We start from the raw sequence: 288,358 nt of genomic DNA on the forward strand, positions 1-288,358 counted from the left end.
GTGTTGCAGAGTAAAGACAAACACGTACGTATTGGAAACACTTTATGAGAAGAATTAAAGCACAGTACAAAATTAGCTTGTATTTCCTAAACAACACGTTGTAACTCGAAAAGATTTGGTGTGGCGTGTACGTCTAAACGTGTACCCTCAAAAGAGAACCCACAGGAGAATTTTCTTTCGTTAAAATTTTTCAGAAAACCACGTTTTAAGGAAATCCCGCATGGTGCCAAATCATCTTCTTTTTCCTATACAACATGTTGTAACTCGAAAAGCTTTGGTGTTGCCTGTATGTCTAAGCGTGGAGCCTCAAAAGAGAACGCTCAGGAGAGTTTTCTCTCGAAAGAATATGTAAGAATACCACGCTATAAAGAAATACAATTTTGCAGAGTAAAGGCAATTAAGTACATATTGGAATCACTTTACGAGAAGAAATAACGCATCATACAAAATTAGCTTGTATCTCCTAAACAACATGTTGTAACTCGAAAAGATTTGGTGTGACGTGTACGTCTAAACGTGTAGCCTCAAAAGAGAACCCACAGGAGAATTTTCTTTCATCAAAATTTGTCAGAAACCACGTTTTATGGAAATCTCGCATCGAGTGAAATTATCTATTTTTTCCTAAACAACACGTTTTAACTCGAAAAGCTCTGGTGTTGAGTGTTTGTCTAAGCATGTAGCCTCAAAAGAGAACGCACAGGAGAGTTTTCTCTCGAAAGAATATGTAAGAATACCACGTTATAAGGAAATACAGTGTTGCAGAGTAAAGACAAACACGTACGTATTGGAAACACTTTACGAGAAGAATTAATGCATAGTACAAAATTAGGTTGTATCTCCTAAACAACAAGTTGTAACTCGAAACTTTTGGTGTGGTGTGTACGTCTAAACGTGTAGCCTCAAAAGAGAACCCACAGGAGAATTTTCTTTCTTCAAAATTTTTCAGAAAACCACGTTTTAAGGAAATTCCGCATCGTGCGAAATCACCTTCTTTTTCCTAAACAACATGTTGTAACTAGAAAAGCATTGGTGTTGCGTGTATGTGTAAGCGTGGAGCCTCAAAAGAGAAGGCACAGGAGAGTTTTCTCTCGAGAGAATATGTAAGAATACCACGTTATAAGGAAATACAATTTTGCAGAGTAAAGACAAATAAGTACATATTGGAAACACTTTAGGAGAAGAATTAACGCATCGTACAAAATTAGCTTGTATCTCCAAAACAACACATTGTAACTCGAAAAGATTTGGTGTGGCGTGTTCATTTAAACATGTAGCCTCAAAAGAGAACCCACAGGAGAATTTTCTTTCTTCAAAATTTGTCAGAAAACCACGTTTTAAGGAAATCCCATATCGTGCGAAATCATCTTCTTTTTGCTAAACAAAACGTTATAACTCGAAAAGCTTTGGTGTTGCGTGTATGTGTAAGCATGGAGCCTCTAAAGAGAACGCACAGGAGAGTTTTCTCTCGAAAGAAATTGTAAGAATACAACATTATAAGGAAATACAGTGTTGCAGAGTAAAGACAAATACGTACGTAATGGAAAAACTTTACGAGAAGAAATATTGCATCGTACAAAATTTGCTTGTACCTCCTAAACAACACGTGGTAATTCGAAAGGATTTGGTGTGGTGTGTACATCTAAACGTGTAGCCTCAAAAGAGAACCCACAGGAGAATTTTCTTTCTTCAAAATTTGTCAGAAAACCACGTTTTAAGGAAATCCCGCATCGTGCGAAATTATCTTGTTTTTCATAAACAACACGTTGTACCTCGAAAAGCTTTGGTGTTGCCTGTATATCTAAGTGTGTAGCCTCAAAAGGGAGCGCACAGGATAGTTTTCTCTTGAAAGAATATGTAAGAATACCACGTTATAAGGAAATACAGTGTTGCAGAGTAAAGACAAATACTTACATATTGGAAAAACTTTACGAGAAGAATTAACGCATAGTACAAAATTAGCTTGAATCTCCTAAACAACACATTGTTACTCGAAAAGATTTGCTGTAGCGTGTACGTCTAAACGTGTAGCCTCAAAAGAGAACCCACAGGAGAATTTTCTTTCGTAAAAATTTTTCAGAAAACCACGTTTTAAGGAAATCCCGCATTGTGCGAAATCATCTTTTTCCTAAACAACATGTTGTAACTCGAAAAGCTTTGGTGTTGCGTGTATGTCTAAGTGTGGAGCCTGAAAAGAGAAGGCACAGAAGAGTTTTCTCTCGAAAGAATATGTAAGAATACCACATTATACGGAAATACAATTTTGCAGAGTAAAGACAAATAAGTACAAATTGGAAATATTTTACGGGAAGAAATAACGCATCGTACAAAATTAGCTTGTATCTCCTAAACAACACGTTGTAACTCGAAAAGATTTGGTGTGAGGTGTACGTCTAAACGTGTAGCCTCAAAAGAGAACCCACTGGAGAATTTTCTTTCATCAAAATTTGTCAGAAACCACATTTTAAGGAAATCTCGCATCGTGCGAAATTATCTTATTTTTCCTAAACAACACATTGTAACTCGAAAACCTTTGCTGTTGCGTGTATGTCTAAGCATGTAGCCTCAAAAGAGAACACCCAGGAGAGTTTTCTCTCGAAAGAATATGTAAGAATACTACGTTATAAGGAAATACAGTGTTGCAGAGTAAAGACAAATACTTACGTATTGGAAACACTTTAAGAGAAGAAATAACGTGTCGTACAAAATTAGTTTGTATCTCCTAAACAACACGTTGGAACTCGAAAAGATTTGGTGAGGCTCGTACGTCTACACGTGCAACCTCAAAAGAGAAACCACAGGAGAATTTTCTTTCTTCAAAATTTGTCAGAAAACCACGTTTTAAGGAAATCCCGCATTGTGCGAAATTATCTTGTTTTTCATAAGCAACACGTTGTACCTCGAAAAGCTTTGGTGTTGCCTGTATATCTAAGTGTGTAGCCTCAAAAGGGAACGCACAGGATAGTTTTCTCTCGAAAGAATATGTAAGAATACCACGTTATAAGGAAATACAGTGTTGCAGAGTAAAGACAAATACTTACACATTGGAAAAACTTTACGAGAAGAATTAACGCATAGTACAAAATTAGCTTGAATCTCCTAAACAACACATTGTTACTCGAAAAGATTTGCTGTAGCGTGTACGTCTAAACGTGTAGCCTCAAAAGAGAACCCACAGGAAAATTTTCTTTCGTCAAAATTTTTCAGAAAACCACGTTTTAAGGAAATCCCGCATCGTGCGAAATCATCTTTTTCCTAAACAACATGTTGTAACTCGAAAAGCTTTGGTGTTGCGTGTATGTCTAAGTGTGGAGACTGAAAAGAGAAGGCACAGAAGAGTTTTCTCTCGAATGAATATGTAAGAATACCACATTATAAGGAAATACAATTTTGCAGAGTAAAGACAAATAAGTACAAATTGGAAATATTTTACGGGAAGAAATAACGCATCATACAAAATTAGCTTGTATCTCCTAAACAACACGTTGTAACTCGAAAAGATTTGGTGTGAGGTGTACGTCTAAACGTGTAGCCTCAAAAGAGAACCGACAGGAGAATTTTCTTTCATCAAAATTTGTCAGAAACCACGTTTTAAGGAAATCTCGCATCGTGCGAAATTATCTTATTTTTCCTAAACAACACATTGTAACTCGAAAACCTTTGCTGTTGCGTGTATGTCTAAGCATGTAGCCTCAAAAGAGAACACCCAGGAGAGTTTTCTCTTGAAAGAATATGTAAGAATACTACGTTATAAGGAAATACAGTGTTGCAGAGTAAAGACAAATACGCACGTATTGGAAACACTTTAAGAGAAGAAATAACGTGTCGTACAAAATTAGCTTGTATCTCCTAAACAACACGTTGGAACTCGAAAAGATTTGGTGAGGCTCGTACGTTTACACGTGTAGCCTCAAAAGAGAACCCACAGGAGAACTTTCTTTCGCCAAAATTTGTCAGAAAACCACGTTTTAAGGAAATCCCGCATCGTGCAAAATTATCTTGTTTTTCCTAAACAACACGTTGTAACTCGAAAAGCTTTGGTGTTGCGTGTATGTCTAAGCGTGTAGCCTCTAAAGAGAACGCACAGGAGAGTTTTCTCTCGAAAAAACATGTAAGAATACAACGTTATAAGAAAATACAGTTTTGCAGTGTAAAGACAAATACGTATGTATTGGAAACACTTTACGAGAAGAAATAATGCATCTTACAAAATTATCTTGTATCTCCTAAACAACACGTGGTAACTCGAAAGGATTTGGTGTGGTGTGTACGTCTAAACGTGTAGCCTCAAAAGAGAACCCACAGGAGAATTTTCTTTCGTTAAAATTTTTCAGAAAACCACGTATTAAGGAAATCCCGCATTGTGCGAAATCATCTTCTTTTTCCTAAACAACATGTTGTAACTCGAAAAGCTTTAGTGTTGCGTGTATGTCTAAGCGTGGAGCCTCAAAAGAGAAGGCACAGGAGAGTTTTCTTTCAAAAGAATAGGTAAGAATACCACGTTATAAGGAAATACAGTGTTGTAGAGTCAACAAAAATACATATGTATTGGAAACACTTTAGGAGAAGAAATAACGCATCATACAAAATTAGCTTGTATCTCCTAAACAACACGTTATAACTCGAAAAGATTTGGTGTGATGTGTACGTCTAAACGTGTAGCCTCAAAAGAGAACCCACAGGAGAATTTTCTTTCATCAAAATTTGTCAGAAACCACGTTTTAAGAAAATCTCGCATCGTGCGAAATTATCTTGTTTTTCCAAACAACACGTTGTAAATCGAAAAGCTTTGGGGTTGCGTGTATTTCTAAGCGTGTAGCCTCAAAAGAGAACGCACAGAAAAGTTTTCTCTCGAAAGAATATGTTGAAATACCACCTTATAAGGAAATACGGTGTTGCAGAGTAAAGACAACTAAGTACGTATTGGAAACACTTTAAGAGAAGAAGTAACGCATCGTACAAAATTAGCTTGTATCTCCTAAACAACACGTTGTAACTCGAAAAGATTTGGTGTGGCTCGTACCTCTACACTGTACAGAGCCATATTGGGGCAGTCTTGCACTTGGTCAGAGTTTGACTTTGGTCAAGGTTAACTTCTCCCAGTTAGCCAGGATCCTGCTCCACCTAGGGTGGAGTGCACGTAGTAAAGGTCAAGTTCATTGTTCCTCCAGGTATAGGGATTCCTGAATTAAACAGGTGACCCACCCAGCTGCCGGAGCAGTCAAGACGAAGACCTCCAAGAGAAGCTAGACAACTTCCACCGGAACTCAGCCTGGAGTCTGGGGGGAGGGTTTGCCCAAACTGTTAAAAGGTCCGGCGCCATTAAAGTTTACGGCTTTGATCAGTGAACATTGACTTGGCCGTACTTTCTTTTCGCCGCTCTTCCCTATGACCCCAAAATTCTCTCAACAGGTAACCCGGTTTACATGTAGCTGCTGGCGGCTACATAGTGGCGCCTGAACGTGGGAAGACCTGGCACGAGAGAATTTCCTGAGGTAGCCCTATCCAGCGAAGCTTCGCGGAAAAGGTGAAAATTAATGGTGTCCGCACGGTAAGCAACATAGAGGGCAAAACTAGCGCTAGTGAATTCGTGTCTATGGTTGTGAGTGCAAGGAATGGATACAGTTTTTCAAGCATACTGCGTGGACCCAGCGCAGGACTGCTTGGGTTGATAAGATAGGGAAATATGGGGAAGGAATTTGGTAGGCATTTGCCCAAAGCTCGTAAGAGCTGATTTCGGCGAAAAGAAAGGGGTTTTTAAAAATAGGCATATGTCCACAGCTTCTAAGAGCTGTTTAAAGAGGAAAATGGATGCAATTGCTTAACAAGCACGCTTAACTTTCTGTGTATCTTTCCGTGTTTGTCCCGGTGCACCGTCTGTCTATGTGTATGTTTATGTCCTCTCTGTGTCGTTGTGTGAATGACTGTTTCATGTTAAAAAGGAAAAATTGGTAAAGATTACATCTGCTGGTAACCTCTTGAGCTAGCCACAGTTTGTGTGGGGATTGATTCAAAGCCACGCTGCAGCAGCGTAGCTCACTCACCCAAGAGGCAAGCATGGCTGGGGAAAAAGCCGCTCTTAAAGCCCAGAAACCTCGAGATTTGGGAAGACTTTGGTTTGGCTTGTGAAATTCATGTAGTCGCTTTATACTTGTTTCTAATTGGTTTTAATGATATAAGGCTTTACATTTCTTGACTAAAGAGTTATAAATTAATTGGTTATTATGTAAAAGGTATAGTGTTATTAAGAAAAGGTTAGTTTAAAACTGGTGATTCAGTGTTAGAGCTATCTTAACTAACTACACGTGGCCTAACGCCACTCATGCCTTGTTCTTGTTTATAATTGGATTTAAAGGTATATTTTGCATGTCTTGACTATAGAGTATTGGCTTAAGTCACTGCACATGATTTAAAAGGTATAATGTTATTAACAAAAGTTAGGTTAAGGCTGGTAGTTTAGGGTAGTCGCCATTTTGAACACGTGGCATGACGGTTAAGGCTGGTAGTTTAGGGTAGTCGCCATTTTGAACACGTGGCATGATGATTAAGGCTGGTAGTTTAGGGTAGTCGCCATTTTGAACACCACGTGGCATGACGCAATCCAGGAAATACAGGCCTTTGGGACGCTCCTAAATTGGCATGGTGTTTCATGTGAATCTTGGCCTGGAGATTAGACTTAATGAAGATTAAGATTTAAAATATTGTCTCTTTAATAAGTTACACTGTTATACACTTGAACATAAGAACTGGCATACAAACCTTGTGCTGTAAATATGTGTTTGCCATTAATTTTAAAGAAAATAGATTGTTTAAAATTGAGATTTGCTTCCAAAATTACAATTGTGCTCTAATATTGCAAGAAAACATTGAGTTACAATAAAAATCAGTGTGTCATTGGCTACAGTTTTCAGTTTGCAGGCTCGTAATTTTGTAATTAAGATAATTTTGAGAGTGATACAGCTATGGGTTTTAGGGGCCCATTGCCACTTTTCCACAAGTTTATAGGCTACAATGGTAGGAGCAAAATTTAACCCTCCAAGATTAAAAAGGATATCTCTGTAGAAATGTATTTGATATCAAGTAGGTTCCTTTGACCATGAAATTACAGGTTTCTTTTGTTTAATCCTTAAATTGTCCTTGTAGGTTTGGGTCTGGTCTTAGATAAAAGGCTCAGATTAGAAGATATTTACATTTGAGGAATCTCATACAGTGTCCTTGCCAAGGACTCAAGGTGGATCCTAGGGCAGATAAAAAAATTTACATTTGAGTTAATGCAAAGCTTAGAGCTGCCTCAGGGGAAGCTAGTGAGGAAGTTTTGAGAAATTGTTTCTGCCTTACAGGCCCCACCTAGGGAGTGTTTGGCTTTAAAAAAAAAAAAAAAAAAAAGGTTTTTGACTTATCCAGGTGTGGGTTAAAATGCAGTTCAAATCTATGAAAGGTCAAGGAGGCTATAAAAGCATTAACATTTGGCCTGTCTACTCCCTATAAAATTATTGTAAATTTAAAGGGTTGGTTTTTTGCTTTACATTCTGATAATTATAAAAGCATTTGCTTCTAATTTTAAAGAGACAACAAAACAATTTCATTAGAAAGTTTTGCCTCAAGGAATGGCTAACAGCCTTATGTCTTGTGAGAAAAAGTGTTTTGTCTCTGTTTCAATACTAGAAGTTAAGATCTTAAAATTTTCAGTGTATAATGTTCATAGAATGTTTGTTACAGGCCCTTGCTCCTGTAGACTTTTAGAATTTTTAGGTAAATGGCTTTCAAAAGTTGTTAGGATATATTAATTGGCTTTATCTTATATTTACCTCATTTTAAGCTTGCCACAGAAGGTCTTAAACCTCTGTTTTCAAGGTAGGAAACGTTTGTTCCTTGCTTCAAGCAACAATCAAATTTATTATTAATGGTTGGTCTATTACATGGCAAGCATTTTTAGGCAAAATTAATAATTGTTATCCAAAAGATAATTTGTACTATCAGATCACATGTTTATTCCTTTAAGTTTCTCCCTGCTTCAACACAGATACCTGAATTGGGTGCTATAGCAGCTATTTTTAAGATGTTAAAGGTCAAGCTTTTAATAATAGTAGATATACATAGCTCATGGTTTATAATTGCTTAAAATTGGTCCATTTTTAATACTGCTAATTCTTAATTTCTACAGTTTATACAAATGTGATTCAAATTTCTAAGAACAAAGGATATGTTCTCTAAATGACTGTCCTTTAGGTATTTGAAATAATTTTATATTTTGTGCACATCAAATTATAAAGATTTGTTCTTGATGTCCTCAATTTCTACCTCTACCACGTAATGGTGTTAATCCTAGAGGACTTAGTTATTACAGATAAATGATATTCATATTTCTAATTTAAAAGATTAAAAAAAAATATATGTACATGTGACTAATGATTCATTTTTAGGCTGTCTAGTTGCAACTGCTCTAACAGAAAAAGCAACTATATTTTATATAATTACATAGTTATTGCCTATTTTATGGTTTATACTTTGTGTTCCAACTTAAATTAATAAAACAATATCTTCTTGGAAGAAAGAAGAGAGGGGAAATTGTGTCCCTGTGCATATAATTTAAATTATGCTTGCATGTTTTTAAGAAAATTTTAAAATTTAGATGCCAAGAAACTCCTTGCTAAATGTATATGACATCTTGTAATTAGACATATTGATGTCTAGGTGAAATGAAGGAATTCACTTACTAACATATGCCATGATCCTGATTTAATATTGGGGGAGAAGGCATGTCCTCTGTTTTTTCCACAGAATGCGGCAGAAGATATGCTGACTGTGCTTGCTGAATGCCCAGACCATGGTAACATAAGAGCTATATTGGATATATGTTCTTGACTTACCTCAATTGTTAAATGTCCCAGGTTAGATAAATTGCCTAGCTTCAAGCTTTTAGACTTTGTGGGACAGAACATGGAGACTGTTATGCTAGCTTAGGAAAAATTAATTAGAAGAGTTAAAATGACTCTTCTCCTTATTGTGCTCAGCTGACTCAACCATAGACTGGTCTAGAAATAATTCCAATATTGAAGATTCCAATTTTGAAGATGGCTAACAATCTTCAGCCAGCTGTGTTAATTTAACATATAGTCTCCACTTTTCCTGAGAAGTAACAGCTTAATTCTTGATTCACAAGGCTACCTCTCCCACCTCAGAGGCCAAGCTTTGGATCCTTAAAGTTGTTAATTTACAACTGAATTGGATACTTCTGGGACAAGTTAATCCTATTCCACCTTTAACTCTTGACCTTGTCTGTTAAGCAGACTGGCTGTCTCCACCCAGGCTCACCTGGATGGAGAGATTACATGTCTGTTAAAGACACTTGCAGACCCCCCTGGCTTCAAAACTTACACAAGTGGATCTCCAAAGAGGGAGCCACATAGAACTCAGATCTATGTGTGTTTGTTTATGAACAAACATGGGTACCAGCGAGACGTGCGAGGCAAAGCACTGCATGGGGAGGTGAATTTCTGCTTCTGAGTCCCCAGGAAGTACACCTAATTGCATAGGGGTTAACGTCGAGAGGCTGTCCTTAAAATAATAAGGGAGCCTATTACCCCTCCTCTGAAAAAGACGTTATACAATATTTAAGAGGAATTACGGTCAATGCTTCCCCTCCTGGTTAAGGCCCGCCTTCTTATGAAGGATATTTATCCACTTGTTTTCTACCTCCTCGTGTTCAAATTAATAAAAAAAGGGAGGACATGTACAGAGCCATATTGGGGCAGTCTTGCACTTGGTCAGAGTTTGACTTTGGTCAAGGTTAACTTCTCCCAGTTAGCCAGGATCCTGCTCCACCTAGGGTGGAGTGCACGTAGTAAAGGTCAAGTTCATTGTTCCTCCAGGTATAGGGATTCCTGAATTAAACAGGTGACCCACCCAGCTGCCGGAGCAGTCAAGACGAAGACCTCCAAGAGAAGCTAGACAACTTCCACCGGAACTCAGCCTGGAGTCTGGGGGGAGGGTTTGCCCAAACTGTTAAAAGGTCCGGCGCCATTAAAGTTTACGACTTTGATCAGTGAACATTGACTTGGCCGTACTTTCTTTTCGCCGCTCTTCCCTATGACCCCAAAATTCTCTCAACAGGTAACCCGGTTTACATGTAGCTGCTGGCGGCTACACTACACGTGTAGTCTCAAAAGAGAACCCACAGGAAAACTTTTTTCGTCAAAATTTTTCAGAAAACCACGTTTTATGGAAATCTCGCATCGTGCAAAATAATCTTGTTTTTCCTAAACAACACGTTGTAACTCGAAAAGCCTTGGTGTTGCGTGTATGTCTAAGCGTGTAGCCTCAAAAGAGAATGCACAGGAGAGTTTTTCCTCGAAAGAATATGTAAGAATACCACGTTATAAGGAAATACAGTGTTGCAGAGAAAGACAAATACGTACGTTTTGGAAACACTTTACGAGAAGAAATAACACATCATGCAAAATTAGATTGTATCTCCTAAACAAAACGTGGTAACTCGAAAGGATTTGGTGTGGCGTGCACGTCTATACGTTTAGCGTCAAAAGAGAACCCACAGGAGAATATTCTTTTGTCAAAATTTGTCAGAAAACCATGTTTTAAGGAAATCCCACATCGTGCGAAATTATCTTTTTATTCATAAACAACACGTTGTAACTCGAAAAGCTTTGGTGTTGCCTGTATGTCTAAGTGTGTAACCTCAAAAGGGAACGCACAGGATAGTTTTCTCTCGAAAGAATGTGTAAGAATACCACGTTATAAGGAAATACAGTGTTGCAGAGTAAAGACAAATACTTACGTATTGGAAACACCTTACGAGAAGAATTAACGCATCTTACAAAATTAGCTTGTATCTTCTAAACAACAGGTTGTAACTCGAAAAGATTTGGTGTGGCGTGTACGTCTAAACGTATAGCCTCAAAAGAGAACCCACAGGAGAATTTTCTTTCGTCAAAATTTTTCAGAAAACTACGTTTTAATGAAATCCCGCATCGTGCGATATCATCTTCTTTTTCCTAAACAACATGTTGTAACTCGAAAAGCTTTCGTGTTGCGTGTATGTGTAAGCATGGAGCCTCAAAAGAGAAGGCACAGGAGGGTTTTCTCTCGAAAGAATATGTAAGAATACCACGTTATTAGGAAATACAATTTTGCAGAGTAAAGACAAATAAGTATATATTGGGAACACTTTATGAGAAGAAACAAAGCATCGAACAAAATTAGCTTGTATCTCCTAAACTACACGTGGTAACTCGAAAAGTTTTGGTTTGGCGTGTACGTCTAAACGTGTAGCCTCAAAAGAGAACACAAAGGGGAATTTTCTTTCGTCAAAATTTGTCAGAAAACCACGTTTTAAGGAAATCCCGCATCCTCCGAAATTATCTTGTTTTTCCTAAACAACACGTTGTAACTCGAAAAGCTTTGGTGTTGCGTGTATGTCTAAGCGTGTAGCTTCAAAAGAGAATGAACAGGAGAGTTTTCTCTCGAAAGAACATGTAGGAATACAACGTTATAAGGAAATACAGTGTTGCAAAGTAAAGACAAAAAGTACATATTGGAAACACTTTACGAGAAGAAATTACGCATCATACAATATTAGCTTGTATCTCCTAAACAACAAGTGGAAACTCGAAAACATTTGGTTTGGCGTGTACGTCTAAAAGTGAAGCCTCAAAAGAGAAACCACTGTAGAATTTTCTTTCTTCAAAATTTGTCAGAAAACCACGTTTTAACGAAATCCCACATCCTACAAAATTATCTTGTTTTCCTAAACAACAAGTTGTAACTCGAAAATCTTTGGTGTTGCGTGTATGTCTAAGTGTGTAGCCTCAAAAGGGAATGCACAGGAGAGTTTTTTCTCTCGAAAGAATATGTAAGAATACCACGTTATAAGGAAATACAGTGTTGCAGAGAGAAGACAAATACGTACATATTGGAAACACTTTAAGAGCAGAAATAAAGCATTGTACAAAATTGGCTTGTATCTCCTAAACAACACGTTGTAACTCGAAAAGATTTCATGTGACATGTACGTCTAAACATGTAGCCTCAAAAGAGAACCGACAGTAGAATTTTCGTACATCAAAATTTGTCAGAAACCACGTTTTAACGAAATCTCGCATCGTGCGAAATTATCTAGTTTTTCCTAAACAACACGTTGTAACTCGAAAATCTTCTGTGTTGCGTGTATGGCTAAGCGTGTAGACTCAAATGAGAACGCACAGGAGAGTTTTCTCTCGAAAGAATATGTAAGAATACCACGTTATAAGGAAATACAGTGTTGCAGAGTAAAGACAAAAGCGTATGTATTGGAAACACTTTACAAGAAGAAATAACGCATCATACTAAATTAGCTTGTATCTCCTAAACAACAGGTTGTAACTCGAAAGGATTTGGTGTGGCATGTACGTCTAAACGTGTAGCCTCAAAAGAGAACCGACAGGAGAATTTTCTATCGTCAAAATATGTGAGAAAACCACGTTTTAAGGAAATCCCTCATCGTGCAAAATTATCTTCTTTTTCCTAAACAACAAGTTGTAACTCGAAAAGTTTTGGTGTTGCGTGTATGTCTAAGCACGTAGCCTCAAAAGAGAACGCAAAGGAGAGTATTTTCTCGATAGAATTTGTAAGAATACCACGTTATAAGGAAATACAGTGTTGCAGAGTAAAGACAAATACGTACGTATTGGAAACACTTTACGAGAAGAAATAACGCATTGTACAAAATTAGCTTGTATCTCCTAAACAACACGTTGTAACTCGAAAAGATTTGATGTGGCATGTACGACTAAACGTGTAGCCTCAAAAGAGAACCCACAGGAGAATTTTCTTTGGTCAAATTTGTCAGAAAAACACGTATTAAGGAAATCCTGCATCGTGCGAATTTATCTTGTTTTTCCTAAACAACACGTTGTAACTCAAAAAGCTGTTGTGTTGCGTGTATGTCTCAGTGTATAGCCTCAAAAGAGAACACACAGGAGAGTTTTCTCTCGAAAGAATATGTAAGAATACCACGTTATAAGGAAATACAGTGTTGCAGAGTAAAGACAAATACGTACGTATTGGAAACCCTTAAACTTTAAGAGATGAAATAAAGCATCGTACAAAATTAGCTCGTATCTCCTAAACAACACGTTGTAACTTGAAATGACTTGGTGTGGAGTGTACGCCTAAACGTGTAGCCTCAAAAGAGAACCCATAGGAGAATTTTCTTTCGTCAAAATTTTCAGAAAACCACGTTTTAAGGAAATCCTGCATCGTGCAAAATTATCGTGAAAGAGTATCTTGTTTTTCCTAAACAACACGTTGTAATTCGAAAAGCTTTGGTGTTGCGTGTATGTCTAAGCATGTAGCCTCAAAAGAGAACGCACAGGAGAGTTTTCTCTCGAAAGAATATGTAAGAATGCCACGTAATAAGGAAATACAGTGTTGCAGAGTAAAGACAAATACGTACTTATTGGAAACACTTTATGAGAAGAAATAACGCATTGTAAAAAATTAGTTTGTATCTCCTAAACAACACGTTGTAACTCGAAAACATTTGGTGTGGCGTGTACGTCTAAATGTGTAGCCTCAAAAGAAAACCCACAGGAGAATTTTCTTTGGTAAAAATTTGTCAGAAAACCACGTATTAAGGAAATCCAGCATCGTGCGAAATTATCTTGTTTTTCCTAAACAACGCGTTGTAACTCGAAAAGCTTTGGTGTTGTGTGTATGTCTAAGCATGTAGCCTCAAAAGAGAACACACAGAAGAGTTTTCTCTCGAAAGAATATGTAAGAATACCACGTTATAAGGAAGTACAATGTTGCAGAATAAAGACAAATACTTACATATTGGAAACCCTTAAAATTAGAGAGATGAAATAAAGCATCATACAAAATTAGCTTGTATCTCCTAAACAACACGTTGTAACTCGAAAAGATTTGGTGTGGCGTGTACGTCTAAACGTGTAGCCTCAAAAGAGAACCACAGGACAATTTTCTTTCGTCAAAATTTGTCAGAAAAACCACATTTTAAGGAAATCCCGCATCGTGAGAAATTATTTTGTTCTTCCTAAACAACACGTTGTAATTCGAAAAGCTTTGGTGTTGCGTGTATGTCTAAGCGTGTAGCCTCAAAAGAGAACGCACAGGAGAGTTTTCTCTCGAAAGAATATGTAAGAATACCACGTTATAAGGAAATAAGTGTTGCAGAGTAAATACAAACACATAAGTATTGGAAACACTTTACAAGAAGTAATAATGCATCGTACAAAATTAGCTTGTTTCTCCTAAACAACACGTTGTTACTCGAAAAGATTTGGTGTGGCGTTTACAACTAAACATGTAGCTTCAAAAGAGAACCCACAGGAGAATTTTCTTTCGTCAAAATTTTCAGAAAACCACGTTTTAAGGAAATCCGCATCGTGCGAAATTATCTTGTTTTTCCTAAACAACAGGTTGTAATTCGAAAAGCTTTGGTGTTGCGTGTATGTCTAAGCATGTAGCCTCGAAAGAGAACGCACAGGAGAATTTTCTCTCGAAAGAATATGCAAAAATACCACGTTATAAGGAAATACAGTGTTGCAGAGTAAAGGCAAATACGTATGTATTGGAAAAATTTAAACTTTATGAGAAGAAATAACGCATCGTACAAAATTAGCTTGTATCTCCTAAACAACACGTTGTAACTCGAAAAGATTTGGTGTGGTGTGTACATCTAAACGTGTAGCCTCAAAAGAGAACCCACAGGAGTATTTTCATTCGTCAAAATTTGTCAGAAAACCACATTTTAAGGAAATCCCGCATCGTGCTAAATTATCTTGTTTTTCCTAAACAACAAATTGTAATTCGAAAAGCTTTGGTGTTGCGTGTATGTTTAATCGTGTAGCCTCAAAAGAGAACGCACAGGAGAGTTTTCTCTCGAAAGAATATGTAAGAATACCACGTTATAAGTAAATACAGTGTTGCAGAGTAAAGACAAATACATACTTATTGGAAACACTTAAACTTTACGAGAAGAAATAAGGCATCATACAAAATTAGTTTGTATCTCCTAAACAACACGTTATAACTCGAAAAGATTTGGTGTGGTGTGTACGTCTAACGTGTAGCCTCAAAGGAGAACCACAGGACAATTTTCTTTCATCAATATTTGTCAGAAAACCACGTTTTAAGGAAATCCTGCATCGTGCGAAATTATCTTGTTTTTCCTAAACAACACGTTGTAACTCGAAAAGCTTTGGTGTTGCTTGTATGTCTAAGCGTGTAGCCTCAAAAGAGAATGCACAGGAGAGTTTTCTCTCGAAAGAATATGTAAGAATACCACGTTATATGGAAATACATTGTTGCAGAATAAAGACAAATAAGTACGTATTGGAAACACTTTACAAGAGGTAATAACGCATCGTACAAAATTAGCTTGTATCTCCTAAACAAAACGTTGTAACTCGAAAAGATTTGGTGTGGCCTTTACAACTAAACATGTAGCCTCAAAAGAGAACCCACAGGAGAATTTTCTTTCGTCAAAATTTTTCAGAAAACCACGTTTTAAGGAAATCCCGCATCGTGTGAAATTATCTTGTTTTTCCTAAACAACAGGTTGTAATTCGAAATGCTTTGGTGTTGCGTGTATGTCTAAGCATGTAGCCTCTAAAGAGAACACACAGGAGAGTTTTTCTCTCTAAAGAATATGCAAGATTACCACGTTATAAGGAAATACAGTGTTGCAGAGTAAAGGCAATTACATACATATTGGACACATTTAAACTTTACGAGAAGAAATAACGCATCTTAAAAAATTAGCTTGAATCTCCTAACCAACACGTTTTAACTCGAAAGGATTTGGTGTGGCGTGTACGTCTAAACGTGTAGCCTCAAAAGAGAACCCACAGGAGTATTTTATTTCGTCAAAATTTGTCAGAAAACCACGTTTTAAGGAAATCCCGCATCGTGCGAAATTATCTTGTTTTTCCTAAACAACACATTGTAACTCGAAAAGCTTTGGTGTTGCGTGTATGTCTACGCGTGTAGCCTCAAAAGAGAATGCACAGGAGAGTTTTCTCTCGAAAGAATATGTAAGAATACCACGTTACAAGGAAATACAGTGTTGCAGAGTAAAGACAAATACGTACTTTTTGGAAACACTTAAACTTTACGAGAAGAAATAAGGCATCGTACAAAATTAGTTTGTATCTCCTAAACAACACGCTGTAACTCGAAAGGATTTGGTGTGGCGTGTACGTCTAAACGTGTAGCCTCAAAAGAGAACCCACAGGAGAGTTTTCTTTCGTCAAAATTTGTCAAAACCCACGTTTTAAAGAAATCCCGCATCGTGCGAAATTATCTTGTTTTTCCTAAACAACATGTTGTAACCCGAAAAGGTTTGGTGTTGCGGGTATATCTAAGCGTGTAGCCTCAAAAGAGAACGCACAGGAGAGTTTTCTCCCAAAAGATTATATAGGAATGCCACATTATAAGGAAATACAGTGTTGCAGAGTAAAGACAAATACATTCTTATTGGAAACACTTAAACTTTATGAGTAGAAATAACACATAGTACAAAATAAGCTTGTATCTCCTAAACAACACGATATAACTTGAAAGGATTTGGTGTGGCTTGTACGTCTAAACGTGTACCCTCAAAAGAGAACCCACAGGAGAATTTTCTTTCGTCAAAATTTGTCAGAAAACCACGTTTTAAGGAAATCCCGCATCGTGCGAAATTATCTTGTTTTTCCTAAACAACACGTTGTAACTCGAAAAGCTTTGGTGTTGCGTGTATGTCTAAGCGTGTAGCCTCAAAAGAGAATGCACAGGAGAGTTTTCTCTCGAAAGAATATGTAAGAATACCATGTTATATGGAAATACATTGTTGCAGAGTAAAGACAAATACGTATGTATTGGAAACACTTTACGAGAGGTAATAACGCATCGTACAAAATTAGCTTGTATCTCCTAAACAAAACGTTGTAACTCGAAAAGATTTGGTGTGGCCTTTACAACTAAACATGTAGCCTCAAAAGAGAACCCACAGGAGAATTTTCTTTCGTCAAAATTTTTCAGAAAACCACGTTTTAAGGAAATCCCGCATCGTGTGAAATTATCTTGTTTTTCCTAAACAACAGGTTGTAATTCGAAATGCTTTGGTGTTGCGTGTATGTCTAAGCATGTAGCCTCTAAAGAGAACGCACAGGAGAGTTTTTCTCTCTAAAGAATATGCAAGATTACCACGTTATAAGGAAATACAGTGTTGCAGAGTAAAGGCAATTACGTACGTATTGGACACATTTAAACTTTACTAGAAGAAATAACGCATCTTAAAAAATTAGCTTGTATGTCCTAACCAACACGTTTTAACTCGAAAGTATTTGGTGTGGCGTGTACGTCTAAACGTGTAGCCTCAAAAGAGAACCCACAGGAGAATTTTCTTTCGTCAAAATTTGTCAGAAAACCACGTTTTAAGGAAATCCCGCATCGTGCGAAATTATCTTGTTTTTCCTAAACAACACGTTGTAACTCGAAAAGCTTTGGTGTTGCGTGTATGTCTAAGCGTGTAGCCTCAAAAGAGAATGCACAGGAGAGTTTTCTCTCGAAAGAATATGTAAGAATACCACGTTATATGGAAATACATTGTTGCAGAGTAAAGACAAATACGTACGTATTGGAAACACTTTACGAGAGGTAATAACGCATCGTACAAAATTAGCTTGTATCTCCTAAACAAAACGTTGTAACTCGAAAAGATTTGGTGTGGCCTTTACAACTAAACATGTAGCCTCAAAAGAGAACCCACAGGAGAATTTTCTTTCGTCAAAATTTTTCAGAAAACCACGTTTTAAAGAAATCCCGCATCGTGTGAAATTATCTTGTTTTTCCTAAACAACAGGTTGTAATTCGAAATGCTTTGGTGTTGCGTGTATGTCTAAGCATGTAGCCTCTAAAGAGAACGCACAGGAGAGTTTTTCTCTCTAAAGAATATGCAAGATTACCACGTTATAAGGAAATACAGTGTTGCAGAGTAAAGGCAATTACGTACGTATTGGACACATTTAAACTTTACGAGAAGAAATAAGGCATCTTAAAAAATTAGCTTGTATGTCCTAACCAACACGTTTTAACTCGAAAGTATTTGGTGTGGCGTGTACGTCTAAACGTGTAGCCTCAAAAGAGAACCCACAGGAGAATTTTCTTTCGTCAAAATTTGTCAGAAAACCACGTTTTAAGGAAATCTCGCATCGTGCGAAATTATCTTGTTTTTCCTAAACAACACGTTGTAACTCGAAAAGCTTTGGTGTTGCGTGTATGTCTAAGCGTGTAGCCTCAAAAGAGAATGCACAGGAGAGATTTCTCTCGAAAGAATATGTAAGAATACCACGTTATATGGAAATACATTGTTGCAGAGTAAAGACAAATACGTACGTATTGGAAACACTTTACGAGAGGTAATAACACATCGTACAAAATTAGCTTGTATCTCCTAAACAAAACGTTGTAACTCGAAAAGATTTGGTGTGGCCTTTACAACTAAACATGTAGCCTCAAAAGAGAACCCACAGGAGAATTTTCTTTCGTCAAAATTTTTCAGAAAACCACGTTTTAAGGAAATCCCGCATCGTGTGAAATTATCTTGTTTTTCCTAAACAACAGGTTGTAATTCGAAATGCTTTGGTGTTGCGTGTATGTCTAAGCATGTAGCCTCTAAAGAGAACGCACAGGAGAGTTTTTCTCTCTAAAGAATATGCAAGATTACCACGTTATAAGGAAATACAGTGTTGCAGAGTAAAGGCAATTACGTACGTATTGGACACATTTAAACTTTACTAGAAGAAATAACGCATCTTAAAAAATTAGCTTGTATGTCCTAACCAACACGTTTTAACTCGAAAGTATTTGGTGTGGCGTGTACGTCTAAACGTGTAGCCTCAAAAGAGAACCCACAGGAGAATTTTCTTTCGTCAAAATTTGTCAGAAAACCACGTTTTAAGGAAATCCCGCATCGTGCGAAATTATCTTGTTTTTCCTAAACAACACGTTGTAACTCGAAAAGCTTTGGTGTTGCGTGTATGTCTAAGCGTGTAGCCTCAAAAGAGAATGCACAGGAGAGTTTTCTCTCGAAAGAATATGTAAGAATACCACGTTATATGGAAATACATTGTTGCAGAGTAAAGACAAATACGTACGTATTGGAAACACTTTACGAGAGGTAATAACGCATCGTACAAAATTAGCTTGTATCTCCTAAACAAAACGTTGTAACTCGAAAAGATTTGGTGTGGCCTTTACAACTAAACATGTAGCCTCAAAAGAGAACCCACAGGAGAATTTTCTTTCGTCAAAATTTTTCAGAAAACCACGTTTTAAAGAAATCCCGCATCGTGTGAAATTATCTTGTTTTTCCTAAACAACAGGTTGTAATTCGAAATGCTTTGGTGTTGCGTGTATGTCTAAGCATGTAGCCTCTAAAGAGAACGCACAGGAGAGTTTTTCTCTCTAAAGAATATGCAAGATTACCACGTTATAAGGAAATACAGTGTTGCAGAGTAAAGGCAATTACATACGTATTGGACACATTTAAACTTTACGAGAAGAAATAAGGCATCTTAAAAAATTAGCTTGTATGTCCTAACCAACACGTTTTAACTCGAAAGTATTTGGTGTGGCGTGTACGTCTAAACGTGTAGCCTCAAAAGAGAACCCACAGGAGAATTTTCTTTCGTCAAAATTTGTCAGAAAACCACGTTTTAAGGAAATCTCGCATCGTGCGAAATTATCTTGTTTTTCCTAAACAACACGTTGTAACTCGAAAAGCTTTGGTGTTGCGTGTATGTCTAAGCGTGTAGCCTCAAAAGAGAATGCACAGGAGAGATTTCTCTCGAAAGAATATGTAAGAATACCACGTTATATGGAAATACATTGTTGCAGAGTAAAGACAAATACGTACGTATTGGAAACACTTTACGAGAGGTAATAACGCATCGTACAAAATTAGCTTGTATCTCCTAAACAAAACGTTGTAACTCGAAAAGATTTGGTGTGGCCTTTACAACTAAACATGTAGCCTCAAAAGAGAACCCACAGGAGAATTTTCTTTCGTCAAAATTTTTCAGAAAACCACGTTTTAAGGAAATCCCGCATCGTGTGAAATTATCTTGTTTTTCCTAAACAACAGGTTGTAATTCGAAATGCTTTGGTGTTGCGTGTATGTCTAAGCATGTAGCCTCTAAAGAGAACGCACAGGAGAGTTTTTCTCTCTAAAGAATATGCAAGATTACCACGTTATAAGGAAATACAGTGTTGCAGAGTAAAGGCAATTACGTACGTATTGGACACATTTAAACTTTACGAGAAGAAATAACGCATCTTAAAAAATTAGCTTGTATGTCCTAACCAACACGTTTTTACTCGAAAGTATTTGGTGTGGCGTGTACGTCTAAACGTGTAGCCTCAAAAGAGAACCCACAGGAGAATTTTCTTTCGTCAAAATTTGTCAGAAAACCACGTTTTAAGGAAATCCCGCATCGTGCGAAATTATCTTGTTTTTCCTAAACAACACGTTGTAACTCGAAAAGCTTTGGTGTTGCGTGTATGTCTAAGCGTGTAGCCTCAAAAGAGAATGCACAGGAGAGTTTTCTCTCGAAAGAATATGTAAGAATACCACGTTATATGGAAATACATTGTTGCAGAGTAAAGACAAATACGTACGTATTGGAAACACTTTACGAGAGGTAATAACGCATCGTACAAAATTAGCTTGTATCTCCTAAACAAAACGTTGTAACTCGAAAAGATTTGGTGTGGCCTTTACAACTAAACATGTAGCCTCAAAAGAGAACCCACAGGAGAATTTTCTTTCGTCAAAATTTTTCAGAAAACCACGTTTTAAAGAAATCCCGCATCGTGTGAAATTATCTTGTTTTTCCTAAACAACAGGTTGTAATTCGAAATGCTTTGGTGTTGTGTGTATGTCTAAGCATGTAGCCTCTAAAGAGAACGCACAGGAGAGTTTTTCTCTCTAAAGAATATGCAAGATTACCACGTTATAAGGAAATACAGTGTTGCAGAGTAAAGGCAATTACGTACGTATTGGACACATTTAAACTTTACGAGAAGAAATAACGCATCTTAAAAAATTAGCTTGTATGTCCTAACCAACACGTTTTAACTCGAAAGTATTTGGTGTGGCGTGTACGTCTAAACGTGTAGCCTCAAAAGAGAACCCACAGGAGAATTTTCTTTCGTCAAAATTTGTCAGAAAACCACGTTTTAAGGAAATCCCGCATCGTGCGAAATTATCTTGTTTTTCCTAAACAACACGTTGTAACTCGAAAAGCTTTGGTGTAGCGTGTATGTCTAAGCGTGTAGCCTCAAAAGAGAATGCACAGGAGAGTTTTCTCCCGAAAGAATATGTAAGAATACCACGTTATATGGAAATACATTGTTGCAGAGTAAAGACAAATACGTACGTATTGGAAACACTTTACGAGAGGTAATAACACATCGTACAAAATTAGCTTGTATCTCCTAAACAAAATGTTGTAACTCGAAAAGATTTGGTGTGGCCTTTACAACTAAACATGTAGCCTCAAAAGAGAACCCACAGGAGAATTTTCTTTCGTCAAAATTTTTCAGAAAACCACGTTTTAAGGAAATCCCGCATCGTGTGAAATTATCTTGTTTTTCCTAAACAACAGGTTGTAATTCGAAATGCTTTGGTGTTGCGTGTATGTCTAAGCATGTAGCCTCTAAAGAGAACGCACAGGAGAGTTTTTCTCTCTAAAGAATATGCAAGATTACCACGTTATAAGGAAATACAGTGTTGCAGAGTAAAGGCAATTACGTACGTATTGGACACATTTAAACTTTATGAGAAGAAATAACGCATCTTAAAAAATTAGCTTGTATCTCCTAAACAACACGTTTTAACTCGAAAGGATTAGGTGTGGCGTGTACGTCTAAACGTGTAGCCTCAAAAGAGAACCCACAGGAGTATTTTCTTTCGTCAAAATTTGTCAGAAAATCACGTTTTAAGGAAATCCCGCATCGTGCGTAATTATCTTGTTTTTCCTAAACAACACATTGTAACTCGAAAAGCTTTGGTGTTGCGTGTATGTCTAAGCGTGTAGCCTCAAAAGAGAATGCACAGGAGAGTTTTCTCTCGAAAGAATATGTAAGAATACCACGTTATAAGGAAATACAGTGTTGCAGAGTAAAGACAAATACGTACTTATTGGAAACACTTAAACTTTACGAGAAGAACTAAGGCATCGTACAAAATTAGTTTGTATCTCCTAAATAACACGCTGTAACTCGAAAAGATTTGGTGTGGCGTGTACGTCTAAACGTGTAGCCTCAAAAGAGAACCCACAGGAGAGTTTTCTTTCGTCAAAATTTGTCAAAATCCACGTTTTAAAGAAATCCCGCATCGTGCGAAATTATCTTGTTTTTCCTAAACAACATGTTGTAACCCGAAAAGGTTTGGTGTTGCGGGTATATCTAAGCGTATAGCCTCAAAAGAGAACGCACAGGAGAGTTTTCTCCCAAAAGATTATGTAGGAATACCACATTATAAGGAAATACAGTGTTGCAGAGTAAAGACAAATACATACTTATTGGAAACACTTAAACTTTACGAGTAGAAATAACACATAGTACAAAATAAGCTTGTATCTCCTAAACAACACGATATAACTCGAAAGGATTTGGTGTGGCTTGTACATCTAAATGTGTACCCTCAAAAGAGAACCCACAGGAGAATTTTCTTTCGTCAAAATTTGTCAGAAAACCACGTTTTAAGGAAATCCCGCATCGTGCGAAATTATCTTGTTTTTCCTAAACAACACGTTGTAACTCGAAAAGCTTTGGTGTTGCGTGTATGTCTAAGCGTGTAGCCTCAAAAGAGAATGCACAGGAGAGTTTTCCCTCGAAAGAATATGTAAGAATACCACGTTATATGGAAATACATTGTTGCAGAGTAAAGACAAATACGTAAGTATTGGAAACACTTTACGAGAGGTAATAACGCATCGTACAAAATTAGCTTGTATCTCCTAAACAAAACGTTGTAACTCGAAAAGATTTGGTGTGGCGTTTACAACTAAACATGTAGCCTCAAAGGAGAACCCACAGGAGAATTTTCTTTCGTCAAAATTTTTCAGAAAACCACGTTTTAAGGAAATCCCGCATCGTGTGAAATTATCTTGTTTTTCCTAAACAACAGGTTGTAATTCGAAATGCTTTGGTGTTGCGTGTATGTCTAAGCATGTAGCCTCTAAAGAGAACGCACAGGAGAGTTTTTCTCTCTAAAGAATATGCAAGATTACCACATTATAAGGAAATACAGTGTTGCAGAGTAAAGGCAATTACGTACGTATTGGACACATTTAAACTTTATGAGAAGAAATAACGCATCTTAAAAAATTAGCTTGTATGTCCTAACCAACACGTTTTAACTCGAAAGGATTTGGTGTGGCGTGTACGTCTAAACGTGTAGCCTCAAAAGAGAACCCACAGGAGTATTTTCTTTCGTCAAAATTTGTCAGAAAACCACGTTTTAAGGAAATCCCGCATCGTGCGAAATTATCTTGTTTTTCCTAAACAACACATTGTAACTCGAAAAGCTTTGGTGTTGCGTGTATGTCTAAGCGTGTATCCTCAAAAGAGAATGCACAGGAGAGTTTTCTCTCGAAAGAATATGTAAGAATACCACGTTATAAGGAAATACAGTGTTGCAGAGTAAAGACAAATACTTACTTATTGGAAACACTTAAACTTTACGAGAAGAAATAAGGCATCGTACAAAATTAGTTTGTATGTCCTAAACAACACGCTGTAACTCGAAAAGATTTGGTGTGGCGTGTACGTCTAAACGTGTAGCCTCAAAAGAGAACCCACAGGAGAGTTTTCCTTCGTCAAAATTTGTCAAAACCCACGTTTTAAAGAAATCCCGCATCGTGCGAAATTATCTTGTTTTTCCTAAACAACATGTAACTTGAAAAGGTTTGGTGTTGCGGGTATATCTAAGCGTGTAGCCTCAAAAGAGAACGCACAGGAGAGTTTTCTCCCAAAAGATTATGTAGGAATACCACATTATGAGGAAATACCGTGTTGCAGAGTAAAGACAAATACATACTTATTGGAAACACTTAAACTTTACGAGTAGAAATAACACATAGTACAAAATAAGCTTGTATCTCCTAAACAACACGATATAACTCGAAAGGATTTGGTGTGGCTTGTACGTCTAAACATGTACCCTCAAAAGAGAACCCACAGGAGAATTTTCTTTCGTCAAAATTTGTCAGAAAACCAAGTTTTAAGGAAATCGCGCATCATGCGAAATTATCTTGTTTTTCCTAAACAACACGTTGTAACTCGAAAAGCTTTGGTGTTGCGTGTATGTCTAAGCGTGTAGCCTCCAAAGAGAACGCACAGGAGAGTTTTCTCTCGAAAGAATATGTAAGAATAACAAGTTATAAGGAAATACAGTGTTGCAGAGTAAAGGCAAATACAAACATATTGGAAACACTTAAACATTACGAGAAGAAATAACGCACCGTAAAAAAATTAGCTTATACCTCCTAAACAACACGTTGTAACTCAAAAATATTTGGTGTGGCGTGTACATCTAAACGTGTAGCCTCAAAAGAGAACCCACAGGAGAATTTTCTTTAGTCAAAATTTGTCAGAAAACCACGTTTTATAGAAATCCCGCATCGTGCGAAATTATCTTGTTTTTCCGAAACAACACGTTGTAATTCGAAAAGCTTTGTTGTTGCATGTATGTCTAAGCGTGTAGCCTCAAAAGAGAATGCAAAGGAGAGATTTTTCTCGAAATAATATGTAAGAATACCACGTTATTAGGAAACACAGTGTTGTAAAGACAAATACTTACGTATTGGAAAAACTTTACGAGAAGAAATAACGCATCGTACAAAATTAGCTTGTATCTCCTAAACAACACGCTGTAACTTAAAAAGATTTGGTGTGGCCTGTACGTCTAAACATGTAGCCTCAAAAGAGAACCCACAGGAGAATTTTCTTTCGTCAAAATTTTTCAGAAAACCACATTTTAAGGAAATCCTGCATCGTGCGAAATTATCTTGTTTTTCCTAAACAACACGTTGTAACTCCAAAAGCTTTGGTGTTGCGTGTATGTCTAAGCATGTAGCCTCAAAAGAGAATGGACAGGAGAGTTTTCTCTCGAAAGAATATGTAAGAATACCACTTTATAAGGAAATACAGTGTTGCAGAGTAAAGGCAAATACGTACCTATTGGAAACACTTTATGAGAACAAATAACGCAACGTAAAAAATTAGCTTGTATCTCCTAAACAACACGTTGTAACTCGAAAAGATTTGGTGTGGCGTGTACGTCTAAACGTGTAGCCTCAAAAGAGAACCCACAGGAGAATTTTCTTTCGTCAAAATTTTTCAGAAAACCACGTTTTATGGAAATCCCGCATCGTGCGAAATTATCTTGTTTTTCCTAAACAACATGTTGTAACTCGAAAAGCTTTGGTGTTCCGTGTATATCTAAGCTTGTAGCCTCAAAAGAGAACACACAGGAGAGTTGTATCTCGATAGAATTTGTAAGAATAACACGTTAAAAGGAAATACAGTGTTGCAAAGTAAAGACAAATACATATGTATTGGAAACCCATAAACTTCACGAGATGAAATAAAGCATCGTACAAAATTAGCTTGTATCTCCTAAACAACACGTTGTAACTCGAAAAGATGGGTGTGGCATGTACGTCTAAACGTGTAGCCTCAAAAGAGAACCCACAGGAGAATTTTTTTCGTCAAAATTTTTCAGAAAACCACGTTTTACGGAAATCCCGCATAATGCGAAATTATCTTGTTTTTCCTAAACAACACGTTGTAACTCGAAAGGCTTTGGTGTTGCGTGTATGTCTAAGCATGTAGCCTCAAAAGAGAACGCACAGGAGAGTTTTTTCTCGATAGAATTTGTAAGAATACCACGTTATAAGGAAATACAGTGTTGCAGAGTAAAGACAAATATGTATGTATTGGAAACCCATAAACTTTACGAGATGAAATAAAGCATCGTACAAAATTAGCTTGTATCTCCTAAACAACACGTTGTAACTCGAAAAGATTTGGTGTGGCGTGTACGTCTAAACGTGTAGCCTCAAAAGAGAACCAACAGGACAATTTTCTTTTGTCAAAATTCGTCAGAAAACCACGTTTTAAGAAAATCCAGCATCGTGAGAAATTATCTTGTTCTTCCTAAACAACACGTTTTAACTCGAAAAGCTTTGGTGTTGGGTGTATGTCTAAGTGTGTAGCCCCAAAAGAGACCACACAGGAGAGTTTTCTCTCGAAAGAATATGTAAGAATACCACGTTATAAGGAAATACAGTGTGGCAGAGTAAAGACAAATACGTACGTATTGGAAGCACTTTATGAGAGAAATAACGCATCTTGCAAAATTAGCTTGTTTTTCCTAAACAACACGTTGTAACTCAAAAAGATTTAGTGTGGTGTGTACCTCTAAACGTGTAGCCTCAAAAGAGAACCCACAGGAGAGTTTTCTTTCGTCAAAATTTGTCAGAAAACCACGTTTTAAGGAAATCCCGCATCGTGAGAAATTATCTTGTTCTTCCTAAACAACACGTTTTAACTCGAAAAGCTTTGGTGTTGCGTGTATGTCTAAGCATGTAGACCCAAAAGAGAATGCACAGGAGAGTTTTCTCTCAAAAGAATATTTAGAATACCACGTTATAAGGAAATACAGTGTGGCAGAGTAAAGACAAATACGTATGTATTGGAAGCACTTTATGAGAGAAATAAAGCATCTTGCAAAATTAGCGTGTATGTCTTAAACAACACATTGTAACTCAAAAAGACTTGGTGTGGCGTGTACGTATAAACATGTAGCCTCAAAAGAGAACCCACAGGAGAGTTTTCTTTCGTCAAAATTTGTCAAAACCACGTTTTAAAGAAATTCTGCATCGTGCGAAATTATCTTGTTTTTCCTAAACAACATGTTGTAACTCGAAAAGGTTTGGTGTTGCGGGTATATCTAAGCGTGTAGCCTAAAAGAGAACGCACTGGAGAGTTTTCTCCCAAAAGATTATGTAGGAATACCACATTATAAGGAAATACAGTGTTGCAGAGTAAAGACAAATACATACTTATTGGAAACACTTAAACTTTACGAGTAGAAATAACACATAGTACAAAATAAGCTTCTATTTCCTAAACAACACGATATAACTCGAAAGGATTTGGTGTGGCTTGTACGTCTAAACGTGTACCTTCAAAAGAGAACCCACAGGAGAATTTTCTTTCGTCAAAATTTGTCAGAAAACCACGTTTTAAGGAAATCCCGCATCGTGCGAAATTATCTTGTTTTTCCTAAACAACACGTTGTAACTCGGAAAGCTTTGGTGTTGCGTGTATGTCTAAGCGTGTAGCCTCAAAAGAGAATGCACAGGAGAGTTTTCTCTCAAAAGAATATGTAAGAATACCACGTTATATGGAAATACACTGTTGCAGAGTAAAGACAAATACATATGTATTGGAAACCCTTTACGAGAGGTAATAATGTATCTTACAAAATTAGCTTGTATCTCCTAAACAAAACGTTGTAACTCAAAAAGATTGGGTGTGGCGTTTACAACTAAACATGTAGCCTCAAAAGAGAACCCACAGGAGAATTTTCTTTCGTCAAAATTTTTCAGAAAACCACGTTTTAAGGAAATCCCGCATCGTGTGAAATTATCTTGTTTTTCCTAAACAACAGGTTGTAATTCAAAATGCTTTGGTGTTGCGTGTATGTCTAAGCGTGCAGCCTCAAAAGAGAATGCACAGGAGAGTTTTCTCTCGAAAGAATAGGTAAGAATACCACGTTATAAGGAAATATATTGCTGCAGAGTAAAGACATATACGTACTTATTGGAAACACATTATGAGAAGAAATAACGCATGGTACAAAATTAGCTTGTATCTCCGAAAAAACACGTGGTAACTCCAAAAGATTTGGTGTGGCGTGTATGTCTGAACGTGTAGCCTCAAAAGAGAACCCACAGGAGAATTTTCTTACGTCAAAATTTGTCAGAAAACCACGTTTTAAGGAAATCCCGCATCATGGGAAATTATCTTGTTCTTCCTAAACAACAGGTTGTAACTCGAAAAGTTTTGGTGTTGCGTATATGTCTAAGCGTGTAGCCTCAAATGAGAACGCACTGGAGAGTTTTCTCTTGAAAGAATATGTAAGAATACCACGTTATAAGTAAATACAGTGTTGCAGAGTAAAGACATATACTTACTTATTGGAAAAACTTTACGAGAAGAAATAACGCATCGTACAAAATTAGCTTGTATCTCCTAAACAACACGTTGTAACTTAAAATGATTTGGTGTGGCCTGTACGTCTAAACGTGTAGCCTCAAAAGAGAACCCATAGAGGAATTTTCCTTGGTCAAAATTTGTCAGAAAACCACTTATTAAGGAAATCCCGCATCGTGCGTAATTATCTAGTTTTTCCTAAACAACACGTTGTAACTCGAAAAGCTTTGGTGTTGCGTGTATGTCTAAGCGCGTAGCCTCAAAGGGGCATGCACAGGAGAGTTTTCTCTCGAAAGAATATGTAAGAATACCTCGTTATAAGGAAATACAGTGTTGCAGAGTATAGACAAATACATACTTATTGGAAACACTTTACGAGAAGAAATAAAGCATCATGCAAAATTAGCTTGTATCTCCTAAACAACACGTTGTAACTGGAAAAGATTTGGTGTGGCGTGTACATCTAAACGTGTAGCCTCAAAAGAGAACCCACAGGGGAGTTTTCCTTCGCTAAAATTTGTCAGAATATCACGTTTTAAGGAAATACCGCATAGTGCGAAATTATCTTGTTTTTCCTAAACAATATGTTGTAACTCGAAAAGCTTTAGTGTTGCGTGTATTTCTAAGCGTGTAGCCTCAAAAGAGAATGGACAGGAGAGTTTTCTCCCAAAAGAATATGTAGGAATACCACGTTATAAGGAAATACAGTGTTGCAGAGTAAAGACAAATACATACTTATTGGAAACACTTAAACTTTACGAGAAGAAATAACACATAGTACAAAATTAGCTTGTATCTCCTAAACAACACGTTATAACTCGAAATGATTTGGTGTGGCGTGTATGTCTAAACGTGTACCCTCAAAAGAGAACCCACGGGAGAATTTTCTTTCATCAAAATTTGTCAGAAAACCACGTTTTAAGGAAATCCCGCATCATGCGAAATTATCTTGTTTTTCCTAAACAACACGTTGTAACTCGAAAAGCTTTGGTGTTGCGTGTATGTCGAAGCGTGTAGCCTCCAAAGAGAACGCACAGGAGAGTTTACTGTCGAAAGAATATGTAAGAATACCACGTTATAAGGAAATACAGTGTTGCAGAGTAAAGGCAAATACATACGTATTGGAAACACTTAAACTTTACGAGAAGAAATAACGCATCATAAAAAAATTAGCTTGTATCTCCTAAACAACACGTTGTAACTCGAAAGGATTTGGTGTGGCGTGTACGTTTAAACATGTAGCCTCAAAAGAGAACCCACAGGAGAATTTTCTTTCGTCAAAATTTGTCCAAAAACCACGTTATAAGGAAATCCCTCATCGTGCGAAATTATCTTGTTTTTCCTAAACAAAATGTCGTAACTCGAAAAGCTTTGGTGTTGTGTGTATGTCTAAGCGTGTAGCCTCAAAAGAGGAGGCACAGGAGAGTTTTCTCTCGAAAGAATATGTAAGAATACCACGTTATAAGGAAATACAATGTTGCAGAGTAAAGACATATTCTTACTTATTGGAAAATCTTTACGAGAAGAAATAACCTATCGTACAAAATTAGCTTGTATCTCCTAAACAACACGTTGTAACTTAAAAAGATTACGTGTGGTCTGTACATCTAAACGTGTAGCCTCAAAAGAGAACCCATAGGAGAATTTTCCTTGGTCAAAATTTGTCAGAAAACCACTTATTAAGGAAATCCCACATCGCACGAAATTATCTGGTTTTTCCTAAACAACACGTTGTAACGCGAAATGCTTTGGTGTTGCCTGTATGTCTAAGCGTGTAGCCTCAAAGGGGAACACACAGGAGAGTTTTCTCTCGAAAGAATATGTAAGAATACCACGTTATAAGGAAATACAGTGTTGCAGACTAAAGGCAAATACGTACCTATTGGAAACACTTTACGAGAAGAAATAACGCATCGTACAAAATTAGCTTGTATCTCCTAAACAACACGTTGTAACTCGAAAAGATTTGGTGTGGCCTGTACTTCTAAACGTGTAGCCTCAAAAGAGAACCCACAGGACAATTTTCTTTTGTCAAAATTTGTCAGAAAACCACGTTTTAAGGAAATCCCGCATCGTGAGAAATTATCTTGTTCTTCCTAAACAACACGTTTTAACTTGAAAAGCTTTGGTGTTGGGTGTATGTCTAAGCATGTAGCCCCAAAAGAGTATGCAGAGGAGAGTTTTCTCTCGAAAGAATATGTAAGAATACGACCTTATAAGGAAATACAGTGTTGCAGAGTAAAGACAATTACATACTTATTGGAAAAACTTTACGAGAAGAAATAACGCATCGTACAAAATTAGCTTGTGTCTCCTAAACAACACGTTGTAACTTAAAAAGATTTGGTGTGGCAAGTACGTCTAAACGTGTAGTCTCAAAAGAGAACCCATAGGATAATTTTCTTTGGTCAATATTTGTCAGAAAACCACGTATTAAGGAAATCCCTCATCGTGTGAAATTATCTTGTTTTTCCTAAACAACACGTTGTAACTTGAAAAGCTTTGGTGTTGCGTGTATGTCTAAGCGTGTAGCCTCAAAAGAGGATGCACAGGAGAGTTTTCTCTCAAAAGAATATGTAAGAATACCACGTTATAAGGAAATACAGTGTTGCAGACTAAAGGCAAATACATACATATTGGAAACACTTTACGAGAAGAAATAACGCATTGTACAAAATTAGCTTGTATCTCCTAAACAACACGTTGTAACTAGAAAAGATTTGGTGTGGCGTGTACATCTAAACGTGTAGCCTCAAAAGAGAACCCACAGGAGAATTTTCTTTCGTCAAAATTTGTCAGAAAACTACTTATTAAGGAAATCCTGCATCGTGCGAAACTATCTAGTTTTCCTAAACAACACATTGTTACTCGAAAATATTTGCTGTTGCGTGTATGTCTAAGCATGTAGCCTCAAAAGAGAACGCACAGGAGAGATTTCTCTCGAACGAGTATGTAAGAATACCACGTTATAAGGAAATACATTGTGGCAAATTAAAGATAAATACGTACCTTTTGGAAACTCTTAAACTTTACAAGAAGATATAAAGCATCGTAAAAAATTAGCTTTTATCTCCTAAACAACACGTTGTAACTCGAAAAGATTTGGTGTGGCATGTACGTCTAAACGTGTAGCCTCAAATGAAAACCCACAGGAGAATTTTTTTTCGTCAAAATTTTTCAGAAAACCACGTTTTAAGGAAATCCAGCATCGTGCGAAATTATCTTGTTTTTCCTAAACAACACATTGTAAGTCGAAAAGCTTTGGTGTTGTGTGTATGTCTAAGCATGTAGCCTCCAAAGGGAATGCACAGGAGAGTTTTCTCTAGAAAGAATATGTAAGAATACCACGTTGTAAGGAAATACAGTGTTGCAGAGTAAAGAAAGATACGTATGTATTGCAAACCCACAAACTTTACAAGATGAAATAAAGCATCGTACAAAATTAGCTTGTATCTCCTAAACAACACTTTGTAACTCGAAATGATTTGGTGTGGCCTGTACTTCTAAACGTGTAGCCTCAAAAGAGAACCCACAGGACAATTTTCTTTCGTCAAAATTTGTCAGAAAACCACGTTTTAAGGAAATCCTGCATCGTGAGAAATTATCTTGTTCTTCCTAAACAACACGTTTTAACTTGAAAAGCTTTGGTGTTGGGCGTATGTCTAAGCATGTAGCCCCAAAAGAGTATGCAGAGGAGAGTTTTCTCTCGAAAGAATACATAAGAATACCACCTTATAAGGAAATAGAGTGTTGCAGAGTAAAGACAAATACATACTTATTGGAAAAACTTTACGAGAAGAAATAACGCATCGTACAAAATTAGCTTGTGTCTCCTAAACAACACGTTGTAACTTAAAAAGATTTGGTGTGGCCTGCACGTCTAAACGTGTAGTCTCAAAAGAGAACCCATAGGATAATTTTCTTTGGTCAATATTTGTCAGAAAACTAAGTATTAAGGAAATCCCTCATCGTGCGTAATTATCTTGTTTTTCCCAAACAACATGTTGTAACTCGAAAAGCTTTGGTGTTGCGTGTATGTCTAAGCGTGTAGCCTCAAAAGAGGACGCACAGGAGAGTTTTCTCTCGAAAGAATATGTAAGAATACCACGTTATAAGGAAATACAGTGTCGCAGACTAAAGGCAAATACATACGTATTGGAAACACTTTACGAGAAGAAATAACGCATCATACAAAATTAGCTTGTATCTCCTAAACAACACGTGGTAACTCGAAAAGATTTGGTGTGGCGTGTACGTCTAAACGTGTAGCCTCAAAAGAGAACCCACAGGAGATTTTTCTTTCGTCAAAATTTGTCAGAAAACCACTTATTAAGGAAATCCTGCATCGTGCGAAACTATCTAGTTTTCCTAAACAACACATTGTTACTCGAAAATATTTGCTGTTGCGTGTATGTCTAAGCATGTAGCCTCAAAAGAGAACGCACAGGAGAGATTTCTCTCGAACAACTTTGACGAAAGAAAGTTCTTCTGTGGGTTCTCTTTTGAGGCTACACGTGTAGACGTACGAGCCACACCAAATCTTTTCGAGTTAGAACGTGTTGTTTAGGAGATACAAGCAAATTTTGTAAGATGCGTTATTTCTTCTCGTAAAGTGTTTCCAATAAGTACTTATTTGTCTTTACTCTGCAACACTGTATTTCCTTATAACATGGTATTCTTACATATTCTTTCGAGGGAAAACTGTCCTGTGTGTTCTCCTTTGAGGCTACACGCTTAGACAAACACACGACGCCAAAGCTTTTCGAGTTACAACGTGTTGTTTAGGAAAAACAAGATAATTTCGCACAATGCGAGATTTCCTTAAAACGTGGTTTTCTGAAATATCTTGAGAAAGAAAGTTTTCCTGTGGGTTCTCTTTTGAGGCTCACATGTAGAAGTACGAGCCACACAAAATCTTTTCGAGTTACAACATGTTGTTTAGGAGATACAAGCTATTTTTGTACAATGGGTAATTTCTTCTCATAAAGAGTTTCCAATACGTACGTAGTTGTCTTTACTCTGCAACACCGTATTTCCTTATAATGTGGTATTCTTACATATTCTTTCGAGAGAAAACTCTCCTGTGCATTCTCTTTTGCGCTTACACGCTTAGACATACACGCAACACCAAAGCTTTTCAAGTTACAACGTGTTGTTTAGGAAAAAGAAGGTAATTTCGCACGATGCGGGATTTCCTTAAAACGTGGTTTCTAACAAATTTTGATGAAAGAAAAATCTCCTGTGGGTTCTCTTTTAAGGCTACACGTTTAGACGTACACGCCACACCAAATCCTTTTGAGTTACCACATGTTGTTTAGGAGATACAATCTAATTTATATGATGCGTTATTTCTTCTGGTAAAGTGTTTCCAATACGTATTTATTTGCCTTTACTCTGCAACACTGTATTTCCTTATAACGTTGTATTCTTACATGTTCTTTCGAGAGAAAACTCTCCTGTGTGTTCTCTTTAGAGGCTACACGCTTAGACATACACGCGACACCAAAGCTTTTTGAGTTACAACTTGTTGTTTAGGAAAAACAAGATAATTTTGCACGATGCGGGATTTCCTTAAAACGTGGTTTTCTGACAAATTTTGACGAAAGAAAGTTCTCCTGTGGGTTCTCTTTTGAGGTTACACGTGCATACGTACGAGCCACACCAAATCTTTTCAAGTTACAACGTGTTGTTTAGGAGATAGAAGCAAATTTTGTACTATGCGTTATTTCTTCTCAGTAAGTGTTTCCAATACGTACTTATTTGTCTTTACTCTACAACACTGTATTTCCTTATAACGTGGTATTCTTACATATTCTTTCGAGGGAAAACTCTCCTGTGCATTCTCTTTTGAGGCTACACGCTTAGACAAACACGCAACGCCAAAGCTTTTCGAGTTACAAAGTGTTGTTTAGGAAAAACAAGATAATTTCGCACGATGCGAGATTTCCATAAAACGTGGTTTTCTGAAAAATTTTGAAGAAAGAAAGTTCTCCTGTGGGTTCTCTTTTGAGGCTACACGTGTAGAAGAACGAGCCACACCAAATCTTTTCGAGTTACAACATGTTGTTTAGGAGATACAAGCTAATTTTGTTCGATGCGTTATTTCTTCTCATAAAGTGTTTCAAATAGGTACGTATTTGTCTTTACTCTGCAACACTGTATTTCCTTATAACGTGGTATTCTTCCATATTCGTTCGAGAAAAAAGTCTCCTGTGCATTCTCTTGTGAGGCTACAAGCTTAGATATACATGCAACACCAAAGCTTTTCGAGTTACAACGTGTTTTTAAGGAAAAACAAGATAATTTCGCACGATGCGAGATTTCCTCAAAACGTGGTTTCTGACAAATTTTGATGAAAGAAAATTCTCCTGTCGGTTCCCTTTTGAGGGTACACGTTTAGACATACACGTCACACCAAATCTTTTCGATTTACAACGTGTTGTTTAGGAGATACAAGCTAATTTTGTACGATGCGTTATTTCTTCACCTAAAGTGTTTCCAATATGTACTTATTTGTCTTTACTCTGCAAAATTGTATTTCCTAAAAACGTGGTATTCTTACATATTCTTTCGGGAGAAAACTCTCCTGTGCCTTCTCTTTTGAGGCTCCACGCTTACACATACACGCAACACCAAAGCTTTTCGAGTTACAACATGTTGTTTAGGAAAAAGAAGATGATTTCCCACGATGCGGGATTTCCTTAAAACGTGGTTTTCTGATAAATGTTGACGAAAGAAAATTCTGCTGTGGGTTCTCTTTTGAGGCTACATGTTTAGACGTACACGCCACACCAAATCTTTCCGAGATACAACGTATTGTTTAGGAGATACAAGCTAATTTTTTATGATGCGTTAATACTTCTCGTAAAGTGTTTCCAATATGTACGTATTTGTCTTTACTCTGCAACACTGTATTTCCTTATAACGTGGTATTCTTACACATTCTTTCGAGAGAAAACTATCCTGTGCGTTCCCTTTTGAGGCTACACACTTAGACATAAAGGCAACACCAAATCTTTTCGAGGTATAACGTGTTGTTTATGAAAAACAAGATGATTTCGCACGATGCGGTATTTCCTTAAAACGTGGTTTTCTGACAAATTTTGATGAAAGAAAATAGTCCTGTGGGTTCTCTTTTGAGGCTACATGTTTAGAGGTACATGCCACACCAAATCCTTTTGAGTTACCACGTGTTGTTTAGGAGATACAAGCTAATTTTGTATGATGTGTTATTTCATCTCTTAAAGTGTTTCCAATAAGTAAGTATTTGTCTTTACTCTGCAACACTGTATTTCCTTATACCGTTGTATTCTTACATGTTCTTTCGAGAGAAAACTCTCCTGTGTGTTCTCTTTAGAGGATACAGGCTTAGACATACACGCAACACCAAAGCTTTTCGAGTTACAACGTGTTGTTTTGGAAAAACAAGATAATTTTGCACGATGCGAGATTTCCATAAAACGTGGTTTTCTGAAAAAATTTGACAAAAGAAAGTTCTCCTGTGGGTTCTCTTTTGAGGCTACACATGTAGAGGTACGAGCCACACCAAATCTTTTCGAGTTACAACGTGTTGCTTAGGAGATACAAGCTAATTTTGTACGATGTGTTATTTCTTCTCTTAAAGTGTTTCCAATATGTACGAATTTGTCTTTACTCTGCAACACTGTATTTCCTTATAACGTGGTATTCTTACATATTCTTTCGAGAGAAAACTCTCCTGTGCATTCTCTTTTGAGGCTACATGCTTAGACATACACGCAACACCAAAGGTTTTGATTTACAACGTGTTGTTTAGGAAAAACAAGATAATTTTGCAGAATGCGAGAATTCCTCAAAACGTAGTTTCTGACAAATTTTGATGAAAGAAAATTCTCCTGTGGGTTCTCTTTTGAGGCTACACGTTTAGACATACACGTCACACCAAATCCTTTCGAGTTACATCGTGTTGTTTAGGAGATACAAGCTAATTTTGAATGATGCGTTATTTCTTCTCATAAAGTGTTACCAATATGTACTTATATGTCTTTACTCTGGAAAATTGTATTTCCTTATAACGTGGTATTCTTATATTTTCTTTCGAGAGAAAACTCTCCTGTGCTTTCCCTTTGGAGGCTCCATGCTTACAAGTACACGCAACACCAAAGCTTTTCGAGTTACAACATGTTGTTTAGGAAAAAGAAGATAATATCCCACAATGCGGGATTTCCTTAAAACGTGGTTTTCTGAAAATTTTAACGAAAGAAAATTCTCCTGTGGGTTCTCTTTTGAGGCTACACGTTTAGACGTACACGTCACACCAAATCCTTTCGAGTTACCACGTGTTGTTTAGGAGATACAAGCTAATTTTGTACGATGCCTTATTTCTTCTCGTAAAGTGTTTCCAATACGTACGTATTTGTCTTTACTCTGCAACATTGTATTTCCTTATAACGTGGTATTCCTACATATTCTTTCGAGAGAAAACTATCCTTTGCGTTCCCTTTTGAGGCTACACACTTAGACATACAGGCAACACCAAAGCTTTTCGAGTTACAACGTGTTGTTTATGAAAAACAAGATAATTTCGCATGATGTGGGATTTCCTTAAAATGTTGTGTTCTGACAAATTTTGACGAAAGAAAATTCTCCTGTGGGTTCTCTTTTGAGGCTATACGTTTAGACGTGCACGCGACACCAAATCCTTTCGAGTTATCACATGTTGTTTAGAAGATACAAGCTAATTTTGTACGATGTGTTATTTCTTCTCATAAAGTGTTTCCAATACGTATGTATTTGTCTTTACTCTGCAACACTGTATTTCCTTATAACGTTGTATTCTTACATGTTCTTTCGAGAGAAAACTCTCCTGTGCGTTCTCTTTAGAGGCTACATGCTTTGACATACACGCAACACCAAAGCTTTTCGAGTTACAACGTGTTGTTTTGGAAAAACAAGATAATTTTGCACGATGCGGGATTTCCTTAAAACGTGATTTTCTGACAAATTTTGACGAAAGAAAGTTCTCCTGTGGGTTCTCTTTGGAGGCTACACTTTTAGACGTATGAGCCACACCAAATCTTTTCAAGTTACAACATGTTTAGGAGATACAAGCAAATTTTTTACGATGCTTTATTTCTTCTCGTAAAGTGTTTCCAATACGTACGCATTTGTCTTTATTCTGCTACACTGTATTTCCTTATAACGTGGTATTCTTACATATTCTTTCGAGGGAAAACTCTCCTGTGCGTTCTCTTTTGAGGCTACACACTTAGACATACATGCAACACCAAAGATTTTCGAGTTACATAGTGTTGTTTAGGAAAAACAAGATAATTTTGCACGATGCGGGATTTCCTTAAAACGTGGTTTCCTGAGAAATTTTGACGAAAGAAAGTTCTCCTGTGCATTCTCTTTTGAGGCTACACGTGTAGACATATGAGCCACACCAAATCTTTTCGAGTTACAACGTGTTGTTTAGGAGATACAAGCAAATTTTGAACAATGCATTATTTCCTCTGGTAAAGTGTTTCCAATACGTACTTATTTGTCTTTACTCTGCAACACTGTATTTCCTTATAACGTGGTATTCTTACATATTATTTCGAGGGAAAACTCTCCTGTGCATTCTCTTTGAGGCTACACGCTTAGACAAACACGCAACGCCAAAGCTTTTCGAGTTACAATGTGTTTTTTAGGAAAAACAAGATAATTACGCTTGAAGCGAGATTTCCATAAAACGTGGTTTTCTGAAAAATTTTGACGAAAGAAAGTTCTCCTGTGGGTTCTCTTTTGAGGCTACACGTGTAGAGGTACGAGCCACACCAAATCTTTTCGAGTTACAACGTGTTGTTTAGGAGATACAAGCTAATTTTGTATGATGCATTATTTCTTCTCTTCAAGTGTTTCCAATACGTACGTATTTGTCTTTACTCTGCAACACTGTATTTTCTTACAACGTGGTATTCTTACATATTCGTTCGAGAGAAAACTCTCCTGTGCGTTCTCTTTTGAGGCTAAATGCTTAGACATACACGCAACACCAAAGCTTTTCGAGTTACAACGTGTTGTTTAGGAAAAACAAGATAATTTCGCACGATGCGAGATTTCCTTAAAACGTGGTTTTTGACAAATTTTGATGAAAGAAAATTCTCCTGTGGGTTCTCTTTTGAGGCTACACGTTTAGACATACACGTCACACCAAATCCTTTCGAGTTACCACGTGTTGTTTAGGAGATACAAGCTAATTTTGTAAGATGCGTTATTTCTTCTCGTAAAGTCTTTCCAATACGTACATATTTGTCTTTACTCTGCAACACTGTATTTCTTTATAATGTTTTATTCTTACATGTTCTTTCGAGAGAAAACTCTCCTGTGCGTTCTCTGTAGAGGCTACATGCTTAGACATACACGCAACACCAAAGCTTTTTGAGTTACAACGTGTTGTTTAGGAAAAACAAGATAATTTTGCACGATGTGGGATTTCCTTAAAACGTTGTTTTCTGACAACTTTGACGAAAGAAAGTTCTTCTGTGGGTTCTCTTTTGAGGCTACACGTGTAGACGTACGAGCCACACCAAATCTTTTCGAGTTAGAACGTGTTGTTTAGGAGATACAAGCAAATTTTGTAAGATGCGTTATTTCTTCTCGTAAAGTGTTTCCAATAAGTACTTATTTGTCTTTACTCTGCAACACTGTATTTCCTTATAACATGGTATTCTTACATATTCTTTCGAGGGAAAACTGTCCTGTGTGTTCTCCTTTGAGGCTACACGCTTAGACAAACACACGACGCCAAAGCTTTTCGAGTTACAACGTGTTGTTTAGGAAAAACAAGATAATTTCGCACAATGCGAGATTTCCTTAAAACGTGGTTTTCTGAAATATCTTGAGAAAGAAAGTTTTCCTGTGGGTTCTCTTTTGAGGCTCACATGTAGAAGTACGAGCCACACAAAATCTTTTCGAGTTACAACATGTTGTTTAGGAGATACAAGCTATTTTTGTACAATGGGTAATTTCTTCTCATAAAGAGTTTCCAATACGTACGTAGTTGTCTTTACTCTGCAACACCGTATTTCCTTATAATGTGGTATTCTTACATATTCTTTCGAGAGAAAACTCTCCTGTGCATTCTCTTTTGCGCTTACACGCTTAGACATACACGCAACACCAAAGCTTTTCAAGTTACAACGTGTTGTTTAGGAAAAAGAAGGTAATTTCGCACGATGCGGGATTTCCTTAAAACGTGGTTTCTAACAAATTTTGATGAAAGAAAAATCTCCTGTGGGTTCTCTTTTAAGGCTACACGTTTAGACGTACACGCCACACCAAATCCTTTTGAGTTACCACATGTTGTTTAGGAGATACAATCTAATTTATATGATGCGTTATTTCTTCTGGTAAAGTGTTTCCAATACGTATTTATTTGCCTTTACTCTGCAACACTGTATTTCCTTATAACGTTGTATTCTTACATGTTCTTTCGAGAGAAAACTCTCCTGTGTGTTCTCTTTAGAGGCTACACGCTTAGACATACACGCGACACCAAAGCTTTTTGAGTTACAACTTGTTGTTTAGGAAAAACAAGATAATTTTGCACGATGCGGGATTTCCTTAAAACGTGGTTTTCTGACAAATTTTGACGAAAGAAAGTTCTCCTGTGGGTTCTCTTTTGAGGTTACACGTGCATACGTACGAGCCACACCAAATCTTTTCAAGTTACAACGTGTTGTTTAGGAGATAGAAGCAAATTTTGTACTATGCGTTATTTCTTCTCAGTAAGTGTTTCCAATACGTACTTATTTGTCTTTACTCTACAACACTGTATTTCCTTATAACGTGGTATTCTTACATATTCTTTCGAGGGAAAACTCTCCTGTGCATTCTCTTTTGAGGCTACACGCTTAGACAAACACGCAACGCCAAAGCTTTTCGAGTTACAAAGTGTTGTTTAGGAAAAACAAGATAATTTCGCACGATGCGAGATTTCCATAAAACGTGGTTTTCTGAAAAATTTTGAAGAAAGAAAGTTCTCCTGTGGGTTCTCTTTTGAGGCTACACGTGTAGAAGAACGAGCCACACCAAATCTTTTCGAGTTACAACATGTTGTTTAGGAGATACAAGCTAATTTTGTTCGATGCGTTATTTCTTCTCATAAAGTGTTTCAAATAGGTACGTATTTGTCTTTACTCTGCAACACTGTATTTCCTTATAACGTGGTATTCTTCCATATTCGTTCGAGAAAAAAGTCTCCTGTGCATTCTCTTGTGAGGCTACAAGCTTAGATATACATGCAACACCAAAGCTTTTCGAGTTACAACGTGTTTTTAAGGAAAAACAAGATAATTTCGCACGATGCGAGATTTCCTCAAAACGTGGTTTCTGACAAATTTTGATGAAAGAAAATTCTCCTGTCGGTTCCCTTTTGAGGGTACACGTTTAGACATACACGTCACACCAAATCTTTTCGATTTACAACGTGTTGTTTAGGAGATACAAGCTAATTTTGTACGATGCGTTATTTCTTCACCTAAAGTGTTTCCAATATGTACTTATTTGTCTTTACTCTGCAAAATTGTATTTCCTAAAAACGTGGTATTCTTACATATTCTTTCGGGAGAAAACTCTCCTGTGCCTTCTCTTTTGAGGCTCCACGCTTACACATACACGCAACACCAAAGCTTTTCGAGTTACAACATGTTGTTTAGGAAAAAGAAGATGATTTCCCACGATGCGGGATTTCCTTAAAACGTGGTTTTCTGATAAATGTTGACGAAAGAAAATTCTGCTGTGGGTTCTCTTTTGAGGCTACATGTTTAGACGTACACGCCACACCAAATCTTTCCGAGATACAACGTATTGTTTAGGAGATACAAGCTAATTTTGTATGATGCGTTAATACTTCTCGTAAAGTGTTTCCAATATGTACGTATTTGTCTTTACTCTGCAACACTGTATTTCCTTATAACGTGGTATTCTTACACATTCTTTCGAGAGAAAACTATCCTGTGCGTTCCCTTTTGAGGCTACACACTTAGACATAAAGGCAACACCAAATCTTTTCGAGGTATAACGTGTTGTTTATGAAAAACAAGATGATTTCGCACGATGCGGTATTTCCTTAAAACGTGGTTTTCTGACAAATTTTGATGAAAGAAAATAGTCCTGTGGGTTCTCTTTTGAGGCTACATGTTTAGAGGTACATGCCACACCAAATCCTTTTGAGTTACCACGTGTTGTTTAGGAGATACAAGCTAATTTTGTATGATGTGTTATTTCATCTCTTAAAGTGTTTCCAATAAGTAAGTATTTGTCTTTACTCTGCAACACTGTATTTCCTTATACCGTTGTATTCTTACATGTTCTTTCGAGAGAAAACTCTCCTGTGTGTTCTCTTTAGAGGATACAGGCTTAGACATACACGCAACACCAAAGCTTTTCGAGTTACAACGTGTTGTTTTGGAAAAACAAGATAATTTTGCACGATGCGAGATTTCCATAAAACGTGGTTTTCTGAAAAAATTTGACAAAAGAAAGTTCTCCTGTGGGTTCTCTTTTGAGGCTACACATGTAGAGGTACGAGCCACACCAAATCTTTTCGAGTTACAACGTGTTGCTTAGGAGATACAAGCTAATTTTGTACGATGTGTTATTTCTTCTCTTAAAGTGTTTCCAATATGTACGAATTTGTCTTTACTCTGCAACACTGTATTTCCTTATAACGTGGTATTCTTACATATTCTTTCGAGAGAAAACTCTCCTGTGCATTCTCTTTTGAGGCTACATGCTTAGACATACACGCAACACCAAAGGTTTTGATTTACAACGTGTTGTTTAGGAAAAACAAGATAATTTTGCAGAATGCGAGAATTCCTCAAAACGTAGTTTCTGACAAATTTTGATGAAAGAAAATTCTCCTGTGGGTTCTCTTTTGAGGCTACACGTTTAGACATACACGTCACACCAAATCCTTTCGAGTTACATCGTGTTGTTTAGGAGATACAAGCTAATTTTGAATGATGCGTTATTTCTTCTCATAAAGTGTTACCAATATGTACTTATATGTCTTTACTCTGGAAAATTGTATTTCCTTATAACGTGGTATTCTTATATTTTCTTTCGAGAGAAAACTCTCCTGTGCTTTCCCTTTGGAGGCTCCATGCTTACAAGTACACGCAACACCAAAGCTTTTCGAGTTACAACATGTTGTTTAGGAAAAAGAAGATAATATCCCACAATGCGGGATTTCCTTAAAACGTGGTTTTCTGAAAATTTTAACGAAAGAAAATTCTCCTGTGGGTTCTCTTTTGAGGCTACACGTTTAGACGTACACGTCACACCAAATCCTTTCGAGTTACCACGTGTTGTTTAGGAGATACAAGCTAATTTTGTACGATGCCTTATTTCTTCTCGTAAAGTGTTTCCAATACGTACGTATTTGTCTTTACTCTGCAACATTGTATTTCCTTATAACGTGGTATTCCTACATATTCTTTCGAGAGAAAACTATCCTTTGCGTTCCCTTTTGAGGCTACACACTTAGACATACAGGCAACACCAAAGCTTTTCGAGTTACAACGTGTTGTTTATGAAAAACAAGATAATTTCGCATGATGTGGGATTTCCTTAAAATGTTGTGTTCTGACAAATTTTGACGAAAGAAAATTCTCCTGTGGGTTCTCTTTTGAGGCTATACGTTTAGACGTGCACGCGACACCAAATCCTTTCGAGTTATCACATGTTGTTTAGAAGATACAAGCTAATTTTGTACGATGTGTTATTTCTTCTCATAAAGTGTTTCCAATACGTATGTATTTGTCTTTACTCTGCAACACTGTATTTCCTTATAACGTTGTATTCTTACATGTTCTTTCGAGAGAAAACTCTCCTGTGCGTTCTCTTTAGAGGCTACATGCTTTGACATACACGCAACACCAAAGCTTTTCGAGTTACAACGTGTTGTTTTGGAAAAACAAGATAATTTTGCACGATGCGGGATTTCCTTAAAACGTGATTTTCTGACAAATTTTGACGAAAGAAAGTTCTCCTGTGGGTTCTCTTTGGAGGCTACACTTTTAGACGTACGAGCCACACCAAATCTTTTCAAGTTACAACATGTTTAGGAGATACAAGCAAATTTTTTACGATGCTTTATTTCTTCTCGTAAAGTGTTTCCAATACGTACGTATTTGTCTTTATTCTGCTACACTGTATTTCCTTATAACGTGGTATTCTTACATATTCTTTCGAGGGAAAACTCTCCTGTGCGTTCTCTTTTGAGGCTACACACTTAGACATACATGCAACACCAAAGATTTTCGAGTTACATAGTGTTGTTTAGGAAAAACAAGATAATTTTGCACGATGCGGGATTTCCTTAAAACGTGGTTTCCTGAGAAATTTTGACGAAAGAAAGTTCTCCTGTGCATTCTCTTTTGAGGCTACACGTGTAGACATATGAGCCACACCAAATCTTTTCGAGTTACAACGTGTTGTTTAGGAGATACAAGCAAATTTTGAACAATGCATTATTTCCTCTGGTAAAGTGTTTCCAATACGTACTTATTTGTCTTTACTCTGCAACACTGTATTTCCTTATAACGTGGTATTCTTACATATTATTTCGAGGGAAAACTCTCCTGTGCGTTCTCTTTGAGGCTACACGCTTAGACAAACACGCAACGCCAAAGCTTTTCGAGTTACAATGTGTTTTTTAGGAAAAACAAGATAATTACGCTTGAAGCGAGATTTCCATAAAACGTGGTTTTCTGAAAAATTTTGACGAAAGAAAGTTCTCCTGTGGGTTCTCTTTTGAGGCTACACGTGTAGAGGTACGAGCCACACCAAATCTTTTCGAGTTACAACGTGTTGTTTAGGAGATACAAGCTAATTTTGTATGATGCATTATTTCTTCTCTTCAAGTGTTTCCAATACGTACGTATTTGTCTTTACTCTGCAACACTGTATTTTCTTACAACGTGGTATTCTTACATATTCGTTCGAGAGAAAACTCTCCTGTGCGTTCTCTTTTGAGGCTAAATGCTTAGACATACACGCAACACCAAAGCTTTTCGAGTTACAACGTGTTGTTTAGGAAAAACAAGATAATTTCGCACGATGCGAGATTTCCTTAAAACGTGGTTTTTGACAAATTTTGATGAAAGAAAATTCTCCTGTGGGTTCTCTTTTGAGGCTACACGTTTAGACATACACGTCACACCAAATCCTTTCGAGTTACCACGTGTTGTTTAGGAGATACAAGCTAATTTTGTAAGATGCGTTATTTCTTCTCGTAAAGTCTTTCCAATACGTACATATTTGTCTTTACTCTGCAACACTGTATTTCTTTATAATGTTTTATTCTTACATGTTCTTTCGAGAGAAAACTCTCCTGTGCGTTCTCTGTAGAGGCTACATGCTTAGACATACACGCAACACCAAAGCTTTTTGAGTTACAACGTGTTGTTTAGGAAAAACAAGATAATTTTGCACGATGTGGGATTTCCTTAAAACGTTGTTTTCTGACAACTTTGACGAAAGAAAGTTCTTCTGTGGGTTCTCTTTTGAGGCTACACGTGTAGACGTACGAGCCACACCAAATCTTTTCGAGTTAGAACGTGTTGTTTAGGAGATACAAGCAAATTTTGTAAGATGCGTTATTTCTTCTCGTAAAGTGTTTCCAATAAGTACTTATTTGTCTTTACACTGTATTTCCTTATAACATGGTATTCTTACATATTCTTTCGAGGGAAAACTCTCCTGTGTGTTCTCCTTTGAGGCTACACGCTTAGACAAACACACGACGCCAAAGCTTTTCGAGATACAACGTGTTGTTTAGGAAAAACAAGATAATTTCGCACAATGCGAGATTTCCTTAAAACGTGGTTTTCTGAAATATCTTGAGAAAGAAAGTTTTCCTGTGGGTTCTCTTTTGAGGCTCACATGTAGAAGTACGAGCCACACAAAATCTTTTCGAGTTACAACATGTTGTTTAGGAGATACAAGCTATTTTTGTACAATGGGTAATTTCTTCTCATAAAGAGTTTCCAATACGTACGTAGTTGTCTTTACTCTGCAACACCGTATTTCCTTATAATGTGGTATTCTTACATATTCTTTCGAGAGAAAACTCTCCTGTGCATTCCCTTTTGCGCTTACACGCTTAGACATACACGCAATACCAAAGCTTTTCAAGTTACAACGTGTTGTTTAGGAAAAAGAAGGTAATTTCGCACGATGCGGGATTTCCTTAAAACGTGGTTTCTAACAAATTTTGATGAAAGAAAAATCTCCTGTGGGTTCTCTTTTAAGGCTACACGTTTAGACGTACACGCCACACCAAATCCTTTTGAGTTACCACATGTTGTTTAGGAGATACAATCTAATTTATATGATGCGTTATTTCTTCTGGTAAAGTGTTTCCAATACGTATTTATTTGCCTTTACTCTGCAACACTGTATTTCCTTATAACGTTGTATTCTTACATGTTCTTTCGAGAGAAAACTCTCCTGTGTGTTCTCTTTAGAGGCTACACGCTTAGACATACACGCGACACCAAAGCTTTTTGAGTTACAACTTGTTGTTTAGGAAAAACAAGATAATTTTGCACGATGCGGGATTTCCTTAAAACGTGGTTTTCTGACAAATTTTGACGAAAAAAGTTCTCCTGTGGGTTCTCTTTTGAGGTTACCCGTGCATGCGTACGAGCCACACCAAATCTTTTCAAGTTACAACGTGTTGTTTAGGAGATAGAAGCAAATTTTGTACTATGCGTTATTTTTCTCAGTAAGTGTTTCCAATACGTACTTATTTGTCTTTACTCTACAACACTGTATTTCCTTATAACGTGGTATTCTTACATATTCTTTCGAGGGAAAACTCTTCTGTGCATTCTCTTTTGAGGCTACACGCTTAGACAAACATGCAACGCCAAAGCTTTTCGAGTTACAAAGTGTTGTTTAGGAAAAACAAGATAATTTCGCACGATGCGAGATTTCCATAAAACGTGGTTTTCTGAAAAATTTTGAAGAAAGAAAGTTCTCCTGTGGGTTCTCTTTTGAGGCTACACGTGTAGAAGAACGAGCCACACCAAATCTTTTCGAGTTACAACGTGTTGTTTAGGAGATACAAGCTAATTTTGTTCGATGCGTTATTTCTTCTCATAAAGTGTTTCAAATAGGTACGTATTTGTCTTTACTCTGCAACACTGTATTTCCTTATAACGTGGTATTCTTCCATATTCTTTCGAGAAAAAAGTCTCCTGTGCGTTCTCTTGTGAGGCTACAAGCTTAGATATACACGCAACACCAAAGCTTTTCGAGTTACAACGTGTTTTTAAGGAAAAACAAGATAATTTCGCACAATGCGAGATTTCCTTAAAACGTGGTTTCTGACAAATTTTGATGAAAGAAAATTCTCCTGTCGGTTCTCTTTTGAGGGTACACGTTTAGACATACACGTCACACCAAATCTTTTCGATTTACAACGTGTTGTTTAGGAGATACAAACTAATTTTGTACGATGCGTTATTTCTTCACCTAAAGTGTTTCCAATATGTACTTATTTGTCTTTACTCTGCAAAATTGTATTTCCTAAAAACATGGTATTCTTACATATTCTTTCGGGAGAAAACTCTCCTGTGCCTTTTCTTTTGAGGCTCCACGCTTACACATACACGCAACACCAAAGCTTTTCGAGTTACAACATGTTGTTTAGGAAAAAGAAGATGATTTCCCACGATGCGGGATTTCCTTAAAACGTGGTTTTCTGACGAATTTTGACGAAAGAAAATTCTGCTGTGGGTTCTCTTTTGAGGCTACATGTTTAGACGTACACGCCACACCAAATCTTTCCGAGATACAACGTATTGTTTAGGAGATACAAGCTAATTTTGTATGATGCGTTAATTCTTCTCGTAAAGTGTTTCCAATATGTACGTATTTGTCTTTACTCTGCAACACTGTATTTCCTTATAACGTGGTATTCTTACACATTCTTTCGAGAGAAAACTATCCTGTGCGTTCCCTTTTGAGGCTACACACTTAGACATAAAGGCAAATCCAAAGCTTTTCGAGGTATAACGTGTTGTTTATGAAAAACAAGATGATTTCGCACGATGCGGTATTTCCTTAAAACGTGGTTTTCTGACAAATTTTGATGAAAGAAAATAGTCCTGTGGGTTCTCTTTTGAGGCTACATGTTTAGAGGTACATGCCACACCAAATCCTTTTGAGTTACCACGTGTTGTTTAGGAGATACAAGCTAATTTTGTATGATGTGTTATTTCATCTCTTAAAGTGTTTCCAATAAGTAAGTATTTGTCTTTACTCTGCAACACTGTATTTCCTTATACCGTTGTATTCTTACATGTTCTTTCGAGAGAAAACTCTCCTGTGTGTTCTCTTTAGAGGATACACGCTTAGACATACACGCAACACCAAAGCTTTTCGAGTTACAACGTGTTGTTTTGGAAAAACAAGATAATTTTGCACGATGCGAGATTTCCATAAAACGTGGTTTTCTGAAAAAATTTGACAAAAGAAAGTTCTCCTGTGGGTTCTCTTTTGAGGCTACACGTGTAGAGGTACGAGCCACACCAAATCTTTTCGAGTTACAACGTGTTGCTTAGGAGATACAAGCTAATTTTGTACGATGTGTTATTTCTTCTCTTAAAGTGTTTCCAATATGTACGAATTTGTCTTTACTCTGCAACACTGTATTTCCTTATAACGTGGTATTCTTACATATTCTTTCGAGAGAAAACTCTCCTGTGCATTCTCTTTTGAGGCTACATGCTTAGACATACACGCAACACCAAAGGTTTTGATTTACAACGAGTTGTTTAGGAAAAACAAGATAATTTTGCAGAATGCGAGAATTCCTCAAAACGTAGTTTCTGACAAATTTTGATGAAAGAAAATTCTCCTGTGGGTTCTCTTTTGAGGCTACACGTTTAGACATACACGTCACACCAAATCCTTTCGAGTTACATCGTGTTGTTTAGGAGATACAAGCTAATTTTGAATGATGCGTTATTTCTTCTCATAAAGTGTTACCAATATGTACTTATATGTCTTTACTCTGGAAAATTGTATTTCCTTATAACGTGGTATTCTTATATTTTCTTTCGAGAGAAAACTCTCCTGTGCTTTCCCTTTGGAGGCTCCATGCTTACAAGTACACGCAACACCAAAGCTTTTCGAGTTACAGCATGTTGTTTAGGAAAAAGAAGATGATATCCCACAATGCGGGATTTCCTTAAAACGTGGTTTTCTGAAAATTTTAACGAAAGAAAATTCTCCTGTGGGTTCTCTTTTGAGGCTACACGTTTAGACGTACACGTCACACCAAATCCTTTCGAGTTACCACGTGTTGTTTAGGAGATACAAGCTAATTTTGCACGATGCCTTATTTCTTCTCGTAAAGTGTTTCCAATACGTACGTATTTGTCTTTACTCTGCAACATTGTATTTCCTTATAACGTGGTATTCCTACATATTCTTTCGAGAGAAAACTATCCTTTGCATTCCCTTTTGAGGCTACACACTTAGACATACAGGCAACACCAAAGCTTTTCGAGTTACAACGTGTTGTTTATGAAAAACAAGATAATTTCGCATGATGCGGGATTTCCTTAAAACGTTGTGTTCTGACAAATTTTGACGAAAGAAAATTCTCCTTTGGGTTCTCTTTTGAGGCTATACGTTTAGACGTGCACGCGACACCAAATCCTTTCGAGTTATCACGTGTTGTTTAGAAGATACAAGCTAATTTTGTACGATGTGTTATTTCTTCTCATAAAGTGTTTCCAATACGTATGTATTTGTCTTTACTCTGCAACACTGTATTTCCTTATAACGTTGTATTCTTACATGTTCTTTCGAGAGAAAACTCTCCTGTGCGTTCTCTTTAGAGGCTACATGCTTTGACATACACGCAACACCAAAGCTTTTCGAGTTACAACGTGTTGTTTTGGAAAAACAAGATAATTTTGCACGATGCGGGATTTCCTTAAAACGTGGTTTTCTGACAAATTTTGACGAAAGAAAGTTCTCCTGTGGGTTCTCTTTGGAGGCTACACTTTTAGACGTACGAGCCACACCAAATCTTTTCAAGTTACAACATGTTTAGGAGATAGAAGCAAATTTTTTACGATGCTTTATTTCTTCTCGTAAAATGTTTCCAATACGTACGTATTTGTCTTTATTCTGCTACACTGTATTTCCTTATAACGTGGTATTCTTACATATTCTTTCGAGGGAAAACTCTCCTGTGCGTTCTCTTTTGAGGCTACACACTTAGACATACAGGCAACAGCAAAGATTTTCGAGTTACAACGTGTTGTTTAGGAAAAACAAGATAATTTTGCACGATGCGGGATTTCCTTAAAACGTGGTTTCCTGAGAAATTTTGACGAAAGAAAGTTCTCCTGTGCATTCTCTTTTGAGGCTACACGTGTTGACATATGAGCCACACCAAATCTTTTCGAGTTACAACGTGTTGTTTAGGAGATACACGCAAATTTTGAACAATGCATTATTTCCTCTGGTAAAGTGTTTCCAATAAGTACTTATTTGTCTTTACTCTGCAACACTGTATTTCCTTATAACGTGGTATTCTTACATATTATTTCGAGGGAAAACTCTCCTGTGCGTTCTCTTTGAGGCTACACGCTTAGACAAACACGCAACGCCAAAGCTTTTCGAGTTACAATGTGTTTTTTAGGAAAAACAAGATAATTTCGCTTGAAGCGATATTTCCATAAAACGTGGTTTTCTGAAAAATTTTGACGAAAGAAAGTTCTCCTGTGGGTTCTCTTTTGAGGCTACACGTGTAGAGGTACGAGCCACACCAAATCTTTTCGAGTTACAACGTGTTGTTTAGGAGATACAAGCTAATTTTGTATGATGCGTTATTTCTTCTCTTCAAGTGTTTCCAATACGTACGTATTTGTCTTTACTCTGCAACACTGTATTTTCTTATAACGTGGTATTCTTACATATTCGTTCGAGAGAAAACTCTCCTGTGCGTTCTCTTTTGAGGCTAAAAGCTTAGACATACACGCAACACCAAAGCTGTTCGAGTTACAACGTGTTGTTTAGGAAAAACAAGATAATTTCGCACGATGCGAGATTTCCTTAAAACGTGGTTTTTGACAAATTTTGATGAAAGAAAATTCTCCTGTGGGTTCTCTTTTGAGGCTACACGTTTAGACATACACGTCACACCAAATCTTTTCGAGTTACAACGTGTTGTTTAGGAGATACAAGCTAATTTTGAATGATGCGTTATTTCTTCTCGTAAGTGTTACCAATAAGTACTTATTTGTCTTTACTCTGCAAAATTGTATTTCCTTATAATGTGGTATTCTTACATATTCTTTCGAGTGAAAACTCTCCTGTGCTGTCCCTTTTGTCGCTCCATGCTTACACATACACGCAACACCAAAGCTTTTCGAGGTACAACATGTTGTTTAGGAAAAAGAAGATCATTTCGCACGATGCGGGATTTCCTTAAAACGTGGTTTTCTGAAAAATGTTGATGAAAGTAAATTCTCCTGTGGGTTCTCTTTTGAGGCTACATGTTTAGACGTACACACCACACCAAATCCTTTCGAGTTACCACGTGTTGTTTAGGAGATACAAGCTAATTTTGTACGATGCGTTAATTCTTCTTGTAAAGTTTTTCCAATAGGTACGTATGTGTTTTTACTCTGCAACATTGTATTTCCTAATAACGTAGTATTCTTACATATTCTTTCGAGAGAAAACTATCCTGTGCGTTCTCTTTAGAGGTTACACGCTTAGACATACATGCAACACCAAAGCTTTTCGAGTTACATCATGCTGTTTAGGAAAAACAAGATAATTTTGCATGATGCGGTATTTCCTTAAAACGTGGTTTCCTGAGAAATTTTAACGAAAGAAAGTTCTCCTGTTCGTTCTTTTTTGAGGCTACACGTGTAGACGTATGAGCCACACCAAATCTTTTCGAGGTACAACGTGTTGTTTAGGAGATACAAGTCAATTTTTTACGATGCCTTATTTCTTCTCGTAAAGTGTTTCCAATTCGTACTTATTTGTCTTTATTCTGCAACACTGTATTTCCTTATAACGTGGTATTCGTACATATTATTTCGAGGGAAAACTCTCCTGTGCGTTCTCTTTTGAGGCTACATGCTTAGATATACACGCAACACCAAAGGTTTTCGAGTTACAACGTGTTGTTTAGGAAAAACAAGATAATTTCGCACGATGCGAGATTTCCTTAAAACGTGGTTTCTGACAAATTTTGATGAAAGAAAAATCTCCTGTGGGTTTTCTTTTGAGGCTACACGTTTAGATGTACATGCAACACCAAATCTTTTCGAGTTACAACGTGTTGTTTAGGAGATACAAGCTAATTTTTTACGATGCGTTAATTCTTCTCATAAAGTGTTTCCAAGAAGTACGCGTTTGTCTTTACTCTGCAACATTGTATTTCCTTATAACGTGGTATTCTTACATATTCTTTAGAGGGAAAACTATCCTGTGCGTTCCCCTTTGAGGCTACACACTTAGACATACAGTCAACACCAACTCTTTTCGAGTTACAACGTGTTGTTTATGAAAAACAAGATAATTTTGCACGATGCGGGATTTCCTTAAAACGTGGTTTTCTGACAAATTTGGAGGAAAAAAATTCTCCCGTGGGTTCTCTTTAGAGGCTACACGTTTAGACATACACGCCACACCAAATCCTTTCGAGTTACCACGTGTTGTTTAGGAGATACAAGCAAATATTGTACGATGCATTATTTCTTCTCGTATAGAGTTTCCAATACGTACTTTTTTTGTCTTTACTCTGCAACACTGTATTTCCTTATAACGTGGTATTCTTACATATTCTTTCGAGGGAAAACTCTCCTGTGCATTCTCTTTTGAGGCTACACGCTTAGACAAACACGCAACGCCAAAGCTTTTCGAGTTACAACGTGTTGTTTACGAAAAACAAGATAATTTCGCACAATGCGAGATTTCCATAAAACGTGGTTTTCTGAAAAATTTTGATGAAAGAAAGTTCTCCTGTGGGTTCTCTTTTGAGGCTACACGTGTAGAGGTATGAGCCACACCAAATCTTTTCGAGTTACAACGTGTTGTTTAGGAGATACAAGCTAATTTTGTATGATGTGTTATTTTTTCTCTTAAAGTGTTTCCAATACGTATGTAGTTGTCTTTACTCTGCAACACTGTATTTCCTTATAACGTGGTATTCTTACATATTCTTTCGAGAGAAAACTCTCCTGTGCGTTCTCTTTTGAGGCTACAAGCTTAGACATACACGCAACACCAAAGCTTTTTGAGTTACAACATGTTGTTTAGGAAAAACAAGATAATTTCGCACGATGCGAGATTTCCTTAAAACGTGGTTTCTGACAAATTTTGATGAAACAAAATTCTGCTGTGGGTTCTCGTTTGAGGTTACACTTTTAGATGTACACGTCACACCAAATATTTTCGAGTTACAACGTGTTGTTTGGGAGATACAAGCTAATTTTATACGATGCGTTATTTCTTCTCGTAAAGTGTTTCCAATATGCACTTATTTGTCTTTACTCTGCAAAATTGTATTTCCTTATAACGTGGTATTCTTACATATTCTTTCGAGAGAAAACTCTCCTGTGCCTTCACTTTTGAGGCTCCACACTTACACATACATGCAACACCAAAGCTTTTCGAGTTACAACATGCTGTTTTGGAAAATAGATGATTTCGCACGATGCGGGATTTCCTTAAAACGTGGTTTTCTGAAAATTTTTGAATAAAGAAAATTCTCCTGTGGGTTCTCTTTTGAGGCTACACGTGTAGAGGTATGAGCCACACCAAATCTTTTCGAGTTACAACGTGTTGTTTAGGAGATACAAGCTAATTTTTTACGATGCGTTAATTCTTCTCGTAAAGTGTTTCCAATACGTACGTATTTGTCTTGATTCTGCAACATTGTATTTCCTTATAACATGGTATTCTTACATATCCTTTCGAGAGAAAACTATCCTGTGCGTTCTCTTTTGAGGTTACACTCTTAGACATACACACAACACCAAATCTTTTCCTGATACAACGTGTTGTTTAGAAAAAAACAAGATAATTTCGCACGATGAGAGATTTCCTTAAAACGTGGTTTCTGACAAATTTTGAGGGAAGAAAATTCTCTTGTGGGTTCTCTTTTGAGGTTACACTTTTAGACGTACACGTCACACCAAATCTTTTCGAGTTACAACGTGTTGTTTAGGAGATACAATCTAATTTTGTACGATGCGTTATTTCTTCTCGTAAAGTGTTTCCAGTATGTACTTATTTGTCTTTACTCTGCAAAATTGTATTTCCTTATAACGTGGTATTCGTACATAATCTTTCAAGAGAAAACTCTCTTGTGCGTTCTCTTTTGAGGCTACAAGCTTAGACATACACGCAACACCAAAGCTTTTCGAGTTACAGCGTGGTGTTTAGGAAAAACAAGATAATTTCGCACGATGTGAGATTTCCTTAAAACGTGGTTTCTGACAAATTTTGATGAAAGAAAATTATCCTGTGGGTTCTCTCTTTAGGCTACACGTTTAGACATACACGTCACACCAAATCATTTCGATTTACAACGTGCTGTTTGGTGATACAAGTTAATTTTGTACGATGCGTTATTTCTTCTCATAAAGTGTTTCCAATATGTACTTATTTGTTTTAATCTGCAAAATTGTATTTCCTTATAACGTGGTATTCTTACATATTCTTTCGACAGAAAACTCTCCTGTGCCTTCTCTTTTGAGGCTCCACGCTTACACATACACGCAACACCAAAGCTTTTCGAGTCACAACATGTTGTTTAGGAAAAAGGAGATGATTTCGCACGATGCGGGATTTCCTTAAAACGTGGTTTTCTGAAAAATTTTGACGAAAGAAAATTCTCCTGTTGGTTCTCTTTTGAGGCTACATATTTAGCCGTACACGCCACACCAAATCTTTTCGAGTTACAACGTGTTGGTTAGGAGATACAAGCTAATTTTTTGCAATGCGTTAATTCTTCTCGTAAAGTGTTTCCAGTAAGTATGTATTTGTCTTTACTCTGCAACATTGTATTTCCTTATAACGTGGTATTCTTACATATTATTTCGAGAGAAAACTATCCTGTGCGTTCCCTTTTGAGGCTACACACTTAGACATACAGGCAATACCAAAGCTTTTCGAGTTACAACGTGTTGTTTAGGAAAAACAAGATAATTTCGCACAATGCAGGATTACCTTAAAACGTGGTTTTCTGACAAATTTTGACGAAAGAAAATTCTCCTGTGGGTTCTCTTTTGAGGCTACACGTTTAGAAGTACACGCCACACCAAATCCTTTCGAGTTACCACGTGTTGTTTAGGAGATACAAGCTAATTTTTTACGATGCGTTATTTCTTCTCGTAAAGTGTTTCCAATACGTACTTATTTGTCTTTACTCTGCAACACTGTATTTCCTTATAACGTTGTATTCTTACATGTTCTTTCGAGAGAAAACTCTCCTGTGCGTTCTCTTTAGAGGCTACAAGCTCAGACATACACGCAACACCAAAGCTTTTTGAGTTACAACGTGTGGTTTAGGAAAAACAAGATAATTTTGCACGATGAGAGATTTCCCTAAAACGTGGTTTTTGGACAAATTTTGACGAAAGAAAGTTCTCCTGTGGGTTCTTTTTTGAGGTTACACATGTATACGTACGAGCCACACCAAATCCTTTCGAGTTACAAGGAGTTGTTTAGGAGATACAAGCTAATTTTGTACCATGCATTAATTCTTCTCATAAAGTATTTACAATACGTACCTATTTATCTTTACTCTGCAACACTGTATGTACTTATAACGTGGTATTCTTACATATTCTTTCGAGAGAAAACTCTCCTCTGCGTTCTCTTTTGAGGCTACACGCTTAGACCTACACACAACACCAAAGCTTTTCGAGATACAACGTTTTGTTTAGGAAAAACAAGGTAATTTCACACGATGCGGTATTTCCTTAAAACGTGGTTTTCTGACAAATTTTGACGAAACAAAATTCTCCTGTGGGTTCTCTTTGGAGGCTACACGTTTAGATGTAAAGAGCACACCAAATCAGTTCGAGTTACAACGTGTTGATTAGGAGATACAAGCTAATTTTGTACGATGCGTTATTTCTTCTCGTAAAGTGTTTCCAATATGTACGTATTTGTCTTTACTCTTCAACACTGTATTTCCTTATAACGTGGTATTCTTACATATTCTTTCGAGAGAAAACTCTCCTGTGCCTTCTCTTTTGAGGCTACACCCTTAGACATACACGCAAACAAAAGATTTTCGAGTTACTATATGTTGTTTAGGAAAAACAAGATAATTTCGAACGATGCAGGATTTCCATAAAATGTGGTTTTCTGAAAAATTTTAACGAAAGAAAATTATCCTGTGGGTTTTCTTTTGAGGCTACACATTTAGACGTACAGGCCACACCAAATCCTTTCGAGTTACAACGTGTTGTTTAGGAGATACAAGCTAATTTTGTACAATGCGTTATTTCTTCTCGTAAAGTGTTTCCAATACATACCTATTTGTCTTTACTCTGCAACTCTGTATTTCCTTATAACGTGGTATTTTAACATATTCTTTCGAGAGAAAACTCTCCTGTGCATTCTCTTTTGAGGCTATAGGCTTAGACATACACGCAACACCAAAGCTTTTCAAGTTATAACGTGTTGTTTATGAAAAACTAGATAATTTCGCACGATGAGGGATTTTCATAAAACGTGGTTTTCTGACAAATTTTGACAAGAGAAAATTATCCCGTGGGTTCTCTTTTGAGGCCACACGTTTAGATGTACACGCCACACCAAATCATTTCGAGTTACAACGTGTTGTTTAGGAGATACAAGCTAATTTTGCACAAAGAGTTATTTCTTCTCGTAAAGTATTTCCAATACCTACGTATTTGTCTTTACTCTGCAACACTGTATTTCCTTATAACGTGGTATTCTTACATATTCTTTCGAGAGAAAACTCTCCTGTGCATTCCCTTTTGAGGCTACACGCTTAGATGTACACGCAACACCAAAGCTTTTCTAGTTATAACGTGTTGTTTAGGAAAAACAAGATAATTTCGCAAGATGCGGGATTTCCTTAAAACGAGGTTTTCTGACAAATTTTGACCTAAGAAAATTCTCCTGTGGGTTCTCTTTTGAGGCTACACGTTTAGACGTACACGCCACACCAAATCTTTTCGAGTTACAACGTTTTGTTTCGGAGATACAGACTAATTTTGTACGATGCGTCATTTCTTCTCGTAAAGTGTTGCCAATACATATGTATTTGTCTTTACTCTGCAACACGATATTTCCTTAAAACGTGGTATTCTTACATATTCTTTCGAGAAAAAACTCTCCTGTGCCTTCTCTTTTGAGGCTACACGCTTAGACATACACGCAACACCAAAGCTTTTCGAGTTACAACGTGTTGTTTAGGAAAAACAAGATAATTTCGCAAGATGCGGGATTTCCTCAAAACGTGGTTTTCTGAAAAATTTTGACGAAAGAAAATTTGCCTGTGGGTTCTCTTTTGAGGCTACACGTTTAGTCGTACACGCCACACCAAATCTTTTTCAGTTACAACATGTTGTTTAGGAGATACAGACTAATTTTGTACGATGCCTTATTTTTTCTCGTAAGGTGTTGCCAATACGTACATATTTATCTTTACTCTGCAACTCTGTATTTCCTTAAAACGTGGTATTCTTACATATTCTTTCGAGAGAAAACTCTCCTGTGCCTTCTCTTTTGAGGCTACACGTTTAGATGTACACGCCACACAAAATATTTCGAGTTACAACGTGTTGTTTAGGAGATAAAAGCTAATTTTGTACGATGCGTTATTTCTTCTCGTAAAGTGTTTCCTATACATAAGTATTTGTCTTTACTCTGCAACACTGTCTTTCCTTATAACGTGGTATTTTTACATATTCTTTCGAGAGAAAACTCTCCTGTGCCTTCTCTTTTGAGGCTACACGCTTACACATACACGCAACACCAAAGCTTTTCGAGTTACGACATGTTGTTTAGGAAAAACAAGATAATTTCGCACGATGTGGGATTTCTTTAAAATGTGGTTTTCTGGCAAAATTTGATGAAAGAAAGTTCTCCTGTGGGTTCTCTTTTGAGACTACACGTTTAGACACACAGGTGACACCAAATCTTTTCGAGTTAAACGTGTTGTTTAGGAGATACAAGCTAATTTTGCACGAAGCATTATTTCTTCTCCTAAAGTGTTTCCAATACATACGTATTTGTCTTTACTCTGCAACACTGTATTTCCTTATAACGTGGTATTCTTACATATTCTTTCGAGAGAAAACTCTCCTGTGCCTTCTCTTTTGAGGCTACACACTTAGACATACAAGCAACACCAAAGCTTTTCGAGTTACAACGTGTTGTTTAGGAAAAACAAGATAATTTCGCAAGATGCGGGATTTCCATAAAACGTGGTTTTCTGACAAATTTTGATGTAAGAAAATTCTGCTGTGGGTTCTCTTTTGAGGCTACACATTTAGACGTACACGCCACACCAAATCTTTTCGAGTTACAACGTGTTGTTTAGTAGATACAGACTAATTTTGTACGATGCGTTATTTCTTCTCGTAAAGTGTTGCCAATACGAATGTATTTGTCTTTACTCTGCAACACTGTATTTCCTTAAAACGTGGTATTCTTACATATTCTTTCGAGAAAAAACTCTCCTGTGCCTTCTCTCTTGAGGCTACACGCTTAGACATACAGGCAACACCAAAGCTTTTCGAGTTACAACGTGTTGTTTAGGAAAAACAAGATAATTTCGCAAGATGCGGGATTTCCTTAAAACGTGGTTTTCTGAAAAATTTTGACCAAAGAAAATTCTCTTGTTGGTTCTCTTTTGAGGCTACACGTTTAGACGTACACGCCACACCAAATCCTTTTCAGTTACAACGTGTTGTTTAGGAGATACAGACTAATTTTGTACGATGCCTTATTTTTTCTCGTAAGGTGTTGCCAATACGTACATATTTGTCTTTACTCTGCAACTCTGTATTTCCTTAAAACGTGGTATTCTTACATATTCTTTCGAGAGAAAACTCTCCTGTGCCTTCTCTTTTGAGGCTACACGTTTAGACGTACACGACACACAAAATATTTCGAGTTACAACGTGTTGTTTAGGAGATAAAAGCTAATTTTGTACGATGCTTTATTTCTTCTCGTAAAGTGTTCCCTATACATAAGTATTTGTATTTACACTGCAACATTGTATTTCCTTATAACGTGGTATTCTTACATATTCTTTCGAGAGAAAACTCTCCTGTGCCTTCTCTTTTGAGGCTACACGCTTAGACATACACGCAACACCAAAGCTTTTCGAGTTACGACATGTTGTTTAGGAAAAACAAGATAATTTCGCACGATGTGGGACTTCCTTAAAACGTGGTTTTCTGACAAATATTGACGAACGAAAATTATGCTGTGGGTTCTCTTTTGAGGCTACATGTTTACACGTACACGCCACACCAAATATTTTCGAGTTACAACGTGTTGTTTAGGAGATACAAGCTAATTTTGTACGATGCGTTATTTCTTCTCGTAAAGTGTTTCCAATACGTATGTATTTGTCTTTACTCTGCAACACTGTATTTCCTTATAACGTGGTATTCTTACATATTCTTTCGAGAGAAACTCTCCTGTGCCTTCTCTTTTGAGGCCACACGTTTAGACATACACGCAACACCAAAGCTTTTCGAGTTACAACGTGTTGTTTAGGGTTCTCTTTTGAGGCTACACGAAGAAATAATGCATCGTTCAAAATTAGCTTGGAAACACTTTATGAAAAAAATTAACGCATTATAAAAAATTAGCTTGTCTCTCCTAAACAACACGTTGTAACTCGTGTAGCCTCAAAAGAGAACCCACAGGAGAATTTTCTCTCAAAAGAAGATGTAAGAATACCACGTTGTAAGGAAATACAGTGTTGTAGACTAAAGACAAATACGTACGTACTGGAAACACTTTTAGAGATGAAATAACGCATCATTCAAAATTAGCTTGTATCTCCTTAACATCACGTTGTCACTCGAAACGATTTGGTGTGGGGTGTACGACTAAACTTGTAGCCTCAAAAGAGAACCCAGAGGAGATTTTTCTTCTTTCAAAATTTTTCAGAAATCACGTTTTTAGGAAATCCCGCATTGTGCGAAATTATCTTGTTTTTCCTAAACAACATGTTGTAACTCGAAAAGCTTTGGTGTTACTTGTATATCTAAGCATGTAGCCTCAAAAGAGAATGCACAGGAGAGTTTTCTCTCAAAAGAATATGTAAGAATACCACGTTATAAGGAAATACAGTGTTGCAGAATAAAGACAAATACGTACGTATTGGAAACACTTTATGAGAAGAAATAACGCATCATACAAAATTAGCTTGTATCTCCTAAACAACACGTTGTAACTCGAAAAGAATTGGTGTGGCATGTATGTCTAAATGTGTAGCCTCAAAAGAGAACCCACAGGAGAATTTTCTTTCGTCAAAATATGTCAGAAAATCACGTTTTATGGTAATCCCGCATCGTGCGAAATTATCTTGTTTTTCCTAAACAACACGTTGTAACATGAAAAGCTTTGCTGTTGCGTGTATGTCTAAGCCTGTATCCTCAAAAGCCAATGCACAGGAGTGTTTTCTCTTGAAATAAGATGTAAGAATACCACGTTCGAAGGAAATACAGTGTTGCAGACTAAAGACAAATAGGTACTTATTGGAAACACTTTTAGAGATGAAATAACGCATCGTTCAAAGTTAGGTTGTATCTCCTAAACAACACGTTGTAACTTGAAACTGTTTGGTGTGGTGTTTACATCTAAATGCGTAGCCTCAAAAGAGAACCCACAGGAGAATTTTCTTTCGTCAAAATTTTTCAGAAATCACGTTTTTAGGAAATCCCGCATTGTGCGAAATTATCTGGTTTTTCCTAAACAACACATTGTAACTCGAAAAGCTTTGGTGTTACGTGTATGTCTAAGCATGTAGCCTCAAAAGAGAACGCACAGGAGAGTTTTCTCTCGAAAGAATATGTAAGAATACCACGTTATAAGGAAATACGGTGTTGCAGAGTAAAGACAAATTCTTACATATTGGAAACACTTAACGAGAAGAAATAACACATGGTACAAAATTAGCTTGTATCTCCGAAACAACACGTTGTAACTCGAAAAGATATGCTGTGGTGTTTACATCTAAATGTGTAGCCTCAAAAGAGAACCCACTGGAGAATTTTCTCTCGTCAAAATTTTTTTCAGAAAACCACGTTTTAAGGACGTCCTGCATCATGCGAAATCATCTTGTTTTCCTAAACAACACATTGTAACTCGAAAAGCTTTGGTGTTGCGTGTATGTCTAAGTGTGTAGCCTCAAAAGAGAATGCACAGTAGAGTATTCTCTCGAAAGAATATGTAAGAATACCACGTTATAAGGAAATACAGTATTGCAGAGTAAAGACAGATACTTACTTATTGGAAACACTTTACGAGAAGGAATAATACATCGTACAAAATTAGCTTGTATTTCCTAAACAACACGTTGTAACTCGAAGGATTTGGTGTGGCGTGTAAGTTGAAACGTGTAGCCTCAACGAGAACCCACAGGAAAATTTTCTTTCGTCAAATTTGTCAGAAAACCACGTTTTAAGGAAATCCCGCATTGTGCGAAATTATCTTGTTTTTCCTAAACAACACGTTGTAACTCCAAAAGCTTTGGTGTTGCGTGTATGTCTAAACGTGTGGCCTCAAAAGAGAACGCACAGGAGAGTTTTCTCTCGAAAGAATATATAAGAATACCACGTTATAAGGAAATACAGTGTTGCAGAGTAAAGACAGATACGTATGTATTGGAAACACTTTACGAGAAGAAATAATGCATCTAACAAAATTAGCTTGTATCTCCTAAACAACATGTTGTAACTCGAAAAGATTTGGTGTGGCATGTAAGTCTAAACGTGTAGCCTCAAAAGAGAACCCACAGGAGAATTTTCTTTCGTCAAAATTTGTCAGAAAAAAACGTTTTAAGGAAATCCCGCATCGTGCGAAATTATCTTGTTTTTCCTAAACAACACGTTGTAACTCGAAAAGCATTGGTGCTGCGTGTATGTCTAAGCGTGTAGCCTTAAAAGAGAACGCACAGGAGAGTTTTCTCTCGAACGAATATGTAAGAATACCACGTTATAAGGAAGTACAGTGTTGCAGAGTAAAGATAGATACATACGTATTTGAAACACTTTACGAGAAGAAATAATGCATCGTACAAAATTAGCTTGTATTTCCTAAAAAGCCCATTGTAACTCGAAAGGTTTTGGTGTGGCGTGTATGTCTAAATGTGTAGCCACAAAAGAGAACCCACAGGAGAATTTTCTTTCGTCAAAATTTTTCAGAAAACCACGTTTTAAGGAAATCCCGCGTCCTGCGAAATCATCTTCTTTTTCCTAAACTACATGTTGTAACTTGAATAGCTTTGGTGTTGCCTGTATGTCTAAGTGTGTAGCCACAAAAGGGAACGCACAGGACAGTTTTCTATCGAAAGAATATGTAAGAATACCACGTTATAAGGAAATACAATGTTGCAGAGTAAAGACAAATACGTACGTATTGGAAACACTTTATGAGAAGAATTAACACATTGTAAAATATTAGCTTGTATCTCCTAAACAACACGTTGTAACTCTAACAGATTTGGTGTGGCGTGTACGTCTAAACATGTAGCCTCAAAAGAGAACCCACAGGAGAACTTTCTATTGTCAAATTTTTCAGAAAACCACGTTTATGGAAATCTCGCATCGTGCGAAATTATCTAGTTTTTCCTAAACAACACGTTGTAACTCAAAAAGCTTTGGTGTTGCTTGTATGTCTAAACATGTAGCCTCAGAAGAGAACGCTCAGGAGAGTTTTCCCTCGAAAGAATATGTAAGAATACCACGTTATAAGGAAATACAGTGTTGCAGAGAAAGACAAATACGTATGTATTGGAAACAATTTACGAGAAGAAATAACACATCGTACAAAATTAGCCTGTATCTCCTAAACAACACGTGGTAACTCGAAAGGATTTGGTGTGGCGTGCATGTCTAAACGTGTAGCATCATAAGAGAACCCACAGGAGAATTTTCTTTCTTCAAAATTTGTCAGAACACAACGGTTTAAGGAAATCCGAGAACGCACAGGAGAGTTTTCTCTCGAAATAATATGTAAGAATACCACGTTATAAGGAAATACAGTGTTGCAGAGTAGAGGCAAATACATACTTATTGGAAAAACTTAAACTTTACGAGAAGAAATAATGCATCGTAAAAAAATTAGCTTGTATCTCCTAAACAACATGTTGTAACTTAAAAAGATTTGGTGTGGCCTGTACGTCTAAACGTGTAGTCTCAAATGAGAACCCATAGGAGAATTTTCTTTGGTCAAAATTTGTCAGAAAATCACGTATTAAGGAAATCCCTCTTCGTGCGAAATTATCTTGTTTTTCCTAAACAACACGTTGTAACGCGAAAATCTTTGGTATTGCGTGTATGTCTAAGCGTGTAGCCTCAAAAGAGGACGCACAGGAAAGTTTTCTCTCGAAAGAATATGTAAGAATACCACGTTATAAGGAAATACAGTGTTGCAGACTAAAGGCAAATACGTACCTATTGGAAACACCTTACAAGAAGAAATAAAGCATCATAAAAAATTAGCTTGTATCTCCTAAACAACAGTTTGTATCTCGAAAAGATTTGGTGTGGCGTGCACGTCTAAACGTGTAGCCTCAAAAGATAACCCACAGGAGAATTTTTTTTTCGTTAATATTTCTCAGAAAACCATGTTTTAAGGAAATCACTCATCGTGCAAAATTATCTTGCTTTTCCTAAACAACACGTTGTAACTCGAAAAGCTTTGATGGTGCGTTTCCAATACATATGTATTTTCCTTTACTCTGCAACACTGTATTTCCTTACAACGTGGTATTCTTACATATTCTTTCGAGAGAAAACTCTCCTGTGCGTTCTCTTTTGGGGCTACACGCTTAGACATACACGCAACATCAAAGCTTTTCGAGTTAAAACGTTTTGTTTAGGAAAAACAAGATAATTTCGCATGATGCGGTATTTCCTTCATACGTGGTTTTCTGACAAATTTTGACCAAAGAAAATTCTCCTATGGTTTCTCTTTTGAGGCTACACGATTAGACGTACACGCCACACCAAATCTTTTTAAGTTACAACGTGTTGTTTAGGAGATACAAGCTAATTTTGTAAGATGTGTTATTTCTTCTCGTAAAGTTTTTCCAATACGTAAATATTTGTCTTTACTCTGCAACACTGTATTTCCTAATAACGTGGTATTCTTATATATTCTTTCGAGAAAAAACTCTCCTTTGCATGCTCTTTTGAGGCTACACGCTTAGACATACACGCAACACCAAAGGTTTTCGCGTTACAACGTGTTGCTTAGGAAAAACAAGATAATTTCGCACGATGCAGGATTTCCTTAAAACGTGGTTTTCTGACAAATTTTGATGAACGAAAATTCTCCTGTGGGTTCTTGTTTGAGGCTACATGTTTAGACGTACACACCACACCAAATCTTTTCGAGTTATAACGTGATGTTTAGGAGATACATACTAATTTTTTACGATGCCTTATTTCTTCTCGTAAAGTTTAAGTGTTTCCAATAAGTACGTATTTGTCTTTACTCTGCAACACTGTATTTCCTTATAACGCGGTATTCTTACATATTCTTTCGAGAGAAAACTCTCCTGTGCGTTCTCTTTTGAGGCTACACGCTTAGACATACACGCAGCACCAAAGCTTTTCGAGTTACAACTTGTTGTTTAGGAAAAACAAGATAATTTCCACGATGCGGGATTTCCATAAAACGTGGTTTTCTGACAAATTTTGACGAAAGAAAATACTCCTTTAAGTTCACTTTTGAGGCTACACGTTTAGACGTACACGCCACACCAAATCTTTTCGAGTTACATCGTGTTGTTTAGGAGATACAAGCTAATTTTGTACGATGCGTTATTTCCTCCCGTAAAGTGTTGCCAATACGAATGTATTTGTCTTTACTCTGCAACACTGTATTTCCTTAAAACGTGGTATTCTTACATATTCTTTCGAGAAAAAACTCTCCTGTGCCTTCTCTCTTGAGGCTACACGCTTAGACATACAGGCAACACCAAAGCTTTTCGAGTTACAACGTGTTGTTTAGGAAAAACAAGATAATTTCGCAAGATGCGGGATTTCCTTAAAACGTGGTTTTCTGAAAAATTTTGACCAAAGAAAATTCTCCTGTTGGTTCTCTTTTGAGGCTACACGTTTAGACGTACACGCCACACCAAATCCTTTTCAGTTACAACGTGTTGTTTAGGAGATACAGACTAATTTTGTACGATGCCTTATTTTTTCTCGTAAGGTGTTGCCAATACGTACATATTTGTCTTTACTCTGCAACTCTGTATTTCCTTAAAACGTGGTATTCTTACATATTCTTTCGAGAGAAAACTCTCCTTTGCCTTCTCTTTTGAGGCTACACGTTTAGACGTACACGACACACAAAATATTTCGAGTTACAACGTGTTGTTTAGGAGATAAAAGCTAATTTTGTACGATGCTTTATTTCTTCTCGTAAAGTGTTTCCTATACATAAGTATTTGTATTTACACTGCAACATTGTATTTCCTTATAACGTGGTATTCTTACATATTCTTTCGAGAGAAAACTCTCCTGTGCCTTCTCTTTTGAGGCTACACGCTTAGACATACACGCAACACCAAAGCTTTTCGAGTTACGACATGTTGTTTAGGAAAAACAAGATAATTTCGCACGATGTGGGACTTCCTTAAAACGTGGTTTTCTGACAAATATTGACGAACGAAAATTATCCTGTGGTTTCTCTTTTGAGGCTACATGTTTACACGTACACGCCACACCAAATATTTTCGAGTTACAACGTGTTGTTTAGGAGATACAAGCTAATTTTGTACGATGCGTTATTTCTTCTCGTAAAGTGTTTCCAATACGTATGTATTTGTCTTTACTCTGCAACACTGTATTTCCTTATAACGTGGTATTCTTACATATTCTTTTGAGAGAAACTCTCCTGTGCCTTCTCTTTTGAGGCCACATGTTTAGACATACACGCAACACCAAAGCTTTTCGAGTTACAACGTGTTGTTTAGGGTTCTCTTTTGAGGCTACACGAAGAAATAATGCATCGTTCAAAATTAGCTTGGAAACACTTTATGAGAAAAATTAACGCATTATAAAAAATTAGCTTGTCTCTCCTAAGCAACACGTTGTAACTCGTGTAGCCTCAAAAGAGAACCCACAGGAGAATTTTCTCTCAAAAGAAGATGTAAGAATACCACGTTGTAAGGAAATACAGTGTTGTAGACTAAAGACAAATACGTACGTACTGGAAACACTTTTAGAGATGAAATAACGCATCGTTCAAAATTAGCTTGTATCTCCTTAACAACACGTTGTCACTCGAAACGATTTGGTGTGGGGTGTACGACTAAACTTGTAGCCTCAAAAGAGAACCCAGAGGAGATTTTTCTTCTTTCAAAATTTTTCAGAAATCACGTTTTTAGGAAATCCCGCATTGTGCGAAATTATCTTGTTTTTCCTAAACAACATGTTGTAACTCGAAAAGCTTTGGTGTTACTTGTATATCTAAGCGTGTAGCCTCAAAAGAGAATGCACAGGAGAGTTTTCTCTCAAAAGAATATGTAAGAATACCACGTTATAAGGAAATACAGTGTTGCAGAATAAAGACAAATACGTACGTATTGGAAACACTTTATGAGAAGAAATAACGCATCATACAAAATTAGCTTGTATCTCCTAAACAACACGTTGGAACTCGAAAAGAGTTGGTGTGGCATGTACGTCTAAATGTGTAGCCTCAAAAGAGAACCCACAGGAGAATTTTCTTTCGTCAAAATATGTCAGAAAATCACGTTTTATGGTAATCCCGCATCGTGCGAAATTATCTTGTCTAAGAATGTAGCCTCAAAAGAGAACGCACAGGAGAGTTTTCTCTCGAAAGAATATGTAAGAATACCACGTTATAATGAAATACGGTGTTGCAGAGTAAAGACAAATTCTTACATATTGGAAACACTTAACGAGAAGAAATAACACATGGTACAAAATTAGCTTGTATCTCCGAAACAACACGTTGTAACTCGAAAAGATTTGCTGTGGTGTTTACATCTAAACGTGTAGCCTCAAAAGAGAACCCACTGGAGAATTTTCTCTCGTCAAAATTTTTTCAGAAAACCACGTTTTAAGGACATCCTGCATCATGCGAAATCATCTTGTTTTCCTAAACAACACATTGTAACTCGAAAAGCTTTGGTGTTGCGTGTATGTCTAAGTGTGTAGCCTCAAAAGAGAATGCACAGTAGAGTATTCTCTCGAAAGAATATGTAAGAATACCACGTTATAAGGAAATACAGTATTGCAGAGTAAAGACAGATACTTACTTATTGGAAACACTTTACGAGAAGGAATAATACATCGTACAAAATTAGCTTGTATTTCCTAAACAACACGTTGTAACTCGAAGGATTTGGTGTGGCGTGTAAGTTGAAACGTGTAGCCTCAACGAGAACCCACAGGAAAATTTTCTTTCGTCAAATTTGTCAGAAAACCACGTTTTAAGGAAATCCCGCATTGTGCGAAATTATCTTGTTTTTCCTAAACAACACGTTGTAACTCCAAAAGCTTTGGTGTTGCGTGTATGTCTAAACGTGTGGCCTCAAAAGAGAACGCACAGGAGAGTTTTCTCTCGAAAGAATATATAAGAATACCACGTTATAAGGAAATACAGTGTTGCAGAGTAAAGACAGATACGTATGTATTGGAAACACTTTACGAGAAGAAATAATGCATCTAACAAAATTAGCTTGTATCTCCTAAACAACATGTTGTAACTCGAAAAGATTTGGTGTGGCATGTAAGTCTAAACGTGTAGCCTCAAAAGAGAACCCACAGGAGAATTTTCTTTCGTCAAAATTTGTCAGAAAAAAACGTTTTAAGGAAATCCCGCATCGTGCGAAATTATCTTGTTTTTCCTAAACAACACGTTGTAACTCGAAAAGCATTGGTGCTGCGTGTATGTCTAAGCGTGTAGCCTTAAAAGAGAACGCACAGGAGAGTTTTCTCTCGAACGAATATGTAAGAATACCACGTTATAAGGAAGTACAGTGTTGCAGAGTAAAGATAGATACATACGTATTTGAAACACTTTACGAGAAGAAATAATGCATCGTACAAAATTAGCTTGTATTTCCTAAAAAGCCCATTGTAACTCGAAAGGTTTTGGTGTGGCGTGTATGTCTAAATGTGTAGCCACAAAAGAGAACCCACAGGAGAATTTTCTTTCGTCAAAATTTTTCAGAAAACCACGTTTTAAGGAAATCCCGCGTCCTGCGAAATCATCTTCTTTTTCCTAAACTACATGTTGTAACTTGAATAGCTTTGGTGTTGCCTGTATGTCTAAGTGTGTAGCCACAAAAGGGAACGCACAGGACAGTTTTCTATCGAAAGAATATGTAAGAATACCACGTTATAAGGAAATACAATGTTGCAGAGTAAAGACAAATACGTACGTATTGGAAACACTTTATGAGAAGAATTAACACATTGTAAAATATTAGCTTGTATCTCCTAAACAACACGTTGTAACTCTAACAGATTTGGTGTGGCGTGTACGTCTAAACATGTAGCCTCAAAAGAGAACCCACAGGAGAACTTTCTATTGTCAAATTTTTCAGAAAACCACGTTTATGGAAATCTCGCATCGTGCGAAATTATCTAGTTTTTCCTAAACAACACGTTGTAACTCAAAAAGCTTTGGTGTTGCTTGTATGTCTAAACATGTAGCCTCAGAAGAGAACGCTCAGGAGAGTTTTCCCTCGAAAGAATATGTAAGAATACCACGTTATAAGGAAATACAGTGTTGCAGAGAAAGACAAATACGTATGTATTGGAAACAATTTACGAGAAGAAATAACACATCGTACAAAATTAGCCTGTATCTCCTAAACAACACGTGGTAACTCGAAAGGATTTGGTGTGGCGTGCATGTCTAAACGTGTAGCATCATAAGAGAACCCACAGGAGAATTTTCTTTCTTCAAAATTTGTCAGAACACAACGGTTTAAGGAAATCCGAGAACGCACAGGAGAGTTTTCTCTCGAAATAATATGTAAGAATACCACGTTATAAGGAAATACAGTGTTGCAGAGTAGAGGCAAATACATACTTATTGGAAAAAGTTAAACTTTACGAGATGAAATAATGCATCGTAAAAAAATTAGCTTGTATCTCCTAAACAACATGTTGTAACTTAAAAAGATTTGGTGTGGCCTGTATGTCTAAACGTGTAGTCTCAAATGAGAACCCATAGGAGAATTTTCTTTGGTCAAAATTTGTCAGAAAATCACGTATTAAGGAAATCCCTCTTCGTGCGAAATTATCTTGTTTTTCCTAAACAACACGTTGTAACGCGAAAATCTTTGGTATTGCGTGTATGTCTAAGCGTGTAGCCTCAAAAGAGGACGCACAGGAAAGTTTTCTCTCGAAAGAATATGTAAGAATACCACGTTATAAGGAAATACAGTGTTGCAGACTAAAGGCAAATACGTACCTATTGGAAACACCTTACAAGAAGAAATAAAGCATCATAAAAAATTAGCTTGTATCTCCTAAACAACAGTTTGTAACTCGAAAAGATTTGGTGTGGCGTGCACGTCTAAACGTGTAGCCTCAAAAGATAACCCACAGGAGAATTTTTTTTCGTTAATATTTCTCAGAAAACCATGTTTTAAGGAAATCACTCATCGTGCAAAATTATCTTGCTTTTCCTAAACAACACGTTGTAACTCGAAAAGATTTGATGTTGCGTTTCCAATACATATGTATTTTCCTTTACTCTGCAACACTGTATTTCCTTACAACGTGGTATTCTTACATATTCTTTCGAGAGAAAACTCTCCTGTGCGTTCTCTTTTGGGGCTACACGCTTAGACATACACGCAACACCAAAGCTTTTCGAGTTAAAACGTTTTGTTTAGGAAAAACAAGATAATTTCGCATGATGCGGTATTTCCTTCATACGTGGTTTTCTGACAAATTTTGACCAAAGAAAATTCTCCTATGGTTTCTCTTTTGAGGCTACACGATTAGACGTACACGGCACACCAAATCTTTTTAAGTTACAACGTGTTGTTTAGGAGGTACAAGCTAATTTTGTAAGCTGCGTTATTTCTTCTCGTAAAGTTTTTCCAATACGTAAATATTTGTCTTTACTCTGCAACACTGTATTTCCTAATAACGTGGTATTCTTATATATTCTTTCGAGAAAAAACTCTCCTTTGCATGCTCTTTTGAGGCTACACGCTTAGACATAAACGCAACACCAAAGGTTTTCGCGTTACAACGTGTTGCTTAGGAAAAACAAGATAATTTCGCACGATGCAGGATTTCCTTAAAACGTGGTTTTCTGACAAATTTTGATGAACGAAAATTCTCCTGTGGGTTCTTGTTTGAGGCTACATGTTTAGACGTACACACCACACCAAATCTTTTCGAGTTATAACGTGATGTTTAGGAGATACATACTAATTTTTTACGATGCCTTATTTCTTCTTGTAAAGTTTAAGTGTTTCCAATAAGTACGTATTTGTCTTTACTCTGCAACACTGTATTTCCTTATAACGCGGTATTCTTACATATTCTTTCGAGAGAAAACTCTCCTGTGCGTTCTCTTTTGAGGCTACACGCTTAGACATACACGCAGCACCAAAGCTTTTCGAGTTACAACTTGTTGTTTAGGAAAAACAAGATAATTTCCACGATGCGGGATTTCCATAAAACGTGGTTTTCTGACAAATTTTGACGAAAGAAAATACTCCTTTAAGTTCACTTTTGAGGCTACACGTTTAGACGTACACGCCACACCAAATCTTTTCGAGTTACATCGTGTTGTTTAGGAGATACAAGCTAATTTTGTACGATGCGTTATTTCCTCCCGTAAAGTGTTGCCAATACGAATGTATTTGTCTTTACTCTGCAACACTGTATTTCCTTAAAACGTGGTATTCTTACATATTCTTTCGAGAAAAAACTCTCCTGTGCCTTCTCTCTTGAGGCTACACGCTTAGACATACAGGCAACACCAAAGCTTTTCGAGTTACAACGTGTTGTTTAGGAAAAACAAGATAATTTCGCAAGATGCGGGATTTCCTTAAAACGTGGTTTTCTGAAAAATTTTGACCAAAGAAAATTCTCCTGTTGGTTCTCTTTTGAGGCTACACGTTTAGACGTACACGCCACACCAAATCCTTTTCAGTTACAACGTGTTGTTTAGGAGATACAGACTAATTTTGTACGATGCCTTATTTTTTCTCGTAAGGTGTTGCCAATACGTACATATTTGTCTTTACTCTGCAACTCTGTATTTCCTTAAAACGTGGTATTCTTACATATTCTTTCGAGAGAAAACTCTCCTTTGCCTTCTCTTTTGAGGCTACACGTTTAGACGTACACGACACACAAAATATTTCGAGTTACAACGTGTTGTTTAGGAGATAAAAGCTAATTTTGTACGATGCTTTATTTCTTCTCGTAAAGTGTTTCCTATACATAAGTATTTGTATTTACACTGCAACATTGTATTTCCTTATAACGTGGTATTCTTACATATTCTTTCGAGAGAAAACTCTCCTGTGCCTTCTCTTTTGAGGCTACACGCTTAGACATACACGCAACACCAAAGCTTTTCGAGTTACGACATGTTGTTTAGGAAAAACAAGATAATTTCGCAGGATGTGGGACTTCCTTAAAACGTGGTTTTCTGACAAATATTGACGAACGAAAATTATCCTGTGGTTTCTCTTTTGAGGCTACATGTTTACACGTACACGCCACACCAAATATTTTCGAGTTACAACGTGTTGTTTAGGAGATACAAGCTAATTTTGTACGATGCGTTATTTCTTCTCGTAAAGTGTTTCCAATACGTATGTATTTGTCTTTACTCTGCAACACTGTATTTCCTTATAACGTGGTATTCTTACATATTCTTTTGAGAGAAACTCTCCTGTGCCTTCTCTTTTGAGGCCACATGTTTAGACATACACGCAACACCAAAGCTTTTCGAGTTACAACGTGTTGTTTAGGGTTCTCTTTTGAGGCTACACGAAGAAATAATGCATCGTTCAAAATTAGCTTGGAAACACTTTATGAGAAAAATTAACGCATTATAAAAAATTAGCTTGTCTCTCCTAAGCAACACGTTGTAACTCGTGTAGCCTCAAAAGAGAACCCACAGGAGAATTTTCTCTCAAAAGAAGATGTAAGAATACCACGTTGTAAGGAAATACAGTGTTGTAGACTAAAGACAAATACGTACGTACTGGAAACACTTTTAGAGATGAAATAACGCATCGTTCAAAATTAGCTTGTATCTCCTTAACAACACGTTGTCACTCGAAACGATTTGGTGTGGGGTGTACGACTAAACTTGTAGCCTCAAAAGAGAACCCAGAGGAGATTTTTCTTCTTTCAAAATTTTTCAGAAATCACGTTTTTAGGAAATCCCGCATTGTGCGAAATTATCTTGTTTTTCCTAAACAACATGTTGTAACTCGAAAAGCTTTGGTGTTACTTGTATATCTAAGCGTGTAGCCTCAAAAGAGAATGCACAGGAGAGTTTTCTCTCAAAAGAATATGTAAGAATACCACGTTATAAGGAAATACAGTGTTGCAGAATAAAGACAAATACGTACGTATTGGAAACACTTTATGAGAATAAATAACGCATCATACAAAATTAGCTTGTATCTCCTAAACAACACGTTGGAACTCGAAAAGAGTTGGTGTGGCATGTACGTCTAAATGTGTAGCCTCAAAAGAGAACCCACAGGAGAATTTTCTTTCGTCAAAATATGTCAGAAAATCACGTTTTATGGTAATCCCGCATCGTGCGAAATTATCTTGTCTAAGAATGTAGCCTCAAAAGAGAACGCACAGGAGAGTTTTCTCTCGAAAGAATATGTAAGAATACCACGTTATAATGAAATACGGTGTTGCAGAGTAAAGACAAATTCTTACATATTGGAAACACTTAACGAGAAGAAATAACACATGGTACAAAATTAGCTTGTATCTCCGAAACAACACGTTGTAACTCGAAAAGATTTGCTGTGGTGTTTACATCTAAACGTGTAGCCTCAAAAGAGAACCCACTGGAGAATTTTCTCTCGTCAAAATTTTTTCAGAAAACCACGTTTTAAGGACATCCTGCATCATGCGAAATCATCTTGTTTTCCTAAACAACACATTGTAACTCGAAAAGCTTTGGTGTTGCGTGTATGTCTAAGTGTGTAGCCTCAAAAGAGAATGCACAGTAGAGTATTCTCTCGAAAGAATATGTAAGAATACCACGTTATAAGGAAATACAGTATTGCAGAGTAAAGACAGATACTTACTTATTGGAAACACTTTACGAGAAGGAATAATACATCGTACAAAATTAGCTTGTATTTCCTAAACAACACGTTGTAACTCGAAGGATTTGGTGTGGCGTGTAAGTTGAAACGTGTAGCCTCAACGAGAACCCACAGGAAAATTTTCTTTCGTCAAATTTGTCAGAAAACCACGTTTTAAGGAAATCCCGCATTGTGCGAAATTATCTTGTTTTTCCTAAACAACACGTTGTAACTCCAAAAGCTTTGGTGTTGCGTGTATGTCTAAACGTGTGGCCTCAAAAGAGAACGCACAGGAGAGTTTTCTCTCGAAAGAATATATAAGAATACCACGTTATAAGGAAATACAGTGTTGCAGAGTAAAGACAGATACGTATGTATTGGAAACACTTTACGAGAAGAAATAATGCATCTAACAAAATTAGCTTGTATCTCCTAAACAACATGTTGTAACTCGAAAAGATTTGGTGTGGCATGTAAGTCTAAACGTGTAGCCTCAAAAGAGAACCCACAGGAGAATTTTCTTTCGTCAAAATTTGTCAGAAAAAAACGTTTTAAGGAAATCCCGCATCGTGCGAAATTATCTTGTTTTTCCTAAACAACACGTTGTAACTCGAAAAGCATTGGTGCTGCGTGTATGTCTAAGCGTGTAGCCTTAAAAGAGAACGCACAGGAGAGTTTTCTCTCGAACGAATATGTAAGAATACCACGTTATAAGGAAGTACAGTGTTGCAGAGTAAAGATAGATACATACGTATTTGAAACACTTTACGAGAAGAAATAATGCATCGTACAAAATTAGCTTGTATTTCCTAAAAAGCCCATTGTAACTCGAAAGGTTTTGGTGTGGCGTGTATGTCTAAATGTGTAGCCACAAAAGAGAACCCACAGGAGAATTTTCTTTCGTCAAAATTTTTCAGAAAACCACGTTTTAAGGAAATCCCGCGTCCTGCGAAATCATCTTCTTTTTCCTAAACTACATGTTGTAACTTGAATAGCTTTGGTGTTGCCTGTATGTCTAAGTGTGTAGCCACAAAAGGGAACGCACAGGACAGTTTTCTATCGAAAGAATATGTAAGAATACCACGTTATAAGGAAATACAATGTTGCAGAGTAAAGACAAATACGTACGTATTGGAAACACTTTATGAGAAGAATTAACACATTGTAAAATATTAGCTTGTATCTCCTAAACAACACGTTGTAACTCTAACAGATTTGGTGTGGCGTGTACGTCTAAACATGTAGCCTCAAAAGAGAACCCACAGGAGAACTTTCTATTGTCAAATTTTTCAGAAAACCACGTTTATGGAAATCTCGCATCGTGCGAAATTATCTAGTTTTTCCTAAACAACACGTTGTAACTCAAAAAGCTTTGGTGTTGCTTGTATGTCTAAACATGTAGCCTCAGAAGAGAACGCTCAGGAGAGTTTTCCCTCGAAAGAATATGTAAGAATACCACGTTATAAGGAAATACAGTGTTGCAGAGAAAGACAAATACGTATGTATTGGAAACAATTTACGAGAAGAAATAACACATCGTACAAAATTAGCCTGTATCTCCTAAACAACACGTGGTAACTCGAAAGGATTTGGTGTGGCGTGCATGTCTAAACGTGTAGCATCATAAGAGAACCCACAGGAGAATTTTCTTTCTTCAAAATTTGTCAGAACACAACGGTTTAAGGAAATCCGAGAACGCACAGGAGAGTTTTCTCTCGAAATAATATGTAAGAATACCACGTTATAAGGAAATACAGTGTTGCAGAGTAGAGGCAAATACATACTTATTGGAAAAAGTTAAACTTTACGAGATGAAATAATGCATCGTAAAAAAATTAGCTTGTATCTCCTAAACAACATGTTGTAACTTAAAAAGATTTGGTGTGGCCTGTATGTCTAAACGTGTAGTCTCAAATGAGAACCCATAGGAGAATTTTCTTTGGTCAAAATTTGTCAGAAAATCACGTATTAAGGAAATCCCTCTTCGTGCGAAATTATCTTGTTTTTCCTAAACAACACGTTGTAACGCGAATATCTTTGGTATTGCGTGTATGTCTAAGCGTGTAGCCTCAAAAGAGGACGCACAGGAAAGTTTTCTCTCGAAAGAATATGTAAGAATACCACGTTATAAGGAAATACAGTGTTGCAGACTAAAGGCAAATACGTACCTATTGGAAACACCTTACAAGAAGAAATAAAGCATCATAAAAAATTAGCTTGTATCTCCTAAACAACAGTTTGTAACTCGAAAAGATTTGGTGTGGCGTGCACGTCTAAACGTGTAGCCTCAAAAGATAACCCACAGGAGAATTTTTTTTCGTTAATATTTCTCAGAAAACCATGTTTTAAGGAAATCACTCATCGTGCAAAATTATCTTGCTTTTCCTAAACAACACGTTGTAACTCGAAAAGATTTGATGTTGCGTTTCCAATACATATGTATTTTCCTTTACTCTGCAACACTGTATTTCCTTACAACGTGGTATTCTTACATATTCTTTCGAGAGAAAACTCTCCTGTGCGTTCTCTTTTGGGGCTACACGCTTAGACATACACGCAACACCAAAGCTTTTCGAGTTAAAACGTTTTGTTTAGGAAAAACAAGATAATTTCGCATGATGCGGTATTTCCTTCATACGTGGTTTTCTGACAAATTTTGACCAAAGAAAATTCTCCTATGGTTTCTCTTTTGAGGCTACACGATTAGACGTACACGGCACACCAAATCTTTTTAAGTTACAACGTGTTGTTTAGGAGGTACAAGCTAATTTTGTAAGCTGCGTTATTTCTTCTCGTAAAGTTTTTCCAATACGTAAATATTTGTCTTTACTCTGCAACACTGTATTTCCTAATAACGTGGTATTCTTATATATTCTTTCGAGAAAAAACTCTCCTTTGCATGCTCTTTTGAGGCTACACGCTTAGACATACACGCAACACCAAAGGTTTTCGCGTTACAACGTGTTGCTTAGGAAAAACAAGATAATTTCGCACGATGCAGGATTTCCTTAAAACGTGGTTTTCTGACAAATTTTGATGAACGAAAATTCTCCTGTGGGTTCTTGTTTGAGGCTACATGTTTAGACGTACACACCACACCAAATCTTTTCGAGTTATAACGTGATGTTTAGGAGATACATACTAATTTTTTACGATGCCTTATTTCTTCTTGTAAAGTTTAAGTGTTTCCAATAAGTACGTATTTGTCTTTACTCTGCAACACTGTATTTCCTTATAACGCGGTATTCTTACATATTCTTTCGAGAGAAAACTCTCCTGTGCGTTCTCTTTTGAGGCTACACGCTTAGACATACACGCAGCACCAAAGCTTTTCGAGTTACAACTTGTTGTTTAGGAAAAACAAGATAATTTCCACGATGCGGGATTTCCATAAAACGTGGTTTTCTGACAAATTTTGACGAAAGAAAATACTCCTTTAAGTTCACTTTTGAGGCTACACGTTTAGACGTACACGCCACACCAAATCTTTTCGAGTTACATCGTGTTGTTTAGGAGATACAAGCTAATTTTGTACGATGCGTTATTTCCTCCCGTAAAGTGTTGCCAATACGAATGTATTTGTCTTTACTCTGCAACACTGTATTTCCTTAAAACGTGGTATTCTTACATATTCTTTCGAGAAAAAACTCTCCTGTGCCTTCTCTCTTGAGGCTACACGCTTAGACATACAGGCAACACCAAAGCTTTTCGAGTTACAACGTGTTGTTTAGGAAAAACAAGATAATTTCGCAAGATGCGGGATTTCCTTAAAACGTGGTTTTCTGAAAAATTTTGACCAAAGAAAATTCTCCTGTTGGTTCTCTTTTGAGGCTACACGTTTAGACGTACACGCCACACCAAATCCTTTTCAGTTACAACGTGTTGTTTAGGAGATACAGACTAATTTTGTACGATGCCTTATTTTTTCTCGTAAGGTGTTGCCAATACGTACATATTTGTCTTTACTCTGCAACTCTGTATTTCCTTAAAACGTGGTATTCTTACATATTCTTTCGAGAGAAAACTCTCCTTTGCCTTCTCTTTTGAGGCTACACGTTTAGACGTACACGACACACAAAATATTTCGAGTTACAACGTGTTGTTTAGGAGATAAAAGCTAATTTTGTACGATGCTTTATTTCTTCTCGTAAAGTGTTTCCTATACATAAGTATTTGTATTTACACTGCAACATTGTATTTCCTTATAACGTGGTATTCTTACATATTCTTTCGAGAGAAAACTCTCCTGTGCCTTCTCTTTTGAGGCTACACGCTTAGACATACACGCAACACCAAAGCTTTTCGAGTTACGACATGTTGTTTAGGAAAAACAAGATAATTTCGCACGATGTGGGACTTCCTTAAAACGTGGTTTTCTGACAAATATTGACGAACGAAAATTATCCTGTGGTTTCTCTTTTGAGGCTACATGTTTACACGTACACGCCACACCAAATATTTTCGAGTTACAACGTGTTGTTTAGGAGATACAAGCTAATTTTGTACGATGCGTTATTTCTTCTCGTAAAGTGTTTCCAATACGTATGTATTTGTCTTTACTCTGCAACACTGTATTTCCTTATAACGTGGTATTCTTACATATTCTTTTGAGAGAAACTCTCCTGTGCCTTCTCTTTTGAGGCCACATGTTTAGACATACACGCAACACCAAAGCTTTTCGAGTTACAACGTGTTGTTTAGGGTTCTCTTTTGAGGCTACACGAAGAAATAATGCATCGTTCAAAATTAGCTTGGAAACACTTTATGAGAAAAATTAACGCATTATAAAAAATTAGCTTGTCTCTCCTAAGCAACACGTTGTAACTCGTGTAGCCTCAAAAGAGAACCCACAGGAGAATTTTCTCTCAAAAGAAGATGTAAGAATACCACGTTGTAAGGAAATACAGTGTTGTAGACTAAAGACAAATACGTACGTACTGGAAACACTTTTAGAGATGAAATAACGCATCGTTCAAAATTAGCTTGTATCTCCTTAACAACACGTTGTCACTCGAAACGATTTGGTGTGGGGTGTACGACTAAACTTGTAGCCTCAAAAGAGAACCCAGAGGAGATTTTTCTTCTTTCAAAATTTTTCAGAAATCACGTTTTTAGGAAATCCCGCATTGTGCGAAATTATCTTGTTTTTCCTAAACAACATGTTGTAACTCGAAAAGCTTTGGTGTTACTTGTATATCTAAGCGTGTAGCCTCAAAAGAGAATGCACAGGAGAGTTTTCTCTCAAAAGAATATGTAAGAATACCACGTTATAAGGAAATACAGTGTTGCAGAATAAAGACAAATACGTACGTATTGGAAACACTTTATGAGAAGAAATAACGCATCATACAAAATTAGCTTGTATCTCCTAAACAACACGTTGGAACTCGAAAAGAGTTGGTGTGGCATGTACGTCTAAATGTGTAGCCTCAAAAGAGAACCCACAGGAGAATTTTCTTTCGTCAAAATATGTCAGAAAATCACGTTTTATGGTAATCCCGCATCGTGCGAAATTATCTTGTCTAAGAATGTAGCCTCAAAAGAGAACGCACAGGAGAGTTTTCTCTCGAAAGAATATGTAAGAATACCACGTTATAATGAAATACGGTGTTGCAGAGTAAAGACAAATTCTTACATATTGGAAACACTTAACGAGAAGAAATAACACATGGTACAAAATTAGCTTGTATCTCCGAAACAACACGTTGTAACTCGAAAAGATTTGCTGTGGTGTTTACATCTAAACGTGTAGCCTCAAAAGAGAACCCACTGGAGAATTTTCTCTCGTCAAAATTTTTTCAGAAAACCACGTTTTAAGGACATCCTGCATCATGCGAAATCATCTTGTTTTCCTAAACAACACATTGTAACTCGAAAAGCTTTGGTGTTGCGTGTATGTCTAAGTGTGTAGCCTCAAAAGAGAATGCACAGTAGAGTATTCTCTCGAAAGAATATGTAAGAATACCACGTTATAAGGAAATACAGTATTGCAGAGTAAAGACAGATACTTACTTATTGGAAACACTTTACGAGAAGGAATAATACATCGTACAAAATTAGCTTGTATTTCCTAAACAACACGTTGTAACTCGAAGGATTTGGTGTGGCGTGTAAGTTGAAACGTGTAGCCTCAACGAGAACCCACAGGAAAATTTTCTTTCGTCAAATTTGTCAGAAAACCACGTTTTAAGGAAATCCCGCATTGTGCGAAATTATCTTGTTTTTCCTAAACAACACGTTGTAACTCCAAAAGCTTTGGTGTTGCGTGTATGTCTAAACGTGTGGCCTCAAAAGAGAACGCACAGGAGAGTTTTCTCTCGAAAGAATATATAAGAATACCACGTTATAAGGAAATACAGTGTTGCAGAGTAAAGACAGATACGTATGTATTGGAAACACTTTACGAGAAGAAATAATGCATCTAACAAAATTAGCTTGTATCTCCTAAACAACATGTTGTAACTCGAAAAGATTTGGTGTGGCATGTAAGTCTAAACGTGTAGCCTCAAAAGAGAACCCACAGGAGAATTTTCTTTCGTCAAAATTTGTCAGAAAAAAACGTTTTAAGGAAATCCCGCATCGTGCGAAATTATCTTGTTTTTCCTAAACAACACGTTGTAACTCGAAAAGCATTGGTGCTGCGTGTATGTCTAAGCGTGTAGCCTTAAAAGAGAACGCACAGGAGAGTTTTCTCTCGAACGAATATGTAAGAATACCACGTTATAAGGAAGTACAGTGTTGCAGAGTAAAGATAGATACATACGTATTTGAAACACTTTACGAGAAGAAATAATGCATCGTACAAAATTAGCTTGTATTTCCTAAAAAGCCCATTGTAACTCGAAAGGTTTTGGTGTGGCGTGTATGTCTAAATGTGTAGCCACAAAAGAGAACCCACAGGAGAATTTTCTTTCGTCAAAATTTTTCAGAAAACCACGTTTTAAGGAAATCCCGCGTCCTGCGAAATCATCTTCTTTTTCCTAAACTACATGTTGTAACTTGAATAGCTTTGGTGTTGCCTGTATGTCTAAGTGTGTAGCCACAAAAGGGAACGCACAGGACAGTTTTCTATCGAAAGAATATGTAAGAATACCACGTTATAAGGAAATACAATGTTGCAGAGTAAAGACAAATACGTACGTATTGGAAACACTTTATGAGAAGAATTAACACATTGTAAAATATTAGCTTGTATCTCCTAAACAACACGTTGTAACTCTAACAGATTTGGTGTGGCGTGTACGTCTAAACATGTAGCCTCAAAAGAGAACCCACAGGAGAACTTTCTATTGTCAAATTTTTCAGAAAACCACGTTTATGGAAATCTCGCATCGTGCGAAATTATCTAGTTTTTCCTAAACAACACGTTGTAACTCAAAAAGCTTTGGTGTTGCTTGTATGTCTAAACATGTAGCCTCAGAAGAGAACGCTCAGGAGAGTTTTCCCTCGAAAGAATATGTAAGAATACCACGTTATAAGGAAATACAGTGTTGCAGAGAAAGACAAATACGTATGTATTGGAAACAATTTACGAGAAGAAATAACACATCGTACAAAATTAGCCTGTATCTCCTAAACAACACGTGGTAACTCGAAAGGATTTGGTGTGGCGTGCATGTCTAAACGTGTAGCATCATAAGAGAACCCACAGGAGAATTTTCTTTCTTCAAAATTTGTCAGAACACAACGGTTTAAGGAAATCCGAGAACGCACAGGAGAGTTTTCTCTCGAAATAATATGTAAGAATACCACGTTATAAGGAAATACAGTGTTGCAGAGTAGAGGCAAATACATACTTATTGGAAAAAGTTAAACTTTACGAGATGAAATAATGCATCGTAAAAAAATTAGCTTGTATCTCCTAAACAACATGTTGTAACTTAAAAAGATTTGGTGTGGCCTGTACGTCTAAACGTGTAGTCTCAAATGAGAACCCATAGGAGAATTTTCTTTGGTCAAAATTTGTCAGAAAATCACGTATTAAGGAAATCCCTCTTCGTGCGAAATTATCTTGTTTTTCCTAAACAACACGTTGTAACGCGAAAATCTTTGGTATTGCGTGTATGTCTAAGCGTGTAGCCTCAAAAGAGGACGCACAGGAAAGTTTTCTCTCGAAAGAATATGTAAGAATACCACGTTATAAGGAAATACAGTGTTGCAGACTAAAGGCAAATACGTACCTATTGGAAACACCTTACAAGAAGAAATAAAGCATCATAAAAAATTAGCTTGTATCTCCTAAACAACAGTTTGTAACTCGAAAAGATTTGGTGTGGCGTGCACGTCTAAACGTGTAGCCTCAAAAGATAACCCACAGGAGAATTTTTTTTCGTTAATATTTCTCAGAAAACCATGTTTTAAGGAAATCACTCATCGTGCAAAATTATCTTGCTTTTCCTAAACAACACGTTGTAACTCGAAAAGATTTGATGTTGCGTTTCCAATACATATGTATTTTCCTTTACTCTGCAACACTGTATTTCCTTACAACGTGGTATTCTTACATATTCTTTCGAGAGAAAACTCTCCTGTGCGTTCTCTTTTGGGGCTACACGCTTAGACATACACGCAACACCAAAGCTTTTCGAGTTAAAACGTTTTGTTTAGGAAAAACAAGATAATTTCGCATGATGCGGTATTTCCTTCATACGTGGTTTTCTGACAAATTTTGACCAAAGAAAATTCTCCTATGGTTTCTCTTTTGAGGCTACACGATTAGACGTACACGGCACACCAAATCTTTTTAAGTTACAACGTGTTGTTTAGGAGGTACAAGCTAATTTTGTAAGCTGCGTTATTTCTTCTCGTAAAGTTTTTCCAATACGTAAATATTTGTCTTTACTCTGCAACACTGTATTTCCTTATAACGTGGTATTCTTACATATTCTTTCGAGAGAAAACTCTCCTGTGCGTTCTCTTTTGAGGCTACATGCTTTGACATACACGCAACACCAAAGCTTTTCGAGTTACAATGTGTTGTTTAGGAAAAACAAGATAATTTAGCACGATGCGGGATTTCCTTAAAACGTGGTTTTCTGACAAATTTTGACGAAAGAAAATACTCCTGTGGGTTCTCTTTTGAGGCTACACATTTAGACGTACATACCACATCAAATCTTTTCGAGTTACATCGTGTTGTTTAGGAGATACAAGCTAATTTTTTTACGAAGCGTTATTTCTTCTCATAAAGTTTAAGTGTTTCCATTACGTAAATATTTGCCTTTACTCTGCAACACTGTATTTCCTTATAACGTGGTATTCTTGCATATTCTTTCGAGAGAAAACTCTCCTGTGCATTCTCCTTTGAGGCTACGTGCTTAGATATACACACAACACCAAAGCTTTTCGAGTTACAACGTGTTATTTAGGAAAAACAACATAATTTCGCACGATGCGGGATTTCCTTAAAACGTGGTTTTCTGACAAATTTTGAAGAAATAAAACTCTCCTGTGGGTACTCTTTTGAGGCTACACGTTTAGACGTACATGCCACACCAAATCTTTTCGAGTTCCAACGTGTTGTTTAGGACATACAAGCTAATTTTGCAAGATGCGTTATTTCTCTCATAAAGTGTTTCCAATACATATGTATTAGTCTTTACTCTGCAACACTGTATTTCCTTGTAATGTGGTATCCTTACATATTCTTTCGAGAGAAAACTCTACTGTGCGTTCTCTTTTGAGGCTACACGCAGGGAAAACTCTCCTGTGCCTTCTCTTTTGAGGCTCCATCCTTACACATACACGCAACACCAAAGCTTTTCGAGTTACAACATGTTGTTTAGGAAAAAGGAGATGATATTGCACGATGCGGGATTAGCTTAAAACGTGGTTTTCTGAAAAGTTTTGACGAAAGAAAATTCTCCTGTGTGTTCTCTTTTGAGGCTACATATTTAGACGTACATGCCACACCAAATCTTTTCGAATTACAACGTGTTGTTTAGGAGATACAAGCTAATTTTGTACAATGCGTTAATTCTTCTTGTAAAGTGTTTCAGATATGTATGTATTTGTCTTTACTCTGCAACACTGTATTTCCTTAAAACGTGGTTTTCTTACATATTCTTTCGAGAGAAAACTATCCTGTGCGTTCCTTTTGAGGCTACACACTTAGACATACAGGTAACACCAAAGCTTTTCGAGTTACAATGTGTTGTTTATGAAAAACAAGATAATTTCGCACGATGCGGGATTTCCTTAAAACGTGGTTTTCTGACAAATTTTGACGAAAGAAAATTCTCCTGTGGGTTCTCTTTTGAGGCTTCACGTTTAGACGTGCACACCACACCAAATCCTTTCGAGTTACCACGTGTTGTTTAGGAGATACAAGCTAATTTTATACGATGCGTTATTTCTTCTCATAAAGTGTTTCCAATACGTACATATTTGTCTTTACTCTGCAACACTGTATTTCCTTATAACGTGGTATTCTTACATATTCTGTCGCGAGAAAACTATCCTGTGCGTTCCCTTTAGAGGCTACACACTTAGACATACAGGCAACACCAAAACTTTTCGAGTTACAACGTGTTGTTTATGAAAAACAAGATAATTTCGCACGATGCGGGATTTCCGTAAAAAGTGGTGTTCTGACAAATTTTGACGAAAGAAAATTCTCCTGTTGGTTCTCTTTTGAGGCTACACGTTTAGACGTGCACGCCACACCAAATCTTTTCGAGTTACCACGTGTTGTTTAGGAGATACAAGCTAATTTTTTACGAAGCGTTATTTCTTCTCGTAAAGTGTTTCCAAAAAGTATGTATTTGTCTTTACTCTGCAACACTGTATTTCCTTATAACATTGTATTCTTACATGTTCTTTCGAGAGAAAAATCTCCTGTGCGTTCTCTTAAGTGGCTACACGCATAGACATACACGCAATACCAAAGCTTTGTGAGTTACAACGTGTTGTTTAGGAAAAACAAGATAATTTTCACGATGCGGGATATCCTTAAAACGTGGTTTTCTGACAAATTTTAACGAAAGAAAGTTCTCCTGTGCGTTGTCTTTTGAGGCTACAGGTTTAGACATACACGCCACACCAAATCTTTTCGAGTTATAACGTGTTGTTTAGGAGATACAAGCAAATTTTTTACGATGCGTTATTTCTTCTCCTAAAGTGTTTCCAATATGTACTTATTTGTCTTAACTCTGCAACACTGTATTTCCTTATAACGTGGTATTCTTACATATTCTTTCGAGAGAAAACTCTCCTGTGCATTCTCTTTTGAGGCTACACGCTTAGACAAACACTCAACACCAAAGCTTTTCGAGTTACACCGTGTTTTTTAGGAAAAACAAGATAATTTTGCACGATGCGAGATTTCCTTAAAACGTGTTTTCTGACAAATTTTGATGAAAGAAAATTCTCCTGTGAGTTCCCTTTTGAGGCTACACGTTTAGACGTACACGTCACACCAAATCTTTTCGAGTTACAACGTGTTGTTTAGGAGATACAAGCTAATTTTTTACGATGCGTTATTTCTTCTCGTAAAATGTGTCCAATACGTACTTATTAGTCTTTACTCTGCAACACTGTATTTCCTTATAACGTGGTATTCTTACATATTCTTTCGAGAGAAAACTCTCCTGTGCATTCTCTTTTGAGGCTACACGCTTAGACATACACGCAGCACCAAAGCTTTCCGAGTTACAACGTGTTGTTTAGGAAAAACTAGATAATTTCCACGATGCGGGATTTCCATAAAACGTGGTTTTCTGACAAATTTTGACGAAAGAAAATTATCCTGTGAGTTCTCTTTTGAGGCTACACGTTTAGACGTACACGCCACACCAAATCTTTTCGAGTTACATCGTGTTGTTTAGGAGATACAAGCTAATTTTGTACGATGCGTTATTACTTCTCGTAACGTGTTTCCAATACCTATGTATTTGTCTTTACTCTGCAACACTGTATTTCCTTATAACGTGGTATTCTTATATATTCTTTCGAGAGAAATCTCTCCTATGCATTCTCTTTTGAGGCCACTCGTTTAGACATACATGCAACACCAAAGCTTTTCGGGTTACGAAGTGTTGTGCAGGAAAAACAAGATAATTTCGCACAATGCGGGATTTCCTTAATACGTGGATTCTGACAAATTTTGACGAAAGAAAATTCTCCTGTGTGTTCTCTTTTGAGGCTACATATTTAGATGTACACGCCACACCAAATCTTTTCGAATTACAACGTATTGTTTAGGAGATACAAGCTAATTTTGTACAATGCGTTAATTCTTCTCGTAAAGTGTTTCCAATACGTACATATTTGTCTTTACTCTGCAACACTGTATTTCTTAAAACGTGGTTTTCTTACATATTCTTTCAAGAGAAAACTATCCTGTGCATTCCCTTTTGAGACTACACACATAGACATACAGGCAACAACAAAGCTTTTCGAGTTACAACGTGTTGTTTATGAAAAACAAGATAATTTCGCACGATGCGGGATTTCCTTAAAACGTGGTTTTCTGACAAATTTTGACGAAAGAAAATTCTCCTGTGGGTTCCCTTTTGAGGCTTCACGTTTAGACGTGCACGCCACACCAAATCCTTTCGAGTTACCACATGTTGTTTAGGAGATACAAGCTAATTTTGTACGATGCGTTATTTCTTCTCATAAAGTGTTTCCAATACGTACGTATTTGTCTTTACTCTGCAACACTGTATTTCCTTATAACGTGGTATTCTTACATATTCTGTCGAAAGAAAACTATCCTGTGCGTTCCCTTTTGAGGCTACACACTTAGACATACAGGCAACACCAAAACTTTTCGAGTTACAACGTGTTGTTTATGAAAAACAAGATAATTTCGCACGATGCGGGATTTCCGTAAAAAGTGGTGTTCTGACAAATTTTGACGAAAGAAAATTCTCCTGTTGGTTCTCTTTTGAAGCTACACGTTTAGACGTGCACGCCACACCAAATCTTTTCGAGTTACCACGTGTTGTTTAGGAGATACAAGCTAATTTTTTACGATGCGTTATTTCTTCTCGTAAAGTGTTTCCAATAAGTACGTATTTGTCTTGACTCTGCAACACTGTATTTCCTTATAACGTTGTATTCTTACATGTTCTTTCGAGAGAAAAATCTCCTGTGCCTTCTCTTAAGTGGCTACACGCATAGACATACATGCAGCACCACAGCTTTTCGAGTTACAACGTGTTGTTTAGGAAAAACAAGATAATTTTGCACGATGCGGGATTTCCTTAAAACGTGGTTTTCTGACAAATTTTGACGAAAGAAAGTTCTCCTGTGGGTTCTCTTTTGAGGCTACACGTTTAGACGTATGAGCCACACCAAATCTTTTCGAGTTACAACGTGTTGTTTACGAGATACAAGCAAATTTTTTACGATGCGTTATTTCTTCTCCTAAAGTGTTTCCACTATGTACTTATTTGTCTTTACTCTGCAACACTGTATTTCCTTATAACGTGGTATTTTTACATATTCTTTTGAGAGAAAACTCTCCTGTGCGTTCTCTTTTGAGGCTACACGCTTAGACAAACACTCAACACCAAAGCTTTTCGAGTTACACCGTGTTGTTTAGTAAAAACAAGATAATTTTGCACGATGCGAGATTTCCTTAAAACGTGTTTTCTGACAAATTTTGATGAAAGAAAATTCTCCTGTGAGTTCTCTTTTGAGGGTACATGTTTAGACGTACATGTCACACCAAATCTTTTCGAATTAAAACGTGTTGTTTAGGAGATACAAGCTAATTTTTTACGATGCGTTATTTCTTCTCATAAATTGTGTCCAATACTTACTTATTTGTCTTTACTCTGCAACACTGTATTTCCTTATAACGCGGTATTCTTACATATTCTTTCGAGAGAAAACTCTCCTGTGCGTTCTCTTTTGAGGCTACACGCTTAGACATACACGCAGCAACAAAGCTTTTAGAGTTACAACCTGTTGTTTAGGAAAAACAAGATAATTTCTACGATGCGGGATTTCCATAAAACGTGGTTTTCTGACAAATTTTGACGAAAGAAAATACTCCTGTAAGTTCACTTTTGAGGCTACACGTTTAGACGTACACGCCACACCAAATCTTTTCGAGTTACATCGTTTTGTTTAGGAGATACAAGCTAATTTTGTACGATGCGTTATTTCTTCTCGTAAAGTGTTTCCAATACATACGTATTTGTCTTTACTCTGCAACACTGTATTTCCTTATAACGTGGTATTCTTATATATTCTTTCGAGAGAAAACTCTCCTGTGCGTTATCTTTTGAGGCCACAAGTTTAGACATACATGCAACACCAAAGCTTTCGAGTTACAATGTGTTGTTTAGGAAAAACAAGATAATTTCGCACAATGCGGGATTTCCTTAAAACGTGGTTTTCTGACAAATTTTGACGAAAGAAAATTCTCCTGTGGGTTCTCTTTTGAGGCTACACGTTTCAACTTACACGTCACACCAAATCCTTCAAGTTACAACGTGTTGTTTAGGAAATACAAGCTAATTTTGTACGATGTATTATTCCTTCTCGTAAAGTGTTTCCAATAAGTAAGTATCTGTCTTTACTCTGCAACACTGTATTTCCTTATAACGTGGTATTCTTACATATTCTTTCGAGAGAATACTCTACTGTGCATTCTCTTTTGAGGCTACATGGTTAGACATACACGCAACACCAAAGCTTTTCGAGTTACAACGTGTTGTTTAGGAAAAACAAGATAATTTCGCATGATGCAGGACTTCCTTAAAACGTGGTTTTCTGAAAAAATTTTGACCAAAGAAAATTCTCCTGTGGGTTCTCTTTTGAGGCTACGCATTTAGATGTAAACACAACACCAAATATTTTCGAGTTACAACGTGTTGTTTACACCAAAGCTTTTCGAGTTACAACGTGTTGTTTAGGAAAAACAAGATAATTTCGCCCGATGCGGGATTTCCTTAAAACGTGGTTTTCCGACATATTTTGACGAAAGAAAATTCTCCTGTGGGTTCTCTTTTGAGGCTACACGTTTCAACGTACACGCCACACAAAATCTTTTCGCGTTACACCGTGTTGTTTAGGAAATACAAGCTAATTTTGTATGATGTATTATTCCTTCTCATAAAGTGTTTCCAATATGTATGTATCTGTCTTTACTGTGCAACACTGTATGTCCTTATAACGTGGTATTCTTACATATTCTTTCAAGAGAATACTCTCCTGTGCGTTCTCTTTTGAGGCTACACGCTTAGACATACATGCAAAACCAAAGCTTTTCGAGTTACAACGTGTTGTTTAGGAAAAACAAGATAATTTCGCACGATGCGGGATTTCCAGAAAACGTGGTTTTCTGAAAAAATTTTGACCATCGAAAATTCTCCTGTGGGTTCTCTTTTGAGGCTACACCTTTAGATAAACATCACACCAAATCCTTTTGAGTTACAACGTGTTGTTTAGGAGATACATGCTAATTTTTTACCATGTGTTATTTCTTCTCGTAAAGTGTTTCCAATACGTACATATTTGTCTTTACTCTGCAACACTGTTTTTCCATATAACGTGGAATAACAAATAGTAAAAAATTAGCTTGTATCTCCTAAACAACACGTTATAACTCGAAAGGATTTGGTGTGGCTTGTACGTCTAAACGTGTACCCTCAAAAGAGAACCCACGTTTTAAGGAAATCCCGCATCGTGCACAATTATCTTCTTTTTCCTAAACAACACGTTGTACCTCGAAAAGCTTTGGTGTTGCGTGTATGTCTAAGCGTGTAGCCTCAAAAGAGAATGCACAGGAGAGTTTTCTCTCGAAAGAGTATGTAAGAATACCACTTTATAAGGAAATACAGTTTTGCAGAGTAAAGACAAATACGTATGTATTTGAAACACTTTATGAGAAGAAATAACGCATCGTAAAAAATTAGTTTGTATCTCCTAAACAACACGTTGTAACTCGAAAAGATTTGGTGTGGCATGTACGTCTAAATGTGTAGCCTCAAAAGAGAACCCACAGGAGAATTTTCTTTCGTCAAAATTTGTCAGAAAACCACTTATTAAGGAAATCCCGCATCGTGCGAAACTAGCTTGTTTTTCCTAAACAACACATTGTAACTCGAAAATCTTTGGTGTTGCGTGTATGTCTAAGCATGTAGCCTCAAAAGAGAAAGCACCGGAGAGCTTTCTCTCGAACGAGTATGTAAAAATACCACGTTATAAGGAAATACATTGTGACAAATTAAAAATAAATTAGTTCCTTTTGGAAACACTTAAACTTTACAAAAAGATAGAAAGCATCGTAAAAAATTAGCTTGTATCTCCTAACCAACACGTTGTAACTCGAAAACATTTGGTGTGGCGTGTACGTCTAAACGTTTAGCCTCAAATGAAAACCCACAGGAGAATTTTCTTTCCTCAAAATTTGTCACAAAACCACGTTTTAAGGAATTCCCGCATCGTGCGAAATTATCTTGTTTCTCCTAAACAACACGTTCTAACTCGAAATGCTTTGGTGTTGCGTGTATGTCTAAGCGTGTAGCCTCAAAAGAGAATGCACAGGAGAGTTTTCTCTCGAAAGAATATGTACGAATACCATGTTATAAGGAAATACAGTGTTGTAGAGTAAAGACAAATATGTAAGTATTGGAAACACTTTAGGAGAAGAAATAATGCATCGTACAAAATTAGCTTGTATCTCCTAAACAACACGTTGTAACTCGAAAAGATTTGGTGTGGCGTGTACGTCTAAACATGTAGCCTCAAAGGAGAACCCACAGGAGAATTTTCTTTCGTCAAAATTTGTCAGAAAACCACGTTTTAAGGAAATCCCGCATTGTGCGCAATTATCTTGTTTTTCATAAACAAAACATTGTAACTCGAAAAGCTTTGGTGTTGGGTGTATGTGTAAGCGTGTAGCCTCAAAAGAGAATGCACAGGAGAGCTTTCTCTCGAAAGAATATGTAAGAATACCACGTTATAAGGTAATATATTGCTGCAGAGTAAAGACAAATACATACGTATTGGAAACATATTATGAGAAAAAATAACGCATGGTACAACATTAGCTTGTATCTCCTAAACAACACGTGGTAACTCAAAAAGATTTGGTGTGGCGTGTACGTCTAAATGTGTAGCCTCAAATGAGAACCCACAGGAGAATTTTCTTACGTCAAAATTTGTCAGAAAACCACATTTTAAGGAAATCCCGCATCGTGAGAAATTATCCTGTTTTTCCTAATCTACACGTTGTAACTCGAAAAGCTTTGTTGTTGCATGTATGTCTAAGCGTGTAGCCTCCAAAGAGAACGCACAGGGTAGTTTTCTCTCGAAAGAATATGTAGGAATACCACGATATAAGGAAATACAGTGTTGCAGAGTATAGACAAATATGTACTTATTGGAAACACTTTACGAGAAGAAATAACGCATCATGCAAAATTAGCTTGTATCTCCTAAACAACACGTTGTATCTCGAAAAGATTTGGTGTGGCGTGTACGTCTAAACGTGTAGCCTCAAAAGAGAACCCACAGGAGAATTTTCTTTCGTCAAAATTTGTCAGAAAACCACGTTTTAAGGAAATCCTGCATCGTGAGAAATTATCTTGTTCTTCCTAAACAACACGTTGTAACTCGAAATGCTTTGCTGTTGCGTGTATGTCTAAGCGTGTAGCCTCAAATGAGAATGCACAGGAGAGTTTTCTCTCAAAAATATGTAAGAATACTACGTTATAAGGAAATACACTTTTGCAGAGTAAAGACAAATACTTATTTATTGGAAAAACTTTACGAGAAGAAAAAACGCATCGTACAAAATTAGCTTGTATTTCCTAAACAACACGTTGTAACTTAAAAAGATTTGGTGTGGCCTGTACATCTAAACGTGTAGTCTCAAAAGAGAACCCATAGGAGAATTTTCTTTGGTCAAAATTTGTCAGAAAACCACGTATTAAGGAAATCCTTCATCGTGCGAAATTATCTTGTTTTTTCCTAAACAACATGTTGTAACGCGAAAAGCTTTGGTGTTGCGTGTATATCAAAGCGTGTAGCCTCAAAAAAGAACGCACAAGAGAGTTTTCTCTTGAAAGGATATGTAAGAATACCACGTTATAAGGAAATACAGTGTTGCTGAGTAAAGACAAATATGTATGTATTGGAAACCCATAAACTTTAAGAGATGAAAAAAAGCATCGTAAAAAATTAGCTTGTATCTCCTAAACAACACGTTGTAACTCGAAAGGATTTGGTGTGGCGTGTACGTCTAAACGTGTAGCCTCAAAAGAGAACCCACAGGAGAATTTTCTTTCGTCAAAATTTTTCAGAAAACCACATTTTAAGGAAATCCCGCTTCGTGAGAAATTATCTAGTTGTTCCTAAACAACACGTTTTAACTTGAAAAGCTTTGGTGTTGGGTGTATCTGTAAGCATGTAGCCCCAAAAGAGAACGCACAGGAGAGTTTTCTCTCGAAAGAATATGTAAGAATACCACGTTATAAGGAAATACAGTGTGGCAGAGTAAAGACAAATACATATGTAATGGAAGCACTTTATGAGAGAAATAACGCATCTTGCAAAATTAGCTTGTATGTCCTAAACAACACGTTGTAACTCGAAAAGATTTGGTGTGGCGTGTACGTCTAAAAGTGTAGCCTCAAAAGAGAACCCACAGGAGAGTTTTCTTTCCTCAAAATTTGTCAGAAAACCACGTTTTAGGGAAATCCCGCATCATGCGAAATTATCTTGTTGTTCCTAAACAACACGTTGAAACTAGAAAATCTTTGGTGTTGCTTGTATGCCTAAGCGTGTAGCCTCAAAAGAGAATGCACAGGAGAGTTTTCTCTTGAAAGAATATGTAAGAATACCACGTTATAAGGAAATATATTGCTGCAGAGTAAAGACAAATACGTACGTATTGGAAACACATTATGAGAAGAAATAACTCATGGTACAAAATTAGCTTGTATCTCCGAAACAACACGTGTAAACTCAAAAAGATTTGGTGTGGCGTGTACATCTAAACGTGTAGCCTCAAAAGAGAACCCACAGGAGAATTTTCTTTCATCAAAATTTGTCAGAAAACCACGTTTTAAGGAAATCCCGCATCGTGCGAAATTATCTTGTTTTTCCTAATCAACACACATTGTAGCTCGAAAAGCTTTGGTGTTGCGTGAATGTCTAAGCGTGTAGCCTCCAAAGAGAACGCACAGGAGAGTTTTCTCTCGAAAGAATATGTAAGAATACCACGTTATAAGGAAATACAGTGTTGCAGAGTAGAGGCAAATATATACATATTGGAAACACTTAAACTTTACGAGAAGAAATAATTCATCGTTAAAAAATTAGCTCGTATCTTCTAAACAACAAGCTGTAACTCAAAAAGTTTTGGTGTGGCGTGTACGTCTAAACGTGTAGCCTCAAAAGAGAACGCACAGGAGAGTTTTCTCCCGAAAGAATATGTAGGAATACTACGTTATAAGGAAATACAGTGTTGTAGAGTAAAGACAAATACATTCTTATTGGAAACACTTAAACTTTACGAGAAGAAATAACACATAGTACAAAATTAGCTTGTATATCCTAAACAACACGTTATAACTCGAAAGGATTTGGTGTGGCGTGTACGACTAAACGTGTAGCCTCAAAAGAGAACCCACAGGAGAATTTTCTTTAGTCAAAATTTGTCAGAAAACCACGTTTTAAGGAAATCCCGCATCATGCGAAATTATCTTGTTTTTCCTAAACAACACGTTGTAACTCGAAAAGCTTTGGTGTTGGGTGAATGTCTAAGCGTGTAGCCTCCAAAGAGAACGCACAGGAGAGTTTTCTCTCGAAAGAATATGTAAGAATATCACGTTATAAGGAAATACAGTGTGGCAGAGTAGAGGCAAGTACATACGTATTGGAAACACTTAAACTTACGAGAAGAAATAATTCATCGTAAAAAAATTAGCTTGTATCTCCTAAACAACAAGTTGTAACTCAAAAAGATTTGGTGTGGCGTGTACGTCTAAAAGTGTAGCCTCAAAAGAGAACGCACAGGGGAGTTTTCTCCCGAAAGAATTTGTAGGAATACCACGTTATAAGGAAATACAGTGTTGCAGAGTAAAGACAAATACATACTTATTGGAAACAGTTAAGCTTTACGAGAAGAAATAACACATAGTACAAAATTAGCTTGTATATCCTATACAACAGGTTATAACTCGATAGGATTTGGTGTGGCGTGCACATCTAAACGTTTAGCCTCAAAAGAGAACCCACAGGAGAATTTTCTTTCGTCAACACTTTTCTGAAAACCACGTTTTAAGGGAATCCCGCATCATGCGAAATTATCTTGTTTTTCCTAAACAACACATTGTAACTCGAAAAGCTTTGGTGTTGCGTGAATGTCTAAGCGTGTAGCCTCCAAAGAGAATGCACAGGAGAGTTTTCTCTCGAAAGAATATGTAAGAATACCACGTTATAAGGAAATACAGTGTGGCAGAGTAAAGAAAATACGTAAGTAATGGGAGCACTTTGTGAGAGAAATAACGCATCTTGCAAAACTAGCTTGTATGTCCTAAACAACACGTTGTAACTCGAAAAGATTTGGTGTGGCGTGTACGTCTAAAAGTGTAGCCTCAAAAGAGAACCCACAGGAGAGTTTTCTTTCGTCAAAATTTGTTAGAAAACCACGTTTTTAGGAAATCCCTCATCGTGGGAAATTATCTTGTTTTTCCTAATCAACACGTTGTAACTCGAAAATCTTTGGTGGTCCTTGTATGTCTAAGCGTGTAGCCTCCAAAGAGAATGCACAGGATAGTTTTCTCTCGAAAGAATATGTAAGAATACCACGTTATAAGGAAATACAGTGTTGCAGAATTTAGACAAATATGTACTTATTGGAAACACTTTAAGAGAAGAAATAACGCATCATGCAAAATTAGCTTGTATCTCCTAAACAACACGTTGTAACTCGACAAGGTTTGGTGTGGCGTGTATGTCTAAATGTGTAGCCTCAAAAGAGAACACACAGGAGAGTTTTCTTTCGTCAAAATTTGTCAGAAAACCAAGTTTTAAGGAAATACCGCATCGTGCGAAATTATCTTGTTTTTCCTAAACAACATGTAACTCGAAAAGCTTTGGTGGTGCGTGTATGTCTAAGCGTGTAGCCTCAAAAGAGAACGCACAGGAGAGTTTTCTTCCGAAAGAATATGTAGGAATACCACGTTATAAGGAAATACAGTGTTGCAGAGTAAAGACAAATGCATACTTATTGGAAACACTTAAGCTTTACGAGAGGAAATAACACATAGTAAAAATTAGTTTGTATATCCTAAACAACACGTTATAACTTGAAAAGATTAGGTGGGGCGTGTACGTCTAAACGAGTAGCCTCAAAAGAGAACCCACAGGAGAATTTTCTTTCATCAATATTTGTCAGAAAACCACGTTTTAAGGAAATCCCGCATCATGCGAAATTATCTTGTTTTTCCTAAACAACACGTTGTAACTCGAAAAGCTTTGGTGTTGCGTGTATGTCTAAGCGTGTAGCCTCAAAAGAGAACGCACAGGAGAGTTTTCTTCCAAAAGAATATGTAGGAATACCACGTTATATGGAAATACAGTGTTGCAGAGTAAAGACAAATGCATTCTTATTGCAAACACTTAAGTTTTACGAGAAGAAATAACACATAGTAAATATTAGTTTGTATATCCTAAACAACACGTTATAACTCGAAAGGATTTGGTGTGGCGTGTACGTCTAAACGTGTAGCCTCAAAAGAGAACCCACAGAAGAATTTTCTTTCATCAAAATTTGTCAGAAAACCACGTTTTAAAGAAATCCCGCATCATGCGAAATTATCTTGTTTTTCCTAAACAACACGTTGTAATTTGAAAAGCTTTGGTGTTGCGTGAATGTCTAAGCGTGTAGCCTCCAAAGAGAACGCACAGGAGAGTTTTCTCTCGAAAGAATATGTAAGAATACCACGTTATAAGGAAATACAGTGTTGCAGAGTAGAGGCAAATATATACATATTGGAAACACTTAAACTTTAAGAGAAGAAATAATTCATCGTTAAAAAATAAGCTTGTACCTCCTAAACAACAAGTTGTAACTCAAAAAGATTTGGTGTGGCGTGTACGTCTAAACGTGTAGCCTCAAAAGAGAACGCACAGGAGAGTTTTCTCCCGAAAGAATATGTAGGAATACTACGTTATAAGGAAATACAGTGTTGCAGAGTAAAGACAAATGCATACTTATTGGAAACACTTAAGCTTTACGAGAGGAAATAACACATAGTAAAAATTAGTTTGTATATCCTAAACAACACGTTATAACTTGAAAGGATTAAGTGTGGCGTGTACGTCTAAACGTGTAGCCTCAAAAGAGAACCCACAGGAGAATTTTCTTTCATCAATATTTGTCAGAAAACCACGTTTTAAGGAAATCACGCATCATGCGAAATTATCTTGTTTTTCCTAAACAACATGTTGTAACTCGAAAAGCTTTGGTGTTGCGTGTATGTCTAAGCGTGTAGCCTCAAAAGAGAACGCACAGGAGAGTTTTCTTCTGAAAGAATATGTAGGAATACCACGTTATAAGGAAATACAGTGCTGCAGAGTAAAGACAAATACATACTTATTGGAAACACTTAAGCTTTACGAGAAGAAATAACACATAGTAAAAAATTAGCTTGTATATCCTAAACAACACGTTATAACTCGAAAGGATTTGGTGTGGCGTGTAAGTCTAAACGTGTAGCCTCAAAAGAGAACCCACAGGAGAATTTTCTTTCGTCAAAATTTGTCAGAAAACCACTTATTAAGGAAATCCCGCATCATGCGAAACTATCTTGTTTTTCCTAAACAACACATTGTAACTCGAAAATCTTTGGTGTTGCGTGTATGTCTAAGCATGTAGCCTCAAAAGAGAACGCACAGTAGAGATTTCTCTCGAACGAGTATGTAAGAATACCACGTTATAAGGAAATACATTGTGGCAAATTAAAGATAAATACGTTCCTTTTGGAAACACTTAAACTTTACAAGAAGATATAAAGCATCGTAAAAAATTAGCTTGTATCTCCTAAAGAACACGATGTAACTCGAAAACATTTGGTGTGGCGTGTACGTCTAAACATTTAGCCTCAAATGAAAACCCACAGGAGAATTTTCTTTCCTCAAAATTTGTCAGAAAACCACGTTTTAAGGAATTCCCGCATCATGAGAAATTATCTTGTTTTTCCTAAACAACACGTTCTAACTCGAAATGCTTTGGTGTTGCGTGTATGTCTAAGCGTGTAGCCTCAAAAGAGAATGCACAGGAGAGTTTTCTCTCGAAAGAATATGTACGAATACCATGTTATAAGGAAATACAGTGTTGTAGAGTAAAGACAAATACGTACATATTGGAAACACTTTAGGAGAAGAAATAACGCATCGTACAAAATTAGCTTGTATCTCCTAAACAACACGTTGTAACTCGAAAAGATTTAGTGTGGCGTGTACGTCTAAACATGTAGCCTCAAAAGAGAACCCACAGGAGAATTTTCTTTCGTCAAAATTTGTCAGAAAACCACGTTTTAAGGAAATTCCGCATTGTGCGCAATTATCTTGTTTTTCATAAACAAAACATTGTAACTCGAAAAGCTTTGTTGTTGGGTGTATGTGTAAGCGTGTAGCCTCAAAAGAGAATGCACAGGAGAGTTTTCTCTCGAAAGAATATGTAAGAATACCACGTTATAAGGAAATATATTGCTGCAGAGTAAAGACAAATACATACCTATTGGAAACATATTATGAGAAGAAATAATGCATGGTACAAAATTTGCTTGTATCTCCTAAACAACACGTGGTAACTCAAAAAGATTTGGTGTGGCGTGCACGTCTAAATGTGTAGCCTCAAAAGAGAACCCACAGGAGAATTTTCTTACGTCAAAATTTGTCAGAAAACCACGTTTTAAGGAAATCCCGCATCGTGAGAAATTATCTTGTTTTTCCTAATCAACACGTTGTAACTCGAAAAGCTTTGGTGGTGTGTGTATGTCTAAGCGTGTAGCCTCCAAAGAGAACGCAAGGGATAGTTTTCTCTCAAAAGAATATGTAAGAATACCACGTTATAAGGAAATACAGTGTTGCAGAGTATAGACAAATATGTACTTCTTGGAAACACTTTACGAAAAGAAATAACACATCATGCAAACTTAGCTTGTATCTCCTAAACAACACGTTGTAACTCGAAAAGATTTGGTGTGGCGTGAACGACTAAACGTGTAGCCTCAAAGGAGAACCCACAGGAGAGTTTTCTTTCGTCAAAATTTGTCAGAAAACCACGTTTTAAGGAAATCCTGCATCCTGCGAAATTATCTTGTTTTTCCTAAACAACATGTTGTAACTCGAAAAGCTTTGGTGTTGCGTATATGTCTAAGCGTGTAGCCTCAAAAGAGAACGCACAGGAGAGTTTTCTCCCGAAAGAATATGTAGGAATACCACTTTATAAGGAAATACAGTGTTGCAGAGTAAAGACAAATAAATACTTATTGGAAACACTTAAACTTTACGAGAAGAAATAAAACATAGTACAAAATTAGCTTGTATATCCTAAACAACACGTTATAACTCGAAAGGATTTGGTGTTGCGTGTATGTCTAAGCATGTAGCCTCAAAAGACAATGCACAGGAGAGTTTTCTCTCGAAAGAATATGTAAGATTACCATGTTATAAGGAAACATATTGCTGCAGAGTAAAGACAAATACATACGTTTTGGAAACACATTAAACGAAGAAATAACGCATGGTACAAAATTAGCTTGTATCTCCGAAACAACACGTGGTAAGTCAAAAATATTTGGTGTGGCGTGTACATCTAAACGTGTAGCCTCAAAAGAGAACCCACAGGAGAATTTTCTTACGTCAAAATTTGTCAGAAAACCACGTTTTAAGGAAATCCCGCATCGTGCGAAATTATCTTGTTTTTCCTAATCAACATGTTGTAACTAGAAAAGCTTTGGTGGTGCGTGTATGTCTAAGCGTGTAGCCTCCAAAGAGAACGCACAGGATAGTTTTCTCTCGAAAGAATATGTAAGAATACCACGTTATAAGGAAATACAGTGTTGCAGAGTATAGACAAATATGTACTTATTGGAAACACTTTAGGAGAAGAAATAACGCATCATGTAAAATTAGCTTGTATCTCCTAAACAACACGTTGTAACTCGACAAGATTTGGTGTGGCATGTATGTCTAAACGTGTAGCCTCAAAAGAGAACCCACAGGAGAATTTTCTTTCGTCAATATTTGTCAGAAAACCACGTTTTAAGGAAATCACGCATCATGCGAAATTATCTTGTTTTTCCTAAACAACACGTTGTAACTCGAAAAGCTTTGGTGTTGCGTGTATGTCTAAGCGTGTAGCCTCAAAAGAGAACGCACAGGAGAGTTTTCTTCCGAAAGAATATGTAGGAATACCACGTTATAAGGAAATACAGTGTTGCAGAGTAAAGACAAATACATACTTATTGGAAAACTTAAGCTTTACGAGAAGAAATAACACACAGTAAAAAATTAGCTTGTATATCCTAAACAACACGTTATAACTCGAAAGGATTTGGTGTGGCGTATACGTCTAAACGTGTAGCCTCAAAAGAGAACGCACAGGAGAATTTTCTTTCTTCAAAATTTGTCAGAAAACCACTTATTAAGGAAATCCCGCATCATGCGAAACTATCTTGTTTTTCCTAAACAACACATTGGAACTCGAAAATCTTTGGTGTTGCGTGTATGTCTAAGCATGTAGCCTCAAAAGAGAACGCACAGTAGAGATTTCTCTCGAACGAGTATGTAAGAATGCCACGTTATAAGGAAATACATTGTGGCAAATTAAAGATAAATACGTTCCTTTTGGAAACACTTAAATTTTACAAGAAGATATAAAGCATCGTAAAAAATTAGCTTGTATCTCCTAAAGAACACGTTGTAACTCGAAAACATTTGGTGTGGCGTGTACGTCTAAACATTTAGCCTCAAATGAAAACCCACAGGAGAATTTTCTTTCCTCAAAATTTGTCAGAAAACCACGTTTTAAGGAATTCCCGCATCATGAGAAATTATCTTGTTTTTCCTAAACAACACGTTCTAACTCGAAATGCTTTGGTGTTGCGTGTATGTCTAAGCGTGTAGCCTCAAAAGAGAATGCACAGGAGAGTTTTCTCTCGAAAGAATATGTACGAATACCATGTTATAAGGAAATACAGTGTTGTAGAGTAAAGACAAATACGTACATATTGGAAACACTTTAGGAGAAGAAATAACGCATCGTACAAAATTAGCTTGTATCTCCTAAACAACACGTTGTAACTCGAAAAGATTTGGTGTGGCGTGTACGTCTAAACATGTAGCCTCAAAAGAGAACCCACAGGAGAATTTTCTTTCGTCAAAACTTGTCAGAAAACCACGTTTTAAGGAAATTCCGCATTGTGCGCAATTATCTTGTTTTTCATAAACAAAACATTGTAACTCGAAAAGCTTTGTTGTTGGGTGTATGTGTAAGCGTGTAGCCTCAAAAGAGAATGCACAGGAGAGTTTTCTCTCGAAAGAATATGTAAGAATACCACGTTATAAGGAAATATATTGCTGCAGAGTAAAGACAAATACATACGTATTGGAAACATATTATGAGAAGAAATAATGCATGGTACAAAATTTGCTTGTATCTCCTAAACAACACGTGGTAACTCAAAAAGATTTGGTGTGGCGTGCACGTCTAAATGTGTAGCCTCAAAAGAGAACCCACAGGAGAATTTTCTTACGTCAAAATTTGTCAGAAAACCACTTTTTAAGGAAATCCCGCATCGTGGGAAATTATCTTGTTTTTCCTAATCAACACGTTGTAACTCGAAAAGCTTTGGTGGTGCGTGTATGTCTAAGCGTGTAGCCTCCAAAGAGAACCTGTGGGATCCCTTTTGAGGCTACACATTTAGACGTACACGCCACACCAAATCTTTTCGAATTACAACGTGTTGTTTAGGAGATACATGCTAATTTTTTAAGATGCTTTATTTCTTCTCTTAAAGTTTAATTGTTTCCAATATGTACGTATTTGCCTTTACTCTGCAACACTGTATTTCCTTATAACGTGGTATTCTTACATATTCTTTCAAGAGAAAACTCTCCTCTGCGTTCTCCTTTGAGGCTACACGCTTAGACATACACGCAACACCAAAGCTTTTCTAGTTACAACGTGTTGTTTAGGAAAAACAAGATAATTTCGCACGATGCGGGATTTCCTTAAAATGTGGTTTGCTGACAAATTTTGACGAAAGAAAACTCTCCTGTGGGTTTTCCTTTGAGGCTACACGTTTAGACATCCACGCCACACCAAATCTTTTCGAGTTACAACCTGTTGTTTAGGAGAAACAAGCTAATTTTTTTACGATGTGTTAATTCTTCTCATAAAGTTTAAGTGTTTCCATTACGTACATATTTGCCTTTACTCTGCCACACTGTATTTCCTTATAACGTGGTATTCTTGCATATTCTTTCGAGAGAAAACTCTCCTGTGCTTTCTCCTTTGAGGCTACATGCTTAGACATTCACGCAACACCAAAGCTTTTTGAGTTATAACGTGTTGTTTAGGAAAAACAAGATAATTTCGCACGATGCGGGATTTCCTTAATACGGGCTTTTCTGACAAATTTTGACGAAAGAAACTTCTCCTATGGGTTCTCTTTTGAGGCTACACGTTTAGTCGTACAGGCCTCACCAAATCTTTTTAAGTTACAACGTGTTGTTTAGGAGATACAAGCTAATTTTTTTACGATGCGTTATTTCTTCTTGTAAAGTTTAAGTGTTTCCAATAATTATGTAGTTGTCTTTACTCTGCAACACTGTATTTCCTTATAATGTGGTATTCCTACATATTCTTTCGGGAAAAAACTCTCCTGTGCGTTCACTTTTGAGGATACACGCTTAGACATACACGCAACACCAAAGCTTTTCGAGTTACAACATGTTGTTTAGGAAAAACAAGATAATTTCGCACGATGCGGGATTTCCTTAAAACGTGCTTTCCTGACAAATTTTGACCAAAGAAAACTCTCCTGTGGGATCTCTTTTGAGGCTACACGTTTAGACGTACACGCCACACCAAATCTTTTCGAATTACAACGTGTTGTTTAGGAGATACAAGCTAATATTTTAAGATGCGTTATTTCTTCTCATAAAGTTTAAGTTTTTCCATTAAGTACATATTTGCCTTTACTCTGCAACACTGTATTTCCTTATAACGTGGTATTCTTGCATATTCTTTCGAGAGAAAACTCTCCTGTGCGTTCCCCTTTGAGGCTACACGCTTAGACATACACGCAACACCAAAGCTTTTCGAGTTACAACGTGTTTTTTAGGAAAAACAAGATAATTTCGCAGGATGCGGGATTTCCTTAAAACGTGGTTTTCTGACAAATTTTGACGAAAGAAAATTATCCTGTTAGTTCTCTTTTGAGGCTACACGTTTAGTCGTACAGGCCTCACCAAATCTTTTTAAGTTACAACGTGTTGTTTAGGAGATACAAGCTAATATTTTAAGATGCGTTATTTCTTCTCATAAAGTTTAAGTTTTTCCATTAAGAACATATTTGCCTTTACTCTGCAACACTGTATTTCCTTATAATGTGGTATTCCTACATATTCTTTCGGGAGAAAACTCTCCTGTGCGTTCACTTTTGAGGCTACACGCTTAGACATACACGCAACACCAAAGCTTTTCGAGTTACAACATGTTGTTTAGGAAAAACAAGATAATTTCGCACGATGCGGGATTTCCTTAAAACGTGCTTTCCTGACAAATTTTGACCAAAGAAAACTCTCCTGTGGGATCTCTTTTGAGGCTACACGTTTAGACGTACACGCCACACCAAATCTTTTCGAATTACAACGTGTTGTTTAGGAGATACAAGCTAATATTTAAAGATGCGTTATTTCTTCTCATAAAGTTTAAGTTTTTCCATTACGTACATATTTGCCTTTACTCTGCAACACTGTATTTCCTTATAACGTGGTATTCTTGCATATTCTTTCGAGAGAAAACTCTCCTGTGCGTTCCCCTTTGAGGCTACACGCTTAGACATACACGCAACACCAAAGCTTTTCGAGTTACAACGTGTTGTTTAGGAAAAACAAGATAATTTCGCACGATGCGGGATTTCCTTAAAACGTGGTTTTCTGACAAATTTTGACAAAAGAAAATTATCCTGTGGGTTCTCTTTTGAGGCTACACGTTTAGACGTACACACCACACCAAATCTTTTCGAGTTATAACGTGTTGTTTAGGAGAAACAAACTAATTTTGTAAGATACCTTATTTCTTCTCATAAAGTTTAAGTTTTTCCAATAAGTACGTATTTGTCTTTACTCTGCAACACTGTATTTCTTTATAACGTGGTATTCTTACATATTCTTTCGAGAGAAAACTCTCCTGTGCGTTCTCTTTTGAGGCTACACGCTTAGACATACACACAACACCTAAGCTTTTCGAGTTAAAACATTTGGTTTAGGAAAAACAAGATAATTTCGCACTATGCGGGATTTCCTTAATACGTGGTTTTCTGACAAATTTTGACCAAAGAAAATTCTCCTATGGGTTCTCTTTTCAGGCTACACGTTTAGACGTACAGGCCACACCAAATCTTTTTAAGTTACAACGTGTTTTTTAGGAGATACAAGCTAATTTCTTACGATGCGTTATTTCTTCTCGTAAAGTTTTTTCCAATACGTAAGTATTTGTCTTTACTCTGCAACACTGTATTTCCTAATAACGTGGTATTCTTACACATTCTTTCGAGAAAAAACTCTCCTTTGCGTTCTCTTTTGAGGCTACACGCTTAGACATACACGCAACACCAAAGCTTTTCGACTTACAACGTGTTGTTTAGGAAAAACAAGATAATTTCGCACGATGCGGGATTTCCTTAAAACGTGGTTTTCTGACAAATTTTGACGAAAGAAAATACTCCTGTGGGTTCTCTTTGAGGCTACACATTTAGAAGTACATGCCACACCAAATCATTTCGAGTTACAACGTGTTGTTTAGGAGAAACAAGCTAATTTTTTACGATGCGTTATTTCTTCTCATAAAGTTTTAGTGTTTCCATTACGTACATATTTGCCTTTACTCTGCAACACTGTATTTCCTTATAACGTGGTATTCTTGCATATTCGTTCGAGAGAAAACTCTCCTGTGCGTTCTCCTTTGAGGCTACATGCTTAGACCTTCACGCAACACCAAAGCTTTTCGATTTACAACGTGTTGTTTAGGAAAAACAAGATAATTTCGCAAGATGCGGGATTTCCTTAAAACGTGGTTTTCTGACAAATTTTGACGAAATAAAACTCTCCTGTGGGTACTCTTTTGAGGCTACACGTTTAGACGTGCACCCCACACCAAATCTTTTAGAGTTACAACGAGTTGTTTAGGACATACAAGCCAATTTTGCCAGATGCGTTATTTCTCTCATAAAGTGTTTCCAATACGTACGTATTTGACTTTACTCTGCAACACTGTATTTCCTTATAACGTGGTATCCTTACATATTCTTTCGAGAGAAAACTCTCCTGTGCGTTCTCTTTTGAGGCTACACGCTTAGACATACACGCAACACCAAAGCTTTCGAGTTACAACGTGTTGTTTAGGAAAAACAAGATAATTTCGCAAGATCCGGGATTTCCTTAAAACGTGGTTTTCTGGCAAATTTTGACGAAAGAAAATTATCCTGTGGGTTCTCTTTTGAGGCTACAAGTTTAGACGTACACACCACACCAAATCTTTTCAAGTTATAACGTGTTGTTTAGGAGATACAAACTAATTTTGGAACATGCCTTATTTCTTCTCGTAAAGTTTAAGTTTTTCCAATAAGTACGTATTTGTCTTTACTCTGCAACACTGTATTTCCTTTAACGTGGTATTCTTACATATTCTTTCGAGAGAAAATTCTCCTGGGCATTCTCCTTTGAGGTTACAGGCTTAGACATACACGCAACACCAAAGCTTTTCGAGTTAAAACGTTTTGTTTAGGAAAAACAAGATAATTTCGCACGATGCGGAATTTCCTTAATACGTGGTTTTCTGACAAATTTTGACCAAAGAAAATTCTCCTATGGGTTCTCTTTTGAGGCTACACGTTTAGACGTACAGGCCACACCAAATCTTTTTAAGTTACAACGTGTTGTTTAGGAGATACAAGCTAATTTTGTACGATGCGTTATTTCTTCTCTTGAGTTTAAGTTTTTCCAATAAGTACGTATTTGTCTTTACTCTGCAACACTGTATTTCCTTATAACGTGGTATTCTTACATATTCTTTCGAGAGAAAACTCTCCTGTGCGTTCTCTTTTGAGGCTACACGCTTAGACATACACGCAACACCAAAGCTTTTCGAGTTAAAACGTTTTGTTTAAGAAAAACAAGATAATTTCGCAGAATGCGGGATTTCCTTAAAACGTGGTTTTCTGACAAATTTTGACGAAAGAAAATTTTCCTGTGGGTTCTCTTTTGAGGCTACACGTTTAGACATACACACCACACCAAATCTTTTCGAGTTATAATGTGTTGTTTAGGAGATACAAACTAATTTTGTAAGATGCCTTATTTCTTCTCGTAAGGTTTAAGTTTTTCCAATAAGTACATATTTGTCTTTGCTCTGCAACACTGTATTTCCTTATAACGTGGTATTCTTACATATTCTTTCGAGAGAAAACTCTCCTGTGTGTTCTCTTTTTCGGCTACACGCTTAGACATACACGCAACACGAAAGCTTTTCGAGTTAAAACGTTTGGTTTAAGAAAAACAAGATAATGTCGCACTATGCGGGATTTCCTTAATACATGGTTTTCTGACAAATTTTGACCAAAGAAAATTCTCCTATGGGTTCTCTTTTCAGGCTACACGTTTAGACGTACAGGCCACACCAAATCTTTTTATGTTACAACGTGTTGTTTAGGAGATACAAGCTAATTTCTTACGATGCGTTATTTCTTCTCCTAAAGTTTTTCCAAGACGTAAGTATTTGTCTTTACTCTTCAACACTGTATTTCCTAATAACGTGGTATTCTTACATATTCTTTCGAGAAAAAACTCTCCTTTGCGTTCTCTTTTGAGGCTACATGCTTAAACATACACGCAACACCAAAGCTTTTCGAGTTACAACGTGTTGTTTAGGAAAAACAAGATATTTTTGCACGATGCGGGATTTCCTTAAAACGTGGTTTTCTGACAAATTTTGACGAAAGAAAATACTCCTGTGGGTTCTCTTTTGAGGCTACACATTTAGACGTACACGCCACACCAAATCTTTTCGAGTTACAACGTGTTGTTTAGGAGCAACAAGGTAATTTTTCTACGATGAGTTATTTCTTCTCGTAAAGTTTAAGTGTTTCCATTACGTACATATTTGCCTTTACTCTGCAACACTGTATTTCCTTATAACGTGGTATTCTTGCATATTCTTTCGAGAGAAAACTCTCCTGTGCGTTCTCCTTTGAGGCTACATGCTTAGACATTCACGCAACACCAAAGCTTTTCGATTTACAACGTGTTGTTTAGGAAAAACAAGATAATTTCGCATGATGCGGGATTTCCTTAAAACGTGGTTTTCTGACAAATTTTGACGAAATAAAACTCTCCTGTGGGTACTCTTTTGAGGCTACACATTTAGCCGTACAAGCCACACCAAATCTTTTTAAGTTACAACGTGTTGTTTAGGAGATACAAGCTAATTTTGTACGATGCGTTATTTCTTCTCGTAAAGTTTAAGTTTTTCCAATAAGTACGTATTTGTCTTTACTCTGCAACACTGTATTTCCTTATAACGTGGTATTCTTACATATTCTTTCGAGAGAAAACTCTCCTGAGCGTTCTCTTTTGAGGCTACACGCTTAGACATACACGCAACACCAAAGCATTTCTAGTTAAAACGTTTTGTTTAGGAAAAACAAGATAATTTCGCACGATGCGTGATTTCCTTAATACGTGATTTTCTGACAAATTTTGACCAAAGAAAATTCTCCTATAGCTTCTTTTTTCAGGCTACACGTTTAGACGTACAGGCCACACCAAATCTTTTTAAGTTGCAACGTGTTGTTTAGTAGATACAAGCTAATTTTGTACGATGCGTTATTTCTTCTCGTAAAGTTTTTCCAATACATAAGTATTTGTCTTTACTCTGCAACACTGTATTTCCTAATAACGTGGTATTCTTACATATTCTTTCGAGAAAAAACTCTCCTTTGCGTTCTCCTTTGAGGCTACACGCTTACACATACACGCAACACCAAAGCTTTTCGAGTTACAACGTGTTGTTTAGGAGATACAAGCTAATTTCTTACGATGCGTTATTTCTTCTCGTAAAGTTTTTCCAAGACGTAAGTATTTGTCTTTACTCTGCAACACTGTATTTCCTAATAACGTGGTATTCTTACATATTCTTTCGAGAAAAAACCCTCCTTTGCGTTCTCTTTTGAGGCTACACGCTTAGACATACACGCAACACCAAAGCTTTTCGACTTACAACGTGTTGTTTAGGAAAAACAAGATAATTTCGCATGATGCGGGATTTCCTTAAAACGTGGTTTTCTGACAAATTTTGACGAAAGAAAATACTCCTGTGGGTTCTCTTTTGAGGCTACACATTTAGACGTACACGCCACACCAAATCTTTTCGAGTTACAACGTGTTGTTTAGGAGAAACAAGCTAATTTTTTTACGATGCATTATTTCTTCTCATAAAGTTTAAGTGTTTCCATTACGTACATATTTGCCTTTACTCTGCAACACTGTATTTCCTTATAACGTGGTATTCTTGCATATTCTTTCGAGAGAAAACTCTCCTGTGCGTTCTCCTTTGAGGCTACATGCTTAGACATTCACGCAACACCAGATCTTTTCGAGTTGCAACGTGTTGTTTAGGAGATACAAGCTAATTTTTTTACGATGCGTTATTTCTTCTTATAAAGTTTAAGTGTTTCCATTACGTACATATTTGCCTTTACTCTGCAACACTGTATTTCCTTATAACGTGGTATTCTTGCATATTCTTTCGAGAGAAAACTCTCCTGTGCGTTCCCCTTTGAGGCTACATGCTTAGACATACACGCAACACCAAAGCTTTTCGAGTTACAACGTGTTTTTTAGGAAAAACAAGATAATTTCACACGATGCGGGATTTCCTTAAAACGTGGTTTCTGACAAATTTTGACGAAAGAAAATTATCCTGTGGGTTCTCTTTTTAGGCTACACGTTTAGACGTACATACCACACCAAATCTTTTCGAGTTATAACGTGTTGTTTAGGAGATAGAAACTAATTTTGTAAGATGCCTAATTTCTTCTCGTAAAGTTTAAGTTTTTCCAATAAGTACGTATTTGTCTTTACTCTGCAACACTGTATTTCCTTATAACGTGGTATTCTTACATATTCTTTCGAGAGAAAACTCTCCTGTGCGTTCTCTTTTGAGGCTATACCCTTTGACATACACGCAACACCAAAGTTTTTCGAGTTACAATGTGTTGTTTAGGAAAAACAAGATAATTTAGCATGATGCGGGATTTCCTTAAAACGTGGTTTTCTGACAAATTTTGACGAAAGAAAATACTCCTGTGGGTTCTCTTTTGAGGCTACACAATTAGACGTGCCCAAGACACTAAATCTTGTCGAGTTACAACGTGTTGTTTAGGAGATACAAGCTAATTTTTTTACGATGCATTATTTCTTCTCATAAAGTTTAAGTGTTTCCATTATGTAAAAATTTGGCTTTACTCTGCAACACTGTATTTCCTTATAACGAGGTATTCTTGCATATTCTTTTGAGAGAAAACTCTCCTGTGCGGTCTCCTTTGAGGCTACATGCTTAGACATACACTCAACTCCAAAGCTTTTCGAATTACCACATGTTGTTTAGGAAAAACAACATAATTTCGCACGATGCGGGATTTCCTTAAAACGTGGTTTTCTGACAAATTTTGACCAAATAAAACTCTCCTGTGTGTACTCTTTTGAGGCTACACGTTTAGACGTACACGCCACACCAAATCTTTTCGAGTTACAACCTGTTGTTTAGGAGATACAAGCTAATTTTTTACGAAGCGTTATTTCTTCTCGTAAAGTGTTTCCAATAAGTACATATTTGTCTTTACTCTGCAACACGATATTTCCTTAATACGTGGTATTCTTACATATTCTTTCGAGAGAAAACTCTCCTGTGCGTTCTCTTTTGAGGGTACACGCTGAAACATACACGCAACACCAAAGCTTTTCGAGTTACAATGTGTTGTTTATGAAGAACAAGATAATTTCTCACAATGCGGGATTTCCTTAAAACGTGGTTTTCTGACAAATTTTGACGAACGAAAATTGTCCTGTGGTTCTCTTTTGAGGCTACACCTTTAGACGTACACGCCACACCAAATCTTTTCGAGTTACAACGTGTTGTTTAGGAGATACAAGCTAATTTTGTACGATGCTTTATTTCATCTCGTAAAGTTTAAGGGTTTCCAATAGGTAATTATTTGTCTTTATTCTGCAACACTGTTCTTCCTTATAACGTGGTATTCTCACATATTCTTTCGAGAGAAAACTCTCCTGTGTGTTCTCTTTTGAGGCTACACGCTTAGACATACACGCATCACCAAAGATTTTCGAGTTACTACGTGTTGTTTAGGAAAACAAGATAATTTCGCAAGATGCGGGATTTCCTTAAAACGTGGTTTTCTGACAAATTTTGACGAAATAAAACTCTCCTGTGGGTACTCTTTTGAGGCTACACGTTTAGACGTGCACCCCACACCAAATCTTTTCGAGTTACAACGAGTTGTTTAGGACATAGAAGCTAATTTTGCCAGATGCGTTATTTCTCTCATAAAGTGTTTCCAATACGTACGTATTTGTCTTTACTCTGCAACACTGTATTTCCTTATAACGTGGTATCCTTACATATTCTTTCGAGAGAAAATTCTCCTGTGCGTTCTCTTTTGAGGCTACACGCTTAGACATACACGCAACACCAAAGCTTTCGAGTTACAACGTGTTGTTTAGGAAAAACAAGATAATTTCGCAAGATGCGGGATTTCCTTAAAACGTGGTTTTCTGACGAATTTTGACGAAAGAAAATTATCCTGTGGGTTCTCTTTTGAGGCTACAAGTTTAGACGTACACACCACACCAAATCTTTTCAAGTTATAACGTGTTGTTTAGGAGATACAAACTAATTTTGTAAAATGCCTTATTTCTTCTCGTAAAGTTTAAGTTTTTCCAATAAGTACGTATTTGTCTTTACTCTGCAACACTGTATTTCCTTATAACGTGGTATTCTTACATATTCTTTCGAGAGAAAACTCTCCTGGGCATTCTCCTTTGAGGTTACAGGCTTAGACATACACGCAACACCAAAGCTTTTCGAGTTAAAACGTTTTGTTTAGGAAAAACAAGATCATTTCGCACGATGCGGAATTTCCATAATACGTGGTTTTCTGACAAATTTTGACCAAAGAAAATTCGCCTATGGGTTCTCTTTTGAGGCTACACGTTTAGACGTACAGGCCACACCAAATCTTTTTAAGTTACAACGTGTTGTTTAGGAGATACAAGCTAATTTTGTACGATGCGTTATTTCTTCTCTTAAGTTTAAGTTTTTCCAATAAGTACGTATTTGTCTTTACTCTGCACCACTGTATTTCCTTATAACGTTGTATTCTTACATATTCTTTCGAGAGAAAACTCTCCTGTGCGTTCTCTTTTGAGGCTACACGCTTAGACATACACGCAACACCAAAGCTTTTCGAGTTAAAACGTTTTGTTTAAGAAAAACAAGATAATTTCGCAGAATGCGGGATTTACTTAAAACGTGGTTTTCTGACAAATTTTGACGAAAGAAAATTTTCCTGTGGGTTCTCTTTTGAGGCTACACGTTTATACATACACACCACACCAAATCTTTTCGAGTTATAATGTGTTGTTTAGGAGATACAAACTAATTTTTTAAGATGCCTTATTTCTTCTCGTAAGGTTTAAGTTTTTCCAATAAGTACGTATTTGTCTTTACTGTGCAACACTGTATTTCCTTATAACGTGGTATTCTTACATATTCTTTCGAGAGAAATCTCTCCTGTGCATTCTCTTTTGAGGCTACACGCTTAGACATACACGCAACACCAAAGCTTTTCGAGTTAAAACGTTTGGTTTAGAAAAAACAAGATCATTTCGCACTATGCGAGATTTCCTTAATGCGTGGTTTTCTTACATATTTTGAGCAAAGAAAATTCATCTATGGGTTCTCTTTTCAGGCTACACGTTTAGACGTACAGGCCACACCAAATCTTTTTAAGCTACAACGTGTTGTTTAGGAGATACAAGCTAATATCTTACGATGCGTTATTTCTTCTCGTAAAGTTTTTTCCAATATGTATGTATTTGTCTTTACTCTGCAACACTGTATTTCCTAAAAACGTGGTATTCTTACACATTCTTTCGAGAAAAAACTCTCCTTTGCGTTCTCCTTTGAGGCTACACGCGTAGACATACACGCAACACCAAAGCTTTTCGAGTTACAACGTGTTGTTTAGGAAAAACAAGATAATTTCGCACGATGCGGGATTTCCTTAAAACGTGGTTTTCTGACAAATTTGACGAAAGAAAATACTCCTGTGGGTTCTCTTTTGAGGCTACACATTTAGACGTACATGCCACACCGAATCATTTCAAGTTACAACGTGTTGTTTAGGAGAAACAAGCTAATTTTTTACGATGCGTTATTTCTTCTCATAAAGTTTTAGTGTTTCCATTACGTACATATTTGCCTTTACTCTGCAACACTGTATTTCCTTATAACGTGGTATTCTTGCATATTCTTTCGAGAGAAAACTCTCCTGTGCGTTCTCCTTTGAGGCTACATGCTTAAACATTCACGCAACACCAAAGCTTTTCGATTTACAACGTGTTGTTTAGGAAAAACAAGATAATTTCGCAAGATGCGGGATTTCCTTAAAACGTGGTTTTCTGACAAATTTTGACAAAATAAAACTCTCCTGTGGGTACTCTTTTGAGGCTACACGTTTAGACGTGCATCCCACACCAAATCTTTTCGAGTTACAACGAGTTGTTTAGGACATACAAGCCAATTTTGCCAGATGCGTTATTTCTCTCATAAAGTGTTTCCAATAGGTACGTATTTGTCTTTAATCTGCAACACTGTATTTCCTTATAACGTGGTATCCTTACATATTCTTTCGAGAGAAAACTCTCCTGTGCGTTCTCTTTTGAGGCTACACGCTTAGACATACACGCAACACCAAAGCTTTCGAGTTACAACATGTTGTTTAGGAAAAACAAGATAATTTCGCAAGATGCGGGATTTCCTTAAAACGTGGTTTTCTGGCAAATTTTGACGAAAGAAAATTATCCTGTGGGTTCTCTTTTGAGGCTACAAGTTTAGACGTACACACCACACCAAATCTTTTCAAGTTATAACGTTTTGTTTAGGAGATACAAACTAATTTTGGAACATGCCTTATTTCTTCTCGTAAAGTTTAAGTTTTTCCAATAAGTACGTATTTGTCTTTACTCTGCAACACTGTATTTCCTTTAACGTGGTATTCTTACATATTCTTTCGAGAGAAAACTCTCCTGGGCATTCTCCTTTGAGGTTACAGGCTTAGACATACACGCAACACCAAAGCTTTTCGAGTTAAAACGTTTTGTTTAGGAAAAACAAGATAATTTCGCACGATGCGGAATTTCCTTAATACGTGGTTTTCTGACAAATTTTGACCAAAGAAAATTCTCCTATGGGTTCTCTTTTGAGGCTACACGTTTAGACGTACAGGCCACACCAAATCTTTTTAAGTTACAACGTGTTGTTTAGGAGATACAAGCTAATTTTGTACGATGCGTTATTTCTTCTCGTAAAGTTTAAGTTTTTCCAATAAGTACATATTTGTCTTTACTCTGCAACACTGTATTTCCTTATAACGTGGTATTCTTACATATTCTTTCGAGAGAAAACTCTCCTGAGCGTTCTCTTTTGAGGCTACACGCTTAGACATACACGCAACACCAAACATTTCGAGTTAAAACGTTTTGTTTAGGAAAAACAAGATAATTTCTCACGATGCGGGATTTCCTTAATATGTGGTTTTCTGACAAATTTTGACCAAAGAAAATTCTCCTATAGCTTCTTTTTTCAGGCTACACGTTTAGACGTACAGGCCACACCAAATCTTTTTAAGTTGCAACGTGTTGTTTAGTAGATACAAGCTAATTTTGTACGATGCGTTATTTCTTCTCGTAAAGTTTTTCCAATACATAAGTATTTGTCTTTACTCTGCAACACTGTATTTCCTAATAACGTGGTATTCTTACATATTCTTTCGAGAAAAAACTCTCCTTTGCGTTCTCCTTTGAGGCTACACGCTTACACATACACGCAACACCAAAGCTTTTCGAGTTACAACGTGTTGTTTAGGAGATACAAGCTAATTTCTTACGATGCGTTATTTCTTCTCGTAAAGTTTTTCCAAGACGTAAGTATTTGTCTTTACTCTGCAACACTGTATTTCCTAATAACGTGGTATTCTTACATATTCTTTCGAGAAAAAACTCTCCTTTGCGTTCTCTTTTGAGGCTACACGCTTAGACATACACGAAACACCAAAGCTTTTCGACTTACAACGTGTTGTTTAGGAAAAACAAGATAATTTCGCATGATGCGGGATTTCCTTAAAACGTGGTTTTCTGACAAATTTTGACGAAAGAAAATACTCCTGTGGGTTCTCTTTTGAGGCTACACATTTAGACGTACACGCCACACCAAATCTTTTAGAATTACAACGTGTTGTTTAGGAGAAACAAGCTAATTTTTTTACGATGCGTTATTTCTTCTCATAAAGTTTAAGTGTTTCCATTACGTACATATTTGTCTTTACTCTGCAACACTGTATTTCCTTATAACGTGGTATTCTTGCATATTCTTTCGAGAGAAAACTCTCCTGTGCGTTCTCCTTTGAGGCTACATGCTTAGACATTCACGCAACACCAGATCTTTTCGAGTTGCAACGTGTTGTTTAGGAGATACAAGCTAATTTTTTTTACGATGCGTTATTTCTTCTCATAAAGTTTAAGTGTTTCCATTACGTACATATTTGCCTTTACTCTGCAACACTGTATTTCCTTATAACGTGGTATTCTTGCATATTCTTTCGAGAGAAAACTCTCCTGTGCGTTCCCTTTTGAGGCTACATGTTTAGACATACACGCAACACCAAAGCTTTTCGAGTTACAACGTGTTTTTTAGGAAAAACAAGATAATTTCACACGATGCGGGATTTCCTTAAAACGTGGTTTTCTGACAAACTTGACGAAAGAAAATTATCCTGTGGGTTCTCTTTTTAGGCTACACGTTTAGGCGTACATACCACACCAAATCTTTTCAAGTTATAACGTGTTGTTTAGGAGATACAAACTAATTTTGTAAGATGCCTTATTTCTTCTCGTAAAGTTTAAGTTTTTCCAATAAGTACATATTTGTCTTTACTCTGCAACACTGTATTTCCTTATAACGTGGTATTCTTACATATTCTTTCGAGAGAAAACTCTCCTGTGCGTTCTCTTTTGAGGCTATACGCTTTGACATACACGCAACACCAAAGTTTTCGAGTTACAATGTGTTGTTTAGGAAAAACAAGATAATTTAGCATGATGCGGGATTTCCTTAAAACGTGGTTTTCTGACAAATTTTGACGAAAGAAAATACTCCTGTGGGTTCTCTTTTGAGGCTCCACAATTAGACGTGCCCAAGACACTAAATCTTGTCGAGTTACATCGTGTTGTTTAGGAGATACAAGCTAATTTTTTTACGATGCATTATTTCTTCTCATAAAGTTTAAGTGTTTCCATTATGAAAAAATTTGGCTTTACTCCTCAACACTGTATTTCCTTATAACGAGGTATTCTTGCATATTCTTTTGAGAGAAAACTCTCCTGTGCGGTCTCCTTTGAGGCTACATGCTTAGACATACACTCAACTCCAAAGCTTTTCGAATTACAACATGTTGTTTAGGAAAAACAACATAATTTCGCACGATGCGGGATTTCCTTAAAACGTGGTTTTCTGACAAATTTTGACCAAATAAAACTCTCCTGTGTGTACTCTTTTGAGGCTACACGTTTAGACGTACACGCCACACCAAATCTTTTCGAGTTACAACCTGTTGTTTAGGAGATACAAGCTAATTTTTTACGATGCGTTTTTTCTTCTCGTAAAGTGTTTCCAATAAGTACGTATTTGTCTTTACTCTGCAACACGGTATTTCCTTAATACGTGGTATTCTTACATATTCTTTCGAGAGAAAACTCTCCTGTGCGTTCTCTTTTGTGGGTACACGCTTAAACATACACGCAACACCAAAGCTTTTCGAGTTACAATGTGTTGTTTATGAAGAACAAGATAATTTCTCACAATGCAGGATTTCCTTAAAACGTGGTTTTCTGACAAATTTTGACGAACGAAAATTGTCCTGTGGTTCTCTTTTGAGGCTACACCTTTAGACGTACACGCCACACCAAATCTTTTCGAGTTACAACGTGTTGTTTAGGAGATACAAGCTAATTTTGTACGATGCTTTATTTCATCTCGTAAAGTTTAAGGGTTTCCAATACGTAATTATTTGTCTTTATTCTGCAACACTGTACTTCCTTATAACGTGGTATTCTCACATATTCTTTCGAGAGAAAACTCTCCTGTGTGTTCTCTTTTGAGGCTACACGCTTAGACATACACACATCACCAAAGATTTTCGAGTTACTACGTGTTGTTTAGGAAAACAAGATAATTTCGCAAGATGCGGGATTTCCTTAAAACGTGGTTTTCTGACAAATTTTGACGAAATAAAACTCTCCTGTGGGTACTCTTTTGAGGCTACACGTTTAGACGTGCACCCCACACCAAATCTTTTCGAGTTACAACGAGTTGTTTAGGACATAGAAGCTAATTTTGCCAGATGCGTTATTTCTCTCATAAAGTGTTTCCAATACGTACGTATTTGTCTTTACTCTGCAACACTGTATTTCCTTATAATGTGGTATCCTTACATATTCTTTCGAGAGAAAACTCTCCTGTGCGTTCTCTTTTGAGGCTACACGCTTAGACATACACGCAACACCAAAGCTTTCGAGTTACAATGTGTTGTTTAGGAAAAACAAGATAATTTCGCAAGATGCGGGATTTCCTTAAAACGTGGTTTTCTGACAAATTTTGACGAAAGAAAATTATCCTGTGGGTTCTCTTTTGAGGCTACAAGTTTAGACGTACACACCACACCAAATCTATTCAAGTTATAACGTGTTGTTTAGGAGATGGAAACTAATTTTGTAAGATGCCTTATTTCTACTCGTAAGTTTAAGTTTTTCCAATAAGTACGTATTTGTCTTTACTCTGCAACACTGTATTTCCTTATAAAGTGGTATTCTTACATATTCTTTCGAGAGAAAACTCTCCTGGGCATTCTCCTTTGAGGTTACAGGCTTAGACATACACGCAACACCAAAGCTTTTCGAGTTAAAACGTTTTGTTTAGGAAAAACAAGATAATTTCGCACGATGCGGAATTTCCTTAATACGTGGTTTTCTGACAAATTTTGACCAAAGAAAATTCTCCTATGGGTTCTCTTTTGAGGCTACACGTTTAGACGTACAGGCCACACCAAATCTTTTTAAGTTACAACGTTTTGTTTAGGAGATACAAGCTAATTTTGTACGATGCGTTATTTCTTCTCTTAAGCTTAAGTTTTTCCAATAAGTAAGTATTTCTCTTTACTCTGCAACACTGTATTTCCTTATAACGTGGTATTCTTACATATTCTTTCGAGAGAAAACTCTCCTGTGCATTCTCTTTTGAGGCTACACGCTTAGACATACATGCAACACCAAAGCTTTTCGAGTTTAAACGTTTTGTTCAAGAAAAACAAGATAATTTCGCAGAATGCGGGATTTACTTAAAACGTGGTTTTCTGACAAATTTTGACGAAAGAAAATTTTCCTGTGGGTTCTCTTTTGAGGCTACTCGTTTAGACATACATACCACACCAAATCTTTTCGAGTTATAATGTGTTGTTTAGGAGATACAAACTAATTTTGTAAGATGCCTTATTTCTTCTCGTAAGGTTTAAGTTTTTCCAATAAGTACGTATTTGTCTTTACTCTGCAACACTGTATTTCCTTATAACGTGGTATTCTTACATATTCTTTCGAGAGAAAACTCTCCTGTACGTTCTCTTTTGAGGCTACACGCTTAGACATACACGCAACACGAAAGCTTTTCGAGTTAAAACGTTTGGTTTAGGAAAAACAAGATAATGTTGCACTATGCGTGTTTTCCTTAATACGTGGTTTTCTCACATATTTTGACCAAAGAAAATTCATCTATGGGTTCTCTTTTCAGGCTACACGTTTAGACGTACAGGCCACACCAAATCTTTTTAAGCTACAACGTGTTGTTTAGGAGATACAAGCTAATTTCTTACGATGCGTTATTTCTTCTCGTAAAGTTTTTTCCAATACGTAAGTATTTGTCTTTACTCTGCAACACTGTATTTCCTAAAAACGTGGTATTCTTACACATTCTTTCGAGAAAAAACTCTCCTTTGCGTTCTCTTTTGAGGCTACACGCTTAGACATACACGCAACACCAAAGCTTTTCGAGTTACAACGTGTTGTTTAGGAAAAACAAGATAATTTCGCACGATGCGGGATTTCCTTAAAACGTGGTTTTCTGACAAATTTTGACAAAAGAAAATACTCCTGTGGGTTCTCTTTTGAGGCTACACATTTAGACGTACATGCCACAACAAATCATTTCGAGTTACAACGTGTTGTTTAGGAGAAACAAGCTAATTTTTTACGATGCGTTATTTCTTCTCATAAAGTTTTAGTGTTTCCATTACGTACATATTTGCCTTTACTCTGCAACACTGTATTTCCTTATAACGTGGTATTCTTGCATATTCTTTCGAGAGAAAACTCTCCTGTGCGTTCTCCTTTGAGGCTACATGCTTAAACATTCACGCAACACCAAAGGTTTTCGATTTACAACGTGTTGTTTAGGAAAAACAAGATAATTTCGCAAGATGCGGGATTTCCTTAAAACGTGGTTTTCTGACAAATTTTGACGAAATAAAACTCTCCTGTGGGTACTCTTTTGAGGCTACACGTTTAGACGTGCACCCCACACCAAATCTTTTCGAGTTACAACGAGTTGTTTAGGACATAAAATCTAATTTTCCAGATGCGTTTTTTTCTCTCATAAAGTGTTTCCAATACGTGCGTATTTGTCTTTACTCTGCAACACTGTATTTCCTTATAACGTGGTATCCTTACGTATTCTTTCGAGAGAAAACTCTCCTGTGCGTTCTCTTTTGAGGCTACACGCTTAGACATACACGCAACACCAAAGCTTTCGAGTTACAACGTGTTGTTTAGGAAAAACAAGATAATTTCGCAGGATTCGGGACTTCCTTAAAACGTGGTTTTCTGACAAATTTTGACGAAAGAAAATTATCCTGTGGGTTCTCTTTTGAGGCTACAAGTTTAGACGTACACACCACACCAAATCTGTTCAAGTTATAACGTGTTGTTTAGGAGATAGAAACTAATTTTGTAAGATGCCTTATTTCTTCTCGTAAAGTTTAAGTTTTTCCAATAAGTACGTATTTGTATTTACTCTGCAACACTGTATTTCCTTATAACGTGGTATTCTTACATATTCTTTCGAGAGAAAACTCTCCTGGGCATTCTCCTTTGAGGTTACAGGCTTAGACATACACGCAACACCAAAGCTTTTCCAGTTAAAACGTTTTGTTTAGGAAAAACAAGATAATTTCGCACGATGCGGAATTTCCTTAATACATGGTTTTCTGACAAATTTTGACCAAAGAAAATTCTCCTATGGGTTCTCTTTTGAGGCTACACGTTTAGACGTACAGGCCACACCAAATCTTTTTAAGTTCCAACGTGTTGTTTAGGAGATACAAGCTAATTTTGTATGATGCGTTATTTCTTCTCGTAAAGTTTTTCCAAGACGTAAGTATTTGTCTTTACTCTACAACACTGTATTTCCTAATAACGTGGTATTCTTACATATTCTTTCGAGAAAAAACTCTCCTTTGCGTTCTCTTTTGAGGCTACACGCTTAGACATACACGCAACACCAAAGCTTTTCGAGTTACAACGTGTTGTTTAGGAAAAACAAGATATTTTTGCACGATGCGGGATTTCCTTAAAACGTGGTTTTCTGACAAATTTTGATGAAAGAAAATACTCCTGTGGGTTCTCTTTTGAGGCTACACATTTAGACGTACACGCCACAGCAAATCTTTTCGAGTTACAACGTGTTGTTTAGGAGAAACAAGCTAATTTTTCTACGATGCGTTATTTCTTCTCATAAAGTTTAAGTGTTTCCATTACGTACATATTTGCCTTTACTCTGCAACACTGTATTTCCTTATAACGTGGTATTCTTGCATATTCTTTCGAGAGAAAACTCTCCTCTGCGTTCTCCTTTGAGGCTACATGCTTAGACATTCACGCAACACCAAAGCTTTTCGAGTTACAACGTGTTGTTTAGGAAAAACAAGATAATTTCGCAAGATGCGGGATTTCCTTAAAACGTGGTTTTCTGACAAATTTTGACGAAATAAAACTCTCCTGTGGGTACTCTTTTGAGGCTACACATTTAGACGTACAAGCCACACAAAATCTTTTCAAGTTACAACGTGTTGTTTAGGAGATACAAGCTAATTTTGTACGATGCGTTATTTCTTCTCGTAAAGTTTAAGTTTTTCCAATAAGTACGTATTTGTCTTTACTCTGCAACACTGTATTTCCTTATAACGTGGTATTCTTACATATTCTTTCGAGAGAAAACTCTCCTGTACGTTCTCTTTTGAGGCTACACGCTTAGACATACACGCAACACCAAAGCATTTCGATTTAAAACGTTTTGTTTAGGAAAAACAAGATAATTTCGCACGATGCGGGATTTCCTTAATACGTGGTTTTCTGACAAATTTTGACCTAAGAAAATTCTCCTATAGCTTCTTTCTTCAGGCTACACGTTTAGACGTACAGGTCACACCAAATCTTTTTAAGTTGCAACGTGTTGTTTAGTAGATACAAGCTAATTTTATACGATGCGTTATTTCTTCTCGTAAAGTTTTTCCAATACATAAGTATTTGTCTTTACTCTGCAACACTGTATTTCCTAATAACGTGGTATTCTTACATATTCTTTCGAGAAAAAACTCTCCTTTGCGTTCTCCTTTGAGGCTACACGCTTACACATACACGCAACACCAAAGCTTTTCGAGTTACAACGTGTTGTTTAGGAGATACAAGCTAATTTCTTACGATGCGTTATTTCTTCTCGTAAAGTTTTTCCAAGACGTAAGTATTTGTCTTTACTCTGCAACATTGTATTTCCTAATAACGTGGTATTCTTACATATTCTTTCGAGAAAAAACTGTCCTTTGCGTTCTCTTTTGAGGCTACACGCTTAGACATACAAGCAAAACCAAAGCTTTTCGAGTTACAACGTGTTGTTTAGGAAAAACAAGATAATTTCGCACGATGCGGGATTTCCTTAAAACGTGGTTGTCTGACAAATTTTGACGAAAGAAAATACTCCTGTGGGTTCTCTTTTGAGGCTACACATTTAGACGTACATGCCACAGCAAATCTTTTCGAGTTACAACGTGTTGTTTAGGAGAAACAAGCTAATTTTTTTAAGATGCGTTATTTCTTCTCATAAAGTTTAAGCGTTTCCATTACGTACATATTTGCCTTTACTCTGCAACACTGTATTTCCTTATAACGTGGTATTCTTGCATATTCTTTCGAGAGAAAACTCTCCTGTGCGTTCTCCTTTGAGGCTACATGCTTAGACATTCACGCAACACCAAATCTTTTCGAATTACAACGTGTTGTTCAGGAGATACAAGCTAATTTTTTTACGATGCGTTATTTCTTCTCATAAAGTTTAAGTGTTTCCATTACGTACATATTTGCCTTTACTCTGCAACACTGTATTTCCTTATAACGTGGTATTCTTGCATATTCTTTCGAGAGAAAACTCTCCTGTGCATTCCCCTTTGAGGCTACATGCTTAGACATACACGCAACACCAAAGCTTTTCGAGTTACAACGTGTTTTTTAGGAAAAACAAGATAATTTCACACGATGCGGGATTTCCTTAAAACGTGGTTTTCTGACAAATTTTGACGAAAGAAAATTATCCTGTGGGTTCTCTTTTTAGGCTACACGTTTAGACGTACACACCACACCAAATCTTTTCGAGTTATAACGTGTTGTTTAGGAGATACAAACTAATTTTGTAAGATGCCTTATTTCTTCTCGTAAAGTTTAAGATTTTCCAATATGTACGTATTTGTCTTTACTCTGCAACACTGTATTTCCTTATAACGTGGTATTCATACACATTCTTTCGAGAGAAAACTCTCCTGTGCGTTCTCTTTTGAGGCTATACGCTTTGACATACACGCAACACCAAAGTTTTTCGAGTTACAACGTGTTGTTTAGGAAAAACAAGATAATTTAGCATGATGCGGGATTTCCTTAAAATGTGGTTTTCTGACAAATTTTGACGAAAGAAAATACTCCTGTGGGTTCTCTTTTGAGGCTACACATTTAGACGTGCCCGAGACACTAAATCTTGTCGAGTTACAACGTGTTGTTTAGGAGATACAAGCTAATTTTTTTACGATGCATTATTTCTTCTCATAAAGTTTAAGTGTTTCCATTATGTAAATATTTGGCTTTACTCTGCAACACTGTATTTCCTTATAACGAGGTATTCTTGCATATTCTTTCGAGAGAAAACTCTCCTGTGCGGTCTCCTTTGAGGCTACATGCTTAGACATACACTCAACTCCAAAGCTTTTCGAGTTACAACATGTTGTTTAGGAAAAACAACCTAATTTCGCACGATGCGGGATTTCCTTAAAACGTGGTTTTCTGACAAATTTTGACCAAATAAAACTCTCCTGTGTGTACTATTTTGAGGCTACACTTTTAGACGTACACGCCACACCAAATCTTTTCGAGTTACAACCTGTAGTTTAGGAGATACAAGCTAATTTTTTACGATGCGTTATTTCTTCTCGTAAAGTGTTTCCAATAAGTACGTATTTGTCTTTACTCGGCAACACGGTATTTCCTTAATACGTGGATTTATTACATATTCTTTCGAGAGAAAACTCTCCTGTGCGTTCTCTTTTGAGGGTACATGCTTAAACATACACGCAACACCAAAGCTTTTCGAGTTACAATGTGTTGTTTATGAAGAACAAGATAATTTCTCACGATGCGGGATTTCCTTAAAACGTGGTTTTCTGACAAATTTTGACGAACGAAAATTGTCCTGTGGTTCTCTTTTGAGGCTACACCTTTAGACGTACACGCCACACCAAATCTTTTCGAATTACAACGTGTTGTTTAGGAGATACAAGCTAATTTTGTACGATGCTTTATTTCATCTCGTAAAGTTTAAGGGTTTCCAATACGTAAGTATTTGTCTTTATTCTGCAACACTGTACTTCCTTATAACGTGGTATTCTCACATATTCTTTCGAGAGAAAACTCTCCTGTGTGTTCTCTTTTGAGGTTACACGCTTAGACATACACGCATCACCAAAGATTTTTGAGTTACTACGTGTTGTTTAGGAAAAACAAGATAATTTCGCACGATGCTGGATTTCCTTAAAACGTGCTTTTCTGAAACTTTGACGAAAGAAAATTCTCCTATGGGTTCTCTTTTGAGGCTACAAGTTTAGACGTACACGCCACACCAAATCTTTTCGAGTTACAAAGTGTTGTTTAGGAGATACGAGCTAATTTTGTACGATGCTGTATTTCATCTCGTAAAGTTTAAGGGTTTCCAATACGTACGTATTTTTCTTTACTCTGCAACACTGTATTTCCTTATAACGTGGTATTCTTACATATTCTTTTGAGAGAAAACTCCCCTGTGTGTTCTCTTTTAAGGCTACACGCTGAGACATACACGCAACACCAAAGGTTTTCGAGTTACAACGTGTTGTTTAGGAAAAACAAGATAATTTCGCACGATGTAGGATTTCCTTAATACGTGGTTTTGTGACAAATTTGACCAAAGAAAATTCTCCTGTGTGTTCTCTTTTTGAGGCTACACGTTTAGACGTACCTGCCACACCAAACATTTTCGAGTTACCACGTGTTGTTTAGGAGATACAAGCTAATTTTTTATGATGCGTTATTTCTTCACGTAAAGTGTTTCCAATACGTACGTATTTGTCTTTACTATGCAACACTGTATTTCCTTATAACCTGGTATTCTTACTTATTCTTTTGAGTGAAAACTCTCCTGTGTGTTCTCTTTTGAGGCTACACACTGAGACATACACGCAACACCCAAGCTTTTTGAGTTACAACGTGTTGTTTAGGAAAAACAAGATAATTTCGCAGGATGCGGGATTTCGTTAAAACCTTGTTTTCTGACCAATTTTGACGAAAGAAAATTCTCCAGTGGGTTCTCTTTTGAGGCTAAACTTTTAGACAAACACGCCAAACTAAATGTTTTCGAGTTTCCACTTGTTGTTTAGGAGATACAAGCTAATATTGTGTGATGCTTAATTTCTTCTCGCAATGTGTTTCCAATATGTACGTATCTGTCTTTACTCTGCAACACTGTATTTCCTTATAACGTTGAATTCTTACATGTTCTAAAGAGAGAAAACTCTCCTGTGCATTCTCTTTTGAGGCTACACGCTTAGACATACACGCAACACCAAAGCTTTTCGAGTTACCACTTGTTGTTTAGGAAAAACAAGATAATTTCCCACGATGCGGTATTTCCTTAAAACGTGGTTTTCTGACAAATTTTGACGAAAGAAAATTCTCCTTTGTGTTCTCCTTTGAGCCTACACGTTTAGACATACACGCCAAACCAAATCTTTTCGACTTACCATGTGTTGTTTAGGAGATACAAGCTAATTTTGTTCGATGCGTTATTTCTTCTCGTAAAATGTTCCCAATATGTAAGTATTTGTCTTTACTCTGAAACACTGTATTTCCTTATAACGTGGTATTCTTACATATTCTTTCGAGAGAAAACTATCTTGTGCGTTCCGTTTTGAGGCTACACACTTAGACATACAGGCAACACCAAAGCTTTTCGAGTTACAACGTGTTGTTAATGAATAAAAAGATAATTTCGCACGATGCGGGATTTATTTAAAACGTGGTTTTCTGAAAAATTTGACAAAGGAAAATTCTTCTGTGGGCTTTCCTTTGAGGCTACACGTATAGACGTACACGTCACACCAAATCTTTTCGAGTTACAACGTGTTGTTTAGGAGATACAAGCTAATTTTGTACGATGCATTATTTCTTCTCGTAAAGTGTTTCCAATATGTACTTATTTGCCTTTAGTCTACAAAATTGTATTTCTTTATAACGTGGTATTCTTACATATTCCTTCGAGAGAAAACTCTCCTGTGCCTTCTCTTTTGAGGCTCCACGCTTAGACATACACGCAACACCAAAGCTTTTCGAGTTACAACATGTTATTTAGGAAAAAGAAGATGATTTCGCACGATGTGGGATTTCCTTAAAACGTGGTGTTCTGAAAAATTTTAACGAAAGAAAATTCTTCTCTGGGTTCTTTTTGAGGCTACACGTTTAGACGTACACGCCACACCAAATCTTTTCGAGTTACAACGTGTTGTTTAGGAGATACAAGCTAATTTTGTACGATGCTTTATTTCATCTCGTAAAGTTTAAGGGTTTCCAATACGTAAGTATTTGTCATTATTCTGCAACAGTGGACTTCCTTATAACGTGGTATTCTCACATATTCTTTCGAGAGAAAAGTCTCCTGTGTGTTCTCTTATGAAGCTACACGCTTAGACATACACGCAACACCAAAGCTTTTCGAGTTACAATGCGTTGTTTAGGAAAAACAAGATAATTTCGCACGATGCGGGATTTCCTTAATATGTGGTTTTCTGACAAATTTTGACCAAATAAAACTCTCCTGTGTGTACTCTTTTGAGGCTACACGTTTAGACGTACATGCCACACCAAATCCTTTCGAGTTACCACGTGTTGTTTAGGAGATACACGCTAATTTTGTACGATGCGTTATTTCTTCTCGTAAAGTGTTTCCAATATGTACGTATTTGTCTTTTCTCTGCAACACTGTATTTCCTTATAACGTTGTATTCTTACATGTCTTTCGAGAGAAAACTCTCTTGTGCATTGTCTTTAGAGGAAACATGCTCAGTCATACACGCAACAACAAAGCTTTCGAGTTACAACGTGTTGTTTAAGAAAAACAAGATAATTTTGCACGATGCGGGATTTCCTTAAAACGTGATTTTTGACAAATTTTGACAAAAGAAAATTCTCCTGTGGTTTCTGTTTTGAGGCTACACGTGTAGACGTACAAGCCACACCAAATATTTTCGAGTTACAACGTGTTGTTTAGGAGATACAAGCAAATATTGTACGATGCGTTATTTCTTCCCTAAAGTGTTTCCAATATGTACTTATTTGTCTTTACTCTGCAACACTGTATTTTCTTATAATGTGGTATTCTTACATATTCTTTCTAGGGAAAACTCTCCTGTGCATTCTCTTTTGAGGCTACACGCTTAGACAAACAAGGAACGCCAAAGCTTTTCGAGTTACAACGTGTTGTTTAGGAAAAACAAGATAATTTCGCACGATGCGAGATTTCCATAAAACGTGGATTTCTGACAAATTTTGACGAAAGAAAGTTCTCCTGTGGGTTCTCTTTTGAGGCTACACGTGTAGAGGTACGAGCCACACCAAATCTTTTCGAGTTAAAACCTGTTGTTTAGGAGATACAAGTTAATTTTGTATTATGCTTTATTTCTTCTCTTAAAGTGTTTCCAATACGTACGTATTTGTCTTTACTCTGCAACACTGTATTTCCTTATAACGTGGTATTCTTACATATTCTTTCGAGAGAAAACTCTCCTGTGCATTCTCTTTTAAGGCTACACACTTAGATATACACGCAACACCAAAGCTTTTCGAGTTACAACTTGTTGTTTAGGAAAAACAAGATAATTTCGCACGATGCGAGATTTCCTTAAAACGTGGTTTCTGACAAATTTTGATGAAAGAATATTCTCCTGTCGGTTCTCGTTTGAGGCTACACTTTTAGACGTACATGTCACACCAAATCTTTTCGAGTTACAACGTGTTGTTTAGGAGATACAAGCTACTTTTTTAAGATGCGTTATTTCTTCTCGTAAAGTGTTTCCAATATGTACTTATTTGTCTTTACTCTGCAAAATTGTATTTCCTTTTAACGTGGTATTCTTACATATTCTTTCGAGAGAAAACTCTCCTGTGCCTTCTCTTTGGAGGCTCCACGCTTACACATACACGCAACACCAAAGCTTTTCGAGTTACAACATGTTGTTTAGGAAAAAGATGATTTCGTACGATGAGGGATTTCCTTAAAACGTGGTTCTCTGAAAAATTTTGAAGGAAGAAAATTCTCCTGTGGGTTCTCTTTTGATGCTACACATTTAGACGTACATGCCACACCAAATCTTTTCTAGGTACAACCTTTTGTTTAGGAGATACAAGCTAATTTTCTACGATGTGTTCTTTTCATAAAGTGTTTCCAATACGTACATATTTGTCTTTACTCTGCAACATTGTATTTCCTTATAACGTGGTATTTTTACATATTCTTTCGAGAGAAAACTATCCTGTGCGTTCCCTTTTGAGGCTACACACTGAGACATACAGGCAACACCAAAGCTTTTCGAGTTACAACCTGTTGTTTATGAAAAACAAGATAATTTCGCACGATGCAGGATTTCCTTAAAACGTGGTTTTCTGACAAATTTTGAAGAAAGAAAATTCTCCTGTCGGTTCTCTTTTGAGGCTACACGTTTAGACATACACAACACACCAAATCCTTTCGAGTTACCACGTGTTGTTTAGGAGATACACGCTAATTTTGTACAATGCGTTATTTCTTCTCGTAAAGTGTTTCCAATACGTACTTATTTGTCTTTACTCTGCAACACTGTATTTCCTTATAACGTGGTATTCTTACATATTCTTTTGAGAGAAAACTCTCCTGTGCATTCTCTTTTGAGGCTACACGCTTAGACAAACACGCAACACCAAAGCTTTTCGAGTTACAACGTGTTGTTTAGGAAAAACAAGATAATTTCACACGATGTGAGATTTCCTTAAAACGTGGTTTCTGACAAATTTTGATGAAAGAAAATTCTCCTGTGGGTTCACTTTGGAGGCTACACGTTTAGACGTACGAGCCACACCAAATCTTTTCGAGTTACAACGTGCTGTTTAGGAAAAACAAGATAATTTCTCAGGATGCGAGATTTCCATAAAACGTGGTTTTCTGAAAAAATTTTGCCGTAAGAAAGTTCTCCTGTGGGTTCTCTTATGAGGCTACACGTTTACACGTACACGCCACACCAAATTCTTTCGAGTTACAAGGTGTTGTTTAGGAGATACAAGCTAATTTTGTACCTTGCGTTATTTCTTCTCATAAAGTATTTACAATACGTACCTATTTATCTTTAATCTGCAACACTTTATTTCCTTATAACGTGGTATTCTTACATATTCTTTCTTTTTTTTTTCTTTTTTTTTCTTTTTCTTTTTTTTTTTAGGCTTGATACAATTTATTTGCTTTTCTTTAGAATTTTTTTTTATTGTTATTTTTTTTATTCGTACGATGCGGGATTTCCTTAAGACGTGGTTTTCTGACAAGTTTTAAGGAAAGAAAATTCTCCTGTGGGTTCTCTTATGAGGCTAAGCATTTAGACCTACACGCCACACCAAATCCTTTCGAGTTACAAGGTGTTGTTTAGGAGATACAAGCTAATTTTGTAACATGCATTAATTCTTCTCATAAAGTATTTACAATCTGTACCTATTTATCTTTACTCTGAAACACTGTATTTACTTATAACGTGGTATTCTTACATATTCTTTCGAGAGAAAACTCTCCTCTGCATTCTCTTTTGAGGCTACACGCGTAGATATACACGCCACACCAAAGCTTTTCGTGTTACAACATTTTGTTTGTGAAAAACAAGATAATTTCGCAGGATGCGAGATTTCCTTAAAACGTGGTTTCTGACAAATTTTGATGAAAGAAAATTCTCCTGTGGGTTCTCTTTTGAGGCTACACGAAGAAATAATGCATCGTTCAAAATTAGCTTGTATCTCCTAAACAACACGTTGTAACTCAAAAAGATTTGGTGTGGCGTGTACATCTAAACGTGTAGCCTCAAAAGAGAACCCACAGGAGAGTTTTCTCTCGAGAGAACATGTAAGAATACCACGTTATAAGGAAATACAGTGTTGCAGAATAAAGACAAATATGTACACATTGTAAACACTTTACGAGAAGAAATAACGCATCATACAAAATTAGCTTGTATCTCCTAAACAACACGTTGTAACTCGAAAAGATTTGGTGTGACGTGTACGTCTAAACGTGTAGCCTCAAAAGGGAACTCACAGGAGAATTTTCTTTCATCAAAATTTGTCAGAAAACACGTTTTAAGGAAATCTCGCATCGTGCAAAATTATCTTGTTTTTCCTAAACAACACGGTGTAACTCGAAAAGCTTTGGTGTTGAATGTTTGTCTAAGCGTGTAGCCTCAAAAGAGAATGCACAGGAGAGTTTTCTCTCGAAAGAATATGTAAGAATACCACGTTATAAGGAAATACAGTGTTGCAGAGTAAAGACAAATAAGTACATATTGGAAACACTTTAGGAGAAGAAATAACGCATCGTAAAAAATTTGCTTGTATCTCCTAAACAACACGTTATAACTCGAAAGATTTGGTGTGGCGTGTACGTCTAAACCTGTAGCCTCAAAAGACAACGCACAGGAGAACTTTCTTTCGTTAAAATTTGTCAGAAAACCACGTTTTAAGGATATCCCGCATCGTGAAAATTATCTTGTTTTTCCTAAACAACACGTTGTAACTCACAAAGCTTTGGTATTGCATGTATGTCTATGCGTGTAGCCACTTAAGAGAAGGCACAGGAGATTTTTCTCTCGAAAGAACATGTAAGAATACAACGTTATAAGGAAATACAGTGTTGCAGAGTAAAGACAAATACATACTTTTTGGAAACACTTTACGAGAAGAAATAACGCTTCGTAAAAAATTAGCTTGTATCTCCTAAACAACACGTGGTAACTCGAAAAGATTTGGTGTGGCGTGCACGTCTAAACGTGTAGCCTCAAAAGAGAACCAACAGGAGAATTTTCTTTCGTCAAAATTTGTCAAAACACCACTTTTTACGGAAATCCCGCATCGTGCGAAATTATCTTGTTTTTCATAAACAACACGTTGCAACTCGAAAAGTTTTGGTGTTGCCTGTATGTCTAAGTGTGTAGCCTCAAAAGGGAACGCACAGGATAGTTTTCTCGCGACAGAATATGTAAGAATACCACGTTATAAGGAAATACAGTGTTGCAGAGTAAAGAAAAATATGTACGTATTGGAAACACTTTATGAGAAGAAATAACGCATCGTATAAAATTAGCTTGTATCTCCTAAACAACACGTGGTAACTCGAAAGGATTTGGTGTGGTGTGCACGTCTAAACGTGAAGCCTCAAAAGATAACCCACAGGAGAATTTTCTTTCGACAAAATTTGTCAGAAAACCACGTTTTAAGGAAATCCCGCATCGTGCGAAATTATCTTGTTTTTCATAAACAACACATTGTAACTCGAAAAGCTTTGGTGTTACCTGTATGTCTAAGTGTGTAGCCTCAAAAGGGAACGCACTGGATAGTTTTCTCTCGAAAGAATATGTAAGAAAACCACGTTTTAAGGAAATACAGTGTTGCAGAGTAAAGACAAATACGTACATATCGGAAACACTTTACAAGAAGAATTAACGCATTGTACAAAATTAGCTTGTATCTCCTAAACAACACGTTGTAATTCGAAAAGATTTGGTGTGGCATGTACGTCTAAATATGTAGCCTCAAAAGAGAACACACAGGAGAATTTTCTTTCGTCAAAATTTTTCAGAAAACCACGTTTTAAGCTAATCCCGCATCGTGCAAAATCATCTCCTTTTTCCTAAACAACATGTTGTAACTCGAAAAGCTTTGGTGTTGCGTGTATGTGTAAGGATGGAGCCTCAAAAGAGAAGGAACAGGAGAGTTTTCCCTGCGTGTAGCCTCAAAAGAGAACGCACAGTAGAGTTTTCTCTCGAAAGAATATGTAAGGATACCACATTACAAGGAAATACAGTGTTGCAGAGTAAAGACTAATACATATGTATTGGAAACACTTTATGAGAGAAATAACGCATCTTGCAAAATTAGCTTGTATGTCCTAAACAACACGTTGGAACTCGAAAAGATTTGGTGTGGCATGTACGTCTAAACGTGTAGCCTCAAAAGAGTACCCACAGGAGAGTTTTATTTCTTCAAAATTTGTCAGAAAACCACGTTTTAAGGAAATCCCGCATCGTGCGAAATTATGTTGTTTTTCCTAAATAACACGTTGTAACTCGAAAAGCTTTGGTGTTGTGTGTATATCTAAGCACGTAGCCTCAAAGGAGAATGCACAGGTGAGTTTTCTCTCGAAAGAATATGCAAGAATACCACGTTATAAGGAAATACAGTGTTGCAGAGTAAAGGCAAATATTTACGTAATGGAAACACTTAAACTTTATGAGAAGAAATAACGCTTCGTAAAAAAATTAGCTTGTATCTCCTAAACAACACGATGTAACTCGAAAAGATTTGATGTGGTGTGTACGTCTAAATGTGTAGCCTCCAAAGAGAACCCACAGGAGTATTTTCTTTCGTCAAAATTTGTCAGAAAACCACGTTTTAAGGAAATCCCGCATCTTGCTAAATTATCTTGTTTTTCCTAAACAACACATTGTAACTCGAAAAGCTTTGGTGTTGCGTGTATGTCAAAGCATGTAGCCTCAAAAGAGAACGCACAGGAGAGTTTTCTCTCGAAAGAATATGTAAGAATACCACGTTATAAGGAAATACAGTGTTGCAGAGTAAAGACAAATACGTACTTATTGGAAACACTTAAACTTTACGAGAAGAAATAAGGCATCGTAAAAAATTAGTATGTATCTCCTAAACATCACGTTATAACTCGAAAAGATTTGGTGTGGTGTGTACGTCTAAACGTGTAGCCTCAAACGAGAACCCACAGGAGAATTTTCGTTCATCAAAATTTGTCAGAAAACCACGTTTTAAGGAAATCCTGCATCGTGAGAAATTATCTTGTTTTTCCTAAGCAACACGTTGTAACGCGAAAACCTTTGGTGTTGCGTGTATGTCTAAGCGTGTAGCCTCAAAAGAGAATGCAAAGGAGAGTTTTTTTCTCGAAAGAATATATAAGAATACCACGTTATTAGGAAATACAGTGTTGCAGAGTAAAGACAAATATTTACGTATTGGAAAAACTTTACGAGAAGAAATAACGCATCTTACAAAATTAGCTTGTATCTCCTAAACAACACGTTGTAACTTAAAAAGATTTGGTGTGGCCTGTACGTCTAATCGTGTAGCCTCAAAAGAGAAACCATAGGAGAATTTTCTTTGGTCAAAATTTGTCAGAAAACCACGTATGAAGGAAATACCGCATCATGCGAAATTATCTTGTTTTTCCTAAACAAAACGTTTTAACTCGAAAAGCTTTGGTGTTGCGTGTATGTCTAAGCGTGTAGCCCCAAAAGAGAACGCACAGGAGAGTTTTCTCTCGAAAGAATATGTAAGAATACCACGTTGTAAGGAAATACAGTGTTGCAGAGTAAAGGAAAATACATATGTATTGGAAACGCAACATCAAAGCTTTTCGAGTTACAACGTGTTGTTTAGGAAAAGCAAGATAATTTCGCACGATGAGTGATTTCCTTAAAACATGGTTTTCTGAGAAATATTAACGAAAAAAAATTCTCCTGTGGGTTATCTTTTGAGGCTACACGTTTAGACGTGCATGCCACACCAAATCTTTTCGAGTTACAAACTGTTGTTTAGGAGATACAAGCTAATTTTTTACGATGCTTTATTTCTTCTTGTAAGGTGTTTCCAATAGGTACGTATTTGCCTTTAGTCTGCAACACTGTATTTCCTTATAACGTAGTATTCTTACATATTCTTTTGAGAGAAAACTTTCCTGTGCGTCCTCTTTTGAGGCTACACGCTTAGACATACACGCAATACCAAAGATTTTCGCGTTACAACGTGTTGTTTAGGAAAAACAAGATAATTTCGCACGAAGAGGGATTTCCTTAATACGTGATTTTCTGACAAATTTTGACCAAAGAAAATTCTCCTATGGGTTCTCATTTGAGACTACACGTTTAGACGTACAGGCCACACCAAATCTTTTTAAGTTACAACATGTTGTTTAGGAGATACAAGCTAATTTTTTTACGATGCATTATTTCTTCTCGTAAAGTTTAAGTTTTTCCAATAAGTATGTATTTGCCTCTACTCTGCAACACTGTATTTCCTTATAACTTGGTATTCTTACATATTATTTCGAGAGAAAATTCTCCTGTGCGTTCTCGGATTTCCTTAAACCGTTGTGTTCTGACAAATTTTGAAGAAAGAAAATTCTCCTGTGGGTTCTCTTATGATGCTACACGTTTAGACATGCACGCCCCACCAAATCCTTTCGAGTTACCACGTGTTGTTTAGGAGATACAGGCTAATTTTGTACGATGTGTTATTTCTTCTCGTAAATTGTTTCCAATATGTACGTATTTGTCTTTCTCTGCAACACTGTATTTCCTTATAACGTGGTATTCTTACATATTCTTTCGAGGGAAAACTCTCCTGAGCGTTCTCTTTTGAGGCTACATGTTTAGACATACAAGCAACACCAAAGCTTTTCGAGTTACAACGTGTTGTTTAGGAAAAACTAGATAATTTCGCACGATGCGAGATTTCCCTAAACGTGGTTTTCTGAAAAATTTGACAATAGAAAGTTCTCCTGTGGGTTCTCTTTTGAGGCTACATGTTTAGACGTACACGCCACACCAAATCTGTTCGAGTTACATCGTGTTGTTTAGGAGATACAAGCTAATATTTTACAATGTGTTAATTCTTCTCATAAAGTGTTTCCAATACGTACGTATTTGTCTTTACTCTGCAACATTGTATTTCCTTATAACGTGGTATTCTTACATATTCTTTCGATAGGAAACTGTCCTGTGCGTTCCCTTTTGTGGCTACACACTTAGACATACAGGCAACACCAAAGCTATTCAAGTTACAACATGTAGTTTAGGAAAAATTTTGTACGATGCATTATTTCTTCTTGTAAAGTGTTTCCAATACGTACTTATTTGTCTTTACTCTGCAACACTGTATTTCCTTATAACGTGGTATTCTTACATATTCTTTTGAGAGAAAACTCTCCTGTGCATTCTCTTTTGAGGCTACACGCTTAGACAAACACGCAACACCAAAGCTTTTCGAGTTACAACGTGTTGTTTAGGAAAAACAAGATAATTTCACACGATGTGAGATTTCCTTAAAACGTGGTTTCTGACAAATTTTGATGAAAGAAAATTCTCCTGTGGGTTCACTTTGGAGGCTACACGTTTAGACGTACGAGCCACACCAAATCTTTTCGAGTTACAACGTGCTGTTTAGGATAAACAAGATAATTTCTCAGGATGCGAGATTTCCATAAAACGTGGTTTTCTGAAAAAATTTTGCCGTAAGAAAGTTCTCCTGTGGGTTCCTTTATGAGGCTACACGTTTACACGTACACGCCACACCAAATTCTTTCGAGTTACAAAGTGTTGTTTAGGAGATACAAGCTAATTTTGTACCTTGCGTTATTTCTTCTCATAAAGTATTTACAATACGTACCTATTTATCTTTAATCTGCAACACTTTATTTCCTTATAACGTGGTATTCTTACATATTCTTTCTTTTTTTTTTCTTTTTTTTTTCTTTTTCTTTTTTTTTTAGGCTTGATACAATTTATTTGCTTTTCTTTATAATTTTTTTTATTGTTATTTTTTTTATTCGTACGATGCGGGATTTCCTTAAGACGTGGTTTTCTGACAAGTTTTAAGGAAAGAAAATTCTCCTGTGGGTTCTCTTATGAGGCTAAGCATTTAGACCTACACGCCACACCAAATCCTTTCGAGTTACAAGGTGTTGTTTAGGAGATACAAGCTAATTTTGTAACATGCATTAATTCTTCTCATAAAGTATTTACAATCTGTACCTATTTATCTTTACTCTGAAACACTGTATTTACTTATAACGTGGTATTCTTACATATTCTTTCGAGAGAAAACTCTCCTCTGCATTCTCTTTTGAGGCTACACACGTAGATATACACGCCACACCAAAGCTTTTCGTGTTACAACATTTTGTTTGTGAAAAACAAGATAATTTCGCAGGATGCGAGATTTCCTTAAAACGTGGTTTCTGACAAATTTTGATGAAAGAAAATTCTCCTGTGGGTTCTCTTTTGAGGCTACACGAAGAAATAATGCATCGTTCAAAATTAGCTTGTATCTCCTAAACAACACGTTGTAACTCAAAAAGATTTGGTGTGGCGTGTACATCTAAACGTGTAGCCTCAAAAGAGAACCCACAGGAGAGTTTTCTCTCGAGAGAACATGTAAGAATACCACGTTATAAGGAAATACAGTGTTGCAGAATAAAGACAAATATGTACACATTGTAAACACTTTACGAGAAGAAATAACGCATCATACAAAATTAGCTTGTATCTCCTAAACAACACATTGTAACTCGAAAAGATTTGGTGTGACGTGTACGTCTAAACGTGTAGCCTCAAAAGGGACTCACAGGAGAATTTTCTTTCATCAAAATTTGTCAGAAAACACGTTTTAAGGAAATCTCGCATCGTGCAAAATTATCTTGTTTTTCCTAAACAACACGGTGTAACTCGAAAAGCTTTGGTGTTGAATGTTTGTCTAAGCGTGTAGCCTCAAAAGAGAATGCACAGGAGAGTTTTCTCTCGAAAGAATATGTAAGAATACCACGTTATAAGGAAATACAGTGTTGCAGAGTAAAGAAAAATAAGTACATATTGGAAACACTATAGGAGAAGAAATAACGCATCGTAAAAAATTTGCTTGTATCTCCTAAACAACACGTTATAACTCGAAAGATTTGGTGTGGCGTGTACGTCTAAACCTGTAGCCTCAAAAGACAACGCACAGGAGAACTTTCTTTCGTTAAAATTTGTCAGAAAACCACGTTTTAAGGATATCCCGCATCGTGAAAATTATCTTGTTTTCCTAAACAACACGTTGTAACTCGCAAAGCTTTGGTATTGCATGTATGTCTATGCGTGTAGCCACTTAAGAGAAGGCACAGGAGATTTTTCTCTCGAAAGAACATGTAAGAATACAACGTTATAAGGAAATACAGTGTTGCAGAGTAAAGACAAATACATACTTTTTGGAAACACTTTACGAGAAGAAATAACGCTTCGTAAAAAATTAGCTTGTATCTCCTAAACAACACGTGGTAACTCGAAAAGATTTGGTGTGGCGTGCACGTCTAAACTTGTAGCCTCAAAAGAGAACCAACAGGAGAATTTTCTTTCGTCAAAATTTGTCAAAACACCACTTTTTACGGAAATCCCGCATCGTGCGAAATTATCTTGTTTTTCATAAACAACACGTTGTAACTCGAAAGTTTTGGTGTTGCCTGTATGTCTAAGTGTGTAGCCTCAAAAGGGAACGCACAGGATAGTTTTCTCGCGACAGAATATGTAAGAATACCACGTTATAAGGAAATACAGTGTTGCAGAGTAAAGAAAAATATGTACGTATTGGAAACACTTTATGAGAAGAAATAACGCATCCTATAAAATTAGCTTGTATCTCCTAAACAACACGTGGTAACTCGAAAGGATTTGGTGTGGTGTGCACGTCTAAACGTGAAGCCTCAAAAGATAACCCACAGGAGAATTTTCTTTCGACAAAATTTGTCAGAAAACCACGTTTTAAGGAAATCCCGCATCGTGCGAAATTATCTTGTTTTTCATAAACAACACATTGTAACTCGAAAAGCTTTGGTGTTACCTGTATGTCTAAGTGTGTAGCCTCAAAAGGGAACGCACTGGATAGTTTTCTCTCGAAAGAATATGTAAGAAAACCACGTTTTAAGGAAATACAGTGTTGCAGAGTAAAGACAAATACGTACATATCGGAAACACTTTACAAGAAGAATTAACGCATTGTACAAAATTAGCTTGTATCTCCTAAACAACACGTTGTAATTCGAAAAGATTTGGTGTGGCATGTACGTCTAAATATGTAGCCTCAAAAGAGAACACACAGGAGAATTTTCTTTCGTCAAAATTTTTCAGAAAACCACGTTTTAAGCTAATCCCGCATCGTGCAAAATCATCTCCTTTTTCCTAAACAACATGTTGTAACTCGAAAAGCTTTGGTGTTGCGTGTATGTGTAAGGATGGAGCCTCAAAAGAGAAGGAACAGGAGAGTTTTCCCTGCGTGTAGCCTCAAAAGAGAACGCACAGTAGAGTTTTCTCTCGAAAGAATATGTAAGGATACCACATTACAAGGAAATACAGTGTTGCAGAGTAAAGACTAATACATATGTATTGGAAACACTTTATGAGAGAAATAACGCATCTTGCAAAATTAGCTTGTATGTCCTAAACAACACGTTGGAACTCGAAAAGATTTGGTGTGGCATGTACGTCTAAACGTGTAGCCTCAAAAGAGTACCCACAGGAGAGTTTTATTTCTTCAAAATTTGTCAGAAAACCACGTTTTAAGGAAATCCCGCATCGTGCGAAATTATGTTGTTTTTCCTAAATAACACGTTGTAACTCGAAAAGCTTTGGTGTTGTGTGTATATCTAAGCACGTAGCCTCAAAGGAGAATGCACAGGTGAGTTTTCTCTCGAAAGAATATGCAAGAATACCACGTTATAAGGAAATACAGTGTTGCAGAGTAAAGGCAAATATTTACGTAATGGAAACACTTAAACTTTATGAGAAGAAATAACGCTTCGTAAAAAAATTAGCTTGTATCTCCTAAACAACACGATGTAACTCGAAAAGATTTGATGTGGTGTGTACGTCTAAATGTGTAGCCTCCAAAGAGAACCCACAGGAGTATTTTCTTTCGTCAAAATTTGTCAGAAAACCACGTTTTAAGGAAATCCCGCATCTTGCTAAATTATCTTGTTTTTCCTAAACAACACATTGTAACTCGAAAAGCTTTGGTGTTGCGTGTATGTCAAAGCATGTAGCCTCAAAAGAGAACGCACAGGAGAGTTTTCTCTCGAAAGAATATGTAAGAATACCACGTTATAAGGAAATACAGTGTTGCAGAGTAAAGACAAATACGTACTTATTGGAAACACTTAAACTTTACGAGAAGAAATAAGGCATCGTAAAAAATTAGTATGTATCTCCTAAACATCACGTTATAACTCGAAAAGATTTGGTGTGGTGTGTACGTCTAAACGTGTAGCCTCAAACGAGAACCCACAGGAGAATTTTCGTTCATCAAAATTTGTCAGAAAACCACGTTTTAAGGAAATCCTGCATCGTGCGAAATTATCTTGTTTTTCCTAAGCAACACGTTGTAACGCGAAAACCTTTGGTGTTGCGTGTATGTCTAAGCGTGTAGCCTCAAAAGAGAATGCAAAGGAGAGTTTTTTTCTCGAAAGAATATATAAGAATACCACGTTATTAGGAAATACAGTGTTGCAGAGTAAAGACAAATATTTACGTATTGGAAAAACTTTACGAGAAGAAATAACGCATCTTACAAAATTAGCTTGTATCTCCTAAACAACACGTTGTAACTTAAAAAGATTTGGTGTGGCCTGTACGTCTAATCGTGTAGCCTCAAAAGAGAAACCATAGGAGAATTTTCTTTGGTCAAAATTTGTCAGAAAACCACGTATGAAGGAAATACCGCATCATGCGAAATTATCTTGTTTTTCCTAAACAAAACGTTTTAACTCGAAAAGCTTTGGTGTTGCGTGTATGTCTAAGCGTGTAGCCCCAAAAGAGAACGCACAGGAGAGTTTTCTCTCGAAAGAATATGTAAGAATACCACGTTGTAAGGAAATACAGTGTTGCAGAGTAAAGGAAAATACATATGTATTGGAAACGCAACATCAAAGCTTTTCGAGTTACAACGTGTTGTTTAGGAAAAGCAAGATAATTTCGCACGATGAGTGATTTCCTTAAAACATGGTTTTCTGAGAAATATTAACGAAAAAAAATTCTCCTGTGGGTTATCTTTTGAGGCTACACGTTTAGACGTGCATGCCACACCAAATCTTTTCGAGTTACAAACTGTTGTTTAGGAGATACAAGCTAATTTTTTACGATGCTTTATTTCTTCTTGTAAGGTGTTTCCAATAGGTACGTATTTGCCTTTAGTCTGCAACACTGTATTTCCTTATAACGTGGTATTCTTACATATTCTTTTGAGAGAAAACTTTCCTGTGCGTCCTCTTTTGAGGCTACACGCTTAGACATGCACGCAATACCAAAGATTTTCGCATTACAACGTGTTGTTTAGGAAAAACAAGATAATTTCGCACGAAGAGGGATTTCCTTAATACGTGATTTTCTGACAAATTTTGACCAAAGAAAATTCTCCTATGGGTTCTCATTTGAGACTACACGTTTAGACGTACAGGCCACACCAAATCTTTTTAAGTTACAACATGTTGTTTAGGAGATACAAGCTAATTTTTTTACGATGCATTATTTCTTCTTGTAAAGTTTAAGTTTTTCCAATAAGTATGTATTTGCCTCTACTCTGCAACACTGTATTTCCTTATAACGTGGTATTCTTACATATTATTTCGAGAGAAAACTCTCCTGTGCGTTCTCAGATTTCCTTAAACCGTTGTGTTCTGACAAATTTTGAAGAAAGAAAATTCTCCTGTGGGTTCTCTTATGATGCTACACGTTTAGACATGCACGCCACAACAAATCCTTTCGAGTTACCACGTGTTGTTTAGGAGATACAGGCTAATTTTGTACGATGTATTATTTCTTCTCGTAAATTGTTTCCAGTACGTACGTATTTGTCTTTCTCTGCAACACTGTATTTCCTTATAACGTGGTATTCTTACATATTCTTTCGAGGGAAAACTCTCCTGAGCGTTCTCTTTTGAGGCTACATGTTTAGACATACAATCAACACCAAAGCTTTTCGAGTTACAACGTGTTGTTTAGGAAAAACTAGATGATTTCGCACAATGCGAGATTTCCATAAACGTGGTTTTCTGAAAAATTTGACAATAGAAAGTTCTCCTGTGGGTTCTCTTTTGAGGCTACATGTTTAGACGTACACGCCACACCAAATCTGTTCGAGTTACAACGTGTTGTTTAGGAGATACAAGCTAATATTTTACAATGTGTTAATTCTTCTCATAAAGTGTTTCCAATACGTACGTATTTGTCTTTACTCTGCAACATTGTATTTCCTTATAACGTGGTATTCTTACATATTCTTTCGATAGAAAACTGTCCTGTGCGTTCCCTTTTGTGGCTACACACTTAGACATACAGGCAACACCAAAGCTATTCAAGTTACAACATGTAGTTTAGGAAAAATTTTGTACGATGCATTATTTCTTCTTGTAAAGTGTTTCCAATACGTACTTATTTGTCTTTACTCTGCAACACTGTATTTCCTTATAACGTGGTATTCTTACATATTCTTTTGAGAGAAAACTCTCCTGTGCATTCTCTTTTGAGGCTACACGCTTAGACAAACACGCAACACCAAAGCTTTTCGAGTTACAACGTGTTGTTTAGGAAAAACAAGATAATTTCACACGATGTGAGATTTCCTTAAAACGTGGTTTCTGACAAATTTTGATGAAAGAAAATTCTCCTGTGGGTTCACTTTGGAGGCTACACGTTTAGACGTACGAGCCACACCAAATCTTTTCGAGTTACAACGTGCTGTTTAGGAAAAACAAGATAATTTCTCAGGATGCGAGATTTCCATAAAACGTGGTTTTCTGAAAAAATTTTGCCGTAAGAAAGTTCTCCTGTGGGTTCTCTTATGAGGCTACACGTTTACACGTACACGCCACACCAAATTCTTTCGAGTTACAAGGTGTTGTTTAGGAGATACAAGCTAATTTTGTACCATGCGTTATTTCTTCTCATAAAGTATTTACAATACGTACCTATTTATCTTTAATCTGCAACACTTTATTTCCTTATAACGTGGTATTCTTACATATTCTTTCTTTTTTTTCTTTTTTTTTTCTTTTTCTTTTTTTTTTTAGGCTTGATACAATTTATTTGCTTTTCTTTAGAATTTTTTTTATTGTTATTTTTTTTATTCGTACGATGCGGGATTTCCTTAAGACGTGGTTTTCTGACAAGTTTTAAGGAAAGAAAATTCTCCTGTGGGTTCTCTTATGAGGCTAAGCATTTAGACCTACACGCCACACCAAATCCTTTCGAGTTACAAGGTGTTGTTTAGGAGATACAAGCTAATTTTGTAACATGCATTAATTCTTCTCATAAAGTATTTACAATCTGTACCTATTTATCTTTACTCTGCAACACTGTATTTACTTATAACGTGGTATTCTTACATATTCTTTCGAGAGAAAACTCTCCTCTGCATTCTCTTTTGAGGCTACACGCGTAGATATACACGCCACACCAAAGCTTTTCGTGTTACAACATTTTGTTTGTGAAAAACAAGATAATTTCGCAGGATGCGAGATTTCCTTAAAACGTGGTTTCTGACAAATTTTGATGAAAGAAAATTCTCCTGTGGGTTCTCTTTTGAGGCTACACGAAGAAATAATGCATCGTTCAAAATTAGCTTGTATCTCCTAAACAACACGTTGTAACTCAAAAAGATTTGGTGTGGCGTGTACATCTAAACGTGTAGCCTCAAAAGAGGACCCACAGGAGAGTTTTCTCTCGAGAGAACATGTAAGAATACCACGTTATAAAGAAATACAGTGTTGCAGAATAAAGACAAATATGTACACATTGTAAACACTTTACGAGAAGAAATAACGCATCATACAAAATTAGCTTGTATCTCCTAAACAACACGTTGTAACTCGAAAAGATTTGGTGTGGCATGTACGTCTAAATGTGTAGCCTCAAAAGAGAACCCACAGGAGAATTTTTGTTCCTCAAAATATGTCAGAAAACCACGTTTTAAGGAAATCCCGCATCGTGTGAAATTATCTTGTTTTTCTTAAACAACACGTTGTAACTTGAAAAGATTTGGTGTTGCGTGTATGTCTAAGCATGTAGCCTCAAAATCGAATGCACAGGAGAGTTTTCTCTCGAAAGAAGATGTAAGAATACCACGTTCTAGGAAATACAGTGTTGTAGACTAAAGACAAATACGTACGTATTGGAAACACTTTTAGAGATGAAATAATGCATCGTTCAAAATTAGCTTGTATCTCCTTAACAACACGTTGTAACTCGAAATGATTTGGTGTGGCGTGTACGACTAAACGTGTAGTCTCAAAAGAGAACCCAGAGGAGAATTTTCTTTCTTCAAAATGTTTCAGAAATCACGTTTTTAGGAAATCCCGCATTGTGCGAAATTATCTTGATTTTCCTAAACAACACGTTGTAACTCGAAAAGCTTTGGTGTTACGTGTATGTCTAAGCGTGTAGTCTCAAAAGAGAACGCAGAGGAGAGTTATCTCTCGAAAGAATATGTAAGAACACCACGTTATAAGGAAATACAGTATTGCGGAATAAAGACAAATACGTATGTATTGGAAACACTTTACGAGAAGAAATAAAACATCGTTCAAAATTAGTTTGTATCTCCTAAACAACACGTTGTAACTCGAAAAGATTTGGTGTGGCGTGTATGTCTAAGGGTGTAGCCTCAAAAGAGAACGCACAGGAGAGTTTTCTCTCGAAAGAATATTTAAGAATACCACGTTATAAGGAAATACAGTGTTGTAGAATAAAGACAAATACGTACATATTGGAAACACTTTATGAGAAGAAATAACGCATCGTACAAAATTAGCTTGTATCTCCTAAACAACACATTGTAACTCGAAAAGAGTTGGTGTGGCATGTACGTCTAAATGTGTAGCCTCAAAAGAGAACCCACAGGAGAATTTTCTTTCGTCAAAATATGTCAGAAAACCACGTTTTACGGTAATCCCACATCGTGTGAAATTATCTTGTTTTTCCTAAACAACACGTTGTAACTTGAAAAGCTTTGGTGTTGCGTGTATGTCTAAGCGTGTATCCTCAAAAGCGAACGTACAGGAGTGTTTTCTCTCGAAATAAGATGTAAGAATACCACGTTCTAAGGAAATACAGCGTTGCAGACTAAAGACAAATAGGTACTTATTGGAAACACTTTTAGAGATGAAATAACGCATCGTTCAAAATTAGCTTGTATCTACTAAACAACACGTTGTAACTCGAAAAGATTTGGTGTGGCATGTACGTCTAAATGTGTAGCCTCAAAAGAGTACCCACAGGAGAATTTTCTTTCGTCAAAATTTTTCAGAAATCACGTTTTTAGGAAATCCAGCATTGTGCGAAATTATCTTGTTTTTCCTAAACAACACGTTGTAACTCGAAAAGCTTTGGTGTTACTTGTATGTCTAAGCATGTAGCCTCAAAAGAGAACCCACAGGAGAGTTTTCTCTCGAAAGAATATGTAAGAATACCACGTAATAAGGATACGGTGTTGCAGAGAAAAGACAAATACCTATGTATTGGAAACACTTAATGAGAAGAAATAACGCATGGTACAAAATTAGCTTGTATCTCCTAAACAACACGTTGTAACTCGAAAAGATTTGGTGTGATGTTTACATCTAAACGTGTAGCCTCAAAAGAAAACCCACAAGAGAATTTTCTTTCGTCAAATTTTTTTCAGAAAACCACGTTTTAAGGAAGTCCTGCATCATGCGAAATCATCTTGTTTTTCCTAAACAACACGCTGTAACTCGAAAAGCTTTGGTGTTGCGTGTATGTCTAAGCGTGTAGCCTCAAAAGAGAAGGCACAGTAGTGTATTCTCTCGAAAGAATATGTAAGAATACCATGTTATAAGGAAATACAGTGTTGCAGAGTAAAGACAGATACTTACTTATTGGAAACACTTTACGAGAAGGAATAATACATAGTACAAAATTAGCTTGTATTTCCTAAACAACACGTTGTAACTCGAAGGATTTGGTGTGGCATGTAATTTGAAACTTGTAGCCTCAAAAGAGAACCCACAGGAGAATTTTCTTTTGTCAATATTTGTCAGAAAACCACGTTTTAAGGAAATCCCGCATTGTGCGAAATTATCTTGTTTTTCCTAAACAACACGTTATAACTCGAAAAGCTTTGGTGTTGCGTGTATGTCTAAACATGTGGCCTCAAAAGAGAACGGACAGGAGAGTTTTCTCTCGAAAGAATATATAAGAATACCACGTTATAAGGAAATACAGTGTTGCAGAGTAAAGACAAATACGTATGTATGGGAAACACTTTACGAGAAGAAATAACACATCGTAAAAAATTAGCTTGTATCTCCTAACCAACACGTGGTAACTCGAAAAGATTCAGTGTGGTGTGTACGTCTAAACCTGTAGCCTCAAAAGAGAAGACACAGTAGAATTTTCTTTCGTCAAAATTTGTCAGAAAACAACGTTTTAAGGAAATCCCGCATCGTGCGAAATTATCTTGTTTTTCCTAAACAACACGTTGTAACTCGAAAAGCTTTGGTGTTGCGTGTATGTCTAAGCGTGTAGCCTCTAAAGAGAACTCCCAGGAGAGTTTTCTCTTGAAAGAACATGTAAGAATACAATGTTATAAGGAAATAGAGTGTTGCAGAGTAAAGACAAATGCGTACTTATTGGAAACACTTTAAGAGAAGAAATAACACATAGTACAAAATTAGCTTGTATCTCCTAAACACTTGGTAACTGGAAAGGATTTGGTGTAGCGTGCACGTCTAAACGTGTAGCATCAAAAGAGAACCCACAGGAGAATTTTCTTTCCTCAAAATTTGTCAGAACACAATGGTTTAAGGAAATCCCGCATTGTGCGAAATTATCTTGTTTTTCATAAACAACACGTTGTAATTCGAAAAGCATTGGTGTTGCCTGTATGTCTAAATGTGTAGCCTCAAAAGGGAATGCAAAGGATAGTTTTCTCTCGAAAGAATATGTAAGAATACCATGTTATAAGGAAATACAGTGTTGCAGAGTAAAGACAAATACGTACGTTTTGGAAACACTTTACGAGAAGAATTAAAGCATCGTACAAAATTAGCTTGTATCTCCTAAACAACACGTTGTAACTCGAAAAGGTTTGGCGTGGCGTGTACTTCTAAACATGTAGCCTCAAAAGAGAACCCACAGGAGAATTTTCTTTCGTGCAAATTTTTCAGAAAACCACGTTTTAAGGAAATCCCCCATCGTGCGAAATCATCTTCTTTTTCCTAAACAACATGTTGTAACTCGAAAAGCTTTGGTGTTGCGTGTATGTGTAAGCGTGGAGCCTCAAAAGAGAAGGCACAGGAGAGTTTTCTCTCGAAAGAATATGTAAGAATCCCACGTTATAAGGAAATACAATTTTGCAGATTAAAGACAAATAAGTACAGATTGGAAACACTTTACGAGAAGAAAGAATGCATCGTAAAAAATTAGCTTGTATCTCCTAAACAACATGTTGTAACTCGAAAAGATTTGGTGTGACGTGTACGTCTAAACATGTAGCCTCAAAAGAGAACCCACAGGAGAATTTTCTTTCTTTCTTTTTTTTTTGTTTCACGTTTTTTAAATTAAATATTTTCTTTATTTACATTTTAAATATTATCTGCATTCCTGGTTTCCCCTCTGAAAACACACTATCCCATAACCCCTTCTCCCTGCTCACCAACCCATCCACTCCCACTCCTTTTTTTTTTTTGTCTTATTTTTTTTTAGTGTTAACTTTTTTTTATTCGATATAATTTATTTACATTTCAAATGATTTCCCCTTTTCTAGCCCCCCCACTCCCCGAAAGTCCCGAAAGCCCCCTTCTCTTCCCCTGTCCTCCCATCCACCCCTTCCCACTTCCCCGTTCTGGTTTTGCTAAATACTGTTTCACTGAGTCTTTCCAGAACCAGGGGCCACTCCTCCTTTCTTCTTGTTCCTCATTTGATGTGTGGATTATGTTTTGGGTATTCCAGTTTTCTAGGTTAATATCCACTTATTAGTGAGTGCATACCATGATTCACCTTTTGAGTCTGGGTTACCTCACTTAGAATGATATTCTCTAGCTCCATCCATTTGCCTAAGAATTTCATGAATTCATTGTTTCTAATGGCAGAATAGTGCTACATTGTGTAGATATACCACATTTTTTGCATCCACTCTTCTGTTGAGGGATACCTGGGTTCTTTCCAGCATCTGGCAATTATAAATAGGGCTGCTATGAACATAGTAGAACATGTATCCTTATTATATGGAGGAGAGTCTTCTGGGTATATGCCCAGGAGTGGTATAGCAGGATCTTCTGGAAGTGAGGTGCCCAGTTTTCGGAGGAACCGCCAGACTGATTTCCAGAGTGGTTGTACCAATTTGCAACCCCACCAGCAGTGGAGGAGTGTTCCTCTTTCTCCACACCCTCTCCAACACCTGCTGTCTCCTGAATTTTTAATCTTAGCCATTCTGACTGGTGTAAGATGAAATCTTAGGGTTGTTTTGATTTGCATTTCCCTGATGACTAATGAAGTTGAGCATTTTTTAAGATGCTTCTCCGCCATCCGAAGTTCTTCAGGTGAGAATTCTTTGTTTAACTCTGTACCCCATTTTTTAATAGGGTTGTTTGGTTTTCTGGAGTCTAACTTCTTGAGTTCTTTATATATATTGGATATTAGCCCTCTATATGATGTAGGATTGGTGAAGATCTTTTCCCAATTTGTTGGTTGCCGATTTTTCCTCTTGATGGTGTCCTTTGCCTTACAGAAACTTTGTAATTTCATGAGGTCCCATTTGTCAATTCTTGCTCTTAGAGCATATGCTATTGGTGTTCTGTTCAGAAACTTTCTCCCTGTACCGATGTCCTCAAGGTTCTTCCCCAGTTTCTTTTCTATTAGCTTCAGAGTGTCTGGCTTTATGTGGAGGTCCTTGATCCATTTGGATTTGAGCTTAGTACAAGGAGACAAGGATGGATCAATTCGCATTCTTCTGCATGCTGACCTCCAGTTGAACCAGCACCATTTGTTGAAAAGGCTATCTTTTTTCCATTGGATGTTTTCAGCCTCTTTGTCAAGGATCAAGTGGCCATAGGTGTGTGGGTTCATTTCTAGATCTTCAATCCTGTTCCATTGATCCTCCTGTCTGTCACTGTACCAACACCATGCAGTTTTTAACACTATTGCTCTGTAGTATTGCTTGAGGTCAGGGATACTGATTCCCCCAGATTTTCTTTTGTGCTGAGAATAGTTTTAGCTATCCTGGGTTTTTTGTTGTTCCAGATGAATTTGATAATTGCTCTTTCTAACTCTGTGAAGAACTGAGTTGGGATTTTGATGGGTATTGCATTGAATCTGTATAGTGCTTTAGGCAGAATGGCCATTTTAACTATATTGGTTCTACCGATCCATGAGCATGGGAGGTTTTCCCATTTTTTGAGGTCTTCTTCCATTTCCTTCTTCAGAGTCTTGAAGTTCTTGTCATACAGATCTTTCACATGTTTGGTAAGGGTCACCCCAAGATACTTTATACTGTTTGAGGCTATAGTGAAGGGGGTCATTTCCCTAATTTCTTTCTCAGCCTGCTTATCCTTTGAGTATAGGAAGGCCACTGATTTGCTTGAGTTGATTTTATAACCTGCCACTTTGCTGAAGTTGTTTATCAGCTGTAGGAGCTCTCTAGTGGAGTTCTTTGGGTCACTTAGGTAGACGATCATGTCGTCTGTAAATAATGATAGTTTGACTTCTTCCTTTCCAATTTGTATCCCTTTGACCTCCTTATGTTGTCGAATTGCCCGAGCTAGTACCTCAAGTACAATATTGAAAAGATAAGGAGAAAGGGGGCAGCCTTGTCTGGTCCTTGATTTCAGTGGGATTGCTTCAAGTTTCTCTCCATTTAGTTTGATGCTGGCTACCGGTTTGCTGTATATTGCTTTTACTATGTTTAGGTATGGGCCTTGAATTCCTGTTCTCTCCAAGACTTTAAGCATGAAGGGATGCTGAATTTTGTCAAATGCTTTTTCAGCATCCAATGAAATGACCATGTGGTTTTGTTATTTGAGTTTGTTTATGTAGTGGATTGTATTGATGGATTTCCGTATATTGAACCAACCCTGCATTCCCGGGATAAAGCCTACTTGATCATGGTGGATGATCGTTTTGATGTGTTCTTGGATTCGGTTAGCAAGAATTTTATTGAGTATTTTTGCATCGATGTTCATAAGGGAAATTGGTCTGAAGTTCTCTTTCTTTGTTGGATCTTTTTGTGGCTTTGGTATCAGCGTAATTGTGGCTTCGTAGAAGGAATTGGGTAGTGTTCCTTCTGTTTCTATTTTGTGGAATAGTTTGAAGAGTATTGGTGTTAACTCTTCTTTGAAGGTCTTGTAGAATTCTGCACTGAAGCCATCTGGTCCTGTGCTTTTTTTGGTTGGAAGACTTTCTATGACTCCTTCTATATCTTTAGGCATTATGGGACTGTTTAGATGGTCTAGTTGGTCCTGATTTAATTTTGGTATTTGGTATCTGTCAAGGAAATTGTCCATTTCCTCCAGATTCTCCAGTTGTGTTGAGTACAGGCTCTTGCAGTAGGATCTGATGATTTTTTGGATTTCCTCAGTTTCCGTTGTTATATCTCCCTTTTCATTTCTAAGTTTGTTAATTTGGATACTTTCTCTGTGCCCTTTGGTCAGTCTGGCTAAGGGTTTATCTCTCTTGTTGATTTTCTCAAAGAACCAGCTCCTGGTTTTGTTGATTTTTTGTATGGTTCTCTTTGTTTCTACTTGATTGATTTCGGCCCTGAGTTTGATGATTTCCTGCCTTCTACTCCTCCTGGGTGAAATAGCTTCTTTTTGTTCTAGGGCTTTCAGGTGTGTCATTAAGCTGGTAATGTATGCTCTCTCCATTTTCTTTTTGGAGGCACTCAGGGCTATGAGTTTTCCTCTTAGCACTGCTTTCATTGTGTCCCATTGATTTGGGTATGTTGTGTTTTCATTTTTATTGTGTTCTAAAAAGTCTTTAATTTCTTTCTTTATTTCTTCCTTGACCAAGGTATCATTGAGTAGAGTATTGTTCAGTTTCCACGTGTATGTGGGTTTTCTGTTGTTTCTGTTGCTATTGAAGACCACTTTTACTCCATAGTGATCAGATAGGAGGCATGGTATTAGTTCTATCTTCTTATATTTGTTGAGGTCTGTCTTGTGACCAATTATATGGTCGATTTTGGAGAAGGTACCATGAGGTGCTGAGAAAAAGGTATATTCTTTTGTTTTAGGATAGAATGTTCTATATATATCTGTTAAATCTAATTGGTCCAAAGCTTCAATTAGTTTCATTGTGTCCCTGTTTAGTTTCTGTTTTCCTGATCGGTCCATTGAGGAAAGTGCAGTGTTGAAGTCACCCACAATTATTGTGTTAGGTGCAATGTGTGCTTTTAGTTTTAATAAAGTTTCTTTTACGAAAGAGGGTGCCCTTGCATTTGGGGCATAGATGTTCAGGATTGACAGTTCTTCTTTTTGTATTTTTCCTTTGACCAGCAAGAAGTGCCCCTCAGGGTCTCTTTTGATGACTTTGGGTTGAAAGTCAATTTTATCTGATATTAAAATGGCTACTCCAGCTTGTTTCCTGAGACCATTTGCTTGTAAAATTGTCTTCCAGACTTTTACTCTAAGGTAGTGATTGTCTTTGAACCTGAGGTGTGTTTCCTGTAAGCAGCAAAATGTAGTGTCCTGTTTACGTATCCATTCAGTTAGTCTGTGTCTTTTTGTTGGGGCATTAAGTCCATTGATGTTAAGAGATATTAAGGAATAGTGATTGTTACTTCCTATCATTTTTGACGTTATTTTTAAATTTTAATGCTTAACTTCTTTTGGGTTTGATGAAAGGTTACTATCTTGCTTTTTCCAGGGTGAGGTTTCCCTCCTTGTATTGGTGTTGTCTTCCTATTATCCTTTTTAGGGCCGGGTTTGTGGATAGATATTGGGTAAACTTGGTTTTGTCATGAAATATCTTAGTTTCTCCATCTATGGTGATTGAGAGTTTTGCTGGATATAGTTGTTTTCGTTGGCATTTGTGTTCTCTTAGAGTCTGCATGAGATCTGCCCAGGACCTTCTAGCCTTCATAGTCTCCGGTGAAAAGTCTGCTGTGATTCTGATAGGTCTTCCTTTACATGTTACTTGGCCTTTTTCTCTTACTGCCTTTAGTATTCTTTCTTTGTTTAGAACATTTGGTGTTTTGATTATTATGTGACGGGAAGTATTTCTCTTCTGGTCCAGTCTGTTTGGAGTTCTGTAGGCTTCTTGTATATTCATGGGCATCTCTCTCTTTAGGTTAGGGAAGTTTTCTTCCATAATTTTATTGAAGATATTTGCTGGCCCTTTAAGTTGTAAATCTTCACTCTCATCTATGCCTATAATCCTTAGGTTTGGTCTTCTCATTGTGTCCTGGATTTCCTGGATATTTTGGGTTACAAGCTTTTTGCATTTTGCATTTTCTTTAACTGTTGAGTCCATGGTTTCTATGGAATCTTCAGCATCTGAGATTCTTTATTCTATCTCGTGTATTCTGTTGTTGATATTTGCATCTCTGTCCCCTGATTTCTTCCCAAGGCTTTCTATCTCCAAAGTTGTCTCCCTTTGAGTTTTCTTAGTTGTTTCTACTTCTGATTTTAGATCCTGGATGGTTTTGCTTAGCTCCTTCACTTGCATGTTTGTGTTTTCCTGTAATTCTTTAAGAGATTTTTGTGTTTCCTCTTTCATGAGCTCAGCCTGTTGACCAAAGTTCTCCTGCATTTCATTAAGAGATTTTTGTGTTTCGTCTTTCATGACCTCAGCCTGTTGACCAAAGTTCTCCTGTATTTCTTTAAGTGTTTTTTGCATTTCCTCCTTGTTGGCTTTTGTATTCTCCTGGATTTCTTTCAATGATTTTTGTGTTTCCCTTGCAAGGGCTTCTAACTTTTGATCCATTTTCTCCTGAATTTCTTTAAGTATGTCCTTCATGTGTTCCTGTACCAGCATCATGACCAGTGATTTTAAATCCAAATCTTGTTTTACTGGTGTGATGGGGTATCCAGGACATGTTGGTAGAGGAGAATTGGGTTCAGATGTTGCCATATTGCCTTGATTTCTGTTAGTGACGTTCCTGCGTTTGCCTTTTGCCATCTAGTTCTCACTGGTGTTAGTTTGTCTTGTCAGTGCTGGACTCACCAGTGCAAGCTGCCCCTTCCCCGTTGGCCTCTGGTGCACAGCTTACCTCCTGCACTGCTTGTAGACAGGGTGCTGCTGCCCAGGCTGTTCAGATCCCAAAGCAGGCACCCGAAGGCTCCTGCTGGGGCCCGCTGGATTCACTGGAGCACACTAACTTCTCCCAGCTGGCCGCCCGGAAACCCAGCTAGCCACTTGCAGGACTTGGAGATGTGGTGCTGCCGCCCAGGCTGATCTGGGCAACAGAACTCCCAACCGGGTTGGTGCACACAAGGCTAGCCTAGCTGCTCAGGCCCTGAGTCTAGGCAAAAGCCTGGCAGGCCAATGTCGGTGCAAAGTTCCCCTCAGCTGTGGGTGTTAATTGGGTGTGTCAGGTGGCTAGGATGGTGGCGTGTGCGAGTTCCCTGAGAGTGCTGGGAGAGTCTGCTGGGCTAACAACCTCCTGGCTGGGTCAGCACACAGATGGCCCAACGAGCAGCCCAGGGCCTGTGGGTCTGTCCAGGGCCTGACCGTCTGAGACCCCTGCTATGTCCGCCTCGGGCTATGCCTGTTAGCTAGTTTGGTTTTGCCTGCTAGGTCTCTCTGGCTTCCCGTAGGCAAAATGGTGGTGGTGCGCAAACTGGCCTGGATAAACAACCTCCTGGCCGGGTCGGCACACAGATGGCCCACCGAGCAGCCCAGGGCCTGGGGGCAGTCCAGGGACTGACCGTCTGAGACCCCTGCTATGTCCGCCTCGGGCTATGCCTGTTAGCCGGTTTGGTTTTGCCTGCTAGGTCTCCCTGGCTTCCCCCAGGCAAAATGGTGGTGGTGCGTGCGCCGGCCCGGGAGGAAAAAAACCTCCTGGCCGGGTTTGCACCCCGGTGGACCCCCGATCAGCTCAGGGCCTGGGTGCCTGCCAACGCCCGTCGGGCTTAGACCCCCGCGATGTTGTTCTCGGGTTATATTTGCGTACCTCAGTCTGATTTCTCTGGCGACCGAGAACCAATATGGAGCCCACGTAACTGACTGGCGGGAGGCAGAGTTCTGATGTGGCTTCCGTGTGGTGAAAGGCACCGTAAATCCGCCGCTGCTTGCAGCCTGGCTGGCCAGCGATGGGCAGTGGTCGTGGGTACCGGGTCTGCCTGGACCCTGTCCGCTTGGTTCTACTGCTGATGGCCCTTCCTCTAGACCAGCCGCTGCTGCTGCTACTGCTGCTGCTGCCGCCGCTCCCAGGCCCAAGAATTTTCTTTCATCAAAATTTGTCAGAAACCACGTTTTAAGGAAATCTCGCATGGTGTGAAATTATCTTGTTTTTCATAAACAACACATTGTAAATCGAAAAGCTTTGGTGTTGCGTGTATGTCTAAGCGTGTAGCCTCAAAAGAGAACGCCCAGGAGAGTTTTCTCTCGAAAGAAAATGTAGGAATACCACGTTATAAGGAAATACAGTGTTGCAGAGTAAAGACAAATACGTACATATTGGAAACACTTTAAGAGAAGAAATAACACATCGTACAAAATTAGCTTGTATCTCCTAAACAAAACTTTGTAACTCGAAAAGATTTGGTGTGGCTCATACCTCTACAAGTGTAGCCTCAAAAGAGAACCCACAGGAGGAAATTCTTTCGTTAAAATTTTTCAGAAAACCACGATTTATGGAAATCTCGCATCATGCGAAATTATCTTGTTTTTTCCTAAACAACACGTTGTAACTCGAAAAGCTTTGGTGTTGTGTGTTTGTCTAAGCGTGTAGCCTCGAAAGAGAACGCACAGGAGAGTTTTCCCTCGAAAGAATATGTAAGAATACCACGTTATAAGGAAATACAGTGTTGCAGAGTAAAGACAAATTCGTATGTATTGGAAACACTTTATGAGAAGAATTAACGCATCTTACAAAATTAGCTTGTATCTCCTAAACAAAACGTTGTAACTCGAAAGGATTTGTTGTGGCGTGTACATCTAAACATGTAGCCTCAAAAGAGAACCCACAGGAGAATTTTCTTTCGTCAAAATTTTTCAGAAAACCACGTTTTAAGGAAATCCCGCATCGTGTGAAATTATCTTGTTCTTCCTAAACAACACGTTGTAACTCGAAAAGCTTTGGTGTTGCGTGTATGTCTAAGCGTGTAGCCTCAAAAGAGAAGGCACAGGAGAGTATTCTCTCGAAAGAATATGTAAGAATACCACGTTATAAGGAAATACAGTGTTGCAGAGTAAAGACAGATACTAACTTATTGGAAACACTTTACGAGAAGGAATAATACATCGTAAAAAATTAGCTTGTATTTCCTAAACAACACATTGTAACTCGAAGGATTTGGTGTGGCATGTAAGTTGAAACGTGTAGCCTCAAAAGAGAACCAACAGGAGAATTTTCTTTCGTCAAAATTTGTCAGAAAACCACGTTTTAAGGAAATCTCGCATTGTGCGAAATTATCTTGTTTTTCCTAAACAACACGTTGTAAGTCGAAAAGCTTTGATGTTGCGTGTATGTCTAAACGTGTGGCCTCAAAGGAGAACGCACAGGACAGTTTTCTATTGAAAGAATATGTAAGAATACCACGTTATAAGGAAATACAATGTTGCAGAGTAAAGACAAATATGTATGTATTGGAAACACTTTATGAGAAGAATTAACGCATTGTAAAAAATTAGCTTGTATCTCCTAAACAATACGTTGTAACTCGAACAGATTTGGTGTGGCGTGTACGTCTAAACATGTAGCCTCAAAAGAGAACCCAAAGGAGAATTTTCTTTCGTCAAAATTTTTCAGAAAACCACGTGTTAAGGAAATCCCCATCGTGCGAAATCATCTTCTTTTTCCTAAACAACATGTTGTAACTTGAAAAGCTTTGGTGTTGCGTGTATGTGTAAGCATGGAGCCTCAAAAGAGAAGGCACAGGAGAGTTTTCTCTCGAAAGAATATGTAAGAATACCAGGTTATAAGGAAATACAATTTTGCAGAGTAAAGACAAATAAGTACATATTGGAAACACTTTATGAGAAGGAAGAATGGATCGTAAAAAATTAGCTTGTATCTCCTAAACAACACGTTGTAACTCGAAAAGATTTGGTGTGACGTGTATGTCTAAACGTTTAGCCTCAAAAGAGAACCCACAGGAGAATTTTCTTTCATCAAAATTTGTCAGAAACCACGTTTAAAGGAAATCTCGCATCGTGCGAAATTATCTTGTTTTTCCTAAACAACACGTTGTAAATCGAAAAGCTTTGGTGTTGCGTGTATGTCTAAGCTTGTAGCCTCAAAAGAGAACGCACAGGAGAGTTTTCTCTTGAAAGAATATGTAGGAATACCATGTTATAAGGAAATACAGTGTTGCAGAGTAAAGACAACTACGTACATATTGGAAACACTTTAAGAGTAGAAATAACGCATCGTCCAAAATTAGCTTGTATCTCCTAAAGAACACTTTGTAACTCGAAAAGATTTAGTGTGGCTCGTACCTCTAGAAGTGTAGCCTCAAAAGAGAACCCACAGGAGAACTTTCTTTCATCAAAATTTTTCAGAAAACCACGTTTTATGGAAATCTCGCATCGTGCGAAATTATCTTGTTTTTCCTAAACAACACGTTGTAACTCGAAAAGCTTTGGCGTTGCGTGTATGTCTAAACGTGTAGCCTCAAAAGAGAACGCACAGGAGCGTTTTCCCTCGAAAGAATATGTAAGAATACCACGTTATATGGAAATACAATGTTGCAGAGTAAAGGCAAATAAGGACATATTGGAAACACTTAGGAGAAGAAATAACGCATCTTACAAAATTTGCTTGTATCTCCTAAACAACACGTTGTAACTCGAAAAGATTTGGTGTGGCTCGTACGTCTACACGTGTACCCTCAAAAGAGAAACCACAGGATAACTTTCTTTTGTCAAAATTTTTCAGAAAACCACGTTTTAAGGAAATCCCGCATCGTGCAAAATTATCTTGTTTTTCATAAACAACATGTTGTAACTCAAAAAGCTTTGGTGTTTCGTGTATGTCTAAGCCTGTAGCCTCTAAAGAGAACGCACAGGAGAGTTTTCTCTCGAAATAACATGTAAGAATACAACGTTATAAGGAAATACAGTGTTGCAGAGTAAAGACAAATACGTAATTATTGGAAACACTTTACGAGAAGAAATAACGCATCGTAGAAAATTAGCTTGTATCTCCTAAGCAACACGTGGTAACTCGAAAGGATTTGGTGTGGCGTGTATGTCTAAACGTGGAGCCTCAAAAGAGAACCCACAGGAGAATTTTCATTCGTCAAAATTTGTCAGAAAACCACGTTTTAAGGAAATCCCGCATCGTGCGAAATAATCTTGTTTTTCATAAACAACACGTTGTAACTCTAAAAGCATTGATGTTGCCTGTATGTCTAAGTGTGCAGCCTCAAAAGGGAACGCACAGGATACTTTTCTCTCGAAAGAATATGTAAGAATACCACGTTATAAGGAAATACAGTGTTGCAGAGTAAAGACAAATACGTATGTATTGGAAACACTTTATGAGAAGAATTAATGCATCGTACAAAATTAGCTTGTATCTCCAAAACAACACGTTGTAACTCGAAAAGATTTGGTGTGGCGTGTACATCTAAACATGTAGCCTCAAAAGAGAACCCACAGGAGAATTTTCTTTCTTCAAAATTTTTCAGAAAACCACGTTTTAAGGAAATCCCGCATCGTGCGAAATCATCTTCTTTTTCCTAAACAACATGTTGTAACTCGAAAAGCGTTGGTGTTGCGTGTATGTGTAAGCGTGGAGACTCAAAAGAGAAGGCACAGGAGAGTGTTCTCTTGAAAGAATATGTAAGAATACCACGTTAAAAGGAAATACAATTTTGCAGAGTAAAGAAAAATAAGTACATATTGGAAACACTTTACGAGAAGAAATAATGCATCGTAAAAAATGAGCTTGTATCTCCTAAACAACACGTTGTAACTCGAAAAGATTTGGTGTGACATGTACGTCTAAAAGTGTAGCCTCAAACGAGAACCCACAGGAGAATTTTCTTTCATCAAAATTTGTCTGAAACCACGTTTTAAGGAAATAGCGCATCGTGCGAAATTATCTTGTTTTTCCTAAACAACACGTTGTAACTCGAAAAGCTTTGGTGTTGCGTGTATGTCTAAGCATGTAGCCTCAAAAGAGAATGCACAGGAGAGTTTTCTCTCGAAAGAATATGTAAGAATACCACGTTATAAGGAAATACAGTGTTGGAGAATAAAGACAACTACGTACATATTGGAAACACTTTAAGAGAAGAAATAACGCATTGTACAAAATTAGCTTGTATCTCCTAAACAACACATTGTAACTCGAAAAGATTTGGTGTGGCTCGTACCTCTACACGTGTAGCCTCAAAAGAGAACCCAGAGGAGAACTTTCTTTCGTCAAAATTTGTCTGAAAACCACGTTTTATGGAAATCTCGCATCGTGCGAAATTATCTTCTTTTTCCTAAACAACACGTTGTAACTCGAAAAGCTTTGGCGTGCGTGTTCGTCTAAGCGTGTAGCCTCAAAAGAGCATGCACAGGAGAGTTTTCCCTCGAAAGAATATGTAAGAATACCACGTTATAAGAAAATACAGTGTTGCAGAGTAAAGATAAATAACGACATATTGGAAACAATTTAGGGAAGAAATAACGCATCGTACAAAATTTGCTTGTATCTCCTAAACAACACGTTATAACTCGAAAATATTTGGTGTGGCTCGTACTTCTACACTTGTAGCCCCAAAAGAGAACCAACAGGAGAACTTTTTTTCGTCAAAATTTGTCAAGGAACCACGTTTTAAGGAAATCCCGCATCGTGCCAAATTATCTTGTTTTTCCTAAACAACACGTTGTAACTCGAAAAGCTTTGGTGTTGCGTGTATGTCTGAGCATGTTGCCTCTAAAGACAATGCACAGGAGAGTTTTCTCTCAAAAGAACATGTAATAATACAACGTTAAAAGGAAATACAGTGTTGCAGAGTAAAGACAAATACGTACGTATTGGAAACACTTTACGAGAAGAAATAACGCATCATACAAAATTAGCTTGTATCTCCTAAACAACACGTGGTAACTCTAAAGGATTTGGTGTGGCGTGTAAGTCTAAATGTGTAGCCCTAAAAGTGAACCGACAGGAGAATTTTCTTTCGTCAAAAGTTGTCAGAAAACCACGTTTTAAGGAAATCCTGCATCGTGCGAAATTATCTTGTTTTTCCTAAACAACAGGTTGTAACTCGAAAAGCTTTGGTGTTGCCTGTATGTCTAAGTGTGTAGCCTCAAAAGAGAACGCACAGGATAGTTTTCTCTCGAAATATTATGTAAGAATACCACGTTATAAGGAAATACAGTGTTGCAGAGCAGACAAATATGTACATATTGGAAACACTTTACGAGAAGAAGTAACGCATCGTAGAAAATTAGCTTGTATCTCCTAAACAAAACGTTGTAACTCGAAAAGATTTGGTGCGGCGTGTACGTCTAAACGTGTAGCCTCAAAAGAGAACCCACAGGAGAATTTTCTTTCGTCAAAATTTTTCAGAAAACCACGTTTTAAGGAAATCCCGCATCGTGCCAAATCATCTTCTTTTTCCTGAACAACATGTTGTAACTCGAAAAGCTTTGGAGTTGGGTGTATGTCTAAGCTTGTAGCCTCAAAAGAGAATGCACAGGAGAGTTTTCTCTCGAAAGAATTTGTAAGAATACCATGTTATGAGAAAATACAGTGTTGCAGAATAAAGACAAATACGTACCTATTGGAAACACTTTAAGAGAGGAAATAACACATCGTACAAAATTATCTTGTATCTCCTAAACAACAATTGGAACTCGAAAAGATTTGTTGTGGCTCGTACTTCTACACGTGTAGCCTCAAAAGAGAACCCACAGGAAAACTTTCTTTTGTCAAAATTTTTCAGAAAACCACGTTTTATGGAAATCTCGCAGCGTGCGAAATTATCTTGCTTTTCCTAAACAACACATTGTAACTCGAAAATCTTTGGCGTTGCGTGTATGTTTAAGCGTGTAGCCTCTAAAGAGTACGCACAGGAGAGTTTTCTCTCGAAAGAACATGTAAGAATACAACGTTATAAGGGAATACAGTGTTGCAGAGTAAAGACAAATACATACTTGATGGAAACACTTTACGAGAAGAAATAACGCATTGTAAAAAATTAGCTTGTATCTCCTAAACAACACGTGGTAACTCGGAAGGACTTGGTGTGGCGTGTACGTCTAAACGTGTAGCCTGAAAAGAGAACCCATAGGAGAATTTTCTTTCTTCAAAATTTTTCAGAAAATCACGTTTTAACGAAATCCCGCATCCTGCGAAATTATCTTGTTTTTCCTAAACAACAAGTTGTAACTCGAAAAGCTTTGGTGTTGCGTGTATGACTAAGTGTGTAGCCACAAAAGGGAATGCACAGGCGAGTTTTCTCTCGAAAGAATATGTAAGAATACCACGTTATAAGGAAATACAGTGTTGCAGAGTAAAGACAAATACATACATATTGGAAACACTTTAAAAGAAGAAATATCGCATCATACAAAATTAGCTTGTGTCTCCTAAACAACTCGTTGTAACTCGAAAAGTTTTGGTGTGACGTGTACGTCTCAACGTGTAGCCTCAAAAGAGAACCCACAGGAGAATTTTCTTTCATCAAAATTTGTCAGAAACCACGTTTTAAGGAAATCTCGCATTGTGCGATATTATCTAGTTTTTCCTAAACAACACGTTGTAACTCGAAAATCTTTGGTGTTGTGTGTATGTCTAAGCATGTAGCCTCAAAAGAGAACACACAGGAGAGTTTTCCCTCAAAAGAATATGTAAGAATATCACATTATAAGGAAATACAGTGTTGCAGAATAAAGACAAATACGTATGTATTGGAAACACTTTACGAGAAGAACTAATGCATCATACAAAATTAGCTCGTATCTCCTAAACAACCGGTTGTAACTCGAAAGGATTTGGTGTGGCGTGTACAGCTAAACGTGTAGCCTCAAAAGAGAACCCACAGGAGAATTTTCTTTCGTCAAAATATGTGAGAAAACCACGTTTTAAGGAAATCCCTCATCATGCAAAATTATCTTGTTTTTCCTAAACAACAAGTTGTAACTCGAAAAGCTTTGGTGTTGCGTGTATGTCTAAGCATGTAGCCTCAAAAGAGAATGTAAAGGAGAGTTTTTTCTCGAAAGAATATTTAAGAATACCACGTTATAAGGAAATACATTGTTGCAGAGTAAAGACAAATACGTACATATTGGAAACTCTCTACGAGAAGAAATAACGCATCATAAAAAATTAACTTGTTTCTCCTAAACAACACGTTGTAACTCGAAAAGATTTGGTGTGGCGTGTACGTCTAAACGTGTAGCCTCAAAAGAGAACCCACAGGACAATTTTCTTTCGTTAGATTTTTCAGAAAACCACGTTTTAAGGAAATCCAGCATCGTGCGAAATCATCTTCTTTTTCCTAAACAACATGTTGTACCTCAAAAAACTTTGGTGTTGCGTGTATGTCTAAGCGTGGAGCCTCAAAAGCGAAGGCACAGGAGAGTTTTCTCTCGAAAGAATATGTAAGAATAGACGTTATAAAGAAATACAATTTTGCCGAGTAAAGGCAAATAAGTACATATTGGAAACACTTTAGGAGAAGAAATAACGCATCATACAAAATTAGCTTGTATCTCCTAAACAACACGTGGTAACTCGAAAAGGTTTGGTTTGGCGTGTACGTCTAAACGTGTAGCCGCAAAAGAGAACACAAAGGAGAATTTTCTTTCGTCAAAATTTGTCAGAAAACCACGTTTTAAGGAAATCCCCCATCGTGCGAAATTATCTTGTTTTTCCTAAACAACTTGTAACACGAAAAGCTTTGGTGTTGCATGTATGTCTCAGCGTGTAGCCTCAAAAGAGAATGCACAGGAGAGTTTTCTCTCGAAAGAACATGTAAGAATACAACGTTATAAGGAAATACAGTGTTGGAGAGTAAAGACAAATACGTACATATTGGAAACACTTTACGAGAAGAAATGACACATCATAAAATATAAGCTTGTATCTCTTAAACAACAAGTGGTAACTCGAAAAGATTTGGTTTGGCGTGTACGTCTAAAAGTGTAGCCTCAAAAGAGACCCCACAGGAGAATTTTCTTTCTTCAAAATTTGTCAGAAAACCACGATATAAGGAAATCCCTCATCATGCAAAATTATCTTGTTTTTCCTAAACAACACGTTGTAACTCGAAAAACTTTGGTGTTGTGTGTATGTCTAAGCGTGTAGCCTCAAAAGAGAATGTAAAGGAGATTTTTTTCTAGAAAGAATATGTAAGAATACCACGTTATAAGGAAATAGAGTGTTGCAGAGTAAAGACAGATACGTACATATTGGAAACACTTTACGAGAAGAAATAACGCATCGTAAAAAATTAACTTGTATCTCCTAAACAACACGTTGTAACTCGAAAAAATTCGGTGTGGCGTGTACGTCTAAACGTGTTGCCTCAAAAGAGAACCCACAGGACAATTTTCTTTCGTTAAAAATTTTCAGAAAACCACGTTTTAAGGAAATCCCGCATCGTGCGAAATCATCTTCTTTTTCCTAAACAACATGTTGTAACTCAAAAAGCTTTGGTGTTGCGTGTATGTCTAAGCGTGGAGCCTCAAAAGCAAAGGTACAGGAGAGTTTTCTCTCGAAAGAATATGTAAGAATACCACGTTATAAAGAAATACAATTTTGCAGAGTAAAGGCAAATAAGTACATATTGGAAACACTTTAGGAGAAGAAATAACGCATCATAACGCATCGTACAAAATTAGCTTGTATCTCCTAAACAACACGTGGTAACTCGAAAAGATTTGGTTTGGCGTGTACGTCTAAACGTGTAGCCTCAAAAGAGAACACAAAGGAGAATTTTCTTTCGTCAAAATTTTCAGAAAACCACGTTTTAAGGAAATCCCGCATCGTGCGAAATTATCTTGTTATTCCTAAACAACACCTTGTAACTCGAAAAGCTTTGGTGTTGCGTGTATGTCTCAGCGTGTAGCCTCAAAAGAGAATGCACAGGAGAGTTTTCTCTCGAAAGATCATGTAAGAATACAACGTTATAAGGAAATACAGTGTTGCAGAGTAAAGACAAATACGTACTTATTGGAAACACTTTACAAGAAGAAATTACGCATCATACAATATTAGCTTGTATGTCCTAAACAAAAAGTGGAAACTCGAAAACATTTGGTTTGGCGTGTACGTCTAAAAGTGTAGCCTCAAAAGAGAACCCACTGGAGAATTTTCTTTCTTCAAAATTTGTCAGAAAACCACGTTTTAACGAAATCCCGCATCCTGCGAAATTATCTTGTTTTTCCTAAACAACAAGTTGTAACTCGAAAAGCTTTGGTGTTGCGTGTATGTCTAAGTGTGTAGCCTCAAAAGGGAATGCACAGGAGAGTTTTCTCTCGAAAGAATATGTAAGAATACCCCGTTATAAGGGAATACAGTGTTGCAGAGTAAAGACAAATACGTACATATTGGAAACACTTTACGAGAAGAATTAACGCATCGTACAAAATTAGCTTGAATCTCCTAAACAACACGTTGTTACTCGAAAAGATTTGGTGTGGCCTGTACGTCTAAACGTGTAGCCTCAAAAGAGATCCCACAGGAGAATTTTCTTTCATCAAAATTTGTCAGAAACCACGTTTTAAGGAAATCTCGCATTGTGCGAAATTATCTAGTTTTTCCTAAACAACACGCTGTAACTCGAAAAGCTCTGGTGTTGCGTGTATGTCTAAGCGTGTAGCCTCAAAAGAGAAAGCACAGGAGAGTTTTCTCTCGAAAGAATACGTAAGAATGCCACGTTATAAGGAAATACAATGTTGCAGAGTAAAGACAAACACATACGTATTGGAAACACTTTACGAGAAGAATTAACGCGTAGTACAAAATTAGCTTGTATCTCCTAAACAACAAGTTGTAACTCGAAAAGATTTGGTGTGGCGTGTACGTCTAAACGTGTAGCCTCAAAGGAGAACCCACAGGAGAATTTTCTTTCATCAAAAATTTTCACAGAACCAAGTTTTAAGGAAATCCCGCATCGTGTGAAACCATCTTCTTTTTCCTAAACAACATATTGTTACTCGAAAAGTTTAGTGTTGCGTGTATGTCTAAGCGTGGAGCCTCAAAAGAGAAGGCACAGGATAGTTTTCTCTCGAGAGAATATGTAAGAATACCACGTTATTAGGAAATACAATTTTGCAGAGTAAAGACAAATAAGTACATATTGGAAACACTTTACGAGAAGAAATAATACATCATACAAAGTTACCTTGTATCTCCTAACAACACGTGGTAACTCGAAAAGATTTGGTTTGGCGTGTCCGTCTAAACGTGTAGCCTCAAAAGAGAACCAACAGGAGAATTTTCTTTCATCAAAATTAGATAACCACGTTTTAAGGAAATTCCGCATCGTGCAAAATTATCTTGTTTTTCCTAAACAACACGTTGTAACTCGAAAAGCTTTGGTGTTGCGTGTATATCTAAGCGTGTAGCTTCAAAAGAGAATGCACAGGAGAGTTTTCTCTCAAAGGAACATGTAAGACTACAACGTTATAAGGAAATACAGTGTTGCAGAGTAAAGACAAAAACATAAATATTGGAAACACTTTACGAGAAGAAATGACGCATCATAAAATATAAGCTTGTATCTCCTAAACAACAAGTGGTAACTCGAAAAGATTTGGTTTGGAGTGTACGTCTAAAAGTGTAGCCTCAAAAGAGACCCCACAGGAGAATTTTCTTTCTTCAAAATTTGTCAGAAAACCACGTTATAAGGAAATCCCGCATCGTGCGAAATTATCTTGTTTTTCCTAAACAACAAGTTGTAACTCGAAAAGCTTTGGTGTTTCATGTATGTTTAAGTGTGTAGCCTCTAAAGGGAATGCGCAGGAGAGTTTTCTATCGAACGAATATGTAAGAATACCACGTTATAAGGAAATACAGTGTTGCAGAGTAAAGACAAATACGTACATATTGGAAACACTTTATGAGAAGAAATAACGCATCGTTCAAAATTAGCTTGTATCTCCTAAACAACACGTTGTAACTCGAAAAGATTTGGTGTGGCCCGTATGTCTACACGTGTAGCCTCAAACGAGAACCCACAGGAGAATTTTCTTTCGTCAAAATTTGTCAGAAAACCACGTTTTAAGGAAATCCCGCATCGTGCAAAATTATCTTGTTTTTCCTAAACAACACGTTGTAACTCGAAAAGCTTTGGTGTTGCGAGTATGTCTAAGCGTGTAGCCTCTAAAGAGTACACACAGGAGTGTTTTCTCTCGAAAGAACATGTAAGAATACAACGTTATAAGGAATACAGTGTTGCAGAGTAAAGACAAAAACATACTTGTTGGAAACACTTTACGAGAAGAAATAACGCATTGTAAAAAATTAGCTTGTATCTCCTAAACAACACGTGGTAACTCGAAAGGACTTGGTGTGGCGTGTACGTCTAAATGTGTAGCCTCAAAAGAGAACCCATAGGAGAATTTTCTTTCATCAAAATTTGTCAGAAAACACGTTGTATGGAAATCTCGCTTCGGGCGAAATTTTCTAGTTTTTCCTAAACAACACATTGTAACTCGAAAAGCTTTGGTGTTGCGTGTATGTCTAAGCGTGTAGCCTCAATAGAGAACGCACAGTAGAGTTTTCTCTTGAACGAATATGTAAGAATACCACGTTATAAGGAAATACAGTGTTGCACAGAAAAGACAATTACATACCATTAGAAACACTTTAAGAGAAGAAATAATGCATCGTACAAAATTAGCTTGTATCTCCTAAACAACACGTTGTAACTCGAAAAGATTTGGTGTGGCTCGTACGTCTACACGTGTAGCCTCAAAAGAGAACCCACAGGATAACTTTCTTTCTTCAAAATTTTTCAGAAAACCACGTTTTAAGTAAATCCCGCATCGTGAAAATTATCTTGTTTTTCCTTAAAAACACGTTGTAACTCGAAAAGCTTTGTTGTTGCGTGTATGTCTAAGCGTGTAGCCTCTAAAGAGTATGCACAGGAGAGTTTTCTCTAGAAAGAACATGTAAGAATACAACGTTATAAGGAAATACAGTGTTGCAGAGTAAAGACAAATACATACTTGTTGGAAACACTTTACAAGAAGAAATAATGCATCGTAAACAATTAGCTTGTATCTCCTAAACAACACGTGGTAACTCGAAAGGACTTCATGTGGTGTGTACTTCTAAACGTGTAGCCTCAAAAGAGAACCAATAGGAGAATTTTCTTTCTTCAAAATTTGTCACAAAATCACGTTTTAACGAAATCCCGCATCCTGCGAAATTATCTTGTTTTTCCTAAACAACAAGTTGTAACTCGAAAAGCTTTGGTGTTGCGTGTATGTCTAAGTGTGTAGCCACAAAAGCGAATGCACAGGAGAGTTTTCTCTCGAAAGAATATGTAAGAATACCACGTTGTAGGAAATACAGTGTTGCAGAGTAAAGACAAATACGTACATATTGGAAACACTTTAAGAGAAGAAATAACGCATCGTACAAAATTAGCTTGTATCTCCTAAACAACACCTTGTAACTCTAAATGATTTGGTGTGGCGTGTACGTCTAAACGTGTAGCCTCAAAAGAGAACCCACAGGAGAATTTTCTTTGGTCAAATTTGTCAGAAAACCACGTATTAAGAAAATCCTGCATCGTGCGAAATTATCTTGTTTTTCCTAAACAACACGTTTTAACTCGAAAAGCTATGGTGTTGCGTGTATGTCTCAGCATGTAGCCTCAAAAGAGAACACACAGGAGAGTTTTCTCTCAAAAGAATATGTAAGAATACCACGTTATAAGGAAATAGAGTGTTTCAGAGTAAAGACAAATAGGTACGTATTGGAAACCCTTAAACTTTACGAGATGAAATAAAGCATCGTACAAAATTAGCTCATATCTCCTAAACAACACGTTGTAACTCGAAAAGACTTTGTGTGGCGTGTACGTCTAAACGTGTAGCCTCAAGAGAGAACCCATAGGAGAATTTTCTTTCGTCAAATATTCAGAAAACCACGTTTATGAAATCCCGCATCGTGCGAAATTATCTTGTTTTTCCTAAACAAAACCTTGTAACTCGAAAAGCTTTGGTGTTGCATGTATGTTTAAGCGTGTAGACTCAAAAGAGAGCACACAGGAGAGTTTTCACTCGAAAGAATGTGTAAGAATACCACGTTATAAGAAAATACAGTGTTGCAGATTAAAGACAAATACGTACTTATTGGAAATACTTTATGAGAAGAAATAACATATCGTAAAAAATTAGCTTGTATCTCCTAAACAACACATTGAAACTCCAAAAGATTTGGTGTGGCGTGTACGTCTAAACGTGTAGCCTCAAAAGAGAACACACAGGAGAATTTTCTTTGGTCAAAATTTGTCAGAAAACCACGTATTAAGGAAATCCCGCATCGTGTGAAATTATCTTGTTTTTCCTAAACAACGCGTTGTAACTCGAAAAGCTTTGGTGTTGGGTGTATGTCTAAGCGTGTAGCCTCAAAAGAGAACACACAGGAGAGTTTTCTCTCGAAAGAATATGTAAGAATACCACATTATAAGGAAGTACACTGTTGCAGAATAATGACAAATACTTTCGTATTGGAAACCCTTAAACTTTACGAGATGAAATAAAGCATCGTACAAAATTAGCTTGTATCTCCTAAACAACACGTTGTAACTCGAAAAGATTTGGTGTGGCATGTACATCTAAACGTGTAGCCTCAAAGAGAACCACAGGACAAATTTCTTTCGTCAAAATTTGTCAGAAAACCATGTTTTAAGGAAATCCCGCATCGTGAGAAATTATCTTGTTCTTCCTAAAAAACACGTTGTAACTCGAAAAGCTTTGGTGTTGCGTGTATGTCTAAGCATGTAGCCTCAAAAGAGAACGCACAGGAGAGTTTTCTCTCGAAAGAATATGTAAGAATACCACGTTATAAGGAAACACAGTGTTGCAGAGTAAAGACAAATACGTACTAATTGGAAACACTTTACGAGAAGAAATAACGCATCGTAAAAAAATTAGTTTGTATCTCCTAAACAACAGGTTGTAACTCGAAAAGATTTGGTGTGGCGTGTACGGCTAAACGTGTAGCCTCAAAAGAGAACGCACAGGAGAATTTTCTTTGGTCAAAATTTGTCAGAAAACCACGTACTAAGGAAACCCTGCATCGTGCGAAATTATCTTGTTTTTCCTAAACAACACATTGTAACTCGAAAAGCTTTGGTGTTGCGTGTATGTCTAAGCATGTAGCCTCAAGAGAGAACGCACAGGAGAGTTTTCTCTCGAAAGAATAGTTAAGAATACCACTTTATAAGGAAGTACAGTGTTGCTGAGTAAAGACGAAAGCGTACATATTAGAAACACTTAAACTTTACGAGATGTATTAAAGCATCGTACAAAATTAGCTTGTATCTCCTAAACAACACGTTTTTACTGGAAAAGATTTGGTGTGGCTTGTACGTCTAAACGTGTAGCCCCAAAAGAGAACCCACAGGACAATTTTCTTTCGTCAAAATTTGTCAGCAAACCTCGTTTTAAGGAAACCCGCATCGTGAGAAATTATCTTGTTCTTCCTAAACAACACGTTGTAACTCGAAAAGTTTTGGTGTTGCATGTATGTCTAAGCGTGTAGCCTCAAAAGAGAACGCACAGGAGAGTTTTCTCTCGAAGGAATATGTAAGAATACCACGTTATTAGGAAAACAGTGTTGCAGAGTAAAGGCAAATACGTACGTATTGGAAACACTTAAACTTTACGAGAAGAAATAATGCATCTTAAAAAATTAGCTTGTATCTCCTAAACAACACGTTGTAACTCGAAAAGATTTGGTGTGGCGTGTACGTCTAAACGTGTAGCCTCAAAAGAGAAACCTCGGGAGTATTTTCTTTCGTCAAAATTTGTCAGAAAACCACGTTTTAAGGAAATCCCGCATCGTGCTAAATTATCTTGTTTTTCCTAAACAACACATTGTAACTCGAAAAGCTGTGGTGTTGCCTGTATGTCTAAGCGTGTAGCCTCAAAAGAGAATGCACAGGAGAGTTTTCTCTCAAAAGAATATGTAAGAATACCACGTTATAAGGAAATACAGAGTTGCAGTGTAAAGACAAAAACGTATGTATTGGAAACACTTAAACTTTATGAGAAGAAATAACGCATCGTAAAAAAAAATTAGCTTGTATCTCCTAAACAGCACGGTGTAACTCAAAAAGATTTGGTGTGGTGTGTACGTCTAAAGGTGTAGCCTCAAAAGAGAACCCACAGGAGTATTTTCTTTCATCAAAATTTGTCAGAACACCACGTTTTAAGGAAATCCCGCATCGTGGGAAATTATCTTGTTCTTCCTAAGCAACATGTTGTAACTCGAAAGGCTTTGCTGTTGCGTGTATGTCTAAGCGTGTAGCCTCCAAAGAGTACGCACAGGAGAGTTTTCTCTCGAAAGAATATGAAAGGATACCACGTTATAAGGAAATACAGTGTTACAGAGTAAAGACAAATACGTATGTATTGGAAACCCTTAAACTTTACGAGATGAATTAAAGCATCGTACAAAATTAGCTTGTATCTCCTAAACAACACGTTGTAACTCGAAAAGATTTGGTGTGGCATGTACGTCTAAACGTGTAGCCTCAAAAGAGAACCCACAGGACAATTTTCTTTCGTCAAAATTTTTCAGAAAACCACGTTTTAAGGAAATCGCGCATCGTGAGAAATTATCTTGTTCTTCCTAAACAACACGTTTTAACTCGAAAAGCTTTGGTGTTGGGTGCATGTCTAAGCATGTAGCCCCAAAAGAGAACGCATAGGAGAGTTTTCTCTCAAAAGAATATATAAGAATACCACGTTATAAGGAAATACAGTGTGGCAGAGTAAAGACAAATACATACATACTGGAAACACTTTATGAGAGAAATAACGCATCTTGCAAAATTTGCTTGTATGTCCTAAACAACATGTTGTAACTCGAAAAGATTTGGTGTGGCGTGTACGTCTAAACGTGTATCCTCAAAAGAGAACCCACAGGAGAGTTTTCTTTCGTCAAAATTTGTCAGAAAACCACGTTTTAAGGAAATCCCGCATCGTGGGAAATTATCTTGTTTTTCCTAAACAACACGTTGTAACTCGAAAAGCTTTGGTGTTGCATGTATATCTAAGTGTGTAGCCTCTAAAAGGAATGCAAGGAGAGTTTTCTCTCGAAAGAATATGTAAGAATACCACGTTATAAGGAAATACAGTGTTGAAGAGTAAAGACAAATACGTACATATTGTAAAACTTTAAGAGAAGAAATAAAAAATCATACAAAATTAGCTTGTATCTCCTAAACAACACGTTGTAACTCGAAAAGATTTGGTGTGGCATGTACGTCTAAACCTGTAGCCTCAAAAGAGAACCCACAGGACAATTTTCTTTCGTCAAAATTTTTCAGAAAACCACGTTTTAAGGAAATCGCGCATCGTGAGAAATTATCTTGTTCTTCCTAAACAACACGTTTTAACTCGAAAAGCTTTGGTGTTGGGTGTATGTCTAAGCATGTAGCCCCAAAAGAGAACGCATAGGAGAGTTTTCTCTCGAAAGAATATGTAAGAATACCACGTTATAAGGAAATACAGTGTGGCAGAGTAAAGACAAATACGTACATACTGGAAACACTTTATGAGAGAAATAACGCATCTTGCAAAATTAGCTTGTATGTCCTAAACAACATGTTGTGACTCGAAAAGATTTGTTGTGGCGTGTACGTCTAAACGTGTATCCTCAAAAGAGAACCCACAGGAGAGTTTTCTTTCGTCAAAATTTGTCAGAAAACCACGTTTTAAGGAAATCCCGCATCGTGCGAAATTATCTTGTTTTTCCTAAACAACACGTTGTAACTCGAAAAGCTTTGGGGTTGCGTGTATGTCTAAGTGTGTAGCCTCTAAAGGGAATGCAAGGAGAGTTTTCTCTCGAAAGAATATGTAAGAATACCACATTGTAAGGAAATACAGTGTTGCAGATTAAAGACAAATACGTACATATTATAAAACTTTAAGAGAAGAAATAAAAAATCGTACAAAATTAGCTTGTATCTCCTAAACAACACGTTGTAACTCGAAAATATTTGGTGTGACGTGTACGTCTAAACGTGTAGCCTCAAAAGAGAACCGACAGGAGAATTTTTTATCGTCAAAATATGTAAGAAAACCACGTTTTAAGGAAATCCCTTATCGTGCAAAATTATCTTGTTTTTCCTAAACAATGCGTTGTAACTCGAAAAGCTTTGGTGTTGCGTGTATGTCTAAGCGTGTAGACTCAAAAGAGAGCGCACAGGAGAGTTTTCTCTAAAAAGAATATGTAAGAATACCACGTTATAAGGAAATACAGTGTTGCAGAGTAAAGACAAATACGTACTTATTGGAAACACTTTATGAGAAGAAATAACGCATCATAAAAAATTAGCTTGTATCTCCTAAACAACACGTTGTAACTCGAAAAGATTTGGTGTGACCTGTAGGTCTAAATGTGTAGCCTCCAAAGAGAACCCACAGGAGAATTTTCTTTGGTCAAAATTTGTCAGAAAACCACATATTAAGGAAATCCCGCATCGTGCGAAATTATCTTGTTTTTCCTAAACAACGCGTTGTAACTCGAAAAGCTTTGGTGTTGCGTGTATGTCTAAGCGTGTTCTCAAAAGAGAACACACAGGAGAGTTTTCTCTCGAAAGAATATGTAAGAATACCACGTTATAAGGAAGTACACTGTTGCAGAATAATGGCAAATACTTTCATATTGGAAACCCTTAAACTTTACGAGATGAAATAAAGCATCGTAAAAAATTAGCTTGTATCTCCTAAACAACACGTTGTAACTCGAAAGGATTTGGTGTGGCGTGTACATCTAAACGTGTAGCCTCAAATAGAACCACAGGACAAATTTCTTTCGTCAAAATTTGTCAGAAAACCACGTTTTAAGGAAATCCCGCATCGTGAGAAATTATCTTGTTCTTCCTAAAAAAAACGTTGTAACTCGAAAAGCTTTGGTGTTGCGTGTATGTCTAAGCGTTTAGCCTCAAAAGAGAATGCACAGGAGAGTTTTCTCTCGAAAGAATATGCAAGAATACCACGTTATAAGGAAAACAGTGTTGCAGAGTAAAGGCAAATACATACGTATTGGAAACACTTAAACTTTACGAGAAGAAATAACGCATCTTAAAAAATTAGCTTGTATCTCCTAAACAACACGTTGTAACTCGAAAAGATTTGGTGTGGCATGTACGTCTAAACGTGTAGCCTCAAAAGAGAACCCTCAGGAGTATTTTCTTTTGTCAATATTTGTCAGAAACCACGTTTTAAGGAAATACTGCATCGTGCGTTATTATCTTGTTTTTCCTAAAGAACACGTTGAAACTCGAAAAGCTGTGGTGTTGCGTTTTTGTCTAAGCGTGTAGCCTCAAAAGAGAACGCACAGGAGAGTTTTCTCTCGAAAGAATATGTAAGAATACCACGTTATAAGGAAATACAGAGTTGCAGAGTAAAGACAAAAACGTATGTATTGGAAAAACTTAAACTTTACGAGAAGAAATAACGCATCGTAAAAAAAATTTGCTTGTATCTTCTAAACAGCACGGTGTAACTCAAAAAGATTTGGTGTGGTTTGTACGTCTAAAGTTGTAGCCTCAAAAGAGAACCCACAGGTGAATTTTCTTTCATCAAAATTTGTCAGAAACCACGTTTTAAGGAAAACTAGCATCGTGCGAAATTATCTTGTTTTTTCTAAACAACAAGTTGTAACTCGAAAAGCTCTGGAGTTGCGTGTATGTCTAAGCATGTAGCCTCAAAAGAGAATGCACAGGAGAGTTTTCTCTCGAAAGAATATATAAGAATACCACGTTATAAGGAAATACAGTGTGGCAGAGTAAAGACAAATACGTACATACTGGAAACACTTTATGAGAGAAATAACGCATCTTGCAAAATTTGCTTGTATGTCCTAAACAACATGTTGTAACTCGAAAAGATTTGGTGTGGCGTGTACGTCTAAACGTGTATCCTCAAAAGAGAATCCACAGGAGAGTTTTCTTTCGTCAAAATTTGTCAGAAAACCACGTTTTAAGGAAATCAAGCATCGTGGGAAATTATCTTGTTTTTCCTAAACAACACGTTGTAACTCGAAATGCTTTGGTGTTGCATGTATGTCTAAGTGTGTAGCCTCTAAAAGGAATGCAAGGAGAGTTTTCTCTCGAAAGAATATGTAAGAATACCACGTTATAAGGAAATACAGTGTTGAAGAGTAAAGACAAATACGTACATATTGTAAAACTTTAAGAGAAGAAATAAAAAATCATACAAAATTAGCTTGTATCTCCTAAACAACACGTTGTAACTCGAAAATATTTGATGTGACGTGTACGTCTAAATGTGTAGCCTCAAAAGAGAACCGACAGGAGAATTTTTTATCGTAAAAATATGTAAGAAAACCACGTTTTAAGGAAACCCCTTATCGTGAAAAATTATCTTGTTTTTCCTAAACAATGCGTTGTAACTCGAAAAGCTTTGGAGTTGCGTGTATGTCTAAGCGTGTAGACTCAAAAGAGAGCACACAGGAGAGTTTTCTCTAAAAAGAATATGTAAGAATACCACCTTATAAGGAAATACAGTGTTGCAGAGTAAAGACAAATACATACTTATTGGAAACACTTTATGAGAAGAAATAACGCATCGTAAAAAATTAGCTTCTATCTCCTAAACAACACGTTGTAACTCGAAAAGATTTGGTGTGACCTGTACGTCTAAACGTGTAGCCTCAAAAGAGAACACACAGGAGAATTTTCTTTGGTCAAAATTTGTCAGAAAACCACGTATTAAGGAAATCCCGCATCGTGCGAAATTATCTTGTTTTTCCTAAACAACGCGTTGTAACTCGAAAAGCTTTGGTGTTGCGTGTATGTCTAAGCGTGTAGCCTCAAAAGAGGACTCACAGGAGAGTTTTCTCTAGAAAGAATATGTAAGAATACCACATTATAAGGAAGTACACTGTTGCAGAATAATGACAAATACTTTCGTATTGGAAACCCTTAAACTTTACGAGATGAAATAAAGCATCGTACAAAATTAGCTTGTATCTCCTAAACAACACGTTGTAACTCGAAAAGATTTGGTGTGGCATGTACATCTAAACTTGTAGCCTCAAAGAGAACCACAGGACAAATTTCTTTCGTCAAAATTTGTCAGAAAACCACGTTTTAAGGAAATCCCGCATCGTGAGAAATTATCTTGTTCTTCCTAAAAAACACGTTGTAACTCGAAAAGCTTTGGTGTTGCGTGTATGTCTAAGCATGTAGCCTCAAAAGAGAACGCACAGGAGAGTTTTCTCTCGAAAGAATATGTAAGAATACCACGTTATAAGGAAACACAGTGTTGCAGAGTAAAGACAAATACGTACTTATTGGAAACACTTTACGAGAAGAAATAACGCATCGTAAAAAAATTAGCTTGTATCTCCTAAACAACAGGTTGTAACTCGAAAAGATTTGGTGTGGCGTGTACGGCTAAACGTGTAGCCTCAAAAGAGAACCCACAGGAGTATTTTCTTTCGTCAAAATTTGTCAGAAAACCACGTTTTACGGAAATCCCGCATCGTGCTAAATTATCTTGTTTTTCCTAAACAACACATTGTAACTCGAAAAGCTGTGGTGTTGCCTGTATGTCTATGCGTGTAGCCTCAAAAGAGAACGCACAGGAGAGTTTTCTCTCGAAAGAGTATGTAAGAATACCACGTTATAAGGAAAAACAGAGTTGCAGTGTAAAGACAAAAACGTATGTATTGGAAACACTTAAACTTTACGGGAAGAAATAATGCATCGTAAAAAAAATTAGCTTGGATCTCCTAAACAGCACGGTGTAACTCAAAAAGATTTGGTGTGGTGTGTACGTCTAAAGGTGTAGCCTCGAAAGAGAACCCACAGGAGAATTTTCTTTCATCAAAATTTGTCAGAACACCACGTTTTAAGGAAATCCCGCATCGTGGGAAATTATCTTGTTCTTCCTAAACAACATGTTGTAACTCGAAAAGCTTTGCTATTGCGTGTATGTCTAAGCGTGTAGCCTCAAAAGAGAACGCACAGGAGAGTTTTCTCTCGAAAGAATATGAAAGAATACCACGTTATAAGGAAATACAGTGTTGCAGAGTAAAGACAAACACGTATGTATTGGAAACCCTTAAACTTTATGAGATGAAATAAAGCATCGTACAAAATTAGCTTGTATCTCCTAAACAACACGTTGTAACTCGAAAAGATTTGGTGTGGCATGTACGTCTAAACCTGTAGCCTCAAAAGAGAACCCACAGGACAATTTTCTTTCGTCAAAATTTTTCAGAAAACCACGTTTTAAGGAAATCGCGCATCGTGAGAAATTATCTTGTTCTTCCTAAACAACACGTTTTAACTCGAAAAGCTTTGGTGCTGGGTGTATGTCTAAGCATGTAGCCCCAAAAGAGTACGCATAGGAGAGTTTTCTCTCGAAAGAATATGTAAGAATACCACGTTATAAGGAAATACAGTGTGGCAGAGTAAAGACAAATACGTACATACTGGAAACACTTTATGAGAGAAATAACGCATCTTGCAAAATTAGCTTGTATGTCCTAAACAACATGTTGTGACTCGAAAAGATTTGTTGTGGCGTGTACGTCTAAACGTGTATCCTCAAAAGAGAACCCACAGGAGAGTTTTCTTTCGTCAAAATTTGTCAGAAAACCACGTTTTAAGGAAATCCCGCATCGTGCGAAATTATCTTGTTTTTCCTAAACAACACGTTGTAACTCGAAAAGCTTTGGGGTTGCGTGTATGTCTAAGTGTGTAGCCTCTAAAGGGAATGCAAGGAGAGTTTTCTCTCGAAAGAATATATAAGAATACCACGTTATAAGGAAATACAGTGTTGCAGATTAAAGACAAATACGTACATATTGTAAAACTTTAAGAGAAGAAATAAAAAATCGTACAAAATTAGCTTGTATCTCCTAAACAACACGTTGTAACTCGAAAATATTTGGTGTGACGTGTACGTCTAAACGTGTAGCCTCAAAAGAGAACCGACAGGAGAATTTTTTATCGTCAAAATATGTAAGAAAACCACGTTTTAAGGAAATCCCTTATCGTGCAAAATTATCTTGTTTTTCCTAAACAATGCGTTGTAACTCGAAAAGCTTTGGTGTTGCGTGTATGTCTAAGCGTGTAGACTCAAAAGAGAGCGCACAGGAGAGTTTTCTCTAAAAAGAATATGTAAGAATACCACGTTATAAGGAAATACAGTGTTGCAGAGTAAAGACAAATACGTACTTATTGGAAACACTTTATGAGAAGAAATAACGCATCATAAAAAATTAGCTTGTATCTCCTAAACAACACGTTGTAACTCGAAAAGATTTGGTGTGACCTGTAGGTCTAAATGTGTAGCCTCAAAAGAGAACCCACAGGAGAATTTTCTTTGGTCAAAATTTGTCAGAAAACCACATATTAAGGAAATCCCGCATCGTGCGAAATTATCTTGTTTTTCCTAAACAACGCGTTGTAACTCGAAAAGCTTTGGTGTTGCGTGTATGTCTAAGCGTGTTCTCAAAAGAGAACACACAGGAGAGTTTTCTCTCGAAAGAATATGTAAGAATACCACGTTATAAGGAAGTACACTGTTGCAGAATAATGGCAAATACTTTCATATTGGAAACCCTTAAACTTTACGAGATGAAATAAAGCATCGTAAAAAATTAGCTTGTATCTCCTAAACAACACGTTGTAACTCGAAAGGATTTGGTGTGGCGTGTACATCTAAACGTGTAGCCTCAAATAGAACCACAGGACAAATTTCTTTCGTCAAAATTTGTCAGAAAACCACGTTTTAAGGAAATCCCGCATCGTGAGAAATTATCTTGTTCTTCCTAAAAAAAACGTTGTAACTCGAAAAGCTTTGGTGTTGCGTGTATGTCTAAGCGTTTAGCCTCAAAAGAGAACGCACAGGAGAGTTTTCTCTCGAAAGAATATGCAAGAATACCACGTTATAAGGAAAACAGTGTTGCAGAGTAAAGGCAAATACATACGTATTGGAAACACTTAAACTTTACGAGAAGAAATAACGCATCTTAAAAAATTAGCTTGTATCTCCTAAACAACACGTTGTAACTCGAAAAGATTTGGTGTGGCATGTACGTCTAAACGTGTAGCCTCAAAAGAGAACCCTCAGGAGTATTTTCTTTTGTCAATATTTGTCAGAAACCACGTTTTAAGGAAATACTGCATCGTGCGTTATTATCTTGTTTTTCCTAAAGAACACGTTGTAACTCGAAAAGCTGTGGTGTTGCGTTTTTGTCTAAGCGTGTAGCCTCAAAAGAGAACGCACAGGAGAGTTTTCTCTCGAAAGAATATGTAAGAATACCACGTTATAAGGAAATACAGAGTTGCAGAGTAAAGACAAAAACGTATGTATTGGAAAAACTTAAACTTTACGAGAAGAAATAACGCATCGTAAAAAAAATTTGCTTGTATCTTCTAAACAGCACGGTGTAACTCAAAAAGATTTGGTGTGGTTTGTACGTCTAAAGTTGTAGCCTCAAAAGAGAACCCACAGGTGAATTTTCTTTCATCAAAATTTGTCAGAAACCACGTTTTAAGGAAAACTAGCATCGTGCGAAATTATCTTGTTTTTTCTAAACAACAAGTTGTAACTCGAAAAGCTCTGGAGTTGTGTGTATGTCTAAGCATGTAGCCTCAAAAGAGAATGCACAGGAGAGTTTTCTCTCGAAGGAATATGTAAGAATACCACGTTATAAGGAAATACAGTATTGCAGAGTAAAGACAAACACGTATGTATTCGAAACACTTTACGTAAAGAATTAACGCATAGTACAAAATTAGCTTGTATCTCCTAAACAACATGTTGTAACTCAAAAAGATTTGGTGTGGCATGTACGTCTAAACGTGTAGCTTTAAAAGAGAACCCACAGGAGAATTTTCTTTCGTTAAAATTTTTCAGAAAACCACGTATTAAGGAAATCCCGCATCGTGCAAAATCATCTTCTTTTTCCTAAACAACATGTTGTAACTCGCAAAGCTTTGGTGTTGCGCGTATGTCTAAGCGTGGAGCCTCAAAAGAGTAGGCACAGGAGAGTTTTCTCTCGAAAGAAAATGTAAGAATACCACGTTATAAAGAAATACAATTTTGCAGAGTAAAGGCAAATAAGTACATATTGGAAACACTTTACAAGAAAAAATAACGCATCGTACAAAATAAGCTTGTATCTCCTAAACAACACGTGGTAATTCGAAAAGATTTGATGTGACGTGTACGTCTAAACGTGTAGCCTCAAAAGATAACCCACAGGAGAATTTTCTTTTGTCAAAATTTGTCAGAAAACCACGTTTTAAGGAAATCCCGCATCGTGCGAAATTATCTTTTTATTCATAAACAACATGTTGTAACTTGAAAAGCTTTGGTGTTGCGTGTATGTCTCCGCGTGTAGCCTCAAAAGGGAACGCACAGGATAGTTTTCTCTCGAAAGAATATATAAGAATACCACGTTATAAGGAAATACAGTGTTTCAGAGTAAAGACAAATACTTACGTATTGGAAACACCTTACAAGAAGAATTAACGCATCGTACAAAATTAGCTTGTATCTCCTAAAAAGCACGTTGTAACTCGAAAACATTTGGTGTGGCGTGTACGACTAAATGTGTAGCCTCAAAAGAGAACCCACAGGAGAATTTTCTTTCCTCAAAATTTTTCAGAAAACCACGTCTTAAGGAAATCCCGCATCATGCGAAATCATCTTCTTTTTCCTAAACAACATGTTGTGACTCGAAAAGCTTTAGTGTTGCGTGTATGTGTAAGCCTGGAGCCTCAAAAGAGAAGGCACAGGAGAGTTTTCTCTTGAAAGAATATGTAAGAATACCACGTTATTAGGAAATACAATTTTGCAGAGTAAATACAAATAAGTATATATTGGGAACACTTTACGAGAAGAAATAACGCATCGAACAAAATTAGCTTATATCTCCTAAACAACACGTGGTAACTCGAAAAGATTTGGTTTGACGTGTATATCTAAAGGTGTAGCCTCAAAGAAGAACAAAAAGGAGAATTTTCTTTCGTCAAAAATTTGTCAGAAAACCACGTTTTAAGGAAATACCGCATCTTGCGAAATTATCTTGTTTTTCCTAAACAACACGTGGTAACTCGAAAAGCTTTGGTGTTGCGTGTTTGTCTAAGCATGTAGCCTCAAAAGAGAATGCACAGGAGAGTTTTCTCTCGATAGAACATGTAAGAATTCAACGTTATAAGGAAATACAGTGTTGCAGAGTAAGGACAAATACGTACATATTGGAAACACTTTACGAGAAGAAATTAAGCATCATACAATATTAGCTTGTATCTCCTAAACAACAAGTGGAAACTCGAAGATATTTGGTTTGGCGTGTACGTGTAAAAGTTTAGCCTCAAAAGAGAACCCACTGGAGAATTTTCTTTCGTCAAAATTTGTCAGAAAACCACGTTTTAAAGAAATCCCGCATCCTGCGAAATTATCTTGTTTTTCCTAAACAACACGTTGTAACTCGAAAAGCTTTGGTGTTGCGTGTATGTCTCAGTGTGTAGCCTCAAAAGAGAATGCACATGAGAGTTTTCTCTCGAAAGAATATGTAAGAATACCACGTTAAAAGGAAATATATTGCTAAAGAGTAAAGACAAATACATACGTATTAGAAACATATTATGAGAAGAAATAATGCATGGTACAAAATTTGCTTGTATCTCCTAAACAACACGTTTTAACTCAAAAAGATTTGGTGTGGCGTGCACGTCTAAATGTGTAGCCTCAAAAGAGAACCCACAGGAGAATTTTCTTACGTCAAAATTTGTCAGAAAACCACTTTTTAAGGAAATCCCGCATCGTGGGAAATTATCTTGTTTTTCCTAATCAACACGTTGTAACTCGAAAAGTTTTGGTGGTGCGTGTATGTCTAAGCATGTAGCCTCCAAAGAGAACGCAAGGCATAGTTTTCTCTCGAAAGAATATGTAAGAATACCACGTTATAAGGAAATACAGTGTTGCAGAGTGTACTTATTGGAAACACTTTACGAAAAGAAATAACACATCATGCAAACTTACCTTGTATCTCCTAAACAACACGTTGTAACTCGAAAAGATTTGGTGTGGCGTGAACGACTAAACGTGTACCCTCAAAGGAGAACCCACAGGAGAGTTTTCTTTCATCAAAATTTGTCAGAAAACCACGTTTTAAGGAAATCCTGCATCCTGCGAAATTATCTTGTTTTTCCTAAACAACATGTTGTAACTCGAAAAGCTTTGGTGTTGCGTATATGTGTAAGCATGTAGCCTCAAAAGAGAACGCACAGGAGAGTTTTCTCCCGAAAGAATATGTAGGAATACCACGTTATAAGGAAATACAGTGTTGCAGAGTAAAGACAAATAAATACTTATTGGAAACACTTAAACTTTACGAGAAGAAATAAAACATAGATTAAAAATTCAGGAGACAGCAGGTGTTGGAGAGGGTGCGGAGAAAGAGGAACACTCCTCCACTGCTGGTGGGGTTGCAAATTGGTACAACCACTCTAGAAAGCAGTCTGGCGGTTCCTCCGAAAACTGGGCACCTCACTTCCAGAAGATCCTGCTGTACCACTCCTGGGCATATACCCAGAGGATTCCCCACCATGGAATAAGGATTCATGCTCTACTATGTTCATAGCAGCCCTATTTATAATTGCCAGATGCTGGAAAGAACCCAGGTATCCCTCAACAGAAGAGTGGATACAAAAAATGTGGTATATCTACACAATGGAGTACTATTCAGCCATTAGAAACAATGAATTCATGAAATTCTTAGGCAAATGGATCGAGCTAGAGAACATCATACTAAGTGAGGTAACCCAGACTCAAAAGGCGTATCATGGTATGCACTAACTAATAAGTGGTTATTAACCTAGAAAACTGGAATACCCAAAACATAATCCACACATCAAATGTAATACAAGAAGAAAGCAGGAGTGGTCCCTGCTTCTGGAAAGACTCAGTGAAACAGTATTTGGCAAAACCAGAACGGGGAACTGGGAAGGGGTGGTAGGGAGGACAGGGGAAGAGAAGGGGGCTTACGGGACTTTCGGGGAGTGGGGGGGGCTAGAAAAGGGGAAATCATTTGAAATGTAAATAAATTATATCGAATAAAAAAAAGAATGAAAAAAAAAGAAATAAAACAGTACAAAATTAGCTTGTATATCCTAAACAACACGTTATAACTCGAAAGGATTTGGTGTTGCGTGTATGTCTAAGCATGTAGCCTCAAAAGAGAATGCATAGGAGAGTTTTCTCTCAAAAGAATATGTAAGAATACCACGTTATAAGGAAACATATTGCTGCAGAGTAAAGACAAATACATACGTTTTGGAAACACATTATGAGAAGAAATAACACATGGTACAAAATTAGCTTGCATCTCCGAAACAACACATGGTTACTCAAAAAGATTTGGTGTGGCTTGTACATCTAAACGTGTAGCCTCAAAAGAGAACCCACAGGAGAATTTTCTTTCGTCAAAATTTGTCAGAAAACCATGTTTAAGGAAATCCCGCATCATGCGAAATTATCTTGTTTTTCCTAAACAACACGTTGTAACTCGAAAAGCTTTGGTGTTGGGTGAATGTCTAAGCGTGTAGCCTCCAAAGAGAACGCACAGGAGAGTTTTCTCTCGAAAGAATATGTAAGAATATCACGTTATAAGGAAATACAGTGTGGCAGAGTATAGACAAATTTGTATTTATTGGAAACACTTTAGGAGAAGAAATAACGCATCATGTAAAATTAGCTTGTATCTCCTAAACAACACGTTGCAAGTCGACAAGATTTGGTGTGGCGTGTATGTCTAAAGGTGTAGCCTCAAAAGAGAACCCACAGGAGAGTTTTCTTTCGTCAAAATTTGTCAGAAAACCACGTTTTAAGGAAATACCGCATCGTGCGAAACTATCTTGTTTTTTCTAAACAACATGTTGCAACTCGAAAAGCTTTGGTGGTGCGTGTATGTCTAAGCGTGTAGCCTCAAAAGAGAACGCACAGGAGAGTTTTCTTCTGAAAGAATATGTAGGAATACCACGTTATAAGGAAATACAGTGTTGCAGAGTAAAGACAAATACATACTTATTGGAAACACTTAAGCTTTACGAGAAGAAATAACACATAGTACAAAATTAGCTTGTATATCCTAAACAACACGTTATATCTCGAAAGGATTTGGTGTGGCGTGTACGTCTAAACGTGCAGCCTCAAAAGAGAACCCACAGGAGAATTTTCTTTCATCAAAATTTGTCAGAAAACCACGTTTTAAGGAAATCCCGCATCATGCGAAATTATCTTGTTTTTCCTAAACAACACGTTGTAACTCGAAAAGCTTTGGTGTTGCGTGAATGTCTAAGTGTGTAGCCTCCAAAGAGAACGCACAGGAGAGTTTTCTCTCGAAAGAATATGTAAGAATATCACGTTATAAGGAAATACAGTGTTGCAGAGTAGAGGCAAATACATACGTATTGGAAACACTTAAACTTTACGAGAAGAAATAATTCATCGTAAAAAAATTAGCTTGTATCTCCTAAACAACAAGTTGTAACTCAAAAAGATTTGGTGTGGCGTGTACGTCTAAATGTGTAGCCTCAAAAGAGAACGCACAGGAGAGTTTTCTCTCGAAAGAATATGTAAGAATACAACGTTATAAGGAAATACAGTGTTGCAGAGTAGAGGCAAATACATACGTATTGTAAACATTTAAACTTTACGAGAAGAAATAATTCATTGCAAAAAAATTAGCTTGTATCTCCTAAACAACAAGTTGCAACTCAAAGAGATTTGGTGTGGCGTGTACGTCTAAACGTTTAGCCTCAAAAGAGAACCGACAGGAGAATTTTCTTTCGTCAAAATTTGTCAGAAAACCACGTTTTAAGGAAATCCCGCATCGTGAGAAATTATCTTGTTCTTCCTAAACAACACGTAACTCGAAAAGCTTTGCTGTTGCGTGTATGTCTCAGCGTGTAGCCTCAAATGAGAACGCACAGGAGAGTTTTCTCTCGAAAAAATATGTAAGAGTACCATGTTATAAGGAAATACAGTGTTGCAGAGTAAAGACAAATACTTACTTATTGGAAAAACTTTATGAGAAGAAAGAACGCATCGTACAAAATTAGCTTGTATCTCCTAAACAAAACATTGTAACTCGTAAAGATTTGGTGTGGCTTGTACATCTAAACGTGTAGCCTCAAAAGAGAACCCACAGGAGAATTTTTGTTCGTAAAATTTGTCAGAAATCCATGTTTTAAGGAAATCACTCATCGTGCGAAATTATCTTGTTTTTCCTAAACAACACGTTGTAACTCGAAAAGCTTTGATGTTGCGTGTATGTCTAAGCGTGTAGCCTCAAAAGAGAACGCACAGGAGAGTTTTCTCTCGAAAGAACATGTAAGAATACCACATTATAAGGAAATACAGTTTTGCAGAGTAAAGACAAATACGTATGTATTTGAAACACTCTATGAGAAGAAATAATGCATCGTAAAAAATTAGTTTGTATCTCCTAAACAACACGTTGTAACTCGAAAAGGTTTGGTATGGCATGTACGTCTAAACGTGTAGCCTCAAAAGAGAACCCACAGGAGAATTTTCTTTCGTCAAAATTTGTCAGAAAACCACTTATTAAGGAAATCCCGCATCATGCGAAACTATCTTGTTTTTCCTAAACAACACATTGTAACTCGAAAATCTTTGGTGTTGCGTGTATGTCTAAGCATGTAGCCTCAAAAGGGAACGCACAGGAGAGATTTCTCTCGAACGAGTATGTAAGAATACCACGTTATAAGGAAATACATTGTGGCAAATTAAAGATAAATACGTTCCTTTTGGAAACACTTAAACTTTACAAGAAGATATAAAGCATCGTAAAAAATTAGCTTGTATCTCCTAAAGAACACGTTGTAACTCGAAAACATTTGGTGTGGCGTGTACATCTAAACGTTTAGCCTCAAATGAAAACCCACAGGAGAATTTTATTTCCTCAAAATTTGTCAGAAAACCACGTTTTAAGGAATTCCCGCATAGTGCGAAATTATCTTGTTTTTCCTAAACAACACGTTCTAACTCGAAATGCTTTGGTGTTGCGTGTATGTCTAAGCGTGTAGCCTCAAATGAGAATGCACAGGAGAGTTTTCTCTCGAAAGAATATGTACGAATACCATGTTATAAGGAAATACAGTGTTGTAGAGTAAAGACAAATACGTACGTATTGGAAACACTTTAGGAGAAGAAATAACGCATCGTACAAAATTAGCTTGTATCTCCTAAACAACACGTTGTAACTCGAAAAGATTTGGTGTGGCGTGTACGTCTAAACATGTAGCCTCAAAAGAGAACACACAGGAGAATTTTCTTTCGTCAAAATTTTTCAGAAAACCACGTTTTAAGGAAATCCCGCATTGTGCGCAATTATCTTGTTTTTCATAAACAAAACATTGTAACTCGAAAAGCTTTGGTGTTGGGTGTATGTGTAAGCGTGTAGCCTCAAAAGAGAATGCACAGGAGAGTTTTCTCTCGAAAGAATATGTAAGAATACCACATTATAAGGAAATATATTGCTGCAGAGTAAAGACAAATACATACGTATAGGAAACATATTATGAGAAGAAATAATGCATGGTACAAAATTTGCTTGTATCTCCTAAACAACACGTGGTAACTCAAAAAGATTTGGTGTGGCGTGCACGACTAAATGTGTAGCCTCAAAAGAGAACCCACAGGAGAATTTTCTTACGTCAAAATTTGTCAGAAAACCACATTTTAAGGAAATCCCGCATCGTGCGAAATTATCCTGTTTTTCCTAATCAACACGTTGTAACTCGAAAAGCTTTGGTGGTGCGTGTATGTCTAAGTGTGTAGCCTCCAAAGAGAACGCACAGGATAGTTTTCTCTCGAAAGAATATGTAAGAATACCACGTTATAAGGAAATACAATGTTGCAGAGTATAGACAAATATGTACTTATTGGAAACACTTTACGAGAAGAAATAACGCATCATGCAAAATTAGCTTGTATCTCCTAAACAACACGTTGCAACTCGAAAAGATTTGTTGTTGCGTGTACGACTAAACGTGTAGCCTCAAAGGAGAACCCACAGGAGGGTTTTCTTTCGTCAAAATTTGTCAGAAAACCACGTTTTAAGGAAATCCTGCATCGTGCGAAATTATGTTGTTTTTCCTAAACAACATGTTGTAACTCGAAAAGCTTTGATGTTGCATATATGTCTAAATGTGTAGCCTCAAAAGAGAAGGCAGAGGAGAGTTTTCTCTCGAAAGAATATGTAAGAATACCATGTTATAACGAAATACAGTTTTGCAGAGTAAAGACAAATACGTACTTATTGGAAACACTTTACTAGAAGAAATAACGCATCGTACAAAATTAGCTTGTATCTCCAAAACTTCACGTTGTAATTCGAAAAGAATTGTTGTGGCGTGTACGTCTTAACGTGTAGCATCAAAAGAGAACCCAAAGGAGAATTTTCTTTTGTCAAAATTTTTCAGAAAATCACGTTTTAAGGAAATCCCGCATCGTGCGAAATTATCTTGTTTTTCCTAAACAACACGTTGTAACTCGAAAAGCTTTGGTGTTGCGTGAATGTCTAAGCTTGTAGCCTCAAAAGAGAATCCACAGGAGAGTTTTCTCTCGAAAGATTATGTAAGAATACCACGTTATAAGGAAATACACTGTTGCAGAGTAAAGACAAATACATACGTATTGGAACCACTTTACGAAAAGAAATAACGCATCATACAAAATTAGCTTGTATCTCTTAAACAACACGTATTGTATTTCCTTATAACGTGGTATTCTTATATATTCTTTCGAGAGAAAACTCTCCTGTGCCTTCTCTTTTGAGGATCCACGCTTACCCATACACGCAACACCAAATCTTTTCGAGTTACAACATGTTGTTTAGGAAAAAGAAGATGATTTCGCACGATGCAGGATTTCCTTAAAACGAGGTTTTCTGTAAAATTTTGACGAAAGAAAATTCTCCTGTGGGTTCTCTTTTGAGGCTACACGTTTAGACGTACATGCCACACCAAATCTTTTCGAGTTACAACATGTTGTTTTGGAGATACAAGCATAATTTTGTAAGATGCATTACTTCTTCTCGTAAAGTGTTTCCAATATGTAAGTACTTGTCTTTACTCTGCAACACTGTATTTCCTTATAACGTGGTATTCTTATATATTCTTACGAGAGAAAACTATCCTGTGCGTTCCCTTTTTAGGCTACACACTTAGACATACAGGCAACACCAAAGCTTTTCGAGTTACAACGTGTTGTTTATGAAAAACAAGATAATTTCGCACGATGCGGGATTTCCTTAAAACGTAGTTTTCTGAAACATTTTGACGAAAGAAAATTCTTCAGTGGGTTCTCTTTTGAGGCTACACGTTTAGATGTACACGCCACACCAAATTCTTTCGATTTACCACGTGTTGTTTAGGAGATACAAGCTAATTTTGTATGATTCGTTATTTCTTCTCGTAAAGTGTTTCCAATAAGTACGTATTTGTCTTTACTCTGCAACACTGTATTTCCTTATAACGTTGTATTCTTACATATTCTTTCAAGAGAAAACTCTCCTGTGCGTTCTCTTTAGAGGCCATACGCTTAGACATACACGCAACGCCAAAGCTTTTCGAGTTACAATGTGTTGTTTAGGAAAAACAAGATAATTTCACAGGATGCGAGATTTCCATAAAACGTGGTTTTCTGAAAAATATTGACGAAACAAAGTTCTCCTGTGGGTTCTCTTTTGAGACTACACGTGCAGAGGTACGAGTCACACCAAATCTTTTCGAGTTACAACTTGTTGTTTAGGAGATACAAGCTAATTTTTTCGTTGCCTTATTTCTTCTCTTAAAGTGTTTCCAATAGTGTTTGTCTTTACTCTGCAACACAGTATTTCCTTATAACGTGGTATTCTTACATATTCTTTCGAGCGAAAACTCTCCTGTGTGCTCTCTTTTGAGGCTACACGCTTAGACATACACGCAACACCAAAGCTTTTCGAGTTACAACGTGTTGTTTAGGAAAAACAAGATAATTTCGTACGATGCGAGATTTCCTTAAAACTTGGTTTCTGACAAATTTTGATGAAAGAAGATTCTCCTGTGGGTTCTCGTTTGAGGCTACACTTTTAGACTTACACGTCACACCAAATCTTTTCCAGTTACAACGTGTTGTTTAGGAGATACAAGCTAATTTTGTATGATGCGTTATTTCTTCTCGTAAAGTGTTTCCAATATGTACTTATTTGTCTTTACTCTGCAAATTTGTATTTCCTTATAACGTGATATTCTTACATCTTCTTTCGAGAGAAAATTCTCCTGTGCCTTCTCTTTTGAGGCTACACGCTTACACATACACGCAACACAAAAGCTTTTCGAGTTACAACGTGTTGTTTAGGAAAAACAAGATAATTTCGTACGATGTGAGATTTCCTTAAAACGTGGTTTCTGACAAATTTTGATGAAAGAAGATTCTCCTGTCGGTTCTCGTTTGAGGCTACACTTTTAGACTTACAGGTCACAACAAATCTTTTCGAGTTACAACGTGTTGTTTAGGAGATACAAGCTAATTTTGTACGATGTGTTATTTCTTCTCGTAAAGTGTTTCCAATATGTACTTATTTGTCTTTACTCTGCAAAATTGTATTTCCTTATAACGTGATATTCTTACATATTCTTTCGAGAGAAAATTCTTCTGTGCCTTCTCTTTTGAGGCTACACGTTTACACATACACGCAACACCAAAGCTTTTCGAGTTACAACATGTTGTTTAGGAAAAAGAAGATGATTTCGCACGATGCGGCATTTCCTTAAAACGAGGTGTTCTGAAAAATTTTGAAGTAAGAAAATTCTCCTGTGGGTTCTCTTTTGAGGATACACATTTAGACGTACATGCCACACCAAATCCTTTCGAGTTACCACGTGTTGTTTAGGAGATACAAGCTAATTTTGTACGATGCGTTATTTCTTCTTGTAAAGTGTTTCCGATACGTACTTATTTGTCTTTACTCTGCAACACTGTATTTCCTTATAACGTGGTATTCTTACATATTATTTTGAGGGAAAACTCTCCTGTGCGTTCTCTTTTGAGGCTACACGCTTAGACAAACATGCAACGCCAAAGTTTTTCGAGTTACAATGTGTTGTTTAGGAAAAACAAGATAATTTGGCATGATGCGAGATTTCCATAAAACGTGGTTTTCTGACAAATTTTGACGAAAGAAAATTCTCCTGTGGGTTCTCTTTTGAGGCTACACGTTTAGATGTACACGCCACACCAAATCCTTTCGAGTTACCACGTGTTGTTTAGGAGATACAAGCTAATTTTGTATGATGCGTTATTTCTTCTCGTAAAGTGTTTCCAATATGTACGTATTTGTCTTTACTCTGCAACACTGTATTTCCTTATAACGTTGTATTCTTACATGTTCTTTCGAGAGAAAACTCTCCTGTGCATTCTCTTTAGAGGCTACATGCTCAGACATACACGCAACACCAAAGCTTTTCGAGTTACAACGTGTTGTTTAGGAAAAACAAGATAATTTTGCACGATGCGGGATTTCCTTAAACGTGGTTTTCTGACAAATTTTGAAGAAAGAAAGTTCTCCTGTGGGTTCTCTTTTGAGGCTAAACGTGTAGACATACGAGCCACACGAAATATTTTTGAGTTACAACGTGTTGTTTAGGAGATACAAGCAAATATTGTACAATGCGTTTTTTCCTCTCATATAGTGTTTCCAATACGTACTTATTTGTCTTTACTCTGCAACACTGTATTTCCTTATAACGTGGTATTCTTACATATTCTTTCGAGGGAAAACAATCCTGTGCATTCTCTTTTGAGGTTACACGCTTAGACAAACACGCAACGCCAAAGCTTTTGGAGTTACAACGTGTTGTTTAGGAAAAACAAGATAATTTCGCACGATACGAGATTTCCATTAAACGTGGTTTTCTGAAAAATTTTGACGAAACAAAGTTCTCCTGTGGGTTCTCTATTGAGGCTGCACGTGTAGAGGTACGAGCCACACCAAATCTTTTCGAGTTACTACGTGTTGTTTAGGAGATACAAGCTAATTTTCTAGGATGCGATATTTCTTCTCTTAAAGTGTTTCCAATACGTACGTAGTTGTCTTTACTCTGCAACACTGTATTTCCTTATAACGTGGTATTCTTACATATTCTTTCGAGAGAAACCTCTCCTGTGCGTTCTCCTTTGAGGCTACACGCGTAGACATCCACGCAACACCAAAGCTTTTCGAGTTACAACGTGTTGTTTAGGAAAAACAAGATAATTTCGCACGATGCGAGACTTCCTTAAAACGTGGTTTCTGACAAATTTTGATGAAAGAAAATTCTCCTGTGGGTTCTCGTTTGAGGCTACACTTTTAGACGTACACGTCACAACAAATCTTTTTGAGTTACAACGTGTTGTTTAGGAGATACAACATAATTTTGTAAGATGCGCTATTTCTTCTCGTAAAGTGTTTCCAATATGTACTTATTGGTCTTTACTCTGCAAAATTGTATTTCCTTATAATGTGGTATTCTAACATATTCTTTCGAGAGAATACTCTCCAGTGCCTTCTCTTTTGAGGCTCCACGCTTACACATACAGGCAACACCATAGCTTTTCGAGTTACAACATTTTGTTTAGGAAAAAGAAGATGATTTCGCACGATGCGGGATTTCCTTAAAACGTGGTTTTCTGAAAAATTTTGAATAAAGAAAATTCTCCTGTTGGTTCTCTTTTGAGGCTACACGTTTAGACGTACACGCCACACCAAATCCTTTCGAGTTACCACGTGTTGTTTAGGAGATACAAGCTAATTTTGTACGATGCATTATTTCTTCTCGTAAAGTGTTTCCAATACGTACTTATTTGTCTTTAATCTGCGACACTGTATTTCCTTATAACATAGTATTCTTACATATTATTTCGAGGGAAAACTCTCCTGTGCGTTCTCTTTTGAGGGGACACGCTTAGACAAACACGCAACGCCAAAGCTTTTCGAGTTACAATGTGTTGTTTAGGAAAAACAAGATAATTTAGCACGATGCGAGATTTACATAAAATGTGGTTTTCTGAAAAATTTTGACGAAAGAAAGTTCTCCTGTGGGTTCTCTTTTGTGGCTACTCGTGTAGAGGTACGAGCCACACCAAATCTTTTCGAATTACAACGTGTTGTTTAGGAGATATAAGCTAATTTTTACGATGCGTTAATTCTTCTCGTAAAGTGTTTCCAATAAGTACATATTTGTCTTTACACTGCAACATTATATTTCCTTATAACGTGGTATTCTTACATATTCCTTCGAGGGAAAACTATCCTGTGCGTTCCCTTTTGAGGCTACACACTTAGACATACAGGCAACACCAAAGCTTTTCGAGTTACAACGTGTTGTTTATGGAAAACAAGATAATTTTGCACGATGCGGGATTTCCTTAAAACGTGGTTTTCTGACAAATTTTGATGAAAGAAAATTCTCCTGTGGCTTCTCTTTTGAGGCTACACGTTTAGACGTGCACGCCACACCAAATCCTTTCGAGTAACCACGTGTTGTTTAAGAGATACAAGCTAATTTTGTATGATGCGTTATTTCTTTTCGTAAAGTGGTTCCAATACGTATGTATTTGTCTTTACTCTGCAACAGTGTATTTCCTTGTAACGTTGTATTCTTACATGTTCTTTCGAGAGAAAACTCTCCTGTGCATTCTCTTTAGAGGCTACATGCTCAGACATACACGCAACACCAAAGCTTTTCGAGTTACAACGTGTTGTTTAGGAAAAACAAGATAATTTTGCACGATGCGGGATTTCCTTAAAACATGGTTTTCTGACAAATTTTGACGAAAGAAAGTTCTCCTGTGGGTTCTCTTTTGAGGCTACACGTGTAGCCGTACGAGCCACACCAAATAATTTTGAGATACAACGTGTTCTTTATGAGATACAAGCAAATATTGTACGATGCGCTATTTCTTCTCATAAAGTGTTTCCAATACATACATATTTGTCTATACTCTGCAACACTGTATTTCCTTATAACATGGTATTCTTACATATTCTTTCAAGGGATAATTCTCCTGTGCATTCTCTTTTGAGGCTACACGATTAGACAAACACGCAACACCAAAGCTTTTCGAGTTACAACATGTTGTTTAGGAAAAAGAAGATGATTTCGCACGATGCGGGATTTCCTAAAAACCTGGTTTTCTGAAAAATTTTGACGAAAGAAAATTCTCCTGTGGGTTCTCTTTTGAGGCTACATATTTAGACGTACACGTCACACCAAATCTTTTCGAGTTACAACGTGTTGTTTAGGGCGTACAAGCTAATTTTTTTATAATGCGTTAATTCTCGTAAAGTGTTTCCAATACGTACGTATTTGTCTTTACTCTGCAACACTGTATTTCCTTATAACGTGGTATTCTTACATATTCTTTCGAGAGAAAACTATTCTGTGCATTCCCTTTTGAGGCTAAACACTTAGACATACAGGCAACACCAAAGCTTTTTGAGTTACAACGTGTTGTTTATAAAAAACAAGATAATTTCGCACGATGCCTGATTTCCTTAAAACATGGTCTTCTGACAAATTTTGATGAACGAAAATTATTCTGTTGGTTCTCTTTTGAAGCTTCACGTTTAGACGTGCACGCCACACCTAATCCTTTCGAGTTGCCACGTGTTGTTTAGGAGATACAAGCTAATTTTGTAAGATGCTTTATTTCTTCTCCTAAACTGTTTCCAATACGTACGTATTTGTCTTTACTCTGCAACACTGTATTTCCTTATAATGTGCTATTCTTACACATTCTTTCGAGAGAAAACTATCCTGTGCCTTCCCTTTTGAGGCTACACACTTAGACATACAGGCAACACCAAAGCTTTTCAAGTTACAACGTGTTGTTTATGAAAAACATGATAATTTCGCACGATGCGGGATTTCCTTAAAACTTGGTGTTCTGACAAATTTTGACTAAAGAAAATTCTCCTGTGGGTTCTCTTATGAGGCTACACGTTTAGACGTGCACGCCACACCAAATCCTTTTGAATTACCTTGTGTTGTTTAGGAGATAAAAGCTAATTTTCTAAGATGCGTTATTTCTTCTTGTAAAGAGTTTCCAATATGTACATATTTGTCTTTACTCTGCAACACTGTATTTCCTTATAACATTGTATTCTTACCTGTTCTTTCGAGAGAAAACTCTCCTGTGCATTCTCTTTAGAAGCTACACGCTTAGATATACACGCAACACCAAAGCTTTTCGAGTTACAAAGTGTTGTTTAGGAAAAACAAGATAATTTTGCACGATGCGGGATATCATTAAAACGTGGTTTTCTGACAAATTTTGACTAAAGAAAGTTCTCCTGTGCATTGTCTTTTGAGGCTACAGGTTTAGACGTACACACCACACCAAATCTTTTCGAGTTACAACTTGTTGTTTAGGAGATACAAGCAATTATTTTCGATGCGTTATTTCTTCTTGTAAAGTGTGTCGAATACGTAATTAATTGTCTTTACTCTGCAACACTGTATTTCCTTATAACGTGGTATTCTTACATATTCTTTCGAGGGAAAACTCTCCTGTGCGTTCTCTTTTGGGCTACACGCTTAGACATACACGCAATGCCAAAGCTTTTCTAGTTACAACATGTTGTTTAGGAAAAACAAGATAATTTCGCACGATGCGAGATTTCCATAAAACGTGGTTTTCTGAAAAATTTTGAGGAAAGAAAGTTCTCCTGTGGATTCTCTTTTGAGGCTACATGTTTAGACGTACACGTCACACCAAATCTTTTCGAGTTACAACGTGTTGTTTAGGAGATACAAGCTAATTTTTTACGATGCGTTATTTTTTCTCATAAAGTGTTTCCAATAAGTACTTATTTGTCTTTACTCTGCAAAATTGTATTTCCTTATAACGTGGTATTCTTGCATATTCTTTCGAGAGAAAACTCTCCTGTGCCTTCTCTTTTGAGGCTCCACACTTACACATACACGCAACACCAAAGCTTTTCGAGTTACAACATGTTGTTTAGGAAAAAGAAGATGATTTCGCATGATGCGGTATTTCCTTAAAACGTGGTTTTCTGAAAAATTTTGACAAAAGAAAATTCTCCGGTGGGTTCTCTTTTGAGGCTACACGTTTAGACGTACATGCCACACCAAATCTTGTTGAGTTACAACGTGTTGTTTAGGAGATACAAGCTAATTTTTTACGATGTGTTTATTCTTCTCGTAAAGTGTTTCCAACACATACGTATTTGTCTTTACTCTGCAACATTGTATATCCTTATAACGTGGTATTCTTACATATTCTTTCGATAGAAAACTATCCTGTGCGTTCCCTTTTGAGGCTACACACTTAGACATACAGGCAACATCAAAGCTTTTCGAGTTACAACGTGTTGTTTATGAAAAACAAGATAATTTCGCACCATGCGGGATTTCCTTAAAACGTGGTGTTCTGACAAATTTTGACGAAAGAAAATTCTCCTGTGGGTACTCTTTTGACGCTACATGTTTAGAGGTACACGCCACACCAAATCCTATCGAGTTACTACGTGTTGTTTAGGAGATACAAGCTAATTTTGTACGATGCTTTATTTCTTCTCGTAAAGTGTTTCCAAACTTACGTATTTGTCTTTACTCTGCAACACTGTATTTCCTTATAATGTTGAATTCTTACATGTTCTTGCGAGAGAAAACTTTCCTGTGCATTCTCTTTAGAGGCTACATGCTCACACATACACGCAACACCAAAGCTTTTCGAGTTACAACGTGTTGTTAAGGAAAAACAAGATAATTTTGCACGATGCAGATATCCTTAAAACGTGGTTTTCTGACAAATTTTGACGAAAGAAAGTTCTCCTGTGCATTGTCTTTTGAGGCTACAGGTTTAGACATACATGCCACACCAAATCTTTTTGAGTTACAACCTGTTGTTTAGGAGATACAAGCAAATTTTTTACGATGCGTTATTTCTTCTTGTAAAGTGTTTCCAATACATAAGTATTTGTCTTTACTCTACAACACTGTATTTCCTTATAACGTGGTATTCTTACATATTCTTTCAAGAGAAAACTCTCCTGTGAGTTCTCTTTTGATGCTACACGCTTAGACATACACGCAACACCAAAGCTTTTCGAGTTACAACGTGTTGTTTAGGAGATACAAGTTAATTTTGTACGATGCGTTATTTCTTCTCATAAAGTGTTTCCAATATGTACTTAATTGTCTTTACTCTGCAACACTGTATTTCCTTATAATGTGGTATTCTTACATATTCTTTCGAGGGAAAACTCTCCTGTGCATTCTCTTTTGGGCTACACGCTTAGACATACACGCAACGCCAAAGCTTTTCGAGTTACAACGTGTTGTTTAGGAAAAACAAGATAATTTTGCACGATGCGAGATTTCCATAAAACGTGGTTTTCTGAAAAAATTTGACGAAAGAAAGTTCTCCTGTGGGTTCTCTTTTGAGGCTACACGTTGAGACATACACGTCACACCAAATCTTTTCAAGTTACAACGTGTTGTTTAGGAGATACAAGCTAATTTTGTATGATGCGTTATTTCTTCTCATAAAGTGTTTCCAATAAGTACTTATTTGTCTTTACTCTGCAAAATTGTATTTCCTTATAACGTGGTATTCTTGCATATTCTTTCGAGAGAAAACTCTCCTGTGCTTTCTCTTTTGTGGCTCCACACTTACACATACACGCAACACCAAAGCTTTTCAAGTTACAACATGTTGTTTAGGAAAAAGAAGATGATTTCGCATGATGCGGGATTTCCTTAAAACGTCGTTTTCTGAAAAATTTTGACAAAAGAAAATTCTCCTGTGGGTTCTGTTTTGAGGCTACACATTTAGACGTACATGCCACACCAAATCTTGTCGAGTTACAACGTGTTGTTTAGGAGATACAAGCTAATTTTTTACGATGTGTTTATTCTTCTCGTAAAGTGTTTCCAACACATACGTATTTGTCTTTACTCTGCCACATTGTATATCCTTATAACGTGGTATTCTTACATATTCTTTTGATAGAAAACTATCCTGTGCGTTCCCTTTTGAGGCTACACACTTAGACATACAGGCAACATCAACGCTTTTCGAGTTACAACTTGTTGTTTATGAAAAACAAGATAATTTCCACGATGCGGGATTTCCTTAAAACGTGGTGTTCTGACAAATTTTGACGGAAGAAAATTCTCCTGTGGGTACTCTTTTGACGCTACACGTTTAGAGGTACACGCCACACCGAATCCTATCGAGTTACCACGTGTTGTTTAGGAGATACAAGCTAATTTTGTACGATGCTTTATTTCTTCTCGTAAAGTGTTTCCAAACTTACGTATTTGTCTTTACTCTGCAACATTGTATTTCCTTATAATGTTGAATTCTTACATGTTCTTGCGAGAGAAAACTTTCCTGTGCATTCTCTTTAGAGGCGACATGCTCACACATACACGCAACACCAAAGCTTTTCGAGTTACAACGTGTTGTTTAGGAAAAACAAGATAATTTTGCACGATGCAGATATCCTTAAAACGTGGTTTTCTGACAAATTTTGACGAAAGAAAGTTCTCCTGTGCATTGTCTTTTGAGGCTACAGGTTTAGACGTACATGCCACACCAAATCTTTTTGAGTTACAACTTGTTGTTTAGGAGATGCAAGTTAATTTTGTACGATGCGTTATTTCTTCTCGTAAAGTGTTTCCAATACATAAGTATTTGTCTTTACTCTGCAACACTGTATTTCCTTATAACGTGGTATTCTTACATATTCTTTCGAGGGAAAACTCTCCTGTGCATTCTCTTTTGGGCTACACGCTTAGACATACACGCAACACCAAAGCTTTTCGAGTTACAACGTGTTGTTTAGGAAAAACAAGATAATTTCGCACGATGCGAGATTTCCATAAAACGTGGTTTTCTGAAAAAATTTGACGAAAGAAAGTTCTCCTGTGGGTTCTCTTTTTTTTTCTTTTTTTTTTTTATTCGATATAATTTATTTACATTTCAAATGATTTCCCCTTTTCTAGCCCCCCACTCCCCGAAAGTCCCTTAAGTCCCCTTCTCTTTCCCTGTCCTCCCACCCACCCCTTCCCATTTCCCTGTTCTGGTTTTGCCGAATACTGTTTCACTGAGTCTCTCCAGAACCAGGGGCCAGTCCTCCTTTCTCCTTGTACCTCATTTTATGTGTGGATTATGTTTCAGGTATTCCAGTTTTCTAGGTTAATAACCACATATTAGTGAGTGCATACCATGATTCACCTTTTGAGTCTGGGTTACCTCACTTAGTATGATGTTCTCTAGCTCCATCCATTTGCATAAGAATTTCATGAATTCATTGTTTCTAATGGCTGAATAGTACTCCATTGTGTAGATATACCACATTTTTTGTATCCACTCTTCTGTTGAGGGATACCTGGGTTCTTTCCAGCATCTGGCAATTATAAATAGGGCTGCTATGAACATAGTAGAGCATGTATCCTTATTATATGGTGGGGAATCCTCTGGGTATATGCCCAGGAGTGGTATAGCAGGATCTTCTGGAAGTGAGGTGCCCAGTTTTCGGAGGAACCGCCAGACTGATTTCCAGAGTGGTTGTACCAATTTGCAGCCCCACCAGCAGTGGAGGAGTGTTCCTCTTTCTCCACACCCTCTCCAACACCTGCTGTCTCCTGAATTTTTAATCTTAGCCATTCTGACTGGTGTAAGATGAAATCTCAGGGTTGTTTTGATTTGCATTTCCCTAATGACTAATGAAGTTGAGCATTTTTTAAGATGCTTCTCCGCCATCCGAAGTTCTTCAGGTGTGAATTCTTTGTTTAACTCTGTACCCCATTTTTTAATAGGATTGTTCGGTTTTCTGGAGTCTAACTTCTTGAGTTCTTTATATATATTGGATATTAGCCCTCTATCTGATGTAGGATTGGTGAAGATCTTTTCCCAATTTGTTGGTTGCCGATTTGTCCTCTTGATGGTGTCCTTTGTCTTACAGAAACTTTGTATCTTTATGAGGTCCCATTTGTCAATTCTTGCTCTTAGAGCATACGCTATTGGTGTTCTGTTCAGAAACTTTCTCCCTGTACCGATGTCCTCAAGGGTCTTCCCCAGTTTCTTTTCTATTAGCTTCAGAGTGTCTGGCTTTATGTGGAGGTCCTTGATCCATTTGGATTTGAGCTTAGTACAAGGAGACAAGGATGGATCAAGTCGCATTCTTCTGCATGCTGACCTCCAGTTGAACCAGCACCATTTGTTGAAAAGGCTATCTTTTTTCCATTGGATGTTTTCAGCCTCTTTGTCGAGGATCAAGTGGCCATAGGTGTGTGGTTTCATTTCTGGATCTTCATGGGTTCTCTTTTGAGGCTACACGTTGAGACATACACGTCACACCAAATCCTTTCAAGTTACAACGTGTTGTTTAGGAGATACAAGCTAATTTTGTACGATGCGTTATTTCTTCTCCTAAAGTGTTTCCAATAAGTACTTATTTGTCTTTACTCTGCAAAATTGTATTTCCTTATAACGTGGTATTCTTGCATATTCTTTCGAGAGAAAACTTTCCTGTGCCTTCTCTTTTGAGGCTCCTCACTTACACATATACGCAACACCAAAGCTTTTCGAGTTACAACCTGTTATTTAGGAAAAAGAAGATGATTTCGCATGATGCGGGATTTCCTTAAAACGTGGTTTTCTGAAAAATTTTGAAGAAAGAAAATTCTCCTGTGGGTTCTCTTTCGAGGCTACACGTTTAGACGTACATGCCATACCAAATCTTTTCGAGTTACAATGTGTTGTTTAGGAGATACAAGCTAATTTTTTCGATGCGTTAATTCGTCTCGTAAAGTGTTTCCAGTACGTATTTGTCTTTACTCTGCAACATTGTATTTCCTTATAACGTGGTATTCTTACATATTCTTTCGAAATAAAACTATCCTGTGCATTCTCTTTTGAGGTTATACGCTTAGACACACACGCAACACCAAAGCTTTTCGAGTTACAATGTGTTGTTTAGGAAAAACAAGATAATTTCGCACGATGCGAGATTTCCTTAAAACCTGGTTTCTGACAAATTTTGATGAAAGAAAATTCTCTTGTGGGTTCTCTGTTGAGGCTACACCTTTAGACGTACATGTCACACCAAATCTTTTCGAGTTACAACGTGTTGTTTAGGAGATACAAGCTAATTTTGTACGATGTGTTATTTCTTCTCGTAAAGGGTTTCCAATATGTACTTATTTGTCTTTACTCTGCAAAATTGTATTTCCTTATAACGTGGTATTCTTACATAATCTTTCAAGAGAAAACTCTCCTGTGCCTTCTCTTTTGAGGCTACACGCTTACACATACACGCAACACCAAAGCTTTTCGAGTTACAACATGTTGTTTAGGAAAAAGAAGATGATTTCGCACGATGCGGGATTTCCTTGAAGTGTGGTTTTCTGAAAAATTTTGACGAAAGGAAATTCTCCTGTGGGTTCTCTTTTGAGGCTACACGTTTAGACGAACATGCCACACCAAATCTTTTCGAGTTACAACGTGTTGTTTCGGAGATACAAGCTAATTTTGTAGGATGTGTTAATTATTCTCATAAAGTGTTTCCAAGACTTACATATTTGTCTTTACTCTGCAACACTGTATTTCCTTATAACGTGGTATTCTTACATATTCTTTCGAGAGAAAACTATCCCGTGCTTTCACTTTTGCGGCTACACACTTAGACAAAGAGGCAACACCAAACCTTTTCGAGTTACAACGTGTTGTTTATGAAAAACAAGATAATTTCGCACGATGCAGGATTTCCTTAAAACGTAGTTTTCTGAAAAATTTGACGAAAGAAAATTCTTCAGTGGGTTTTCTTTTGAGGCTACATGTTTAGACATACACGCCACACCAATTCCTTTCAAGTTACCACGTGTTGTTTAGGAGATACAAGCTAATTTTGTATGATGCGTTATTTCTTCTCGTAAAGTGTTTCCAATATGTACGTATTTGTCTTTACTCTGCAACACTTTATTTCCTTATAACGTGGTATTCTTACATATTCTTTGGAGAGAAAACTCTGCTGTGCGTTCTCTTTAGAGGCTACACACTTAGACATACACGCAACGCCAAAGCTTTTCGAGTTACAATGTGCTGTTTAGGAAAAACAAGATAATTTCGCACGATGTGAGATTTCCATAAAACACCAAAGGTTTTCGAGTTAAAACGTGTTGTTTAGGAAAAACAAGATAATTTCGCACGATGCGAGATTTCCTTAAAACGTGGTTTCTGACAAATTTTGATGAAATAAAATTCTCCTGTGGGTTCTCTTTTGAGGCTACACTTTTAGACGTACACGTCACACCAAATCTTTTCAAGTTACAACGTTTTGTTTAGGAGATACAAGGTTGTCTGAAAAATGTTGACGAAAGAAAGTTCTCCTGTGGATTTTCTTTTGAGGCTACACATGTAGAGGTACGAGCCACACCAAATCTTTTCGAGTAACAACGTGTTGTTTAGGAGATACAAGCTAATTTTGTACGATGCATTATTTCTTCTCTTAAAGTGTTTCCAATACTATTTGTCTTTACTCTGCAACACTGTATTTCCTTATAACGTGGTATTTTTACATATTCTTTCGAGAGAAAACTCTCCTGTGAGTTCTCTTTTGAGGCTACACGCTTAGACATACACGCAACACCAAAGGTTTTCGAGTTAAAACGTGTTGTTTAGGAAAAACAAGATAATTTCGCACGATGCGAGATTTCCTTAAAACGTGGTTTCTGACAAATTTTGATGAAATAAAATTCTCCTGTGGGTTCTCTTTTGAGGCTACACTTTTAGACGTACACGTCACACCAAATCTTTTCAAGTTACAACGTTTTGTTTAGGAGATACAAGGTAATTTTGAACGACGTGTTATTTCTTCTCGTAAAGTGTTTCCAATATGTATTTATTTGTCTTTACTCTGCAAAATTGTATTTCCTTATAACGTGGTATTCTTACATACTCTTTCGAGAGAAAACTCTCCTTTGCCTTCTCTTTTGAGGCTCCACGCTTACACATACACGCAACACCAAAGCTTTTCGAGTTACAACATGTTGTTTAGGAAAAAGAAGATGATTTCGCACGATGCGGGATTTCCTTAAAACGTGATTTTCTGAAAATTTTTGAAGAAATGAAATTCTTCTGTAGGTTCTCTTTTGAGGCTACACGTTTAGACGTACATGCCACACCAAATCTTTTCGAGTTACAACGTGTTGTTTAGGAGATTCAAGCTAATTTTTTACGATGCGTTAATTCTTCTCGTGAAGTGTTTCCAATACGTACGTATTTGTCTTTACTCTGCAACATTGTATTTCCTTATAACGTGGTATTCTTACATATTCTTTCTAGAGAAAACTATCCTGTGCGTTCTCTTTTGAGGTTACACACTTAGACATACACGCAACACCAAAGATTTTTGAGTTATAACGTGTTATTTAGGAAAAACAAGATAATTTCGCACGATGCGATATATCCTTAAAACGTGGTTACTGACAAATTTTGATGAAAGAAAATTCTCTTGTGGGTTCCCTTTTGAGGCTACACGCTTAGACGTACACGTCACACCAAATCTTTTCGAGTTACAACGTGTTGTTTAGGAGATACAAGCTAATTTTTTACGATGCGTTATTTCTTCTTGTAAAGTGTTTCCAATATGTACTTATTTGTCTTTACTCTGCAAAATTGTATTTCCTTCTAACGTGGTATTCTTACATATTCTTTCAAGAGAGAACTCTCCTGTGCCTTCTCTATTGAGGCTCCACGCTTACACATACACGCAACACCAAAGCTTTTCGAGTTACAACATGTTGCTTAGGAAAAAGAAGATGATTTCGCACGATGCGGGATTTCCTTAAAACGTAGTTTTCTGAAAAATTTTGAAGAAAGAAAATTCTCCTGTGGGTTCTCTTTTGAGGCTACACATTTAGACGTACATGGAACACCAAATCTTTTCGAGTTACAACATGTTGTTTTGGAGATACAAGCTAATTTTGTAAGATGTGTTACTTCTGCTCGTAAAGTTTCCCAATACGTACTTATTTGTCTTTACTCTGCAACACTGTATTTCCTTATAACATGGTATTCTTATATATTCTTTTGAGGGAAACGTCTCCTATGCGTTCTCTTTTGGGCTTCACTCTTAGACATACACACAACACCAAAGCTTTTCGAGTTACAACGTGTTGTTTATGAAAAAGAAGATAATTTCACACGAGGCGGGATTTCCTTAAAACGTGGTTTTTTGACAAATTTTGACGAAAGAAAATTCTCCTGTGGGTTCTCTTTTGAGGCTTCACGTTTAGAAGTGCATGCCACACCAAATCCTTTCGAGTTACCACGTGTTGTTTAGGAGATACAAGCTAATTTTTTACGATGCGTTATTTCTTCTCATAAAGTGTTTCCAATAAGTAAGTATTTGCCTTTACTCTGAAACACTGTATTTCCTTATAATGTGGTATTCTTACATGTTCTTTGGAGAGAAAAATCTCCTGTGCGTTCTCTTAAGTGGCTACACGCATAGACATACACGCAACACCAAAGCTTTTCGAGTTACAACGTGTTGTTTAGGAAAAACAAGATAATTTCGCACGATGCGGGATATCCTTAAAACATGGTTTTCTGACAAATTTGACGAAAGAAAATTCTCTTGTGGGTTCTCTTTTGAGGGTACACATTTAGACGTACAAGCCACACCAAATCCTTTCGAGTTATAACGTGTTGTTTAGGAGATACAAGCTAATTTTGTACTATGTGTTATTTCTACTCGTTAAGTTTAAGTGTTTCCAATAAGTATGTATTTGTCTTTACTCTGCAACACTGTATTTCCTTATAACGTGGTATTCCTACATATTCTTTCGGGAGAAAACTCTCCTGTGCGTTCTCTTTTGAGGCTACACGCTTAGACATACACGCAACACCAATGCTTTTCGAGTTACAACATGTTGTTTAGGAAAAACAAGATAATTTCGCACGATGCGGGATTTCCTTAAAACGTGGTTTTTGACAAATTTTGACAAAAGAAAACTCTCCTGTGGGTTGTCTTTTGAGGCTACACGTTTAGATGTACACGCCACACCAAATCTTTTCGAGTTACAGCGTTTTGTTTAGGAGATACAAGCTAATTTTGCATGATGCGTTATTTCTTCTTGTAAAGTGTTTCCAATAAGTACGTATTTGTCTTTACTCTGCAACACTGTATTTCCTTATCACGTGGTATTCTTACATATTCTTTCGAGAGAAAACTATCCTGTACGTTCTCTTTGGAAGCTACACGGTTAGACATACACGCAACACCAAAGCTTTTCGAGTTACAACGTGTTGATTAGGAAAAACAAGATAATTTCGCCCGATACGGGATTTCCTTAAAACGTGTTTTTCTGACAAATTTTGACGTAAGAAAATTCTCCTGTGGGTTCTCTTTTGAGGCTACATGTTCAGACGTACACGCCACACCAAATCTTTTTGAGTTACCACGTGTTGTTTTGGAGATACAAGCTAATTTTGTACCATGTGCTATTTCTTCTCATAATGTGTTTCCAATAAGTACGTATACGTCTTTACTCTGCAGCAATATGTTTCCTTATAACGTGGTATTCTTACATATTCTTTCGAGAGAAAACTCTCCTGTGCATTCTCTTTTGAGGCTGCACGCTTAGACATACACCCTACACCAAAGCTTTTCGAGTTAAAACGTGTTGTTTAGGAAGAACAAGATAATTTTTCACGATGCGGGATTTCCTTAAAACGTGGTTTTCTGAAAAATTTTGATGAAAGAAAATTCTCCTGTGGGTTCTCTTTTGAGGCTACACGTTTAGACGTACACGCCACACCAAATCTTTTCGAGTTACAACGTGTTGTTTAGGAGATACAAGCTAATTTTGTACGATGCTTTATTTCATCTCGTAAAGTTTATGGGTTTCCAATACATACGTATTTGTCTTTACTCTGCAACACTGTATTTCCTTATAACGTGGTATCCTTACAAATTCTATCGAGAAAAAACTCTCCTGTGCGTTCTCTTTTGAGGCTACACGCTTAGACATACACGCAACACCAAAGCTTTTCGAGTTACAACGTGTTGTTTAGGAAAAACAAGATAATTTCGCACGATGCGGGATTTCCTTAAAACGTGGTTTTCTGAAAAGTTTTGACGAAAGAAAATTCTCCTGTGGGTTCTCTTTTGAGGCTACACGTTTAGACGTACATGCCACACCAAATCTTTTCGAGTTACAACTTGTTGTTTAGGAGATACAAGCTAATTTTGTACGTTGCGTTATTTCTTCTGGTAAAGTGTTTCCAATACATACGTATTTGCCTTTATTCTGCAACACTGTATTTCCTTATAAAGTGGTATTCTTACATATTCTTTCGAGAGAAAACTATCCCGTGCTTTCACTTTTGCGGCTACACACTTAGACAAAGAGGCAACACCAAACCTTTTCGAGTTACAACGTGTTGTTTATGAAAAACAAGATAATTTCGCACGATGCAGGATTTCCTTAAAACGTAGTTTTCTGAAAAATTTGACGAAAGAAAATTCTTCAGTGGGTTTTCTTTTGAGGCTACATGTTTAGACATACACGCCACACCAATTCCTTTCAAGTTACCACGTGTTGTTTAGGAGATACAAGCTAATTTTGTATGATGCGTTATTTCTTCTCGTAAAGTGTTTCCAATATGTATGTATTTGTCTTTACTCTGCAACACTTTATTTCCTTATAACGTGGTATTCTTACATATTCTTTGGAGAGAAAACTCTGCTGTGCGTTCTCTTTAGAGGCTACACACTTAGACATACACGCAACGCCAAAGCTTTTCGAGTTACAATGTGCTGTTTAGGAAAAACAAGATAATTTCGCACGATGTGAGATTTCCATAAAACACCAAAGGTTTTCGAGTTAAAACGTGTTGTTTAGGAAAAACAAGATAATTTCGCACGATGCGAGATTTCCTTAAAACGTGGTTTCTGACAAATTTTGATGAAATAAAATTCTCCTGTGGGTTCTCTTTTGAGGCTACACTTTTAGACGTACACGTCACACCAAATCTTTTCAAGTTACAACGTTTTGTTTAGGAGATACAAGGTTGTCTGAAAAATGTTGACGAAAGAAAGTTCTCCTGTGGATTTTCTTTTGAGGCTACACATGTAGAGGTACGAGCCACACCAAATCTTTTCGAGTAACAACGTGTTGTTTAGGAGATACAAGCTAATTTTGTACGATGCATTATTTCTTCTCTTAAAGTGTTTCCAATACTATTTGTCTTTACTCTGCAACACTGTATTTCCTTATAACGTGGTATTTTTACATATTCTTTCGAGAGAAAACTCTCCTGTGAGTTCTCTTTTGAGGCTACACGCTTAGACATACACGCAACACCAAAGGTTTTCGAGTTAAAACGTGTTGTTTAGGAAAAACAAGATAATTTCGCACGATGCGAGATTTCCTTAAAACGTGGTTTCTGACAAATTTTGATGAAATAAAATTCTCCTGTGGGTTCTCTTTTGAGGCTACACTTTTAGACGTACACGTCACACCAAATCTTTTCAAGTTACAACGTTTTGTTTAGGAGATACAAGGTAATTTTGAACGACGTGTTATTTCTTCTCGTAAAGTGTTTCCAATATGTATTTATTTGTCTTTACTCTGCAAAATTGTATTTCCTTATAACGTGGTATTCTTACATACTCTTTCGAGAGAAAACTCTCCTTTGCCTTCTCTTTTGAGGCTCCACGCTTACACATACACGCAACACCAAAGCTTTTCGAGTTACAACATGTTGTTTAGGAAAAAGAAGATGATTTCGCACGATGCGGGATTTCCTTAAAACGTGATTTTCTGAAAATTTTTGAAGAAATGAAATTCTTCTGTAGGTTCTCTTTTGAGGCTACACGTTTAGACGTACATGCCACACCAAATCTTTTCGAGTTACAACGTGTTGTTTAGGAGATTCAAGCTAATTTTTTACGATGCGTTAATTCTTCTCGTGAAGTGTTTCCAATACGTACGTATTTGTCTTTACTCTGCAACATTGTATTTCCTTATAACGTGGTATTCTTACATATTCTTTCTAGAGAAAACTATCCTGTGCGTTCTCTTTTGAGGTTACACACTTAGACATACACGCAACACCAAAGATTTTTGAGTTATAACGTGTTATTTAGGAAAAACAAGATAATTTCGCACGATGCGATATATCCTTAAAACGTGGTTACTGACAAATTTTGATGAAAGAAAATTCTCTTGTGGGTTCCCTTTTGAGGCTACACGCTTAGACGTACACGTCACACCAAATCTTTTCGAGTTACAACGTGTTGTTTAGGAGATACAAGCTAATTTTTTACGATGCGTTATTTCTTCTTGTAAAGTGTTTCCAATATGTACTTATTTGTCTTTACTCTGCAAAATTGTATTTCCTTCTAACGTGGTATTCTTACATATTCTTTCAAGAGAGAACTCTCCTGTGCCTTCTCTATTGAGGCTCCACGCTTACACATACACGCAACACCAAAGCTTTTCGAGTTACAACATGTTGCTTAGGAAAAAGAAGATGATTTCGCACGATGCGGGATTTCCTTAAAACGTAGTTTTCTGAAAAATTTTGAAGAAAGAAAATTCTCCTGTGGGTTCTCTTTTGAGGCTACACATTTAGACGTACATGGAACACCAAATCTTTTCGAGTTACAACATGTTGTTTTGGAGATACAAGCTAATTTTGTAAGATGTGTTACTTCTGCTCGTAAAGTTTCCCAATACGTACTTATTTGTCTTTACTCTGCAACACTGTATTTCCTTATAACATGGTATTCTTATATATTCTTTTGAGGGAAACGTCTCCTATGCGTTCTCTTTTGGGCTTCACTCTTAGACATACACACAACACCAAAGCTTTTCGAGTTACAACGTGTTGTTTATGAAAAAGAAGATAATTTCACACGATGCGGGATTTCCTTAAAACGTGGTTTTCTGACAAATTTTGACGAAAGAAAATTCTCCTGTGGGTTCTCTTTTGAGGCTTCACGTTTAGAAGTGCATGCCACACCAAATCCTTTCGAGTTACCACGTGTTGTTTAGGAGATACAAGCTAATTTTTTACGATGCGTTATTTCTTCTCATAAAGTGTTTCCAATAAGTAAGTATTTGCCTTTACTCTGAAACACTGTATTTCCTTATAATGTGGTATTCTTACATGTTCTTTGGAGAGAAAAATCTCCTGTGCGTTCTCTTAAGTGGCTACACGCATAGACATACACGCAACACCAAAGCTTTTCGAGTTACAACGTGTTGTTTAGGAAAAACAAGATAATTTCGCACGATGCGGGATATCCTTAAAACATGGTTTTCTGACAAATTTGACGAAAGAAAATTCTCTTGTGGGTTCTCTTTTGAGGGTACACATTTAGACGTACAAGCCACACCAAATCCTTTCGAGTTATAACGTGTTGTTTAGGAGATACAAGCTAATTTTGTACTATGTGTTATTTCTACTCGTTAAGTTTAAGTGTTTCCAATAAGTATGTATTTGTCTTTACTCTGCAACACTGTATTTCCTTATAACGTGGTATTCCTACATATTCTTTCGGGAGAAAACTCTCCTGTGCGTTCTCTTTTGAGGCTACACGCTTAGACATACACGCAACACCAATGCTTTTCGAGTTACAACATGTTGTTTAGGAAAAACAAGATAATTTCGCACGATGCGGGATTTCCTTAAAACGTGGTTTTTGACAAATTTTGACAAAAGAAAACTCTCCTGTGGGTTGTCTTTTGAGGCTACACGTTTAGATGTACACGCCACACCAAATCTTTTCGAGTTACAGCGTTTTGTTTAGGAGATACAAGCTAATTTTGCATGATGCGTTATTTCTTCTTGTAAAGTGTTTCCAATAAGTACGTATTTGTCTTTACTCTGCAACACTGTATTTCCTTATCACGTGGTATTCTTACATATTCTTTCGAGAGAAAACTATCCTGTACGTTCTCTTTGGAAGCTACACGGTTAGACATACACGCAACACCAAAGCTTTTCGAGTTACAACGTGTTGATTAGGAAAAACAAGATAATTTCGCCCGATACGGGATTTCCTTAAAACGTGTTTTTCTGACAAATTTTGACGTAAGAAAATTCTCCTGTGGGTTCTCTTTTGAGGCTACATGTTCAGACGTACACGCCACACCAAATCTTTTTGAGTTACCACGTGTTGTTTTGGAGATACAAGCTAATTTTGTACCATGTGCTATTTCTTCTCATAATGTGTTTCCAATAAGTACGTATACGTCTTTACTCTGCAGCAATATGTTTCCTTATAACGTGGTATTCTTACATATTCTTTCGAGAGAAAACTCTCCTGTGCATTCTCTTTTGAGGCTGCACGCTTAGACATACACCCTACACCAAAGCTTTTCGAGTTAAAACGTGTTGTTTAGGAAGAACAAGATAATTTTTCACGATGCGGGATTTCCTTAAAACGTGGTTTTCTGAAAAATTTTGATGAAAGAAAATTCTCCTGTGGGTTCTCTTTTGAGGCTACACGTTTAGACGTACACGCCACACCAAATCTTTTCGAGTTACAACGTGTTGTTTAGGAGATACAAGCTAATTTTGTACGATGCTTTATTTCATCTCGTAAAGTTTATGGGTTTCCAATACATACGTATTTGTCTTTACTCTGCAACACTGTATTTCCTTATAACGTGGTATCCTTACAAATTCTATCGAGAAAAAACTCTCCTGTGCGTTCTCTTTTGAGGCTACACGCTTAGACATACACGCAACACCAAAGCTTTTCGAGTTACAACGTGTTGTTTAGGAAAAACAAGATAATTTCGCACGATGCGGGATTTCCTTAAAACGTGGTTTTCTGAAAAGTTTTGACGAAAGAAAATTCTCCTGTGGGTTCTCTTTTGAGGCTACACGTTTAGACGTACATGCCACACCAAATCTTTTCGAGTTACAACTTGTTGTTTAGGAGATACAAGCTAATTTTGTACGTTGCGTTATTTCTTCTGGTAAAGTGTTTCCAATACATACGTATTTGCCTTTATTCTGCAACACTGTATTTCCTTATAAAGTGGTATTCTTACATATTCTTTCGAGAGAAAACTATCCCGTGCTTTCACTTTTGCGGCTACACACTTAGACAAAGAGGCAACACCAAACCTTTTCGAGTTACAACGTGTTGTTTATGAAAAACAAGATAATTTCGCACGATGCAGGATTTCCTTAAAACGTAGTTTTCTGAAAAATTTGACGAAAGAAAATTCTTCAGTGGGTTTTCTTTTGAGGCTACATGTTTAGACATACACGCCACACCAATTCCTTTCAAGTTACCACGTGTTGTTTAGGAGATACAAGCTAATTTTGTATGATGCGTTATTTCTTCTCGTAAAGTGTTTCCAATATGTACGTATTTGTCTTTACTCTGCAACACTTTATTTCCTTATAACGTGGTATTCTTACATATTCTTTGGAGAGAAAACTCTGCTGTGCGTTCTCTTTAGAGGCTACACACTTAGACATACACGCAACGCCAAAGCTTTTCGAGTTACAATGTGCTGTTTAGGAAAAACAAGATAATTTCGCACGATGTGAGATTTCCATAAAACACCAAAGGTTTTCGAGTTAAAACGTGTTGTTTAGGAAAAACAAGATAATTTCGCACGATGCGAGATTTCCTTAAAACGTGGTTTCTGACAAATTTTGATGAAATAAAATTCTCCTGTGGGTTCTCTTTTGAGGCTACACTTTTAGACGTACACGTCACACCAAATCTTTTCAAGTTACAACGTTTTGTTTAGGAGATACAAGGTTGTCTGAAAAATGTTGACGAAAGAAAGTTCTCCTGTGGATTTTCTTTTGAGGCTACACATGTAGAGGTACGAGCCACACCAAATCTTTTCGAGTAACAACGTGTTGTTTAGGAGATACAAGCTAATTTTGTACGATGCATTATTTCTTCTCTTAAAGTGTTTCCAATACTATTTGTCTTTACTCTGCAACACTGTATTTCCTTATAACGTGGTATTTTTACATATTCTTTCGAGAGAAAACTCTCCTGTGAGTTCTCTTTTGAGGCTACACGCTTAGACATACACGCAACACCAAAGGTTTTCGAGTTAAAACGTGTTGTTTAGGAAAAACAAGATAATTTCGCACGATGCGAGATTTCCTTAAAACGTGGTTTCTGACAAATTTTGATGAAATAAAATTCTCCTGTGGGTTCTCTTTTGAGGCTACACTTTTAGACGTACACGTCACACCAAATCTTTTCAAGTTACAACGTTTTGTTTAGGAGATACAAGGTAATTTTGAACGACGTGTTATTTCTTCTCGTAAAGTGTTTCCAATATGTATTTATTTGTCTTTACTCTGCAAAATTGTATTTCCTTATAACGTGGTATTCTTACATACTCTTTCGAGAGAAAACTCTCCTTTGCCTTCTCTTTTGAGGCTCCACGCTTACACATACACGCAACACCAAAGCTTTTCGAGTTACAACATGTTGTTTAGGAAAAAGAAGATGATTTCGCACGATGCGGGATTTCCTTAAAACGTGATTTTCTGAAAATTTTTGAAGAAATGAAATTCTTCTGTAGGTTCTCTTTTGAGGCTACACGTTTAGACGTACATGCCACACCAAATCTTTTCGAGTTACAACGTGTTGTTTAGGAGATTCAAGCTAATTTTTTACGATGCGTTAATTCTTCTCGTGAAGTGTTTCCAATACGTACGTATTTGTCTTTACTCTGCAACATTGTATTTCCTTATAACGTGGTATTCTTACATATTCTTTCTAGAGAAAACTATCCTGTGCGTTCTCTTTTGAGGTTACACACTTAGACATACACGCAACACCAAAGATTTTTGAGTTATAACGTGTTATTTAGGAAAAACAAGATAATTTCGCACGATGCGATATATCCTTAAAACGTGGTTACTGACAAATTTTGATGAAAGAAAATTCTCTTGTGGGTTCCCTTTTGAGGCTACACGCTTAGACGTACACGTCACACCAAATCTTTTCGAGTTACAACGTGTTGTTTAGGAGATACAAGCTAATTTTTTACGATGCGTTATTTCTTCTTGTAAAGTGTTTCCAATATGTACTTATTTGTCTTTACTCTGCAAAATTGTATTTCCTTCTAACGTGGTATTCTTACATATTCTTTCAAGAGAGAACTCTCCTGTGCCTTCTCTATTGAGGCTCCACGCTTACACATACACGCAACACCAAAGCTTTTCGAGTTACAACATGTTGCTTAGGAAAAAGAAGATGATTTCGCACGATGCGGGATTTCCTTAAAACGTAGTTTTCTGAAAAATTTTGAAGAAAGAAAATTCTCCTGTGGGTTCTCTTTTGAGGCTACACATTTAGACGTACATGGAACACCAAATCTTTTCGAGTTACAACATGTTGTTTTGGAGATACAAGCTAATTTTGTAAGATGTGTTACTTCTGCTCGTAAAGTTTCCCAATACGTACTTATTTGTCTTTACTCTGCAACACTGTATTTCCTTATAACATGGTATTCTTATATATTCTTTTGAGGGAAACGTCTCCTATGCGTTCTCTTTTGGGCTTCACTCTTAGACATACACACAACACCAAAGCTTTTCGAGTTACAACGTGTTGTTTATGAAAAAGAAGATAATTTCACACGATGCGGGATTTCCTTAAAACGTGGTTTTCTGACAAATTTTGACGAAAGAAAATTCTCCTGTGGGTTCTCTTTTGAGGCTTCACGTTTAGAAGTGCATGCCACACCAAATCCTTTCGAGTTACCACGTGTTGTTTAGGAGATACAAGCTAATTTTTTACGATGCGTTATTTCTTCTCATAAAGTGTTTCCAATAAGTAAGTATTTGCCTTTACTCTGAAACACTGTATTTCCTTATAATGTGGTATTCTTACATGTTCTTTGGAGAGAAAAATCTCCTGTGCGTTCTCTTAAGTGGCTACACGCATAGACATACACGCAACACCAAAGCTTTTCGAGTTACAACGTGTTGTTTAGGAAAAACAAGATAATTTCGCACGATGCGGGATATCCTTAAAACATGGTTTTCTGACAAATTTGACGAAAGAAAATTCTCTTGTGGGTTCTCTTTTGAGGGTACACATTTAGACGTACAAGCCACACCAAATCCTTTCGAGTTATAACGTGTTGTTTAGGAGATACAAGCTAATTTTGTACTATGTGTTATTTCTACTCGTTAAGTTTAAGTGTTTCCAATAAGTATGTATTTGTCTTTACTCTGCAACACTGTATTTCCTTATAACGTGGTATTCCTACATATTCTTTCGGGAGAAAACTCTCCTGTGCGTTCTCTTTTGAGGCTACACGCTTAGACATACACGCAACACCAATGCTTTTCGAGTTACAACATGTTGTTTAGGAAAAACAAGATAATTTCGCACGATGCGGGATTTCCTTAAAACGTGGTTTTTGACAAATTTTGACAAAAGAAAACTCTCCTGTGGGTTGTCTTTTGAGGCTACACGTTTAGATGTACACGCCACACCAAATCTTTTCGAGTTACAGCGTTTTGTTTAGGAGATACAAGCTAATTTTGCATGATGCGTTATTTCTTCTTGTAAAGTGTTTCCAATAAGTACGTATTTGTCTTTACTCTGCAACACTGTATTTCCTTATCACGTGGTATTCTTACATATTCTTTCGAGAGAAAACTATCCTGTACGTTCTCTTTGGAAGCTACACGGTTAGACATACACGCAACACCAAAGCTTTTCGAGTTACAACGTGTTGATTAGGAAAAACAAGATAATTTCGCCCGATACGGGATTTCCTTAAAACGTGTTTTTCTGACAAATTTTGACGTAAGAAAATTCTCCTGTGGGTTCTCTTTTGAGGCTACATGTTCAGACGTACACGCCACACCAAATCTTTTTGAGTTACCACGTGTTGTTTTGGAGATACAAGCTAATTTTGTACCATGTGCTATTTCTTCTCATAATGTGTTTCCAATAAGTACGTATACGTCTTTACTCTGCAGCAATATGTTTCCTTATAACGTGGTATTCTTACATATTCTTTCGAGAGAAAACTCTCCTGTGCATTCTCTTTTGAGGCTGCACGCTTAGACATACACCCTACACCAAAGCTTTTCGAGTTAAAACGTGTTGTTTAGGAAGAACAAGATAATTTTTCACGATGCGGGATTTCCTTAAAACGTGGTTTTCTGAAAAATTTTGATGAAAGAAAATTCTCCTGTGGGTTCTCTTTTGAGGCTACACGTTTAGACGTACACGCCACACCAAATCTTTTCGAGTTACAACGTGTTGTTTAGGAGATACAAGCTAATTTTGTACGATGCTTTATTTCATCTCGTAAAGTTTATGGGTTTCCAATACATACGTATTTGTCTTTACTCTGCAACACTGTATTTCCTTATAACGTGGTATCCTTACAAATTCTATCGAGAAAAAACTCTCCTGTGCGTTCTCTTTTGAGGCTACACGCTTAGACATACACGCAACACCAAAGCTTTTCGAGTTACAACGTGTTGTTTAGGAAAAACAAGATAATTTCGCACGATGCGGGATTTCCTTAAAAACGTGGTTTTCTGAAAAGTTTTGACGAAAGAAAATTCTCCTGTGGGTTCTCTTTTGAGGCTACACGTTTAGACGTACATGCCACACCAAATCTTTTCGAGTTACAACTTGTTGTTTAGGAGATACAAGCTAATTTTGTACGGTTGCGTTATTTCTTCTGGTAAAGTGTTTCCAATACATACATTTGCCTTTATTCTGCAACACTGTATTTCCTTATAAAGTGGTATTCTTACATATTCTTTCGAGAGAAAACTATCCCGTGCTTTCACTTTTGCGGCTACACACTTAGACAAAGAGGCAACACCAAACCTTTTCGAGTTACAACGTGTTGTTTATGAAAAACAAGATAATTTCGCACGATGCAGGATTTCCTTAAAACGTAGTTTTCTGAAAAATTTGACGAAAGAAAATTCTTCAGTGGGTTTTCTTTTGAGGCTACATGTTTAGACATACACGCCACACCAATTCCTTTCAAGTTACCACGTGTTGTTTAGGAGATACAAGCTAATTTTGTATGATGCGTTATTTCTTCTCGTAAAGTGTTTCCAATATGTACGTATTTGTCTTTACTCTGCAACACTTTATTTCCTTATAACGTGGTATTCTTACATATTCTTTGGAGAGAAAACTCTGCTGTGCGTTCTCTTTAGAGGCTACACACTTAGACATACACGCAACGCCAAAGCTTTTCGAGTTACAATGTGCTGTTTAGGAAAAACAAGATAATTTCGCACGATGTGAGATTTCCATAAAACACCAAAGGTTTTCGAGTTAAAACGTGTTGTTTAGGAAAAACAAGATAATTTCGCACGATGCGAGATTTCCTTAAAACGTGGTTTCTGACAAATTTTGATGAAATAAAATTCTCCTGTGGGTTCTCTTTTGAGGCTACACTTTTAGACGTACACGTCACACCAAATCTTTTCAAGTTACAACGTTTTGTTTAGGAGATACAAGGTTGTCTGAAAAATGTTGACGAAAGAAAGTTCTCCTGTGGATTTTCTTTTGAGGCTACACATGTAGAGGTACGAGCCACACCAAATCTTTTCGAGTAACAACGTGTTGTTTAGGAGATACAAGCTAATTTTGTACGATGCATTATTTCTTCTCTTTGTTTCCAATACTATTTGTCTTTACTCTGCAACACTGTATTTCCTTATAACGTGGTATTTTTACATATTCTTTCGAGAGAAAACTCTCCTGTGAGTTCTCTTTTGAGGCTACACGCTTAGACATACACGCAACACCAAAGGTTTTCGAGTTAAAACGTGTTGTTTAGGAAAAACAAGATAATTTCGCACGATGCGAGATTTCCTTAAAACGTGGTTTCTGACAAATTTGATGAAATAAAATTCTCCCCTGTGGGTTCTCTTTTGAGGCTACACTTTTAGACGTACACGTCACACCAAATCTTTTCAAGTTACAACGTTTTGTTTAGGAGATACAAGGTAATTTTGAACGACGTGTTATTTCTTCTCGTAAAGTGTTTCCAATATGTATTTATTTGTCTTTACTCTGCAAAATTGTATTTCCTTATAACGTGGTATTCTTACATACTCTTTCGAGAGAAAACTCTCCTTTGCCTTCTCTTTTGAGGCTCCACGCTTACACATACACGCAACACCAAAGCTTTTCGAGTTACAACATGTTGTTTAGGAAAAAGAAGATGATTTCGCACGATGCGGGATTTCCTTAAAACGTGATTTTCTGAAAATTTTTGAAGAAATGAAATTCTTCTGTAGGTTCTCTTTTGAGGCTACACGTTTAGACGTACATGCCACACCAAATCTTTTCGAGTTACAACGTGTTGTTTAGGAGATTCAAGCTAATTTTTTACGATGCGTTAATTCTTCTCGTGAAGTGTTTCCAATACGTACGTATTTGTCTTTACTCTGCAACATTGTATTTCCTTATAACGTGGTATTCTTACATATTCTTTCTAGAGAAAACTATCCTGTGCGTTCTCTTTTGAGGTTACACACTTAGACATACACGCAACACCAAAGATTTTTGAGTTATAACGTGTTATTTAGGAAAAACAAGATAATTTCGCACGATGCGATATATCCTTAAAACGTGGTTACTGACAAATTTTGATGAAAGAAAATTCTCTTGTGGGTTCCCTTTTGAGGCTACACGCTTAGACGTACACGTCACACCAAATCTTTTCGAGTTACAACGTGTTGTTTAGGAGATACAAGCTAATTTTTTACGATGCGTTATTTCTTCTTGTAAAGTGTTTCCAATATGTACTTATTTGTCTTTACTCTGCAAAATTGTATTTCCTTCTAACGTGGTATTCTTACATATTCTTTCAAGAGAGAACTCTCCTGTGCCTTCTCTATTGAGGCTCCACGCTTACACATACACGCAACACCAAAGCTTTTCGAGTTACAACATGTTGCTTAGGAAAAAGAAGATGATTTCGCACGATGCGGGATTTCCTTAAAACGTAGTTTTCTGAAAAATTTTGAAGAAAGAAAATTCTCCTGTGGGTTCTCTTTTGAGGCTACACATTTAGACGTACATGGAACACCAAATCTTTTCGAGTTACAACATGTTGTTTTGGAGATACAAGCTAATTTTGTAAGATGTGTTACTTCTGCTCGTAAAGTTTCCCAATACGTACTTATTTGTCTTTACTCTGCAACACTGTATTTCCTTATAACATGGTATTCTTATATATTCTTTTGAGGGAAACGTCTCCTATGCGTTCTCTTTTGGGCTTCACTCTTAGACATACACACAACACCAAAGCTTTTCGAGTTACAACGTGTTGTTTATGAAAAAGAAGATAATTTCACACGATGCGGGATTTCCTTAAAACGTGGTTTTCTGACAAATTTTGACGAAAGAAAATTCTCCTGTGGGTTCTCTTTTGAGGCTTCACGTTTAGAAGTGCATGCCACACCAAATCCTTTCGAGTTACCACGTGTTGTTTAGGAGATACAAGCTAATTTTTTACGATGCGTTATTTCTTCTCATAAAGTGTTTCCAATAAGTAAGTATTTGCCTTTACTCTGAAACACTGTATTTCCTTATAATGTGGTATTCTTACATGTTCTTTGGAGAGAAAAATCTCCTGTGCGTTCTCTTAAGTGGCTACACGCATAGACATACACGCAACACCAAAGCTTTTCGAGTTACAACGTGTTGTTTAGGAAAAACAAGATAATTTCGCACGATGCGGGATATCCTTAAAACATGGTTTTCTGACAAATTTGACGAAAGAAAATTCTCTTGTGGGTTCTCTTTTGAGGGTACACATTTAGACGTACAAGCCACACCAAATCCTTTCGAGTTATAACGTGTTGTTTAGGAGATACAAGCTAATTTTGTACTATGTGTTATTTCTACTCGTTAAGTTTAAGTGTTTCCAATAAGTATGTATTTGTCTTTACTCTGCAACACTGTATTTCCTTATAACGTGGTATTCCTACATATTCTTTCGGGAGAAAACTCTCCTGTGCGTTCTCTTTTGAGGCTACACGCTTAGACATACACGCAACACCAATGCTTTTCGAGTTACAACATGTTGTTTAGGAAAAACAAGATAATTTCGCACGATGCGGGATTTCCTTAAAACGTGGTTTTTGACAAATTTTGACAAAAGAAAACTCTCCTGTGGGTTGTCTTTTGAGGCTACACGTTTAGATGTACACGCCACACCAAATCTTTTCGAGTTACAGCGTTTTGTTTAGGAGATACAAGCTAATTTTGCATGATGCGTTATTTCTTCTTGTAAAGTGTTTCCAATAAGTACGTATTTGTCTTTACTCTGCAACACTGTATTTCCTTATCACGTGGTATTCTTACATATTCTTTCGAGAGAAAACTATCCTGTACGTTCTCTTTGGAAGCTACACGGTTAGACATACACGCAACACCAAAGCTTTTCGAGTTACAACGTGTTGATTAGGAAAAACAAGATAATTTCGCCCGATACGGGATTTCCTTAAAACGTGTTTTTCTGACAAATTTTGACGTAAGAAAATTCTCCTGTGGGTTCTCTTTTGAGGCTACATGTTCAGACGTACACGCCACACCAAATCTTTTTGAGTTACCACGTGTTGTTTTGGAGATACAAGCTAATTTTGTACCATGTGCTATTTCTTCTCATAATGTGTTTCCAATAAGTACGTATACGTCTTTACTCTGCAGCAATATGTTTCCTTATAACGTGGTATTCTTACATATTCTTTCGAGAGAAAACTCTCCTGTGCATTCTCTTTTGAGGCTGCACGCTTAGACATACACCCTACACCAAAGCTTTTCGAGTTAAAACGTGTTGTTTAGGAAGAACAAGATAATTTTTCACGATGCGGGATTTCCTTAAAACGTGGTTTTCTGAAAAATTTTGATGAAAGAAAATTCTCCTGTGGGTTCTCTTTTGAGGCTACACGTTTAGACGTACACGCCACACCAAATCTTTTCGAGTTACAACGTGTTGTTTAGGAGATACAAGCTAATTTTGTACGATGCTTTATTTCATCTCGTAAAGTTTATGGGTTTCCAATACATACGTATTTGTCTTTACTCTGCAACACTGTATTTCCTTATAACGTGGTATCCTTACAAATTCTATCGAGAAAAAACTCTCCTGTGCGTTCTCTTTTGAGGCTACACGCTTAGACATACACGCAACACCAAAGCTTTTCGAGTTACAACGTGTTGTTTAGGAAAAACAAGATAATTTCGCACGATGCGGGATTTCCTTAAAACGTGGTTTTCTGAAAAGTTTTGACGAAAGAAAGTTCTCCTGTGGGTTCTCTTTTGAGGCTACACGTTTAGACGTACATGCCACACCAAATCTTTTCGAGTTACAACTTGTTGTTTAGGAGATACAAGCTAATTTTGTACGTTGCGTTATTTCTTCTGGTAAAGTGTTTCCAATACATACGTATTTGCCTTTATTCTGCAACACTGTATTTCCTTATAAAGTGGTATTCTTACATACTCTTTTGAGAGAAAACTCTCCTATGCGTTCTCTTTTGAGGCTACACGCTTAGACACAGACGCAACACCAAAGCTTTTCGAGTTACAACGTGTTGTTTAGGAAAAAGAAGATAATTGCGCACGATGCGGGATTTCCTTAAAACGTGGTTTTCTGAAAAATTTTGACGAAAGAAAATTCTCCTGTGGGTTCTCTTTTGAAGCTACATGTTTAGACGTACAGGCCACACCAAATCTTTGTAAGTTACAACGTGTTGTTTAGGAGATACAAGCTAATTTTGTACTATGCTTTATTTCTTCTCGTAAAGTTTTTCCAATACGTATTTGTCTTTACTCTACAACACTGTGTTTCCTAATAACGTGGTATTCTTACATATTCTTTCGAGACAAAACTCTCCTTTGCATTCTCTTTTGAGGCTACACGCTTAGACATACATGCAACAACAAAGCTTTTCGAGTTACAACGTGTTGTTTCCGAAAAAAAAAGATAATTTCGCACGATGCGGGATTTCCATAAAACGTGGTTTTCTGACAAATTTTGACGAAAGAAAATTCTCCTGTGGGTTCTCTTTTGAGGCTACACGTTTAGATGTACACGCCACACCAAATCTTTTTGAGATACAACGTGTTGTTTAGGAGATACAAGCTAATTTTTTTAGATGCGTTATTTCTTCTCGTAAAGTTTAAGTGTTTCCAATACGTATGTATTTGCCTTTACTCTGCAACACTGTATTTCTTTATAACGTGGTATTCTTACATATTCTTTCGAGAGAAAACTCTCCTGTGCGTTCTCTTTGGAGGCTACACGCTTAGACATACATGCAACACCAAAGCTTTTCGAGTTACAACGTGTTGTTTAGGAAAAACAAGATAATTTCGCATGATGCGCGATTTCCTTAAAACTTGGTTTTCTGACAAATTTTGAACGAAAGAAAATTCTCCCGTGGGTTCTCTTTTGAGGGTACACATTTAGACGTACAAGCCACACCAAATCCTTTCGAGTTATAACGTGTTGTTTAGGAGATACAAGCTAATTTTGTACTATGTGTTATTTCTACTCGTTAAGTTTAAGTGTTTCCAATAAGTATGTATTTGTCTTTACTCTGCAACACTGTATTTCCTTATAATGTGGTATTCCTACATATTCTTTCGGGAGAAAACTCTCCTGTGCGTTCTCTTTTGAGGCTACACGCTTAGACATACACGCAACACCAATGCTTTTTGAGTTACAACATGTTGTTTAGGAAAAACAAGTTAATTTCGCACGATGCGGGATTTCCTTAAAACGTGGTTTTTGACAAATTTTGACAAAAGAAAACTCTCCTGTGGGTTCTCTTTTGAGGCTACACGTTTAGACCTACACGCCACACCAAATCTTTTCGAGTTACAGCGTGTTGTTTAGGAGATACAAGCTAATTTTACATGATGCGTTATTTCTTCTCATAAAGTGTTTCCCATAAGTACGTATTTGTCTTTACTCTGCAACACTTTATTTCCTTATAACATGGTTTTCTTACATATTCTTTTGAGAGAAAACTATCCTGTGCGTTCTCTTTGGAGGCTACACGGTTAGACATACACGCAACACCAAAGCTTTTCGAGTTACAACGTGTTGATTAGGAAAAACAAGATAATTACGCACGATGCGGGATTTCCTTAAAACGTGGTTTTCTGACAAATTTTGAGGTTAGAAAATTCTCCTGTGGGTTCTCTTCTGAGGCTACACTCTCAGACGTACATGCCACACCAAATCTTTTTGAGTTACCACGTGTTGTTTCGGAGATACAAGCTAATTTTGTACCATGCGTTATTTCTTCTCATAATGTGTTTCCATTAAGTACGTGTATGTCTTTACTCTGCAGCAATATATTTCCTTATAACGTGGCATTCTTACATATTCTTTCGAGAGAAAACTCTCCTGTGCATTCTCTTTTGAGGCTGCATGCTTAGAAATACACGCAACACCAAAGCTTTTCTAGTTACAACGTGTTGTTTAGGAAAAACAAGATAATTTCGCAAGATGCGGGATTTCCTTAAAACGTGGTTTTCTGACAAATTTTGACGAAAGAAAACTCTCCTGTGGGTTCTCTTTTGAGGCTACACTTTTAGACGAACACGCCACACTAAATCTTTTTGAGTTACAACGTGTTGTTTAGGACATACAAGCTAATTTTGCAAGATGCGTTAGTTCTCTCATAAAGTGCTTCGAATACGTACGTATTTGTCTTTACTCTGCCACACTGTATTTCCTTATAACGTGGTATTCTTACATATTCTTTCGAGAGAAATCTCTCCTGTGCGTTCTCTTTTGGGGCTACACGCTTAGACATACACCAAACACCAAAGCTTTTCGAGTTACAACGTGTTGTTTAGGAAAAACAAGATAATTGCGCACGATGCGGGATTTCCTTAAAACGTGGTTTTCTGGAAAATTTTGACGAAAGAAAATTCTCCTGTGGGTACTCTTTTGAGGCTACACGTTTAGATGTACATGCTACACACCAAATCTTTTTAAGTTACAACGTGTTGTTTAGGAGATACAAGCTAATTTTTTACGATGTGTTATTTCTTCTCCTAAAGTTTTTCCAATACGTATTTGTCTTTACTCTACAACACTGTGTTTCATAATAACGTGGTATTCTTACATATTCTTTCGAGAAAAAAACTCTCCTTTGCATTCTCTTTTGAGGCTACACGCTTAGACATACACGCAACAACAAAGCTTTTTGAGTTACAACGTGTTGTTTCGAAAAAACAAGATAATTTCGCACGATGCGGGATTTCCATAAAACGTGGTTTTCTGACAAATTTTGATGAAAGAAAATTCTCCTGTGGGTTCTCTTTTGAGGCTACACATTTAGACTTACACGCCACACCAAATCCTTTCGAGTTACAACGTGTTGGTTAGGAGATACAAGCTAATTTTTTAAGATGCGTTATTTCTTCTCGTAAAGGTTAAATGTTTCCAATACGTATGTATTTGCCTTTACTCTGCAACACTGTATTTCCTTATAACGTGGTAATCTTGCATATTCTTTCGAGAGAAAAACTCTCCTGTGCGTTCTCTTTAGAGGCTACATGCTTAGACATACACGCAACACCAAAGCTTTTCGAATTACAACCTGTTTTAAGTAAATCCCGCATTGTGCGAAATTATCTTGTTTTTCCGACACAACACATTGTAACTCGAAAAGCTTTGGTGTTGCGTGTATGTCTAAACGTGTGGCCTCAAAAGAGAACGCACAGGAGAGTTTTCTCTCGAAAGAATATATAAGAATACCACGTTATAAGGAAATACAGTGTTGCAGAGTAAAGACAATTACGTATGTATTGGAAACACTTTACGAGAAGAAATAACGCATCGTACAAAATTAGCTTGTATCTCCTAAACAACACGATGTAACTCGAAAAGATTTGGTGTGGCGTGTACGTCTAAACGTACAGCCTCAAAAGAGAACTCACAGGAGAATTTTCTTTCGTCAAAATTTGTCAGAAAACCACGTTTTATGGAAATCCCGCATCGTGGAAATTATCTTGTTTTTCCTAAACAACACGTTGTAACTCGAAAAGCTTTGGTGCTGCGTGTATGTCTAAGCGTGTAGCCTCAAAAGAGAACACACAAGAGAGTTTTCTCTCGAAAGAATATGTAAGAATACCACGTTATAAGGAAATACAGTGTTGCAGAGTAAAGACAAATAAGTACGTATTGGACACACTTTACGAGAAGAAATAACGCATCTTAAAAAATTAGCTTGTATCTCCTAAATAACACGTTGAAACTCAAAAAGATTTGGTGTGGCGTGTACATCTAAATGTGTAGCCTCAAAAGAGAACCCACAGGAGAATTTTCTTTCGTCAAAATTTGTCAGAAAACCAATTTTTTAGGAAATCCCGCATCTTGCAAAAAGCTTTGGTGTTGCGTATATGTCTAAGCGTGTAGCCTCAAATGTGAACGCACAGGAGAGTTTTTTCTTGAAAGAATATGTAAGAATACCACATTATAAGGAAATACAGTGTTGCAGAATAAAGACATATACTTACTTATTGGAAACACTTTAGGAGAAGAAATAACGCATCGTACAAAATTAGCTTGTATCTCCTAAACAACACGGTGTAACTTAAAAAGATTTGGTGTGGCCTGTACGTCTAAACGTGTAGCCTCAAAAGAGAACCCATAGAGGAATTTTCCTTGGTCAAAATTTGTCAGAAAACCACTTATTAAGGAAATCCCGCATCGTGCGTAATTATCTTGTTTTTCCTAAACAACACGTTGTAACTTGAAAAGCTTTGGTGTTGCGTGTATGTCTAAGTGCGTAGCCTCAACGGGGAATGCACAGGAGAGTTTTCTCTCGAAAGAATATGTAAGAATACCGCGTTATAAGGAAATACAGTGAAGCAGAATATAGACAAATACGTACTTATTGGAAACACTTTACGAGAAGAAATAAAGCATCATGCAAAATTAGCTTGTATCTCCTAAAGAACACGTTATAACTGGAAAAGATTTGGTGTGGTGTGTACGTCTAAACGTGTAGCCTCAAAAGAGAACCCACAGGAGACTTCTCTTTGGTCAAAATTTGTCAAAAACCACTTTTTACGGAAATCCCGCACCGTGCGAAAATATCTTGTTTTTCCTAAACAACACTTTGTAACTCGAAAGGATTTGGTGTTGCGTGTATTTCTAATCGTGTAGCCTCAAAAGAGAATGCACAGGAGAGTTTTCTCCCGAAAGAATATGTAGGAATACCACGTTTTAAGGAAATACAGTGTTGCAGAGTAAAGACAAATACATACTTATTGGAAACACTTAAACTTTACGAGATGAAATAACACATAGTACAAAATTAGCTTGTATCTCCTAAACAACACGTTATAACTCGAAAGGATTTGTTGTCGCGTGTACGTCTAAACGTGTACCCTCAAAAGAGAACCCACAGGAGAATTTTATCCTGTGCGTTCTCTTTTGAGGCTACACGCTTAGACATACACGCAACACCAAAGCTTTTCGAGTTACAACGTGTTGTTTAGGAAAAACAAGATAATTTCGCACGATGCGAGATTTCCTTAAAACCTGGTTTCTGACAAATTTTGATGAAATAAAATTCTCCTGTGGGTTCTCTTTTGAGGCTACACTTTTAGACGTACACGCCACACCAAATCTTTTTGAGTTACAACGTGTTGTTTAGGAGATACAAGCTAATTTTGTACGATGCGTTATTTCTTCTTGTAAGTGTTTCCAATATGTACTTATTTGTCTATACTCTGCAAAATTGTATTTCCGTATAACGTGGTATTCTTACATATTCTTTCGAGAGAAAATTCTCCTGTGCCTTTTCTTTTGAGGCTCCACGCTTACACATACACGAAACACCAATGCTTTTCAAGTTACAACATGTTGTTTAGGAAAAAGAAGATGATTTCACACGATGCGGGATTTCCTTAAAACGTGGTTTTGTGAAAAATTTTGAAGAAAGAAAATTCTCCTGTAGGTTCTCTTTTGAGGCTACACGTTTAGACGTACATGCCACACCAAATCTTTTCGAGTTACAACGTGTTGTTTAGGAGATACAAGCTAATTTTTTAAGATGCGTTAATTCTTCTCGTAAAGTGTTTCCAATACGTATGTATTTGTCTTTACTCTGCAACATTGTATTTCCTTATAACGTGGTATTCTTACATATTCTTTCAAGAGAAAACTATCCTGTGCATTCTCTTTTGAGGTTACACACTTAGACATACAGGCAACATCAAAGCTTTTTGAGTTATAACGTGTTATTTAGGAAAAACAAGATAATTTCGCACGATGCGAGATTTCCTTAAAACGTGGTTTCTGACAAATTTTGATGAAAGAAAAGTGTCTTGTGGGTTCCCTTTTGAGGCTACACGCTTAGACGCACACGTCACACCAAATCTTTTCGAGTTACAACGTGTTGTTTAGGAGATACAAGCTACTTTTTTACCATGCGTTATTTCTTCTTGTAAAGTCATTCCAATATGTACTTATTTGTCTTTACTGTGCAAAATTGTATTTCCTTATAACGTGGTATTCTTATATAATCTTTCGAGAGAAAACTCTCCTGTGCCTTCTCTTTTGAGGCTTCATGCTTACACATACACGCAACACCAAAGCTTTTCGAGTTACAACATGTTGTTTAGGAAAAAGAAGATGATTTCGCACGATGCAGGATTTCCTTAAAACGTGGTTTTCTGAAAAATTTTGACGAAAGAAAATTCTCCTGTGGGTTCTCTTTTGAGGCTACACGTTTAGACGTACACGGCACACCAAATCTTTTCGAGTTACCACGTGTTGTTTCGGAGATACAAGCTAATTTTGTAAGATGTGTTACTTCTGCTCGTAAAGTTTTCCAATAAGTACTTATTTGTCTTAACTCTACAACAGTGTATTTCCTTATAACGTTGTATTCTTACATATTCTTTCGAGAGAAAACTCTCCTGTGCGTTCTCTTTAGAGGCTACACGCTTAGACATACACGCAACGCCAAAGCTTTTCGAGTTACAATGTGTCGTTTAGGAAATACAAGATAATTTTGCACGATGCGAGATTTCCAAAAAACGTGGTTGTCTGAAAAATTTTGACGAAAGAAAGTTATCCTGTGGGTTCTCTTTTGAGGCTACACGTGTAGAGGTACGAGCCACACCAAATCTTTTCGAGTTACAACGTGTTGTTTAGGAGATACAAGCTAATTTTGTACGATGTGTTATTTCTTCTCTTAAAGTGTTTCCAATACGTACGTAGTTGTCTTTACTCTGCAACACTTTATTTCCTTATAACGTGGTATTCTTACATATTCTTTCGAGAGAAAACTCTCCTGTGCGTTCTCTTTTGAGGCTACACGCTTAGACATACACGCAACACCAAAGCTTTTCGAGTTACAACGTGTTGTTTAGGAAAAACAAGATAATTTCGCACGATGCGAGATTTCCTTAAAACGTGGTTTCTGACAAATTTTGATGAAAGAAAATTCTCCTGTGTGTTCTCGTTTGAGGCTACACTTTTAGACGTACACGTCACACCAAATCCTTTCGAGTTACAACGTGTTGCTTAGGAGATACAAGATAATTTTGTAAGATGTGTTATTTCTTCTCGTAAAGTGTTTCCAATATGTACTTATTTGTCTTTACTCTGCAAAATTGTATTTCCTTATAACGTGGTATTCTTACATATTCTTTGGAGTGAAAACTCTCCAGTGCCTTCTCTTTTGAGGCTCCACGCTTACACATACACGCAACACCATAGCTTTTCGAGTTACAACATGTTGTTTAGGAAAAAGAAGATGATTTCGCACGATGCGGGATTTCCTTAAAATGTGGTTTTCTGAAAAATTTTGAATAAAGAAAATTCTCCTGTGGGTTCTCTTTTGAGGCTACACGTTTAGACGTACACGCCACACCAAATCCTTTCAAGTTACCACGTGTTGTTTAGGAGATACAAGCTAATTTTGTACGAAGCATTATTTCTTCTCGTAAAGTGTTTCCAATACGTACTTATTTGTCTTTAATTTGCTACACTGTATTTCCTTATAACATGGTATTCTTACATATTATTTCGAGGGAAAACTCTCCTGTGCGTTCTCTTTTGAGGGGACACGCTTAGACAAACATGCAACGCCAAAGCTTTTCGAGTTACAATGTGTTGTTTAGGAAAAATAAGATAATTTAGCACGATGCGAGATTTCCATAAAACGTGGTTTTCTGAAAAATTTTGACGAAAGAAAGTTCTCCTGTGGGTTCTCTTTTGAGGCTACACGTGTAGAGGTACGAGCCACACCAAATCTTTTCGAATTACAACGTGTTGTTTAGGAGATATAAGCTAATTTTTTACGATGCGTTAATTCTTCTCATAAAGTGTTTCCAATAAGTACATATTTGTCTTTACACTGCAGCATTATATTTCCTTATAACGTGGTATTCTTACATATTCCTTCGAGAGAAAACTATCCTGTGCGTTCCCTTTTGAGGCTACACACTTAGACATACAGGCAACACCAAAGCTTTTCGAGTTACAACGTGTTGTTTATGGAAAACAATATAATTTTGTACGATGCGGGATTACCTTAAAACGTGGTTTTCTGACAAATTTTGACGAAAGAAAATTCTCCTGTGGCTTCTGTTTTGAGGCTACACGTTTAGACGTGCACGCCACACCAAATCCTTCCGAGTTACAACATGTTGTTTAAGTGATACAAGCTAATTTTGTATGATGCGTTATTTCTTTTCGTAAAGTGGTTCCAATACATATGTATTTGTCTTTACTCTGCAACACTGTATTTCCTTATAACTTTGTATTCTTACATGTTCTTTCGAGAGAAAACTCTCCTGTGCATTCTCTTTAGAGGCTACATGCTAAGACATACACGCAACACCAAAGCTTTTCGAGGTACAACGTGTTGTTTAGGAAAAACAAGATAATTTTGCACGAAGCGGGATTTCCTTAAAACGTGGTTTTCTGACAAATTTTGACGAAAGAAAGTTCTCCTGTAGGTTCTCTTTTGAGGCTACATGTGTAGACGTACGAGCCACACCAAATATTTTTCAGTTACAACGTGTTGTTTAGGAGACACAAGCAAATATTGTATGATGCGTTATTTCTTCTCCTAAAGTGTTTCCAATACGTACATATTTGTCTTTACTCTGCAACACTGTATTTCCTTATAACATGGTATTCTTACATATTTTTTCGAGGGAAAACTCTCCTGTGCATTCTCTTTTGAGGCTACACGATTAGACAAACACGCAACACCAAAGCTTTTCGAGTTACAACGTGTTGTTTAGGAAAAAGAAGATGATTTCGCATGATGCGGGATTTCCTAAAAACCTGGTTTTCTGAAAAATTTTGACGAAAGAAAATTCTCCTGTGGGTTCACTTTTGAGGCTACATATTTAGACGTACACGTCACACCAAATCTTTTCGAGTTACATTGTGTTGTTTAGGAGATACAAGCTAATTTTTTATAATGCGTTAATTCTCGTAAAGTGTTTCCAATACGTACGTATTTGTCTTTACTCTGCAACACTGTATTTCCTTATAACGTGGTATTCTTACATATTCTTTCGAGAGAAAACTATCCTGTGCATTCCCTTTTGAGGCTAAACACTTAGACATACAGGCAACACCAAAGCTTTTTGAGTTACAACGTGTTGTTTATAAAAAACAAGATACTTTCGCACGATGCCGGATTTCCTTAAAACATGGTTTTCTGACAAATTTTGAAGAAAGAAAATTATTCTTTTGGTTCTCTTTTGAGGCTTCACGTTTCGACGTGCACGTCACACCTAATCCTTTCGAGTTACCACGTGTTGTTTAGGACATACAAGCTAATTTTGTACGATGCTTTATTTCTTCTCGTAAAGTGTTTCCAATACGTACGTATTTGTCTTTACTCTGCAACACTGTATTTCCTTATAACGTGGTATTCTTACACATTCTTTCGAGAGAAAACTATCCTGTGCGTTCCCTTTTGAGGCTACACACTTAGACATACAGGCAACACCAAAGCTTGTCAAGTTACAACGTGTTGTTTATGAAAAAGAAGATAATTTCGCACGATGCGTGATTTCCTTAAAACTTGGTGTTCTGACAAATTTTGACGAAAGAAAATTCTCCTGTGGGTTCTCTTTTGAGGCTACACGTTTAGACGTGCACGCCACACCATATCCTTTTGAATTACCACGTGTTGTTTAGGAGATACAAGCTAATTTTGTACGATGCATTATTTATTCTCGTAAAGTGTTTCCAATATTTACGTATTTGTCTTTACTCTGCAACACTGTATTTCCTAATAACATTGTATTCTTACATGTTCTTTCGAGAGAAAACTCTCCGGTGCGTTCTCTTTAGAGGCTACACGCTTAGACATACACGCAACACCAAAGCTTTTCGAGTTACAACGTGTTGTTTAGGAAAAACAGGATAATTTTGCACGATGCGGGATATCCTTAAAACGTGGTTTTCTGACAAATTTTGACGAAAGAAAGTTCTCCTGTGCGTTGTCTTTTGAGGCTACAGGTTTAGACGTACACGCCACACCAAATCTTTTCGAGTTACAACTTGTTGTTTAGGAGATACAAGCAAATTTTGTTCGATGCGTTATTTCTTCTTGTAAAGTGTGTCCAATATGTACTTAATTGTCTTTACTCTGCAACACTGTATTTCCTTATAACGTGATATTCTTACATATTCTTTCGAGGAAAAACTCTCCTGTGCGTTCTCTTTTGGGCTACACGCTTAGACATACACGCAGCACCAAAGCTTTTCGAGTTACAACGTGTTGTTTAGGAAAAACAAGATAATTTCGCACAATGCAGGACTTCCTTAAAACGTGGTTTTCTGAAAAAATTTTGACCAAAGAAAATTCTCCTGTGGGTTCTCTTTTGATGCTACACGTTTAGATGTAAACACCACACCAAATCTTTTCGAGTTACAACGTGTTGTTTACACCAAAGCTTTTCGAGTTACAACGTGTTGTTTAGGAAAAACAAGATAATTTCGCACGATGCGGGATTTCCTTAAAACGTGGTTTTCTGACATATTTTGACGAAAGAAAATTCTCCTGTGGGTTCTCTTTTGAGGCTACACGTTTCAACGTACACGCCACACAAAATCTTTTCGCGTTACAACGTGTTGTTTAGGAAATACAAGCTAATTTTGTACGATGTATCATTCCTTCTCTTAAAGTGTTTCCAATATGTATGTATCTGTCTTTACTCTGCAACACTGTATGTCCTTATAACGTGGTATTCTTACATATTCTTTCGAGAGAATACTCTCTTGTGCGTTCTCTTTTGAGGCTACACGCTTAGACATACATGCAAAACCAAAGCTTTTCGAGTTACAACGTGTTGTTTAGGAAAAACCAGATAATTTCACACGATGCCGGATTTCCTTAAAACGTGGTTTTCTGAAAAAATTTTGACGAAAGAAAATTCTCCTGTGGGTTCTCTTTTGAGGCTACACCTTTAGATGTAAACACCACACCAAATCCTTTCGAGTTACTACGTGTTGTTTAGGAGATACAAGCTAATTTTTTCCCATGCATTATTTCTTCTCGTAAAGTGTTTCAAATACGTACATAATTGTCTTTACTCTGTAACACTGTTTTTCCATATAACGTAGTATTCCTACATATTCTTTCGAGAGAAAACTCTCCTGTGCGTTCTCTTTTGAGGCTACATTCTTAGATATACACCCAATACCAAAGCTTTTTGAGTTACAACGTGTTGTTTAGGAAAAACAAGATAATTTCGCACGATGTGGGATTTCCTTAAAACGTGGTTTTCTGACAAATTTTGACCAAAGAAAATTCTACTGTGGGTTCTCTTATAAGGCTACACTTTTAGACGTACACGCCACACCAAATCTTTTCGAGTTACGACGTGTTGTTTAGGAGAAACAAGCTAATTTTGTACAATGCAATATTTCGTCTGGTAAAGTGTTTCCAATACATATGTAATTGTCTTTATTCTGCAACACTGTATTTCCTTATAACTTGGTATTCTTACATATTCTTTCGAGAGAAAACTCTCCTGTGCATTCTCTTTTGAGGCTACACGCTTAGACTTACACGCTACACCAAAGCTTTTCGAGTTACAACTTGTTGTTTAGGAAAAACAAGATAATTTCGCACGATGCGGGATTACCTTAAAATGTGGTTTTCTGACAAATTTTGACCAAAGAAAATTCTCCAGTGTATTCTCTTTAGATGCTACTCGTTTAGAGGTACATGCCACACCAAATCTTTTCGAGTTACAACGTGCTTTTTAGTAAATACAAGCTAATTTTGTACGATGCATTATTTCTTCTCGTAAAGTGTTTCCAATATGTATGCATCTGTCTTTACTCTGCAACACTGTATTTCCTTATAACGTGGTATTCTTTCATATTCTTTCTAGAGAAAACTCTCCTGTGCGTTCTCTTTTGAGGCTACACGCTTAGACATACACGCAGAACCAAAGCTATTTGAGTCACAACGTGTTGTTTAGGAAAAACAAGATAATTTCGCAAGATGGGGGATTTCCTTAATACGTGGTTTTCTGACAAATTTTGACGAAAGAAAATTCTCCTGTGGGTTCTCTTTTGAGGCTACACGCCACACCAGATCTTTTCGAGTTACAACGCCTTGTTTAGGAGATACAAGCTAATTTTGTACGATGCGTTATTTCTTCTCGTAAAGTGTTTCCAATACGTACGTATTTGTCTTTACTCTGCAACACTGTATTTCCTTATAACGTGGTATTCTTATATATTCTTTCGAGAGAAAACTCTCCTGTGCTTTCTCTTTGAGCTGACACGTTTAGACATACACGCAACACCAAAGCTTTTCGAGTTAAAACGTGTTGTTAGGGAAACACAAGATAATTTCGCACGATGCGGGATTTCCTTAAAACGTGGTTTTCTGACAAATTTTGACGAAAGAAAATTCTCCTGTGGGTTCTCTTTTGAGGCTACACATTTCAACGTACACGCCACACCAAATCTTTTCGAGTTACAGCGTGTTGTTTAGGAAATACAAGCTAATTTTGTACGATGTATTATTCCTTCTCGTAAAGTGTTTCCAATACGTATGTATCTGTCTTTACTCTGCAACACTGTATTTCCTTATAACGTGGTATTCTTACATATTCTTTCGAGAGAATACTCTACTGTGCATTCTCTTTTGAGGCTACACGCTTAGACATACACGCAACACCAAAGCTTTTCGAGTTACAACGTGTTGTTTAGCAAAAACAAAATAATTTCGCACGATGCGGGATTTCCTTAAAACGTGGTTTTCTGAAAAAATTTTGATGAAAGAAAATACTCCTGTGGGTTCTCTTTTGAGGCTACACGTTTAGATGTAAACACCACATCAAATCCTTTTGAGTCACAACGTGTTGTTTAGGAGATACAAGCTAATTTTATACCATGCGTTATTTCTTCTCGTAAAGTGTTTCCAATACGTACATATTTGTCTTTACTCTGCAACACTGTATTTCCATATATCGTGGTTTTCTTACATATGCTTTCGAGAGAAACCTCTCCTGTGCGTTCTCTTTTGAGGCTACATGCTTAGACATACACGCAACACCAAAGCTTTTCGAGTTACAACGTGTTGTTTTGGAAAAACAAAATAATTTCTCACGATGCGGGATTTCCTTAAAACGTGGTTTTCTGAAAAATTTTGACGAAAGAAAATACTCCTGTGGGTTCTCTTTTGAGGCTACACGTTTAGACGTACACGCCACACGAAATCCTTTTGAGTCACAACGTGTTGTTTAGGAGATACAAGCTAATTTTGTAGATGCGTTATTTCTTCTCGTTAAGAGTTTCCAATACGTACATATTTGTCTTTACTCTGCAACACTGTATTTCCATATATCGTGGTTTTCTTACATATTCTTTCGAGAGAAACCTCTCCTGTGCGTTCTCTTTTGAGGCTACATGCTTAGACATACACGCAACACCAAAGCTTGTCGAGTTACAACGTGTTGTTTTGGAAAAACAAAATAATTTCGCACGATGCCGGATTTCCTTAAAACGTGGTTGTCTGACAAATTTTGACGAAAGAAAATTCTCCTGTGGGTTCTCTTTTGAGGCTACATGTTTAGACGTACACGCCACATGAAATCTTTTCCAGTTACAACGTGTTGTTTAGGAGATACAAGCTAATTTTGTAGATGCGTTATTTCTTCTCGTTAAGTGTTTCCAATACGTATGTATTTGTCTTTACTCTGCAACACTGTATTACCTTATAACGTGGTATTCTTACATATTCTTTCGAGAGAAAACTCTCCTGTGCATTCTCTTTAGAGGCCACACGTTTAGACATACACGCAACCTAAAAGCTTTTCGAGTTACAACGTGTTGTTTAGGAAAAACAAGATAATTTCGCATGATGCAGGATTTCCTTAAAACGTGGTTTTCTCAAAAAATTTTGACGAAAGAAAATTCTCCTGTGGGTTCTCTTTTGAGGCTACACGTTTACATGTAAACACCACACCAAACCTTTTCGAGTTACAACGTGTTGTTTAGGAGATACAAGCTAATTTTTTACCATACATTATTTCTTCTCATAAAGTGTTTCCAATATATACATATTGGTCTTTACTCTGCAACACTGTATTTCCAAATAACGTGGTATTCTTACATATTCTTTCGAGAGAAAACTCTCCTGTGCATTCTCTTCTGAGGCTACACGCTTAGACATACACGCAACACCAAAGCTTTTCGAGTAAGAACGTGTTGTTTAGGAATAACAAGATAATTTCGCACGATGAGGGATTTCCTTAAAACGTGGTTTTCTGACAAATTTTGACGAAAGAAAATTCTCCTGTGGGTTCCCTTTTGGGGCTACATGTTTAGACGTACACGCCACACCAAATGTTTTCGAGTTACAACGTGTTGTTTAGGAAATACAAGCTAATTTTGTACGATACATTATTTCTTCTCGTAAAGTGTTTCCAATAAGTACCTATTTGTCTTTACTCTGCAACACTGTATTTCCTTATAACGTGGTATTCTTACATATTCTTTCAAGAGAAAACTCTTCTGTGCGTTCTCTTCTGAGGCTACACGCTTAGACATACACGCAACACAAAAGCTTTTTGAGTTACAAGGTGTTGTTTAGGAAAAACAAGATAATTTTGCACGATGCGGGATTTCCTTAAAAGGTGGTTTTCTGACAAATTTTGACGAAAGAAAATTCTCCTGTGGGTTCTTTTTTGAGGCTACACGTTTAGATGTAAACACCACACCAAATCTTTTCGAGTTACAACGTGTTGTTGAGGAGGTACAAGCTAATTTTTTACCATGAGTTTTTTCCTCTCGTAAAGTGTTTCCATACGTACATATTTGTCTTTACTCTGCAACACTGTATTTCCATATAACGTGGTATTCTTATATATTCTTTCAAGAGAAAACTCTCCTGTGTGTTCTCTTTTGAGGCTACACGCTTAGACATACACGCAACACCAAAACTTTTCGAGGTACAAGGTATTGTTTAGGAAAAACAAGATAATTTCGCACGATGCGGGATTTCCATAAAACGTGGTTTTCTGGAAAATTTTAACGAAAGAAAATTCTCCTGTGGGTTCACTTTTGAGGCTACACGTTTATATGTAAACGCCACAACAAATCTTTTCGAGTTACAACGTGTTGTTTAGGAGATACAAGCTAATTTTTTACCATGCGAGAAGAAATACCGAATGTTGCAGAGTAAAGACAAATACATAAGTATTGGAAACACTTTATGAGAAGAAATAATGCATCGTACAAAATTAGCTTGTATCTCCTAAACAACACGTTGTAACTCGAAAAGAATTGGTGTGGCATGTATGTCTAAAGGTGTAGCCTCAGAAGAGATCCCATAGGAGAATTTTCTTTCATCAAAATTTTTCAGAAAATCACGTTTTAAGGAAATCCCGCATCGTGCGAAATTATCTTGTTTTTCCTAAACAACACGTTGTAACTCGAAGAGCTTTGGTGTTGCATGTATGTCTTAGTGTGTAGCCTCAAAAGGGAACACACAGGATAGTTTTCTCTCGAAAGAATATGTAAGAATACCACGAATAAGGAAATACAGTGTTGCAGAGTAAAGACAAATACGTACATATAGGAAACACTTTACTAGAAGAATTAACGCGTCTTACAAAATAAGCATGTATCTCCTTAACAACACGTTGTAACTCGAAAAGATTTGGTGTGGCATGTATATCTAAACGTGTAGCCTCAAATGAGAACCCACAGGAGAATTTTCTTTCGTCAAAATTTTTCAGAAAACCACGTTTTAAGGAAATCCCGCATCATGCCAAATCATCTTCTTTTTCCTAAACAACATGTTTTAACTCGAAAAGCTTTGGTGTTGCGTGTAGGTCTAAGCGTGGAACCTCAAAAGAGAAGGCACAGGAGAATTTTCTCTCGAAAGAACACGTAAGAATTCAACGTTATAAGGAAATACAGTGTTGAAGAGTAAAGACAAATACATATGTATTGGAAACACTTTGCAAGAAGAAATAACGCATCGTACAAAATTAGCTTGTATCTCCTAAACAACACGTTGTAACTCGAAAAGATTTGGTGTGACGTGTACGTCTAAATGTGTAGCCTCAAAAGAGAACCGACAGGAGAATTTTCTTTCATCAAAATTTGTCAGAAACCACGTTTTAAGGAAATCTCGCATCGTACGAAACTATCTTGTTTTCCCTAAACAACACGTTGTAACTCGAAAAGCTCTGGCGTTATGTGTATGTCTAAGCATGTAGCCTCAAAGGAGAACGCACAGGAGAGTTTTCTCTCAAAAGAATATGTAAGAATACCAAGTTATAAGGAAATACAGTGTTGCAGAGTAAAGACAAACACGTACGTATTGGAAACACTTTACGAGAAGAATTAAAGCACAGTACAAAATTAGCTTGTATTTCCTAAACAACACGTTGTAACTCGAAAAGATTTGGTGTGGCGTGTACGTCTAAACGTGTACCCTCAAAAGAGAACCCACAGGAGAATTTTCTTTCGTTAAAATTTTTCAGAAAACCACGTTTTAAGGAAATCCCGCATGGTGCCAAATCATCTTCTTTTTCCTAAACAACATGTTGTAACTCGAAAAGCTTTGGTGTTGCCTGTATGTCTAAGCGTGGAGCCTCAAAAGAGAACGCACAGGAGAGTTTTCTCTCGAAAGAATATGTAAGAATACCACGTTATAAAGAAATACAATTTTGCAGAGTAAAGGCAATTAAGTACATATTGGAATCACTTTACGAGAAGTAATAACGCATCGTACAAAATTAGCTTGTATCTCCTAAACAACACGTTGTAACTCGAAAAGATTTGGTGTGACGTGTACGTCTAAACGTGTAGCCCCAAAAGAGAACCCACAGGAGAATTTTCTTTCATCAAAATTTGTCAGAAACCACGTTTTATGGAAATCTCGCATCGAGCGAAATAATCTATTTTTTCCTAAACAACACGTTTTAACTCGAAAAGCTCTGGTGTTGCGTGTTTGTCTAAGCATGTAGCCTCAAAAGAGAACACACAAGAGAGTTTCTCTCGAAAGAATATGTAAGAATACCACGTTATAAGGAAATACAGTGTTGCAGATTAAAGAGAAACACGTACGTATTGGAAACACTTTACGAGAATAATTAATGCATAGTACAAAATTAGGTTGTATCTCCTAAACAACAAGTTGTAACTCGAAACTTTTGGTGTGGTGTGTACGTCTAAACGTGTAGCCTCAAAAGAGAACCCACAGGAGAATTTTCTTTCTTCAAAATTTTTCAGAAAACCACGTTTTAAGGAAATTCCGCATCGTGCGAAATCACCTTCTTTTTCCTAAACAACATGTTGTAACTAGAAAAGCATTGGTGTTGCGTGTATGTGTAAGCGTGGAGCCTCAAAAGAGAAGGCACAGGAGAGTTTTCTCTCGAGAGAATATGTAAGAATACCACGTTATAAGGAAATACAATTTTGCAGAGTAAAGACAAATAAGTACATATTGGAAACACTTTAGGAGAAGAATTAACGCATCGTACAAAATTAGCTTGTATCTCCAAAACAACACATTGTAACTCGAAAAGATTTGGTGTGGCGTGTTCATTTAAACATGTAGCCTCAAAAGAGAACCCACAGGAGAATTTTCTTTCTTCAAAATTTGTCAGAAAACCACGTTTTAAGGAAATCCCGTATCGTGCGAAATCATCTTCTTTTTGCTAAACAAAACGCTATACCTCGAAAAGCTTTGGTGTTGCGTGTATGTGTAAGCATGGAGCCTCTAAAGAGAACGCACAGGAGAGTTTTCTCTCAAAAGAACATGTAAGAATACAACGTTATAAGGAAATACAGTGTTGCAGAGTAAAGACAAATACGTAAGTATTGGAAAAATTTACGAGAAGAAATATTGCATCGTACAAAATTTGCTTGTATCTCCTAAACAACATGTGGTAATTCGAAAGGATTTGGTGTGGTGTGTACGTCTAAACGTGTAGCCTCAAAAGAGAAAGCACAGGAGAATTTTCTTTCTTCAAAATTTGTCAGAAAACCACGTTTTAAGGAAATCCCGCATCGTGCGAAATTATCTTGTTTTTCATAAACAACACGTTGTACCTCGAAAAGCTTTGGTGTTGCCTGTATATCTAAGTGTGTAGCCTTAAAAGGGAACGCACAGGATAGATTTCTCTCGAAAGAATATGTAAGAATACCACGTTATAAGGAAATACAGTGTGGCAGAGTAAAGACAAATACTTACATATTGGAAAAACTTTACGAGAAGAATTAACGCATAGTACAAAATTAGCTTGAATCTCCTAACAGCACGTTGTTACTCGAAAAGATTTGCTGTAGCGTGCACGACTAAACGTGTAGCCTCAAAAGAGAACCCACAGGAGAATTTTCTTTCGTCAAAATTTTTCAGAAAACCACGTTTTAAGGAAATCCCGCATTGTGCGAAATCATCTTTTTCCTAAACAACATGTTGTAACTCGAAAAGCTTAGGTGTTGCGTGTATGTCTAAGTGTGGAGCCTGAAAAGAGAAGGCACAGAAGAGTTTTCTCTCGAAAGAATATGTAAGAATACCACATTATAAGGAAATACAATTTTGCAGAGTAAAGACAAATAAGTACAAATTGGAAATATTTTACGGGAAGAAATAACGCATCGTATAAAATTAGCTTGTATCTCCTAAACAACACGTTGTAACTCGAAAAGATTTGGTGTGAGGTGTACGTCTAAACGTGTAGCCTCAAAAGAGAACCCACAGGAGAATTTTCTTTCATCAAAATTTGTCAGAAACCACGTTTTAAGGAAATCTCGCATCGTGCGAAATTATCTTATTTTTCCTAAACAACACATTGTAACTCGAAAACCTTTGCTGTTGCGTGTATGTGTAAGCATGTAGCCTCAAAAGAGAACACCCAGGAGAGTTTTCTCTCGAAAGAATATGTAAGAATACTACGTTATAAGGAAATACAGTGTTGCAGAGTAAAGACAAATACGTACGTATTGGAAACACTTTAAGAGAAGAAATAACGTGTCGTACAAAATTAGCTTGTATCTCCTAAACAACACGTTGGAACTCGAAAAGATTTGGTGAGGCTCGTACGTCTACACGTGCAGCCTCAAAAGAGAACCCACAGGAGAATTTTCTTTCTTCAAAATTTGTCAGAAAACCACGTTTTAAGGAAATCCCGCATCGTGCGAAATTATCTTGTTTTTCATAAACAACACGTTGTACCTCGAAAAGCTTTGGTATTGCCTGTATATCTAAGTGTGTAGCCTCAAAAGGGAACGCACAGGATAGTTTTCTCTCGAAAGAATATGTAAGAATACCACGTTATAAGGAAATACAGTGTTGCAGAGTAAAGACAAATACTTACATATTGGAAAAACTTTACGAGAAGAATTAACGCATAGTACAAAATTAGCTTGAATCTCCTAAACAACACATTGTTACTCGAAAAGATTTGCTGTAGCGTGTACGTCTAAACGTGTAGCCTCAAAAGAGAACCCACAGGAGAATTTGCTTTCGTCAAAATTTTTCAGAAAACCACGTTTTAAGGAAATCCCGCATTGTGCGAAATCATCTTTTTCCTAAACAACATGTTGTAACTCGAAAAGCTTTGGTGTTGCGTGTATGTCTAAGTGTGGAGCCTGAAAAGAGAAGGCACAGAAGAGTTTTCTCTCGAAAGAATATGTAAGAATACCACATTATAAGGAAATACAATTTTGCAGAGTAAAGACAAATAAGTACAAATTGGAAATATTTTACGGGAAGAAATAACGCATCGTACAAAGTTAGCTTGTATCTCCTAAACAACACGTTGTAACTCGAAAAGATTTGGTGTGAGGTGTACGTCTAAACGTGTAGCCTCAAAGGAGAACCCACAGGAGAATTTTCTTTCATCAAAATTTGTCAGAAACCACGTTTTAAGGAAATCTCGCATCGTGCGAAATTATCTTATTTTTCCTAAACAACACATTGTAACTCGAAAACCTTTGCTGTTGCGTGTATGTCTAAGCATGTAGCCTCAAAAGAGAACACCCAGGAGAGTTTTCTCTCGAAAGAATATGTAAGAATACTACGTTATAAGGAAATACAGTGTTGCAGAGTAAAGACAAATACATACGTATTGGAAACACTTTAAGAGAAGAAATAACGTGTCGTACAAAATTAGCTTGTATCTCCTAAACAACACGTTGGAACTCGTAAAGATTTGGTGAGGCTCGTACGTCTACACGTGCAGCCTCAAAAGAGAACCCACAGGAGAATTTTCTTTCTTCAAAATTTGTCAGAAAACCATGTTTTAAGGAAATCCCGCATCGTGCGAAATTATCTTGTTTTTCATAAACAACACGTTGAACCTCGAAAAGCTTTGGTGTTGCCTGTATATCTAAGTGTGTAGCCTCAAAAGGGAACGCACAGGATAGTTTTCTCTCGAAAGAATATGTAAGAATACCACGTTATAAGGAAATACAGTGTTGCAGAGTAAAGACAAATACTTACATATTGGAAAAACTTTACGAGAAGAATTAACGCATAGTACAAAATTAGCTTGAATCTCCTAAACAACACATTGTTACTCGAAAAGATTTGCTGTAGCGTGTACGTCTAAACGTGTAGCCTCAAAAGAGAACCCACAGGAAAATTTTCTTTCGTCAAAATTTTTCAGAAAACCACGTTTTAAGGAAATCCCGCATCGTGCGAAATCATCTTTTTCCTAAACAACATGTTGTAACTCGCAAAGCTTTGGTGTTGCGTGTATGTCTAAGTGTGGAGCCTGAAAAGAGAAGGCACAGAAGAGTTTTCTCTCGAAAGAATATGTAAGAATACCACATTATAAGGAAATACAATTTTGCAGAGTAAAGGCAAATAAGTACAAATTGGAAATATTTTACAGGATGAAATAACGCATCGTACAAAATTAGCTTGTATCTCCTAAACAACACGTTGTAACTCGAAAAGATTTGGTGTGAGGTGTATGTCTAAACGTGTAGCCTCAAAAGAGAACCGACAGGAGAATTTTCTTTCATCAAAATTTGTCAGAAACCACGTTTTAAGGAAATCTCGCATCGTGCGAAATTATCTTATTTTTCCTAAACAACACATTGTAACTCGAAAACCTTTGCTGTTGCGTGTATGTGTAAGCATGTAGCCTCAAAAGAGAACACCCAGGAGAGTTTTCTCTCGAAAGAATATGTAAGAATACTACGTTATAAGGAAATACAGTGTTGCAGAGTAAAGACAAATACGTACGTATTGGAAACACTTTAAGAGAAGAAATAACGTGTCGTACAAAATTAGCTTGTATCTCCTAAACAACATGTTGGAACTCGAAAAGATTTGGTGAGGCTCTTACGTCTACACGTGTAGCCTCAAAAGAGAACCCACAGGAGAACTTTCTTTCGTCAAAATTTGTCAGAAAACCACGTTTTAAGGAAATCCCGCATCGTGCAATATTATCTTGTTTTTCCTAAACAACACGTTGTAACTCGAAAAGCTTTGGTGTTGCGTGTATGTCTAAGCGTGTAGCCTCTAAAGAGAACGCACAGGAGAGTTTTCTCTCGAAAGAACATGTAAGAATACAACGTTATAAGAAAATACAGTTTTGCAGTGTAAAGACAAATACGTATGTATTGGAAACACTTTATGAGAAGAAATAATGCATCTTACAAAATTATCTTGTATCTCCTAAACAACACGTGGTAACTCGAAAGGATTTGGTGTGGTGTGTACGTCTAAACGTGTAGCCTCAAAAGAGAACCCACAGGAGAATTTTCTTTTGTCAAAATTTGTCAGAAAACCACGATTTAAGGAAATCCCGCAAGGTGCAATATTATCTTCTTTTTCGTAAACAACACGTTGTAACTGGAAACGCTTTGGTGTTGCCTGTATGTCTAAGTGTGTGGCCACAAAAGGGAATGCCCAGGATAGTTTTCTCTAGTAAGAATATCTAAGAATACCACATTATAATGAAATACAGTATTGCAGAGTAAAGACAAATACATACGTATTCGAATCACTTAATGAGAAGAATTAACGCATCGAACAAAATTAGCTTGTATCTCCTAAACAACACATTGTAACTCGAAAAGATTTGATGTGGCGTGTACGTCTAAACGTGTAGCCTCAAAAGAGAACCCACAGGAGAATTTTCTTTCGTTAAAATTTTTCAGAAAACCACGTATTAAGGAAATCCCGCATCGTGCGAAATCATCCTCTTTTTCCTAAACAACATGTTGTAACTCGAAAAGCTTTAGTGTTGCGTGTATGTCTAAGCGTGGAGCCTCAATAGAGAAGGCACAGGAGAGTTTTCTTTCAAAAGAATAGGTAAGAATACCACGTTATAAGGAAATACAGTGTTGAAGAGTCAACAAAAATACATATGTATTGGAAACACTTTAGGAGAAGAAGTAACGCATCATACAAAATTAGCTTGTATCTCCTAAACAACACGTTATAACTCGAAAAGTTTGGTGTGACGTGTACGTCTAAACGTGTAGCCTCAAAAGAGAACCCACAGGAGAATTTTCTTTCATCAAAATTTGTCAGAAACCACGTTTTAAGAAAATCTCGCATCGTGCGAAATTATCTTGTTTTTCCAAACAACACGTTGTAAATCGAAAAGCTTTGTGGTTGCGTGTATTTCTAAGCATGTAGCCTCAAAAGAGAACGCACAGAAAAGTTTTCTCTCGAAAGAATATGTAGGAATACCACGTTATAAGGAAATACGGTGTGGCAGAGTAAAGACAACTAAGTACGTATTGGAAACACTTTAAGAGAAGAAATAACGCATCGTACAAAATTAGCTTGTATCTCCTAAACAACACGTTGTAACTCGAAAAGATTTGGTGTGGCTCGTACCTCTACACGTGTAGCCTCAAAAGAGAACCCACAGGAAAACTTTTTTCGTCAAAATTTTTCAGAAAACCACGTTTTATGGAAATCTCGCATCGTGCGAAATAATCTTGTTTTTCCTAAACAACACGTTGTAACTCGAAAACCCTTGGTGTTGTGTGTATGTCTAAGCGTGTAGCCTCAAAAGAGAATGCACATGAGAGTTTTTCCTCGAAAGAATATGTAAGAATACCACGTTATAAGGAAATACAGTGTTGCAGAGAAAGACAAATACGTACGTTTTGGCAACACTTTACGAGAAGAAATAACACATCATACAAAATTAGCTTGTATCTCCTAAACAACACGTGGTAACTCGAAAGGATTTGGTGTGGCGTGCATGTCTATACGTTTAGCGTCAAAAGAGAACCCACAGGAGAATATTCTTTTGTCAAAATTTGTCAGAAAACCACGTTTTAAGGAAATCCCACATCGTGCGAAATTATCTTTTTATTCATAAACAACACGTTGTAACTCGAAAAGCTTTGGTGTTGCCTGTATGTCTAAGTGTGTAGCCTCAAAAGGGAACGCACAGGATAGTTTTCTCTCGAAAGAATATGTAAGAATACCACGTTATAAGGAAATACAGTGTTGAAGAGTAAAGACAAATACTTACGTATTGGAAACACCTTACGAGAAGAATTAACGCATCTTACAAAATTAGCTTGTATCTCCTAAACAACAGGTTGTAACTCGAAAAGATTTGGTGTGGCGTGTACGTCTAAACGTGTAGCCTCAAAAGAAAACCCACAGGAGAATTTTCTTTCGTCAAAATTTTTCAGAAAACTACGTTTTAATGAAATCCCGCATCGTGCGATATCATCTACTTTTTCCTAAACAACATGTTGTAACTCGAAAAGCTTTCGTGTTGCGTGTATGTGTAAGCATGGAGCCTCAAAAGAGAAGGCACAGGAGGGTTTTCTCTCGAAAGAATATGTAAGAATACCACTTTATTAGGAAATACAATTTTGCAGAGTAAAAACAAATAAGTATATATTGGGAACACTTTACGAGAAGAAATAAGGCATCGAACAAAATTAGCTTGTATCTCCTAAACAACACGTGGTAACTCGAAAAGTTTTGGTTTGGCGTGTACGTCTAAACGTGTAGCCTCAAAAGAGAACACAAAGGGGAATTTTCTTTCGTCAAAATTTGTCAGAAAACCACGTTTTAAGGAAATCCCGCATCCTCCGAAATTATCTTGTTTTTCCTAAACAACACGTTGTAACTCGAAAAGCTTTGGTGTTGCGTGTATGTCTAAGCGTGTAGCTTCAAAAGAGAATGAACAGGAGAGTTTTCTCTCAAAAGAACATGTAAGAATACAACGTTATAAGGAAATACAGTGTTGCAAAGTAAAGACAAAGAGTACATATTGGAAACACTTTACGAGAAGAAATTACGCATCATAAAATATTAGCTTGTATCTCCTAAACAACAAGTGGAAATTCGAAAACATTTGGTTTGGCATGTACGTCTAAAAGTGAAGCCTCAAAAGAGAAACCACTGGAGAATTTTCTTTCTTCAAAATTTGTCAGAAAACCACGTTTTAACGAAATCCCACATCCTACAAAATTATCTTGTTTTCCTAAACAACAAGTTGTAACTCGAAAATCTTTGGTGTTGCGTGTATGTCTAAGTATGTAGCCTCAAAAGGGAATGCACAGGAGAGTTTTTTCTCTCGAAAGAATAAGTAAGAATACCACGTTATAAGGAAATACAGTGTTGCAGAGAGAAGACAAATACGTACATATTGGAAACACTTTAAGAGCAGAAATAAAACATTGTACAAAATTGGCTTGTATCTCCTAAACAACACGTTGTAACTCGAAAAGATTTCGTGTGACATGTACGTCTAAACATGTAGCCTCAAAAGAGAACCGACAGTAGAATTTTCTTACATCAAAATTTGTCAGAAACCACGTTTTAACGAAATCTCGCATCGTGCGAAATTATCTAGTTTTTCCTAAACAACACGTTGTAACTCGAAAATCTTCTGTGTTGCGTGTATGGCTAAGCGTGTAGACCCAAAGGAGAACGCACAGGAGAGTTTTCTCTCGAAAGAATATGTAAGAATACCACGTTATAAGGAAATACAGTGTTGCAGAGTAAAGACAAAAACGTATGTATTGGAAACACTTTACAAGAAGAAATAACGCATCATACTAAATTAGCTTGTATCTCCTAAACAACAGGTTGTAACTCGAAAGGATTTGGTGTGTCATGTACGTCTAAATGTGTAGCCTCAAAAGAGAACCGACAGGAGAATTTTCTATCGTCAAAATATGTGAGAAAACCACGTTATAAGGAAATCCCTCATCGTGCAAAATTATCTTCTTTTTCCTAAACAACAAGTTGTAACTCGAAAAGTTTTGGTGTTGCGTGTATGTCTAAGCGCGTAGCCTCAAAAGAGAACGCAAAGGAGAGTATTTTCTCGATAGAATTTGTAAGAATACCACGTTATAAGGAAATACAGTGTTGCAGAGTAAAGACAAATACGTACGTATTGGAAACACTTTACGAGAAGAAATAACGCATTGTACAAAATTAGCTTGTATCTCCTAAACAACACGTTGTAACTCGAAAAGATTTGATGTGGCGTGTACGTCTAAACGTGTACCCTCAAAAGAGAACCCACAGGAGAATTTTCTTTGGTCAAATTTGTCAGAAAACTATGTATTAAGGAAATCCTGCATCGTGCGAAATTATCTTGTTTTTCCTAAACAACACGTTGTAACTCGAAAAGCTGTTGTGTTGCGTGTATGTCTCAGTGTATAGCCTCAAAAGAGAACACACAGGAGAGTTTTCTCTCGAAAGAATATGTAAGAATACCACGTTATAAGGAAATACAGTGTTGCAGAGTAAAGACAAATACGTAAGTATTGGAAACCCTTAAACTTTAAGAGATGAAATAAAGCATCGTACAAAATTAACTCGTATCTCCTAAACAACACGTTGTAACTTGAAATGACTTGGTGTGGAGTGTACGTCTAAACGTGTAGCCTCAAAAGAGAACCCATAGGAGAATTTTCTTTCGTCAAAATTTTCAGAAAACCACGTTTTAAGGAAATCCTGCATCGTGCAAAATTATCGTGAGAGAGTATCTTGTTCTTCCTAAACAACACGTTGTAATTCGAAAAGCTTTTTGCTGCGTGTATGTCTAAGCGTGTAGCCTCAAAAGAGAACGCACAGGAGAGTTTTCTCTCGAAAGAATATGTAAGAATACCACGTTATAAGGAAATACAGTGTTGCAGAGTAAAGACAAATACGTACTTATTGGAAACACTTTATGAGAAGAAATAACGCATTGTAAAAAATTAGTTTGTATCTCCTAAACAACACGTTGTAACTCGAAAACATTTGGTGTGGCGTGTACGTCTAAATGTGTAGCCTCAAAAGAAAACCCACAGGAGAATTTTCTTTGGTAAAAATTTGTCAGAAAACCACGTATTAAGGAAATCCCGCATCGTGCGAAATTATCTTGTTTTTCCTAAACAACGCGTTGTAACTCGAAAAGCTTTGGTGTTGCGTGTATGTCTAAGCATGTAGCCTCAAAAGAGAACACACAGAAGAGTTTTCTCTCAAAAGAATATGTAAGAATACCACGTTATAAGGAAGTACAATGTTGCAGAATAAAGACAAATACTTACGTATTGGAAACCCTTAAAATTAGCGAGATGAAATAAAGCATCATACAAAATTAGCTTGTATCTCCTAAACAACACGTTGTAACTCGAAAAGATTTGGTGTGGCGTGTACGTCTAAACGTGTACCCTCAAAAGAGAACCACAGGACAATTTTTTTTCATCAAAATTTGTCAGAAAACCACGTTTTAAGGAAATCCCGCATCGTGAGAAATTATCTTGTTCTTCCTAAACAACACGTTGTAATTCGAAAAGCTTTGGTGTTGCGTGTATGTGTAAGCATGTAGCCTCAAAAGAGAACACCCAGGAGAGTTTTCTCTCGAAAGAATATGTAAGAATACTACGTTATAAGGAAATACAGTGTTGCAGAGTAAAGACAAATACGTACGTATTGGAAACACTTTAAGAGAAGAAATAACGTGTCGTACAAAATTAGCTTGTATCTCCTAAACAACACGTTGGAACTTGAAAAGATTTGGTGAGGCTCGTACGTCTACACGTGTAGCCTCAAAAGAGAACCCACAGGAGAACTTTCTTTCGTCAAAATTTGTCAGAAAACCACGTTTTAAGGAAATCCTGCATCGTGCAATATTATCTTGTTTTTCCTAAACAACACGTTGTAACTCGAAAAGCTTTGGTGTTGCGTGTATGTCTAAGCGTGTAGCCTCTAAAGAGAATGCACAGGAGAGTTTTCTCTCGAAAGAACATGTAAGAATACAACGTTATAAGAAAATACAGTTTTGCAGTGTAAAGACAAATACGTATGTATTGGAAACACTTTATGAGAAGAAATAATGCATCTTACAAAATTATCTTGTATCTCCTAAACAACACGTGGTATCTCGAAAGGATTTGGTGTGGTGTGTACGTCTAAACGTGTAGCCTCAAAAGAGAACCCACAGGAGAATTTTCTTTCGTCAAAATTTGTCAGAAAACCACGATGTAAGGAAATCCCGCAAGGTGCAATATTATCTTCTTTTTCGTAAACAACACGTTGTAACTCGAAACGCTTTGGTGTTCTCTGTATGTCTAAGTGTGTAGCCTCAAAAGGGAATGCCCAGGATAGTTTTCTCTAGTAAGAATACCTAAGAATACCACATTATAATGAAATACAGTATTGCAGAGTAAAGACAAATACGTACGTATTGGAATCACTTAATGAGAAGAATTAACGCATCGAACAAAATTAGCTTGTATCTCCTAAACAACACATTGTAACTCGAAAAGATTTGATGTGGCGTGTACGTCTAAACGTGTAGCCTCAAAAGAGAACCCACAGGAGAATTTTCTTTCGTTAAAATTTTTCAGAAAACCACGTATTAAGGAAATCCCGCATCGTGCGAAATCATCTTCTTTTTCCTAAACAACATGTTGTAACTCGAAAAGCTTTAGTGTTGCGTGTATGTCTAAGCGTGGAGCCTCAATAGAGAAGGCACAGGAGAGTTTTCTTTCAAAAGAATAGGTAAGAATACCACGTTATAAGGAAATACAGTGTTGTAGAGTCAACAAAAATACATATGTATTGGACACACTTTAGGAGAAGAAGTAACGCATCATACAAAATTAGCTTGTATCTCCTAAACAACACGTTGTAACTCGAAAAGCTTTGGTGTTGCGTGTATGTCTAAGCATGTAGCCTCAAAAGAGAACACACAGAAGAGTTTTCTCTCAAAAGAATATGTAAGAATACCACGTTATAAGGAAGTACAATGTTGCAGAATAAAGACAAATACTTACGTATTGGAAACCCTTAAAATTAGCGAGATGAAATAAAGCATCATACAAAATTAGCTTGTATCTCCTAAACAACACGTTGTAACTCGAAAAGATTTGGTGTGGCGTGTACGTCTAAACGTGTAGCCTCAAAAGAGAACCACAGGACAATTTTTTTTCGTCAAAATTTGTCAGAAAACCACGTTTTAAGGAAATCCCGCATCGTGAGAAATTATCTTGTTCTTCCTAAACAACACGTTGTAATTCGAAAAGCTTTGGTTTTGCGTGTATGTCTAAGCGTGTAGCCTCAAAAGAGAACGCACAGGAGAGTTTTCTCTCGAAAGAATATGTAAGAATACCACGTTATAAGGAAATACAGTGTTGCAGAGTAAAGACAAACACATAAGTATTGGAAACACTTTACAAGAAGTAATAATGCATCGTACAAAATTAGCTTGTGTCTCCTAAACAACACGTTGTAACTCGAAAAGATTTGGTGTGGCGTTTACAACTAAACATGTAGCCTCAAAAGAGAACCCACAGGAGAATTTTCTTTCGTCAAAATTTTTCAGAAAACCACGTTTTAAGGAAATCCGCATCGTGCGAAATTATCTTGTTTTTCCTAAACAACAGGTTGTAATTCGAAAAGCTTTGGTGTTGCGTGTATGTCTAAGCATGTAGCCTCGAAAGAGAACGCAGAGGAGAGTTTTCTCTCGAAAGAATATGCAAAAATACCACATTATAAGGAAATACAGTGTTGCAGAGTAAAGGCAAATACGTATGTATTGGAATAATTTAAACTTTATGAGAAGAAATAACGCATCGTACAAAATTAGCTTGTATCTCCTAAAGAACACGTTGTAACTCGAAAAGATTTGGTGTGGTGTGTACATCTAAACGTGTAGCCTCAAAAGAGAACCCACAGGAGTATTTTCATTCGTCAAAATTTGTCAGAAAACCACGTTTTAAGGAAATCCCGCATCGTGCGAAATTATCTTGTTTTTCCTAAACAACAAATTGTAATTCGAAAAGCTTTGGTGTTGCATGTATGTTTAATCGTGTAGCCTCAAAAGAGAACGCACAGGAGAGTTTTCTCTCGAAAGAATATGTAAGAATACCACGTTATAAGTAAATACAGTGTTGCAGAGTAAAGACAAATACATACTTATTTTAAACACTTAAACTTTACGAGAAGAAATAAGGCATCATACAAAATTAGTTTGTATCTCCTAAACAACACGTTATAACTCGAAAAGATTTGGTGTGGTGTGTACGTCTAACGTGTAGCCTCAAAGGAGAACCACAGGACAATTTTCTTTCGTCAATATTTGTCAGAAAACCACGTTTTAAGGAAATCCTGCATCGTGCGAAATTATCTTCTTTTTCCTAAACAACACGTTGTAACTCGAAAAGCTTTGGTGTTGCGTGTATGTCTAAGCGTGTAGCCTCAAAAGAGAATGCACAGGAGAGTTTTCTCTCGAAAGAATATGTAAGAATACCACGTTATATGGAAATACATTGTTGCAGAGTAAAGACAAATAAGTACGTATTGGAAACACTTTACGAGAGGTAATAACGCATCGTACAAAATTAGCTTGTATCTCCTAAACAAAACGTTGTAACTCGAAAAGATTTGGTGTGGCGTTTACAACTAAACATGTAGCCTCAAAAGAGAACCCACAGGAGTATTTTCTTTCGTCAAAATTTTTCAGAAAACCACGTTTTAAGGAAATCCCGCATCGTGTGAAATTATCTTGTTTTTCCTAAACAACAGGTTGTAATTCGAAATGCTTTGGTGTTGAGTGTATGTCTAAGCATGTAGCCTCTAAAGAGAACGCACAGGAGAGTTTTTCTCTCGAAAGAATATGCAAGATTACCACGTTATAAGGAAATACAGTGCTGCAGAGTAAAGGCAATTACGTACATATTGGACACATTTAAACTTTACGAGAAGAAATAACGCATCTTAAAAAATTAGCTTGTATCTCCTAACCAACACGTTTTAACTCGAAAGGATTTGGTGTGGCGTGTACGTCTAAACGTGTAGCCTCAAAAGAGAACCCACAGGAGTATTTTCTTTCGTCAAAATTTGTCAGAAAACCACGTTTTAAGGAAATCCCGCATCGTGCGAAATTATCTTGTTTTTCCTAAACAACACATTGTAACTCGAAAAGTTTTGGTGTTGCATGTATGTCTACGCGTGTAGCCTCAAAAGAGAATGCACAGGAGAGTTTTCTCTCGAAAGAATATGTAAGAATACCACGTTATATGGAAATACAGTGTTGCAGAGTAAAGACAAATACGTACTTATTGGAAACACTTAAACTTTACGAGAAGAAATAAGGCATCGTGCAAAATTAGTTTGTATCTCCTAAACAACACGCTGTAACTCGAAAAGATTTGGTGTGGCGTCTACGTCTAAACGTGTAGCCTCAAAAGAGAACCCACAGGAGAGTTTTCTTTCGTCAAAATTTGTCAAAACCCACGTTTTAAAGAAATCCCGCATTGTGCGAAATTATCTTGTTTTTCCTAAACAACATGTTGTAACACGAAAAGGTTTGGTGTTGCGGGTATATCTAAGCGTGTAGCCTCAAAAGAGAACGCACAGGAGAGTTTTCTCCCAAAAGATTATACAGTAATACCACATTATAAGGAAATACAGTGTTGCAGAGTAAAGACAAATACATACTTATTGGAAACACTTAAACTTTATGAGTAGAAATAACACATAGTACAAAATAAGCTTGTATCTCCTAAACAACACGATATAACTCGAAAGGATTTAGTGTGGCTTATACGTCTAAACGTGTACCCTCAAAAGAGAACCCACAGGAGAATTTTCTTTCGTCAAAATTTGTCAGAAAACCACGTTTTAAGGAAATCCCGCATCGTGCGAAATTATCTTGTTTTTCCTAAACAACAAATTGTAATTCGAAAAGCTTTGGTGTTGCGTGTATGTTTAATCGTGTAGCCTCAAAAGAGAACGCACAGGAGAGTTTTCTCTCGAAAGAATATGTAAGAATACCACGTTATAAGTAAATACAGTGTTGCAGAGTAAAGACAAATACATACTTATTGGAAACACTTAAACTTTACGAGAAGAAATAAGGCATCATACAAAATTAGTTTGTATCTCCTTACCAACACGTTATAACTCGAAAAGATTTGGTGTGGTGTGTACGTCTAACGTGTAGCCTCAAAGGAGAACCACAGGACAATTTTCTTTCATCAATATTTGTCAGAAAACCACGTTTTAAGGAAATCCTGCATCGTGCGAAATTATCTTGTTTTTCCTAAACAACACGATGTAACTCGAAAAGCTTTGGTGTTGCGTGTATGTCTAAGCGTGTAGCCTCAAAAGAGAATGCACAGGAGAGTTTTCTCTCGAAAGAATATGTAAGAATACCACGTTATATTGAAATACATTGCTGCAGAGTAAAGACAAATAAGTACGTATTGGAAATACTTTACGAGAGGTAATAACGCATCGTACAAAATTAGCTTGTATCTCCTAAACAAAACGTTGTAACTCGAAAAGATTTGGTGTGGCGTTTACAACTAAACATGTAGCCTCAAAAGAGAACCCACAGGAGAATTTTCTTTCGTCAAAATTTTTCAGAAAACCACGTTTTAAGGAAATCCCGCATCGTGTGAAATTATCTTGTTTTTCCTAAACAACAGGTTGTAATTCGAAATGCTTTGGTGTTGCGTGTATGTCTAAGCATGTAGCCTCTAAAGAGAACACACAGGAGAGTTTTTCTCTCGAAAGAATATGCAAGATTACCACGTTATAAGGAAATACAGTGTTGCAGAGTAAAGGCAATTACGTACGTATTGGACACATTTAAACTTTATGAGAAGAAATAATGCATCTTAAAAAATTAGCTTGTATCTCCTAACCAACACGTTTTAACTCGAAAGGATTTGGTGTGGCGTGTACGTCTAAACGTGTAGCCTCAAAAGAGAACCCACAGGAGTATTTTCTTTCATCAAAATTTGTCAGAAAACCACGTTTTAAGGAAATCCCGCATCGTGCGAAATTATCTTGTTTTTCCTAAACAACATGTAACTCGAAAAGGTTTGGTGTTGCGGGTATATCTAAGAGTGTAGCCTCAAAAGAGAACGCACAGGAGAGTTTTCTCCCAAAAGATTATGTAGGAATACCACATTATAAGGAAATACAGTGTTGCAGAGTAAAGACAAATACATACTTATTGGAAACACTTAAACTTTACGAGTAGAAATAATACATAGTACAAAATAAGCTTGTATCTCCTAAACAACACGATATAACTCGAAAGGATTTGGTGTGGCTTGTACGTCTAAACATGTACCCTCAAAAGAGAACCCACAGGAGAATTTTCTTTCGTCAAAATTTGTCAGAAAACCAAGTTTTAAGGAAATCCCGCATCATGCGAAATTATCTTGTTTTTCCTAAACAACACGTTGTAACTCGAAAAGCTTTGGTGTTGCGTGTATGTCTAAGCGTGTAGCCTCCAAAGAGAACGCACAGGAGAGTTTTCTCTCGAAAAAATATGTAAGAATAACACGTTATAAGGAAATCCAGTGTTGCAGAGTAAAGGCAAATACAAACATATTGGAAACACTTAAACTTTACGAGAAGAAATAACGCACCGTAAAAAAATTAGCTTATATCTCCTAAACAACACATTGTAACTCAAAAATATTTGGTGTGGCGTGTACATCTAAACGTGTAAACTCAAAAGAGAACCCACAGGAGAATTTTCTTTAGTCAAAATTTGTCAGAAAACCACGTTTTATGGAAATCCCGCATCGTGCGAAATTATCTTGTTTTTCCGAAACAACACGTTGTAACTCGAAAAGCTTTGTTGTTGCGTGTATGTCTAAGCGTGTAGCCTCAAAACAGAATGCAAAGGAGAGTTTTTTTCTCGAAAGAATATGTAAGAATACCACGTTATTAGGAAACACAGTGTTGTAAAGACAAATACTTACGTATTGGAAAAACTTTACGAGAAGAAATAACGCATCGTACAAAATTAGCTTGTATCTCCTAAACAACACGTTGTAACTTATAAAGATTTGGTGTGGCCTGTACGTCTAAACGTGTAGCCTCAAAAGAGAACCCACAGGAGAATTTTCTTTCGTCAAAATTTTTCAGAAAACCACGTTTTAAGGAAATCCCGCATCGTGCGAAATTATCTTGTTTTTCCTAAACAACATGTTGTAACTCGAAAAGCTTTGGTGTTGCGTGTATGTCTAAGCGTGTAGCCTCAAAAGAGAACACACAGGAGAGTTGTATCTCGATAGAATTTGTAAGAATACCACGTTAAAAGGAAATACAGTGTTGCAAAGTAAAGACAAATACATATGTATTGGAAACCCATAAACTTTACGAGATGCAATAAAGCATCGTACAAAATTAGCTTGTATCTCCTAAACAACACGTTGTAACTCGAAAAGATGTGGTGTGGCGTGTACGTCTAAACGTGTAGCCTCAAAAGAGAACCCACAGGAGAATTTTTTTCGTCAAAATTTTTCAGAAAACCACGGTTTACGGAAATCCTGTATCGTGCGAAATTATCTTGTTTTTCCTAAACAACACGTTGTAACTCGAAAGACTTTGGTGTTGCGTGTATGTCTAAGCATGTAGCCTCAAAGAGAACGCACAGGAGAGTTTTTTCTCAATAGAATTTGTAAGAATACCACGTTATAAGGAAATACAGTGTTGCAGAGTAAAGACAAATACGTATGTATTGGAAACCCATAAACTTTACGAGATGAAATAAAGCATCGTACAAAATTAGCTTGTATCTCCTAAAAAACACGTGGTAACTCGAAAGATTTGGTGTGGCGTGTACGTCTAAACGTGTAGCCTCAAAAGAGAACCCACAGGACAATTTTCTTTCGTCAAAATTCGTCAGAAAACCACGTTTTAAGAAAATCCCTCATCGTGAGAAATTATCTTGTTCTTCCTAAACAACACGTTTTAACTCGAAAAGCTTTGGTGTTGGGTGTATGTCTAAGTGTGTAGCCCCAAAAGAGAACACACAGGAGAGTTTTCTCTCGAAAGAATATGTAAGAATACCACGTTATAAGGAAATACAGTGTGGCAGAGTAAAGACAAATACGTATGTATTGGAAGCACTTTACGAGAAGAAAAGAGAACCCACAGGAGAGTTTTCCTTCGATAAAATTTGTCAGAATATCACGTTTTAAGGAAATACCGCATAGTGCGAAATTATCTTGTTTTTCCTAAACAACATGTTGTAACTCGAAAAGCTTTAGTGTTGCGTGTATTTCTAAGTGTGTAGCCTCAAAAGAGAATGGACAGGAGAGTTTTCTCCCAAAAGAATATGTAGGAATACCACGTTATAAGGAAATACAGTGTTGCAGAGTAAAGACAAATACATACTTATTGGAAACACTTAAACTTTATGAGAAGAAATAACACATAGTACAAAATTAGCTTGTATCTCCTAAACAACACGTTATAACTCGAAATGATTTGGTGTGGTGTGTATGTCTAAACGTGTACCCTCAAAAGAGAACCCATGGGAGAATTTTCTTTCATCAAAATTTGTCAGAAAACCAGGTTTTAAGGAAATCCCGCATCATGCGAAATTATCTTGTTTTTCCTAAACAACACGTTGTAACTCGAAAAGCTTTGGTGTTGCGTGTATGTCGAAGCGTTTATTCTCCAAAGAGAACGCACAGGAGAGTTTACTGTCGAAAGAATATGTAAGAATACCACGTTATAAGGAAATACAGTGTTGCAGAGTAAAGGCAATTACATACGTATTGGAAACACTTAAACTTTACGAGAAGAAATAACGCATCATAAAAAAATTAGCTTGTATCTCCTAAACAACACGTTGTAACTCGAAAGGATTTGGTGTGGCGTGTACGTTTAAACATGTAGCCTCAAAAGAGAACCCACAGGAGAATTTTCTTTCGTCAAAATTTGTCCAAAACCCACGTTATAAGGAAATCCCTCATCGTGCGAAATTATCTGGTTTTTCCTAAACAACACGTTGTAATGCGAAAAGCTTTGGTGTTGCTTGTATGTCTAAGCGTGTAGCCTCAAAGGGGAACACACAGGAGAGTTTTCTCTCGAAAGAATATGTAAGAATACCACGTTATAAGGAAATACAGTGTTGCAGACTAAAGGCAAATACGTACCTATTGGAAACACTTTACGAGAAGAAATAACGCATCGTACAAAATTAGCTTGTATCTCCTAAACAACACGTTGTAAATCGAAAAGATTTGGTGTGGCCTGTACTTCTAAACGTGTAGCCTCAAAAGAGAACCCACAGGACAATTTTCTTTCGTAAAAATTTGTCAGAAAACCACGTTTTAAGGAAATCCCGCATCGTGAGAAATTATCTTGTTCTTCCTAAACAACACGTTTTAACTTGAAAAACTTTGGTGTTGGGTGTATGTCTAAGCATGTAGCCCCAAAAGAGAATGCAGAGGAGAGTTTTCTCTCGAAAGAATATGTAAGAATACCACCTTATAAGGAAATACAGTGTTGCAGAGTAAAGACAATTACATATTTATTGGAAAAACTTTACGAGAAGAAATAACGCATCGTACAAAATTAACTTGTGTCTCCTAAACAACACGTTGTAACTTAAAAAGATTTGGAGTGGCAAGTACGTCTAAACGTGTAGTCTCAAAAGAGAACCCATAGGATAATTTTCTTTGGTCAATATTTGTCAGAAAACCACGTATTAAGGAAATCCCTCATCGTGCGAAATTATCTTGTTTTTCCTAAACAACACGTTGTAACTTGAAAAGCTTTGGAGTTGCGTGTATGTCTAAGCGTGTAGCCTCAAAAGAGGATGCACAGGAGAGTTTTCTCTCGAAAGAATATGTAAGAATACCACGTTATAAGGAAATACAGTGTTGCAGACTAAAGGCAAATACATACATATTGGAAACACTTTACGAGAACAAATAATGCATCGTACAAAATTAGCTTGTATCTCCTAAACAACACGTTGTAACTCGAAAATATTTGGTGTGGCGTGTACGTCTAAACGTGTAGCCTCAAAAGAGAACCCACAGGAGAATTTTCTTTCGTCAAAATTTGTCAGAAAACCACTTATTAAGGAAATCCTGCATCGTGAGAAACTATCTAGTTTTCCTAAACAACACATTGTTACTCGAAAATATTTGCTGTTGCGTGTATGTCTAAGCATGTAGCCTCAAAAGAGAACGCACAGGAGAGATTTCTCTCGAACGAGTATGTAAGAATACCACGATATAAGGAAATACATTGTGGCAAATTAAAGATAAATATGTACCTTTTGGAAACTCTTAAACTTTACAAGAAGATATAAAGCATCGTTAAAAATTAACTTTTATCTCCTAAACAACACGTTGTAACTCGAAAAGATTTGGTGTGGCATGTACGTCTAAACGTGTAGCCTCAAATGAAAACCCACAGGAGAATTTTTTTTTTCGTCAAAATTTTTCAGAAAACCACGTTTTAAGGAAATCCAGCATCGTGCGAAATTATCTTGTTTTTCCTAAGCAACACATTGTAAGTCGAAAAGCTTTGGTGTTGCGTGTATGTCTAAGCGTGTAGCCTCCAAAGAGAACGCACAGGAGAGTTTTCTCTCGAAAGAATATGTAAGAATACCACGTTGTAAGGAAATACAGTGTTGCAGAGTAAAGAAAGATACGTATGTATTGGAAACCCACAAACTTTACGAGATGAAATAAAGCATCGTACAAAATTAGCTTGTATCTCCTAAACAACACTTTGTAACTCAAAAAGATTTGGTGTGGCCTGTACGTCTAAACGTGTAGCCTCAAAAGAGAGCCCACAGGACAATTTTCTTTCGTCAAAATTTGTCAGAAAACCACGTTTTAAGGAAATCCCGCATCGTGAGAAATTATCTTGTTCTTCCTAAACAACACGTTTTAACTTGAAAAGCTTTGGTGTTGGGCGTACGTCTAAGCATGTAGCCCCAAAAGAGTATGCAGAGGAGAGTTTTCTCTCGAAAGAATATATAAGAATACCACCTTATAAGGAAATACAGTGTTGCAGAGTAAAGACAAATACATACTTATTGGAAAAACTTTACGAGAAGAAATAACGCATCGTAAAAAATTAGCTTGTGTCTCCTAAACAACACGTTGTAACTTAAAAAGATTTGGTGTGGCCTGTACGTCTAAACGTGTAGTCTCAAAAGAGAACCCATAGGATAATTTTCTTTGGTCAATAATTGTCAGAAAACCACGTATTAAGGAAATCCCTCATCGTGCGAAATTATCTTGTTTTTCCTAAACAACACGTTGTAACTTGAAAAGCTTTGGAGTTGCGTGTATGTCTAAGCGTGTAGCCTCAAAAGAGGATGCACAGGAGAGTTTTCTCTCGAAAGAATATGTAAGAATACCACGTTATAAGGAAATACAGTGTTGCAGACTAAAGGCAAATACATAGGTATTGGAAAAACTTTACGAGAACAAATAACGCATCGTACAAAATTAGCTTGTATCTCCTAAACAACACGTTGTAACTCGAAAATATTTGGTGTGGCGTGTACGTCTAAACGTGTAGCCTCAAAAGAGAACCCACAGGAGAATTTTCTTTCGTCAAAATTTGTCAGAAAACCACTTATTAAGGAAATCCTGCATCGTGCGAAACTATCTAGTTTTCCTAAACAACACATTGTTACTCGAAAATATTTGCTGTTGAGTGTATGTCTAAGCATGTAGCCTCAAAAGAGAACGCACAGGAGAGATTTCTCTCGAACGAGTATGTAAGAATACCACGATATAAGGAAATACATTGTGGCAAATTAAAGATAAATATGTACCTTTTGGAAACTCTTAAACTTTACAAGAAGATATAAAGCATCGTTAAAAATTAACTTTTATCTCCTAAACAACACGTTGTAACTCGAAAAGATTTGGTGTGGCATGTACGTCTAAACGTGTAGCCTCAAATGAAAACCCACAGGAGAATTTTTTTTCGTCAAAATTTTTCAGAAAACCACGTTTTAAGGAAATCCAGCATCGTGCGAAATTATCTTGTTTTTCCTAAGCAACACATTGTAAGTCGAAAAGCTTTGGTGTTGCGTGTATGTCTAAGCGTGTAGCCTCCAAAGAGAACGCACAGGAGAGTTTTCTCTCGAAAGAATATGTAAGAATACCACGTTGTAAGGAAATACAGTGTTGCAGAGTAAAGAAAGATACGTATGTATTGGAAACCCACAAACTTTACGAGATGAAATAAAGCATCGTACAAAATTAGCTTGTATCTCCTAAACAACACTTTGTAACTCAAAAAGATTTGGTGTGGCCTGTACGTCTAAACGTGTAGCCTCAAAAGAGAGCCCACAGGACAATTTTCTTTCGTCAAAATTTGTCAGAAAACCACGTTTTAAGGAAATCCCGCATCGTGAGAAATTATCTTGTTCTTCCTAAACAACACGTTTTAACTTGAAAAGCTTTGGTGTTGGGCGTACGTCTAAGCATGTAGCCCCAAAAGAGTATGCAGAGGAGAGTTTTCTCTCGAAAGAATATATAAGAATACCACCTTATAAGGAAATACAGTGTTGCAGAGTAAAGACAAATACATACTTATTGGAAAAACTTTACGAGAAGAAATAACGCATCGTAAAAAATTAGCTTGTGTCTCCTAAACAACACGTTGTAACTTAAAACGATTTGGTGTGGCCTGTACGTCTAAACGTGTAGTCTCAAAAGAGAACCCATAGGATAATTTTCTTTGGTCAATATTTGTCAGAAAACCACGTATTAAGGAAATCCCTCATCGTGTGAAATTATCTAGTTTTTCCTAACAAACACGTTGTAACTCGAAAAGCTTTGGTGTTGCGTGTATGTCTAAGCGTGTAGCCTCAAAAGAGGATGCACAGGAGAGTTTTCTCTCGAAAGAATATGTAAGAATACCACGTTATAAGGAAATACAGTGTTGCAGACTAAAGGCAAATACATACGTATTGGAAAAACTTTATGAGAACAAATAACGCATCGTACAAAATTAGCTTGTATCTCCTAAACAACACGTTGTAACTAGAAAAGATTTGGTGTGGCGTGTACGTCTAAACGTGTAGCCTCAAAAGAGAACCCACAGGAGAATTTTCTTTCGTCAAAATTTGTCAGAAAACCACTTATTAAGGAAATCCTGCATCGTGTGAAACTATCTAGTTTTCCTAAACAACACATTGTTACTCGAAAATATTTGCTGTTGCGTGTATGTCTAAGCATGTAGCCTCAAAAGAGAACACACAGGAGAGATTTCTCTCGAACGAGTATGTAAGAATACCACGTTATAAGGAAATACATTGTGGCAAATTAAAGATAAATACGTACCTTTTGGAAACTCTTAAACTTTACAAGAAGATATAAAGCATCGTAAAAAATTAGCTTTTATCTCCTAAACAACACGTTGTAACTCGAAAAGATTTGGTGTGGCATGTACGTCTAAACGTGTAGCCTCAAATGAAAACCCACAGGAGAATTTTCTTTCATCAAAATTTTTCAGAAAACCACGTTTTAAGGAAATCCAACATCGTGCGAAATTATCTTGTTTTTCCGAAACAACACGTTGTAAGTCGAAAAGCTTTGGTGTTGCGTGTATGTCTAAGCGTGTAGCCTCCAAAGAGAACGCACAGGAGAGTTTTCTCTCGAAAGAATATGTAAGAATACCACGTTTTAAGGAAATACAGTGTTGCAGAGTAAAGAAAGATACGTATGTATTGGAAACCCACAAACTTTACGAGATGAAATAAAGCATCGTACAAAATTAGCTTGTATCTCCTAAAGAACACTTTGTAACTCAAAAAGATTTGGTGTGGCCTGTATGTCTAAACATGTAGCCTCAAAAGAGAGCCCACAGGACAATTTTCTTTCGTCAAAATTTGTCAGAAAACCACGTTTTAAGGAAATCCCGCATCGTGAGAAATTATCTTGTTCTTCCTAAACAACACCTTTTAACTTGAAAAGCTTTGGTGTTGGGCGTATGTCTAAGCATGTAGCCCCAAAAGAGTATGGAGAGGAGAGTTTTCTCTCGAAAGAATATATAAGAATACCACCTTATAAGGAAATGCAGTGTTGCAGAGTAAAGACAAATACATACTTATTGGAAAAACTTTACGAGAAGAAATAACGCATCGTAAAAAATTAGCTTGTGTCTCCTAAACAACACGTTGTAACTTAAAAAGATTTGGTGTGGCCTGTACGTCTAAACGTGTAGTCTCAAAAGAGAACCCATAGGATAATTTTCTTTGGTCAATATTTGTCAGAAAACCACGTATTAAGGAAATCCCTCATCGTGTGAAATTATCTAGTTTTTCCTAACAAACACGTTGTAACTCGAAAAGCTTTGGTGTTGCTTGTATGTCTAAGCGTGTAGCCTCAAAAGAGGATGCACAGGAGAGTTTTCTCTCGAAAGAATATGTAAGAATACCACGTTATAAGGAAATACAGTGTTGCAGACTAAAGGCAAATACATAGGTATTGGAAAAACTTTACGAGAACAAATAACGCATCGTACAAAATTAGCTTGTATCTCCTAAACAACACGTTGTAACTAGAAAATATTTGGTGTGGCGTGTACGTCTAAACGTGTAGCCTCAAAAGAGAACCCACAGGAGAATTTTCTTTCGTCAAAATTTGTCAGAAAACCACTTATTAAGGAAATCCTGCATCGTGTGAAACTATCTAGTTTTCCTAAACAACACATTGTTACTCGAAAATATTTGCTGTTGCGTGTATGTCTAAGCATGTAGCCTCAAAAGAGAACACACAGGAGAGATTTCTCTCGAACGAGTATGTAAGAATACCACGTTATAAGGAAATACATTGTGGCAAATTAAAGATAAATACGTACCTTTTGGAAACTCTTAAACTTTACAAGAAGATATAAAGCATCGTAAAAAATTAGCTTTTTTCTCCTAAACAACACGTTGTAACTCGAAAAGATTTGGTGTGGCATGTACGTCTAAACGTGTAGCCTCAAATGAAAACCCACAGGAGAATTTTCTTTCATCAAAATTTTTCAGAAAACCACGTTTTAAGGAAATCCAGCATCGTGCGAAATTATCTTGTTTTTCCGAAACAACACGTTGTAAGTCGAAAAGCTTTGGTGTTGCGTGTATGTCTAAGCGTGTAGCCTCCAAAGAGAACACACAGGAGAGTTTTCTCTCGAAAGAATATGTAAGAATACCACGTTGTAAGAAAATACAGTATTGCTGAGTAAAGAAAGATACGTATGTATTGGAAACCCACAAACTTTACGAGATGAAATAAAGCAACGGACAAAATTAGCTTGTATCTCCTAAACAACACATTGTAACTCGAAAAGATTTGGTGTGGCCTGTACGTCTAAACGTGTAGCCTCAAAAGAGAACCCACAGGACAATTTTCTTTTGTCAAAATTTTTCAGAAAACCACGTTTTAAGGAAATACCGCATCGGGAGAAATTATCTTGTTCTTCCTAAACAACACGTTGTAACTCGAAAAGCTTTGCTGTTGCGTGTATGTCTAAACCTGTAGCCTCAAATGAGAACGCACAGAAGAGTTTTCTCTCGAAAAAATATGTAAGAATACCACGTTATAAGGAAATACAGTGTTGCAGAGTAAAGACAAATACTTACTTATTGGAAAAACTTTACAAGAAGAAATAACGCATCGTACAAAATTAGCTTGTATCTCCTAAACAACACGTTGTAACTTAAAAAGATTTGGTGTGGCCTGTATGTCTAAACGTATGGTCTCAAAAGAGAATCCATAGGAGAATTTTCTTTGGTCAAAATTTGTCAGAAAACCACGTATTGAGGAAATCCCTCATCGTGCGAAATTATCTTGTTTTTCCTAAACAACACGTTGTAACGCGAAAAGCTTTGGTGTTACGTGTATGTCTAAGCATGTAGCCTCAAAAGAGGACGCACAGGAGAGTTTTCTCTCGAAAGAATATGTAAGAATACCACGTTATAAGGAAATACAGTGTTGCAGAGTAAAGACAAATATGTATGTATTGGAAACCCATGAACTTTAAGAGATGAAATAAAGCATCGTACAAAATTAGCTTGTATCTCCTAAACAACACGTTGTAACTCGAAAAGATTTGGTGTGGCATGTACGTCTAAACTTGTAGCCTCAAAAGAGAACCGACAGGACAATTTTCTTTCGTCAAAATTTTTAAGAAAACCATGATTTAAGGAAATCCCGCATCGTGAGAAATTATCTTGTTCTTCCTAAACAACACGTTTTAACTCGAAAAGCTTTGGTGTTGCGTGTATGTCTAAGCGTGTAGCCCCAAAAGAGAACGCACAGGAGAGTTTTCTCTCAAAAGAATATGTAAGAATACCACGTTATAAGGAAATACAGTGTGGCAGAGTAAAGACAAATACGTACATATTGGAAGCACTTTATGAGAGAAATAATGCATCTTGCAAAATTAGCTTGTATGTCCTAAACAACACGTTGTAATTCGAAAAGATTTGGTGTGGCGTGTACGTCTAAACGTGTAGCCTCAAAAGAGAACCCAAAGGAGAATTTTAAGAGAACCCAAAGGAGAATTTTCTTTCGTCAAAATTTTTCAGAAACTCACGTTTTAAGGAAATCCGCATCATGCGAAATTATCTTGTTTTTCCTAAACAACACGTTGTAACTCGAAAAGCTTTCGTGTTGCGTGTATGTCTAAGTGTGTAGCCTCAAAACAGAAGGCACAGGAGAGATTTCTCTCGAAAGAATATGTAAGAATACCACGTTATGAGGAAATACAATTTTGCAGAGTAAAGACATATATGTACGTATTGGAAACACTTTACGAGAAGAAATAATGCATCATACAATATTAGCTTGTATCTCCAAAACTACACGTTGTAACTCGAAAAGAATTGGTGTGGCGTGAACGTCTAAACGTGTAGCCTCAAAAGAGAACCGAAAGGAGAATTTTCTTTCGTCAAAATTTTTCAGAAAATCACGTTTTAAGGAAATCCCGCATCGTGCGAAATTATCTTGTTTTTCCTAAACAACACGTTGTAAGTCGAAAAGCTTTCATGTTGCGTGTATGTCTAAATGTGTAGCCTCAAAAGAGAAGGCAGAGGAGAGTTTTCTCTCGAAAGAATATGTAAGAATACCATGTTATAACGAAATACAGTTTTGCAGAGTAAAGACAAATACGTACTTATTGGAAACACGTTACTAGAAGAAATAACGCATCTTACAAAATTAGCTTGTATCTCCAAAACTACACGTTGTAACTCGAAAAGAATTGTTGCGGCGTGTACGTCTTAACGTGTAGCATCAAAAGAGAACCCAAAGGAGAATTTTCTTTTGTCAAAATTTTTCAGAAAATCACGTTTTAAGGAAATCCCGCATCGTGCGAAATTATCTTGTTTTTCCTAAACAACACGTTGTAACTCGAAAAGCTTTCGTGTTGCGTGTATGTCTAAGTGTGTAGCCTCAAAAGAGAAGGCACCGGAGAGTTTTCTCTCCAAAGAATATGTAAGAATACCAGGTTATAAGGAAATACAGTGTTGCAGAGTAAAGACAGCTAATTTTGTTCGATGCGTTATTTCTTCTCATAAAGTGTTTCCAATATGTACTTATTTGTCTTTACTCTGCAAAATTGTATTTCCTTATAACATGGTATTCTTACATATTCTTTCGAGAGAAAACTCTCCTGTGCCTTCTCTTTTGAGGCTCCACGCTTACACATACACGCAACACCAAAGCTTTTCGAGTTACAACATGTTGTTTAGGAAAAAGAAGATGATTTCCCACGATGCGCGATTTACTTAAAACGTGGTTTTCTGACAAATTTTGACAAAAGAAAATTCTCCTGTGGGTTCTCTTTTGAGGTTACACGTTTAGGCGTACATGCCACACCAAATCTTTTCAAGTTACAACATGTTGTTTAGGAGATACAAGCTAATTTTGTACAATGTGTTAATTATTCTCCTAAAGTGTTTCCAATACGTACATATTTGTCTTTACTCTGCAACATTCTATTTCCTTATAACGTGATATTCTTACATATTATTTCGAGAGAAAACTATCCTGTGCGTTCCCTTTTGAGGCTACACACTTAGACATACAGGCAACTCCAAAGCTTTTCGAGTTACAACGTGTTGTTTAGGAAAAACAAGACAATTTCGCACGATGCAGGATTTCATTAAAACGTGGTTTTCTGACAAATTTTGAAGAAAGAAAATTCTCCTGTGGGTTCTCTTTTGAGGATACACGTTTAGAAGTACACACCACACCAAATCCTTTCGAGTTACCACGTGTTGTTTAGGAGATACAAGCTAATTTTGTACGATGCGTTATTTCTTCTCGTAAAGTCTTTCCAATACGTACATATTTGTCTTTACTCTGCAACACTGTATTTCTTTATAATGTTTTATTCTTACATGTTCTTTCGAGAGAAAACTCTCCTGTGCGTTCTCTTTAGAGGCTACATGCTTAGACATACACGCAACACCAAAGCTTTTTGAGTTACAACGTGTAGTTTAGGAAAAACAAGATAATTTTGCACGATGTGGGATTTCCTTAAAACGTTGTTTTCTGACAAATTTGACGAAAGAAAGTTCTTCTGTGGGTTCTCTTTTGAGGCTACACGTGTAGACGTACGAGCCACACCAAATCTTTTCAAGTTAGAACGTGTTGTTTAGGAGATACAAGCAAATTTTGTAAGATGCGTTATTTCTTCTCGTAAAGTGTTTCCAATAAGTACTTATTTGTCTTTACTCTGCAACACTGTATTTCCTTATAACATGGAATTCTTACATATTCTTTCGAGGGAAAACTCTCCTGTGTGTTCTCCTTTGAGGCTACACGCTTAGACAAACACACGACGCCAAAGCTTTTTGAGTTACAACGTGTTGTTTAGGAAAAACAAGATAATTTCGCACAATGCGAGATTTCCTTAAAACGTGGTTTTCTGAAATATCTTGAGAAAGAAAGTTTTCCTGTGGGTTCTCTTTTGAGTCTCACATGTAGAAGTACGAGCCACACAAAATCTTTTCGAGTTACAATATATTGTTTAGGAGATACAAGCTATTTTTTACAATGGGTTATTTCTTCTCATAAAGAATTTCCAATACGTACGTAGTTGTCTTTACTCTGCAACACTGTATTTCCTTATAACGTGGTATTCTTACATATTATTTCGAGAGAAAACTCTCCTGTGCATTCTCTTTTGCGCTTACACGCTTAGACATACACGCAACACCAAAGCTTTTCAAGTTACAACGTGTTGTTTAGGAAAAAGAAGGTAATTTCGCACGATGCGGGATTTCCTTAAAACGTGGTTTCTAACAAATTTTGATGAAAGAAAAATCTCCTGTGGGTTCTCTTTTAAGGCTACACGTTTAGACGTACACGCCACACCAAATCCTTTTGAGTTACCACATGTTGTTTAGGAGATACAATCTAATTTATATGATGCGTTATTTCTTCTGGTAAAGTGTTTCCAATACGTATTTATTTGCCTGTACTCTGCAACACTGTATTTCCTTATAACGTTGTATTCTTACATGTTCTTTCGAGAGAAAACTCTCCTGTGTGTTCTCTTTAGAGGCTACACGCTTAGACATACACGCAACACCAAAGCTTTTTGAGTTACAACTTGTTGTTTAGGAAAAACAAGATAATTTTGCACGATGCGGGATTTCCTTAAAACGTGGTTTTCTGACAATTTTGACGAAAGAAAGTTCTCCTGTGGGTTCTCTTTTGAGGTTACACGTGCATACGTACAAGCCACACCAAATCTTTTCAAGTTACAACGTGTTGTTTAGGAGATAGACGCAAATTTTGTACTATGCGTTATTTCTTCTCAGTAAGTGTTTCCAATACGTACTTATTTGTCTTTACTCTACAACACTGTATTTCCTTATAACGTGGTATTCTTACATATTCTTTCGAGGGAAAACTCTCCTGTGCATTCTCTTTTGAGGCTACACGCTTAGACAAACACGCAACGCCAAAGCTTTTCGAGTTACAAAGTGTTGTTTAGGAAAAACAAGATAATTTCGCACGATGCGAGATTTCCATAAAACGTGGTTTTCTGAAAAATTTTGAAGAAAGAAAGTTCTCCTGTGGGTTCTCTTTTGAGGCTACACGTGTAGAAGAACGAGCCACACCAAATCATTTCGAGTTACAACGTGTTGTTTAGGAGATACAAGCTAATTTTGTTCGATGCGTTATTTCTTCTCATAAAGTGTTTCAAATAGGTACGTATTTGTCTTTACTCTGCAACACTGTATTTCCTTATAACGTGGTATTCTTCCATATTCTTTCGAGAAAAAAACTCTCCTGTGCATTCTCTTGTGAGGCTACAAGCTTAGACATACACGCAACACCAAAGCTTTTCGAGTTACAACGTGTTTTTAAGGAAAAACAAGATAATTTCGCACGATGCGAGATTTCCTTAAAACGTGGTTTCTGACAAATTTTGATGAAAGAAAATTCTCCTGTCGGTTCTCTTTTGAGGGTACACGTTTAGACATACACGTCACACCAAATCTTTTCGATTTACAACGTGTTGTTTAGGAGATACAAGCTAATTTTGTATGATGCGTTATTTCTTCACCTAAAGTGTTTCCAATATGTACTTATTTGTCTTTACTCTGCAAAATTGTATTTCCTAAAAACGTGGTATTCTTACATATTCTTTCGAGAGAAAACTCTCCTGTGCCTTCTCTTTTGAGGCTCCACGCTTACACATACACGCAACACCAAAGCTTTTCGAGTTACAACATGTTGTTTAGGAAAAAGAAGATGATTTCCCACGATGCGGGATTTCCTTAAAACGTGGTTTTCTGACAAATTTTGACGAAAGAAAATTCTGCTGTGGGTTCTCTTTTGAGGCTACATGTTTAGACGTACACGCCACACCAAATCTTTCCGAGATACAACGTATTGTTTAGGAGATACAAGCTAATTTTGTATGATGCGTTAATTCTTCTCATAAAGTGTTTCCAATATGTACGTATTTGTCTTTACTCTTCAACACTGTATTTCCTTATAACGTGGTATTCTTACACATTCTTTCGAGAGAAAACTATACTGTGCGTTCCCTTTTGAGGCTACACACTTAGACATAAAGGCAACACCAAAGCTTTTCGAGGTATAACGTGTTGTTTATGAAAAACAAGATGATTTCGCACGATGCGGTATTTTCTTAAAACGTGGTTTTCTGACAAATTTTGATGAAAGAAAATTGTCCTGTGGGTTCTCTTTTGAGGCTACATGTTTAGAGGTACATGCCACACCAAATCCTTTTGAGTTACCACGTGTTGTTTAGGAGATACAAGCTAATTTTGTATGATGTGTTATTTCATCTCGTAAAGTGTTACCAATAAGTAAGTATTTGTCTTTACTCTGCAACACTGTATTTCCTTATACCGTTGTATTCTTACATGTTCTTTCGAGAGAAAACTCTCCTGTGTGTTCTCTTTAGAGGCTACACGCTTAGACATACACGCAACACCAAAGCTTTTCGAGTTACAACGTGTTGTTTTAGAAAAACAAGATAATTTTGCACGATGCGAGATTTCCATAAAACGTGGTTTTCTGACAAATTTTGACGAAAGAAAATTCTCCTGTGGGTTCTCTTTTGAGGCTACACGTTTAGATGTACACGCCACACCAAATCCTTTCGAGTTACCACGTGTTGTTTAGGAGATACAAGCTAATTTTTTACGATGCGTTATTTCTTCTTGTAAAGTGTTTCCAATACGTACGTATTTGTCTTTACTCTGCAACACTGTATTTCCTTATAACGTTGTATTCTTACATGTTCTTTCGAGAGAAAACTCTCCTGTGCGTTCTCTTTAGAGGCTACAAGCTCAGACATACACGCAACACCAAAGCTTTTTGAGTTACAACGTGTTGTTTAGGAAAAACAAGATAATTTTGCACGATGAGAGATTTCCCTAAAACGTGGTTTTTGGACAAATTTTGACGAAAGAAAGTTCTCCTGTGGGTTCTCTTTTGAGGTTACACATGTATACGTACGAGCCACACCAAATCCTTTCGAGTTACAAGGAGTTGTTTAGGAGATACAAGCTAATTTTGTACCATGCATTAATTCTTCTCATAAAGTATTTACAATACGTACCTATTTATCTTTACTCTGCAACACTGTATTTACTTATAACGTGGTATTCTTACATATTCTTTCGAGAGAAAACTCTCCTCTGCATTCTCTTTTGAGGCTACACGCTTAGACCTACACACAACAACAAAGCTTTTCGAGATACAACGTGTTGTTTAGGAAAAACAAGGTAATTTCGCACGATGCGGTATTTCCTTAAAACGTGGTTTTCTGACAAATTTTGACGAAACAAAATTCTCCTGTGGGTTCTCTTTGGAGGCTACACGTTTAGATGTAAACAGCACACCAAATCAGTTCGAGTTACAACGTGTTGATTAGGAGATACAAGCTAATTTTGTACGATGCCTTATTTCTTCTCGTAAAGTGTTTCCAATATGTACGTATTTGTCTTTACTCTTCAACACTGTATTTCCTTATAACGTGGTATTCTTACATATTCTTTCGAGAGAAAACTCTCCTGTGCCTTCTCTTTTGAGGCTACACCCTTAGACATACACGCAAACCAAAGATTTTCGAGTTACAATATGTTGTTTAGGAAAAACAAGATAATTTCGCACGATGCGGGATTTCCATAAAATGTGGTTTTCTGAAAAATTTTAACGAAAGAAAATTATCCTGTGGGTTCTCTTTTGAGGCTACACATTTAGACGTACAGGCCACACCAAATCCTTTCGAGTTACAACGTGTTGTTTAGGAGATACAAGCTAATTTTGTACAATGCGTTATTTCTTCTCGTAAAGTGTTTCCAATACATACGTATTTGTCTTTACTCTGCAACTCTGTATTTCCTTATAACGTGGTATTTTAACATATTCTTTCGAGAGAAAACTCTCCTGTGCATTCTCTTTTGAGGCTATAGGCTTAGACATACACACAACACCAAAGCTTTTCGAGTTATAACGTGTTGTTTATGAAAAACTAGATAATTTCGCACGATGAGGGATTTCCATAAAACGTGGTTTTCTGACAAATTTTGACAAGAGAAAATTATCCCGTGGGTTCTCTTTTGAGGCCACACGTTTAGATGTACACGCCACACCAAATCATTTCGAGTTACAACGTGTTGTTTAGGGGATACAAGCTAATTTTGCACAAAGAGTTATTTCTTCTCGTAAAGTATTTCCAATACCTATGTAATTGTCTTTACTCAGCAACACTGTATTTCCTTATAACGTGGTATTCTTACATATTCTTTCGAGAGAAAACTCTCCTGTGCATTCCCTTTTGAGGCTACACGCTTAGACGTACACGCAACACCAAAGCTTTTCGAGTTATAACGTGTTGTTTAGGAAAAACAAGATAATTTCGCAAGATGCGGGATTTCCATAAAACGTGGTTTTCTGACAAATTTTGACCTAAGAAAATTCTCCTGTGGGTTCTCTTTTGAGGCTACACGTTGAGACGTACACGCCACACCAAATCTTTTCGAGTTACAACGTTTTGTTTCAGAGATACAGACTAATTTTGTACGATGCGTCATTTCTTCTCGTAAAGTGTTGCCAATACATATGTATTTGTCTTTATTCTGCAACACGATATTTCCTTAAAACGTGTTATTCTTACATATTCTTTCGAGAAAAAACTCTCCTGTGCCTTCTCTTTTGAGGCTACACGCTTAGACATACACGCAACACCAAAGTTTTTCGAGTTACAACGTGTTGTTTAGGAAAAACAAGATAATTTCGCAAGATGCGGGATTTCCTTAAAACGTGGTTTTCTGAAAAATTTTGACGAAAGAAAATTCGCCTGTGGGTTCTCTTTTGAGGCTACATGTTTAGACGTACATGCCACACCAAATCTTTTTCAGTTACAACATGTTGTTTAGGAGATACAGACTAATTTTGTACGATGCCTTATATTTTCTCGTAAGGTGTTGCCAATACGTACATATTTATATTTACTCTGCAACTCTGTATTTCCTTAAAACGTGGTATTCTTACATATTCTTTCGAGAGAAAACTCTCCTGTGCCTTCTCTTTTGAGGCTACACGTTTAGATGTACACGCCACACAAAATATTTCGAGTTACAACGTGTTGTTTAGGAGATAAAAGCTAATTTTGTACGATGCGTTATTTCTTCTCGTAAAGTGTTTCCTATACATAAGTATTTGTCTTTACTCTGCAACACTGTCTTTCCTTATAACGTGGTATTTTTACATATTCTTTCGAGAGAAAATTCTCCTGTGCCTTCTCTTTTGAGGCTACACGCTTACACATACACGCAACACCAAAGCTTTTCGAGTTACGACATGTTTAGGAAAAACAAGATAATTTCGCACGATGTGGGATTTCTTTAAAATGTGGTTTTCTGGCAAAATTTGATGAAAGAAAGTTCTCCTGTGGGTTCTCTTTCGAGGCTACACGTTTAGACATACAGGTGACACCAAATCTTTTCGAGTTAAACGTGTTGTTTAGGAGATACAAGCTAATTTTGCACGAAGCATTACTTCTTCTCCTAAAGTGTTTCCAATACGTACGTATTTGTCTTTACTCTGCTACACTGTATTTCCTTATAACGTGGTATTCTTACATATTCTTTAGAGAGAAAACTCTCCTGTGCCTTCTCTTTTGAGGCTGCACGCTTAGACATACAGGCAACACCAAAGCTTTTCGAGTTACAACGTGTTGTTTAGGAAAAACAAGATAATTTCGCAAGATGCAGGATTTCCTTAAAACGTGGTTTTCTGAAAAATTTTTACCAAAGAAAATTCTCCTGTTGGTTCTCTTTTGAGGCTACACGTTTAGACGCACACGCCACACCAAATCCTTTTCAGTTACAACCTGTTGTTTAGGAGATACAGACTAATTTTGTACGATGCCTTATTTTTTCTCGTAAGGTGTTGCCAATACGTACAAATTTGTCTTTACTCTGCAACTCTGTATTTCCTTAAAACGTGGTATTCTTACATATTCTTTCGAGAGAAAACTCTGCTGTGCCTTCTCTTTTGAGGCTACACGTTTAGACGTACACGACACACAAAATACTTCGAGTTACAACGTGTTGTTTAGGAGATAAAAGCTAATTTTGTACGATGCTTTATTTCTTCTCGTAAAGTGTTTCCTATACATAAGTATTTGTATTTACACTGCAACACTGTATTTCCTTATAACGTGGTATTCTTACATATTCTTTCGAGAGAAAACTCTCCTGTGCCTTCTCTTTTGAGGCTACACGCTTAGACATACACGCAACACCAAAGCTTTTCGAGTTACGACATGTTGTTTAGGAAAAACAAGATAATTTCGCACGATGTGGGACTTCCTTGAAACGTGGTTTTCTGACAAATATTGACGAACGAAAATTATCCTGTGGGTTCTCTTTTGAGGCTACATGTTTACACGTACACGCCACACCAAATATTTTCGAGTTACAACATGTTGTTTAGGAGATACAAGCTAATTTTGTATGATGCGTTATTTCTTCTCGTAAAGTGTTTCCAATACGTGTGTATTTGTCTTTACTCTGCAACACTGTATTTCCTTATAACGTGGTATTTGTACATATTCTTTCGAGAGAAACTCTCCTGTGCCTTCTCTTTTGAGGCCACACGTTTAGACATACACGCAACACCAAAGCTTTTCGAGTTACAACGTGTTGTTTAGGGTTCTCTTTTGAGGCTACACGAAGAAATAATGCATCGTTCAAAATTAGCTTGGAAACACTTTATGAGAAAAATTAACGCATTATAAAAAATTAGCTTGTCTCTCCTAAACAACACGTTGTAACTCGTGTAGCCTCAAAAGAGAACCCACAGGAGAATTTTCTCTCAAAAGAAGATGTAAGACTACCACGTTGTAAGGAAATACAGTGTTGTAGACTAAAGACAAATACGTACGTACTGGAAACACTTTTAGAGATGAAATAACGCATCATTCAAAATTAGCTTGTATCTCCTTAACAACACGTTGTCACTCGAAACGATTTGGTGTGGGGTGTACGACTAAACCTGTAGCCTCAAAAGAGAACCCAGAGGAGATTTTTCTTCTTTCAAAATTTATCAGAAATCACGTTTTTAGGAAATCCCGCATTGTGCGAAATTATCTTGTTTTTCCTAAACAACATGTTGTAACTCGAAAAGCTTTGGTGTTACTTGTATATCTAAGCGTGTAGCCTCAAAAGAGAATGCACAGGAGAGTTTTCTCTCAAAAGAATATGTAAGAATACCACGTTATAAGGAAATACAGTGTTGCAGAATAAAGACAAATACGTACGTATTGGAAACACTTTATGAGAAGAAATAACGCATCATACAAAATTAGCTTGTATCTCCTAAACAACACGTTGTAACTCGAAAAGAGTTGGTGTGGCATGTACGTCTAAATGTGTAGCCTCAAAAGAGAACCCACAGGAGAATTTTCTTTCGTCAAAATATGTCAGAAAACCACGTTTTATGGTAATCCCGCATCGTGCGAAATTATCTTGTTTTTCCTAAACAACACGTTGTAACATGAAAAGCTTTGCTGTTGCGTGTATGTCTAAGCCTGTATCCTCAAAAGCGAATGCACAGGAGTGTTTTCTCTTGAAATAAGATGTAAGAATACCACGTTCGAAGGAAATACAGTGTTGCAGACTAAAGACAAATAGGTACTTATTGGAAACACTTTTGGAGATGAAATAACGCATCGTTCAAAGTTAGATTGTATCTCCTAAACAACACGTTGTAACTTGAAACTGTTTGGTGTGGTGTTTACATCTAAATGCGTAGCCTCAAAAGAGAACCCACAGGAGAATTTTCTTTCGTCAAAATTTTTCAGAAATCACGTTTTTAGGAAATCCCGCATTGTGCGAAATTATCTTGTTTTTCGTAAACAACACGTTGTAACTCGAAAAGCTTTGGTGTTACGTGTATGTCTAAGCATGTAGCCTCAAAAGAGAACGCACAGGAGAGTTTTCTCCCGAAAGAATATGTAAGAATACCACGTTATAAGGAAATACGGTGTTGCAGAGTAAAGACAAATTCTTACATATTGGAAACACTTAACGAGAAGAAATAACACATGGTACAAAATTAGCTTGTATCTCCTAAACAACACGTTGTAACTCGAAAAGATTTGCTGTGGTGTTTACATCTAAACGTGTAGACTCAAAAGAGAACCCACTGGAGAATTTTCTCTCGTCAAAATTTTTTCAGAAAACCACGTTTTAAGGAAGTCCTGCATCATGCGAAATCATCTTGTTTTCCTAAACAACACGTTGTAACTCGAAAAGCTTTGGTGTTGCGTGTATGTCTAAGCGTGTAGCCTCAAAAGAGAATGCACAGTAGAGTATTCTCTCGAAAGAATATGTAAGAATACCACGTTATAAGGAAATACAGTATTGCAGAGTAAAGACAGATACTTACTTATTGGAAACACTTTACGAGAAGGAATAATACATCGTACAAAATTAGCTTGTATTTCCTAAACAACACGTTGTAACTCGAAGGATTTGGTGTGGCGTATAAGTTGAAACGTGTAGCCTCAACAGAGAACCCACAGGAGAATTTTCTTTCGTCAAATTTGTCAGAAAACCACGTTTTAAGGAAATCCCACATTGTGCGAAATTATCTTGTTTTTCCTAAACAACACGTTGTAACTCCAAAAGCTTTGGTGTTGCGTGTATGTCTAAACGTGTGGCCTCAAAAGAGAACGCACAGGAGAGTTTTCTCTCGAAAGAATATATAAGAATACCACGTTATAAGGAAATACAGTGTTGCAGAGTAAAGACAAATACGTATGTATTGGAAACACTTTACGAGAAGAAATAATGCATCTTACAAAATTAGCTTGTATCTCCTAAACAACATGTTGTAACTCGAAAAGATTTGGTGTGGCATGTAAGTCTAAACGTGTAGCCTCAAAAGAGAACCCACAGGAGAATTTTCTTTCGTCAAAATTTGTCAGAAAAACACGTTTTAAGGAAATCCCGCATCGTGCGAAATTATCTTGTTTTTCCTAAACAACACGTTATAACTCGAAAAGCTTTGGTGCTGCGTGTATGTCTAAGCGTGTAGCCTTAAAAGAGAACGCACAGGAGAGTTTTCTCTCGAACGAATATGTAAGAATACCACGTTATAAGGAAATACAGTGTTGCAGATTAAAGATAGATACATACGTATTTGAAACACTTTAAGAGAAGAAATAATGCATCGTACAAAATTAGCTTGTATTTCCTAAAAAGCACATTGTAACTCGAAAGGTTTTGGTGTGGCGTGTACGTCTAAATGTGTAGCCACAAAAGAGAACCCACAGGAGAATTTTCTTTCGTCAAAATTTTTCAGAAAACCACGTTTTAAGGAAATCCCGCGTCCTGCGAAATCATCTTCTTTTTCCTAAACTACATGTTGTAACTTGAATAGCTTTGGTGTTGCCTGTATGTCTACGTGTGTAGCCACAAAAGGGAACGCACAGGACAGTTTTCTATCGAAAGAATATGTAAGAATACCACGTTATAAGGAAATACAATGTTGCAGAGTAAAGACAAATACGTACGTATTGGAAACACTTTATGAGAAGAATTAACACATTGTAAAATATTAGCTTGTATCTCCTAAACAACACGTTGTAACTCGAACAGATTTGGTGTGGCGTGTACGTCTAAACATGTAGCCTCAAAAGAGAACCCACAGGAGAACTTTCTATTGTCAAATATTTCAGAAAACCACGTTTATGGAAATCTCGCATCGTGCGAAATTATCTAGTTTTTCCTAAACAACACGTTGTAACTCGAAAAGCTTTGGTGTTGCTTGTATGTCTAAACATGTAGCCTCAAAAGAGAACGCTCAGGAGAGTTTTCCCTCGAAAGAATATGTAAGAATACCACGTTATAAGGAAATACAGTGTTGCAGAGAAAGACAAATACGTACGTATTGGAAACAATTTATGAGAAGAAATAACACATCGTACAAAATTAGCCTGTATCTCCTAAACAACACGTGGTAACTCGAAAGGATTTGGTGTGGCGTGCATGTCTAAACGTGTAGCATCATAAGAGAAGCCACAGGAGAATTTTCTTTCTTCAAAATTTGTCAGAACACAACGGTTTAAGGAAATCCGAGAACGCACAGGAGAGTTTTCTCTCGAAATAATATGTAAGAATACCACGTTATAAGGAAATACAGTGTTGCAGAGTAGAGGCAAATACATACTTATTGGAAAAACTTAAACTTTACGAGAAGAAATAATGCATCGTAAAAAAATTAGCTTGTATCTCCTAAACAACACGTTGTAACTTAAAAAGATTTGGTGTGGCCTGTACGTCTAAACATGTAGTCTCAAATGAGAACCCATAGGAGAATTTTCTTTGGTCAAAATTTGTCAGAAAATCACGTATTAAGGAAATCCCTCTTCGTGCGAAATTATCTTGTTTTTCCTAAACAACACGTTGTAACGCGAAAATCTTTGGTATTGCGTGTATGTCTAAGCGTGTAGCCTCAAAAGAGGACGCACAGGAGAGTTTTCTCTCGAAAGAATATGTAAGAATACCACGTTATAACGAAATACAGTGTTGCAGACTAAAGGCAAATACGTACCTATTGGAAACACCTTACAAGAAGAAATAAAGCATCGTAAAAAATTAGCTTGTATCTCCTAAACAACAGTTTGTAACTCGAAAAGATTTGGTGTGGCGTGCAGGTCTAAACGTGTAGCCTCAAAAGATAACCCACAGGAGAATTTTTTTTCGTTAATATTTCTGAGAAAATCATGTTTTAAGGAAATCACTCATCGTGCGAAATTATCTTGTTTTTCCTAAACAACACGTTGTAACTCGAAAAGCTTTGATGTTGCGTTTCCAATACATATGGATTTTCCTTTACTCTGCAACACTGTATTTCCTTACAACGTGGTATTCTTACATATTCTTTCGAGAGAAAACTCTCCTGTGCGTTCTCTTTTGGGGCTACACGCTTAGACATACACGCAACACCAAAGCTTTTCGAGTTAAAAAGTTTTGTTTAGGAAAAACAAGATAATTTCGCATGATGCGGTATTTCCTTCATACGTGGTTATCTGACAAATTTTGACCAAAGAAAATTCTCCTATGGTTTCTCTTTTGAGGCTACACGATTAGACGTACACGCCACACCAAATCTTTTTAAGTTACAACGTGTTGTTTAGGAGATACAAGCTAATTTTGTAAGATGCGTTATTTCTTCTCGTAAAGTTTTTCCAATACGTAAATATTTGTCTTTACTCTGCAACACTGTATTTCCTAATAACGTGGTATTCTTATATATTCTTTCGAGAAAAAAACTCTCCTTTGCATTCTCTTTTGAGGCTACACGCTTAGACATACACGCAACACCAAAGGTTTTCGCGTTACAACGTGTTGCTTAGGAAAAACAAGATAATTTCGCACGATGCAGGATTTCCTTAAAACGTGGTTTTCTGACAAATTTTGATGAACGAAAATTCTCCTGTGGGTTCTCGTTTGAGGCTACACGTTTAGACGTACACACCACACCAAATCTTTTCGAGTTATAACGTGATGTTTAGGAGATACATACTAATTTTGTACGATGCCTTATTTCTTCTCGTAAAGTTTAAATGTTTCCAATAAGTACGTATTTGTCTTTACTCTGCAACACTGTATTTCCTTATAACGTGGTATTCTTACATATTCTTTCGAGAGAAAACTCTCCTGTGCGTTCTCTTTTGAGGCTACATGCTTTGACATACACGCAACACCAAAGCTTTTCGAGTTACAATGTGTTGTTTAGGAAAAACAAGATAATTTAGCAAGATGCGGGATTTCCTTAAAACGTGGTTTTCTGACAAATTTTGACGAAAGAAAATACTCCTGTGGGTTCTCTTTTGAGGCTACACATTTAGACGTACACACCACATCAAATCTTTTCGAGTTACAACGTGTTGTTTAGGAGATACAAGCTAATTTTTTTACGAAGCGTTATTTCTTCTCATAAAGTTTAAGTGTTTCCATTACGTACATATTTGCCTTTACTCTGCAACACTGTATTTCCTTATAACGTGGTATTCTTGCATATTCTTTCAAGAGAAAACTCTCCTGTGCATTCTCCTTTGAGGCTACGTGCTTAGATATACACGCAACACCAAAGCTTTTCGAGTTACAACGTGTTATTTAGGAAAAACAACATAATTTCGCACGATGCGGGATTTCCTTAAAACGTGGTTTTCTGACAAATTTTGAAGAAATAAAACTCTCCTGTGGGTACTCTTTTGAGGCTACACGTTTAGACGTACATGCCACACCAAATCTTTTCGAGTTACAACGTGTTGTTTAGGACATACAAGCTAATTTTGCAAGATGCGTTATTTCTCTCATAAAGTGTTTCCAATACATATGTATTAGTCTTTACTCTGCAACACTGTATTTCCTAATAACGTGGTATTCTTATATATTCTTTCGAGAAAAAAACTCTCCTTTGCATTCTCTTTTGAGGCTACACGCTTAGACATACACGCAACACCAAAGGTTTTCGCGTTACAACGTGTTGCTTAGGAAAAACAAGATAATTTCGCACGATGCAGGATTTCCTTAAAACGTGGTTTTCTGACAAATTTTGATGAACGAAAATTCTCCTGTGGGTTCTCGATTGAGGCTACACATTTAGACGTACACACCACACCAAATCTTTTCGAGTTATAACGTGATGTTTAGGAGATACATACTAATTTTGTACGATGCCTTATTTCTTCTCGTAAAGTTTAAGTGTTTCCAATAAGTACGTATTTGTCTTTACTCTGCAACACTGTATTTCCTTATAATGTGGTATTCTTACATATTCTTTCGAGAGAAAACTCTCCTGTGCGTTCTCTTTTGAGGCTACATGCTTTGACATACACGCAACACCAAAGCTTTTCGAGTTACAATGTGTTGTTTAGGAAAAACAAGATAATTTAGCACGATGCGGGATTTCCTTAAAACGTGGTTTTCTGACAAATTTTGACGAAAGAAAATACTCCTGTGGGTTCTCTTTTGAGGCTACACATTTAGACGTACACACCACATCAAATCTTTTCGAGTTACAACGTGTTGTTTAGGAGATACAAGCTAATTTTTTTACGAAGCGTTATTTCTTCTCATAAAGTTTAAGTGTTTCCATTACGTACATATTTGCCTTTACTCTGCAACACTGTATTTCCTTATAACGTGGTATTCTTGCATATTCTTTCGAGAGAAAACTCTCCTGTGCATTCTCCTTTGAGGCTACGTGCTTAGATATACACGCAACACCAAAGCTTTTCGAGTTACAACGTGTTATTTAGGAAAAACAACATAATTTCGCACGATGCGGGATTTCCTTAAAACGTGTTTTTCTGACAAATTTTGAAGAAATAAAACTCTCCTGTGGGTACTCTTTTGAGGCTACACGTTTAGACGTACATGCCACACCAAATCTTTTCGAGTTACAACGTGTTGTTTAGGACATACAAGCTAATTTTGCAAGATGCGTTATTTCTCTCGTAAAGTGTTTCCAATACATATGTATTAGTCTTTACTCTGCAACACTGTATTTCCTTATAATGTGGTATCCTTACATATTCTTTCGAGAGAAAACTCTCCTTTGCATTCTCTTTTGAGGCTACACGCTTAGACATACACGCAACACCAAAGCTTTTCGAGTTACAACGTGTTGTTTAGGAAAAACAAGATAATTTAACACGATGCGGGATTTCCTTAAAACGTGGTTTTCTGACAAATTTTGACGAAAGAAAATTCTCCTGTGGGTTCTCCTTTGAGGCTAAACGTTTAGACATACACGCCACACCAAATCTTTTTGAGTTATATCGTGTTGTTTAGGAGATACAAGCTAATTTTTTACCATGCATTATTTCTTCTCGTAAAGTGTTTCCCTTACTTACGTATTTGTCTTTACTCTGCAGCACTGTATTTCCTTATAACGTGGTATTCTTACATATTCTTTCAAGAGAAACCTCTCCTGTGCATTCTCTTTTGAGGCTACACGCTTAGACATACATGCAACACCAAAGCTTTTCGAGTTACAATGTGTTCTTTATGTAAAACAAGATAATTTCGCACGATGCAGGATGTCCTTAAAACGTGGTTTTCTGAAAAATTTTGACGAAAGAAAATTCTACTGGGGGTTCTCTTTTGAGGCTACGCGTTTAGACATACATGGAACACCAAATGTTTTCAAGTTACAACGTGTTGTTTAGGACATACAAACTATTTTTGTATGATGCGTTATTTCTCTCATAAAGCGTTTCCAATACATATGTATTTGTCTTTACTTTGCAACCCTGTATTTCTGTATAACGTGATATTCTTACATATTCTTTCGAGAGAAAACTCTCCTGTGCATTCTCCTTTGAGGCTATACGCTTAGATATACACGCAACACCTAAGCTTTTTGAGTTAAAACGTGTTGTTTAGGAAGAACAAGATAATTTCTCACGATGCGGGATTTTCTTAAAACGTGGTTTTCTGACAAATTTTGACGAAAGAAAATTGTCCTGTGGGTTCTCTTTTGAGGCTACTCGTTTAGACGTACAGGCCACACTAAATCCTCTCGAGTAACAACGTGTTGTTTATGAGTCACAAGCTAATTTTGTACGATGCTTTATTTCAACTCGTAAAGTTTAAGGGTTTCCAATATGTACGTTTTTGTCTTTACTCAGCAACACTGTACTTCCTTTAAAGTGGTATTCTTACGTATTCTTTCGAGAGAAAACTCTCCTGTGTGTTCTCTTTTGAGGCTACACGCTTAGACATACACGCAACACCAAAGCTTTTCAAGTTAAAACGTGTTGTTTAGGAAAAACAAGATAATTTCGCACGATACGATATTTCCTTAAAAGGTGGTTTCTGACAAATTTTGATGAAAGAAAATTCTCCTGTGGGTTCCCTTTGGAGGCTACACGTTTAGACGTACATGCCACACCAAATCTTTTCGAGTTACAACATGTTGTTTAGGAGATACGAGCTCATTTTGTACGATGCTTTATTTCATCCCATAAAGTTTAAGGGTTATCAATACGTACGTATTTGTCTTTACTCTGCAACACTGTATTTCCTTATAACGTGGTATTCTTACATATTCTTTTGAGAGAAAACTCTCCTGTGTGTTATCTTTTGAGGCTACACGCTGAGACATACACGCAACACCAAAGCATTTCGAGTTACAACGTGTTGTTTAGGAAAAACAAGATAATTTCGCACCATGCAGGATTTCCTTAATACGTGGTTTTCTGACAAATTTGACCAAAGAAAATTCTCCTGTGGGTTCTCTTTTTTAGGCTACACGTTTAGACGTACACGCCACACCAAATCTTTTCGAGTTACAACGTGTTTTTTAGGAGATACAAGCTACTTTTGTATGATGCGTTATTTCTTCTCATAAAGTGTTTCCAATACGTACGTATTTGTCTTTATTCTGCAACACTGTACTTCCTTATAACGTGGTATTCTTACATATTCTTTCGAGAGAAACCTCTCCTGTGTGTTCTCTTTGAGGCTACACGCTTAGACATACACGCAACACGAAAGATTTTCGAGTTACCACTTGTTGTTTAGGAAAAACAAGATAATTTCCCACGATGCAGGATTACCTTATAACGTGGTTTCTGACAAATTTTGACGAAAGGAAATTCTCCTATGGGTTCTCTTTTGAGGCTACAGGTTTAGACGTACACGCCACACCAAATCTTTTCGAGTTAAAACGTGTTGTTTAGGAGATACGAGCTAATTTTGTAAGATGCTTTATTTCATCTTGTAAAGTTTAAGGATTTCCAATACGTACCTATTTGTCTTTACTCTGCTACACTGTATTTCCTTATAACGTGGTATTCTTACATATTCTTTCGAGAGAAAACTCTCCTGTGTGTTCTCTTTTGAGGCTACACGCTGAGACATACACGCAACACAAAAACTTTTCGAGTTACAACGTGTTGTTTAAGAAAAACACGATAATTTCGCACGATGCGGGATTTCCTTAAAACGTGGTTTTCTGAAAATTTTGACGAAAGAAAATTCTCCTATGGGTTCTCTTTTGAGGCTACACGTTTAGAAGTACACGCCACACCAAATCTTTTCGAGTTACAACGTGTTGTTTAGGAGATACGAGCTCATTTTGTCCGATGCTTTATTTCATCTCGTAACATTTAAGGGTTTCCAATATGTACGTATTTGTCTTTACTCTGCAACACTGTATTTCCTTATAACGTGGTATTCTTACATATTCTGTTGAGAGAAAACTCTCCTGTGTGTTCTCTTTTGAGGCTACACGCGGAGACATACACGAAACACCAAAGCTTTTCGAGTTACAACGTGTTGTTTAGGAAAAACAAGATAATTTCGCACGATGCGGGATTTCCTTAATACGTGGTTTTCTGACAAATTTGACCAAAGAATATTCTCCTGTGGGTTCTCTATTTGAGGCTACACGTTTAGACGTACACGCCACACCAAATCTTTTCGAGTTACAACGTGTTGTTTAGGAGATACAAGCTAATTTTGTATGATGCGTTATTTCTTCTCGTAAAGTGTTTCCAATAGGTACGTCTTTGTCTTTACTTTGCAACACTGTATTTCCTTATAACCTGGTATTCTTACATATTCTTTCGAGTGAAAACTCTCCTGTGTGTTCTCTTTTGAGGCAACACACTGAGACATACACGAAACACCAAAGCTTTTCGAGTTATAACGTGTTGTTTAGGAAAAACAAGTTAATTTCGCAGGATGCGGGATTTCTTTAAAACGTGGTTTTCTGACAAATTTTGACGAAAGAAAATTCTCCAGTGGGTTCGCTTTTGAGGCTAAACTTTTAGACGTACACGCCAAACCAAATGTTTTCGAGTTTCCACTTGTTTTTTAGGAGATACAAGCTAATATTGTATGATGCTTAATTTCTTCTCGTAAAGTGTTTCCAATATGTACGTATTTGTCTTTACTCTGCAACACTGTATTTCCTTATAACGTAGTATTCTTACATATTCTTTCGAGAAAAACCTCTCCTTTGCATTCTCTTTTGAGGCTACACGCTTAGACATACACGCAACACCAAAGCTTTTCGAGTTACCACGTGTTGTTTAGGAAAAACAAGATAATTTCGCACGATGCGGTATTTCCTTAAAACGTGGTTTTCTGACAAATTTTGACGAATGAAAATTCTCCTTTGTGTTCTCCTTTGAGGCTACACGTTTAGACATACACGCCAAACCAATTCTTTACGAGTTACCACGTGTTGTTTAGGAGATACAAGCTAATTTTGTTCGATGCGTTATTTCTTCTCGTAAGTGTTCCCAATATATTCTTATTTGTCTTTACTCTGCAAAATTGTATTTCCTAATAACGTGGTATTCTTACATATTCTTTCAAGAGAAAACTCTCCTGTGCCTTCTCTTTTGAGGCTCCACGCTCACACATACACGCAACTCTAAAGCTTTTCGAGTTACAACATGTTGTTTAGGAAAAAGAAGATGATTTCGCATGATGCGAGATTTCCTTAAAACATGGTTTTCTGACAAATTTTGAGGAAAGAAAATTCTCCTGTGGGTTCTCTTTTGAGGCTACACATTTAGACGTACACACCACACCAAATCTTTTCGAGTTACAATGTGTTGTTTAGGAGATACAATCTAATTTTGTATGATGCATTATTTCTTCTCGTAAAGTCTTTCCAATATGTACGTAGTTGTCTTTACTCTGCAACACTGTATTTCCTTATAAAGTGGTATTCTTACATATTCTTTTGAGAAAAAACTCTCCTTTACATTCTCTTTTGAGGCTACATGCTTAGACATACACGCAACACTAAACCTTTTCAAGTTATAACTTGTTGTTTAGGAAAAAGAAGATAATTTTTCTCGATGAGGGATTTCCTTAAAACGTGGTTTTCTCACATATTTTGACGAAAGAAAATTCTCCTTTCTGTTCTCTTTTGAGGCTACATGTTTAGCCGTACACGCCACACCAAATCCTTTTGAGTTACAACCTGTTGTTTAGGAGATACAAGCTAATTTTGTATGATGCGTTATTTCTTCTCGTAAAGTGTTTCCAATACATACATATTTGTCTTTACCTGCAACACTGTATTTCCTTATAACGTGGTATTCTTACATATTCTTTCGAGAGAAAACTCTCCTGTGCGTTCTCTTTTGAGGCTACACGCTTATTCATACACGCAACACCAAAGCATTTCGAGTTACAACGTGTTGTTTAGGAAAAACAAGATAATTTCGCACGATGCGAGATTTCCTTAAAACGTGGTTTCTGACAAATTTTGATGAAAGAAAATTCTCCTGTCGGTTCCCTTTTGAGGCTACACGTTTAGACGTTCACGTCACACCAAATCTTTTCGAGTTACAACGTGTTGTTTAGGAGATACAAGCTAATTTTGTACGAAGCGTTATTTCTTCTCTTACAGTGTTTCAAATATGTACGTATTTGTCTTTAATCTGCAACACTGTATTTCCTTATAACGTGGTATTCTTACATATTCTTTCGAGAGAAAACTCTCCTGTGCGTTCTCTTTTGAGGCTACACCCTTAGGGTTACACGCAGGACCATAGCTTTTCGAGTTACAATGTGTTGTTTAGGAAGAACAAGATAATTTCGCACGATGCTGGATTTCTTTACAACGTAGTTTTCTGACAAATTTTGACGAAGGAAAATTCTCCTGTGGGTTCTCTTTTGAGGCACATGTTTAGACGTACACGCCACACCAAATCTTTTAGAGTTATAACGTGTTGTTTAGGAGATACAAGCTAATTTTTTACGATGTGTTTTTTCTTCTCATAAAGCTTAAGTGTTTCCAATCAGTATGTATTTGTCTTTACTCTGCAACACTGTATTTCCTTATAACGTGGTATTCTTACATATTCTTTCGAGAGAAAACTCTCCTGTGCATTCTCTTTTGAGGCTACATGCTTAGACAAATTTTGACGAAAGAAAATACTCCTGAGGGTTCTCTTTTGAGGCTACACATTTAGACGTACACGCCACAACAAATCTTTTCAAGTTACAACGTGTTGTTTAGGAGATACAAGCTAATTTTTTAAGATGCGTTATTTCTTCTCGTAAAGTTTAAGTGTTTCCAATACGTACGTATTTGCCTTTACTCTGCAACACTGTTTTCCTTATAACGTGGTATTCTTGCATATTCTTTCGAGAGAAAACTCTCCTGTGCATTCTCCTTTGAGGCTACACGCTTAGACATACATGCAACACCAAAGCTTTTCGAGTTACAACGTGTTGTTTAGGAAGAACAAGATAATATCTCACGATGCGGGATTTCCTTAAAACGTGGTTTGCTGACAAATTTTGACGAAATAAAATTGTCCTGTGGGTTCTCTTTTGGGGCTACACGTTTAGACGTACAAGCCACACCAAATCTTTTCCAGTAAAAACGTGTTTTTTAGGAGATACAAGCTAATTTTGTACGATGCTTTATTTCATCTCATAAAGTTTAAGTGTTTCCAATATGTACGTTTTCGTCTTTACTCAGCAACACTGTACTTCCTTATAAAGTGGTATTCGTAACTATTCTTTCGAGAGAAAACTCTCCTGTACGTTCTCTCTTGAGGCTACATGCTTAGACATACACGCAACACCAAAGCTTTTCGAGTTACAACATGTTGTTCAGGAAAAACAAGATAATTTCGCACGATGCTGGGTTTCCTTAATACGTGGTTTTCTGACAAATTTTGACCAAAGAAAATTCTCCTGTGGGTTCTCTTTTGAGGCTACACGTTTAGCCGTACACGCCACACCAAATCTTTTCGAGTTACAACCTGTTGTTTAAGAGATACAAGCTAATTTTTTTACGATGCATTATTTCTTCTCATAAAGTGTTTCCAATAAGTGCATATTTGTCTTTACTCTGCAACACAGTGTTTCCTTATAACGTGGTATTCTTACATATTCTTTCGAGAGAAAACTCTCCTGTGCGTTCTCTTTTGAGGCTACATGATTAGACATACACGCAACACCTAAGCTTTTCGAGTTACAACGTGTTTTTTAGGAAGAACAAGATAATTTCTCACGATGCGGGATTTCCTTAAAACGTGGTTTTCTGACAAATTTTGACGAAAGAAATTTGTCCTGTGGTTCTTTTTGAGGCTACACGTTTAGATGTACACGCCACACCAAATCTTTTCGAGTTACAACGTGTTGTTTAGGAGATATAAGCTAATTTTGTACGATGCTTTATTTATCTCATAAAATTTATGGGTTTCCAATACGAAAGTATTTGTCATTATTCTGCAACAGTGTACTTCCTTGTAACGGGGTATTCTTACATATTCAGTCGAGAGAAAACTCTCCTGTGTGTTCTCTTTTGAGGCTACACGCTTAGACATACACGCAACACCAAAGCTTTTCGAGTTATAACGCGTTGTTTAGGAAAAACAAGATAATTTCGCACGATGCGGGATTTCCTTAATACGTGGTTTTCTGACAAATTTTGACCAAAGAAAATTCTCCTGTGGGTTCTCTTTTGAGGCTACACGTTTAGACGTACAGGTCACACCAAATCTTTTCGAGTTACAACGTGTTTTTTAGGAGATACAAGCTAATTTTTCACGATGCGTTATTTCTTCTCATAAAGTGTTTCCAATAAGTATGTATTTGTCTTTACTCTGCAACACTGTATTTTCTTATAACGTGGTATTCTTACACATTCTTTCGAGAGAAAACTCTCCTGTGTGCTCTCTTTTGAGTCTACACGCTTAAACATACATGCAACACCAAAGCTTTTCGAGTTACAATGTGTTGTTTAGGAAAAACAAGATAATTTCGCACGATGCGGGATTTCCTTAAAACGTGGTTTTCTGAATATTTGACGAAAGAAAATTCTCCTATGGGTTCTCTCTTGAGGCTACACGTTTAGACGTACACGCCACACCAAATCTTTTCGAGTTACAACGTGTTGTTTAGGAGATACGAGCTAATTTTGTACGATGCTTTATTTCATCTCATAAAGTTTAAGGGTTTCCAATACGTACCTATTTGTCTTTACTCTGCAACACTGTATTTCCTTATAACGTGGTATTCTTACATATTCTTTCGAGAGAAAACTCTCCTGTGTGTTCTCTTTTGAGGCTACACGCTGAGACATACACGCAACACCAAAGCTCTTCGAGTTAAAACGTGTTGTTTAGGAAAAACAAGATAATTTTGCACGATGTAGTTTTTCCTTAATACGTGGTTTTCTGACAAATTTGACCAAAGAAAATTCTCCTGTGGGTTCTCTTTTGAGGCTACACGTTTAGACGTACACGCCACACCAAATCATTTAGAGTTACAACGTGTTGTTTAGGAGATACAAGCTAATTTTGTACGATGCGTTATTTCTTCTTGTAAAATGTTTCTAATATGTACGTATTTGTCTTTACTCTGCAACACTGTATTTCCTTACAACGTGGTATTCTTATATATTCTTTCGAGAAAGAACTCTCCTTTGCCTTCTCTTTTGAGGCTACATGCTTAGACATACACGCAACACCAAAGCTTTTCGAGTTACAAAGTGTTATTTCAGAAAAACAAGATAATTTTGCACTATGAGGGATTTCCTTAAAACGTAGTTTTCTCGCAAATTTGACGATAGAAAATTCTCCTTTGGGTTCTCTTTTGAGGCTACACGTTTAGACGTACATGCCCCACCAAATCCTTTCGAGTTACAACCTGTTGTTTAGGAGATACAAACTAATTTTGTATGATGCGTTATTTCTTCTCGTAAAGTGTTTCCAATAAGTACGTATTTGTCTTTACTCTGCAACACTGTATTTCCTTATAACCTGGTATTCTTACATATTCTTTCTAGTGAAAACTCTTCTGTGTGTTCTCTTTTGAGGCTACACACTGAGGCAAACACGCAACACCAAATCTTTTCGAGTTACAACGTGTTGTTTAGAAAAAACAAGATAATTTCCCACGATGCAGGATTTCCTTAATACGTGGTTTTCTGACAAATATGACCAAACAAAAATCGCCTGTGGGTTTTCTTTTGAGGCTACACGTTTAGATGTACACACCACATCAAGTCTTTTCGAGTTACAACGTGTTGTTTAGGAGATACAAGCTAATTTTGTATGATGCATTATTTCTTCTCGTAAAGTGTTTCCAATATGTACGTATTTGTCTTTACTCTGCAACACTGTATTTCCTTATAACGTGGTATTCTTACATATTCTTTCGAGAAAAAACTCTCCTTTGCATTCTCTTTTGAGGCTACACGCTTAGACATACACGCAACACCAAAGCTTTTCGAGTTACAACTTGTTGTTTAGGAAAAACAAGATAATTTTTCACGCTGAGGGATTTCCTTAAAACGTGGTTTTCATACATATTTTGACGATAAAAAAATTCTCCTGTCGGTTCTCTTTTGAGGCTACATGTTTAGAAGTACACGTCACACCAAATATTTTCGAGTTACAACGTGTTGTTTATGAGATACAAGCTAATTTTGTACGAATTTTTATTTCTTCTCTTAAAGTGTTTACAATATGTACGTATTTGTCTTTACTCTGCAACACTGTATTTCCTTATAACGTGGTATTCTTACATATTCTTTCGAAAGAAAACTCTCCTTGCATTCCCTTTAGAGGCTACACACTTAGACATACACGCAACACCAAAGCTTTTCGAGTTACAACGTGTTGTTTAGGAAAAACAAGATAATTTCGCACGATGCGGAATTTCCTTAAAACGTGGTTTTCTGACAAATTTTGACGAAAGAAAACTCTCCTGTGGGTTCTCTTTTGAGGATACACGTTTAGACGTACACGCCACACCAAATCTTTTCGAGTTACAACATGTTGTTTAGGACCTACAAGCTAATTTTGCAAGATGCGTTATTTCTCTCATAAAGTGTTTCCAGTACGTACGTATTTGTCTTTACTCTGCTACACTGTATTTCCTTATAACGTGGTATTCTTACATATTCTTTCGAGAGAAAACTCTCCTATGCGTTCTCTTTTGGGGCTACACGCTTAGACATACACCCAACACCAAAGCTTTTCGAGTTAAAACGTGTTGTTTAGGAAGAACAAGATAATTTCTCACGATGCGGTATTTCCTTAAAACGTGGTTTGCTGAAAAATTTTGACGAAAGAAAATTGTCCTGTGGGTTCTCTTTTGAGGCTACAGGTTTAGACGTACATGCCACACCAAATCTTTTCGAGTTACAACGTGTTGTTTAGGAGATACAAGCTAATTTTGTACGATGCTTTATTTCATCTCGTAAAGTTTAAGGGTTTCCAATACATACGTGTTTGTCTTTACTCTGCAACACTGTATTTCCTTATAACGTGGTATTCTTTCATATTCTTTCGAGAGAAAACTCTCCTGTGCGTTCTCTTTTGAGGCTACAAGTTTAGACATACACGCAACGGCAAAGCTTTTCGAGTTACAACATGTTGTTTAGGAAGAACAAGATAATTTCCCACGATGCAGGATTTCCTTAAAACGTGGTGTTCTGACAAATTTTGACGAAAGAAAATTCTCCTGTGGGTTCTCTTTTGAGGCTACACCTTTAGACGTACACACCACACCAAATCTTTTGAGTTACACCGTGCTGTTTAGGAGATACAAGCTAATTTTTTTTTACGATGCGTTATTTCTTCTCGTAAAGTTTAAGTGTTTCCAATACATACGTTTTTGCCTTTACTCTGCAACTCTGTAATTCCTAATAACGTGGTATTCTTACATATTCTTTCGAGGGAAAACTCTCCTGTGCGTTCTCTTTTGAGGCTACACGCTTAGACATACACGCAACACCACAGTTTTTCGAGTTACAATGTGTTGTTTAGGAAAAACAAGATAATTTAGCACGATGCGGGATTTCCTTAAAACGTGGTTTTCTGACAAATTTTGACGAAAGAAAATACTCCTGAGGGTTCTCTTTTGAGGCTACACGTTTAGACGTACACGCCACACCAAATCTTTTCGAGTTACAACGTGTTGTTTAGGAGATACAAGCTAATTTTTTAAGATGTGTTATTTCTCTCGTAAATTTTAAGTGTTTCAAATACGTACGTATTTGCCTTTACTCTGCAGCACTGTTTTCCTTATAACATGGTATTCTTGCATATTCTTTCGAGAGAAAACTTTCCTGTGCGTTCTCTTTTGAGGCTACACGCTTAGATATACAAGCAACACCAAAGCTTTTCGAGTTACAACTTGTTGTTTTGGAAGAACAAGATAATTTCTCACGATGCGGGATTTCCTTAAAACGTGGTTTGCTGACAAATTTTGACGAAAGAAAATAGTCCTGTGGGTTCTCTTTTGGGGCTACACGTTTAGACGTACAAGCCACACCAAATCTTTTCCAGTAAAAACGTGTTGTTTAGGAGATACAAGCTAATTTTGTACGATGCTTTATTTCATCTCGTAAGTTTAAGGGTTTCCAATATGTACGTTTTCGTCTTTACTCAGCAACACTGTACTTCCTTATAAAGTGGTATTCTTAACTATTCTTTCGAGAGAAAACTCTTCTGTGCGTTTTCTTTTGAGGCTACACGCTTAGACATACATGCAACAACAAAGCTTTTCGAGTTACAACGTGTTGTTTAGGAAATACAAGATAATTTCACACGATGCGGGGTTTCCTTAATACGTGGTTTTCTGACAAATTTTGACCCAAGAAAATACTCCTGTGGGTTCTCTTTTGAGGCTACACGTTTAGTCGTACATGCCACATCAATTCTTTTCGAGTTACAACCTGTTGTTTAGGAGATACAAGCTAATTTTGAACGATGCGTTATTTCATCTCTAAAAGTGTTTCCAATAAGTACGTATTTGTCTTTACTCTGCAACACTGTATTTCCTTATAACGTGGTATTCTTACATATTCTTTCGAGAGAAAACTCTCCTGTGCGTTCTCTTTTGAGGCTACATGCTTAGACATACACGCAACACCAAAGCTTTTCGAGTTACAACGTGTTTTTTAGGAAGAACAAGATAATTTCTCACGATGCGGGATTTCCTTAAAACGTGGTTTTCTGACAAATTTTGACGAAAGAAAATTGTCCTGTGGTTCTCTTTTGAGGCTACACGTTTAGATGTACACGCCACACCAAATCTTTTCGAGTTACAACGTGTTGTTTAGGAGATACAAGCTAATTTTGTACGATGCTTTATTTCATCTCTTAAAGTTTAAGGGTTTCCAATACGTAAGTATTTGTCATTATTCTGCAACAGTGTACTTCCTTATAACGTGGTAGTCTTACATATTCTTTCGAGAGAAAACACTCCTGTGTGTTCTCCTTTGAGGCTACACGCTTAGACATACACGCAACACCAAAGCTTTTCGAGTTACAACGCGTTGTTTAGGAAAAAACAAGATAATTTCTCACTATGCTGGATTTCCTTAATACGTGGTTTTCTGACAAATTTGACCAAAGAAAATTGTCCTGTGGGTTCTCTTTTGAGGCTACACATTTAGACGTACACGCCACAGCAAATCATTTAGAGTTACAACGTGTTGTTTAGGAGATACAAGCTAATTTTGTACGATGCGTTATTTCTTCTCGTAAAGTGTTTCCAATATGTACGTATTTGTCTTTACTCTGCAACACTGTATTTCCTTATAATGTGGTATTCTTATATATTCTTTCGAGAAAGAACTCTCCTTTGCATTCTCTTTTGAGGCTACATGCTTAGACATACACGCAACACCAAAGCTTTTCGAGTTACAACGTGTTGTTTAAGAAAAACACGATAATTTTGCACGATGAGGGATTTCCTTAAAACGTGGTTTTCTCACAAATTTTGACGATAGAAAATTCTTCTGTGGGTTCTCTTTTGAGGCTACACGTTTAGACATACATGCCACACCAAATCCTTTCGAGTTACAACCTGTTGTTTAGGAGATACAAGCTAATTTTGTATGATGCGTTATTTCTTCTTGTAAAGTGTTTCCAATAAGTACGTATTTGTCTTTACTCTGCAACACTGTATTTCCTTATAACCTGGTATTCTTACATACTTTTTCTAGTGAAAACTCTCCTGTGTGTTCTCTTTTGAGGCTACACACTGAGACAAACACGCAACACCAAATCTTTTCGAGTTACAACGTGTTGTTTAGGAAAAACAAGATAATTTCCCACGATGCAGGATTTCCTTAATACGTGGTTTTCTGACAAATTTGACCAAAGAAAATTCTCCTGTGGGTTCTCTTTTGAGGCTACACCTTTATACGTACACGCCACATCAAATCTTTTCGAGTTACAACGTGTTGTTTAGGAGTACAAGTTAATTTTGTATGATGCGTTATTTCTTCTCTTAAAGTGTTTCCAATATGTACGTATTTGTCTTTACTCTGCAACTCTGTATTTCCTTATAACGTGGTATTCTTACATATTCTTTCGAGAAAAAACTCTCCTTTGCATTCTCTTTTGAGGCTACACGCTTAGACATACACGCAACACCAAAGATTTCGAGTTACAACTTGTTGTTTAGGAAAAACAAGATAATATTGCATGATGAGGGATTTCCTTAAAACGTGGTTTTCTCACATATTTTGACGATAAAAAAAATTCTCCTGTCAGTTCTTTTTTGAGGCTACACGTTTAGTTGTACACGTCACACCAAATATTTTCAAGTTACAACCTGTTGTTTAGGAGATACAAGCTAATTTTGTACGGTTTTTTATTTCTTCTCTTAAAGTGTTTCCAATATGTACGTATTTGTCGTTACTCTGCAACACTGTATTTCCTTATAACGTGGTATTCTTACATATTCTTTCGAGAGAAAACTCTCCTTGCATATCCTTTTGAGGCTACACACTTAGACATACACGCAACACCAAAGCTTTTCGAGTTACAACTTGTTCTTTAGGAAAAACAAGATAATTTTGCAGGATGCGGGATTTCGTTAAAACGTGGTTTTCTGACAAATTTTGAAGAAAGAAAATTCTCCAGGGCGCTCTCTTTTGAGGCTACACGTTTAGACATACACACCAAACGAAATGTTTGTGAGTTTCCACTTTTTGTTTAGGAGATACAAGCTAATATTTCATGATGCGTAATTTCTTCTCGTAAAGTGTTACCAATATGTACGTATTTGTCTTTACTCTGCAACACTGTATTTCCATATAACGTTGTATTCTTACATGTTCTTTCGAGAGAAAACTCTCCTGTGCATTCTCCTTTGAGGCTACACGCTTAGACATATACGCAACACCAAAGCTTTTCGAGTTACAACGTGTTGTTTAGGAAAAACAAGATAATTTCTCATGATGCAGGATTTCCTTAAAACGTGGTTTTCTGACAAATTTTGACGAAAGAAAATTCTCCTTTGTGTTCTCTTTTGCGACTACACGTTTAGACGTACACGCCAAACCAAACCTTTCGAGTTACCACGTGTTGTTTAGGAGATACAAGCTAATTTTGTCCGATGCGTTATTTCTTCTCCTAAAGTGTTTCCAATATGTACTTATTTGCCTTTACTCGGCAAAATTGTATTTCTTTATAACGTGGTATTCTTACATATTCTTTCGAGGGAAAACTCACCTGTGCCTTCGCTTTTGAGGCTCCACGCTTAAACATACAGGCAACACCAAAGCTTTTTGAGTTACAACATGTTGTTTGGGAAAAGAAGATGATTTCGCATGATGCGGGATTTCCTTAAAACGTGGTTTTCTGAAAAAATTTAACGAAAGAAAATTGTCCGGTGGGTTCACTTTTGAGGCTACACGTTTAGACGTACACGCCACACCAAATCTTTTCCAGTTACAACGTGTTGTTTAGGAGATACAAGTTAATTTTTTACGATGCGTTATTTCTTCTTGTAAAGTGTTTTCAATATGTACGTATTTGTCTTTACTCTGCAACACTGTATTTCCTTATAACGTGGTATTCTTACATATTCTTTCGAGGAAAAACTCTCCTGTGTGTTCTCTTTTGAGGCTACATGCTTAGACATACACGCAACACCAAAGCTTTTCGAGTTACAACGTGTTGTTTAGGGAAAACAAGATAATTTCGCACGATGCGAGATTTCCTTAAAACGTGGTTTCTGACAAATTTTGTTGAAAGAAAATTCTCCTGTGGGTTCTCTTTTAAGGCTACACGTTTAGACGTACACATCACACCAAATCTTTTTGAGTTACAACGTGTTGTTTAGGAGATACAATCTAATTTTGTACGATGCGTTATTTCTTCTCTTAAAGTGTTTCCAATATGTACATATTTGTCTTTACTCTGCAACACTGTATTTCCTTATAACGTGGTATTCTTACATATTCTTTCGAGAGAAAACTCTCCTGTGCATTCCCTTTTGTGGCTATACACTTAGACATACACGCAACACCAAAGCTTTTCGAGTTACAACTTGTTGTTTAGGAAAAACAAGATAATTTCGCAGGATGCGGGATTTCGTTAAAACGTGATTTTCTGACAAATTTTGAAGAAAGAAAATTCTCCAATGGGTTCTCTTTTGAGGCTACACGTTTAGACGTACACGCCACATGAAGTCCTTTCGAGTTACCACGTGTTGTTTAGTAGATACAAGCTAATTTTTTACGATGCATTATTTCTTCTTGTAAAGTGTTTCCAACAAGTATGTATTTGTCTTTACTCTGCAACACTGTATTTCCTTATAACGTTTTATTCTTACATGTTCTTTCTAGAGAAAATTCTCCTGTGCATACTCTTTAGAGGCTACACGCTTAGACATACACGCAACAACAAAGCTTTTCGAGTTACAACGTGTTGTTTAGGAAAAACAAGATAATTTTGCACGATGCGGGATTTACTTAAAACGTGGTTTTTCTGACAAATTTTGAAGAAAGAAATTTATCCTGTGGGTCCTCTTTTGAGGCTACACGTGTAGACATACGAGCCACACCAAATCTTTTCGAGTTACAACGTGTTGTTTAGGAGATACAAGCTAATTTTGTATGATGAATTATTTCTTCTCTTAAAGTGTTTCCAATAGGTACGTAATTGTCTTTTCTGTGCAACACTCTATTTCCTTATAACGTGGTATTCTTACATGTTCGTTCAAGAGAAAACTCTCCTGTGCATTCTCTTTTGAGGCTACACGCTTAGACATACACGCAACACCAAAGCTTTTCAAGTTACAACGTGTTG

Source organism: Apodemus sylvaticus, chromosome 3, assembly GCF_947179515.1.
Source record: "Apodemus sylvaticus chromosome 3, mApoSyl1.1, whole genome shotgun sequence".
Taxonomy (NCBI): Eukaryota; Metazoa; Chordata; class Mammalia; order Rodentia; family Muridae; genus Apodemus; species Apodemus sylvaticus.